The sequence below is a fragment of the Orussus abietinus genome, unplaced genomic scaffold (assembly GCF_000612105.2).
Source record: "Orussus abietinus isolate OABI.00-Male unplaced genomic scaffold, Oabi_2.0 scaffold10, whole genome shotgun sequence".
Taxonomy (NCBI): Eukaryota; Metazoa; Arthropoda; class Insecta; order Hymenoptera; family Orussidae; genus Orussus; species Orussus abietinus.
Window position 1 is genome coordinate 1 of NW_019396009.1, and position 251,592 is coordinate 251,592.

The 251,592-nt window shown below is 47.2% G+C and overlaps 61 protein-coding genes and 2 long non-coding RNA genes across 105 annotated transcripts in view; 35 read left to right on the forward strand and 28 right to left on the reverse strand.

Moving 5' to 3' along the window:
* Window positions 1-541: 541 nt before the first annotated feature.
* LOC105699587 (trithorax group protein osa) lies at window positions 542-17,213 on the reverse strand. Its single transcript, XM_023434376.1, has 23 exons — window positions 16,475-17,213; window positions 15,772-16,243; window positions 15,380-15,502; window positions 15,019-15,225; window positions 14,714-14,773; window positions 11,429-11,561; window positions 11,173-11,268; window positions 10,775-11,094; window positions 10,130-10,514; window positions 9,814-9,939; window positions 9,549-9,730; window positions 9,169-9,210; window positions 7,835-8,032; window positions 6,492-6,711; window positions 6,228-6,404; window positions 5,991-6,150; window positions 5,645-5,900; window positions 5,414-5,579; window positions 5,026-5,312; window positions 4,686-4,925; window positions 3,776-4,615; window positions 2,457-3,643; window positions 542-2,364 (listed from the first exon to the last, which is right to left on the reverse strand). The coding sequence occupies exons 1-23, from the start codon at window positions 16,882-16,884 to the stop codon at window positions 2,178-2,180; spliced, it is 6,474 nt and encodes a 2,157-aa protein (XP_023290144.1). The 5' UTR covers window positions 16,885-17,213; the 3' UTR covers window positions 542-2,177.
* Window positions 17,214-17,989: 776 nt separating this feature from the next.
* Window positions 17,990-19,150, forward strand: LOC105699636 (probable U3 small nucleolar RNA-associated protein 11). The gene is made up of 2 exons (XM_012424776.1): window positions 17,990-18,153; window positions 18,281-19,150. The coding sequence occupies exon 2, from the start codon at window positions 18,302-18,304 to the stop codon at window positions 19,061-19,063; it is 762 nt and encodes a 253-aa protein (XP_012280199.1). The 5' UTR covers window positions 17,990-18,153; window positions 18,281-18,301; the 3' UTR covers window positions 19,064-19,150.
* Window positions 19,151-21,056: 1,906 nt separating this feature from the next.
* LOC105699589 lies at window positions 21,057-21,801 on the reverse strand. The gene is made up of 3 exons (XM_012424723.1): window positions 21,510-21,801; window positions 21,302-21,450; window positions 21,057-21,236 (listed from the first exon to the last, which is right to left on the reverse strand). The coding sequence occupies exons 1-3, from the start codon at window positions 21,799-21,801 to the stop codon at window positions 21,057-21,059; spliced, it is 621 nt and encodes a 206-aa protein (XP_012280146.1).
* A 229-nt stretch (window positions 21,802-22,030) lies between these two features.
* LOC105699590 lies at window positions 22,031-22,752 on the reverse strand. Its single transcript, XM_012424724.1, has 2 exons — window positions 22,455-22,752; window positions 22,031-22,392 (listed from the first exon to the last, which is right to left on the reverse strand). The coding sequence occupies exons 1-2, from the start codon at window positions 22,750-22,752 to the stop codon at window positions 22,031-22,033; spliced, it is 660 nt and encodes a 219-aa protein (XP_012280147.1).
* Window positions 22,753-23,330: 578 nt separating this feature from the next.
* Window positions 23,331-25,421, reverse strand: LOC105699641 (coiled-coil domain-containing protein 1). Its single transcript, XM_012424780.2, has 4 exons — window positions 25,088-25,421; window positions 24,928-25,017; window positions 24,686-24,854; window positions 23,331-24,620 (listed from the first exon to the last, which is right to left on the reverse strand). The coding sequence occupies exons 1-4, from the start codon at window positions 25,344-25,346 to the stop codon at window positions 23,495-23,497; spliced, it is 1,644 nt and encodes a 547-aa protein (XP_012280203.1). The 5' UTR covers window positions 25,347-25,421; the 3' UTR covers window positions 23,331-23,494.
* A 1,138-nt stretch (window positions 25,422-26,559) lies between these two features.
* LOC105699591 lies at window positions 26,560-27,689 on the forward strand. The gene is made up of 4 exons (XM_023434377.1): window positions 26,560-26,638; window positions 26,702-26,953; window positions 27,016-27,220; window positions 27,293-27,689. Exons 1-4 carry the CDS (start codon window positions 26,560-26,562, stop codon window positions 27,687-27,689), a joined length of 933 nt encoding a protein of 310 aa, XP_023290145.1.
* A 36-nt stretch (window positions 27,690-27,725) lies between these two features.
* Window positions 27,726-34,203, reverse strand: LOC105699592. The gene is made up of 5 exons (XM_012424727.2): window positions 32,160-34,203; window positions 30,851-31,087; window positions 30,275-30,786; window positions 29,932-30,202; window positions 27,726-29,864 (listed from the first exon to the last, which is right to left on the reverse strand). Exons 1-5 carry the CDS (start codon window positions 32,821-32,823, stop codon window positions 29,677-29,679), a joined length of 1,872 nt encoding a protein of 623 aa, XP_012280150.1. The 5' UTR covers window positions 32,824-34,203; the 3' UTR covers window positions 27,726-29,676.
* A 92-nt stretch (window positions 34,204-34,295) lies between these two features.
* LOC105699748 (probable glutamate receptor) lies at window positions 34,296-39,831 on the reverse strand. Of its 2 annotated transcripts, none has more exons than XM_012424999.2 (9): window positions 39,695-39,831; window positions 37,376-37,671; window positions 36,194-36,684; window positions 35,779-36,105; window positions 35,556-35,718; window positions 35,263-35,471; window positions 35,114-35,203; window positions 34,898-35,058; window positions 34,296-34,790 (listed from the first exon to the last, which is right to left on the reverse strand). In XM_012424999.2, the coding sequence occupies exons 3-9, from the start codon at window positions 36,626-36,628 to the stop codon at window positions 34,457-34,459; spliced, it is 1,719 nt and encodes a 572-aa protein (XP_012280422.1). In that variant the 5' UTR covers window positions 36,629-36,684; window positions 37,376-37,671; window positions 39,695-39,831; the 3' UTR covers window positions 34,296-34,456. The 2 variants fall into 2 exon arrangements, 1 of the variants encoding a protein (XP_012280422.1); XR_001104057.2 differs by having other exon boundaries at window positions 34,525-34,600; window positions 34,812-35,058.
* LOC105699749 (sequestosome-1) lies at window positions 37,903-40,367 on the forward strand. The gene is made up of 3 exons (XM_012425000.2): window positions 37,903-38,314; window positions 38,622-39,613; window positions 39,724-40,367. Exons 1-3 carry the CDS (start codon window positions 38,131-38,133, stop codon window positions 39,958-39,960), a joined length of 1,413 nt encoding a protein of 470 aa, XP_012280423.1. The 5' UTR covers window positions 37,903-38,130; the 3' UTR covers window positions 39,961-40,367.
* LOC105699750 (28S ribosomal protein S29, mitochondrial) lies at window positions 40,351-42,549 on the reverse strand. Its single transcript, XM_012425002.2, has 6 exons — window positions 42,364-42,549; window positions 41,933-42,262; window positions 41,714-41,806; window positions 41,498-41,631; window positions 41,064-41,408; window positions 40,351-40,857 (listed from the first exon to the last, which is right to left on the reverse strand). The coding sequence occupies exons 1-6, from the start codon at window positions 42,377-42,379 to the stop codon at window positions 40,621-40,623; spliced, it is 1,155 nt and encodes a 384-aa protein (XP_012280425.1). The 5' UTR covers window positions 42,380-42,549; the 3' UTR covers window positions 40,351-40,620.
* A 154-nt stretch (window positions 42,550-42,703) lies between these two features.
* Window positions 42,704-44,220, forward strand: LOC105699752. 2 transcript variants are annotated; one of them, XM_012425004.2, is made up of 4 exons: window positions 42,704-43,046; window positions 43,125-43,272; window positions 43,411-43,614; window positions 43,788-44,220. In XM_012425004.2, exons 1-4 carry the CDS (start codon window positions 42,863-42,865, stop codon window positions 43,954-43,956), a joined length of 705 nt encoding a protein of 234 aa, XP_012280427.1. In that variant the 5' UTR covers window positions 42,704-42,862; the 3' UTR covers window positions 43,957-44,220. The 2 variants fall into 2 exon arrangements, with proteins under 2 accessions (XP_012280427.1, XP_012280426.1); XM_012425003.2 differs by having other exon boundaries at window positions 42,705-43,046; window positions 43,125-43,290.
* Window positions 44,221-44,272: 52 nt separating this feature from the next.
* Window positions 44,273-48,390, reverse strand: LOC105699747 (H(+)/Cl(-) exchange transporter 5). 2 transcript variants are annotated; one of them, XM_012424997.2, is made up of 11 exons: window positions 48,243-48,390; window positions 48,081-48,156; window positions 47,444-47,633; window positions 47,012-47,361; window positions 46,745-46,906; window positions 46,373-46,660; window positions 46,105-46,287; window positions 45,758-45,972; window positions 45,115-45,675; window positions 44,591-44,968; window positions 44,273-44,509 (listed from the first exon to the last, which is right to left on the reverse strand). In XM_012424997.2, exons 3-11 carry the CDS (start codon window positions 47,535-47,537, stop codon window positions 44,419-44,421), a joined length of 2,322 nt encoding a protein of 773 aa, XP_012280420.1. In that variant the 5' UTR covers window positions 47,538-47,633; window positions 48,081-48,156; window positions 48,243-48,390; the 3' UTR covers window positions 44,273-44,418. The 2 variants fall into 2 exon arrangements, with proteins under 2 accessions (XP_012280420.1, XP_012280421.1); XM_012424998.2 differs by lacking the exons at window positions 48,081-48,156; window positions 48,243-48,390 and adding an exon at window positions 47,890-48,074.
* A 486-nt stretch (window positions 48,391-48,876) lies between these two features.
* LOC105699832 (actin-related protein 6-like) lies at window positions 48,877-53,132 on the forward strand. Of its 2 annotated transcripts, XM_012425186.2 has the most exons (6): window positions 48,877-49,196; window positions 49,431-50,255; window positions 50,379-50,745; window positions 50,847-51,150; window positions 51,220-51,313; window positions 52,693-53,132. In XM_012425186.2, the coding sequence occupies exons 1-5, from the start codon at window positions 49,069-49,071 to the stop codon at window positions 51,309-51,311; spliced, it is 1,716 nt and encodes a 571-aa protein (XP_012280609.1). In that variant the 5' UTR covers window positions 48,877-49,068; the 3' UTR covers window positions 51,312-51,313; window positions 52,693-53,132. The 2 variants fall into 2 exon arrangements, with proteins under 2 accessions (XP_012280609.1, XP_012280608.1); XM_012425185.2 differs by having other exon boundaries at window positions 51,220-53,132.
* On the reverse strand, window positions 52,984-55,908 carry LOC105699834 (ras-related protein Rab-39B). The gene is made up of 3 exons (XM_012425188.2): window positions 55,284-55,908; window positions 54,776-54,885; window positions 52,984-54,638 (listed from the first exon to the last, which is right to left on the reverse strand). The coding sequence occupies exons 1-3, from the start codon at window positions 55,389-55,391 to the stop codon at window positions 54,200-54,202; spliced, it is 657 nt and encodes a 218-aa protein (XP_012280611.1). The 5' UTR covers window positions 55,392-55,908; the 3' UTR covers window positions 52,984-54,199.
* A 182-nt stretch (window positions 55,909-56,090) lies between these two features.
* LOC105699833 (mitochondrial RNA pseudouridine synthase rpusd4-like) lies at window positions 56,091-57,922 on the forward strand. Its single transcript, XM_012425187.2, has 4 exons — window positions 56,091-56,471; window positions 56,642-56,834; window positions 56,961-57,159; window positions 57,366-57,922. The coding sequence occupies exons 1-4, from the start codon at window positions 56,258-56,260 to the stop codon at window positions 57,879-57,881; spliced, it is 1,122 nt and encodes a 373-aa protein (XP_012280610.1). The 5' UTR covers window positions 56,091-56,257; the 3' UTR covers window positions 57,882-57,922.
* LOC105699836 (39S ribosomal protein L34, mitochondrial) lies at window positions 57,923-58,553 on the reverse strand. The gene is made up of 2 exons (XM_012425189.2): window positions 58,389-58,553; window positions 57,923-58,226 (listed from the first exon to the last, which is right to left on the reverse strand). Exons 1-2 carry the CDS (start codon window positions 58,427-58,429, stop codon window positions 57,983-57,985), a joined length of 285 nt encoding a protein of 94 aa, XP_012280612.1. The 5' UTR covers window positions 58,430-58,553; the 3' UTR covers window positions 57,923-57,982.
* A 296-nt stretch (window positions 58,554-58,849) lies between these two features.
* On the forward strand, window positions 58,850-61,149 carry LOC105699931 (glyoxalase domain-containing protein 4). 2 transcript variants are annotated; one of them, XM_012425383.2, is made up of 7 exons: window positions 58,850-59,008; window positions 59,119-59,339; window positions 59,411-59,460; window positions 59,707-59,972; window positions 60,061-60,216; window positions 60,393-60,568; window positions 60,687-61,149. In XM_012425383.2, the coding sequence occupies exons 2-7, from the start codon at window positions 59,250-59,252 to the stop codon at window positions 60,813-60,815; spliced, it is 867 nt and encodes a 288-aa protein (XP_012280806.1). In that variant the 5' UTR covers window positions 58,850-59,008; window positions 59,119-59,249; the 3' UTR covers window positions 60,816-61,149. The 2 variants fall into 2 exon arrangements, with proteins under 2 accessions (XP_012280806.1, XP_012280805.1); XM_012425382.2 differs by having other exon boundaries at window positions 58,850-59,339.
* Window positions 61,150-61,194: 45 nt separating this feature from the next.
* On the forward strand, window positions 61,195-61,887 carry LOC105699593. Its single transcript, XM_012424728.1, has 2 exons — window positions 61,195-61,501; window positions 61,587-61,887. The coding sequence occupies exons 1-2, from the start codon at window positions 61,428-61,430 to the stop codon at window positions 61,885-61,887; spliced, it is 375 nt and encodes a 124-aa protein (XP_012280151.1). The 5' UTR covers window positions 61,195-61,427.
* A 457-nt stretch (window positions 61,888-62,344) lies between these two features.
* On the forward strand, window positions 62,345-63,456 carry LOC105699659 (DBF4-type zinc finger-containing protein 2 homolog). The gene is made up of 4 exons (XM_012424805.1): window positions 62,345-62,626; window positions 62,691-62,772; window positions 62,843-63,108; window positions 63,192-63,456. Exons 1-4 carry the CDS (start codon window positions 62,538-62,540, stop codon window positions 63,409-63,411), a joined length of 657 nt encoding a protein of 218 aa, XP_012280228.1. The 5' UTR covers window positions 62,345-62,537; the 3' UTR covers window positions 63,412-63,456.
* Window positions 63,457-63,752: 296 nt separating this feature from the next.
* LOC105699809 (alpha-soluble NSF attachment protein) lies at window positions 63,753-66,295 on the forward strand. The gene is made up of 5 exons (XM_012425130.1): window positions 63,753-64,025; window positions 64,400-64,596; window positions 64,877-65,142; window positions 65,304-65,477; window positions 65,584-66,295. The coding sequence occupies exons 1-5, from the start codon at window positions 63,934-63,936 to the stop codon at window positions 65,731-65,733; spliced, it is 879 nt and encodes a 292-aa protein (XP_012280553.1). The 5' UTR covers window positions 63,753-63,933; the 3' UTR covers window positions 65,734-66,295.
* Window positions 66,296-66,565: 270 nt separating this feature from the next.
* Window positions 66,566-70,542, forward strand: LOC105699808. Of its 2 annotated transcripts, XM_012425128.2 has the most exons (7): window positions 66,566-66,651; window positions 68,223-68,349; window positions 68,467-68,730; window positions 68,820-68,984; window positions 69,073-69,961; window positions 70,029-70,135; window positions 70,203-70,542. In XM_012425128.2, the coding sequence occupies exons 2-7, from the start codon at window positions 68,245-68,247 to the stop codon at window positions 70,332-70,334; spliced, it is 1,662 nt and encodes a 553-aa protein (XP_012280551.1). In that variant the 5' UTR covers window positions 66,566-66,651; window positions 68,223-68,244; the 3' UTR covers window positions 70,335-70,542. The 2 variants fall into 2 exon arrangements, with proteins under 2 accessions (XP_012280551.1, XP_012280552.1); XM_012425129.2 differs by lacking the exons at window positions 66,566-66,651; window positions 68,467-68,730 and having other exon boundaries at window positions 68,199-68,349.
* Window positions 66,995-68,043, forward strand: LOC105699811 (6-pyruvoyl tetrahydrobiopterin synthase). The gene is made up of 3 exons (XM_012425133.2): window positions 66,995-67,391; window positions 67,503-67,582; window positions 67,703-68,043. The coding sequence occupies exons 1-3, from the start codon at window positions 67,327-67,329 to the stop codon at window positions 67,978-67,980; spliced, it is 423 nt and encodes a 140-aa protein (XP_012280556.1). The 5' UTR covers window positions 66,995-67,326; the 3' UTR covers window positions 67,981-68,043.
* Window positions 70,543-71,035: 493 nt separating the features above from the next.
* On the reverse strand, window positions 71,036-74,108 carry LOC105699807 (poly(U)-specific endoribonuclease homolog). The gene is made up of 6 exons (XM_012425127.2): window positions 73,964-74,108; window positions 73,124-73,222; window positions 72,886-73,032; window positions 72,047-72,809; window positions 71,551-71,980; window positions 71,036-71,463 (listed from the first exon to the last, which is right to left on the reverse strand). The coding sequence occupies exons 1-6, from the start codon at window positions 74,013-74,015 to the stop codon at window positions 71,230-71,232; spliced, it is 1,725 nt and encodes a 574-aa protein (XP_012280550.1). The 5' UTR covers window positions 74,016-74,108; the 3' UTR covers window positions 71,036-71,229.
* Window positions 74,109-74,233: 125 nt separating this feature from the next.
* Window positions 74,234-75,255, forward strand: LOC105699810. The gene is made up of 3 exons (XM_012425132.1): window positions 74,234-74,818; window positions 74,872-75,100; window positions 75,169-75,255. The coding sequence occupies exons 1-3, from the start codon at window positions 74,667-74,669 to the stop codon at window positions 75,247-75,249; spliced, it is 462 nt and encodes a 153-aa protein (XP_012280555.1). The 5' UTR covers window positions 74,234-74,666; the 3' UTR covers window positions 75,250-75,255.
* Window positions 75,256-76,918: 1,663 nt separating this feature from the next.
* Window positions 76,919-81,443, reverse strand: LOC105699662 (acetylcholine receptor subunit beta-like 1). Its single transcript, XM_012424808.2, has 13 exons — window positions 81,366-81,443; window positions 80,969-81,137; window positions 80,785-80,902; window positions 80,531-80,641; window positions 80,322-80,459; window positions 79,983-80,249; window positions 79,621-79,900; window positions 79,470-79,563; window positions 78,831-78,938; window positions 78,607-78,743; window positions 78,313-78,467; window positions 77,175-78,222; window positions 76,919-77,083 (listed from the first exon to the last, which is right to left on the reverse strand). The coding sequence occupies exons 1-13, from the start codon at window positions 81,387-81,389 to the stop codon at window positions 76,919-76,921; spliced, it is 2,814 nt and encodes a 937-aa protein (XP_012280231.2). The 5' UTR covers window positions 81,390-81,443.
* Window positions 81,444-81,668: 225 nt separating this feature from the next.
* Window positions 81,669-84,354, reverse strand: LOC105699914 (hexamerin). Its single transcript, XM_012425336.2, has 6 exons — window positions 83,893-84,354; window positions 83,503-83,839; window positions 83,019-83,434; window positions 82,617-82,933; window positions 82,198-82,550; window positions 81,669-82,132 (listed from the first exon to the last, which is right to left on the reverse strand). The coding sequence occupies exons 1-6, from the start codon at window positions 84,133-84,135 to the stop codon at window positions 81,729-81,731; spliced, it is 2,070 nt and encodes a 689-aa protein (XP_012280759.1). The 5' UTR covers window positions 84,136-84,354; the 3' UTR covers window positions 81,669-81,728.
* Window positions 84,355-85,167: 813 nt separating this feature from the next.
* On the reverse strand, window positions 85,168-88,272 carry LOC105699634 (WD repeat-containing protein 43). The gene is made up of 7 exons (XM_012424773.2): window positions 88,035-88,272; window positions 87,173-87,667; window positions 86,617-87,064; window positions 86,232-86,538; window positions 85,861-86,108; window positions 85,616-85,775; window positions 85,168-85,530 (listed from the first exon to the last, which is right to left on the reverse strand). The coding sequence occupies exons 1-6, from the start codon at window positions 88,224-88,226 to the stop codon at window positions 85,627-85,629; spliced, it is 1,839 nt and encodes a 612-aa protein (XP_012280196.1). The 5' UTR covers window positions 88,227-88,272; the 3' UTR covers window positions 85,168-85,530; window positions 85,616-85,626.
* Window positions 88,273-88,707: 435 nt separating this feature from the next.
* On the forward strand, window positions 88,708-89,932 carry LOC105699907 (sorting nexin-24). Its single transcript, XM_012425326.2, has 3 exons — window positions 88,708-88,860; window positions 89,050-89,240; window positions 89,321-89,932. The coding sequence occupies exons 1-3, from the start codon at window positions 88,708-88,710 to the stop codon at window positions 89,487-89,489; spliced, it is 513 nt and encodes a 170-aa protein (XP_012280749.1). The 3' UTR covers window positions 89,490-89,932.
* Window positions 89,933-90,017: 85 nt separating this feature from the next.
* LOC111674350 lies at window positions 90,018-91,223 on the reverse strand. The gene is made up of 5 exons (XR_002762387.1): window positions 91,168-91,223; window positions 90,874-91,023; window positions 90,664-90,788; window positions 90,162-90,318; window positions 90,018-90,088 (listed from the first exon to the last, which is right to left on the reverse strand). It is a non-coding gene; the product is annotated as an uncharacterized LOC111674350 (long non-coding RNA).
* On the forward strand, window positions 90,307-91,269 carry LOC105699594. Its single transcript, XM_023434398.1, has 3 exons — window positions 90,307-90,562; window positions 90,649-90,941; window positions 91,103-91,269. The coding sequence occupies exons 1-3, from the start codon at window positions 90,433-90,435 to the stop codon at window positions 91,238-91,240; spliced, it is 561 nt and encodes a 186-aa protein (XP_023290166.1). The 5' UTR covers window positions 90,307-90,432; the 3' UTR covers window positions 91,241-91,269.
* Window positions 91,270-91,413: 144 nt separating this feature from the next.
* On the reverse strand, window positions 91,414-92,695 carry LOC105699906 (COMM domain-containing protein 5). The gene is made up of 4 exons (XM_012425324.2): window positions 92,496-92,695; window positions 92,222-92,414; window positions 91,967-92,113; window positions 91,414-91,826 (listed from the first exon to the last, which is right to left on the reverse strand). Exons 1-4 carry the CDS (start codon window positions 92,593-92,595, stop codon window positions 91,652-91,654), a joined length of 615 nt encoding a protein of 204 aa, XP_012280747.1. The 5' UTR covers window positions 92,596-92,695; the 3' UTR covers window positions 91,414-91,651.
* A 202-nt stretch (window positions 92,696-92,897) lies between these two features.
* Window positions 92,898-94,744, forward strand: LOC105699865 (protein FRG1 homolog). Of its 4 annotated transcripts, XM_012425253.2 has the most exons (7): window positions 92,898-93,126; window positions 93,217-93,296; window positions 93,379-93,671; window positions 93,784-93,983; window positions 94,114-94,253; window positions 94,351-94,482; window positions 94,636-94,744. In XM_012425253.2, exons 1-6 carry the CDS (start codon window positions 93,068-93,070, stop codon window positions 94,467-94,469), a joined length of 891 nt encoding a protein of 296 aa, XP_012280676.1. In that variant the 5' UTR covers window positions 92,898-93,067; the 3' UTR covers window positions 94,470-94,482; window positions 94,636-94,744. The 4 variants fall into 4 exon arrangements, with proteins under 4 accessions (XP_012280676.1, XP_012280675.1, XP_012280678.1 ...); XM_012425252.2 differs by lacking the exon at window positions 94,636-94,744 and having other exon boundaries at window positions 94,351-94,631; XM_012425255.1 differs by lacking the exon at window positions 94,636-94,744 and having other exon boundaries at window positions 94,114-94,292; window positions 94,369-94,482.
* A 1,769-nt stretch (window positions 94,745-96,513) lies between these two features.
* LOC105699864 (DCN1-like protein 4) lies at window positions 96,514-100,242 on the reverse strand. 4 transcript variants are annotated; one of them, XM_012425251.2, is made up of 6 exons: window positions 100,209-100,242; window positions 99,583-99,758; window positions 98,716-98,978; window positions 97,211-97,577; window positions 96,866-97,073; window positions 96,514-96,720 (listed from the first exon to the last, which is right to left on the reverse strand). In XM_012425251.2, exons 2-6 carry the CDS (start codon window positions 99,712-99,714, stop codon window positions 96,635-96,637), a joined length of 1,056 nt encoding a protein of 351 aa, XP_012280674.1. In that variant the 5' UTR covers window positions 99,715-99,758; window positions 100,209-100,242; the 3' UTR covers window positions 96,514-96,634. The 4 variants fall into 4 exon arrangements, with proteins under 4 accessions (XP_012280674.1, XP_012280673.1, XP_012280672.1 ...); XM_012425250.1 differs by lacking the exon at window positions 100,209-100,242 and adding an exon at window positions 100,052-100,199; XM_012425249.1 differs by lacking the exon at window positions 100,209-100,242 and adding an exon at window positions 99,838-100,020.
* A 590-nt stretch (window positions 100,243-100,832) lies between these two features.
* On the reverse strand, window positions 100,833-102,776 carry LOC105699846 (retinol dehydrogenase 12). Its single transcript, XM_012425207.2, has 4 exons — window positions 102,323-102,776; window positions 102,025-102,260; window positions 101,565-101,862; window positions 100,833-101,489 (listed from the first exon to the last, which is right to left on the reverse strand). Exons 1-4 carry the CDS (start codon window positions 102,593-102,595, stop codon window positions 101,316-101,318), a joined length of 981 nt encoding a protein of 326 aa, XP_012280630.1. The 5' UTR covers window positions 102,596-102,776; the 3' UTR covers window positions 100,833-101,315.
* Window positions 102,777-102,955: 179 nt separating this feature from the next.
* On the forward strand, window positions 102,956-105,957 carry LOC105699845 (crossover junction endonuclease MUS81). Of its 9 annotated transcripts, XM_023434372.1 has the most exons (11): window positions 102,956-103,107; window positions 103,192-103,235; window positions 103,331-103,726; window positions 103,809-103,917; window positions 103,996-104,149; window positions 104,197-104,399; window positions 104,468-104,708; window positions 104,811-105,024; window positions 105,093-105,305; window positions 105,409-105,522; window positions 105,581-105,957. In XM_023434372.1, exons 3-11 carry the CDS (start codon window positions 103,346-103,348, stop codon window positions 105,824-105,826), a joined length of 1,875 nt encoding a protein of 624 aa, XP_023290140.1. In that variant the 5' UTR covers window positions 102,956-103,107; window positions 103,192-103,235; window positions 103,331-103,345; the 3' UTR covers window positions 105,827-105,957. The 9 variants fall into 9 exon arrangements, 8 of the variants coding, with proteins under 8 accessions (XP_023290140.1, XP_012280625.1, XP_012280626.1 ...); XM_012425202.1 differs by lacking the exon at window positions 103,192-103,235 and having other exon boundaries at window positions 102,956-103,191; window positions 103,292-103,726; XM_012425203.1 differs by lacking the exon at window positions 103,192-103,235 and having other exon boundaries at window positions 102,956-103,191.
* Window positions 105,958-106,031: 74 nt separating this feature from the next.
* LOC105699844 (conserved oligomeric Golgi complex subunit 3) lies at window positions 106,032-109,164 on the reverse strand. The gene has a single exon (XM_012425199.1). The coding sequence runs from the start codon at window positions 108,946-108,948 to the stop codon at window positions 106,405-106,407; it is 2,544 nt and encodes an 847-aa protein (XP_012280622.1). The 5' UTR covers window positions 108,949-109,164; the 3' UTR covers window positions 106,032-106,404.
* Window positions 109,165-109,417: 253 nt separating this feature from the next.
* Window positions 109,418-111,099, forward strand: LOC105699893 (GILT-like protein C02D5.2). Of its 2 annotated transcripts, none has more exons than XM_023434373.1 (5): window positions 109,418-109,621; window positions 110,002-110,132; window positions 110,256-110,441; window positions 110,530-110,850; window positions 110,924-111,099. In XM_023434373.1, exons 2-5 carry the CDS (start codon window positions 110,007-110,009, stop codon window positions 111,008-111,010), a joined length of 720 nt encoding a protein of 239 aa, XP_023290141.1. In that variant the 5' UTR covers window positions 109,418-109,621; window positions 110,002-110,006; the 3' UTR covers window positions 111,011-111,099. The 2 variants fall into 2 exon arrangements, with proteins under 2 accessions (XP_023290141.1, XP_012280721.1); XM_012425298.2 differs by having other exon boundaries at window positions 110,262-110,441.
* A 109-nt stretch (window positions 111,100-111,208) lies between these two features.
* LOC105699595 (otoferlin) lies at window positions 111,209-118,869 on the forward strand. The gene is given in 25 exon segments (XM_023434378.1): window positions 111,209-111,720; window positions 111,799-111,943; window positions 112,024-112,177; window positions 112,258-112,417; window positions 112,493-112,685; window positions 113,250-113,482; window positions 113,618-113,932; window positions 114,025-114,351; window positions 114,427-114,543; window positions 114,629-114,913; window positions 114,915-115,013; window positions 115,081-115,350; window positions 115,426-115,639; window positions 115,715-116,017; window positions 116,019-116,086; window positions 116,160-116,294; window positions 116,354-116,498; window positions 116,584-116,713; window positions 116,779-117,113; window positions 117,203-117,333; window positions 117,428-117,615; window positions 117,738-117,973; window positions 118,052-118,224; window positions 118,295-118,395; window positions 118,476-118,869. Coding segments are annotated over 25 exon segments (4,812 nt in total). The 5' UTR covers window positions 111,209-111,546; the 3' UTR covers window positions 118,657-118,869.
* Window positions 118,870-119,185: 316 nt separating this feature from the next.
* LOC105699860 lies at window positions 119,186-124,405 on the forward strand. The gene is made up of 10 exons (XM_012425241.2): window positions 119,186-119,517; window positions 119,700-121,133; window positions 121,209-121,570; window positions 121,642-121,995; window positions 122,069-122,339; window positions 122,488-122,906; window positions 122,983-123,210; window positions 123,305-123,780; window positions 123,856-123,967; window positions 124,144-124,405. The coding sequence occupies exons 1-10, from the start codon at window positions 119,502-119,504 to the stop codon at window positions 124,297-124,299; spliced, it is 3,828 nt and encodes a 1,275-aa protein (XP_012280664.1). The 5' UTR covers window positions 119,186-119,501; the 3' UTR covers window positions 124,300-124,405.
* A 130-nt stretch (window positions 124,406-124,535) lies between these two features.
* On the forward strand, window positions 124,536-127,978 carry LOC105699861 (UBX domain-containing protein 6). 2 transcript variants are annotated; one of them, XM_012425242.2, is made up of 7 exons: window positions 124,536-125,183; window positions 125,468-125,542; window positions 125,810-126,008; window positions 126,087-126,236; window positions 126,323-126,737; window positions 126,861-127,156; window positions 127,293-127,978. In XM_012425242.2, exons 3-7 carry the CDS (start codon window positions 125,929-125,931, stop codon window positions 127,684-127,686), a joined length of 1,335 nt encoding a protein of 444 aa, XP_012280665.1. In that variant the 5' UTR covers window positions 124,536-125,183; window positions 125,468-125,542; window positions 125,810-125,928; the 3' UTR covers window positions 127,687-127,978. The 2 variants fall into 2 exon arrangements, with proteins under 2 accessions (XP_012280665.1, XP_023290159.1); XM_023434391.1 differs by lacking the exon at window positions 125,468-125,542.
* Window positions 127,979-128,535: 557 nt separating this feature from the next.
* LOC105699735 (etoposide-induced protein 2.4 homolog) lies at window positions 128,536-130,943 on the reverse strand. Of its 3 annotated transcripts, none has more exons than XM_012424964.2 (6): window positions 130,471-130,589; window positions 129,899-130,077; window positions 129,581-129,836; window positions 129,107-129,450; window positions 128,952-129,026; window positions 128,536-128,796 (listed from the first exon to the last, which is right to left on the reverse strand). In XM_012424964.2, exons 1-6 carry the CDS (start codon window positions 130,486-130,488, stop codon window positions 128,709-128,711), a joined length of 960 nt encoding a protein of 319 aa, XP_012280387.1. In that variant the 5' UTR covers window positions 130,489-130,589; the 3' UTR covers window positions 128,536-128,708. The 3 variants fall into 3 exon arrangements, with proteins under 3 accessions (XP_012280387.1, XP_012280388.1, XP_012280389.1); XM_012424965.2 differs by lacking the exon at window positions 130,471-130,589 and adding an exon at window positions 130,801-130,943 and having other exon boundaries at window positions 128,709-128,796; XM_012424966.2 differs by lacking the exon at window positions 130,471-130,589 and adding an exon at window positions 130,229-130,461 and having other exon boundaries at window positions 128,709-128,796.
* Window positions 130,944-131,440: 497 nt separating this feature from the next.
* LOC105699732 (cleavage and polyadenylation specificity factor subunit 1) lies at window positions 131,441-137,801 on the forward strand. Of its 2 annotated transcripts, none has more exons than XM_012424948.2 (21): window positions 131,441-131,609; window positions 131,682-131,896; window positions 132,010-132,320; window positions 132,408-132,658; window positions 132,754-132,935; window positions 133,052-133,336; window positions 133,401-133,574; window positions 133,653-133,790; window positions 133,905-134,054; window positions 134,190-134,351; window positions 134,453-134,688; window positions 134,760-134,970; window positions 135,050-135,216; window positions 135,304-135,547; window positions 135,635-135,820; window positions 135,900-136,148; window positions 136,217-136,369; window positions 136,460-136,636; window positions 136,731-137,004; window positions 137,131-137,260; window positions 137,389-137,801. In XM_012424948.2, exons 1-21 carry the CDS (start codon window positions 131,441-131,443, stop codon window positions 137,573-137,575), a joined length of 4,251 nt encoding a protein of 1,416 aa, XP_012280371.1. In that variant the 3' UTR covers window positions 137,576-137,801. The 2 variants fall into 2 exon arrangements, with proteins under 2 accessions (XP_012280371.1, XP_012280373.1); XM_012424950.2 differs by having other exon boundaries at window positions 137,147-137,260; window positions 137,389-137,531.
* Window positions 137,802-137,919: 118 nt separating this feature from the next.
* Window positions 137,920-138,621, forward strand: LOC105699738 (EF-hand calcium-binding domain-containing protein 2-like). Its single transcript, XM_023434379.1, has 4 exons — window positions 137,920-138,016; window positions 138,127-138,241; window positions 138,352-138,562; window positions 138,604-138,621. Exons 1-4 carry the CDS (start codon window positions 137,920-137,922, stop codon window positions 138,619-138,621), a joined length of 441 nt encoding a protein of 146 aa, XP_023290147.1.
* LOC105699736 (delta(3,5)-Delta(2,4)-dienoyl-CoA isomerase, mitochondrial) lies at window positions 138,564-140,661 on the reverse strand. Of its 3 annotated transcripts, none has more exons than XM_012424970.2 (7): window positions 140,464-140,661; window positions 139,942-140,089; window positions 139,740-139,828; window positions 139,532-139,659; window positions 139,165-139,445; window positions 138,888-139,014; window positions 138,564-138,807 (listed from the first exon to the last, which is right to left on the reverse strand). In XM_012424970.2, the coding sequence occupies exons 2-7, from the start codon at window positions 140,040-140,042 to the stop codon at window positions 138,709-138,711; spliced, it is 825 nt and encodes a 274-aa protein (XP_012280393.1). In that variant the 5' UTR covers window positions 140,043-140,089; window positions 140,464-140,661; the 3' UTR covers window positions 138,564-138,708. The 3 variants fall into 3 exon arrangements, with proteins under 3 accessions (XP_012280393.1, XP_012280390.1, XP_012280391.1); XM_012424967.2 differs by having other exon boundaries at window positions 140,319-140,661; XM_012424968.2 differs by having other exon boundaries at window positions 139,942-140,103; window positions 140,319-140,661.
* A 76-nt stretch (window positions 140,662-140,737) lies between these two features.
* On the forward strand, window positions 140,738-151,306 carry LOC105699733 (oxysterol-binding protein-related protein 8). 8 transcript variants are annotated; one of them, XM_012424951.2, is made up of 18 exons: window positions 140,738-140,870; window positions 141,674-141,823; window positions 143,747-143,878; window positions 144,393-144,448; window positions 144,513-144,743; window positions 144,815-144,959; window positions 145,085-145,303; window positions 145,915-146,075; window positions 146,141-146,319; window positions 146,411-146,588; window positions 146,684-146,780; window positions 146,863-147,059; window positions 147,162-147,287; window positions 147,438-147,686; window positions 148,041-148,208; window positions 148,639-148,814; window positions 148,979-149,215; window positions 149,331-151,306. In XM_012424951.2, coding segments are annotated over exons 1-18 (2,817 nt in total). In that variant the 5' UTR covers window positions 140,738-140,755; the 3' UTR covers window positions 149,332-151,306. The 8 variants fall into 8 exon arrangements, with proteins under 8 accessions (XP_012280374.1, XP_012280377.1, XP_012280375.1 ...); XM_012424952.2 differs by lacking the exon at window positions 140,738-140,870 and adding an exon at window positions 140,954-141,130; XM_012424953.2 differs by lacking the exon at window positions 140,738-140,870 and adding an exon at window positions 140,994-141,570.
* Window positions 151,307-151,573: 267 nt separating this feature from the next.
* LOC105699734 lies at window positions 151,574-153,863 on the reverse strand. 3 transcript variants are annotated; one of them, XM_012424961.2, is made up of 4 exons: window positions 153,484-153,863; window positions 153,215-153,397; window positions 151,891-153,043; window positions 151,574-151,810 (listed from the first exon to the last, which is right to left on the reverse strand). In XM_012424961.2, exons 1-4 carry the CDS (start codon window positions 153,709-153,711, stop codon window positions 151,728-151,730), a joined length of 1,647 nt encoding a protein of 548 aa, XP_012280384.1. In that variant the 5' UTR covers window positions 153,712-153,863; the 3' UTR covers window positions 151,574-151,727. The 3 variants fall into 3 exon arrangements, with proteins under 3 accessions (XP_012280384.1, XP_012280386.1, XP_012280385.1); XM_012424963.2 differs by having other exon boundaries at window positions 151,670-151,810; window positions 153,215-153,353; window positions 153,484-153,591; XM_012424962.2 differs by lacking the exon at window positions 153,215-153,397 and having other exon boundaries at window positions 151,670-151,810.
* Window positions 153,864-154,714: 851 nt separating this feature from the next.
* On the forward strand, window positions 154,715-160,011 carry LOC105699631 (chaoptin). Its single transcript, XM_012424769.1, has 17 exons — window positions 154,715-154,768; window positions 154,853-155,141; window positions 155,201-155,371; window positions 155,424-155,899; window positions 155,967-156,186; window positions 156,254-156,564; window positions 156,634-156,858; window positions 156,917-157,138; window positions 157,208-157,376; window positions 157,446-157,693; window positions 157,767-158,051; window positions 158,123-158,317; window positions 158,378-158,662; window positions 158,747-158,872; window positions 158,941-159,054; window positions 159,121-159,356; window positions 159,423-160,011. The coding sequence occupies exons 1-17, from the start codon at window positions 154,766-154,768 to the stop codon at window positions 159,742-159,744; spliced, it is 3,897 nt and encodes a 1,298-aa protein (XP_012280192.1). The 5' UTR covers window positions 154,715-154,765; the 3' UTR covers window positions 159,745-160,011.
* Window positions 160,012-161,544: 1,533 nt separating this feature from the next.
* Window positions 161,545-163,850, reverse strand: LOC105699596 (muscarinic acetylcholine receptor DM1). The gene is made up of 5 exons (XM_012424731.1): window positions 163,253-163,850; window positions 162,910-163,189; window positions 162,598-162,721; window positions 162,218-162,523; window positions 161,545-162,150 (listed from the first exon to the last, which is right to left on the reverse strand). The coding sequence occupies exons 1-5, from the start codon at window positions 163,764-163,766 to the stop codon at window positions 161,545-161,547; spliced, it is 1,830 nt and encodes a 609-aa protein (XP_012280154.1). The 5' UTR covers window positions 163,767-163,850.
* A 2,322-nt stretch (window positions 163,851-166,172) lies between these two features.
* Window positions 166,173-167,968, reverse strand: LOC105699642 (peptidyl-prolyl cis-trans isomerase NIMA-interacting 1). Its single transcript, XM_012424781.2, has 3 exons — window positions 167,851-167,968; window positions 167,235-167,447; window positions 166,173-167,080 (listed from the first exon to the last, which is right to left on the reverse strand). Exons 1-3 carry the CDS (start codon window positions 167,903-167,905, stop codon window positions 166,860-166,862), a joined length of 489 nt encoding a protein of 162 aa, XP_012280204.1. The 5' UTR covers window positions 167,906-167,968; the 3' UTR covers window positions 166,173-166,859.
* Window positions 167,969-169,158: 1,190 nt separating this feature from the next.
* On the forward strand, window positions 169,159-173,583 carry LOC105699597 (ecotropic viral integration site 5 ortholog; the record flags this gene model as incomplete). The annotated part of the gene is made up of 8 exons (XM_023434397.1): window positions 169,159-169,286; window positions 169,406-169,669; window positions 169,784-170,048; window positions 170,141-170,503; window positions 170,724-171,401; window positions 171,505-171,987; window positions 172,096-172,194; window positions 172,263-173,583. Coding segments are annotated over 8 exons (2,442 nt in total), but the record flags the coding sequence as incomplete, so codon positions are not given.
* Window positions 173,584-178,036: 4,453 nt separating this feature from the next.
* LOC105699599 (protein apterous) lies at window positions 178,037-183,713 on the forward strand. The gene is made up of 6 exons (XM_012424733.1): window positions 178,037-178,084; window positions 179,224-179,443; window positions 179,513-179,957; window positions 181,206-181,747; window positions 182,351-182,568; window positions 183,468-183,713. Exons 1-6 carry the CDS (start codon window positions 178,037-178,039, stop codon window positions 183,711-183,713), a joined length of 1,719 nt encoding a protein of 572 aa, XP_012280156.1.
* Window positions 183,714-192,126: 8,413 nt separating this feature from the next.
* On the forward strand, window positions 192,127-194,117 carry LOC105699600 (LIM/homeobox protein Lhx9). Its single transcript, XM_023434380.1, has 5 exons — window positions 192,127-192,389; window positions 192,715-192,888; window positions 192,950-193,245; window positions 193,562-193,800; window positions 193,875-194,117. The coding sequence occupies exons 1-5, from the start codon at window positions 192,127-192,129 to the stop codon at window positions 194,115-194,117; spliced, it is 1,215 nt and encodes a 404-aa protein (XP_023290148.1).
* Window positions 194,118-197,447: 3,330 nt separating this feature from the next.
* On the forward strand, window positions 197,448-200,150 carry LOC105699822 (beta-1,3-galactosyltransferase 5). Its single transcript, XM_012425162.2, has 4 exons — window positions 197,448-197,659; window positions 197,744-197,839; window positions 198,065-198,662; window positions 199,228-200,150. The coding sequence occupies exons 2-4, from the start codon at window positions 197,837-197,839 to the stop codon at window positions 199,719-199,721; spliced, it is 1,095 nt and encodes a 364-aa protein (XP_012280585.1). The 5' UTR covers window positions 197,448-197,659; window positions 197,744-197,836; the 3' UTR covers window positions 199,722-200,150.
* Window positions 200,151-201,657: 1,507 nt separating this feature from the next.
* LOC105699821 (mitochondrial inner membrane protein OXA1L) lies at window positions 201,658-204,008 on the forward strand. Its single transcript, XM_012425161.1, has 8 exons — window positions 201,658-201,819; window positions 201,982-202,156; window positions 202,335-202,511; window positions 202,580-202,723; window positions 202,806-202,891; window positions 203,004-203,270; window positions 203,365-203,530; window positions 203,799-204,008. The coding sequence occupies exons 1-8, from the start codon at window positions 201,754-201,756 to the stop codon at window positions 203,957-203,959; spliced, it is 1,242 nt and encodes a 413-aa protein (XP_012280584.1). The 5' UTR covers window positions 201,658-201,753; the 3' UTR covers window positions 203,960-204,008.
* An 866-nt stretch (window positions 204,009-204,874) lies between these two features.
* On the forward strand, window positions 204,875-206,638 carry LOC105699823 (band 7 protein AGAP004871). The gene is made up of 9 exons (XM_012425164.2): window positions 204,875-205,004; window positions 205,104-205,210; window positions 205,267-205,339; window positions 205,414-205,496; window positions 205,563-205,766; window positions 205,827-205,882; window positions 205,939-206,017; window positions 206,083-206,184; window positions 206,272-206,638. Exons 1-9 carry the CDS (start codon window positions 204,911-204,913, stop codon window positions 206,374-206,376), a joined length of 903 nt encoding a protein of 300 aa, XP_012280587.1. The 5' UTR covers window positions 204,875-204,910; the 3' UTR covers window positions 206,377-206,638.
* A 323-nt stretch (window positions 206,639-206,961) lies between these two features.
* LOC105699819 (deformed epidermal autoregulatory factor 1) lies at window positions 206,962-210,039 on the forward strand. Of its 3 annotated transcripts, XM_012425158.1 has the most exons (5): window positions 206,962-207,252; window positions 207,619-208,110; window positions 208,274-208,411; window positions 208,484-208,732; window positions 208,908-210,039. In XM_012425158.1, the coding sequence occupies exons 1-5, from the start codon at window positions 206,977-206,979 to the stop codon at window positions 209,106-209,108; spliced, it is 1,356 nt and encodes a 451-aa protein (XP_012280581.1). In that variant the 5' UTR covers window positions 206,962-206,976; the 3' UTR covers window positions 209,109-210,039. The 3 variants fall into 3 exon arrangements, with proteins under 3 accessions (XP_012280581.1, XP_012280580.1, XP_023290138.1); XM_012425157.1 differs by having other exon boundaries at window positions 208,274-208,732; XM_023434370.1 differs by lacking the exon at window positions 206,962-207,252 and adding an exon at window positions 207,263-207,391 and having other exon boundaries at window positions 208,274-208,732.
* A 100-nt stretch (window positions 210,040-210,139) lies between these two features.
* LOC105699820 (U3 small nucleolar RNA-associated protein 18 homolog) lies at window positions 210,140-212,374 on the reverse strand. Of its 2 annotated transcripts, none has more exons than XM_012425160.1 (7): window positions 212,201-212,374; window positions 211,820-212,065; window positions 211,534-211,708; window positions 211,252-211,437; window positions 210,991-211,182; window positions 210,738-210,906; window positions 210,140-210,622 (listed from the first exon to the last, which is right to left on the reverse strand). In XM_012425160.1, exons 1-7 carry the CDS (start codon window positions 212,296-212,298, stop codon window positions 210,159-210,161), a joined length of 1,530 nt encoding a protein of 509 aa, XP_012280583.1. In that variant the 5' UTR covers window positions 212,299-212,374; the 3' UTR covers window positions 210,140-210,158. The 2 variants fall into 2 exon arrangements, with proteins under 2 accessions (XP_012280583.1, XP_012280582.1); XM_012425159.1 differs by having other exon boundaries at window positions 210,979-211,182.
* A 6,167-nt stretch (window positions 212,375-218,541) lies between these two features.
* Window positions 218,542-221,844, forward strand: LOC105699601. Its single transcript, XM_012424735.1, has one exon. The coding sequence runs from the start codon at window positions 218,542-218,544 to the stop codon at window positions 221,842-221,844; it is 3,303 nt and encodes a 1,100-aa protein (XP_012280158.1).
* An 8,796-nt stretch (window positions 221,845-230,640) lies between these two features.
* Window positions 230,641-232,599, reverse strand: LOC105699891 (46 kDa FK506-binding nuclear protein). The gene is made up of 4 exons (XM_012425294.2): window positions 232,422-232,599; window positions 232,154-232,243; window positions 231,091-232,012; window positions 230,641-230,972 (listed from the first exon to the last, which is right to left on the reverse strand). Exons 1-4 carry the CDS (start codon window positions 232,429-232,431, stop codon window positions 230,891-230,893), a joined length of 1,104 nt encoding a protein of 367 aa, XP_012280717.1. The 5' UTR covers window positions 232,432-232,599; the 3' UTR covers window positions 230,641-230,890.
* A 228-nt stretch (window positions 232,600-232,827) lies between these two features.
* On the forward strand, window positions 232,828-235,212 carry LOC105699892 (threonine aspartase 1). The gene is made up of 8 exons (XM_012425297.1): window positions 232,828-233,005; window positions 233,149-233,216; window positions 233,276-233,627; window positions 233,736-233,803; window positions 233,900-234,016; window positions 234,111-234,291; window positions 234,373-234,524; window positions 234,619-235,212. Exons 1-8 carry the CDS (start codon window positions 232,966-232,968, stop codon window positions 234,718-234,720), a joined length of 1,080 nt encoding a protein of 359 aa, XP_012280720.1. The 5' UTR covers window positions 232,828-232,965; the 3' UTR covers window positions 234,721-235,212.
* Window positions 235,213-235,777: 565 nt separating this feature from the next.
* Window positions 235,778-237,178, reverse strand: LOC111674351. The gene is made up of 2 exons (XR_002762388.1): window positions 236,879-237,178; window positions 235,778-236,773 (listed from the first exon to the last, which is right to left on the reverse strand). It is a non-coding gene; the product is annotated as an uncharacterized LOC111674351 (long non-coding RNA).
* A 142-nt stretch (window positions 237,179-237,320) lies between these two features.
* LOC105699793 (solute carrier family 41 member 2) lies at window positions 237,321-246,213 on the forward strand. 3 transcript variants are annotated; one of them, XM_012425095.2, is made up of 9 exons: window positions 237,321-237,604; window positions 241,298-241,406; window positions 241,704-241,905; window positions 242,495-242,775; window positions 243,379-243,703; window positions 243,915-244,209; window positions 244,391-244,596; window positions 244,684-244,832; window positions 244,945-246,213. In XM_012425095.2, exons 3-9 carry the CDS (start codon window positions 241,785-241,787, stop codon window positions 245,122-245,124), a joined length of 1,557 nt encoding a protein of 518 aa, XP_012280518.1. In that variant the 5' UTR covers window positions 237,321-237,604; window positions 241,298-241,406; window positions 241,704-241,784; the 3' UTR covers window positions 245,125-246,213. The 3 variants fall into 3 exon arrangements, with proteins under 3 accessions (XP_012280518.1, XP_023290135.1, XP_012280520.1); XM_023434367.1 differs by having other exon boundaries at window positions 242,507-242,775; window positions 244,945-245,124; XM_012425097.2 differs by having other exon boundaries at window positions 237,322-237,604; window positions 242,504-242,775; window positions 244,945-245,124.
* Window positions 246,214-246,371: 158 nt separating this feature from the next.
* The window catches only part of LOC105699792 (ataxin-7-like protein 1), a 9,154-nt gene continuing 3,933 nt past the window's right edge, over window positions 246,372-251,592 (reverse strand). For both annotated transcript variants that reach the window (XM_012425092.2, XM_012425094.2), the window contains exon 6: window positions 246,372-251,592. This exon is cut by the window's right edge and continues 1,320 nt beyond it. The gene's annotated coding sequence lies outside the window, so the exon portion shown is untranslated.

Sequence of the window (251,592 nt, forward strand, 5' to 3'; positions counted from 1 at the left end):
CGGGACTCTACGGGACTCTACGGGACTCTACGGGACTCTACGGGACTCTACGGGACTCTACGGGACTCTACGGGACTCTACGGGACTCTACGGGACGAGTGTTCTTCCCTTACCATCAAAAGCGAGCAGTATCGGTAAGCGTAGGTAAGCCACCACCGTCAACTGCCGCATGATATTACCATCACGAGTACGTGAGCCGCCAACGGCGACTGGTAGATGGTACCGCCTTCGCGAGTGCTCGAGCTCCTATCAGAAATTCGTTGCGCCGTCCGTGGGGGCAAAAAACGGTGAAAGCTAACGTACGGAACCAGAGGGCGGCACAGGATGCGATCGCACGATCCTGCCCGTGAGCAATCTCCCAACTCATCTCTGGTACATTCCTTCTTCACTAAAACGATACGCTTTCGCGCGTCTGGCGGAGATTTTTTTCGTAGATAGCAACTCTGCCGCTGGGTTCGCAAAGGTCGATTTTACCTAGAATCGCCCTCCCGGTATTTTCCCGCGCCGAGGTATACCTTCGCGAAATAATGCAACACCCCCATAAGTTCTGAAATCCTAACGTTTATTCTAGAAGCGGCAATCAATTTCTTGTTGACATTCGACATATACAGGCAAACGTACTCTCGAGTCGCAAAATCGTACAAATGGTCTTTCTCTCTCGCATTCTCTCTTCTATCAGAATCAGGTTTCAGATCCTTTTGGATAAAGTAAGTCTAGTTTATTTCATAATTTATTTACAAAAAGTCTTAGTAAATTACACTTACAGGCATCTCCACTCGAACAAAAGTAATAATTTAAAAGCTACATGTATTAAGATATCTAAGGTAGGTTTTTTGGAGGGTGAGAAGAGGGAGGAGGAATTACTAAGGAGCTTTCTCTCTTACTCTCTCACGCTCTCACTCTCTCGCTCTCTCGCTCTCTCGCTCTCTCGCTCTCTCACTCTCTCACTCTCTCTCTCTTTCTCTCTCCGTCTCTCGAAGTGTTTTCTCCGTGAATGTACCGCTCGTAATCGCCGTCCATGCTCTATTCGATTCGACCGTATTTCTTTTATTTTGACTCCTCCTTGCTTCGAAGTACCGCCAACCGCGAGCCTTCCCTTTCTCTTCCCTCGGCTCGAGGGACGCGGACTTTGCGCGCGCGACCCGAATTGAGTCGGTCAATTCGCGAACGCAAAGGTTGCGGCTGGCAGCACGACTCGAATTAACACGATGCGTTTTCATAGGAATTGCAAATACAGCGCCGTACTTGCAACGTCAATTGGAATATAAAGGCGCACGCGCGGGCAAGAAATCTACAGAGTGACTCGACTTCGGTTCCCTCTCCCTTTCGTCAACTTCGTCTCCCCGATGCCACTAGAAATTAATAGATCTTGGTTGTGAGACAATTAATCGTAAGTTTCAAGCAAAGTACAGGTACTCAATCGATCGCGATCGACTACGTGTCGAAGGTATCGCCGTGTACCGGCGACGCGAGGGCGAAGGTCGACCGGAAGCCGACCGGAAGCCGACCGGTCGCCTCCAAATTGCCCCCGACTTCTCATTGATAATACCGCTTGATAACGTTCACCCGGAACAGGGAGACGTTCCCTTAATCGTCTTACAAAAAGAAAAAAAACGTAACGTGCACGACCTGTACAAATTTGTCGACATCTCCTCGGATGCGAGCGTACCCTCTTCCCAACCTCTGCGGCGCTCGTCCCGTCCCGCCTTCTTTCTCCTTTCCTCCTTTCCTCCTTTTTGCCTTCGCGGCCCTTCCCGAAAATGTCTGGGTCATCCTTTTCGCTCACCTTTCGCGCAACGCCTTGGGAGCGATCGCCCCGGCGATGCTTTCCTCGGAGAAGCCTCGCTAGTCGGCGCGTCGGCTTCCAAGGCGTTGGAGAAACTCGATTCGAGTCGCCTCTAACGTACACTTTAAGCAACGACCTATCACACATCGGTTATCCGTTCTCTCCGTTACTCGGTGCGTCGCCCTCCCGTCCGTATTTGCCTCCCCCGCCGCGTCCGCGCGGCGCGTGCGTACCTCCTAAGATTCAATGGAAGTGTGTTATCTACAAAATATCTTAATTACTCGCTAATTACAGCACAAAAACATGCAAATATAAAAATTTGCATTATATTATCATTTCATTATATTTATATAATCGCTTCCTCCGCAGCGCGCACGTGTCCGTGCATTTCCTATCCCGCCGCCGCCGCCGCCGTTGTTGTCGTCATCATCGTCGTCGTCGTCGTCGTCGTCGTCGTCGTCGTCGCCGTCGTCGTCGTCGTCGTCGTCGTCATCGTCGTCGTCGTCGTTGTCGTCGTCTGAGGGAGGGACGAGTCGCGTCCTTCGAACCCCACCAGCGTTTGCGTAGAGTCACTGCGTCTCTTCTCGCGTCGCGTCGCGTATATATATATATATATATATATTATACCATACGGCAGCCGTCGAGCCCGGAGGGGAGGTCGGCGAGTTACGCGCCCCTCGAGCACTGGAACAACACTCGCGCGACGATCGCGGCGACTTGCTGGTCGAGGATCTGCGACATGACGAGGGCCAGGAGGCGCGACTCGTGCTGCAGCAGGAGCGTCCGGTTGTCGGGGTGGCGGGCGAGGTTGAGAAGGGTGCCGGCGGCCCTCCTCAGCATGTCGAGGCTGGTGCCCATGGACTCGGGGTTGTCCCTGAGGGCCGCCAGCCCGTGTTGGTTGGCGACGGTCAGGGCGGTGGTCTCGGCCTGCTCGATGAAGGCGACCAGGAGCGCGACGCAGGGCGTCTGTAAGGCAATGGTGCGCGCCACGCCGCTGTCCGCACCCGAGAGGAAGTGTAGGAGGTTCACGCCGAACTCCCGGAGCACCTGCTCCTCGCTGCGGCAGAGCAGCCTCGTCAGGACGGCGCAGAGCCGCTGCAGCCTCGAGTAGGGCGGGGTCGCCACCACGAGGTCGACGTTGCTCTCGGTGACGCACAGTTTGCAGAGGGCCTCCAGGGCGAGCCTCTGGGGCGACAGGCTGGAGTTGGGTCCGACCGTGGGGAAGGGGTCCTGGCCGTGGGCCGCGGGGCACACCGCCCAGTGCAGCAGGCCATCGAGCACCGGCCGCGAGATCTCCTCCGGGTACTGGCTCAGGTCCATGTACCCGGATACGTTGGCCGACATCACCAGAACGTTCTCCCGGATGTGGTGGAGGAAGTCCCACCACCACTCGATCTCGCCCTGCAGACTGCTGCACGAGTCGGCGAAGTCGGCAGCCTCCTCGCGGTCGTAGTTGCGCGTCTTCTGCGTCCGGATCGGGTGCTCGTGGTGCAGTAGCAGCAACTTCCCGAGGACGCTGAGGAAGGTCAGGTTGCGAGCGAACTCGGTCTCGTTGCCGGGGATGAAGGTAAGGTTGCGCAGGATCGTCGAGAGGCAGATGCACCGCCGAGCGATGCCGTCCTGGGTCTCGGTCACCAGGTAGAAGCTCGCCTCGTCCCTTGAGTAGCTCTCGTCCTCGTAGTCGCTGAGGCGCCGCCTCTTCAGCGTGCCCGCGGGGTCTCGAATCTTCAGTTTTGGTCCCTTCTTCTCCTTCTCCTTCTCCTGCTCCTGCTCCTTCTCCTTCTCCTCGTCCTCCTCCTCCTCCTCCTCCTCCTCCTCCTTGGGCCGTTCCTCCTCCTCCTCCTCCTTGGGTCCCTCCTCCTCCTCCTCCTCCTCGTCCTCCTCCTCCTCCTCCTCGAGTTCCTCCTCGGCCTTGGGCTCCTCCTCGACCTTGATCTCGGCGCTCGGCGTCTCCTTCCCGCTCGTCCGCTCCCCTTTCCGCTTGTCGGCCGCGGACTGGTCGTTCACCCCATTGTGGTTGAAGAAGAGCTCCTCCTCGTTCCTCGGAAACTCGAAGTGCTCGCCCGCGTTGTTGTTCGCCCTGGGGTCGCCGTTGCGCTCCCTCCGCGTCCCGTCGTTCTTCTTCTCAAAGAGCTCGCGCGTCAGCTCGTTCATCTCCTCCGGCGGCTCCTTCTTGATCCGGGAGAGCACGTCGCTCAGAGTCTTCGTCTTCTTCCGCTTATCGGCCTGCTTGCGCTCCCCGGCCTCCTTGTTGCACCTGCTCTCGGTCGACTCGCCGCCATAGGGTCTCCAGGTGTTGGCCTCGCCCGCCGTGGTCCCGACCTCGGACTTGACCTCGTCCTTGACGTGGACGGCGCTGGCGCCTGCGCTCTCCACCTCCTTCTGGAGGAGTGGCGGCTTCTCGTCCCGCAGGTGCCTCGCGAACGGCACCATGCACACCTCCGACTGAAAGCAGGTAACTATGTACTTGGTGGTGTGCCCGTCCACCTGCCAGAGCTCCGAGCTCTCGGCCTCGCACTCCTCGTGGTCCCACTGCCGCCGAGAGTCCAGGACGAAGAGGTCCGTGTCGCGGGGCACCACCTTCACCGGGCGGCCCCGTCTCGAGAGGAGGGTGTAGTTCGACGTGGTCAGCATCGTCGCGCGGTCCTCGACGTCTATGGGCCGCGTCACCGCTCCCAGGTCGACCTCGGGGCCCTCGGTCGGGTGGCACCAGTGGCGTTGCTGCTCCTCCGTCGTCGGCGAGTCGAACATGTCGGACAGGGAGCGCGAGAAGTGCTCCAGCAGGACGTCCAGCAGACCCGGAAGGTGCGCCAGCCCGAAGTAGCTCACCTGAAACGTTGACGGTTCCCCGTAAGCGATGCGACTCGGGAAGTGCGGCTGGAAGAATCGTCCAACTTACGGAAGAATCGTCGAACAGCAAAATGTTGAGGACGTCGAGCGCCCAACAGCTCTCCGCGAGGAGGCCCGACCTCAGGGCCATCATGATGCGCCAGGCCTCGACCGGGGCGACGTCGGAGCGGGTCAGCTTGCGCCGCTTGTGCAGGAGCGGAGTAACCGCCTCGACGCTGTCGGCGGGGAATGTCATTTCTCGTTTCGCGGTCGGCTGCGGCCCGATCATGGGATTTATTCCAAGGTGGCCCTGCGCATCGGAGGAACACGCGTTTTCATCATGCTACTCGAGCGGGACGTCTCGCCTCTCTCGTCCCTCGTTCGGATCCTAGTATGCCAAGGAAACAAACCTGATGCGTCCCGGGAGGTGGATACAGCGGCGAGGGCTGATTGGAGTAGCGATGATCCCAGGGCGACGTCGCGTGAGGAGCGGGATTTACGTTGGGCTGCGAGGAGGGCCTCGGCGGTTGCTGGTTGCCCCACTGCTGGTTACCTACGACGTTGGAAGAGGCGGACGTTACGGAAGGTACTTGAGACTGCTGGGGCTGTTGCGGCGGAGTCTGCGGCTGGGGGCTCGGGTACTGGGAGCGAATATTCCCGCTACTGCTGTTGTACTGGTTGGTGGTACTCGGCCACCCTGCTGGAAACGAGTAACGATCGAGTTGGCTTTCCTTCCCCGCGCCCTTTCGGCCCACCCGAGAAGGATCGAAAGACCGTATACTGGGATAACGACGATACCTGGATAGGTTGGCCTCTGCTGGTTATACTGAGAATATTGTTGATCTTTGGTAAAGTCGGGATGCCGCCTGGGTTGGGTAGGCCCCGATGGCGGTGGCGGCATGTTCTTATTGGCTGACGTGCTGCTGGAGAATATCTGGCTTCCTCCGGAAGTCCCGTATCCACCCTGAGCAATACGGAAGATTACATTTCAACTCCCGTTCTCGTAGAGGACTGCACCGCACCGCTCACCTGCTCCGGACGATAGTAGTCCTGCGGACAGGAGTAAGTAGACGTTGTTTGCGGTTGAGTCGGAGAGGATGGCTGACTCGTGCAGGGTTGCTGTCCACTGGGTGGGTGTGTCTGGGCCGTAGAGGTGTAACTACTGCTGCGAGCCGTAGGGGATGCTCCCGCCGAGTAGTTGGTCGGTTGCTGACCGCCGACGTACCTGCTGAAGATGTCCTGTCCCCCGGCACTACTCGATGGCATATTCCCACCCGGGTACACCCTAAAAAACGCAAAGAGAAAAGTGAACGCGTCGCGACCCTTGTTCGACGTATCGCCTCGGTTTGCGTACGACTGACGCAAGACGTGTTACCTCTCGGTATCCGGTACGTAAGACGGATAATGAGAGCGGGGTGAGTACGGCTGACTGAACTCTCCCTGTTGACTCATGGCGTTTCCTTGCGGTCGTACGTACTGATCTTGGGAGTAGTTTTGATAAGATCCTGCACCTTGATAGCTGCTCTGTTGCATTCCTGCAGGAGCGAAAGGGTAAACGAGCGTCGCTTCGCGTAAGCCACTTTTCCTTATCGATTTATGATTTATCGCTAACCCTGATGAGCCGAAAGTGCGCTACTTTGGCTAGGAGGTCTTGGCGGCGGTGGCGTGTAGTCCGAAGAGGGCCCACCTGGCGTGCCGCCTGTGTAGCTACTTTGATAGCTCCCATATCCGTCCATCGATGCTCCACTCGAGCCGGCGGGAGGAAACGAGTCTTGAGAATTCGACGAGCCTACGAATGCAACGTAGTTAGCTTTGCCAAGGTCTGGCCGGCTTAAATATAAGTCGTGCACGTCTCGCGTCAAATTTTACAACTGACCTGGAGACGGTACGGAAGCGGTTCCTTTGGAACCTTTTTTCTTCGAACCTGCCTCAACCTGATTTATAATAGGTTGTGGATCTACCCCGCCCCTGTCGAAGTGACACTCGTAAGGTAGTAGGTGCTTGGTATAATGCTTGCGTAAAGTGTACGCAGCGCTGCTACTAGCACCGATGCCGAGTAATCCAGCTATGTCCTTCCATGTCTTGTTTTTAGTTACCTGTGGAAAATCACCCATGCCATGTAACAAACCAAACGCGATTTCGTCTGGATATGAAAGATGAAAACTTACATTTCCCAACTAAACAATTTAAGCGTAAAATAACGTGTCAACTGGTTAAACGAATGTCAAACTAACTGCCCGTATGTACCACCGAAGTAGACCATAGCAGGGCAGTGTTTCAACATGCAGGTAAACGGTCGAATAAAACAATCTACACGACACAATACCATTTAAAGATGTTACCCTTAGATCGCAATGATATTAATGATTTATCTTCCTTCAATGATAGAATAATTCCATATAGCACCAGGTTTTGTAGGTCACATTTTCCAATTACGTCGATTACTTCAATGAGAAATGTGTTAGGTGTTCACAGTTCTCTCTCTCTCTCTCTCTCTCTCTCTCTGTCTCTCCCCCTCTCTCTCTCACTCTCTCTCTCTCTCTCTTTCTTTCTCTTCTTTTTTTAAGGAGAAATACAAAATATCACTTACTGCATACACAACAATGCACTAATGCAAGTAAATATGAAGACAGTACTCTTTTTAATCTTTATTTTAGTACTACGGGAATGCAAACTGAATCTCACAGGAAAAAACTTAAGAGCACCAACCTTTAAACGCAATTGATTTGCTTCGAAGATTAATTTTATAAATAAATAAGCATTTTGTGATGACAACAATATGGCGAAAGTATTAAATTTTCGAACAAGACTATGTTTTATATATTCACTTTTCAAATTGACATCCAAATCAACTGTCGCATCTTGTTTCTAGCGTGGATTCGAACTCAAAATCTTGTAACTCAATGCCGGCTAAATATTCGTTACGAAATTATTGTAATTGGGACATTTCTTTTTCGGTACTTAATGCACACCTTGTACCGATTCTGCAACACATCGTAATTATTTAAGTTTCATTTTCTTAAATCAAACTCCTGCGAGATCAGCTTGATTTTCCTTCTTCATGCCACAAAACCCTAGGCAATTGCGAAACACCTTGAGGTACGAAACTAAGTTGTTTACAAAAGAAAATTGTGAAATAAAACAAATAACAAATTAAAGAAAAAAAAAAAGATAAACAAAGCAGCAAGATACCAAGGGCTAGATGGAACTACACTGCACCTGGCATACCTCCATGAAGCCCCCTCTTTCCTTCACGTAGAGATACAGACGGAATAAGTCAAGGGGGTTCTTGGAGATGGTGGGACAACTAGTAATCGGTGTCCGTCTTTCGTCCATGAAAGCTACCAACTTGTCCAGCCAATTTCTTCGCTCCATTGAGTCGTCCATTTCGTATAATTTCGCCAAACTGTCGGGTTTCTGAAAAACATCATTTATTGAGAATACACACTGCAGTTATCGGAATCATCTAATTGCTTCGCAACCCTTTTAGCGATGAAGGAGATTACATTGGGTTAGCCACATGTATTTTTTATAATGCTTCTACTTACGGGACATGGGAAGTGAAACGTGAACTTCTAGAGTCAAAATTTGGTACGAAGCAACCATGAGGGTCACGTTCATTTCATCAGATGTGCGTTTAAGTATCGAAACGTCCGTAGGACTTCACTCCATTTATAAATAAGGAATTGAATATATCGCGTAGCATTTGTATAAGCCCAATGTGTATAGGTCTTTTTTTTTCTAATATGTGTTCGCTCACCACCTCAAAGTGAGGGCAGCATAAAACAGACACTTAAAACAAACGACTGTTAACTTTAATTGCACAGGTTGACTCGAATGAAAAGTAATATTTGTTTCCCTTGGAAAAATGATTTGTTTCAAATGGCTCATCCTATAAAAAAAAAATAAATAAATAAAAGATATGCCGGTCGTTCTAGTGTTAATGACTGTGACTGGAAAGCTCATTGAAGTTCTGCACATTTGCGATAAGCACGTTCCTGTGCATAAATGAAGCTAACAGTGGCAAAAAAAATGTTACACCTTTTGTACATATACTGGTAGATTTAAATTAGCCATGCTGTATATGTTGTTGCATTACGGGCACGTTAAAAGGAAGTTACCAAAGGGGCTGAGTAGTTAATCTGGCAAAGCAGTTAGAAATCTGACGATTGTTATACAAATTGTAAATGAGTAACACCGAAACGGGACTGCGCCAACCGGCCAATGCCAAGCCGAAGCCAAAATAGGACAAATAAATAAATGTAGGTTGTTCGTCGAATCCAAGTAACCGTTAACGCTCGAATAAAATTAGAAGACTACATCTCGGTACAGACGACGCACTTTTGCATTCGTGTGACTGTACATACACTTATACGTGCAGGTTAGCTACATGTATTAAAATCCTCTTCCTTATTAAACATTACACGGTGAGCCTTGTCATGCCATTAACGGTAGCCAAAATAATATGAAATTAGTCAGATGCACCCTGAGCGTCTACAGAAATAACATTCTCGCAGCAGCTGCAACAGATACTTATATTGGAAGACAATAACCTTAGATCTGTACGGGTCTTGAGGCACATGACTGTTAAACACCTGCAAAACATGAAAATATTGAAAAGTCCAAATAGATGTAGTGCAAGAGTCACCGACGTAGATTCGTATTTAAGGGGGTTCAGAAGGGTTACGGATTTCTCAAAAGTTCATTGGATAGTTTATTCGAGCGCCTGAAGGATGACCAGTCGGTCGGCACGATCCGCTTCCGTACGTAAACGATACATACGGCTCGCTCTCTCCCTTTCCGAACCCCCCTTAAACCTAATAACAAAAACAATCTGAACATGCCCGACAGTTATAATGCGCAAGAGATACACACAAAAGAAGTGTGATAATAAATCCGTCAAATGAAAGAAATTAAATGGCGAAATACGTACGGGACTAGCAGGCGTACGTGGCCATCCAGGACTGTTCATGTCGGGATACTCTTCGTGAGTGGAGTTGATGCTTGCTGCACCAGGCGAAGGTACCGTGCTCTGCGGGGTGGTCGGATGACTGTGATACCCACCGATTATTTCTTTACGGACTTTTGGCGTCATCACCGAATCGTCTCCGGACGCTGCAACATTAGTACATATCGTGATGTACCTTTATCGTCCAACCAATTAAATACTACACAGGTAGCAACTGAAAGACACCAACCTGCCGATGCGTTAGACAGGGTAGACTGTTGCGATCCTTCGTCCAAAGATGTACCATCTGGACCCGTTGTAATCACCGACGTAACTGTACCGCTCGACGTTGACGTTACGTTTATGGTCGACGAAGCTGAGGAGGAAAGAGAATCATAAGTTCATTCTACAAAACTGCACCACGCAACTGCACCACGCAACTGCACCACGCAACTGCACCATTAATCCAAGTACAATGACCTCGGGGAATCGAGATTTTGATTTGATACGGCAAGAGATCGATAAATTCCTCGAGACTTAAGTTAGGGGAAAGAAGTAATAAATACCAGATGCCGTGGTCGTTATGCCTCCATCGTTTGAGGTCTCAACGGCGAGATCGGCAGAACTGTGAGTGCTAGACGAGGAAACAGGTACAGGATGAGAGTTAGGAGTCGTGCTAGGTGGTGGCATGGGACTTCCTTCGTGATTGAGCGGTGGTGTTGCCGCGGGAGGATGCGGATGTGGTATCGTGGATCCCGGTAGGTTGCTAACGTGATTAGGTGACGGTGGCGGAGGCCCCATGGAACCCGTGGGCGGACCCATATTGCCGATCCCAGTTAACGCCGGAGTACCTGGTGGTACCATGCTCGAATTTCCACCAGTGTTGTACACTTGCGGAGGTCCTGGGCTCGGCGACATGCTAGGCGGCACACTGTTGAACCCCATTTTATGCTGAAATTTAATCGAAACGATTAGTCACAGCGCCGGGAGACACAACCATCGCCGAGCAAACGTCGTTTGCCCGTAAACGAACGTACGAATTCAACGTTCAATCTATTTTCTGGATCTAGGACGGCGAGGAAATCCCCGACTCCCAATAAATTCCTCGATGGCGCTTTAGCGATTGCAACAAATTTTGAAAACCTTCCACACGGCCAAAGAATCCCAAACCCTAGTGTACATTAAAATCGACAAAAACAGCCGAGTATTACCGGATAAGGAGGATACTGTGCCATGTTATTGGCTCTGCTTGGCTGATACTGATTGTTCGGCGGAGGTTGTGAATTGGTCGGCGGTGGATATCCCTGTGGGAACTGCATGTGTGGCCTCGGTGGTGGATAAGTTCCCTGGGGCGGGTAACCACTAGACTGTCCCGTGGTGACACCACCGGTTGCATATCCCATTCCACTAACCAGCGGGCCGATATTCCCGAGGGCGGTCGACCCAGGACCTGGTTGAACTACACCTGGTCCAGTGTTGTTTATTTTATATCCATGCATATGAGATGCAGGTCCCAATGGCTGTTGGTATCCTGTAAATAGACCATCTTGTTAATTTCTGCGGACGCAGGAACGATAAAACCGATCATCGGGAAACCAAATAGTTTTACCTTGCGTTGCCATTGGAGAATGGCTCATTCGTGCTGGTCCACTTCCGTCCGACTGACTACTCGATGGACGGGGTGGCATCTGAAGGTTTTGTTGACCTATAAACATACAATTTTGACATCAACTCACGTGTTCTACTGGTTATTAATTATATTCACCGTGTTACGAGTATGGATCACCGACGGAGTAATCTATTGGGTTCGTTGGTTTTATTTCCTTATAAAAGTGAAAAATCACGGCAAAGAGAAAACTACGAACCAACAGCAGGGGACATTGAGCGAGAACCCGTGGACCCTGTAGGTGAAGGGGTAGGCCTCATCCCCTGAGAGTTTGGTGTCCCTGGGCCAGCAGGTCCATTCGAACTGTCGTTGCTATTTTGACCAGACAGCTCCTGAAAATAATACATAGCGTGCAAATTAATACAATATTTTTCATGGCGTACTCACGCATTCATCATCTCGTAAACTTTAGACCGCCGCGTTGATTTAAATGCTACAGGGAAGAGTTTGAATTCAACAAGACATAAATAGACTAACGCACAATTGATTTCACCTTAAAACCGAGTCTTAAATATCTTAACGATCGTTAATGTCGAGTTGCTGATTTTGCCACCAGAACGGTTCCATCGTCCTTCCGTTATTTAACGACAAACTTAGCGGTCATCGAACGAATCGACATTCGTCGCACGGATCCGTCGTTGAATTTTAACCACCTATGTATTAGGCTCCGAATTCTTTCCTTCTAGATACTTAAGTTGCCAAAAAAAAAAAAAAAGATCAAAATACCTAATGCTCAACGATTCACCCAGCTAAAGTATAAAATTTAGCATCTATACTTTCGCGTCACGTGAAATTTGAACTTTTCGATCCTAGTCGAGGACATCTCGCCGTCCCGTCGCGATTACTCCAATTTGGTTACGAAACCTTACGATCCGAATACGTACTATTTTCCTAAGGACAAAATCCAATGGATCTCATCCGCACGTCCTGGTTCCCCCAAGTATTGGTTGCATTCCATCCAAAGACTTCGGCATCCAACGGGAAGTTCCTACCTCCGCTTCGAGGCATCTCAAAAAAACGGAGAATCTCCTCTGGGCACCCGGTCTCGAGAATCGCCACTCGAATAGCACTGATCGGAAACCCCTCGGAACTCGGTCTCGCTAGAAGCGACGCGGCGCCTCAAGGTTAGGTCGCGAGGAGTCGATAGTCGACGCACTCGCTCACTCTCGCGATCGGCCTCCGCGTAATCCGGGGGCCTCTAGGCCCTGGGGAGGTCCTCGGGGGCAGGGCGAGGGGCAGGGCGCGGGGATGGCCGCGGCCCGAGGGCAGCTCTGCCGTCGTTCGGCTCGGTGCACGCGGCCATGGCCGAGAGTCTCTCTCTCTCTCTCCCCTCGGCGGCGGCTGGCGCTCGGCCTCGCCACGCCTTCTCGCGCGTTCGCCTTCCCTCGACTCTCGACTCGCGGGCTCGCGGGCTCGCGGGCTCGCGGGCTCGCGGGCTCCAGGATCCTCGAGCTCGCGTCGGATCGGCGCTCGGGGCGAGTTGGCGCGGTCGAACCTCTGGCCGACGCGGGGAACGGGGCTGCGCTCGCGCGCGGGTCACCACACAACACCGAAATCAGCGGAACGGACGGATCACCGAGAGTGCACTCAAGCAGAAGGGAGAGCTGCCACGGCGGCCGCGACGGTCGTGGCGTTGCGCGGCTTCGATACGCGATCGCGAGACCGTCTTGCCGTTTCGGGCCGCTTCTCCGATGCGCGACACGGGGCCTCTCGCGGGCAGATCCGCTTCTCTTTGTCGTCGCGGCTAGCCGTACTCGAGAGCGCGGGCTGCGGGGCTCGCGTCCAACGGTGGTCGCGAGAGGGCGTTCTCGCTCTTTTTTTCCAACGCGCACGGAACGGAGCCCCGAGTCTCGGCCATCGACCAAGCGCGAGGTAGAGACGGCCGGGCGCAGCGAGTGGGGCGCGAGGACGCGCGACCGACTGTGGCGCCGCGCCGGCGCGCCCGGCCGGTAACTCGCGGCGAGGAGTCGAACCGATCCGATCCGATCCTTTCCTTTCCTTTCTTGCGGTTTTTCGCTTTTCTCGCTTTTCTCCGCGATAAGTTTGAAGCGTCGGGGACGAGGGCCCAATTCGACTCCTGAGACAATTTTTTATCCGAAAACGACTCCACCCGAAACCAATCTAGGTCGATTCTGACGCGTGCTATGTGACGATTCCATACCGAACTTTTTGGATAATGAGTTGGAATATCGACATTTATTTATTTATTTTTTTTTTTTCCCCAGTAAGTGTCGATGGGTTTGGAAATAATCGTATCAAGTACCACATTTCAATGATTTTGTGGAAAGTATGGAATATGTACAACCAATTTCGTTTTTGAAATAAACTAGTACCCTCCGAAATTTCTAAATGCTTCAAATGCTAGGTATGATAAAGTTGAACATAAATTCGACCATCTTCATTTGTGGTATACGAGGAAATGGTAAAAACAATCCCCGTTGGACCTAGATGAATGACTTTCCAGCGGAAGACTAAGGTGTCGCTTGTAGAATTTGATAACTGGGTTAAACGTTTCCTTTGTGTGATCGTTTCCCTTACCACTAATATTTATCATTTATTATTAGAAGAAAGATAGAACAATTATTACTTAACATAAACTCACGGATCAAATTTCGGATACGTTAATAGAGTAATCTTGAAGAAAAGATTTGAGTAGAAAAGAAATGGCAGTAACTCCCAATTACGTACATCTCGAATTTGATTGCAAATCGATTAAATTTATTCGCTATTAAAATAACATAAGTTATGAAAATATTTTGAACCGAATCTTTCGTGACCAACGTTTCAGTGAATACTTTGCAAATGTTTAAATGTTTTATGCAATACACTAAAGTAACACAGATATCAAAGAAATGTTAAATGAAATCATTTTATATAAACAAATGTAAGACAATTTTGATGTGTTCATTTCTGTTTCTATATTAGACATCTGTCATAATACGTCTAATGTAGTTCCCCAAAACACGTAAGTACTAAGTAAATGTTATCGCTTCTCTTATCTTTCATCTCAGAAAGAATAAATCCGGAATAAATGTTTGAAAAACAACTATCATAGCAATGTACATATCTCCTATTTTACCCTCATCGTATTTTTGTTAACAATATGTATTAAACGATCTCGCGGTAAATATATTTATCGCATCTGTTACAATAACTTAATTCGATTGTGCTTAACGTGAAGCCTGTATTATTAGTGACAGGAAAATTTAAGAAACACGGAAGACGATATTTTCTACAGACAAGAACTATCCAATGTTACACAACCTGTATACCACATACCCAGATTTGTTTTCATTACTTTTTATGTATTTATATGCTTGGAAATATCTCAAAAGAACACGCGATGCAAAAGTATCATTGGTATCACAATGAAATCAATATATGGCAATATCCCTTCCTTATTGTTTCTTAGAAATACATCTAAACTACATACGGTGCAATTTCATTACGTTTTAAGTGTGTATAATTTATTAATTCTACTTACCCCAGAATCAATTCCTTGGGCGTTTGGAGTTGTTGACCGCTGCTGCATATTGTGGTAAGTCTGAAAAGAAAAGGAAAACCATTCTTCAATTATTTTTTTCATGTAGTAAACGATATTAATACAATGCCGAGAGATTATATCCATCCATCATACGAAAAGAATTACATAAATGACCTATTGACTAGCCTGGATAGAAATACAGATAACACGAGACATTAATGAATTTTTTAATATAAATAAATTATGAAATTGTCATTTAATATAATACTTTAATAAGAAAACAATGTTTAAAGGAATTGCCTTACCTGTGATTGATTAGAAGGTTGCGGTTGAGGAGATGCAGACGGAGGTGGAGCAGGAGATTGGGAAAGAGCTCGCTGCGGTGATTGGCTTGCAGAATTTGCTTGATTCGTAGACGGTGGTTGTGGGTTTGCAGGGGATCCTTGGCTCCAACCTCGCTGCTCTGGGTATATACTCGATGGATGAGCAGTTTGTGGACCATAAGAGTTTAACTAAAAATTGAAAAGAATCGTGATATCGGCAAACTACATCCTAGAATTAATTTAACCCAAGGCAAAGAAAAACTATTAATTTACAAAGTCACAACCCATGTCATCAAACTCATAAATGCATATCGATAAAATCCGATAATTTCTGGATACTTACTTGATGCTGGGCATACGGCGAATGAGGTCTCGAAGGAGACGCGTAACGCTGACCGTATGGAGGATACGGGATAGGAGATGGTGAATTAGGACCCGCGGATCCAGGATGTATCCTAGGCGAACTCTGAAAGTAATAAGCGGGAAATGTCAAAAAGTAGGTAAAATACACGAACACGCGTATAAGTAGCAGGGCACGCGGTACCGCAAGGAAGGACAACTTAATCTTAACAGATCGTCCATTTATAAGCGAAAACCCTGTCGTCGAATAATCTCGCGGTATTAACGGTTTCCAATACGAGAACCCCCATCCTATTTCGTCGCATTTCAGGGCCCTGCATTACGAACCCCGAGAAAGAAGGAAAGAAACTCCCGCCGGCGCGGGTTCGGACTCACCGGCTGCGGAGGTCGCTGATTCGTCTGAGCATAAATGGGTGGCACGACGGGAGGTCGCTGCATGGGCCAAGGTTGCTGGTAAGAATCAGGCCCAATTCCTGGGTAACCGGGGTGAAACCGATGGACCGGACTCGAGGCTTGCAGCAGCTGGTTCAGCGTAGGAGTGGGACCCGTAGTCTGCGATATGCTCTGTCCCGAGAGGAACCTGGGCTGCCCCGAATAGGTCCCCAGGCTTGGACCGACGTGAGCCAAACGCGGCTCGGCCTTGCCGACGACGTAGCGGTCGTCGGCGTCGTTCTGGTGCATCTTTTCGCCGTCACCCATCGACTTGCAGTGGTAATCGGACTGCTTTCCTGTAAACTCGGCGGGCTCGATGACGCGCTCCCTACGAACCGGCTCGGACTCGCGCCCAGAGGGAAGGAATCTCGGAGGCTGGTTACCGTAGTCGTCGGCGTAGTCCCTGGCGGCGGGGCTAAAGGCGGCATGGGTCGAGTGCACCGCGTGCAGCTGGTGGGCCAGGTGGGGGCCGTGGGGGCCGTGGGGGCCGTGGGGGCCGTGGGGGCCGTGGGGGCCATGGGGGCCGTGGGCCGCGTGGGCGCCGTGGCCGGGGTGGGCCGGGTGGCCAGGGTGCGCCGGGTGGCCCGGCAGGCCAGGGTGCGCCGGATGCGCCGGGTGCGCCGGGTGCGCCGGGTGGGCCGGATGCGCCGAGTGGCCCGGGTGCCCCGGGTGTCCCGGGTGGCCCGGGTGGCCGGCGGGGGAGTCACCGGGGTCCGACGGGGCCTTGGGCTGGCCGGCGGCCGCCGGGTCCTGGGCCAGGAGAGCGTCGCGGCTCTTGTTGATCTCGCGGCCCTCGGCGTGCCCGTGTCCCGCGGCATGTCCCCCAGCATCCTCGCGGTATTGACTCATCTCAAACGCCGAATCTCCGGCGCAATTTACATACTTGGGCAGCTGGGCCGCGCCCCTGGGGGCCTTTTCCTCCAGCTCCGTATCCGGGTGGTCGTTGCTCGGGCCACTGGCACTACTAACACCGGACTGCGGCCGCTTCTGCGGGCATTTCGCGACCTCGTTCGGCTTCACATCGTTCCGCTGGCTCTCGGCTTCTGTCGCAGCCATATTCTCGAGCTCACGAGCCCATCGTCATCTCCGCGACTGCGACTGGCCAATCAAGGGCCAAAGCGCCGTCGCGGACCGCGCTCCGCGACCGCACGCACTACCACCGTACATGCACCTACCGACCGACCCAAGCGACGACTCGCCCAGACCCGGACCCTGCCACTCGCGGGCCGCTGGCCGCTACGAGCCGCTACCCGCTGCCCGCTACCCGCGAGAAGCCCCACCGACGGGCCCGCCGGACGAGAAGACGGAGGCAGAGAGAGCGCGCGCGAGAGAGAGAGCGAGAGAGCGAGAGAGCGCGAGAGAGAGAGAGAGAGCGAGAGAGGGAGAGAGAGCAAGAGAGAGAGAGATACAGAGAGAGACAGAGGGAAAGAGAGAGAGAGAAAGAGTGGGGGGAGGGGGAGAGAGAGAGACCCGCCACCGACCGACCGACCGACCGACCGACCGTGCGACCGACCGACCGACCGACCGACCGACCGACCGAGACCGGAGCGACCCGACGACGAGCGTGTCTCTCCTGCCCCTAGTCGACTCCGCTCCGAACGGTCGAGCCAGGACGAACCTACATCCTCGGGGTCACCGCGTTGCTCAGCGTTGCCTCCCGAACGCTATCACTCGCGATTCGGAGACGAACCGATTGATAAACGCACCGTGAATGTCAAAAATAGCGTCACCACTGAGGGCGCCACCTCGGCCCACGGAGGGACACCAGCGGCGCCAACGGCGCCAGAGGCGCCAGAGGCGCTGGCAGGCGCTGGAGCCGACCAGAGCTTGGGTCAGCGCGAGGGCACCCGCCCGAACGAAATCCCCGACTGCTCCGTTCCGGACGGCGCTGGACGACGCGACGCGACGCGGCGCGACGAACCGGCTGTCGACGGTTCGCGGTCCACTTCGGATCTAACCTCCTTCCGCCCGAATCTCGTGAAGACGCGACCTCACGTGCGCGGACCGTTCCGATTGGCGCGCGTTCGAGCGGAACGTGCAGTCATACGGCCGAAAGAGTACGCAGGCCTCCCTGAACTTCCTGCAGGTGGCGCCACGGAATCCGTCGCGCCGATTCTTCCCTCGGACGTCCTCTGTATGTACTATTCATGTCAACGGGTCATCGTTTTCGCTCGTTTTCACTCGTTTTCGTGTATCGTCAAGCGGTCAAGGTACCGCTATGAACAGTGATGAACAGCTATGGTTACCACGAGGTGCGAGGGAACGAAAACGTATGTAGATCCACTCGTTCGAGGTAACTCTCCGGAAAATTCATTCATGTTCAAGGTAATACAGGGGCGAACCTTCGTACTTCTGTTTAAATACATCTAATATCTATTGTTTCTGTAGGCATTGTCATTCGACAAAACAACAGAAGAATAACTCGATACTTTTACATTTTTTCTGTTTCAAGAATTAATTAAGTCTTTTGACCATGTCGTCCTGGAAGAAAGCCGCGAAGGCTGGGCAAAGGACTCATCGAGAAAGGCATCAGCCAAAGTCTCGCGAACATCTAGGCCTTCTAGAAAAGAAAAAAGACTATAGCATCCGAGCTAAAGACTGCCATGAAAAAGGAGCAGCGGTGAAATTATTGAGAAAACGAGCTCTCAATAAAAATCCAGATGAATTTTACTTTCATATGATTAATTCCAAAATTCAGAAAGGAATCCACAGAGAGAAACAAAAAAATGAAGAGCATACTCCTGAACAGATCAAGTTAATGGAAACGCAAGACTTAAAATATATTTTATTTAAGAGAAACATCGAATCTAAAAAGGTCGAGAAGATGCAAAGCGTGCTACATGCTCTCGATGCCGCAAACGAGACCAAAAATAAGCATACATTTTTCGTGGACGAAGATGGGAGCGCGAAAGACTTTAATGTAGCTAAAAAATTAGACACTCATCCTGCGCTCTTAAATAGACGGACGAACAGGCCTAAGCTTTCCAAATTAAAACATATGAAACTTTTGTCCGTCGATGAATCGATTTTGCCAAAAATTGAGCAACAAAAGCACATGGCTTATTCGGAACTGAATAAAAGAATTGTCCGAGAACGAGAGTTAACTATTATTCAACAGAAACTTGAAATGGACAAGGCATTAAAAGACACAAAAGTCCCCAAACCAAAAACAATTATTAGCGCTACAAAAGATGGACCTCCGATTTATAAGTGGAAGTATCAGAGGAAGAAGTAACATTTCTGCTATGTGTACATGTTCTTCTGTTTCCTTGAAAAATATAAATAATTTATCTACATTAAACAACAGGATTTTAACAATGTATTTCATTGGTTTCTTGACTATTGAGTATATAGCAATAACGCAAGGTTTGTTTTTATTACCAGTTTCGTGGATTTGGATTTATCGACGCTGCCAAATTCCTTCCAAAATATAATGATTAAGGCATAGCCATTGCCATGCTCGTTGTTTCGCTTTGGTTTGAATTCGATGCCTCCATTATATCTGTTTCCGTTGTATCTATTGTCGTTGCTGTCTCCGTTGGCATGGTCATCCCTTCCGTTGTAATGGCCTCCATTGAGCGATTATTGGAAACTTTCAATGATGGAAGTAACGTTGATACGATTAGACAGTTATAAATAATCTTCCAACTCTGTTTCTTAGAGAAAATATCCAACTGTACGCAAGCGGTAAGAGATCTAGAAAGTATCCAATATATTAGAGCATTGACCTTTGGTTCTATCAAACGTACCTACCTGGGGAAAGAGTTGAGTTCCAGCATGTTGACGCACAAAGAGGAGAATAAGCTACCAGGTATGGGGGAACACATTCTGAAGGGCTGATACTCTTAAAAAATTAATGAGTGTTAATTCGATGCTACATTCAACAACACTTTTAGGAAATTGATTAAAGCACGTGCTCGGACAAGTTTTGAAAATACTTATGTTGCTCAAAATGTGGGACTTACGCGTAACCGTCATCATCTTAATGATCTCGGAATCCAAGGAAACGTCCACGTTTAATCCATTATTTTGATACGCAAGATTTACGCATACTGAAATTAAAACATAAAAATTCGCAAATTGGATGTTAAGAAAGTGGAACTTGTTAAGTTATGACAAAACACTTACGATTTTTCCCAGATTTTGTCATCGACATGGTGACAAATTCGCAACAGGTGCAGAAGAAGGTTGTTGCACACGTGCAAGACCTATGGTCGTACGTGTTCGTTTTGTAGAATAATCTACGCGATGGCAAAAGGTTTGCTGGAAAAACTGGCATTTCTTTAATTAGTCTCTTTAAGGTGATATGAAAGTGTGATATATGCATAACGAAAGGTTAAAGTATTTATAGAACTTTTCTGCAAACTGGATGTACCGAATTATCTGAAACTTTAAGACGTGATTATGGAGGCTCTAGGAATAACGCGCTGCTCGTGAGATTTCTTTTTTCGAAAGAAATGTACTTATCTCGGATAAGAAGCAAAGGAAGGATATTTTTTTTACGAAAGATGAAATTTCACAGGAAGCGCGTGTTAACGTTTCAGATAATTCGGTGCACTCAGTTTAGAGGAAAGTTTTATAAATATTTAGACTTTTTGGTACGTATATCTCACCCTAACAAAACGAACCATGTAGCTTTACCTAGCGATAGTCATTTGCACATGCATCTTCTGATTCTTACCATTCGAAGATGGAACCTCCCGAGGCAACATCGTGACAGGCACGACGAGCAACAGGGCTGGGAAGACGTTCCACGTTCCTGTCATGTTCGCAAAGTCCGTTGCAACGATATCACAAAGCACTGGGTACTGATACCTGCAGCTGCATTATCGTTTCCCAAGGCACTGGTTTTAGCAGGTATTCGCGTCGCCCGAAAGCTAAAGTTTCACTGAATCGAACACCGCTCTCTCGTTGGTTGGCTGAATCCGCCGGAAGATGTAGTCGATAAAACAACAAAGGCCTTAGGAACGATTATTGCCGTTTGACCGCTCACGCCGTGCGCTCTACCTCGAGCAAAAACGAAGTTTCACCGAAAAATACGAACGTGCGTATTTAATAAAACGTGTAAGAATCTGCGTTTGTACATAGGAATGTGCATAAAACTGTGGCTTAAGGTAGAATATGTAGATATTGACACAAGGACTAACAATGGAAACGCGTCGTCGCAGCGATCGCGACTTCTCCGGGTCGCCCCTAGAGTTCGACCGAGTCCGCTCCGTCGATGTCCTTCAATAATCCAGAAGATCGTCCTCGTCGTCTTCGTCGTCGTCGTCTTCGTCGCTGTCCCCGTCGTAATCGTCGGCGTCGTCATCTCCTGGCAAAAGCTCGACCTGCCCCAATCCTCCGCCATCTTCCGGTTTGACGAGAGCAAATCCTTGAGATCCCATTCGCATGCAATCGAGCCCCACCTGGGGGCAACGAGACGTCCCGGATTATCGGGAAGGATAAGAGCTACGGCGACGCGACGGTTTACCTTGAACAGCGTGGTGCCGGAAAATTTCCCTTCCAAGTTCATGCAGAGGTGGACGTTTCTACCTTGGAAATAGACGTTATAGAATCGCACGCAGGCCCTCACCGCGGGTATCCTCGGCACGGGCACGCAGAAGGGTCTGGGGTTTTTCCCTGAAACGATCGTTCCTCCGGTATAACGCGACCGGACTCGCCTCTGCCGAGTCCCTCACCTGACACGGTCCTCGTGTAGAGGATCCTGTCGTTCATCAGCACCTTGGCCGTGAAGCTGAACTCGTCGGGGTCGTAGGTAACGTTGACGCAGGCCTTCTGATCGAACGAGGTCAGGAGTATCCTGGAGCAGCAGGAGCAGACTCCCAGAGCGCACCGGCAGGGGCTCCGCTGCGGTCCTCCGACGGCGGTCGTCGAGACGCTCGGCTGCTGCGGTGCGAGTTGGCCGGTTTCCGTCGTCCCGAGGACCGAGACGCAGAGCGCGGCGAGCACGAGGACGCCCGGCGGCTCCATCGGCTTCGCTTCGACGTCGCTCCTTTGCCGAGAGAGAGAGAGAGCTCGACTGGCCGAGTAACGGACCCGGCGACCCCCTTTCGGGCCTCCGAAGAGAAATTCAGCTCCAGCGCCGGAGACCTCGATGCGCGGAGGCGCCTAGGAAAGGACGCGCGAGTCGGGGAACGCAATAGGCATCTCGGAACTAGAGGATAGAGGAAACTAGAGGAAATCGATATTAACGCGCGAGTTACAGCTTGAGTTGGCCTATCGCGGCCTCTTCCTCCGGACTGGGAGGAGGCGTGGAGGATAAGATCGAGATCGATTCCTGATCCTGAGGCTCGAAATCGACGTCGTCGTAAACCTCGTTGCCGTCGGGTCCTGGCTTCTGAGAGCCGCCGTCTTCTCCGGGTTTGACCCAGGCGACTCCGTCCCTGCCGATCCTGAGGCAGTCGAAGTGCAGGATCAGCACCGGCGCGCGGATCACCTCGGTCTGCAGATCCAAGCAGGCGTGGACGCTGTCTTCGCTCACGTGGACGTCGTAGAACTTGAAGCACAGGCTGACGACCGGGAGATACGGCACGGGGATGCAGAGAGGCGGCGGGTTCCTGGCTGGAATCGACCGAGGCGTTAGCGGGGACCGACCTCCCGAAGGAGGGACCGAGGTCACTCACCGGAGAGAGAGGTCTCGACGACCCGTCGGTCGTCCACCGACAGCGACATTTCGATGGCAAGGTCGGAGGGGACGAACGTAAAATTCGAGCAGGCGCGTCTGTCGAAGTTGAAGGACGTCAGGTTGACGCCGGCGCAGCAGCCGCAGGACAACCCGTCGCAGTCGCACGGCAGCCCTCGGAAGGTGATTCTGCTCCCGGAGAGCTTCGTCGACTCCACTTTTCCCGTCAGCGTCTTTCCACTGTGCGGATCGTAGTAGACGGTTTTGTACGCGTCTGAAAGCAACGACGGCCATGGCATACTTTTCCCGGGAAGACTCGAGAAAACTCGAGAAAACTCGAGAAAACTCGAGAAAACTCGAGAACCGTCAAAAGCGGCAGACAGGGGAGAGACGAATTCTTACCGTTGACGTCGGCGCCGGTCGCCGTCCCCCATGGGCGAAGCGACGCGACGAGGAGGAAAGTCCCGATGAGGTCGGCGATCATGTCGAGGCAGATCCTTCTCCGGTCAGCGACCACTTGGGAATGAAATTAAGTGGGATCGAGCGGAGGCACGGACCTGGAAGACGCGGGTTCATTAATATGGATAAGCTTTCGATAGAAAGTCGAGATATCGACGGAAAGGACGATCTCGGCCTCGAGCCCCGGCCGGAAACCTACGAGCGTCGCCTCGGAGAATGATCCAACGAACGTATTTCACGCGTTAAGAGCAATAAATCTTTTAATACCCGATAAGCGTTGACAAACGGTCGCTTTTGCCTCTTGGAACAATCGTTATCGCTGCGCTTTTCATCTCCGAGGCAGGCTGCTCCTTTACGACTCCGGCTTCTTTCAAATATTTATCATCCATATGGTAGACGGGTGGACAACGACGAGTAATCAAAGTTAACGTTTATTGTACAGGTCGTATTCGCAAGTGTTTCGCTAGCGATCGTGGTAACGTGATTATGTATAAATACAATAAATTACATAAATACGCGTTGAATAAAATAAATAAATAACGTTACGCGACGATTACGGCTCGAGAATTCGTTGTTCCGATTTCACGGCCAAACCGAGGAGTCTCGTCGATTGTCTTTTAAGAAACTCTTCCTCGCCAAAATTTCCTCCAACCCGAGTCCGTAATCGGCGTCATCCACGGTCTGATTTTCGGTCGAGTCGTTCCCCTCCTTTTCACCTTTGGCTTCCTCCTTGTCGTCGTCGATAATCGCGCTCAAAACGGCGTCCTCGTCGTCGTCGTCGTCGTCGTCGTCGTCGTCGTCTCCGAGAACGTCCTCGTCCTTGGTACTTCCATCGTGATTCGCCTCTTGGTCGTTTTGGATCTTTTCGTCTTCGTCTTCGTCTTCCTCATCCTCGTCCTTGTCGTCGTCCTTGTCGTCGTCGTCGTCGTCGTCGTCGTCGTCGTCGTCTTGCAGAAGCTCGTCCTCCTCCTCGTCGTCGTCGTCCACGAGTTCCGCCTCGAGATCTACGTCGTCCTCGTCTTCGAGAACGTCGTCGTTCTGTTCAGGCTTGACGATCGGTCTCTTCGGGTCGGTCTCGACGGCGTTCGCGCTTCCGGATACCTTGTGTTTCGTTTTCTGGCCCTTCTTGACGGTAATCGCGGTTCCGTCGTCGGGCTGGACGACGTACTCCACCTTGTTGGACTCGAGCCCGCTCTGCGTGACAGGACCATCGGATTCCTCGAGAACGGTGACGGCGTCGGTGGGGGACACCCCCTCGTCCGCCTCGATCCCTTCGGAGGTGACGGATGCCGTTGCCGACTGGCCGTCGACGTCGTTCACCGGGGAGACCTCTCCGGCCGCCGGCGTCGACGGTTTCGCTATAATTGGGATGGTGACCAAGGGAATGGGGGTGGTGGTGGTGGTGGTGGCTTTTGGTTTCTTCGTCGAGGAGTCGTCCTCCCCGGTAAGAATGTCAAAGAGGGCGCCCAGTCCCAGGACGTCGTCGTCGTCGTCGTCGTCGTCGTCGTCCTCGGATTCCTCGGTCGCGGCCGAAGCACCCGGCACGGCGTTACCCTCCGGTGCGTCCTCGTCGTCGGCATCATCGGAGCCCAGGCCGAAAAGGTCGTCGTCGTCGTCGCCGTCGTCGTCGTCCTCGTCCGCCGGCGTATCGACTTCCACGACCGGCAGCGGCTCCGCGGGCCGAATCCTGACTCCGTCGGGGCCGAACCTGGAGCAAGGACGGAAGCGGTCGGCCGAAATCCAGGCGGAAAGAAAGGAGAGCGGCGGGCCTACCTGAAGCAGCCGACTCTGAGACTGGCCTCGACGTCGCTCGACGTCTGCAGTTCCAGGCCGAGACACGCCTTGAAATGGCGATCGGCCTCGCGCCGGATCGAGTAGACCCTTCCGCAAAACTTGGAGAATCCTCCGGGCAGGGGCACGCACACCGGCTTGGGACTCTTCCCTGAAAGCAGTCGACGTGTCCGCCGTTTCGAACGGTTCTCGGCCAGAAAGGAAAGAGAAAGAAGAGAGCTTACCGCTAACGACGGCACTCGTCAGCACGCTGTTGCCGAAACTCAATTGAACGGCCAAGTTGTCGCCCTGGAGATACTGCAGGGACGCGCATCCTGAAAGACCAGCGACCGTCAGTCTCCGGAGGCAGGCGGGGACGTCTCCTCCGGAGACCGACGCCCTTACCTGGTCCCTTGAGCTGCACGACGGGGATGTCAAAGTCCCGGCAGCAGTTGCAGACGTCCTCGGTGCAGGTGCAGTACCGGTTGACGCCGTCGGCCGCCTGCTTCAGAGAGAGCGTCGAGATGCCGGAGTCGGTCCGCCCTCCTCGGTCCTCCGGGCGGATTCCGGGCGGAATCGGAGCCTCGTCGATGACTCTCGCGTACGCCGCGAAGGCGATCAGCAGGAATATCAGCAGCAGCTCGAAGACCGTCGACAGCCGCATCTTGGCCACTCGTCGGCGATTTTCTGAAAACAGGCTCCGAGTCGACTCTCGAGAGGCGCTCCCGATCGACGTGCTCCCCCGGGAAGGGTCGGCGAGCGTTTGGCGTCCCCTCCCGCTCGAACGGGGCCCCGGGGCCCCGGGGCTCCTGACCGGGAATCTTATTACGAATTCGAAACGCCGCCGCCCGCGACCTCGAGGTGGATTCGCGATGGCTTCCCGTCCCGCGGGTACCGTAACCGACCGAGGAGCTCGGAATTTCGTCACCTCCGTCGGGTCGGGCGGACGGCGGAAGCGAACGGACCCTCGGGCGGCCGGTTGGCCTACTTGGTGGTCACGGTCGGTCTCCGTGGAAATGGTCACGCGCGCTTGGCACGTGGTCGGGCCGCGAACGCCACTCGCACGCTTCGGCATCCGGCGCGGCCGCGAGGTTGCCCCGACTAACCGTCCTCGGTCGCCTTTCCTCCCCTTCTGGACCGCTGATCTCGCCGTGGTCGACGCGCGACCGAAGACGTCGCCCGATTTCCCTATTTCCAGCCGAGAGAACCGGCGCTACTTTCGAGCCTTTCCTCCGTTCCGGTTGTCGAGAGGGACTCTCGGGTCCGACGAAAGAGATTCCATCGGAGACGTATTTTGGTGGTCAGGGCCGACCTTTCTCCCGCAAGTGGGCCAAAGAAAGTAGCGGCCGGGAGTGGTTTACCTTGGTTAATATTTATCCCGCGGAGGCGACTCTTCCCCCCTGAGGAAGCTCGGACGCCGGCCGAGAGGGAGAGGTCGAGTTTTTCTCCTTCCGACCGTCCACCTCGATTCGGGTACGGAGTCGGGCTCGGCTCGGCTCGGCGCGGCTCGGCTCGGCGCCGATCGGCTCGGCTCGGCTCGGCTCGGCTCGGCTCGGCTCGGCTCGGCTCGGCTCGGCTCGGCTCGGCTCGGCTCGGCTCGGCTCNCCTCTCGGAATGCCTTCCTTTTCGAGCCATCCGCTTGGACGCCTCAGAGCGCGGCGCGTCGCGGCGCGTCGCGGCTCGGCTCGGCGCCGAGCCGCGCCGAGCCGCGCCGAGCCGCGCCCGGAACTGGGTCACCCGGTCACCCAGATGAGGTTCCTTGCCCGCTGCCCCTCGATCCGACCGATCGGCGGGCGATCGGCGGGCGATCGCCGGAGCCGCGGCCCGGCCAGATTTAAGCCCGTTCTCTCCTCCGACGGACCTTCTTCCGACCGACCATGGCCGCGACCGCTCCTGGCGGTGCTTTCCTGGTGGTGCTCTCCGCGTGCGTCGTCGCCTCGTCCGGCGGAATCCTCGGTGAGCCCCGGTCGGAGGCGCCTGGCGTCCCCCCTCGCCGCCCTAATCCGCTCTTCCGTCCAGAGTCCCTCCTGGGGTGGGAGCTGCCGGAGGCCGAGGCCCGGGCCGGCGGGGCCGGCGGGGCCGGCGGGGCAGGGGCCAGCCCCGAGTGCTGGTGCCAGGCCTCCGGGTGTCTGTGCTGCGTCGACCTCAACCTCACTTCCACGATCGACCTGGGCGGCCCCGCCTGCGTCAACGTCAAGCAGAAGGAGGAGAACGTGTCCCTGAACCTGAGCTACGGCGACAACCCCATCCACAACGCCACCACGAGGCTAGGTAGGCCCTTCCGCGGCGCGACCGGACCGGAGGCGATACTAGGCCCTTTCTTTCCTCCGCAGCCGACGCCGCCGACAAGCCCACCTGCATGAACCTGCTGTCCGACCTGGCCCAGATCTGCGCCAAGTTCGTCTCCGTGAGGCGCGCCGAGGCCGGCCACGACGCCTGTCTGCGGATCGAGCCCGCCCTCCTGGGCGCGCCGCAGGCCTCCTACCCCGTGGGCTGCTTCAACTTCCACCAGGGCGTCCGCCGGATCGAGGGCCCCCCGTAAGTACCCCGAACCCCGCCGAACCCCGCCGAGGAACGCCGAGTAACGCCGAGCAACGCCCGTCCCCTCAGGCCCGCGGAGACCGCCGACGCCCCCGAGGACGAGGACGCGGCCATCGGCCCGGAGGAGCTCATCGCCGCCGTGTCGGCCAGCGCCGAGCAGGGCATCGCCCTCTTCTCCCGGTGGCTGGGTCTGGCCCTGAGCCCCGAGCCGAGCCCGCCGGCCGCCCGGGCGGCGCGCGCCATGCAGGACGCGGCCAACCGGGACGAGCGGTTCAAGCAGCTCCTCAGCGCCCAGGACAACATCCAGAAGGAGTCGGCGCGCATCGGCCACGCGGACGCCACGAGGACCACCTTCGTCTACGCGCAGCCCCCCAAGGAGGCCGCTCGTCGGCTGCCGGTCATCCCCAGGGAGTCTCGCCGGGGGGGCAGGGCCTACGACATCCACCGGCACGTCAACGAGGTCTGACCGGTCCCTTCGCTTTCCCGAGCACCGAGTAGCAGCTTCCGTTCCTTCTTTTCTATTTATTTCTATTTATTTCTATTTGTTTCTATATATTTCGCGATCCCACTTGGTCCTTTCGGTTAGTACTTTATACGCTTAGTGCTGCGCGGGACCGATTGCATGGGCTTTATAAATGTAAACCGTGTATGTCACGGGATAATAAAGAGTCCGACGTTCGCGTGCTCGCGCCGTAAATATCTACCGCTAATAGTGCACTTTTCGTCGGATAATACTAACTTCTGGCGGATTCGACGTTCGCGTATATTTGCTCGCTCGATTAGACTCTTATTTATGCTCATATCCCGGGTTCAAATATTCCTCAAACTCGTACACTTTTAGTAAACGAAGGTTGTAGTCAAATTATAAATTTGTTAAGACAGGACTGTCTACGAAGATCTCCTGGACATACGTCACATTTGTTTCTTTGTAGAAAATACGATTAAAATGAAGTACCGTTCCACGTAAATTTATAACGCACGTTATAAAATTATATTTTTCTTAACATTGTACCTTTAATCGTTTATCGGCTAGCGGAATATGGCTTCGCGCCGATGAAAATGAGCTTTTTCGAATTTTCTTTTCTCGAGTACATACCGCGCCATCGAAGGGTGACTTCGCGTAAGCCTTTAATCCTAATTGATTGCTTATACAATTCGTTATACGTCGCGAAAGAAAAATTAGGTGAAACGCATGGATACCCGTCGTAGGTACGTCATTCTCACCTCTTGTCGCGAGAAGCCAAATTACAGCCACCTCTTTGGCCCTTGGCAACGTTATTCGTATCGAATTCACGTGCACGTTTACGTGAACCGCGCCACGCAAAAAAATTCCCTTCGATCTACATCTACGAGCGAGACCCGCGGGCGCACGTAATCGTGTACACACGTGCATCGCGTGCACGCGCTTAATAATCCTATATATTTTCCTCTTTATTCATTTTTGTCTTTTTACAAAAGCTTTCGAAACGAAATATACATATGGACTAGATACTAATAACGTCTCTCTTAAAATAAACTTGTATATCGCATTCTGCTTGGTAAAATATGCGTCTCATGCGCGGTTAGTAAAAATATTTTTGGGCTTCATCTTTGGGCGATCTTTGTTAATCTACCGTTAAAAAATAACTCACTCTCGCGGTGTAATCTTTCGGTCTCAACTCGGGGTCTCTCGCGAATGTATACCCTTTGTAGATCTCGCGATGCGGCGAGTGGAGGATACGTGGCCATTTCGCCGTTATTCTATCTCGTACTTCTAACGGTGATTCGTATAAAAGTATAAATCTTGAGTTGGCTGGCTCGATCGGTTTGAAAAATACCCTCGAACGACCGACTTAAAACACCCACCCAAAATACGGTCTCGAGAAAAATATGTAGCGGCATTTGCATTCGAGATACATCCCGTACAGAGTATCGCGACATCCGAGTCGCGTCGACGTTCAACGTCGCGGAAACGATATTTATTTATTTATTTGCGCCGAGTATCGCAAAACGGCATAGCGGGTGCGTCGAGACGTAATCCCCCGGAAGGTCCTTTCACGGCATTTCGCGGCATTTCGCGTCTTGCCGACGGCGAATCGAACGGTATCATCGGACATGGAAAAATGCAAATACTCGGTTATTACCGATCTTACTACGATATCGATATTAATCGCCAATAGTTACCACGAATTTATACTTTAGGCCGTTATTTTATTACGATAAGGAAGCTTTCGTTTCGTGTATAGTCCGCTATACGTTAATAGGAAAATTCCGTATAAAACCGTCGTCCTCTGGCGTAAAGACTGCGCAAAAGGAACCGAGTGCGAAGAAAAGACTCGTCTCGGCCTTTCGACCTCCCGCATACGGTGGCTCAGCGAGCGGGGCTCGGGGCGAGCTTCCGGTAGATCGTGAGAAAGAGGCCGAATTCCCCGCAAGGTAATCCGCATCCTCGAGACCTACCGGAAGCGACCGCCTCACTCCCCGGACTGCCCGAGGGCCGAGGGGGCCGAGGGCAAGGCCAGTGATTCCCGTTTCCTCCTGGGCACTCGGCGGCCGATGTGAAGAATCACGTCCCCGGCCTTCACCGCCTTGAATTCCGCGATGGCCTCGGCGTGGGTCATGCCGTGCAGGGGCTTCGAGTTGACCGACAGAATCTCGTCCCCTGTGGAAACGCAAAAACGGGCGGATAGTTCGGACGGAACGGCGACCCGTCGGGGATTCCTCCTCACCTTCCTTGACGCTGCCCAGGTCGGCGGCCTGTCCGTTCGGGAAGACCGTCTTGACGTAGATCCCCATGTTCCCGCGCGGACTGTCGATGCCGCCGACGATGCTGAACCCGAGCCCCTTGTGGCCGGGTCCCTTGGAGAAGCGAGCGGTCAGGATCGAGAAGGAGGCTCCGCTCCTTCCCGGCCTGGGAAGCGTGCAGAAGCGGGACTCCTCCTCGGCGCCCTCGTCGATGTCCTCGAGCTCGGAGTCGGAGTCGAGGCCCTCGTCGGCGTCCTGCAAACCGGCCGAGGATAACGGCGAGATCGCGACCCGGAACGGGCGACGCGAGAGAAGAGGGACACTCACGTGCCAAGCCCTAGGTCCGGTCCTCGACCCGGCCCCCGACGAACTCGGGAGGTTGGCGACGCTTCGGCTGGCGACCCTTCTCGCCGCCCTCCTCTCGGCCCCCAGGCTGGCGGGCCCCTCCTCGAGGGCGCTCGGGACCGCGGCCGGCGTCACCCGACCGCCGACCTTGAACTCGGCGCTCCTCTTCCTGGGCGCGACCCTGGGAATGTGGATGCTCTCGAAGCCGGGATCGCCGTTCCTCCGGAAGCGACCGCCCCTCGTCTCGGGCACGCCGCTCTCGGCCAAGGTCTCCAGGTTCCCGTGGAAGGGGTACGGCGGCAGGGACGTCGGCTCGCCAAAGTCCTGGCTGGCCGACGTCGTCAGAGGACTCGGGACGTAGAAGCTGGAGGCGTTGTCCTTCGGCGGGAAGACCTCCGCCACGCTGAGGGCCTTGCGCTTGCGGATCCCGGCGTTGAACTTGCCGAACTTGCTCCGCAGGACGTTCTGGATCTCGGAGATGCCCTTGCCGGCGCCTGAAAAGGGTCCCCGCTCTTAAGGATCGACGCGGTCGGCGAGGCGCGACTCGTTTCTACCTACCCGGCAACCTCAAGGAACCGGTCTGCAGGAGCTTCCTCGAGGAGGGCTCCTCCTGCAGGGACTTAGCCGCCGGGGATGCCTCCCTGCTGGCCGGGGTGGACCGAGTCGAGCCGATCGCGCCCCGGGAGGTCCCTCCCTGAATCAGGGCCTCCCGCGGCTCCGTCGCCTCCTGGATGGAGCATCTTCGGCGCAGCTTCCTCCAGCGCTGGCTGATGCTCTTGTTCCACAGGTTGAGATCTGCAAGGAGAGGTCGTGTCGATCGTTTCACGGAAACGGAGGCGCTCGGGGAGCGAGCGGAGAACAAAGGGCGTCGGCGCCGGGAAGAACGCTCGCCCCTCTCCTCGGCCGGAGGCAACCTCCTTTCTCGCGCGGCCGCGGTCGAGCGCGTTTACGTAAGGCGGGTACGGGCTCGGCGGGAGCCCGGGGACTCCGCGGGAACGCGCTTCCCGTTACCGCCGCGCTTTCGGAAGCGAACGTCCCCACGCCGTACCGTTACGCACTCCGTTGGCCACGCACCGCCCGCGTAATCAAACGGCGCGACCGAATTCGGCAATTTTTCCAAATACTTCTTTAACCCGGGACGCGCGACGGATAAGGGATCCTCCGAGCCCGACTCGGCTTCGCGCTTATCCGCGGCCCCGTTCCCCTGGCTCGGGAAGGCCGCGCGGCCGCGCGGCCGGCGATAAGGCGAGGCTCCCCTTCGTCTTTGGGATCCGCGTATCGCCGCGTATCGCCGCGTATCGCCGCGTAGCGCCGCGTATCCTCGAGAAGAGAGAGAGAGAGAGGAACGGTTACGACGATATGACTCACGCGGACGTTTCGCTTAATTGGGGGCAACGGTCGAAGCGACGGTCGCCGAAGGACCTCTGCCGGGTGACGGCACTCTCTCACCTTTGGCCTCGCACACGTCGCACAGGACCATTTTCCTCCGGGCGTAGTCAACGGGTCGGCCGGGACGACCCGTCCGCCCCGAGCCCCGTCCGCGGAACGCTCGCGAGCATCGGCCCTCGGAACGCTGACGGGTCGACGGCTACGTTTGCACTGGTCGGGCTCGGGAGGGGACGCGTCTCGGACGCGTCTCGGACGCGTCTCTGGCGCGCGCGCGGGTCGGTGGGGGCAACCGGCGGCCCGGCGGCCCGGCGGCCCGGATCGATATCGGGGCGTAGACCCGAGGGCAAGGGCCGCGACCGCGGAAATCACCGGCAATTCGGACGAGCGGGACCACCGCACCGGAGCGGTATTACCGTGGGTCGCGCGACCCGCCCGATGACACGGAATCGCCGGGGAAAAGGACAGAGGCCTCGCCGACCTTTCCGTTGGTCCTCGTTGTCCGAGTGCAGCTCGACGTCGTGGAGTCTCATGGACTGGACGATGCCCCTCCAGGGACCGCGGCGCTTCTCGCGGCCGAGATCGGCGGCCAGGTTCTCCAGCTGCCGGTCGGACTCCCTGAGCAGGCCCTCCAGGATGTCCGGCCGGTCCAGGGGGGCCTCCCTAGGCCTGGACGGCCTCCTGGCGCGTGCCGGGGGTCGGGGAACTCGGCTCGAAGGGTCGTCCCTGGCGATTCCCTTCGGAGTTCCCTCCGGCTCCTTCGCCCTCCCCTCGTCGTCGGCCGGCCGGAGGACGCGCCGGATCCGAGCCGAGGACGGCGAGGACCTCCTCGGCCGCTCCGGGTCCTTGCCGGCGCTCGCCAGAATCGTCTCCGCGATCTGTCCGATGCTCCTCAGCCGGGGGGGTTCCACTCTGACGCCCGTGGTCCGCAGGATGACCTTTTCCATCGACTCGATGTCCCTCTCGCGGTTCAGGCGCCTCTCCTCGATCGAGCGGGCGCGGTCGGCGTCGATCGGTCCTCTCGTCGCGATCCTCGGATGAGCCGTCGGGGGAAAGGCGGGCCGGCTGCTCCGAAGGGCGGACATCCTGACCAGCTTCGGCGCGTCCACGGGATCGTCCGTCTGCAGGATTCCTCTGTACACCATCGCCGACTCGGGGCCCGACGGCGATCAGTCTCTCCGAACCTCCCTCTCGGGCCGCCGAGACCGGAACTCTCCCTCTCTCGCTCCTCGGCGACGGTCTCGAAGAGGCGGATGCCGAAGGCCACCCGGGCCCCGGTCGGGAGGTGGTGCGTCGCCTCGAGCCGCGTCCTGAGAAGCACTGAACGAGAAGGCCCGTCGGCTCTTCCTTTCCTTTCCATTCCGTCCGCGGAACCCCTCTCGCTCGGCCGCGCTCCCACGTCGGGGTCGCCCTGGCCGAATTTCCCTCCTCCCCACAGGGGACGGGGCACTTGGCGGCTGGCGCGCAAACGCAAATCGGCCGATTATCGGTGGGCTGGAACGATCGAAATCGATGGGGGCGATTCCGAAGCAGGGCGAGGCCGTCCACTCGACGGAGAGGGAGAGAACCTCGCGGAGCGTAACGACCGATGCTCTTTGGTATTCTCCGGGTATTGTCGTCGGCAGTGGCGCAACCGTGGCCGGGTGCCGACCATTGTCGTCCCTCCGGTCCGAAGAAGGAAAGGAAACCGTTTCGCCACGCCTCGAGTCGTCTCCCGTCGATAAGAGAAGAAGAGAAGAAGAGAGAATTTTCCGAAACGTTCGGGCCCGACGCTCGGATGTCCGCGTCGTCGCCGGCTACGCGGTCATTTTTTTAACGACACAAAGGTCGCTTCCGCTCGACGGAGGGCGGAAACAACGCGCGTGCTTCTCCGGCTTCTCCGTATCCGGCGACGTCGACGGTTACCCTACCCGAGGCACGTAGAAACGAAACGGTTCCGGCAAGGCGAGAACGGAAAATGTCTCGTTCCTCCTGCCCTCGAGGAGATGCCTTTCGTTTTGGTTCGCTGACGAGTGCCCCGCCGGGTATTTTTCGAAATGACGTTCGCCGTTTCCCACTCTCCGTGGAAGGACAGGAAGGTTGCGCACCGTGCATATTTAATGCAGGAGCGATTCCTAATCACGGAGTAGGTGGAACTTACCGCGAATACGTGGGAGTCCACGTGGGCGGATTCCTCTAAAGATCGTCGATCGGTCGTTGTGTCCTTATCGAAATCTTTCGCTCTTTCGCCGAACGTTTAAAGGCATTTATGCCTCGATGACGGCAAACCGTCGTAATGGCGATAACCTGCGCGGTGGCCTCGACGAGGAAATTCCTTGAGAATGTGCTTCGATTTGCGCGATCACTTGAAAATGGCCGTGTTGCGCGGTACCCCGGGTGCGCGTAAAAGTAAAAAATACAAAAGGCGCTCGTCCGCGAACGAGTGGGAGCAAAGTTACCAAGCATCGGCCGATGAATTTTTGATGAATCCTTCGGCCCTACGGCGGGCGGGTTTCTTTGCCTTTTGCATTATCGAGTAGCGTTCGGATACAAATCTAACACTCGATATTTGGCCGTAGTCATCGTATTCCCGTGACAGGCCTGATTCGACGGATATCCCGAAAAAGTAAGCACGAACGGTGAAACGATTTTCCTGTATTTACGATGACAATTTATAGTCATAATGCAGGTACAGAAAGGAAAACGCTTCGAATGAACCCAAAGGCGCGAAAAGTACCCATCCAAGGTAAACGTCTTGAAATGGCACTTGCGATAGGAAATGCGGAGCTATCGTCCCTTTCATTTATAGTAGAGCTTAATTGGCTGAACGCGGTTCAACTTTGGTGGCGTGAGGAGGCTCAACCGTTTTTGTCCGCTTTTAAGTTTGCCGTCGGGCTCCGTTTCTTTCCTTTGTTTCGGAGAGCGGTTCTTCGCAGCCTTTTGCTTAAAAATAAAATACAAGTTTTCGACGATCAATACGACAGCCGACAGGACCATGCCACCTACGACAATGGCCAAAATGGGCGCGATGCCCCATACGGTGACCGTTCCGTGTCTCACTTCGGGGACCGGAGTTAGAAGATATCTTCTCTTCAGCCGAATTATCACGCCGTTGTCGAAGTACCTAAGAAGACTGAAACGGGAAAACGCATACCTTGAAAAACTGACGCCCTCGCGGTTCCCGGGCTGGGAACTCGTTCCACGACGCTTTCCGAGGAAAGCAATTCGGACCGCGCTTACATGAAATTGAACAGTCTGGTGTACTGACTGTGCTTGGTCAATGCCATCGCCATCCTGTCGAGTCTCCCCGTTTCAACGGTCACTAGTTGACACGGCAATGGAGTCCGTAACGCGTTCCTCGTGTCCTCGTTTAAATAAAGCGCTACCCTTTGTTTACAGACCTGAAGAAGTGATTTTTAAAGAGCGCAAATCGTACGTATATACCCAAAAGGTTACCTGCAGGCAAGCATTCAGCGTCGTTTTCGGCAATTCCTCTTCCCTTTTCATCAAACCCATCATTTTCGAGTACACGGGATCCTTCGAATCCTGCGAAGCGGAAACGTTTGCAAGGAAAAGACGGACGTACTCGGCCTCGAACGACCTACCTTGAACATATCGTAGTAGGAGCTGCTTCGAAAGACTATGAGCTTGTAAGAGCCGTCGTTGACGTACCCGTCGAGAGTCGAAAACGGCAAACTGGGCGCAGACACCGCTAGAAAACTAATCAGAGAGGCGGAATACGCGGCCGACACTATCAGGGCCGAGACGAAGGTCGAAAAGTAAGCCAACCTCAGCGAGGTGTCCAGGGGATATTCTGCGCAAACGTTAATTCAGAGTTGGGGACGGACCGGTCCTACCGGACCGACCGGACCGACCGGACCGACCGACCGACACTCACCGGACAATCCTTGCTGACAAAAGATGCCCCACACGTTAAGGTAATTGTCGCTGACTCGACTCGACGAGGCGCAACACCGCTTGCATCGCTTTATCGAGGTGACGATTGCCGGCGTGGCGACGATCAAGCCCACTATGGTTGCCCATATCCCTCGGCTGAACGTCTGAGAAATGCTCGTCGTCAGGTAGGTCGATCCCCAGTCCTACGAGCGACATGGACAAACCTTAAAGTAGCCCGACCACTGGACCCCGGAGCCGTCGGGCTTCCGCAGATACAGCAGATTCCTCGACGTCATCAGGGGCAGGGTAAAGTCGACGACTTCCATCCTGTCGGCCGACATGGTCAATTCGGCGGCACCGAGGTCGGCGTTGCCCGAATGAATCTGCCCGATGGTGCCCGACCAGCTCCTGTTGCGGGCGATCGGACTGCCGTAGTCCAGCTCCCTTTTCACCACGTTTATCTTGAACTTCAAGGTCTCGCTGAGCTGCTCCAAGATGCTTCCGCCCAGCCCGAGAATCCTGCCGTCCCGTATCTGGACGAAGCCCGAGTCCTGGGCGAGGATCGAACGACGCGGTTAAGGGGGCCTCGAAGAATCCCGGGCTACGGTATTCTCGATATCTCGATAGCGGAACGACTACCATCGTGACGACTCGCAGGGTCTTCCCGTCGAGGTTGTTCCTCCTCAGGTAGAGAGTGAGGCTCGTGGTCGCGACGAGGCGACCGTTCTCCCAGTTGGCCAAATGAAATCTCGATATCCGGTTTCTGCGCACGACGTACCACTCGTGCACTTCCGGGTCGTCGGCGCATTTAACCAGAGAATGCGTGTCGAACCGGAAGCGAAACGAATTGTCCACGGGGTCGCGACAGTAGGCCAGAGAGGCGTTGCCGCTGTCCCTGGAGAAGAGCACCAGCCAGTGGGGGATGCGCATCGGAAAGGTCGCCGCGAAGTCGACGAAGCCGTCGAGGTCTCCGCTCGTCCGGAGCAGAACGGCGAACAGCGGCCGGGAGAGGTGCCGCTCGTAGAAGGCCTCGATGTCCACGGAGTGGGCGACGTTCAGCGGCCGCGCCGCCATTCCCCGCCGGTTCAGGTCGCGCAGCGCCGCGTGCAGCCCCGTCGACGGCCCCAGCTCTGAAGCCAACGGGACACGCGGGTCAACGCGAGGGCGAGGCCCGACGACGACCTACCCACCGTCGGGGCCGGACCCGTGGACCAGGAACACGCAGGGCGCGGCAAAGTGGCGAGCGGCGCTCGAGATGATCGGGACGTAGTCCTCCGAGCCCGAGGAGGACCCGAGCAGGAGCACCGCGAGCAGGAGTCGCGCCGCCATCGCCGATCGTCCTCGCTCGTCCTCGCTCGTCGGGGACACACCCGGCGATTCGGATTTATCCGACCCGTAGATCTGGGAGTACGCCGACAAGCGGGGGACGTTTGTCCGGTACATTATGCATTACGCGGGGACACGCTACGTCATCTACAAATTACCCGGACCGATGCGGACCGACGATACGAGCGTCCAACGGCTTTAACGATCAAGAGGCGTTTCTCCCCTGACGCCCCGAGGGTTACTCGTGCTCCGTTGGTGGAAATCGTTCCATAGAAAACGGTACAAAACTCCACAAGAGTAGCGAACCTTTCCAACTTCCGGTGCTTTCCCGCGCCCGAATTAAACAACCCCGGCAGGATATTATTGCCGATTTCCTCTGCCTATGCAAAATCTCGCTCGATCGCGTTCGCTACGTTACGAGTTTAACTGTCCATCGATCTACGTAACGGAACCAGAGATCGATGATTTCGGTCGACTACCTGGACGAAAACTTACTTTTATCGTAACATCGATACCGCGGTTATTTCAGCCTCCTTCGATTCCGCCTCGTTAAGCAGTCCGACCGTCATCATTTGTGCGGCAGTTGACGCTTAAAAATGCGAGTAAGCGAAAAACGTATCGACCGTTTCTCTGACTCATCGGACATCAACAGGATATCAACGTGCACGGTCAGGTGGACTCCTGTCAAAAGTGGCATCTCATTCAATATGGCTACGGCAAGATGGCGCGCACAAGATGGATTCTCCAGCGCGGGGCCTTGCCATGTTTGAATTCGGAAACTCGCTTACAGGCTGGAATACAAGTATTAATAGTAATTAATCCTCTGCCGATAAGGATATTCGTATTTGTTATAACGGTATATTCCTTTACGTTACCGGATGGAATAAAGTTTTGTTTATGAGCGAAAACGATGATCCTATAGTTTATACCTGTTTACCCTAAGGGAAAGTCACGTCAACCGACCGCGGGGAGGGAGAGAGAGTGCGCGCGCAATCGTTACCAATCGTTACTCCGCGTTACTCATCGACTGCGTGACAAGCCAAACGAGTGGAGAGGTTCGTTACGACGCTTCTGGTAGACTCTGGTAGTTTCTCTTGCATATAAATTGCGAGCTAGCCCGTATTCGACGTTATTTCCAATTGTTTAGTCGCGGCCGGGAGAGCTACGGGATTCGTTGTCGGTCGCTGAATAGTTACGTCAACCGAGCGTTTCGATTCATTCCTTCAAAGATAGAGTCGCAGGGCTCAACAATGGACTCCGTCGTCAAATTTAAAGCATACTTGATTCAATATGACGATGACGATGCTTCGAAATACGAAGTACGCAAATTTAACGTTGACGGAGCCGTCACGACGAGTTATGAATATATCTGTGGAAGACTACGGGTCGTTTTTCCTGTACTGCGTCAGAAAGATTTCACTGTAACTTGGCATGGTAAGTGGTTCTTTTTTTCACTCATTTCTTCGGCTGGATTTGGATGGATGCGATTGGAAGTTTAATTTGTATTTAAACGAGTTTCAACCGATATCTATGTAAATTGTGCATTGTAATCGTTTGATGGGTCGTTTTCAAAAATTTCCTGCAAATATCTTTGTTAAAAGAAATTTAAATGTAAGAGAAATCCAAAGAGGGTAGCAAAATACTTTGATATGTGAACGGTGTATCCGATCGACGTAATCGAGCATCTGTCAAATTCATTCGTCTCTTTTCTATATGACTTCGATGGGGTATGATATTTCAGATTCGGAAGATGATGAAATTGTGATTTCAAGCGATGAGGAACTACAAATTGCATTTTTTGAAATGACTTCGGCGGAATGTTATAAGTTCTATATACGTGTACAATCTGACTCTCCTAAGACGACGATACAGACAACGGACACAGGACCGGCGATTCTGCACGTTGGAATTGAATGCAACGGCTGTGATGGAAATGTAAAAGGCTTTCGTTACAAATGTCTTGAATGCAAGGACTTTGACTTGTGCCAGGACTGTGAAAGTAAAGGGCAACACGCGGAGCATTGTATGATTCGTTTAAACACTCCCTTAACATGGAAACCGCATTATCAAAAAAAGCTGTCTCGTCAGTTCCAAAAATTTGTTAGAAATGGCGAACGACCCAGCCATGAAGAAAATCAAAAGGATTGTCCATTTAAGGCCAACAAACGTTACCCTACAACTTGCCCTTACTTTGGTCCTCAAAACTCGTGGCTAGAAACCTTCACAACGTTCCTAAATGATTGGTCTAATTTGCCAACGGACGGTGAATGCCCTATGAAAGAGAAACCCGAAAAAACTGAACAACCCGCAGCCGGTGAACTTAATAAATCCCCAGAAAAAAGAAAGGACTTGGATATTGGAGCAGAATTCATACAAAATATTGAGACCCATATTGCACAATTATTGAGTCCATTAGGAATCAATGTGGATCTTCAAATCAAAAGCGATGACACCAAGCCTGGTCCTTCGACTTCTACCACTGCAACGCCTCAAAACTCTCAAACAAAACCAGATGCTTCGCAGATTTCTAGCAAAAATAAGCAGGCAGGGAATGATACAAAATTGGAAACGTCTATAAATGGCAATGTTCCTTCACCTGCACTTAAGATACCATCAACTAGTGGGACAGAAACGCTTGCTGAAAAGACAAACGTGGACGGGGATTGGACATTGTTAAATACTAGCGAAAGTTCTTCAAAGTCTGAAACTAACGTCAGACCTGATCAAAATTTGGTAAGAATTTCCTTCGATTCAATTGAACTTACTTTGAAGAATACAATTATAATACATTTTGATGAATTGTCACATACTTACATTCCCTTTTGTCAATTTATCAACCATAGGAGGGTGCTCCATCAGCCCCGATAGAAGAATCACAGGCATCCCAGATGAAGGAAAACCTCTACCCAGTCTTGAATAAGGATCATGTTGTTTTTCACTCGGATCCTAAAATACAACAAGGAATTGCAACATTGACTCAAATGGGATTTTCTGATGGTATTTTGCTTACACAACTTCTGGTTTCTAGAAAAGGAGATATTTCCAAAGTTCTGGATGATATTCTTCAAACAAAGCGTTAAACCTTAATGACAGTACCATGATAAATTATAGTTAATATAACGATTAGGCGGTAGGGTATCAAGACATGCAAATTCATGTTGCACTTTCAAATCCAAAGTTGGGTAACGTTCGCTTAAGTCTATTATTCACGGATATGATGTAATAGACGCTTTGTCACTATAACTTTATTTTAGATCATAACCAGTTTGTTTTCAATTTTTGGGTAGCGATTAGTAGGAAATGCTGACAGATAAATCTATAGTTTGATCAGCTTAATTGGAGATTGGACTTGATATACATATTCTCTGTTGCTGTATTTGACACTTGCTTCCTTGTCAGTGCCTATTATGTTAGCACGTCTATCATCTAATGTTTGTTTCGGAAATTGGTCGTATATTGTATCAATAAAGTACTTGCAAAAACTTTATTATGGATTGTTTAATCTGTATATAAGCCAATGTCACACCTTAGAGTTAAAGTAAAAGTAAGATGCGCAAATGATGGGCATGAACAAGCTGAAGTACAAAATGGATTGATCGATTCAACCGAGTTGACAATGTATGTTTGTTTCCTGTTATGATATACAAGAAATAGGGATTGTACTTCTATGAAAAGAACATTATATTTACACTAACCAAAAAAGGTGGGCGTTTCTGTAAGTTGCTACAAATATTGCCCTTTCATAATGGGATACAGTACTGCATAAGTGTGTAGGGATTTCCCACTGATTTTAATTGCAATTCCTTCTCTCCTGTGCTAGTTATGTCTCGAATCCATTTACGATTTTTATAATACTCGATGACTGCACTGAATTCATCATTTGTATAATTTTCTACACTCACTGGTAAAAATGGGTCCAGATGCTCAAAGCCATCTTTACCCAATAAAAATCGTGGAAGATGTGATTCAACACGCGGCTGTTACAAAGAAAAATTATATCAGCAAATACATTGATCTAATGTTCATTCCGATAAAATCAAGATATTTTTGCCAATCCAACATTCTAATTGAAAGTTTCTTAAAACGGACATAAAAATATTTAAAGGCTAGTAAAACTTTTTCTACACGTGTCAAAAAGCATTCTGTACTTGCAATAAATATGTAAAATATTTTGTATACATACATCACTGGCTAATTTATCAAGTGTCAATACCACTGCTCCGTTACACCAATCATACTTGACTGCATTCTTAAAAGCTTCCGTTAAAGATATTTTACTGGGTGGAATGGTTTTATGATTGACAATAATCTTGGTTTTGTCATAGTAAAAGGCATTAAAACCATCTATTGCAATCAGCGTGCTACACTTTCCTGCAGTGCTGGCTGCTTTGACCTCATCAATTAATGCAGTTACAACTTGGCATGCATATTTCACACGATTTATGCCAAAATTAACGAGTTCAAGGATCGATGTTCCAGCCATCATTGATTCTCTTTGATTCCAAACATATTCTTTTGAAATTTTTAACTGGATAACAAATGTATTAAAAAACAGTAACATAGCAGTGAATTGCAAAACATAACTTAGAATTTCTAGAAATACATAAAATTACTTACATCAAGTGTCGATAAAAGATGATCATTCTGATTTTTAAAGTGCAACAGCCAAGCAGCCGCATGCAGTGGTAAATCAAAAATTCCTTCTGTCGTGCTTGGCGCTATTTCCTTGGGATATCGAAACCAATATGATACTGATAAAAAAACGACAACACTTTACAATTTATAATTAAAATATAAATATTAACAAATTTTATAAATAATTTATATACATACCCCATGGTATATGAATAATAATTTGATTATTCATATATCCATAATGAATTATGTGTGCAAGAATTAACGATTTACCCACACCAGGTTTGCCATCTAACTAGTGGTTAAGAATTAAACCGGTACAAAATGGCTGTATACCATATAAAAATATAAACCCGAATCTACTAATACGTTTCAAATAAAAATATCTGCATATTCTTTATAGTCGTCAAAGGATACATAGCACATACCTATTTACAGATTTTGAATAATCGGCTTGTCGCAGATACGATAAGATCTCAACAGTTGGTTGCCTGATCAAAATGCAAGTTTCTGCGAAAGTCTTTACTTGATTTTGGAACTCTTTAGGAAAACCTCCATAATGAAACAACTTATTCTGTATCTGATCAGGTACGGTGTAAAATTTACTTAAGTGATCGGTTGAGTGATTAATAGGATTATTTTCGGTCGTTCGAAACGTTTGAATTGCCTCCTCCGGCAGTTGCACGGCTTCGGCTACTGTGCCAAATTTTTTAAAACTCGACGTTGACATCCATCGCAGAAACGACTCTGCAGTAGATAATATGAAGAAAGAAAACGGAAAATCGATTCAATAGAATATACTGTCTCGTCAATCATTGGCAGGTTAAGAGGCAGTGTTGAATACATACTTGAAAAACAGGACATTCTGTCCGGACGTGATCTTTCGCTTCCTATATTTAAATAGCTTTGAATATGACAATATGGACCGCAAATTATATTGTTAAAACTTTCTCATATTGATTGGACCGAATGTATACGATTATATACGCGCAAAGTTAACCTATTCACAATGGTTACGTAAATATGACACAGATGAGTTGGGAGATTGCTCACGGGCAGGGTTACGCGACCGCAGTCTGTGCTGCCCCCTGATGGTTGGTGCGGGCGGCTAACTAATGCTGTACATGAAGAGATGAGTTGGGAGATTGCTCACGGGCAGGGTCGCGCGATCGCATCCTGTACTGTCACTTCATCTCTGAATTGGACGTCGCGTCTCGGATTGCATAGGATTCGTATGTCCACGTCTGTCAGCCAGATGTAATCCGTAGTCGCTACGCTGCTTTTGAAAAGCTTAAAGTATAATTAATTATTTCTTTAAGTAAATAGTGCGTAATTATATTTTCCTAAATGACAGAATTCGATGAATTAGTAGCAGCTTTAAATCCGCTGCATAGAAATGTCACAGAATTTCCAATTGGTGCCGTTTCCCTCGAAGATTTCAAACCGATCGACGAGAAGATCGAAGATGAGCGAGAGTCGCTCAAAAGAATTAATAGCAGGTCACTTATGCTTCGCGTAAAAAAAGATACTTGTAAGTTTCTACATCTAATTCTTTAAGTGGTAATGACAAATTCTTTGAGTTTGACCGTGGTATAATAAATTATTATAGATTTTTTTCCGGATACTTCCAAGCTTCGAATAGGAGAGACTGTGGATATGTTACATGAAAATATAGTTGAAGCACTTATTAACAAATGTGCAATTAACTTATGTTTACATAGCGAAGCCATTCATAATATTTACCTGGACAAAGATAAGTACGGAGAATATAAAAGGTCTGAATTTAGATTTAGTTCCTGATTTTATGATGGTATAAAATACCACTGGTATATCGCTAAAAATTTTCTTTTTTCTCTTTAACTTTTTATATGAACTACGCTCTTTCCGTGTTACAGATGCATAGAACCCTTAATGAATAAATTATTCCTTCTTAATGACGCAAGTATTGCTCTACAGAATTCTATAAAAGAAGTTAGCGAGAGGCGAATATTGCTCAAGAAGGAATGTCAAGATGATATTTTTCAGTATCATAATTTCTTAAAGGAAGAACAGAACTCAAGAAATAATAAATTTAAAGAAACTAATCCTGAATTGGCGGAGTAAGATTTTTTGAGCTTTAGTTACGATGTTATAAATACAGTATTAACATGTGATATCGATATGATTTGAGTATAATGTAGAATTTACATTCTTATGTTTTAAAGTTCAGAAATACCTCATTGAAACAAGGCTTAATCACTTTACATGATTTACATGATTTACTGTGTTTCAGGAGAAAGAAGAAGATTGAAAACAAATTGATAAAAATAAATATTATGAAAAGACTGATTACAAATCTAATTTCTGGTTCAGGCAATATGATTACAAAGAAATCGTTATTAGAAATGTTACACAAGCACAGAAACTTAGTTACTGCTGATACTATTTTTGAAACTTTTTGATACACATCGGGAACTATCTATCAGCATATGCAATCATTAAAAAGTCATTGTAGTAGAAATATTAATTACCTATTATTTCTTTGTTCATCGCTTTTACGTGCCTGGTTTCTTAACACTAGAATTACCAAGCCTAGTCAAAATGACTGGTTTCAAATGGCCCACCGCAGCCAAAAAAATCCGCAGGTAGTTCTAGTGTTAATAAATCGACCAATCGTTCATATTTTAGTACATGTAAAGAATAAAGACATCTTCGAGTCTCCTTTATCCAAACTAAATTGACGTGCCAGCAAAAGAGGTAACAAGAAATTCTTGCTACTGTACGGGGAAAGTATGTGTACTTCGATACGTCGATACAAACTGGAAACACAATGACAAATGGCTGCAACGCGATCTGATGTATGTTCATAAATAAATTTCCTTCTTTTTTCAATAAATACGCCAAAATATCAAATACCATTTCATTTAATTAAATAATATGGAGTTTGGATCTTCATTGTCCAACTGTTTGACGTGTCTTAAAACATCTTTCTTTGTGATTACGCCCAGAAGACGCCTAAAACGAAAACGAAAACGATAACGCTTTGAAGATACTCGTTACTGAGAACTGAAAGTATCTTGGACCCGTTTAACTTACCCATTATGTGTTACAAGTGTCTGCCTTAAACCAAGCTTCCTAAACATGTCAACGACAGTCTCCATTGGAGTTTGGTCTGTAATTGTAATTGGAGCCATGTCAAGAATTTTTTTTAGTTTCAAAGGTGGATGGTCATGAATCGGAACGTTGTTCCCACTAGTAAAAATAACAAGTGAGCGCCCTGTAATCCCTTCGATCATCCGTTTTGCGCTTGCTATGGCCAGGGTAAGATCTCGTCGCAGAACGAATCCGACTAAATACTGGGAATCCTTAGAAACTATAACTGGAAAACCATTGTGTTCGGTTTCCTTTAACAACGTTTCAACATCCTCAACCGTCATGGAATCTTGAGTAAGGACGTGAAGAACCTCATTTCGCCTAGAATTAAAGAGAGAAACAACGTACCGAATACGAATGCAAGCCACGCGTTCTCGTGCACACCTTAGTCTATAGAAATCTATATAAATCTATAGAAATCTATAGAAATACAGGAAATACAAGAGATCTATTAAACTCGGGCTTACTTGGGCTGCATCACATCAGCGGCCAAGGTTGTATGTTGAAATTCGTCCTTACTGTCCAAGAAGGGGTATCCGTTCAAGCCAATGTGCGCGTCGTAAATGCCTTGCTTGCCAAGAGCATCTCCGACCCATTTGCTCGCCATGGCAGCTGCCATCAGTGGAACGATATATCTGACACCACCGGTCAATTCGAACATGATCACGACCAAGGATACGGTCATTCTGGTCACGCCACCGAGTACAGCTGCAGCTCCGACCATAGCGTACAATCCAGGCGTAATGCAATCCACCCCGGTAGAGCATTCTTCGCTAAACATCCAAATATGTGGATAATTATAGGCGAGTTGTTCCATTCCTATGCCAACTATTCGACCCATGATAGCCCCTAGGCAAAGAGACGGTATGAACAAACCACATGGGACTTTCATGCCAAAAGTAAATATCGTCATGACGAGCTTCATAATTAAAGCTAACACAAGAAGCCACACAGCTCGATAAACTCCGGGGCCAGCTGCAGCAATTTCGATCGCCGATTTCACGCCAGTAAAATTCCGGTTATAGTCACTGTAAAAACAGATGAATAAATTCGCTTGGAGAAAAATCTACAATTACCAGTATATAAAATACGTCGTCAAGGTTAATTCACCATAAAATATCAGCATTGGATACTCCACACTGGCTGAATAATAAATATATGAGTTGACTCGTACTCATTCTTGTATAAGGATTCGGATAAGCAATTACTGCAGTAATAATAGTTACGGCCAAAACTTCTGTAACGGGGTAGTGACCAAGTTTTGACGTCTTACGATACCGACACCAATAAAGGTTTGCTTTGATAAATATAGTTGCTATTATTCCCTGCAATTAATTAGGAATTATATCATATAGTTATAAGTATATATATAAGTAGATTTTTAAAGATTTTAACTTGACACAACTGACGACGAAAGCATTATTTAGAAAGGATTTTTTTTATGCCAAGATACTTACTCCGATAATTCCAAGCATGACAAATGGTATTAACTCGAAAAATATCCAAGGCTTATTGTATTGAACGTAGAAGAGCACCGAGTGTTCGTTCCCAAATGGATTTATCGACCTCAGAATGAAGGCAGCCACTAAAGCGCAAAAGAATGAGCGCCATAATGTCTTCAGAGGAAAATAATAGCTGACCTATACGTACCAGAAATGGCGTACAATTTACTGGTCAAACGATATCTCTTTTGAATTAAAAAAAAAATAGGAGGTATAATTTTACCTCTTCTAAACTAAATAAAACACCTCCAATTGGTGCTCCGAATGCCACAGATACTCCTGCCGCTGCTGCAGCCGATAAGATTTCTCTTTTTTTAGCTTCATTTCGTCCATACTTTGGAAATAAATATGAAAATATATTTCCTATGCAGCAGGCAATATGAACCATCGGCCCTTCCTTCCCTAAGCTCAAACCAGCAGATACGGAGAGAATTAAACCGACTGACTTGATTATCAAAGTCCATTTTCCCAGGTACCCCCGAATAATGAAACCGCTTAAAATAGTTTTAATCTAAAAACAATTATTCATAATTAATTAATTCAATTTCACATGAACGCAGCTTCTTTATAGTTGATTAAATTTATTCGTACGTACCTCAGGTATTCCAGATCCGCACGCATATGGTGCAAACATTCTAACTAAGGATGCAGACAATGATGCAAATAAGAGGGCCCAAGCAGTGTAAAAAATATATGAAATAATGTACGGCCCTGCACCTTCTTTCGATTGATTTAATACTTCGGGCCAGGACCACCACTGAAATGGTCATGTAATAATTCACTAATGGTCAATGTAATACCAAAATTACATTTGTACTTGTAACCACTTGCCATGAAAGCTGGACTGAATACAAATACATACTTGCGAGCAATTCCCACCATCAAATGTTGTTTCATTTGAACTCCAGCAGCACTGCTCCTTATTTAGCCAAAAAGCTTCTGGACAGATCCCAAATTTTAAATCGGTCATCCAAGAAGCACCAATATCGATGATACCTGCAGCTACTCCAGTAAACAAGCCAACAAACAGAACACACAACCATCCCGACCAAGCATCGTGGGCACCTTTTATTAAATCCCAAATTGAATCATGCTTCTTTTTCACGATATAACGATGACGCATGCGATCTCTAGCAATATCTCGTTGCCAGTCTATTGTATGGAAGTCGTCATATTGGCCAATACCTGGGATATCATCTGAATCAGCTGAAACTGAAAGAATAGCCATTGTCACGAAATGTTTAAATGTATTATGTAAATGGCTTAAAAAATTTATGATTATTAGATAGTTTACAATGCGACGAGCTGTCATCGTATCGAGTACTTCGATCCAGAAAAGTATTATTTGTTGTATGGTGAAGAGTTGCATCCTGATTAGCGTCCAACATTTCTTAGTTAATTTCCCCTCTGATGGTTTTTCACACGGAATGCCTTTCTATTTATCGATATACATCTATCTTATGAATCCCTGTATTATCTCAAATCTGTAAAATAAATAGTTATTGCAGTAGAGCCATTTTTGGTAAATGTGCAATTCTACTAAGCCACTTAAATCCCACCGTGTCACATGACATGGATAGTCATGTCCTTTTTTGCAATATTTCGACCGTCGCTATAATTAAAAATAGGAACGTATCGCAACATTTTACACATAATCAATAAAAAAAATACATACACAGTATACTTATAAATGTAAGGAAACACGTATCCTACTTCTTAGGTTATAATATGTGTACACACCTGCGATTAAAATTCGTTTAGAAAATGCGATAATGTCTTAAATGTCACGTTGTAGATGGTTAGCAAAATTAATGTAAATTCGTCTTTCCAAAATGCAACGAATAAACTGACAACATGTAATCCCGGCAGTTTCGTAATGCCATTCAATGCCATTTAAAAACGTCAAATTTGAACAAATTATTACAACTTACAGTGATCCACGCGGAATCCCGAGAAACGCAAGCATCGACCAGACGTAGATATGATGGTAATGTCACGTGAATCAATCTATAAGTCAGCGTATAACTCAAATCAGTTTTTCCAGATTCATATGATAATACATGTATAAGAATTAATGATAAAAACAAATTCACTTAATCTACGCAAAGCAGCGATGGAGGGAGAACGGGATGTATCTGAGAGCAGCAGAGTGTATGATGCATGCATAAGTACGCATGCATCTACGCTGTGCGCATGTCGCGCATGCGTGCACCCATGTCTCGGCTTCGGGTACAATTCTCAACTCGGTAGGCTATGTCAGGAAGAATCAGGAACGACGAGAGGAGCCAGGGCTCAAGGGGCACAGCCAGAGATGAGTTGGGAGATTGCTCACGGGCAGGGTCGCGCGATCGCATTCTGTGCTGCCCTCTGGTTTCGTATGTTTGCTTTCATCCACGGCAACTGGTAGATGGCACAGCCATCGTGAGTGCGCGAGCCCCTACCAGAAATTCGTTGTGCCGCCCTTGGGCGCAAATAACGGTGAAGGCTAACGTACGAAACTAGAGGGCAGCACACGATGCGATCGCGTGACCCTGCCCGTGAGCAATCTCCCAACTCATCTCTGCTATGGAACTGTTGCGACGCGAACGCCTACGTTACTGCTCGTTGAGTTTAGCAATGGGTCGCACCTCTAAATGCTTTGGCTACCCTGAAGGTGGCAGCACCTTCAGTTCTTCTTCTTCTACTTCTCTGTCTCTGTCTCTCTCTTTCTCTCTCTTACTCTCTGTCTCTCTGCCAATAGCGAGAAAATCCGAGGCATGGGCACTCTCCGTTACTCTTATAATTCATTCTACATTTTCATACATTTTCATACATTTTGTTGCATTTTGTGTAAAGCAGTGAAGAGAAGTGGGGAGTGTCTGTGGTTATACGCAAAGTGGACGTTAATCGTAACTTTTTTTATCACTTTTATCGACAGTTATGGATCCTGCAATCTTTCCCGAAGAAATTTGGATAAAAATTTTATTATACTGCGATGTACCTGACATTATTGCTTTTGGAAGTACATGTAAATACCTCAGAAAAACGTCGGACATCGACTACCTGTGGTGAGTTTAGGTTATGTTACTGTCAGACTTGCTCAAAAAGTTAAAGTATTTTTGTATCTAATTAACGTTCACTGTTGTACACCGTAAGGTATGTTAATGAACACTATACGGCACCGGTTCTTTCTCATACCTTCCCATTTCGCAAAGTTTTATGCGATTATTTTGCCTTTGCTTGTCGGCTGCGAGTTCTAAGTTGAATCGAAAGTAATGGTATTTGGTACTTTTTTCTTGTAGGAAAATGAAGTGGTTACAGTTAATCTCCAAAGTGCAATTTAGATTCCCAGATGTAAAATGTCTTCAATTATTGAGCGTGAGTTTTAAAGCCATGTGTTATCGATTACATATGGTAATTGCATTGGGAGAAAGTGCACCCTTTCCAAAATGTTACCACTGCAGCGAATATACCTGTCAAAGAAATTGCGTAGAAGGTTCGAGTGCAAAGGTCGGTATCGAGATCGGTAACAGGTGCACTTGGGTCAGTACTCCGCAACATGGAGTGAGAAGACACTTTTCTTTGTTTGGTATCCCAAAATACAACAATAAAAGGCATACCGAACAAGTGCAAATGCAGAATATTCCGACTAGCAGTGCACACTCAAAGATCGACGGTAAATCCATTGCAAGGAAATTGAATTTATTGAAAGTGCGTGAATTGTCAGCTGTCAAAGTTCCGAAACCGAGTGGACCATTTTGCATTTTTTGCAACTCAGTTAAGTTGTACCGGGAAAAAAGGCGATTGATTATGCATCGAAACGATCCTTCTTTCTACACCCTTTCCAATACAACCTATCAGAAGTTAGTTAATGGGTATTGCACGGACATAGTCGAAATATTTGGAATTCCAAATGTGGATGTCGTCAATCCTGCAGAAGCATTATCGAGCGATGGAACCTTCTATGTATTAAAAACATTTGTAGACCACTTATTTCATCAAATGGGATTAACGGCAACGTTAAGGAAGCCTAACGCCGTTCTCATGTTCTGTGAACCACTGACCATGCATCCCATACTTAGAAAACAATTGTTACATTATTTATTTCAGGAAGTTAAAGTAGCCAGGTACGTGTCCGAGTAGCTCGCGCATTTATATCTAGAGCAGGTCCGGAACAAATATGTCCGCCTTTTGAGGGCAATGGGTTAACAAATTCATGCATGTATTCAAACTTGGCAAAATATTTTCAGGGTGTGTTTGGTACCGAAACCTTTAGCAGCATGTGCGATGCTAGACATAGAAACCTGCGTGATCGTAGACAGTGGAGCACTCAGTACTACGGTAGCTGTTGTCATTGGAGGGAGAGTCGTACCTCATCGATGGAAAGTGCTTCCCGTCGGAGGGTGGCACGTAGCTTATCATTTGAAGCAAGCGATGCATTGGCACCCAAAAGAGTATCATCGAATTCCAATAACCTATTTGGATACGATAGGTGTTAAAGAACGATGCAGACTTAGTTATAATATACAGAATGAAGAATTGAAACGAGGACCAACCAAAAGAGAACATATAGATTTATGGGTTGACAGTTATGCTGACTATAAGCGTATATTGAATGTACGTACATCGGGCATTTCTAAAGATTACGTAAATTGTACACAAAATCCATCAAAGAACGAAATATTGAGTCGAGTAAATCGATAAATACTTCTTTACAGACAATATCCTTGGGTTCGGAATTGTATATGGCTCCTGAGATGATGTACATTAGTCTGGGTCTTCCTCAAGTAATACAAGAAGTGACGTTAGGACTCTCGGAAGAGCTGATCCACGATTGCCTTTCGCATGTATTGGTTACGGGTGGTAATACCGATCTATCGGGTTTCGAATTAAGACTGACAAAGGATTTGAAAGAGCTGTTACCTGAGCACAGTGGAATTCTCGAAGTTAAGAGTTGTCCCGGTCCTCATAGCTGGCATGTCGCGGTGGGATCTACGTATGTGCCTTTAGCTGTGCATCCTGGTGAGTTAATAACATAACCAAGTGGAAATTTGTAAATTCCATACATACTACCGCTTATTTGCCATTTAGATAAAACGCCACCCGAGTACGTCGAAGGTAACCCATTCTGGCTATCACGAGAAGAATATGTCCTCTTTGGCTGCGAGTCCCTTGAACAGTAACGGTATAACCGATTAACTAACTATTTAGGTAACCAGTAGATAGTCATTCGCAGTGGCAGTATCTAGCTTAATACGTAAACTGTGAACCGGTACATATGTAAAGCATAATATCAGAAGTGACGATGTTACCGCCGTTAAGTATATTTTATTCTATATTGTCTATAAACTTCTCCGAGTAACACGCACATATTAAAAAGTTGATACACGCCATTCATGTGGAATCGGAACCTTGGTAACATGTTTTCTTATTTATTTTTCATATGTATGCAAATGTACGAGTGTTTTTCCGTTTCTAAATATCTTTCATTTCATCATTTTCGAAGAGGTAGTAAATTAATCTCTGAATCCAGCCCATTGACAGAATAATTTATACATTTAAACGGTGTAACCGAACGATCGTCGTTTAGTTGCTTACACTCGTTATACTCGAGCTTCATTTTATCGCGATTGGTGGATTACGTGGGCAGAAGTCTAAATACTGTAAAAAGACAATTTCTAGAATTAGGAGGACTTTCGTACTCGAACTCAAACGCGAAAGATCGAAATGTGTTAGAGGAGGATGCCTAGCATCTCCGATGTTAAGTCGTTCGATGTTAACGGTAGCTCCTGCAATACACTGTGAATGGATAAGAAACGTCTACTGTATCACAGGGAACGTCCAGTCTGTCAGTTTCGTCGTTTATCGATATGGGTCTATTATAAGTTGCAACTTCTGAACATTTTTTTCGCTTAATCACGGATGATCCGTAAAGTGAGCACAGAGCCTTGTAAATAAATCATCGCAGCAACCTTCTAAGTGCTTAAATTAGCAACGTAATACATTTACACAAGGATTCTATAAGATGTTTTCAGTTCAGTTCGTTGAAAAAAAAAAAAAAGAAAAAAAGGTACTCACTAAGAGTACAGACTTTAGGATTTCCAAGCATTGTTCGCTGTTTCGTAAATTTATATCCCACAAATTTACCACAAATATGTATTTATGAACGTATTTATAAGAAAATCCTTCTAGTCACGTATCAATTGTCGACAAATTGGTAAGGCAGTATTCTTCCAAATTACTAATAATTGTAAATCGGTAGATTAATAGCTCGACGAAGTAAAAGCATAGTCGTTGTAACTTCGATTAACTGTTAAGCTTAACGGTAAGAGCAATCCAGGATGTTTAATGTTTATTTGTTATCAATATAGTGAAGGATATTTTGCTACTCGGCAGATTTTCATCGGATAATTAGAATCCATCGGTATTAGCTCAATTAGCTTAAAACGTGTGATATATACGGTTATAATTCGTAATTGGAAAGTAATTAAGTAATTAAATTACATCATAACGTTAATTTGCAATGTACGTGCACTGTATCAATATTGTATTTTTTTTCTTCAGGTACTCTAAAAAACAACCCCTCAAAGGTTGACATGTGACCAGTTAAAATCATCTTTGCATTGTAAATTTCGTATCAAATCAGTGTTGGAAAATGCGGTTACAGTTACTATTATTCGAAATCGCAGAGGATATAATTGTCATCCCCTTTCTAAGCTTCGACGACTGCATGACTATTATTTGAATAGCGCATCGCGCATTATTTCAATCTCATGATATCTTACAGAATTGCATTCTCGTGTACTGCACCGAATAACATCTTGGGTTACCCCCTTTTGTAAATAAGAATCGTCATTTAGTTGTTAAGTAATTTATTTCCAAGATACATCAAACTACAATTACAGATATATTTGCATATGCATACACAAACACTGCATACATATGTATGAATTGTTTTCTATTTATGAGGTTGTATATTTTGTGAATAAATCTTTTTCAAACATTACACTCCTCGTATCGTTAGCATTTATTATATACATACACATAAGTGTTCCTTCTAGTCTTTATACAAAAGCAGATAACGATAGACTCGCTCTTGTCATCTGTATTTTATAAGTGTTTGCAAGGGAGAAAGAAAAAAAAAAAAAAGATGAATTCGAATGATTGGGAATTCAATGAATACACGTAGTGCAGTAACGTTAACAGAATCCGTGTCAAATGTTTACTACAATTTAGACCGTAGCTCGAGCAACGTGTCGATTAACTTCGGTCATTATGGTATGTACTCGCGATACGGTTTAGATGAAATGATATTGCACTCTACGATTCGTTAAATTCTACCGAAAAAGGTTTTTCACGAAATTGTCATTGTATAAAAGTTGTTGCCGACCACCACATTATTCTAATACGGGTTTATGCGGTATTATAAAGAAATTACATAAATATATACGAGCAAATAATTGACACAATATCAAGAGCTGCTTTTGGCATTGCGCGGTCTGCGCTTAGAAATGTTAATCTTTTAGTCACGCCTAAGTAAAGGATATGGCCTTAAAACCCTCTTACTTCATTTTATTAACAGTCATTTAATTAACGGTGAGCTGATCATACCTTACTAGAGAAAGTTAACGAGTATAGATATTTTCACGTTATTTTTAAATCTTCCTTTTTAAGAAATATAGAAAACATTTCTAACCTAATCTATGTTCCTTTAATAATAATTTTATTTAACACGTCATTTGTACAAACTATATACAAAAAAAATCCTCATCTAGGTCTATACACGATTTTCGATGATGACGATTAGTATCTCACTATTGCATTAAGAATGTGGTAAAAACTGGTGTAATGCAACCTACGTGGATGCTTGGAGCTGATATTGCAAATTTCACATTTTCCAGTGATACTTGCATCCTGCAACGTTATAAGTAAATGTAGTAAAAATCATTTCATGAACGATTCGTAATGAATTAATGCAAGAACCATGCTTTTTCTGGAGCAGTGAACATGTTTTACCACACTCATAATGCATTTTGTTATTTTCGGCAAGTAAGAGTAATTTTAAATTGACTTAGCAACAAGAAGCTTTTGCGGGCTCTGCTTCGACTAGATTGAAATCTAAATCTCCAGCTCGTCCAAATCCAGTTTTTATGCCATCCCAACCATCCTCGATCTTATATTCTCCAGTCTGTATTCTATTATATACTTCCTGTGTAACCGCTTTAAATGCCTCCTCGACATTTACACCAATTTTCGCGCTAGTTTCGACATGATGCACGCCATTTTGGTTAGCGAATGCTCTCGCTTCTTCCTTGGAGACTTCTCTTTTGCCACCATTTGTTGCCAAGTCTAATTTGCAGCCAACCAGGGCAAATACAGGCCGGTGTGGTTCAATGTGTCTCCGCGCTTCCATCATCCATTGAGGGATGTGCTCGAAACTTGCTCTATTACATACGTCATACACGAGCAGGGCTCCGACCGAGTTTCTGTAGTAAGATTTTGTAATCGATCTGCAATTAATTAGAAAGGAAATCTCTAAATCGTTTTTATACGAACGATGCGTTGCATTTAAACATGGCATTGAAAATTATAACCGAAAATCTGTTAGCATATGCGTATTAAATCCGAGCTATTAAATTTTACATACCTAAACCTTTCCTGCCCTGCCGTGTCCCACAGCTGTAATTTAATTCTAGTACCATCTTTAACTTCGATGAGCCGAGCAAAAAAATCCACTCCAACCGTTGGATCCGACAGCTACAATAAAATGGAGAATATTTAGACGCGGTAAGTGCTATGTTTTCAAGGGAGATAATTGAAACCAACGTCGAACGACGATAAACATTCGAATCCTCGTTAATCCGTCTAATATCGACGATTACTTTGCACGAATGCTACGTAAGGCACGCGCTAAGTGCATAGTTTATGTTTAGAAATAAAGAGCTATATTTTTTATGTAAGCGTCTCCTCGATATCGTGCTTCGAAAGATTACAACGGAGGATAAAATTAGCATTTAAAATAACACGTAATCTCTCCTAACGTGGGCGTTAGGGGAACTGGCGGTTGTTGGTTACATTTTCCTCACAAAATATATAAATAAGCAAGACTCGAAGACCTCGAGGACGTTAGCTTGGCAACGTAAGGAGGTACGTACCTCCGCGAATTTGCCGTCGGTAAAGTATTTGAGGAGTGAGCTCTTTCCCACGGTGCTGTCGCCGATTAAGATCAGACGGAATTGATAATCAAAAATAGGCTCGACCATTTTGTCAGGCTTCTTTGGAGGGCGTTCGAGCGAAGGCCACGCGAGGCTTCAAAGTGTCAGCATCATTCGGCCCGTGTTTCCCGAGGGCAGAGGACTCTCAGCTGACCATGACATGTCAATCGTTGCTCCGCGTCGACCACCGACGAGCTTCCCGTGTCGTTTCCTCCCAGAGCTAGTTTTTCGTTTTCACTGGTTCCCAACTTCCCACGATCGGTGTTGATCGGTATTTCCAGATGTCTCCGGACACGGCGAACAACGGCGAGCGGGTTTAGAGAGCGGAGTTGCGCGCGTCACGCTACGCAGTTACGGTCAGTTTTACGGTCAGTTACGATCAGTTACGATCGGCCGGCCCCGTCACTTGCCGTCACTTGCCGTCACTTTCCTCCACTTTCCCCTTTTATTTCGGTTACCGCTGCTCCGTATCTCCTTTGCGTTTCGAGCCTGCAAACCCCCGAAAAGTCTAGCGATTGTCGAAAACTGCTGTGTTTATTTTAAGAAGTTCAAGCGAGGGACGCCGCCAGTATTTCGTTTCAAATATGGCGCCGATGTCACCTAGGTCGAAACGGTCGAAACGCATTTGAACAGACGTGGGAAATTTCGATGTGGCCGAACGCGTTACCTCGGGGCACCGTATGGGGGCAGCATAGGACACTGACCGCCGGCTAACCACCGTTTCAGTTATCTTTCGATTATGAATCGCTCCGCGTGTCGACCGGTCCGTACTCTTCGGTACCGCTTTCCCCGCTTTCCTCCTGTTTCTTGCGTGTTCTTGCGTTCACGTGCGTTCACGTGCGTTTTGTGTCGGGAAGCCGGGAACGTGCGGTATTTTCTACAGCCTTATACTTTTGGAAGTGACGTTGGGAGGAATGAGGATGAAAAGTTTAGCAAGGTGTTGCTTTGCTCCATCGTTCCCCCGTTTATGCAGGGACCAAAGGTATGAAGCACTACTTAATAAATATTACACGACAAGGGCCAAAGAAGCAACAGAGCGGAAAATTCACCCATATAAAAATGTTCATCCTTGGAAATCAGTGGATCAATTTTCCAATGAACTTGTGTGCGATGTAATTTATAATAAAGGTGAAATATCTTCGATCATAAACTTTTACTGGAATTGCATTATTACTTATTATATACTAAATGTTAGAGAAATGATTGTAAGTTTATATCTACAATAAATTAGCCTCGTGTAGCCAAGTTTTATTTTCTTTAAAAAATACTACGGAATGATACATATCGTGATCTTGCAGATGGACTGATCGCGATAAATAAACCATATGGGATTTCTGGTAAAAACAACACGAATATAAATGGAAATGGGGCAGACAAAAAAATTATTCCACATATTCCAAATGCCGTTGATTACACGTTATCCGATGCTATCCCCTATATTGCGAAAACATTAGGCTACCAGTCGCTCAAGTTAATTAAGTCATTGGAAAGGTAATTTGAGCGTGGATGTCATTGTTTAATATTGCGTCGAATCGATTCGTGTCATTATCGTAAAATATAATGACAAATATTTACAATTCTGCAATTATTGAATGCATATTCTATTTTGTAAAATAGGTATACTGCTGGGATAATTCTTTTAGCAGAGAGCGAAAAGGTAGAAAATGCTGTAATTAAATCCTTTAATCGTGCTCAAGGGTTTGGTATAATACCAAAGACCTACTGGGTTGTTACGACGAAATTGCCAAGAGAAGTCAAGGGAATATATCGTTTAGGATTGACGTTACAACAGAGTCCATGTAGAACGTTCAAACAGGTTTGGACATTACTTATAGAATATCGTTCGAATTAGTTTGGATCCATGTATTCGGTTTGCTTGGTTTCTTAGGAAATCTAGTTGATAATTAATATGGTGTAATTGAAATAAGAAGCTAAGCAAACAATTATTTCTCCTTTGGATTTATTTGTGTTTGATTTTATCAGGGATATACTTAATATTCAAAGTGTCTTATAATTTCACAGGCTGTATTTGAACCTGTCATAGGAAAAAACAGAGAAAAAAGAGGAGAAGTGAACATTTTCAAGGCCGACTTTAAATTGATTTCCAATTCAACTTTAAACTTGTGTTCTTTAATTGAAATTAAAGCTTCTCCTGCGAAATGGCACAGTGTAAGACTGTTTTCCTCGACTATTTTGTACAGTCCAATATTGGGTGATCAAATCTATGGATCACGAGTTCAAAATGTCATGGGAACTTGGGTAAACATTGGTCCATTTAATGAAGTTGCACAGAGACCCCCAGTTTTATCACGAGATTTATTACATCTTTTAGAATTGACACCTAAAATGACACCCATTGTTCCCGCTCACGTACATTTAAGACGCATAGAATTACCTTGGTTTTATGGCAAAGGAAAGGATTTAATACTTGAAGCCCGTTTAAGGCCAGAATTTTTATGGACATGTAAAAAATTACAATTTAAACATGTAGAAGAAATTGAGAAAGAATTTCCAGAAGAATCTATAATAACATGTTAAATACGTTATATAAATTATTGCTAATAAATGGAATAAAAAAATCGGCGACCTGTTTATATTTCAAGCATTTTCTATATATTTACACTAAATTTTTTGGCTGTTTAGTGACTAAGCACGTGTCTGCCTTTCAAAATTCTTCTCATGAGAATCTTTCTTCCATTAGGTGTTGACATCCTTTTAAGCCATCCATGTACTTTGATTCTTTTGGTTTCCGATGGTCGTGGGAAATGACGTCTCACAATCGTTCTCACAAATGTTAAGTTCCCACATGCACTTGGAGCAAGTATCGGAGAAGCTCCCGATTTGCTACAAATTTGTTTCAGTGGTGCCAGCACTGTTGGGCCCCTGTAAAAGAATTAACTCTTAAGGAAACGACACGATTTAAAAGTATTACGGTTCGATACATGCATCTCGTGCGGCAGAAATGTATAGTCAACAATTGAAATAAGGTGCAAATATAATATGCCCGAGAAAAGAGTACAAAGCACGATATTTAAAACTACATACGAAATTGCTCGAAACGTTTTCAAAAGAATACCGGTAATCATCTTGTTACTTAGTCGTAGCGATGAGTCTTTGGAAAAGGTTAGAATATAGATAACCCACAGTGCCTCGAAACTTGGGCAGTGCAGGTCTGGGGTGATGGGGACAGAGATGAGTTGACAGATTGATTGCTCATGGTTAGGGTCGCGCGATCGCATCCTGTGCTGCCCTCTGATTTTGTACGTCAGCTTTCACCGTTTTTTGCCCCCAAGGGCGACGCAACGAATTTCTGGTAAACTCGCGTACTGACGACGGCGGTGCCATCTACCTGTCGTCGTTGGCGGCTTACGTACTCGTGATGGTAATACCATGCAGCTGTTGACGGTGGTGGCTTACCTACACTTACCGACACTGCTTGATTTTTTTTCGCGAACTAGCTGTGAAGTTGAATTTAATTAAGATAAAATTTTTCACCTTCCCGTAATTTAAATAAGGTAAGTGAAGGGTAAAGTCAAAGAGGGCGTCACGAGTGTTCTTCCCTTACCATCAAAAGTGATCAAAAGCGAACAGTGTCTCTGGATAGAGAGGTATCCTCTCTCCAACTGATCGTTCCGTTTCGTAAAACAGCAGCGCCATTCCACCAGGTGAATGGTATTCACTTACTTCGAAACGTCGTCTCGTGTTTTCTTATCCAGCTTGACTACTTCTCGGAAGTATAGTCGCGAGTATTTGATCGAGCCTAATTAATCGATAGGAAACAACAGGAAACTAGGAATCACTTGGGAATTACGAGGTTCGATAGAACCTTGGGGAAGAGTTTCCTTTAATTCAAAGAAGTGCTGAAGTCAATTTATTCGTTGAAGTAATTTCAAAATAAAAATTGTAATGGTTGCTGGACGTGCATTACATTTTGTATTCAAAATCGGTGACCGAAAATTGACGGCCAAGTTTTATCGCGAAGTTCTTGGAATGAAGGTACGCATTCATGTTCGATCACTTCCTGTAGCGATTTGTACACGTATCAATGATTCTTTTATGCCCCGTAGGTATTAAGGCACGAGGAGTTCGCAGATGGTTGTGAAGCAGCTTGCAATGGGTTAGTTAAATAATTCTCTTGTAAGGAATATCATTATAAATTATTTTTGCATATAGAATTTTAGAATGAAAAATTACCTGACAAAGCAGTGACAGCTGTCAAATTATACTAAAGAATGCTACAATTATTTCTTATTACGATACGTATATTTGGTTTGTTAAAGTGAACGATATATGTATAAGTAGTTGACTATAAATAAGAATTTAAAAAGTTTATTCTGATTAATGTCATATGATTCATAAATAGTCCATATCGGAACCGTTGGAGCAAGACTATGATTGGTTATGGCCCAGAAGATACACATTTTGTTATCGAGTTAACGTACAATTATGGCATCAGCTCGTATGTACCTGGAAATGATTTTCGTGGTATTACTATCCGTTCGAAAGAGGTACTCGAGAGAGCTCGCTCTGGTGGCTGTTCCGTTAACAAAGAAAATGGAAAGTATGCCTTAGAAGCACCGGGTGGTTATAAATATTACATTATCGATGAACCTCAGCCAAAGGATAAAGGTATGCAAGGCATGAACTTTTTATGTATTTTACATTTTACAAAACATTGCTTTCGTATTATTAAACAATTACGTTATTCTTTGGGCAGATCCCGTGGAAAAGATAACACTCTCTAGCTCTAATTTACAACGTAGTATCGCATATTGGAAAGACACATTAGGAATGAAGGTATACAGTGAACAAAATAAATCGGTGCTTCTTGGTTATGGTGATAATCAAGTAAAACTCGAATTGGAAGACATAGGTACATTCCTTTTATTCTAATTGTAATGTAATATATCGGCATAACTTCAATAACAGATTGGATAAATTTCAATTAATCGTTGTATTTCTATGAAACTTTTTTTACATCAAAGAGACACGCAGTCAGACTTATATTTAAAGTTAATGTTTATTATCTTTATGATTTACGTTCTACAGGCACTGAAGTGAAACACGAAACAGCTTATGGGCGAATAGCCTTTGCAGTTCCATTTTCAGAACAACCTCTGATTCAAAAACAAATCAAAGAAAGTGGAAATGAAATTTTGACAGATTTAATATCTCTTGACACTCCTGGAAAAGCAACCGTGCGAGTTATCATTCTTACCGATCCTGTAAGTTTAATATTTTCAGATCGATCGAAGAAAATCAGTGACCAAACGGATCGGTTAGATAATGTAGAAGACTTACGTTTTACAATCAATGGTATGATTTTGTTTCCGTGTATTTCAGGATGGGCATGAAATCTGTTTCGTCGACGAAGAAGGGTTTAGACAACTATCCGTTCCAGATTATCCTAGCGAGGCAATATTAGATAGATTTATTAAAAAACAAGAGAACAAAGAAAATTCTACCGCGTGAAAATGAAAGAATGGAAAAAAATGAAAAGATTCATCGTTGATCGTTGAATCTTCTTAATTTGGTATTAAAAAAATGATATTCATGAAATTATATTTGGTGAAGTCCAAATCACATCGTGATACTGATTGTTTTTTACATCGATATCTACAATTATTAGTTATTATTTAAGAGAGTATTTTGAGGAGATAACGTAAATATCGGCCAAGTGGTTAACATGGTGTAAAGAAGAAATAGGACTGGTAATACGGGATTGGTAATAGAGGGTAGTATTAAATGGATTTTATTGGCAGCTTATTTTGTTAGAAATGTTGAAAATAAATAGGAGAAAAAAAAAGGTGTACGCGCGTACATGTGAATAATAAGAAATCTTGAACTTTTAACCCAGCTCTATCCATCTAATCGAGTCGTGAAACACATTTGCGAATGAAAGCGACCTTTACCGGAGAGCAATCGACGAGTGACTGTCGATAAAAAAAATTGCAGATTGACTTCAAAACGAACGGATAGTCTTCTGTTTATACTTGAGCTTTTTCGGACCAACATCTAAATTTTAAATGTTTCGTAATAAAATGAACAAGTGGTAATTTTGTGAGAAAAACGTAGATAGAAAACATGACTGGAACGCAAACTCTAGACCCCAGCGACATAATCCGCGACCTAAAAGCTGCCGTGACTGCGCTAGAGCGGTGAGTTGATTTTAACCCCTCGTACTTGATCTTTTTAACCATTTCTTCCGATCGAATGCCAACCCATTTCCACCCATTTCTGCAGCCACCACGCGAGCACGATCAAGCAACGAGACCAACAGCGACGACCGATCTACACGATGATTCCCATTGAGCAAAAAACTCCATGTCGGAAAAACGGACAATCGCGCGAACCCGTGAGACGCGAAGCGGAATGCAATTTGAACGTAAAACCATCTACTGTATCGTGTGACGATCTCCCGAAGAAGGAAGGGAAGGAAGATGCGAGTCGTAGATTGGTTCGTTCCAGTAATCTTATACAGAAAACTGCTCCTACCAAACCGTTACATTCGAAGCTATCTTTTGCACTCCTCTTTAGTCCGTAATTGTCCGATCCGATCCGATTTTAGAAGGCAAAGCAAGGGAAGCTCCCAGAAATGAGAGGGGGAGTTTTATACACGAGGTGTGGGTGCGTGCACAGGGACGGACTTCAAGACTCTTGTCCGCTGTCCGATTGCCAAGCCCGGCCGGAATGTTTGGCCGAGCCATGGCCGATATGTCCACCCGGGAAGCTTTATCGCACGAAACATCCGGAAATGTGCCCGATGCCGAGCAAATCCAACGCTTAAACGTTCCTTCTCCTGCTTACGCAACGAAGCAACTCGATCTCAGTACACGTACACACGTATCATCGAATAAATTATTTTCCATTTCGATCGAGGGCCAAAGAACCACCGAGGAATTTTCGCGATTTGGGGCTCGGGCGTCTCGGTTCCCGGTTGCCCAGGAAACCGCATCCGTTTCGATTGAAACAATTGGAAACAATTTCCGAACCATCCGAATTCCGATCGGACGCGATGTCGGCGTTGAGCCCAAATTTCTAGTAATCGACCGGTTTTTAAGCAAGTTTGATGTCATTCTATCGTTAAATCGAGGGTCTCCGACATGGCAGGAATAACGTACACGAAATGAGAAAAAAAACGCGAACCTAACGTACAAACGTAAGACCGGATGCGTAATTTCAAGATCGACCGAAATGCCGTGCGATGGGAAAAACCCTAATTGCCAGAGAAGGCGGGAGCTTCTGGCGCAGCTGAAATGCTTGGTCAGCTCCATGGATAGAAAGTAAGACCGACGGTAAAGTGGAAGTAACGCAAATAACGTCTTCTCCGTTGTCGCCTCAACGAAGAAAACCATGCGAGTGGGACGAGTCAACGAGTTCGGCGCCCGTTTGCTTTCCAGCTTGCCCTCCCGCGGACGATCCCTGTTGCGTGAGTACCGCTTGCTCTCGGTCGCCGTATCGATGATTCCTTCTTCCTTCCTCGTTCCTCGTCTTCGTAGATCCCTCCGAGAGCGTGCAAAAGTTTCGAGCTCCGTGGCGGCGCGATGTACAGGTGCGAGTGCATCAAAAGAAACGGCTTGCAAGATCGTTGCACGATGTTCGACTGCATGGGTCGACCGGAGTGCACGACGAAGCTGTACCCCGTGTGCGGGCCCGGTCGCGCGGCTCTCTTGGGACTCACCGACCTCGGCGATGCCGAAGTCGCGCTGAGGAAGTACCGTTGCGCCGACGAGGCGAGGGAGGCGGCTTTGGCGGCTTATTGCAGGTTACCTGCCAATTCTTTGGTGGATTTCAAATTACCGTCGATTCTCCTCTCCGACGAGAAATTCGATTCATTCCCGTTTCCAGGTTAAAGTGTCGCAATTCGTGTGGACCACCGCCTCCTCGTTGTCCGAAGTTCCCGGAACCATCCTGGCCGCCTTGTCCGCCACCGGAACTGGTTATCGGCCCTCCACCTTGCTGTCCTTTGCCTCGGGCGCGATGCACGCCGTGCCTTGTTTACGCCCGTTGCCCTACGCCGTGGTGCTCGGTACCCAACCCACCACCTTGTTGTCCAGTACCTTGTTAAATCATCCAACGAAAGATTAGAAATTAATCTTGTAATCGTTTGAAAGATCCATTGAATTTAATATCATACGTGAAAAACGTGCGTTTACGACCGTTTGTCGTTACTTAAAATAGAATATTTTCTAAATATTCTATTAGGTGAATACGTACCTTTATTACTTTAACCGTTTAAGTTTTGTCCCGATTTTGTTTTGCCAACGATTCTTCGACGAGTCTCGGGACATTTAGATCGGCCGAAGAAACATGTGCGCGGGCATCGGTTGGCGCGACGCGATTCGAATTGATTCGAATCGAAATAGTTGGAGGGGACGGCGCGCGAGGGCGACGCAAGACCGGCTCTCGAGAGCAGTCTCCGGACTCTCGTCTCTCCGTGCTTCTTCGCGTTTCGTTGAATTCAGTTGAATTGGCGTTACTATCGATAGTTAATGGTACATGTCAGTTCGCGTCAAAGGTGGGGCATGGTGCTGGCGTTGAATCAGCTGAGAAAAATTAACTATTAATTTTCTGACCAATATTCGGTATAATGGGCGATAACGAACAGAAAGCCGTTCAGCTGATGGCTGATGCGGAAAAAAAGTTGACGTCTTCTAAAGGTTTCTTTGGTTCATTGTTTGGGTAAGCCAAGTTATTGATTTCGTTACACCGTAATCAAACTACTCTCGTTATTGTTTCTGCTATTCTTTGTCGAGGGTAATGGAAAATAAATCAAAGTTTGGAACGTTCGTATCCGCGTAACGAGACTATCGAGTAATATTTCGATAACTAGATCGGAGTGTCTTTTCTATCTGGCGTTGATTTATCTTCGGACATGTCGACGCAGTCGTGGATCCTTATCCTCATCTTGGAACGACTTTGTCCTACTCCTTCCAGATAATACTCCCTTCCGAACCTTTCTCGAAAACGCTAGAAGACACGCTACGTGCAAAACTCTCCCGACGTTAAAATGGCTGCGGAGTAATAAGAGTACGTTCCATTTACTTTAATCGTAGGGGATCGTCGAAAGTGGAAGAGGCCGTGGAATGCTATCAGCGAGCCGCGAACATGTTCAAAATGGCAAAAAAGTGGAGCGCGGCGGGGAATGCATTTTGCGAAGCTGCAAACTTGCATGCAAAAGCAGGCAGCCGGCACGACGCGGCAACCAATTATGTGGATGCGGCGAACTGTTATAAGAAGTCCGATCTCAATGGTACAGTATGCCTCCGTTCTTATGACGTTTGGATACCTGAAATTGTCGTCGTGATTTAACGGGATAGCGTGCAATAGTTTGTACACGCAAAACGAAAGGGAAGTATTTTATCCGTGGCAATGAGGTCGACGAGTCCACTTTTTCATTTTCAATATTTTTATTAGTTTCGTGTTATGTGGCATTCTATCGATGCCGTGTACGTATCAAATGTAATTGACGCGATGTTTGCACGCTTACGCAGATGACTCCCTGCGATAAAGTCAAAAGAAAATGTTTTCAGATGCCGTCGGTTGTCTTTTGAAGGCAATTGAAATTTACACAGACATGGGACGATTTACAATGGCTGCAAAATATCATCAGAGTATAGCAGAAATTTATGAAAGCGAAGCGGTCGATCTAGAACGTGCCGTTCATCATTTTGAACAGGCAGCAGATTATTTCCGAGGCGAGGAAAGTAACTCTTCTGCAAATAAATGTCTTCTAAAAGTTGCACAATACGCGGCCCAACTTGAAAATTATGATAAAGCCATTCAGATATATGAGCAGGTAAAAATTAGAATATTAAATCTACATGTTCTAACATATTCTTGGTTTAAATGACTCTTATTATTGTAGTTAATTGATTTTAAGGAGCCATTATCATTTTCTGTTTGACCCTCGCAAAAAAAAACTTCTCAAAGAAACATGACATGATTTAACACTTTCAGGTTGCTTCTTCGTCTTTAGATAATTCACTATTAAAATATAGTGCGAAAGAATACTTCTTCAGAGCTGCGCTGTGTCATCTTTGTATCGATGTCCTGAATGCCCAGCATGCCGTGGAGCGTTATCAAGAACAATATCCTCCATTTCAAGATTCTAGAGAATACAAACTTATAATGGTATGCCATCGACACCTTTTCATTAGAATGCATTTATCAAAACATGATCATCTTTCCAAGTACCACTCCGAAGTAATGTTAATTCTCCGCCTCGTATCGCTTTCAGACTTTGATAGATCATTTGGAGGAACAAAATTTGGAAGGTTTCACGGATGCCGTTAAGGAATATGATTCAATTTCACGACTGGATCAATGGTATACGGCGGTGTTACTCCGTATAAAGAAACAAATTAACGACAATCCAGATTTACGCTGATGGGAATATCGATACTCCGGGGGAACACTTTGGTGGTGTAGCTCTTACACACTTGCACTGCTTCTTATCATGCAATACGCTCTTGATAAACGTAAATAGACATATTCACATCTTGTAATGATACGTTGAATAATGCACTTTTTAGATCTTAAGTTTCATTGGTTGGAACGTATTGCCTTATCTAGTGCAAGCGAGTGCAGGTCAGTAACAAGAGTATCTTTATTCGCAAAAATTATATTACCTGTAAGCAGAAACTAGCCGGTAGTTAAAAATAAATTGCTGCTCATCATCGGTAGTAACCGTATTTATGACTTATCGTTACAAATAAATCAACTATAGCGTTTGTAAGTTATACGATACTAAAATACTTATCGTTAACGTATGACTTATTTCTGAACATATGTAAATGAGCGCTACTTTCGCTACTAGCAGGAAATCATTGTATTTATGTGTCGCGCTATTTATCCGGATAATACACCTGTATATCTGTTTAAAGTTTAAAAGATGGAAATAATTAATCGAAGGTTTCAGTTAAGTTAAAATAAAGTAAGTTTTTCTGTAACAAGTTATTAACGGGCATTGTCTTGTATCATGCTGTTCCAGCCAATGGGAAAAACGTTAATTGCTTCGAAGATGATTCACTTGAAATATCGGAGGTGATACCGGTTCATTGAAATTCCGAGTGGTTCCGAGTGTTCCCGAGCCGTCCCGAGCTCCGAAAGTACCCCGTACAGATGGCGCCGCGAGCATCCGATTGTCTTTACGGAGAGCTACGTGACCAATGTGAGATAACCTCGGAATGCCGTCTTTTTCGATGCTAAGCGTGTTTTCGTGTTACCTGTAGAAGATCATGGAATTTCAATCTTTGGGTGCCAAATCGCTCGTGTCGATGCATTTTACTGAATAACAGACTTCAAGGTAATTGGATATTAATCATTTTGAATTTCATATTCAACCAGTTCTCATGCAGTAATAACGACTTTCCAGAATTTTGTAGAACGTTTTTCATTAACGAATTTATTACCCGCGAATTGCTGAATAACCCTTCGCGGCTCCCGCTAACTCCTGTACCGTTGGTACGGCAGAACTCTAAACGAGTTGTACACTTCTAGCTCTGGTTTATCCTCTTGGAATCGTAGCAGCACCTCCGATACATGGATAGTTTCAGGATCCTTGTTACAGTTCGTTATTCTCAGTTATTCCCTTAGACGATATGTTCTAAGGTTATTCTTTTCGTGCTGCCGATCCTTAACTTTAATAGTTTCGTGCGATCTCACGCAATCTCACGTGATCTCACGTGGTAGTGGGTAGCAGTGGGCACAGTATACCCTGTGGTCGCTAGTTTGAAAAGATACATTGCTACGTTCCATTATTATACTTACTTAATTTTTTTCCTGTGAACTATTTATACAGCCCTTTTCCGCGTAGCTCGATGAAAACATATTTTTCTGGATATCAGGGCACAATTTCAAAGTTTTCAAATAGCTATATGAAATGACGTCACGATCTTAACGAGCACAATTATGCTGACGAAACGTAATTACGGAGCGTATCGTCGATAAAATCATTACCAACACAATTTTGTTCCACGATATGGCTCTTCCTGTTGTTTACCTCACCCGAAAGGAATCGATATCGGCATGTCATCGGTTACACAGGTAGTTGCATTAATATATCGCGTTATGTTCGGTGGAAAAACATTTATCTACACAATGAGTCGTACGCATTAGTGGTAAGACCGTAATTGCGAAATTATTTCCATTTTATAGCGATGCTTTAAGCGACACCGAGAATTTGAATCTCTATGGGAAATGTAACAATTTGTGGGGTCACGGACACAACTATACAGGTAATTTATTACGATACGTTAAAAACAGACGGTAGCATAAATTATGCGTATCGTCGCTTGGTAGCAAATCGGGTTACGACTCGACGTACAATTATTAATTTTATACATCTTAAATTTCAGTGGAAGTGACCGTTCGAGGTCCAGTGAATCCTGTTACAGGCATGGTTATGAACATTTCGGATTTAAAAATTTACATGAAGAATGTGCTGGGTGATCGATTGGATCATAAAAATTTAGATAAAGATGTTTTACATTTTAAAAGTATCGTATCCACTACTGAAAATCTAGCAATTTATGTTTTCAACGAGCTCAAACTTCAAATGCCAAACCCTGATTTATTATATGAAGTTAAAATCTATGAAACCGAAAAGAACGTAGTTATATACCGGGGTGAATGAAGGACAGAAAGTAACTTTATGAATCGATGATCCGATGATATAATACATTGTTTTACTACATGATTTCCTGGAAATTCCTCAAACCGCCCAGTTTTTGGAGATACCGTTCTTAAACGTTTTTCATTCACGGCATCGAGGTGGTCTTATACGATTACTTATCTAAGCTTTGCCGATCTGACTGGAGTAATAGTATGGTTATTAGAAAGCTAAGCGTATCGATTACTGATCTGTCCATTTAACAGGAGAACGCGATACTTAACGGAAATGCGTGAATATATAAATATAAAAAATACTCGAGAACGTTCCAAAGTGGAACTGTATTCGCTAGGATCGGGTGTAACCACTTTGGCGTATATCGTCCTGGAATTGGTAAGTTCCGGAACATTTCTGCCGTCGATTAACATTAGATAATTGACTCTAAAAAATTGTCACGTATCCACCACAAAAGTTACTCCGCTAAGTTATGTTCGCTACGATGTCTCGCAGGTACAAAATTCGTTAAATGACCGAGCTACTTCGATCGCGGTGCGCATTAATTTAGGAACGCGTAAAATCGAAGTCGTGGATAATGGATTAGGTATGCCCAGAGATGCGTTAAAGTCTGCCATAGAAAAGCCCATTAATAACCGGCGAGGATGTCAATTGGCTAAAAATGACTCAACGCATACGGTGTTTCATATCATTCGCAAGTTATCCACCTGTTTCATCATTAGTTCGCGAAGTTGCTCTTCAAGGGATACTTTCAGCAAGGTACTTGGTTGCCTCCTTTAAAATCGAGTACCTTACATACAAACCGCGAAATGCACGGTCGTTCGTATTATAAGAAATCTTCTTCTTAGATTTTCCTGGCTGGACAACCGTGTAAGTTCGTGAAGGAAAATACTCGACCCACCGTTGGTACAACCGTAATTTCCCGTGGTTTCTTGAGATCGAACCGTAACGACGAGGAAGAACTGCGCTCGATCAAATTTGTGATAGCTAGGTTGGCCTTGACAAACACCGAGGTAAAAAAAAAAAAAGAGATCAATCAAAGTCTGCTATAAATAATTGCGTATGACGATTTGGAAATATGTTTTACCATTTTTATCCTAGGTTTCATTTTCTGTGCGGGACGACACGAAAGGGAGAATCGTATTTGGTATTTCGAAATCGCACAGTGTAGCCGATGTACTCTCGTTAATATTTAACGAACGGTACCCTTTGAACAACAGGCCGATACGTTGTATAAGTAACAACGATCCGTTAAAGTTGAAAGTTTCTGGTTCGTTCATTGAGCACCTACAACTACGAGAAACATGTAAATTAAGAATACCATCCCACATTATAAATATTACGGCATTAAGAGCATATCTTCGAAGTTGGAAAAAATATTCTAGCCTCGATGAGAGATGCACAAAGAAATTCTCACACGCATTTTATAACCATTATGGGAAAGACATGGAGAAAATACACCGGAAGATTTTCAAGAAGGATAAGAGGGATCGACGTTCAACGTTGAATTTACGAATTCGTAAAACCGTTGATGTAAGCGCAGATTTTAAGTTAAAAGATCGCGCCCTACGTGCCAATTCGCTTACCGCCGACAACGTTACGAGGAAGAAGAAGAGGCTTTTGGTGGCAACGCCCATAGAAACGTTTAAAGAAGTTCCCAGAAATGGAGCAGAAAGTACACCTCTGCCGGATGAAACGGAATGCGTCGATATTTCCAGCTGGTCGAATTGGACGTATCGCAGTAAAGAGGAAACGCATTCGCGCTTCTTTCAGGAAGAAACAATAAATATATCAAATCGAACTCCTAAGATAACAAGAACCCCAGAAAACAAACCAGATACTCGTGATTTTAAATGTTTAAGATTATACGATTTTCTCCCAGCATACCTGGATAAGCTTTTGCCCAACAGGAAGAGAAAATTATTAAATCGACAATCTTTGCAATGCACAGCAAGAATGGGAAGCGTTACTCGTAAGGTACCACAGGAAAGTAAGTATTTAAGGAGCATCGTCGATAAATAATGTCTCTCGATCATCTTTCTTTGATGAAAAAATAGGTTTCAAGGAAGCTCGTCACCGTCAGGATTTCATCGTCAGAGGATGCAGAATCGAGCCGATCGTTCGTGAATTCCATTTTAATGAGAATTTACTACAATCTATCGAGGTAAATCGGAGATTCTTGTGGGTTAAAATACAAGTATACTTATCACCGCGAATTTTGAAATCATTAGGTCATAAATCAAATGAATAGAGAATTCATAGTGGCACACGTGACACGGGAGAAAGAAAGAATTTTGGTGTTACTCGATCAACATGCCGTTCACGAGAGAATTCGTTACGAAGAGCTCCTTCGATGTAACTAGAATGAATGCCCTCGTTAACCCTTTGACGGAGGTTACGAACCGTAATCACGTAACTCGTATCGTTCGCATTTCAGCGTATAAAGTAAATAATGAATTTACTTCGATTAAGCTGGACGTTCCGATGAAAATTTCTAACGTTACCGAGGAAGTGCGGAAGAACCTGTTGTGCAATGATTCGTTATTAAGTAAATTTGGTTTGAGCGTGCAATATGGAAATCGAGATACACTTTTGGTAACGAGGATACCTGTGTGCTTTCGTGGCAAGCGGCACTACCACGAGGAATCAAAATTAATGGCGACAACGAGACAACTTTTACTTGAAATAGCGGACAGCTGCCTAACCATTAAGAACGGGTCCGGGGTCGTTCCCCATACCTTGTATCGGGTCATTTCCACGGAAGCGTGTCACGGTATCGACTCATCTTTGGTTTCGTTTAAGCGAAATTTCATTCATTTCATTCATTTCAACGTTTCACGTCGTTTAGGTTCTATCAAATTCGGTTATCCGTTAACCAAAACGGAATGTGCCGCGCTCGTGGAGTCCCTGAAACGCACGAGAGCACCGAATCAATGTGCACACGGAAGACCGTCATTGGTACCGTTAATGGTGATTCCGACGTCGAACGATCGAAGCGGTGAAATGATTCGGGTGAGTTATCTACGATCGCAATCTACATTACGGCAAAATCAAATCAAGCCCGAAAGCAAAATAGTGGTATATTGGTTATATATCGTATGTTTCGTCATTCTTAACTTATCCTCTTCTCTAGATTATTTACTTTAGAGTATTTTCTGACAGCAACGGTATTAAATGTACAAAATGTAGGAAAATTAGTCGACGCATCCTTTCGATAACTGGATTAAAATACATACAAAGAAAGGGTGCAAGTTAACGTCAGATTTCAGGATACGCCGATATCAGAATATCTTTGCCAAAGTAGTTGACGCGATGCGCGATTATCAGAAATTCGGTTCCTCCGAGAGAGACGGGACACGGGCCGTTGGGTCGCGTGAAGAAGCAGATCGTGTACAGAGCCATTTCCAGCTCCGGCGACGTCCCGACGAATATCGTCGTTACTGGCTGCAATATTTCGTTGAGCGTCCCGCGCAGTTTAATTACAGCACCGTCCTACAAAAAAAAAAAGAACCACGCACGCATAGACGCGTATCCATAAATGCCGACCGTAAACACGGATTGGAGTAAGATTTAACTTACGTTTCCGAGCTTGACCTCTTTGATGTAGCCAAGATAATTTTCGTTCTTCCTCGATTCTTGTTCGGCAAAGTAGATCCAGTCGTGTAAACCAAGAATCTCGTTATCCAATTTTTCCGCCAGGAAGACGGTCTCGAAACCGGAACTGGAGGCGTCTCCGTCGATTCGTTTAAACTGCGAAAACCAAATGCGTTTAAGGGCATCTTTGAACTCGTACTCGTCGTTCGGAACGTATCCCTTCTCCGCTAAAAATTTCATCGCGGTTAAGACGACGTCGGTCTTTAACATGGCGTCGAGGAGTTCCTCTTCTTCTTTACGTTCTTCCGCGGTTACGATCTCCTTCGTTTTGACATCCATTTCGTAATTGTCGTACAGGGCTCGAACCGCCTTAATCGTTGGGATCTCGAGAGCCTCGGGTTTGACGGTCAACAGGCTGCAACGAATAGGTAGAGGTAATCGTAACGCGTTCTTATCGAGGGACAAGACGATTCGTACTTACGATTCGGGAGCGTCGTCCGTCGTACTGTCATCTTTTTTCTGGCCTTGCAAATTCACCGTTATATACTTGTTCGCGTTGTTCGCGTCCTTCTTGAACAATTCTTCCGTCAGTTTGTAAATGTCGTCCTTGCTTATAACGTATCCCATGGGACTCGGGTTGGCCTTGTCCCGAGGGTCCGGCGAGTTGGCATTGGCGAGCGACCCCTGGGACGCGGGCGCTGCGTTCTGGCTGGGCGAAACGTTGGCGTTGGCGTTGGCGTTGGCGTTGGCGACGGGGACGGGATCGGGAGCGCTTTTCTCCCCGTTGCCTGCGGGTGCCTCGCTCTCGGTCCGATTGTTGTAATAGTTGTTGTAGGTGATCTGGGTGTTGGAGTCCCCTCCCCGGTGAGTTTGGCCCGGGAGGAGCCTGTTAACGGCTGCGTGCACTCCCGCGCTGACGCCGGCAAAGACCAGAGCTTCCTTGGCCAGCTGACCGATGCCCGGTCGGCTGGACTGACCGGACTGACCGGACATCAGTAGGACGGTCTGCGGGGGCTGGCCAACGGAGGGATTGTACCCACCTCCGAGGGAGGGATTGAACGACTGTCCGTAGCTCGGGTGATACTGTTGGCCGTAGGCCGGCGGCGGCGCGTTGTACGCGGGATTGTACCCCTGATTGTACCCCGGATTGTACCCCGGATTGTACCCCGGATTGTACCCCGGATTGTTCCCCTGGTTGACCGATGGGTTGTAAGGCTGCGCTCCTCCCGGGTGCCCGTAACCACCTGCGAAACCAAGAGAGAATCGGAACCTCCTTTATCCATCGGCGAGTTTACCGAACTACCGTTCGATATCCCGTACCCGAGGGACTGTAACCCGATTGAACGTTCGTTGCGCTCGTCTTGGAGGCGTGAGACTCCGGAAGAGGAGCCGACGGTTTGGCGTTAACGTTGGAACCGGGTTGATTCGCCGGAGGGACGTTCCATCCGATCTTTCCCGGACTCGATCCTGAAAACGATCGGTTCGGTCAACGCGATACCGCGACGAGCGGAAGTAACCTTGGCTACTTCCGCTCCGGGTGGGGTTTCCCCCCGCCTACCGTGAGTCTCCTGTGGTTTTCGAGATGACGGCGTCGGTCTCTGAGAAGAGCGATATCCACCCGATCCCGATTTTCGAGAGCTCTTCCTGGCGTCGTTGCCTGAAAAAAGAAATCTTAAGCAACGCGTGGGCGGACGACGAAAATCATATTTGATCGGGAATCTTTAGGGGCTTCGCTCCGATGTTACGCGGCCGGTTGAGAATTTGCCGATCGATGCAACTTACGAGGACTTTAGAAAACTCTGGGAGTCGACGATTAAGGACGGGAACGCGCGCTACGTGCATAGATTCGTAGTGACGCATCGCACGAATCGTAGATGCCAGTAAGTGAATGATGCGACGTTTCGCGTATCGTTCGTGCCTGGCTTCTCTTTATTCACTTAAGAGATGGGTATTGGAAGCCACCAATTTGTCCGAGGGGCGTATTTCCTTATCGACCGTTTACCCCTCGATTCTCTCCGGGCAGCTGGCCGCTCGTATTTTTACAAAACACCCCCGAATCTTCGCATCGAGTAGAATTTCCGTTTCCTTTCCGAACGGAAGTGAAAAAGTCACCTCTGCCGAGGAGTCGCGCCAATTTCGTCGTTCGCTCAGTCACGGGCCAGGAACGGAAACGGCGAATAGCGATCCAAAATCTATGTAATCGACGATATCTCGTTTACGGATCCGACGTACATCCGGTTGCCGAGTAAAGCGATCGTTAACATTTTTCAACGCGGACATCCCGGAGAACGATCGTCGTTCTCTATAGCTGAAGTACGTTGACGAGAACTGGGTCGGTTTGGGCGATTTCTTCGATACGTCGTTTCGATTTCCACGTTTAATCCAAGGATGGACTTACCCGAAAGAAGGAGCACGATTAAAAGACCAAGCAACGCGAGTCTCGGTCCCATAATGGTTTTGACGAGGGAACGACCAGCAGCGACCAGCAGCGACCAGCAGCGACCAGCAGCGACCAGCAGCGACCAGCAGCGACCAGCAGCGACCAGCAGCGACTAGCACGGCGCGGCACGAGGAGGCTTTCTCTCGAGATTCCACGGAGTGGGGAGCTCACCTTGCGATCGCCCCGCTCGAATCCGCGGGAACGATTTCAAGAGATATTTTCCCCTAATCGAGGCACGATGAATATGTTTCAGACGAAACCGAACTTTGCATCCTTGAAGAAGACGCCTTCGAACGTTCCCCGAGGATAATTAGCGGCCACCGACACAAAGATGAAATTATTTTGCATTTTTATCGGATTTTCGGAAGAAACGGGAACGATTTGCCCTATAATCTCATCGATTGAACTATTTCTTACGCCTTGCGAAGACTTTCTGGTCGTCCGTTCGCGGAAACTTTTTACGATTACCTACGTTTTATTTGCGCGATATACCCCATATACTCCGAAACGCGCTTCCTGCGAGTTCATGGACTTTCCTTTGTTCGACGTAACCACGTTTTCGGTTGTCCCCTTAATAAAACGTTTCTTTGGCTAAATTCGCGGTAGAAATATACGATAACCGTTTCGAGCGGAATTTTCAGAAAGTAAAAAAAAAGCGAAAATGCAGGGGATGCAGGACACTTGCGAGTTTTCGAGAGGGAACGGCACGGGAGTTGCCGAGGCCTTGGGCAATTGGGGATTTTCTAACGGAGTCGCCAGCAGTGGCCGAGAACTCGACCGTCTGAAATGCCTCTTCGGGAAAATGGACAGCTTGTAAGATATGACTCTCTACGTTCGCTCGGAGTGGTCCGTTTTTTTTTTCTTAGGCGAAGAAGCGAAACGCCGACCTGCGTGCGGTACGACCGCGGAAACGATCCCGAAGCTTGGGTCGCGAAGCCAAGTCCCGAAGAGTGCAAACCGGCATGGACGTTCCCTGCCAAGAGGCCTCTTATCACTTACAGCTCGACCGCGACCGTCATCGTTACGTCGAGTTTGCTCGACGCGGGCTCCGATTTGGCTTTCCCGATGCCGGAACGGAGTTACCACGTGCAGCGAGTAAGTAAGAGTAACCTTGGCAAAGACGAGGCAACTTGTATCAGCAACATGGAGATGCGTTTCCTTAGCGATCGAAGAACTGGTACAAGAGAGAATTGGCACCGGATCGTTGCCCGCGGCCGAGATGCCCGAGATGCCCGAGATGCTGAGGACGCGACGGGGTGGATGTTCCTCGGAATTCGATGGGTTCAATATTTTTAATGAAATATCGTTTTGGTACGGTACAGCTTGGTACGGTTATAACGCGGGCAGGACGGGAGTCGGGGAACGATCGATTCTTACAACGAGTTTCCTTATGGCGTAAGGGCAAGACTTTGTAAGTTACATAAAGCTTGTCTATTTGGCAATGGGAGCTTGACGCGAGCTACACGAATATTCGCGTTTCGTGCATTCTCCCTAGGAGCAATTTGCAGAAACGGAGTGGTAACTTTGAACCGCTGATTACCTATACGCTTACTACCTATTTCACTTTGCGTGAAACGCTGCCGCGCGTCTTAATAAAACGTTTACATCGCTTAGATACTCTAGAGATATTCGTTGCCGACGCTTCGGTACTTTCGGCAGATTCTCGCGCCGTGCGCGCCCAAACTAGGCCGTTGAGTACGCGAAACGCTCTTGGAACGCTCTTGGAACAAAGGGGGAACATCGGAAATGATCTCAACGACGCTCGTACGAGGTACGCGAAACGATTTTTACAACAGCTATAGATGTAAGATGAACTTTTCTGGCAGTTTCAGTTAACGTCCCGTTGTGGAACGTTCACGGAATATAGGTCTTTGGGAAGACCGTCCTCGCGGACGGAGCTCCGCGGTGGCGGGACATTTGTTGGGAACGTTCCGAGTCCATCCGTTAGTCGAGCGACAGACGACATTCCGGAGAATTCTTCCCACCAGAGTCAACGCCTGCCTTGCGTCACGGGAAGGCGTACACTTATCTAGAGTACCGCGGTACCATCGACTGCGTGGCCGTGTCGTCGACGATTCAACGTTCTTCTCATTTACTAAACAAGCATGTAGTCGAGCGTCACCTTTCGTCAGGAAATTCAGCCAATGGTAAAGTTACGATGCGAAATGAGGAAATAGCTCCACTCTTAACGTACGGACACGTATACCTAGGGGGGTTTTATTATACAATTGTACAATTAAGACCTAATATCCTACCTTAGCCAACGTTAACGGTAAACTATATTGTCAAATGAATGCATCGTTATTCCAGCGAGTCGCCATCCCGTTTACCATCTGTCGGTCTTAAACAACGATAAAATATTCTATCTGTATTAAAGCGCCCAAAAATTGTATCTCGAGGTGTCGGAACTCCCTTTACTTGACCTCCCTACATCGGAGGAATTTCCGGAGATTCCGAGAGCGATATCGAGAGGTTCTATGTCACAACATATATGCGTACGCAGGCACCTACGTTATTACGGTACGCACTTCATTCTGTAAGTAAAACCCTGTTCTTTGGATCTGGAGAGAGTCCGTTAGTCGAAGGAACGATAATACTGATAATGCTCTTTCCGATTAAAGTAATTGTTTTTCGTAAAACGTACGTACAAGCGACGCACGAGACGCACGTACAAATGTTTTATATAAAGGTAATAACGTTATAAAAAATGAGGCGGATAGATTCCCTAGTAGGTAGACGAATTGAAATACTTTAAGGCAAAAATGGATAAATACAAATGTTAAACCAACGTCACATTAGCACGAGACCGAGTATCTTCGTACCGGAGCGCGGATGCGCGGATGCACGGATGCACGGATGCGCGAAAGGTAATGTAGGACATTAATTGGATCGACGTACCTGCAATCCGTGGGTTTACTTTCCTCGATAGATCTCGATGATGCGATCCTGATCAACGTATTCAAAAATGTGAGGCGCGTCCATTAGAATGCCGATGGTTCCAGTGGTCGTTACGAAGAAGAAGATGTATAACTGTAGACGATCTATCACCATTGCGACGTACTTCCAGTCTTCTCGAGTCTGGCAACGGAATGACGCGAGTAATCCATCTTTAAGGTTAAGTCGTCGTGCTAACTAACGATGAACTAACCTACGATTACTTAGAACTCACCTGTATATAGAGATCTTCGTTTCTGAGATGTTCGGCTATAAATTCTACGGCTTCGGTGGCCTTGCTGGCTTCGGGGCTAAGAAGCACCGAATCGGAGCTCTCCGATCCTCTGCGATCTCCTAAAGCATCGGTGCCAGCCGTGGCACTGGAACTGCTGGTGGTGTGATGCATTTTACGATTTATCTTGCAGTTAGGATGGTGCAGATCCGAAAGCTCCATTACTTCCATTTTAGTTTTGGCCAGTGACGTCGTTACGTGCTTGGGTAACTCCGTGGGACTTCCAGAATACGTCGACGAAGGTAAAGCGACGTTAGGTATTTCCATCATCCATCTCAATCTGGTCTTTTTTGGTCTTTGCATACACAGTATCGTTGGCAGATATTTCAGGAAGAGTTTTCTGATGGTTTGTGGCATTCTGTGCGTTCTGGGTCCTCGGAAGTTCCAATTTATGATCACTACCGTCACCAAGATGCTGACCGTGTTCATAATGAATGTGAACAACAGATATTTAGCGATCAAAGGTAATACCAAAGAAGTAGGAGGTAATATTTTACTGACTAGCAGCAGAAACACGACCAACGACAGAAGAATGCTTATGCCCAGGGTAACCTTTTCTCCGGCTTCGGCAGGCAAGTAGAAGACCAATACGCACAGGAAGGATATCAATACCGTCGGCAAGATCAGATTCACCGTATAGAACAACGTTTTCCTGCGAATTATGATGTAGAACGTAATATCTGTTTCGGTGGGAAAATCGCCTTGATAAATGTTCAAGTACGCGGGTACGCTGATAATATCCCATGTGCCGCTCTTCCAGTAATCCGATAGATCGACGAAATTTTTGTCGTTATACAAGGCCAAGGAAACTTGATCTCCGTTAAATGTCCACGATCCAAATTTCATGATACACGTTTGTTGGTCAAAGGGAAAATACGTGACGTCGATGGTACACGAACTCTGATAAATTGCCGGTGGTACCCATAAGACTTCACCGTTTGGATATATCAAAACGTTACTCTTGTATCTTACTTCGTAGTTACCGTCGGCACTGTAATTATTAATTATTTTTAATTATTAACGATACAAGAAACTCGTTCGCAACGAACATAATTAAAGTATTTATTATTTTTATATTTACTTATTGAACAACACTATGTCAGGTTTCCAGACTTTGTCGGGTGGTAATCGAAGAACTCCGATACCACCGTAGTCCGATTCGTCCCACTGTAATTGGTAATCCGTCCAAACGAATCTCAACCAGACATTCGACTTCATAATCTGATTCTTCTCGTTCTGAGAAATGATTTTATGATTAACTTTGCGATTAAAGTATAAACGTCCTCGGGTAGGTTGTCGATAAATAAACGTCTATTACGATTTTGTCAAAATAAGTGAAAAATACGAACGGGTATTCATCAAATGGAAGACATACCACGTTAATAAGTTGCACGAATGCAAGGCCAAACCTGACATCGACCTTTTCCGTCATGTTCTGGACGGGTCTAATCAGTTTATTGTATCCTCTGAAAAGATCTCGCACCAATCTTTCCTCATCTTCCGAGCAGCGACCTATCACGGATTCAAAACGTCAAATTAGCCGGATCTTTGAGGTCGAGTACACGTAGGATTGCGCAAAATACCGATTGGTATACTCACCGATATAAAATATTGCCGATATTAGTAAGAACCGTATCAATTTGAAGGAAAACTGCATTTTGGGTGGGTTCGGTACAGCTCGCTGGCCTCGCTGGAACGTTGCTGCGCCTTTAAATCAATATCCGAGCGGATTCTACCACCGGGGCGAATAAGTAGACTTTCTTCCTTGCCGGCCGGAGCAATTCACCGGGGTGAATTTTATCTACAGATCCGAAATTTAAACGGTCGCGTCGCGTCACGGCCAGATCGAACTACTTTCCTAAATCTCATCCGATCCGTCGCCGTTCCGTCGTTTCCAGCGGAACGGATTCACCGAGGGGACGTTACAAGCCGGCAAAGGTTTTCTAACTTTATTTCGCTATCCTTAATTTACAAGACTACGCATAAATACTCTTGTCTCGAAAATTCGAGGCTACTTTAAGGAGCTTAATTTGAACGTATAAATAATACTATAACGCACTCAAGAGAAATATAACGAATGCGGGCGAGACGTCCACTCTGCTCGACTCCGGTGCCAACGAAAGGATCGCGATTTTCCCGGGAGCCATCGCGAATCGAAGGGAGGGCGCAAACGAACCTCCTTCCGTTATTCGGAATCCTGATCGACTCATTCGCGTTTCTCGCTTCAGAGGTCGGCACCGGAACTGGTGCGGCGAACGTAACGGCTGAAGTAATCGGGTCGCCAACACTTGCAGCTGCCAGGGACGAGGAACCAGTCGTAGTAGAGGCGAACCTGAAAGGAACCGTCGTTTTGGTCCGATCGTCGCGCGCCGTCGTCGGAGTCGGTTACCTGGAAGCAGCCCATTTCGTCGACCCCGTCGCAATGTTGCTGGGACCCTCCGCTGCTGCGGCCCTCGCTCTCGCCGGCGCGTTTCTGCAGATACTGCTGGTAGTTCTGGAAATCGTGAACGGGAGGCGGCGAGACGGTGACGGGATCTCGCGGCCTCGGGTTCCGGGGATCTTGGCTCTCCTCCAGAAACGTGTCGGGGTAGAATATTTCGGCCACGAGCAGACTCGTCCACCTTGGCGAGGAGAGGCAACCCCCGTCCAGGTAGTGGCACCTCGATTGCCTGGAAAATCGAAAGGAACCGCTGGAACCGCTCTTCTCGCTCTTCCCGTCCGACCGAACGAAACGCGATTGCCCTCTCTCACGTGCATCTCGTGACTTCGATGGTCTGCGTGAAGTACCCCTCGTAGGGGATCTGCACGACGTATCGCCAAACGCCTTGGTAGTTCTTCGCGAACACCGGCGTCGCGTACTCGACCTTGGCCGGACACGGCGTCGGCGGCCCGGTGTACTCCGGCTTCTCCTGGGGCGGCGTCCTCTGGCGATACTCCAACGTCGCGGACTCGTCACGGCGCTCCGCCGCCGAGGTGGCCAGGGGTTCGCCCTGGATGGCCTTGTACAACATGCAGACCCTGAAACCCGCGTGCCCGTAAAGTACCCGCCCCGACTGGAGCCTCTACTCCGGAAGGAGGACCGCGACTCACACTCCGCCGCCGTTCTCGCAGAATCTGCGTCCGCTTCGGCTCGAGTCGGAGTCGGAGTCGGACTCGGTGCCGGACTCGGTGCCGGACTCGGTCGCCGCCGTCCTCCGGCTTCTGCTCCTCTTCTCGGCGCTGTCCACTCTAAGGGCGCGCGGAGGAGTCTCGTTAGCCAAAGTAATCGAATCGCGACGCAAAGACGAGCGGACACTCACGAGTTCTGGGAGAACGGCTGGATCTTGGCAACCTTCGGCAACGAGTCGTCGGACTTCAGGATGGGCAACGCCTTGCTCAAGAACTTCAACGTGTGGTTGCGTATCAGCTCGCTGAAAGTAACGTCGTCCGCGAATTTATCTCGCGTTAAAGGGTAAGTTGGGGCGAAGGCGACGCCGCGCCGGAGAGGAGGGAAAAAATAGGTTTTTCCCGCCGACGTCTCTCCGGCGCGCGCCGGGCCTTCCCGACGACTTACAACGGATACGAGGATCCATCGACGTTCCGTTTCATCGGGTTTCGGGGGACGTACCCCTTGTTCAAGTCTCCGCAAACGTTGTACACGGAGACGAAGCCTTTCCCCTGTTTGCCGGTATCTGAAAGATAAGAATAGAAAGCCCTTGGACGCGGGGAGGTGCGGGGGGACCCCCGTGGGTACCCACCGTGACACTCCTTGTCGGAGTCGACGTACGGAGGCGGCCTGACCCTCGGCGGCTCCGCGTTGGGCGACTCGACGAAGGCGTAGTAGCCCTCCGGAGGTTCGTCCTCCTGCCCGGGCGGCCTCTTCCTCGAGGTTTCCTCGGCGAAGGCCGCGGCGCACAGAACCGCCACCTGGGAAGAGGAAGAGGTCCGTTGCTCGGCGTTTCCCGTTAGCGCGCGTCCCCGATCCCGTGGAGCGGCCCTAACGGTATCCCGCGATATCTCTTCCTTTCGGCGCGGCCGGGCCGTCCGACCGTCCGACCGTTTGACCGTTTGACCGGCAACGGTATACTCGACCGGAGGCGCTCGGGACGCAAATCGGGGAAATAGGAGAAGAAAAGAGACCGGGGTCGTACTTACGAGGAGCGTTCTTCGAAAGTCCATCCCGGTGGCGCGAAAGATTCCGGAAGCAGGGAGCGAGTCGCGTTCGTTACCTGGTGACGGTCATAGCAAAACTGAAGTCGTCGGGCCTCGGGCTTACCGTAAGTAGTTCCTACCTTCACCCGCTTCTTCGCCGGGTACTCCTCGGGCTGCCTCGGGCCGAGGCGAGGCGACGCGAGGCGACGGGTCAACGTTCCACATTCTTCCTAAGGGGGGAACCGAGGTGCCCGACCTTGACCGACTCCGGAAAAGAGGAAAGGATCTCCGAGTTGGTCCAACCGAAACGGTGAATGCCATCTTTATTGGAGGGGGCGGACAAGACGGGGGTCGGCCCGAAAGGGCTTAAAACGTGGCGTTGACGTCGTAGTCGTCCTTGTGGTAGATCAGGACGTCCTTGAAGTAGGAGTTGGGCCCCGCGAAATCGTAGCGGAACGGCCGGTCCAGGGGGAACCCGAAGGGTCGGCGGTCCAGGAGGATGTTGCCCCAAACGCGGGACTCGTACCGGACGGGCTCGCCGGTCACCTCGCTAGCGTAGACGAAGAACTGGAACGGCATGCCTTCCTTCTTGCCCTTCGGCAACAGCAGCCGCTGGGGGAAGCCGTAGACCCTCTCCTTGTAGGTGAACGTCTCCGCGCCCTCCAGGGCCTTCAGGATCTTCTTGTAGTAGATGTCGCTGGACTCCTGGTCGGGGATCGTGAAGTAGGCATCCCGGCTGTTGCGCTCGATCTTGTTGACTCCGGCGTTCACTGGAAAGGGGGAAAGGGGGAAAGAGTGGAGGTCGAGGGGTCGAGGGACGACGCTCTCTACTCACGATCGGCGATCCAAAAGTCCAACTCGTAGAAGTACGGGTAGGCGTCCGCGAAGTCGTAGAACTTGTTCCTGTACCCGAAGCTGGGTCCGAGGAAGACGCGGAAAGCGACCTTGGCGGGCTTGTCGGAGACGATCGCGAGGTGGAAGTTGAAGGGCTTGTGATTCAGGCGATACTGGCGAGCCTTGATCGCGTAGGAGGCGGCCTCCGCCTGGCTCTCCACCGCGATGGCGTTGTCGATGGCCGCGTCGAACTGGTCAAAGTACGTCGTCAGCTTGTCCACGACGAAGGACTCGATCTTTAGGCCGGGGTAGAGCAGCTCCTTCTCGGTGTACGGCTCGAACCGCTTCTTGTACCTGAAAGGGACGAGCGTGAAACGTGCCCTGGGCCGCCCGGGAGAGGGAAGGGACCGACGGGGAGACCTGAAATAGTAGCCGTTGATTCTCTCGTAGATGCGGTAGAACGCCGGATCCCTCGGGCTGCTGGCAAAGGACTCCAGGGCGCTGGGATTGAGCCGGTACGGCTGGGACGGCTCGAAGTTGTACCCGAAGACCTTCCTCGCCAAGTAATCGAAGCTGCCGTAGAACCGGCGATTGCACGAGTCCTGGTTCCCCTCGATGAGGTTCCCGAGGACGTTGGCGCCCTCGGGGGTGTCGATGCCCACGAGCTTGCCGTTCCCGTCGAAGGCGTAGCCGGAGTCGATGGCCGCGACGATGCGGGATTCCGCCTCTTGCGCCTCCTGGAACGAGTCGAGTCGAGTCGAGTCGAGTCGAGTCGAGTCGAGTCGAGTCGAATCTAATCGAGACGAGGCGAGGCGCTCCTACCTTGAGGTACTTGAACTTGTACCGCGGGACGAGGCTCCAGGAAGTCCGCTGCGGGAACGGCAGCCCGTTGTGGTAGGTCATGGTCGGATAGTAGCCCGGATAGAACTCCCGGTTCCAGTCAAAGTCCTCGATTCCGCCGAGGTCGTTGGAGAGACGCTCCAGGAAGTAGCGGGCAAGGAACAGCTTGTGCCCGAAGAGGTACTGCTCCCCGCGATACGCGGTGGACCCGGGCAGATCCTCGGAGCTCAGGAAGAAGGGGCTGCTCAGTCGGTAGTAGAAGTAGTAGGCGTTCCAGCCGACGTCCTCGGTCAGGTAGTTGAGCCGCTGCTCGTGGTCTCCCTCCTTGTAGAGGTACCAGCCGGAGTAGTTGGCCGGGATGACGTACGTCTCCAGGCCGCTGTAGGCGTTCTTGCCCTCTGCGGAGGAGAGGAAAGTGACGGGGGTGGCGACTCGGGAGCGGTGCCTCGAATCGCGCCCCGCTTACCTCGTTTGCCCTCGAGTTTGGCGTGGTGGGCCTTCTCCAGGACCTCCGAGTTGTAGAACGCGTACGGGTAGATCTCGTACGGCGGGGGGAGCTGGACGTAGTGGGTGTCGGGTCGGCCGATGACCGCCAGGTAGAAGGCGACGACGAACTGGCCCTCGTTGACGTTGGCGCGAGCCCAGCAGGCGGTCTTGTAGAAGGTCTCGTAGTCCTTGGCGTAGTAGAAGAGGTAGTAGAGCGCCTTGAACTCCTCGAGGACCTTCGGGTAGTAGATGGAGAAGATCTCGCCTCGAGGGAGGAATCCCTTGGCGTAGAGGCTCAGGAAGTCCCGAACGGCGGCCTGAAGTCAGAGACGTTCGCGATTCGATCTCGAGGTCGACCCTCCCCGCGTACCTTGGGGAAGTAGGCGTCGACGTTGCTCTCGATGCTGTAGGCCTTCGCCTCCGCGTAGAGCTCGGGGTGGGCGATCGGGGCCTGGTCCACGTGGCAGAGCAAATCGTAGATCTGCTTCTGCTTGGTCAGGAAGGTCTTGTCCGCGGTGAGCTCGTCCGTGTAGAGGCCCACCGAGGCCGCGACCGCTGCCACCGCCGCCACCGCCGCCACCGCCGCTGCCACCACCGTCAGGCACTTGAGCATCTTCGAATCCTGCAGAGGGAAGCTCCGAGGACGGAGACGGACTGTGGATCACGGCGCGGCGTCGTCGACACTTTTATACGCGCAATTGCGGCTTAATCTGCCCCAAGGGTCACGGCGCCGACCATCGGTCACCCGCGCTCTCGACTCTCTTCGACTATCGTCCCGACGCGGCCACGACGCGAGTCGACGTCTTCCGACCTTCCGGATCCAAATTTGCCATCGGCGGATCTCCCTTTGACGACGGAAACCGCTCCGAGCCCTTCTCTTGCCGGAAGTCGTCCCGATAACCGACCGAACAGCTGCGCCAAACCGATTAACAAACCGCTGTTGTCAATCACGGAGACAGATATCCCGTTGCCCTGGGTTCGCGACGATATTTATGGCGGATGTTTACCCGTCCGGGCGACGCGGTAAAACTCCGTTACTGGGTTCAATAACCCTCGAGTCGCCGAGAACGAAAGCAAAATCGTATCGAGGCGATCCGCGGGTAACGTCGCCGTCCGGAAAGAGATCTCCACCTTTGGGCACTTTGAGTTGGGCGGACATCTTTTAAATCTCTCGAAATCCGGGACGATATTCGTATCGTTCCCGGGGGGTGAAACGCTATTGTGGGATTCCACTACTTTCCACGCCACATGACTGGGCGAAAACAAGATAATTAAACTCTCCTAATTATTGCTTCGTTGTAATAATATACGTCGACTTATCGGTTTGTTATTTAAAGACGCAACGATGCCCCGGTACAAAGAAACGGAGAAAAAAAAAAACACCTCCGAAGGAGGTACCGAGTGAATTCCGTTATCTTCGGTGGACTCGCCGATAGTACCCAAATACTCGGAATCTTTTGCTTCTCCCGCTCTAAAACGGGGACTATCGACCGAAGATTCCGAATATCTCTGGAAAATGAGCCGCCATAGCTCCAAAATCGTCAATTGGATTAAATTATCTTAATCGGAATAAAAAATGGATTGGCCGCCTTCTCTGTACTAACGGTACCGATATGCATTTAAATCAATAGTCTCGGGCATTTCATTGGTTTTTCTTCCTTTTTAATAAAATATTCCTAAAGCGTAGCAAATATTATAAAACACGGGAGATCTCCGTGAAATGTGACAGCGCGGTTATTGCGAAATATCTTTTACACGTTCATGCCTTCCTAACGTTATCGACACAACCGGGTCTGGGGAAAAACGTATCAATTTGTATGATCGGTCATTAATATTACAACATCGAATGTATACAATTTTTACAAACTCGTATTGTATTTATATCGTATCTACTGATTTATATTATTCAGGATATGACGAAGACGTTCGACACGCTTGAAAAACTTCGTTCCTTAACAATTCATGGCAGCGGACTCGATTAACGACTCCTTTTCGTTACCTTTTGAATCTGAATAAAAAAAAAATTGCATTCGTTAGCCCAAATGAGTACGCGAAGGACATAAATACTATCACTTTGAAAATGAAATGCGTACAATATGAATGCTCAACTGCACATAGAAACGTCGTCGTCGGATCTTCCATTTTCGGGATCATCTTGTTCGATACTATTCTGATCGGACATTTCTTCCCAGTTCTCGTCTGACTCCGTGCCTAAGTCTGCTTCTCCTACGTCTGTACCGTCCTCCGAGGAATCTGTGGATGTTGACTCGTTACGTACTCACCAGAAATATGCTCAACGCGTTAAATTTGGATTTCGGAAACAACGTTGAATGCCCACCTGGATCCTGATACACTAGCAAACTTTCTTCGGTTATATCCCTGTCTCGTTGTTCACTTGTCTGTGAAATTTGGCCCGTGACGAGGGAAACTCGTCCTCTAAGCCTTGAAAGCTCCGATAGAAGCGTTAATTTCGTGTCAATTATGCCCATTATAGGACCTAAAGACTCACCAACATCTGGATGAGAGAGAAGGTGAGCTGCATGTGTAGCTAACAATGCTTTTAACCATGTCACCGCTATTTTGCTCCTGTCAAAAAAGTCCGTAATTATATTTCACGTATATTCTTACAAATGTCGACATCTCTTTAACGTTCCTTTAGTGAATTACTGCACAAATAAAAAAATTAGTAGGATTCACGCGCAAACTTACGGATATGTCTTTCCTTGTAATAGCGTAGTCAACTCTTTGAGAAGAGGTGTTATCGCTTGTACAGGTAATTTATTTATCGTATTCTGAATCAAACTTTCTTTTTTTGTTAATAAAACATTGTTCAGAATAGTTTTATCCTTACTGAGCAGTCCTTGAATGAGCAGTTGAGCCATATTGCCAGCACCTTTTGCAGGTAATTTTTCAGTATTTACTTCGGCATTTAAACTAAGGTTATCCAATCTATCCTTCAAAGGTATCTGAGAACTAGCTCCCGTCTTGTTCCTCTTAACCGCTGCCGTAGGAACTCCTGAAACAAAGTGTCGGTTATTAAACATTGAGTACAATTAAAGCATCGATTAATTCGAATGGCCGGAGAGATGCGTACCTGGGGTTAAATACTCAACGGTGCCGTCTGTATCGGCTGGCTTCATCTTTGACAAAGCCTCTTCTTTCCTATCTTTCACTTTTTTTAAATCAGACCTAATTAAACATTGAACTTCATTTGTGAAGTCAGGAATCACTTTTTCAAACATAATTTGGACAAAAGAACCGTATGCCAATAGCAATTTGGTATCATCGGTAAGGTGTCCTAATAAAATTGGAATCTGTTGAATCGATTCTTTTTGACTCGATTCCGAAGCTATTAAAACGGTAAGAGAGGGTTTCAGTGGTTTAGAACACCGGCCATTTGGTTGATACTTGTACACGTGTGCTTGGCCAGATTTAGTTGTTGCCAAGATCATTACTTGAGAATTTTCTTTAACTTGCACGGAAACAGACGAAACGTCATCTTGCATCGTTAATGTTGCTACTGAATTTCTTTCTTTAGTTGTCTACAAAAATTAGATTAACTTCGATTAAAAAATGGCACTAGAATAACAACTTAACTTTGCGATACATCGTTGGTTCATTTTGGTTAACGTATCCTTGGGCAAACTTACTTCATTTAACGACCATATATTCAGGTACTCCTCACCACTGGCTCCACTGATGACGTAGTGGCTATTATGATCTATTACAATAGGGTTCAATGAAAAAACTTGGTTAGCGTGTCCTGTAAATCTATGAATCAACTGTTTTGTGGATAAATCCCACCACTTAATTACTCTGTCTGCCGAAATCAGGGACTTTCCCTCCGATACAACCGCGATAGCGGTAACTTTTCCTTTCCCGGACTTCCATTTGCATTTGATTCCATTTTCCTGAATATTCCACTCGACGATGTGGTGATCTTCTCCTGCTGTAAATAATCCACTGCTTTCTGACCATGTCAGTGCAGTGACAGCACCGGAATGACCACCTTTTAGTTCCATAGAGACCGATGCCGACGCTATACTGTACAGGGTTACCCCGCCGTTTGTGGAACCCATTGCCACAACCTTCTTCCGCTCCGGGTCTTCGGATAATGATTTTTTCCTTCTTTTCCATAACGAAGGCTGTAACATAAATGTATCATAAATATTAATGCGTTCATTTCTGTTACTTGTATTAGCCTCAAATTCTTTAGGTTACAGAAAAATGTAGAGATAGCATAAAGTTTCTGCTCTAAACCATTTTTGGAGACTATTAAAGGAAAGCAAATAAGAAATCCATGACAACCAAACTTGATCTAAAACGACCACTATGCATTCTTAAACTTAACTTAATTCGCACATACAACAAAGGACAATTAACGGATCATCAATATTTGAATGGTACATTAAATGAACTAAATCGTGATATCACAACCTAAGAGCGTTCCATTGAATAGTAGTAAATATTAAGATTAAAACATAACGTGGAACCCAAGACCGCATGGCATACCGCATTGGGTGCTTGGCCGTCAACGTTGATCCAGCCTAGAACGCTACAGGTCGACGACGCGTGCAAAATCAGCACGTACTCTAGCTTCAATCTTCCACTCGCTACTTCCCATATTCTTAATTTTCCATCGTTTCCACAATGTGCTAAATATTGACTGTCATGGGAAAATGCAGAACACGTTACATTCGCCATCTTCCTACCATTTGACCATCATAACCTACGAATTCAAATGTGTCTCTTTACGACATTATTCCATAGATGAGTTGGGAGATTGCTCACGGGTAGGATCGCGCGATCGCGTCCTGTGCTGCCCCTGGGTGGAGGATGTGGACGGCGAATGCACTTGCCACCTGATAGCCCCCAGTGGCGGCGCGACACTTCTGTAGTGTTTCTCGCTTAAGTTTGTCCAAACTAAATGCGAATTTACGAGATCAAATGATTTGGATCTTCAATGAAAGATCAATAATTCATAAAAATTCTCCACACTGATATATATTGGAGTATTTGGAGCATTTTTACAGCCAACGTGACAGTCTGATGTCGTTACTTAAACGATTCACAAACGTATCCATATACTTGAATATACATGCGTTCATATTTTGACAGTAATACCGAAGCAACATTAAAAGTCTATCTAATCGCGTAAACATGGTAACGTTCAGCCAGCAATGAAATGTATCAAATCTTTATCAGCGGATATCGTTTGGCTAACGTATCGCATGGAAAGCCATATTATGTTTATAGTATCGAAGTCATTCTACCCAATAGCGGAATGAGACATTTGATTGAAAAGAGATACAGTGAATTTAATGCATTGCATAGAATGGTAAGTTGTGTTAAATTATATATGTTTAACTTATCCAGGAGCAACATAAGGTCACACATTATCAGCTTTTCTACATAGATTGGTTTTATGGTATAAAGATGGAATTGGGCTAAATATTTGGATGCATACATTGTCTAACTTTGTGCCTACTTTTTAATAAAATATTGCACGAGATAATTGTTGTTACAGTTAAAGAAGGAATGCGATACGGTTCCGTTTCCACCTAAAAGAGTCAGAAATTCTCAACCAAAGGTATTGGAACAGCGAAGAGCAGCTTTGGAGTTATATATGCAAAAAATGTTGCGATTATCTAATACCAAACAGCAGGTTCTTAACTTCTTAGGAATTGAAGGTCGTGTATCGGCAGGGTCTTATAAAAGGTAACGTCTTATTATAATAATTAAAACGGAACTGGTCACACTTGATGGTTCAAAGGAATAAAGGAATGTAAACGTTTCAGGATGGGTAGCGAAATTAGCAACGGCGACATCGCTCAAAGCTGTCCTACTACTATTGGTCATCATCCTGTTATAACGTTCCAGAGCGATCCCTATGTTCACGTTGACAAGACCACGAGTCTTCCAGACATAGTAACTAATGGAGTTCTTCTCGGTGTGTACAAATCTTAATAATTTTTTGTGACCAAAAGAATTGTCAGGCTATAACACTTTCGGACACTCTAATTAGAATGCCTATCTGACTTTGGTTTACAAAGCTCCATCAATTTTCAAAGTGCATTAAATATCTAGTTGTAAATATTATTAGAAAATATTCCATGACTTATAAATTATTAGTATTTACAATAGGCGTCATTAGGTCCTAGTTAATCACTGTACTAACAAATTGTCCCAACTGATGGATTAATTGTCTGTTAATTTTGGGTGTATGAGGTATGTGTTTCGATGCAGTTTAGTTCAAATTTTTCAATCACAACAGTCAGTGTTTGCATAAACTTAAGGTATAAGTTATATAAAATATTTATAATTGCTAATAAAAATTTGGGAAATGTATGATAAAAACTTTGTTAATTATATTTGATACAATAAAGCGTAAATAAAAGGTGATATACTGATTAAAATTTGTGGTGATTGTAGCGATACCAATGTATTAACTGAACAAGTCAAAGGTAAGTTTGAGTTTTATACATAAATCGTATTCTTGATTTTCTCTTAGTCTGTTAGGCCAATGGTGATGTATAGAAAGATAACGTACTCCTCAATTTTTCATTCTACAATTACATTATTCTCTTTACAACCAACTGTCTCCAGAAATGAATAACTATCATTAACTTTTGTTCTTACATTCCTTTTGGCACATTCGTTGACTTTAACTGACCTATCCTCTGACGAGCAGCAATCTAAGTGAGCTCTGGATCTGTAAGAATTTGCTTGTTTTGCAGTCCTGCCTGTCCAGTAGATCCTCATCCTACATCGTCACTTTACTGGGGTTTTCCATCTTCTAAAGCAAATATAATCATGCAATGATTGGGGAATAAGACAGCTACACATGTTCCAAATTATTTTTAATAGTTATGACTCCCCGCTATCGCTTTAATACCAATTCGGTGCAATTATGATCCGACGTCCTTCTATATGTCCAGTTGATAAAAACACCATAACCAAAAATACAACTGGTGGAAAAAGGAAACAAAAAGAAAGCAAGCCAACTAAAGGACAGAAAGGGAAAAACATTGGAAAAAGATGTAATCTCTTTTCTTGTGTGTAAATATCTTACAGAAACGATGTCTCTATGAATTGAATGAAAATAACTATGTATCTCATCCATCAGGCGGAACTAACGTACCAATCACTCCACAAATGATACGCGATGCTGTAAAAGCTCTTCAAACCAGGAGGGCTTTTATAAGTTCTTCGCTTATTGGTCATCACTTAAGAAAATCTTACCCTGTACAAAATGATCCCAAAGCACTGAAATCAGAATTGCATGAAAAATTACATTGTGCTGTAATTGTTGGCTTAATAGTCAGATGTGGCGAAGATAAATATTGTTTACCGACTCTACGTCAACAGGCCAATACAAATAAGACCGCTATTAGTGCCTTTTGGGAAAGATATTACAATGTGTGTAATCCGTTTAATACATCTTTTTTTACGATTAATCCAAAATATGAAGATATCGAATACAAACGATTAGCCTGGTTGCCTGAAATTAATTTTTTATTAACGTTACATGTATTGTGATTATTTTTCTTTTATAATTAGCGATTAATTTAAATTTCCAGATTATGGGAACTTATGACGGAGGCAGGTACATAACGTATACATTGCCAAATGTAAGGATACATACCAAACAAGATACGATGGATTCTTCTAGTGAAAGTGAAAGCAATGATCACGAAAGTGGTGCTATCGGTTCATGACCATCAAGTCTTTACGGTAGTGGAATTTTTGAAATTTCAAACTTAACTACTATTTGGAAACGATGCAATATTTAAAAAAGTTTGTCATAAATAAACAAGTATTTATATCCTGAAAAACAGTTTCCATACGTAATGTTTGTTGCTTATCTCTTTTAGAACAAACAAATATAAAATATGCGTGTTCGTGGTGTATTATATCATTTTTGTAATATATATGTGGATACATATTCTTATCTTGTAAGTTCAAGCGCATACAGCTGCATAATTTATACATATTTCATCGCAAAATGCATTGCTAACGTAATACCGATATATTGAAGATTTCATGGTATTAATTAGTTTAAAAAAGTTGGACATTTCTTCTTTTCTATTAATTCTTTCACATTAAATTCCTATGCTTCATCAGCTGGTTTAGATGCTTTTAAATGTACTGCAATTTTCAAGAGTGTGCATCTCCATAAGCAGATTTGCCACGGTATGCCGAAGACGGTGAAATTGCGCAAGGGACAATTCAAACGTACAACATTCTTCGGTACTGAGAAACCATTCCATTAAAACGACAGATTGAAGCACTCGCGATAATGTACTAAAATGATCACATCAAACGATGATTATAATTTTATAAACATGCTGGAATATTACGATTAACAAAAGATCTTAAACAATGTAAACTGAAAAGTACTATTAAAAATGAACGTTAATGTTTTACTAAGGTGCATGTCATACCTGGACGAAATGGTAATATCAATTCTCCATTTGCACAACTTAAAATGAGGATAAAATTTCAATTTTTCTGACAAACTCTGAATTAACAAAGGTCTCCTTTGGCCATAAGCAACGGTTGATAAGTCTTCGATACATTCAGGTAATAACCTACGAATTAGCAGGCAAGAAAAAGGTGCAAATTAAAATGTAATATAATTAATCATTAAATTATGTACTTGTCGATAAATTACTTATCTATCTGAATATCAGGTTTACTTTAATTCCTGCAAGCATTGCTTGAATTCGGTCGGTTTAATGGACCCTGTGGGAGCTCGTAAATGTAGTCTCAGAATGGTCAGAATAGTCGCGTACCACTCGTCTATCTTTTCTTGTGGAATATTATATTTCTCGCTGATTCTGTTTAATACACCAGGTTCTACATGATTCTGCTCTATCGTTTTGACAGCCACTGTTGAACGGACATAAACATTTAGCTACCGTGGCATCACAGCCTCCCATTATTTATAATAATTCAATTAATCTTGCTTACGTTGCGCTAATGGTCGTACCATAGTTTTCTTTAATTCTGGTAAAAATCCAGTCTTATTTCCTAAAGAGGATGCTAATTGGATTTGAAAGTCCATTGACATTTTGCTGTTTTACGACAAATCCTACGAATCTGGCCGATATTTCATTAGCCCTACAGTGACAAACGACCACAAGTGACCACAAGCGACGGAGCGACGTGGAGCGACGAAAAGCAACGAAAAGCGAATAAGAGGTTTTCATTGGTTGTAGAGAATATACGGCGTGAGTTACCCTATTTCGCTGTTTTTCTGTAGCCAATCAGACCCTTTTATTCGTATGTACATACTTTGTCGCCGTGTTGCGCTGCCACTGAGGGGTAACAGATGACAAGTGCGTTAGCCGTCCACATCCTCCACCAGAACGCAGCACGGGACCGATCGCGACCCTACCCAATTCATCTCTGGACATCTCTGGAGGAAGTAAAACACGGTTCGATAATCCTAGAGACAGGCCATATAGTTAGTCCTCAGAAAAATATTAGTAAACATTAATTCAAATTAAGCATTGATGTAATTCCTTACAATATTTAATATAATGTCCGAGTATGATAAAGTACGTGCAGGGAAACTGGTACTGAAAGGTGAACGAACAAAGTATGTTTAAACATTTGCTTGTGTATTCCTCAGGAATGTGGATTAATATTTTGAAATCGTTTTGGATATTGCATTATGTCTCTTTTTTAGGTCAAAGAAACGAAAGCATAAAAAGCAAGGGAATAGAGAAAAATGTGATAATCCAAAAGATGAAGATACTACATCACATGGTATCGTAAATGTTTTGCCATAAAGAAAAGTTAAGGTAGAGCACTTTACGAGTAATGTGGCTTAATATATTATTTTTTTTAGGAGGATGGTGGAAGGTAACGAGTGTACCTGAAATTACGGGTACTGTAGCTATTGAATTTGTAAATCGTGCATATATGAAAGCATTGGATAATGGTTTATTTACTTTGGGTGCTCCTCACGACGAGGGGGAAGGACCTTCACCCGAGGAAATTTTAACTGCATTTCCCATCAGTGAAACTAAAGTTGCATTAAAGTCTGGTTATGGTAAATATCTTGGGGTTAATAAGAATGGTGTAGTTATTGGACGAAGCGATGCAGTGGGTGCCATGGAACAATGGGAACCAATTTTTCAAGTATGTGAAGAAAATGAGCAATTTCATCGTAAACCTTCCATAGTGATTTAAAACCTGATGAAATTATCAAATTGTTCTTATTTTTGTATTCACATTTCTCATATGCTTGTAGGATGGTAAGCTCGCTATCCTAAGTAACACGGGTTGCTTTGTGTCAGTTACCGAAGAAGATGACATCGTTTGTCAAAGTACAACTGCTGGTCCTTCTGAATTCTTAGTTTTAAGGAGCATGACTCAACGCATACAAGATCCCAATAAAGACATCCCTGTGGAAGAACAAGGTTCTCTCGCAGATGTTGAAGTCAACTATGTGTAAGTTTATGACAGAGATTGTCATTTTCCTATTTCAGCTATTATTACTATAATAGGTATTGTACAATTATTATCTACCATACAAAAATTGCATAGGTATTAATCAAAATGTCTTTTTTTGTTTTACCAGGCGAAAATTCCAGAAATTTCAGGACAAGAAGCTGAGAATCAATAAGGGGGACCATGGTCAATTGGTGAAAGCAAAACAAGAAGGTAACCTTCACGAAGCACTTCTCGATAGAAGAAGTAAAATGAAGGCTGACCGTTACTGTAAATAATTCATTCTTTTGCAAGTGTAGCGTAATAAAGGTATGTACAGCATATAATTCAGACATCAATTAAAAACATTACTTTTACTTTGAAACAGTGTCATGCACTTTAATAGAGTATAATTGGGTTCATACGGAATATAAAATGTATAAAATACTATCGAGAAACAGAGTAAGGATTGACATAAACGTTCTTATTGACTATTTTTGGGACTGACAAAATACAACGGGTAAGTAAAAGGTAATAAAACCGGGTGTTAATCCTATAGCTTATATCGTTTAGCCTCTTGCAGTTTCATAGGTATAGACTTGTGCAGTCTTTTAACTATTAAACTTTACGTACATTCGGCACTTAATGACTGACTTGTTTAAAAACATTACAGAATTTACGGCTAAGTACAATCATAACGATACAATTATGTCTTAATCTGGGACTGGTCATAAAAAATGCGTATCAACCCTGGCAAGTTAACGGACTACCAGGCAGGTGTGAATACCATTAAAGTATACGTCATTTCTAATAAGTCAGAAAGATCATATTTTTACTTTTGAAGCTACATTCATAAATCAATTTTTAACACCGACATCATTACCTCGTATTCGATTAAAATCCTGACAATATACAACTGTTAACTTTAGAATACAGTCTTAATAGAAAATATTTATCTACAAATTCATTCGTGACATTGCTTTGACTTTGAGATGGAACTTTTTATTCTTTTTTTTTTTTTTTTCTTGCACATGTTGGTACTTACAATAACATCATTTGGTTTTCTTTTAAGACCTAAAAATTATTGGCGAGGATCACTTGAAAGTAAAATTAAGAACGCTCATGTCAGATTTAAATGGATTCGAGAATCGGTAAAGAAACCAAATTTTGAGATTGCCACGAAAAGAAATGAAAACTAGTACCGTACGGTTCAGTTTTGATGTACTCTAAATTCATTATGCTGGACATTGTAAAAAAAGAACACGGTCATACATAAATAAAAAGAAACGAGAAAAGAAATGTAAAAACGTTAGCAAGTCTATATAGTGAAATTCTAAAAATACACGTTTATTAAATTCGACCATCGAGCTGAAAGTCGAATTCGTAAAATCTAGTCGACGCGTCGCTGCGTTCCTTTTACCTTCTCTAAAAACCGACCATTTAATGTCAAGAATGTCTTTAACAAAAGTTACGCAAAAAATGTCTAACGATACTTCGTTTTCCAAGGATTAAAAGCGCCAATAAATGTAAAATTGTATTTCTAGAATGACTCGAAAGGAAATGAATCGATGAAATTTAATTTAACTAGACCGATTCCACGTCGTTACTCGCGGTCCCTCCCTCCTACCTATGTATGTATTTATGTGCGTACACGGTGCAATCCATGGGACAAGATTAAGCGCTTCTTCCTTGCCCACCGATCGCGATACGTCAATTACATACTTTATTCAATTGAGTTTATCGAATTGTCCCGAGGATTTCAGTCTACGCCACTTATGACCGTGCATACAAATTTCATGCGAATCGCATCGAAACTAATCGGCAGTTTAATTAGTTATTAAACCCAAGGGGCGCTCCATCGCGTATATGTGTACATGTATGTATATATAACATTACAATTAATGAATAGCCAGTAATATTAATCTGGCCGTGGAAAACCGTCCGAACTCTCCGATTAAGTTTCCTTGCAGCATAGAAAATAAAACTCTCGCTCTCTCACTCGGAGCCTTGCCTACGTGATGGAGATGATTTTCACCTCTTCCTAAAGGTTGAATCCTTTACAAAACTATGCGATAAAATCGGCTAATGCCCGAACAGTGGGGGACGATTTTTCCTCGGAAAAAGAGACGTAAAGCCGAATGACAGAATGAAAGGGAATTCGGTTAATTCCGCGCCCCCTCTGGGACTCCTAAGGTACTCTAGGGACGTTCCTTAGAAAATACGTCGTCGTCGAAACAACCAGCTATCCACGTCTTAACTTAGAACCGAGCAGTCGTTAATTGATCGATCAATCGGGCGACAGGGCAAAGAGCAAACGGAAATATATTATCGCCGGCCTCTGCGATCACTCGGCGGACCAATTATTAATTGTACAAACTCGAACGAAACCACGAGGTCGTTGACAACGAGTCACTAGAAGAACTAGAATCGGTATGTCGACTAATAACGGAGCATAAATATCCTTATCGCGTCATCGTGGTCTATCGTTGCGCTATCTAAACTAAGCTAAAGGAATCCGGTACAACCGAATGACAACTGAAAAAGCCGCGAGTTCAAGGTTCAATAAAGGAAGATTTAATCGTTAACAAACAAATGAGTCGATAAAGAATTCTTTTCGTTATGTTAGGTGGGAGTCTTTAATGGAGCGAAGTTGGGTGTCTCGGCGTGATATTTCAGCTGCCTCGCGTCTCCGCCGAAGGTGCTCCTTCGCCCCGTTGTGCTTTGAGCCACTCTACGAATTCATCGAGCATAACTGGCCCTGAAATCATGACTCGTTATTAGATGACTCGTCGGATCACCGGATCACCGGATCACCGGATTACCGAAGGGACCACCCCCGAGACCGGAGGGCGCGAGTGAGTCGAAGCGAAGCCTGACCGAGGACGCGCGGCGGCACGACTTACATGCTCCGTCGAGATCGTAATTGGACAGATCGTGACTGATCGTGCGAGAGAACTCCAAAATGTTGCACCATTGATCTTTATTGATCACTTTGTACTTGGACTGGTCTAGGAACTGTGCAAACTGCGCAAATAACGGCCAATGTTTTCCTAATAGTAACTGCAGCATTACTCGCGCCGTTTCCATGTCCATACTGCGTTGGTCTTTATCCTAAAAGTATCATCGAATCGTTCAAATGGCGGCGGCACCGCGACGCTCGTTTTCTCGAGAAGCTGTTCGAGTCCACGTATCATTACAGCTCGAGAGGCGGGCGCATTCGCTCAAAGTATTTAACGTTGCCTACTCACCCTAGCAAAATCGTAAGCGTATCTGTAAATTCCCTTGAACGTGCGAGGGTCGTTTAACAAATTTCTTAGGTATTCGAGCTTTTGTTGTACTTTAGTAATGGAATCGCACTGAAGCTCCGACAGGCCCTTCAGCCACTCGTTCAATGTAAAGAAACCCATTTGACGGGCGTTCATTTTGTACGCGAGGACGAGCATCACCACGTTCTCCGGTTCTACGCCGATGTCCTCGCAAAATTTCTCCATTCCTTCCGGGCCAAGAGTGTCCGGGTCGTCGGGGGTCGTGTACTCTCGAAACCACGTGACGCATCTTTTCTGTGAGAAGGACGACGCACTCGACACCTCCTCTGTTTTGGAGTACCGCCTTGCGCTGGAAACCAAATTGCCGATTACCGGGGCTCGATCCTTCGATCGTGGAAAATCGTGGAAAATCTCTCTCTCGCAGCTCTCCATTTTCGAGATCGACCAAACAATACCGGACTCTCGTCGAACCAGAAAGTACATTCGAGATTTACACACCTCTCGACATCCATACACTGGACAAAATCCACCCGTGGACTACAAATTTATATTCTCTCTCGTTAGTCTTGGCTCTTATTACTTAAACGCAAACGTGTCTAGACCAACCCGGACAAAGTAAGACTATGCTCCTCGTGTGATATTTCGCGGACGATTTTTATTCCTTTTAAATGACCGGGCCAGTTATACCGAAAAAGTTCGATCAACGGACCGTTTGCATGATTCTCAACTTTTCACGGATTAAATGGAAATTTGCGACTCGAGTGTTAACGTTTCGGTATTATTTTATGGCTTTACTTAACGGGTGACAGTATTTCAAGAAACTGCAATTACGATCGAACCGACTAGACTAAAGACGCAAAATTTTAAGTAAATACATGTCACACGGATCTGAAATTTAGACCAACCCAAACCACAGGGAAGGGCAGACTAAAACTGTGGACAGTCATTCTATTTTCGAGTTGGCTTGTACACATAAGTTATCGCGTGTGGGTGCATCCAAGGAGGAACGGTCCAATTTCTGTACTTGGTTATTGTCAAGGCTACCGCGTTATTCCATTTTCAATTATACTTTAACATTCCCAATCGTTACAAAAATCTCATTATTTTTAAGTAACCAACCGACGATAATTATCTAATTCTATTATTTTAATACTTTCAATGGTCTAAAGAAGTAACAAGATGAAACAACCTTAAATTCAAACTTCAAATTTAAGTTTCAACTTCGTCTACTGCGAAAAATGTTAGATGTATAAAAATATAAATTCATAACTCATTGAATTTGTTTTGATTAAAAAATATCCATGTACCATAAAATGAATAGCAAAACCGACTTGTTTCTCACGGTTTCGTGCATTCGGCTACGTTGAAAAGTTTTTCAAAAATAAGATAAATAAGAGAACTGAAAGCAACTCGATAAACGAAACCTTCCTGCAAGAATAGATCCAAAGATAATCCCAGACACCGTGTACCAATAAAATTGAACACACCTGGAAGTATGCCTGAGTCTTTTCGACGGATGCCTCGGAACACCTTCCTCGTGGGCACTAGGTGCCATATCCGTCGAGGAGTGATGGTGATGATGATTAGTGCTGGAGGGCGCTCTCCGCTTACTGCGAGGCATCCCTCCACCTCCTACAACCGCTACCTGTTCTTGTCTTTGTTCCAATTTGCTCTCTCTTATTCTACCGCTCTTACAAACCAATTCTTCCGAAGGTGCTCGCGCCGGCAAAGGTTTGTCCTCCCACGGTGACTGAAGCAAAATGTAAAAGAAATTACCCGATACATCCAATGTATGTGACGACGTGCAGGTACGTACAATGTACGCAACATAAGTACAACGGATATTATAAACAAAATTAGATTCGACGAGAGATTTCCACATCGATACAAGAATTTATTTTTATAACGGCCTATAGGTAACATAACAAAGCGTCGTACAAATTATCCAATAAGACAACTATGCGAGATCTTTCTCACCCAATGTAAGACAACACAAACAGTAAATATCCCACTCTCGATAAGTAATGACTTAACGAAACTTCGACTGTAAAAAACACTGCTTTAAATTAACCACCAAATTGTTTACAACCTTGTAATGCAAACTTCGAAACCGATCTTCCCAATAATCGATTAAAAACTTGCTTCCGTCGCTTTGCCATTCCATACTAGCCGAAGCAGAAGATGTAACAAAATAATAAAGTAGAAGGTTTTGTAAAATTTAGAGGTGACAAATCGTTGATCGGATAGAAAACAAAAAAGCGTACAACCTCGAAGGTAGTCAACTATAAAGGAGCTTATGGAGCATTAGGGTTGGACCGATTCCATCAAAGAGAGATACGGCGAATGAATCTCACCAAATAATCAAGAGCTGGCCCACTAGATAAGTTAAACGAGTTGAGCCGATCCGTAATGTAGTTGGTCTCTAAACGGCTAGCCTGGTCCCTCTCCTCCGTTGAGACGTTGGACAAAAGCGAGGTTAGGTTCATCAAAGCATCCCAGTGCCTTGCCACTCGGACGTTAATCGGTTCGCCTGTATCGAAATAACGTTCCTGATTACCGGAAGTGCCTAGGGAGAGTGTGACATTTTTATCGCGAGCAAAACAGCTGACCGGGAGTCATGTCCGCAAGATCGGAGGGGGGCAAGGACAAAAGGTAATGGAACGCGAAAAAAGAATCGCGTGCCAGAGGAGCAATGATCGATAGCCACCGAGCGATGACAATTTCGCCGGTATCTCGCCTTTGGCCAACGGAAGGCCCCGAACGGAGGCCCCGGCCCGGATGGAAGCGAGACGACGAAACCGCGAGGACCCTCCCTGTCCCTACCTTCTGCAAGGAATCGCTGGAGCTTCGATGCTCCGAAAATATTTCCCAAGAGAAACGAATCAAGCCTACGATTCTACGAGTCGTCGATTCGAGAGGCATCCGCTCTTTAACGAGTCCTCGACTATCTACCCTCCCCTTTTATTTAAACCTTCCTCACTGCCTAAGAGACTCGCTGGAAAATCGGTTCTCTCGCCGCTCTTTTATTTCATTTTGTCGCCACTGCGAGGCACGCGTGCCTTTTTCCTCAATTTCACAGGTCCTGGACTCGAGTGGCGCCACCTCTTGGTTGCTTCCGGAGGCAATTACTATTTTTCTTTTTCTTAGACCAGAATCCCACTGAATACATTAGGTGTCACACGTAACGCGTCGCGGCAAGTGGCATGCATGAGTTATATGCACATGCATACATACTGCATCTCGTTGGACATAAAGCTGCGGATAAATTGGACAAATCAGATATGACTCCATGGCTACGTCTCCATCGTACGCCTAAATCCGAATTTATGTGTCGATCGAGACGCTCAGAATCGAACTACGTAATTATTAATACGATGAGACATGCGATTTACTGGATTCGGACTCGATAAATCTCGGATTAAGGAATACGACGGAGACGTCGCATGTCGAAGACCGGCCCAGTGGTTGTACATACCGCCTGGCGGAAACGTTCTTTTACCGGTAGGCAATCTTGAGATGACACATTTGAAATAGAAGTTTCTATGTGTTTGTTGAGTAACTGGATCGAACAAAAGCGTTCACACGATAGGAAAGCATGCTTCAATAAAATTAACCTCATTTTTTTAAAGCAGTATAAAACATTATTCACAAAAATTCAGCTGTCCTAGTTTCATAAAATTATTAGACGCAGTATATGCATAAATACATTAAGTTAGGCCCTAATCAATTTCACTGAATTAGTTACTTAAAGAAACTTATTTTTGCTCGCAGTAGTTCTCAGCGAACATATTAATCTTCTTTGTTCCACTAATATCTTCCTTTACGATGTACAATTGTGCCAGGTAATGTTGTTCTATCAATTTTTTCCCACAGTTCTCTAATTTTTTTGAAAATACTAAATCCTCAGAAACCATTAAATGTATGCACCTTAAAATTAATGCCGTAACAACTTTGTACAAGTACCTTAGGACGTGAAAATCAGTTTCTTTCATGTACAAAAGTAATTCCTTGTATACACCACTGTAATGTTGAAGGGTCAAAAAAATAACGGGGGAAAAACTGAATTAAGCTCAAGCAGAAATTAAACCTATTTCGTCGTTTCTTGGATACCAGTCAACTTGACACTAATTTTCCATAATTGACTAGCAACTTCAGGCTCTAGCTGTCTCTTTGAAACGTACACTTTACAATCTCGATAGGTGCGACCCGATTCATTGGAAAGCGAAGGATCGATGGCACAGTGAAGTATGGTTTGAGCTCCCTGAGGAAAAAAAAACTTACTTGAACGCATATTATTTTACCAACGAATGAAGAAAGTTTTATATATATTATTTACCTGATTGGCAGTGCGAAGGAAAAGTAATGCTACCGGTGAAAAAAGTACATAATGGAACCAACTTCTTTTGACATGTCTGAATAAACCAGAATAAGTAAATCCTGGAAAAACTGAGTAAACATTGACACCAGTGTTTTCGGTTCTTCTGGCAAGTTCGGTACCAAAGTACGCATTTGCTAATTTAGAATTACAGTAGGCAGGATTCATTCGACCTTTAGTTATGAATCCTTTTTCTGCATTCAAATTAGAAAAGTCAATGGTACCAGATTCCATCAATTTCGACGTTACAACGACGACTCTGAAATGTATAATTTTCTTTTTGTAGATTAGGAACAGTTATTAGTTATAAATTTTGCATAATCTTACATCTGAAACTTGAAAACTTTACCGATATCGTTAAGCAGTTTTGAACGAAAGATTTCGAAGAAAAATAAATAATTGAATACAAAAGTTCTATCACCTGCTGGGAGCACTTTCTTTTATCCTGTCTAACAACAGATTCGTTAACAGAAAATGTCCCAAGTGATTAACTCCAAAATGGATTTCAAAGCCATCCTTTGTAAAGGCATGTTCTTTGAGAGGCACGTAAACTCCAGCATTATTAATTAGGACATGAATTTTAGGAAAATTTGTTAAAACCTCCTGGGAAAATTTTCTTATCGATGCCAACGATGCAAGATCTAGCTCCATGGGCACCTTAGGAAAGAAATAGCGTTAAAAATAATTAAACGATAATATCGTTTTATCGCTATACATACCAATTCTCCGGTTGATATTCTATTGCGAATTTCGGATACGACATTTTTAGCATTCTGCACGTTCCTGCAAGCCATGATTATGGTAGCCTTTCGCTTGGCTAACTCCTTGACGGTTTCCTTACCGATGCCGGAATTAGCACCGGTTACCAAGAATACTTGTCCCTGTAAACTGACCTCGCTTTTGCATCTGCCCCACGTGCGTTCGCGACATTTGCGAAGTAAGCCGATTAAAAAGGCTACGGGAAATATGAAATAGCACCAAGAAGATACCATTGCTCTCTTATGAGAAAATATCTTTAATTATATACCACAACGTTAATCGCGGATTCGAAACCGACTTGACGCGTTTAAAATATCGAATACGAGTGTAGCCAACATTTTCCCATGTAAGCGTGACAATTCGAATCGATATTAAACGGAAATATCATTGGCGACTGGCCACTCGATGTAACTAAACGTTAATGTTGATCCACTTTGTCCGATTGTGTCCGATATTGTTTGATTATCAGACCTCATGTACCGAGTACGTCGAAAAATAAGATATCACCGGCACTTGGCGAGCGCCGTTATTGGCTCGTTCTTGTCATAGAGAAGACGCCATTGGTCAGTTATCGACAATTTGGTTATTTGAGAACGCGCGTGTATGTACGTACCTTGGAAACAATCGTGCAGTCGACAAACGGCAACCAATGAGGGAAGCGAATTTTCGTAGTGACTGCAAAATCTAGCAGTACCCGGCAGTGCCCAGCAGTGCCCGGCAGTATCGTCCAGTATCGTCAAGTATTGTCAGATATCGTTGACACGAGTTATAAATTGAAATATGCTGTCCGGTGAAACAGAAGTTCCTTGATCAATATTTTTCTTTCCAGGTGAATCCAATATAAAAGATCATGATGAGTTAATGAAATAAAATGTACGATGTCATTCGACATTCCAAAATGATTGTTTGAAAACAACTTTCATTTATAGGGAAGAATAATATTCAGCTAAATAAATCATTTTTCGTAGAAATATTTTTAAACAATGAAAAGGGTAAAAGAACGACTAAATTGCCCCAATCCGTTATTTGAACGCTGGCTACTGGAATGGAGAGACGAAGCGATAGCAAAAGGCTCCGATATGCAGTACTGTTTCTCAAAAGCGCTTGCAACGTTAAGAAAATACCCTTTGCCTCTGGAAACAGGAAAGGATTGCATAATTCTGCAAAACTTTGGATCAAATCTTTGCACGCTGTTGGATAAAAAGTTGGCCGAACATCAGAGAGGGACACCGCAGCTACAGGTTACTTTAACCAAGCAAAAAGAGGCTGGTGGTACCATTGAATATATCTTAGGTGATCAGGATATAAATGTTAAAAATACGGAAGGGAAAAAAGTTACGAAGAGTATATATGAAAAAACCGGAGTAAGTTTTTTTTGTATTATATCTTACAGGGATCTTTAATACACTATAAATGTAAAATCATATCTGATGTTTTCATTTTAAGCATTTTGTTTCTGTGCCGACAACGGAACTATACGTTCCTTCGTGGAGATCAGGGGGCTATGCTATTTTAATTGCATTATTTAATAAATCAAGAGATCCCAATTATTCAGGTAACATTATTATTTTTATACGGTTACTTTTGTTATAAACAGTTTATAATGCATTTTACATTGTCAATTTGTTAACAGGTTATTTAACTAAGGCAGAGTTGCAAATAGAAGCTCAAGCGTATTGTGATCATTCCTTTACAGTTTGCAAACCCTCTACACGCTGTAGTGCCTGGTCCTCGATGTCATTATTAATCTCTAAGGGATTAGTTTTAAAGCGAAATCGTCCCCCAAAGTATGTATTTTATTTTGGAAATTAATTTAAAACTTGTTTATTGTTAGAAATAACATTGATCGATGTAGGTATAGCTTAACAAATGAAGGAGTAACTCTTGCTACAAAGTTGTCACAGATGAATAAAAATGATTTAAATTTGAAGCATCATTTTCCACATAGGGGAGACATTGAATTGTCATCGGAAGTTACTCAAAGGGGCAACAGCGATGCACAAAAAGTACTGCATGGAACCAAGTCAGTAAGAAAACGTAAGAATAACATAGTATACATTATTATACATTTCCGTGCAAGGACTTATTGATTTGAAACATTTCAGGCGAGGAAAATGAGGTCATAGACTTTGAAGTGCACCAAGAGCATACGCAAATTGGGAACGTTATCAAGAGTAATTATGACAAAATGAAACAAAGTCATGCCATGGGAACTATAAGTAAAAAAACTCCAATCAACGTAGACACACAATTGAAGAGTTTAGTAAATGTAACGGAACCTGGAGTTAGTTTTGCACCGCACACATTTAATGTCGTATTATTAGTAGACACACGCGAAACGGATGGGTAAAGCCCAAAAGATATTACCTGGATGTATTATGTGATAACTATGCTTTCATTTCTTTTTGCTTTTCAATTCCACTGATAATAATTATTATTGCAATACAGTGGTAAAACCAGACCCACTCACGATGTCACGCTCATAGAGCTAACGCAGACCAAAGTGCTTTTCGAAGTTCGTAGTTTAAAGATTGGAGATTTTGCATGGATAGCCAAAAGTAAAGACACCGGAGAAGAGTTAGTATTGCCATACATTGTCGAGAGGAAACGCATAGATGATTTAGGTGCAAGCATTAAAGATGGTAGATTTCATGAGCAAAAGGTATCGATTAATATCCTATATTTGTCTAGAAAATATAAAACTATTCTATGATACAATAATTTTTTCAGTTTCGACTAAAGCAATCTGGCATAAAAAATATCATATACATGATCGAGAGTTATGGCAACAATCAATATACTGGCTTACCGATATCATCGATACTTCAAGCCTCAATCAACTCCTCGGTTCAAGATGGCTTCACCGTTAAGTACACCGATAGTCATCGAGAGTCCATGCAATATTTAGCTATGGTTACCAAATTATTAACCGAGAAGTTCCAAGTATGTTTTACGTTGTTAATTTGTAACGGTTGCAATGTATTTTATTAAAAAAAAAAAATTAATATGGTCGTGTTAAAAAGTTAGCAAATTTCTACAATTACAGAAAATACATCTAGAAGAGTGCAAAAAAAATTATCCAGTTACCACAAATGTTGATAACTACAAAATTTATCTCGTGGCATTTAAAGACTTTAACAAATCCTCATCTAAACTAAAGGTATTAATTATTTTAATGTAATATTTAATATGGAGAATACTAATTTGGTTTCTTTTAGAATTTTAAAGTGAAGCAGATGTTTATCCGGCAATTGTTGCAATTGAAGGGGGTTTCCGTTGAAAAGGCGCTAGCAATAGTAGACAAGTATACAACCCCAAAACTTCTTGTAACTGCTTTGACAAATGCTGGCCCCGAAGGAGAGAAGTTGTTAGCGAATATAAAAGCTGGATCGTTGAAGCGTCAATTAGGTCATGCATTGAGTAAAACTATTTATCAATTTTACACAAGAAGGTTATTGGAATAAATCAATTATATAAATATTTTTACTACTTTTACATCTAATTGTTATAAATCTAATAAATATAGATTTTATTCAAACAGCTCTTTTCTGAATCTGCCTTTCATTGACTTTTTCATCCTGGAAAAAAAAGGAACTAATTGAATATTTAAAAGTTTACTAATATAAAATCTAGACATAGGACATGTGTGTTAACAGAAACGCATTTAAGTATTTTGTTTTTTTCATTAAACAATCTATTCCTCCACATCGATCATCAATCTGTACATCTTGGTTTGAATTATGTAAAAATACTATATTTGTAGTCACCTGGAGTATCGAGCTTGAAAATCGTATTACAAAATGCGTGTCCTAAGGTATACGATGTCTACATATTTACATAGAACTCGGAAAGGAGACAACATTTTTTTTTCACAAAGTTTCCAAAGAGTATAAGGAAACTTGACGTTCCGATACGTTGCACTGAGTTTAACATTAACATACTTCTACTATTTATATCCGATTACACCTTACCTCTCACAGAAATATTAACGTAACGGTTTCTTATGTATGTGTTCGCCACGTATGCAATAAAGAATTTTTGACTACTGTTCATCCGGAGTATCTTTGGAGAAAGTTTCTAGCGATCCTATCATGTCCATTCTTTTCTCCAAATTTTGAGTTTCACCCTGATTTGCGTAACTAGATAGAGAATTATCAACAGGATGCCGACTTTCCACCGGTATATCTTTTTCCACATTATGCGTTCCCTTCTCTTGCACCAGACTGCTCGAACTAAGCATGACGGAAACTTGCTCAGGCAGTGGGCATGCAATGACTGATAATTCTTCTTCGTTATAATGACTGTTTATCAACTGTGCCAGCTGAGTAAAAGTAGCTACGATATTGTTCTTTATTGGCCTAAACAAGATACACTCGGTCTCTCTATTGGCAAGGTACAACTGCAATGACTGCTGAATGCTCGGTAGTTTAAACTTGATTAGACGCAACGTTTCGCGTACCAGTTCCGCCACCTTTTCGACACCACTACACGGATGTTGCCGCAAACGACTCGTGCCATTCGGATCGATACACAACTTTGATTCATCCAAGAATACCGTAATTGGGTTCACAATTAAGTTCGTCACATACGCGATCAATCGCTGACAGCTAGATTTAAGTCTTGTGTCCACGTGCTTCCTCGAATCAATCAACTGTTCTTTCATTTGCGGTGCACTCTCTAATAAGAACTCCAGAAGTGCGTTATTAGATAAACTAAACAATCTCGAGCGTTTCTCCAATAAGCTGAAAGCGGCAGTTTTTACTTTGGAAAAATCCAAGCTATACTCCTTAACGGTAAAATCTACTTGAAAGGGAGCAATTTGTTCTCGAAGTATCAATAGGTGTTTTATTTGAAAAAGTTCTGCATCCAATAACGTAGCTCTTCCTTGAATTTTCTGTGCTGCACTTTCTACGCTTTGTACGCACAAAGTAATAGCCTCCTGGCTCAATGATTGGAAAACCGGTCTGTCGACGCATCGATAAAGCCTCGATAAGCAAACCAGCGTCCGCCGAACGGTAGGATACCACATGCCGTGCAAATCGGCTGGTGAATTACCAACGTGAGGTTTTTGATACAGAGGATCCATCACGAGATGATTTCGCGATGTCAAGTCCGAAGAAGTAGTGTCCAATGACGACAATGAAATCCTCTTTAATCTTGTTTGTCGAGTTTCTTCGCGTATCGATTCCGCTATATCCTCCATTAATTTCAATTTATCCGGGTATGCCAAGTCTCCAGGTGATGGATTGTAATTTAAGATGTCCGAACGCAGATACAAATGGGCACGATAGATCAGTCTTTCTCTTGTATCGTGCAACAGTTGTAAACACACATTACCAAAACCTTGCAGAGGTTCCAGATTGGTTTGCACGTGTTCATCTAACATTTCAATTCTAAATATACAGCAAATCTCAGCCAATGTTTCCAAATGATTGATATTTACCACAAAGGGTTTGAGCATATCGTACAACGAGATGCACAGATTCTCAAGGTAATCTTCGAGTCCAGAAGCAGGCTTGGAGAAAAACTGATAGAACAATCTGTGTTCGTCGATCGACGCGTGCAACAGCAAGGCACAAGAGTTTCTCACCAAGCTGCAATGATCGCCATTGTAAGTTTCTTTGACGGACTGCAAAGCATTTTGAACGCTTGGTCCTAATACCATTCCGCGTTGATGTAGATAATGCTGCTGACACTCGACTAACAGATTATCATACTCAGGCCTCTTATATGACTTTGCTTCGACCTGTTCGACGATTGCTTTTACCTTAGGTAAAATGGTCTGGAACCTTCCATAGAATAAAGCCAACGTGGCATCCGAATTCTTAGGGGCAGAATGATCCTCCTTAGGATGAAGAATACTTTCCGTTGCATTAGTAAATAAATTAAATAAATAATGTCGTATAAGAGTTATTGCTTTTGACTGACAATGTTTGTACTTGACCAAATAAGAATTGCTCTCCCTGAAGGATGTATTATTTTCTATAAAGTCCATATTAGTGTCGATATCATTCAGTATAGTAAAAAACACATCACTATTTACAGATAACATTGGTGCATTTAATTTCTCCATGATATAATCGACGGCTTTAAAGTACTTTACGCGTTCCGTAATGCCATCGACTAAGCACTTCAATACCTTTTGATCGGAGATGAGTTGTTCACTGGCCACATAAAGAGGTGTTGTTTTATCAGAAACCGTCGTATACCGTTGAATGAATGTCGATAGCTCTTCCAGAACTCCATCTACACGAATACATAATTCGTCCAACTCTGCTTTCCTACATGTAAGTTGCTCCAGAACCAAAGCATATTTTGTATCTTCTCCATACATATACCTTCTTTCTAGCTCCCCATAACATCGCAGTAACTCGTCGCTAGTTTCAATCCGACCGCTATGGGAGTACGACTCGCAAACTGGTGCGGCCCGCTGTACAGCGTTTTTTGTATTCTCAACATCCCAGGAACTAACTTCATTTTCAAGAGCTATCAACAGTTCTTTTTGACGCTCCACTAAAGGAGCCACCGTGTTTTCCAAAATATTACATTTCATTAAACTTTTCTGAACGATTCCTTGCTTAGCCATTCTCGTACATCTGAATTGCAGTGCCGGTAATGCGGAGACGATAATTTAAAGGCACTTAGTCTCTAAAATTGTTGGCATCGATCGAGCACAATACCTTTGGTTATTCATGAAATTGGCTAATAGAATAATCGCCTTTTTTAAACATTTCCGCTCGGTGGAACTTAGCTACATTTGGCCATACTTGTCAATTGGTTACCGTTTGCCATAGTTTGCCACGAAGACGGCTGAAGATGGCGCTTCTACCTTTGATCATAAGTTTATTTATACTGGCCTACCTTGCACCGGTTTTATAACTACTATTGTTCAGGCCTGATTCCACAACTTGAGTTAACCGAAGTTTAACTGGTTTATACGTGATTTAAACCTGCTGTAAACCACTTAAACTCTGCTTAACTCGAATCGTGGAATCGGGCTTTACCGGCCGAAACTCGGTGTATACGCGCGAAATCAGTTTTGCCATTTTTTCCATTTATGTCATATATGTATTTTACGTGCATACATCACAAGTGACAGTGAATCCTGGGTGATTTCAGCCTCGTTTTGATGCCGCATGTGAATACTCTGGCACAATTAACGATCGTGAAATGCAACGAGCGAATTACCACGAATTTTCTTCCGCCTAAATTAGATGGAATTGCATGATCTTGATGTCACATTTATTTTTTCATCGAACGTACGTAATATATAATATAATATTTCAGTTCAACCGATCGTAGTTGTCACTTGAATGTCCACTCATTTGTGATAGCAGAGCTGACAAAAAACGATATTAATTATCACGCGTATTTTTCAGGACTAGTTTATGTATATACACGGTCTGCCCATGTAGTGTATCTTGGTTGCCTTCAAGAGTAACTCTTTTTTTTTTTATACATATATGTTAACTATATCCTTCACAAAAAATAAGTAACGGTCACATGGATTGCTACCCAATGGATATATGTACTTAACTATTGTTCCATCATAATGATAACAAATTTCTTGAATTAGTAAAACATTCTATGCTAAATGGAATTAATTTGGAATGTCATTGATCAAGCTTTTCGTTTGCAGTACAAATGGTGGCAGTAAATTACAGATTTAGGCTGCTATTGGCTGCCCTATCGATATTTTTACTTTGGCAATCTACAAAAATGTGGGCAAAGTTCTCATGGGACAATTCCATCGAGCTGCAAGAGATAAAGGTTTTGTTTTATTTGTATCTACTTGCCGAGATTTAAACTAATTAAACATGTTAAGGGTACAATGAACGTATACGGATAATTCACTCGTTTGCTAATAGTAGTATTAAATCTTATGTAGCATAGTTACAGGATGAAAAAGAAAAGGCTGATACCGAGTCAAAAGTTAGGCCACAGAAAGTATCGGTTACCGTATACTACGAAGCATTGTGTCCCGACTCAAAAAGTTTTGTTGTCAAGCAGTTGATTCCAACATATAATGCCATACCAGACAATATACAGATAGAACTGATACCCTATGGCAAGGCAAAGGTGTCGTCACTAAATTATTTCACACTCGTGTTTTCCTTCGTGTTTGTACGTGTGGATCGTCCATATTACATGATGTATGCATTTGCAGACTTTCAAGAAAGGGGACAATTACCAATTTATGTGTCAGCATGGTCGGATCGAATGCGACGCAAATATAGTTCATGCTTGTGCGATCGACGTCATTAAAGTACCATTTGTGCAATTAAGTTATGTCTCTTGTATGCTCAAACACAATATTCAACCACTAAGCACGATGAAGGCTTGTGCCAAAACGATGCAGGTGGACTACGAGCCAATACTGAATTGCTACAGAAGCTCCAGAGGAACGGAGCTCCTAGCCATGTACGGGGAAATGACGGAAGCACTCGATCCAAAAATGTCCTTTGTACCAACGATTACTCTCGATAAGGTAAACTTTGTTTTTAACACGATTCAGTGCTTTCTCGATTAATAACTGTTGTTTAATACTCACGTTTACGCAGAAAGTGGATAATCAGCCAGCTATTTTAAAAAATTTATTGCAACAAGTGTGCCAACGAATCCAAGTGCAGCCCCTTGCCTGCATGTGAAAAATATTCAAATGTACAGGATCACGATTTGTACTCCGGTGTACTTTTACTTTATACGAACAATAATGACATATCGTTTTGCTAGACAACGTTGTTGTTTCTTAATGTTAATTATAATGTACATGAAAAAGGTATGTTATCGCTTGAAAGAATTAAAAAGTATAAATATTCCGTTTCGTACTACAACACTGTTTTTATTATCGCATCTCAAAAGCTGTTCATTAACGTATGACAAAGATCAAAGTTAAACGCAAGAGTATCAGCGGAAGCTCGGCGATGACTTTAGGAACACTCCTAAGTTTGATGATACTGGAATAGCGTTCAACTTTTACGTAGAGGGACGGATATGCCATGACCGACGTTTCATCGATTGTCATCGATGTTCGTCCCATTCGTCAAGGCTTCGTCCCGAGATGCTCGAAATAGTAACATCTTATGCGAAAGCTTAGACTTGAATACAGTAATTAACAAAGTGACGATTTTTTTTAGACCGTATATGCAAATAACCGTTAAAGAGTCCGAAGATCGAGATAAAAATGGCATCCTCGAGCATAAATCGCGCTTCAAAGGACCTATACCAGGTGTGCGTGACGATCATCGAAGCGAGATATTTAGCTCAAAATGCGAATCCCACGGTGGTGGTGAAAATTGGCAATCAAAAGAAACGCACCATAGTTCGAGAGAAAACGGACAATCCTTATTACAACGAGGTAACGTCTCGTTTAAACGAAAAACTACGCAAGTTCCGATTCTTTTGCGGTCAATCTACATAAACGCAATACTTGCAGTACTTCGTCTTCAGTTTTACCTGCGGTTTCGACGAGTTTCTAAGCAAAAGTGTCACGATAGCTGTGTACCTTCAGACTTTCCTAAGAAGACTGAAACTTTACAGCAGCACCGACTTTGAAGTGGCAACCGTGTGGGATCAGCCGAGTAATAAATTAGTCATCTTTCCGATTAATTAGCCGGGACGAGTGGCTGACCGTTTCCTTAATTCGTGTCCTTGACGGCAGATCATCAGTTCCTGCACAAGTGGGCAATGTTAACGAATCCCAAAGACATTTCCGGGAGATGCAAAGGTTTCGTAAAGTGCGACATAACGGCCATTACGAGGGGACTGAAGCCAAATGTCTACCCGGACACGGACGGGGAGGAAGACATCGAGGGGTACGATCCGATCTATTAATTCGTTCAAACTAGCCGGCCGAAGGGATATTTTTCCCTCAACCCTTAACCTTGCACCTTAGGAATCTGTTGCTACCCGTTCGAGGTATTAAAGTGAGGCATAAAGCCCGATTTCTATTCGCGATTTACTGGGCGGAGGATTTACCAAAGTTAGATTTGAAACGTTGCTGCCACGCCGAGACGCGAAAGGTATACGTGCAGATATCTTTCTCGGGGATGAAAGTGAGTAGTCGTTATTTGCGGTATTCCGCGAGTACCGGGATACCCGGGGATGTTGTAACATAAATATTTGTGCAGGGTATCACGAATAAGCAACGAGTGGCTTCCAAGATGAAATTCCTCGAGAGAATTATTTTCAAGGAAATGTTTCCTCCGTTATGCTGCCGAGTTAGAATCGCCATAAAGGCTGCGACGAGTGGCTGCAAGGGACGCATCGTTTCTAATCATATTTTAAATTTGAGCAAAACGTTTAGTTCCGAGAACGAGCGAGGTAACGTGAAATGAACCTAATCGGTTTGATATCGTAAGTCCTGTCTCTCTCCCTCTCTCCATCCTCCCCCGCTTTCTGACTTTCGCTTCCATTTCTAGAATTCCTTCCTACATTCGGGCCGTCGTTTATCATTTTTTACGGTAGGGAGGAATTTAACGGAGCCTATTATCCTTGTAGAAGACCGATCGGCCAACCGGCTTATCGCGGCAAACTTCTACTTTCGATGAAAACGGAAATGGACGATCCCGAAGCTTCGTTCGAAAGAGGCGTACAAGTAGAGGAGATATCCCCGATAACTGAGGTGAATTAGATCACGATTCTTAAACCCGATAAGACGTTAGACCCGCTCGATTTTCAAACGTTTCGATCGATCGAACCCGTTGTCGCAGTCGAGTTTTTGGAGTACGGACGAGTACCTCCTGGTCGGCGTACTTTTTGACTTGTGCATCACCGACGGATCTCGATGCAAAACACGTACCGTTGCATTCGAGATCGGATTGGCCAACGCGAGTCGGCGATTTTCCAATCCACGGAATGGTCAGGGGAACTGGGACAAATCCGTAGGTAAGAACCAGCTAGGCGAGGACCCCTTCTTGTCATTAAAGCGACCCTTCTCGATAGGAGACGTCAAATCGGAGGAGAAGACCGAGCCTCTGGGCGAAAGCGCGCCATCGAGCAAAAGTAAACGCGCATCCTTAGGGGCGACCAAACCTTGCGTAAATATCAGATTTTTCTGGCCGAACGTAGAGTGGAGAATACTAAATAGCAACAGTCTTCTGAAGCTCGCCGATTTCCTCGTAAGAGTCGTCGTCGTCGTCGTCGTCGTCGTCGTCGTCGTCTCGGCTCGCTTCGATTTTAACGTCGCCGAGTATCCGCTTATTTTCGAGAGTCGAGCAAAGCGGAAGCGCTGTATCCGAAAACTTTCGTTACAGGAAACCGAGCTTGAGAAATTGGACGATTTAATCGCGGTGGAGCACCGACAAGCTTACGAGAGGTACAACGAGATGGTCGGGACGTTGTCGAGACACCTGTCGGATTATTTAGAGAAGATGGACACGAAAATCATGGAGGAAAACGGTGGCACGACGAAACTCGATAGATACCGAATGACCCTGTGTCGGGAAGAAATCGAAAGTATCATCAAAATCGTGGAAATCAACGGACCACTCCCGAATAACAATTACATCAGAATCGCGACGATACACGCCTACAAATACCTGCACAAGATCCGGCAGCTATGCCAAGATGTAAATTATTCTTATTACGCGGGACTCTACCGGTAAAGAGAGATCATCCTTTTTCATCCTTCGGGGGCGAATCAAAGTTACGATCGTTTCAGCCGCAACACGGTTTCCCGGATGTGTACGTTTGGATGGTCACCGGATCGAAACGCGTAGCTTACGCGAGCATTACCGCTGCCGACATTTTCTACGGAGAGGAAGCCTGCGGTCGAGGCATAAAATGTGGCCAACGAGTCAATATATCCTTGACGGATCCCAAAGATGGGAGGACGGTTTACGGATACGATTCTTACGATATCGACTTGCTTTTGTGGCTTGGGAACGCGAAATACCTGAATGCCTGTTGGAGCATGATTCCCGCAGGATTCGACAACGCCGTTCAAACCGATCAATTCCCGCAGGCTTTCACTTATACGGAATCGCACGTAATTACCCCTTACCTTTATCTTAAGATACTTCTCTTTATTCTCTGTCTTCGCGGTTCCATCCTTCGATTACAGAAGTTTCAACTCCGTGCACACGTGTTTCAAGGACGGTTCGATCCCGGCATGGACAGTTCGGGACTCATGGATCCGTTAACGAGAGTTAAATTTCACGGGCATTCGATGTCCACGCAAGTGAGTCAACCGACGATTCTCCGAACCGACTCCGGGGCGTTACATGGATTTCTTTTCCGATTCATCCCGATCAATTTGCGAACAGGTCATCGGACAAAGTCTCGATCCGTTTTGGGACCAAACCCTCATATTCCCAGTGGTCGATATCTTCGGTACGCGATCCGGCATCAAGCGACTTCCCCCGAAAGTCATCATCGAAATATTCGACCAAGATTTCTGCGTGAGTTTCCCCCCCGCACATTTTCGCACATTTTCGATGAGATTTCTGTGGAATGACTCGTGTCAAGAGCGACGAACACCTTCAACAGGGGACGATGGAACCGTTTGGAACGAGTTTCGCGGAACCGATAGTCAACGTTTCATCCGAACCTTATTCGGTACCGAAGTTACAGTGGTACAAATTCGCCTCGGGAGATGATCGGCTTGGAGATGCCAACGGTGCCATTCTGGCGGCATTCGAGCTCATCGAGGTGCGGGAAAATCCGGGGAAGAGTCAGACATTAACGTAACGTCACCGACTAATTTCCTTTACCTCAGATGGGAGAGGAGGACGCCAGGGTCGAATCCGTGCGCGTTAAACCAGCGAAAAAATTATACAGCATTCCAAAAGACATTAAGCCCAAAATGACGACTCATCGTTTGGAGATCATCTTTTGGGGCGTTCGGGATATGAAACGGGTACACCTTCTTCCCGTTTTGAAGCCTAAAATCATTATCGAGACTGGTGGGGTGCACGTTAATTCGGAGATCATGGAAAGTGCCAAGAAATTTTGCAATTTCCAAAAGACGCACGTTGTCATCGACCTGGTAAAGAGGAACAACGCGTTGCAAAGTCAAAGAGGATCTCGCCAACGGCTGATCGGACTCATTTTACTCTTTTAGGAAATGCCAGATAACGACATTTATTATCCACCCGTATCGATCAAGGCATACGATTCCCGGGGATTCGGTTGTTCGAAATACCTTGGAGTCTGTTTTATTCCTACGGTGCACGTTTTTCTTCATCGTTTAATAACGGAGGAGGAGTATAATTCACAATTATTTAATTCTACGGGAAATCGTGCCGCAGAGCTCTGGTATTCGTCCAACGTAATACGTACGCAAACGTTTAACAAATGTTACCACACGGGTCGGAATTAAGGTTCAATTATATTTTCTCCATCTTCCACAGTACCTCTGCCTCGCGATTATAACCCCGACGTGGAGGAATCAAAGGGTTTGATCTCCTACAAGCTGCGCAACCCTGCGAAACCGCATTTAATCAAGAAAACCTTATCGTTCGTTACGAACTCAAAGGTATTCGAGATGCTAACCCGATGCTGCAGGAAGAAGGAGGAAATCATTTACGGAGACGACGACGACGGAACGCACGACTGGTGGAGTAAATATTTTGCATCTTTACAGGTAATTCGACAGATAACGAGTAATACTCCAGTCGACCGAGAAACCACGATATACTTGGCGTTTTTCTCAGGAGGAGAAAGATATCATGGCCGGGATAAGGAGTCCACGATATCGGCGTAAATCCGTAGCCACGTTTAAGGTAAAGTTAACGTTTCAAAGAAGGTGGGTTACGCCATACGACCGATTGAAAATGATCACCTGAAATTTGCCAGATATATACCTCGGAACTGGAGACACAGCCAGAGTTTGCAGGATTCCAAGACAGGATTAGAACGTTCGAGTTGGTCAAGGGAAAATTGGACAACGAGTCCCGCGTATATAAAAAAAATGTCGTGGGAATATTTAAGGTACGCGTTGCACGTAGATACGATATCTTCGAATATAGATATAACATCTCGGAATACAGGGGTACATTGCCCTCTATCGCTGGCCCCATCCCGGAAACGTGCCATGTAAAACAAAAAGGGGTAGAGACGCGACGTACGGCATCTGCGACGACTATCCTTCTCAAGAGTCCATCAAAGTCCTCGTACGGGTCTACGTCATCAAAGGTACATCTCCCGATTCGTTCGGCTCGTTCCGATCGACGAATATTTCATTAGATCATTTTCAAAACATTTTCAAAATCAATTTCAGGAGTAAATCTGCATCCCAGTGATCCTTTGACAGGAAAGTCGGATCCATACCTGCGCGTCGTGTTAGGAAAAACATGCGTTAACGACAAGAAAAATTACATCCCAAACGAATTGAATCCAACATTCGGCAAGTAAGTCATCACTCGTCGAATTCAATTTTTCCAAAAGTCAGTCACTTCGACCGATCTTTCTTTAGATTGTTCGAAATTAAAGCGACCTTTCCGAGAGACCATACCTTAACGATACAAATATGGGATTACGATGCTACCAGTCCGGACGATTTAATCGGGGAAACGAAAATAGACATTGAGAATCGGTTCTACAGCAGGCACCGAGCAAACTGCGGCTTGGCCAAAACTTACGCCAGTACGGGGTACAATGTATGGAGAGACAAGGAGAGTCCATCGCAAATCTTGCAATTTCTATGCATGAAAAACAATCTCCCCGTGCCGGAGTACCACGAAGACGTGGTCAAAATCGGGAAAAAGAGTTTTCCCTTTAACGCGGTCTTGGAACACCCTACCGAAGCCGGTAGTATTTTCCCAATTATCCATTACGTTACTTCGTTAGGAGATATACAAACTTGGATATTAATTTCATAAACGATACGTGGTTTCCAGACATAGAAAATTGCATGGCACTCAATGTTCTTCACCAGTGGGACAAATTTCCGATTTGTGGGCATGCCCTCGTGCCGGAGCACGTCGAAAGGCGTTCACTTTTTAATCCAGAGAGGCCAGGACTGGAACAGGTATTTCTAACGAGTCTCTCTCTTAAATCACCCCATCACGGTGGGCCATTTCCAGCCAGCAATCCGTTAAAACAAACGGTGACAATTACTCTAGGGCAAACTGGAACTTTGGGTCGAAATATTCCAAGAGAACGAATTGCCTATGAAACCACCGATCGATATAACACCCCACACCCCCGAGGATTACGAACTTCGAATAATCATTTGGAACACGGAGGACATACCTCTCGTGGATAGTCAGTTTCTAACAGGGGAGAAGTGTTCAGATATTTACGTTAAAGGGTAGGTGCCACGCTATCTACTACTTCTTCAGACACAAGAGTAATACTAGTTTCAAACTATCGCACATTTACCCCGTTTATTATTTTCAAATATTCATTATCGATTATTCTCATTGAAATCAGGTGGATCGTTCACGATGACATTCAGAAGACAGATGTTCATTACAATTCATTGACTGGAGAGGGTAATTTCAACTGGAGATTCATCTTTCGTTTCTCGTATTTAAGTAGCGAGAGAATGATGGTAATTAAAAAAAAATTGTCGACTTTTGCAAAAAATGAGACAGAACAAAAGGTCCCGTGCAAATTGAACTTGCAAGTGTGGGACAGTGATCATTTGTCACCCGACGATTTCTTAGGTAAATTTAATCTCGACAAAAAAAAAAAGAGCCGATTAAATCATTTAAATATATGTCAAATTGTATATTCTTAATTAGGCGCACTTTCCATCGATTTATCGAGGATGCCGAAAGGGAGTGCAAACCCAAAAAACTGTACTCTCAAAGTTATGGATCCAGAGTCTACTACCATAAATCTGTTTAAAACCATGCGAATGAAAACCTGGTTACCATTTACTTACAGGACCGAAGCAGGAGAATACGTCCAAGCAGTAAAAATTATTTTAATTACCTACCGATGTGGAATTATAAAACCGAGTTAAAGTATTTTTTTTGTCATAGGGCAAGATCGAACTAGAACTGATATTAATGCTCATAGACGAAGCGGATAAAGATCCTGTGGGACTGGGGAGACAACCCCCCGAACCTCTCCCTCCACCAAAGTATACCAATTTGTATTTTCAATCGTTATCTTTCAGAAAGTGAAAGCAAACCAGGCAACAAATCGTTTTCTATCTTACAGTCGTCCCGATACATCCTATTCCTGGTTACGTAACCCTTGGAAGGCATTTCGTTTCGTGGTGTGCAGATATTATAAATGGAAAATTATATGCTGTATTACAGGAGTTCTGGGAGCCTTACTCGTCGCATGTGCGGTGTATGCCTTCCCCGGTTATTTCGTTAAAAGACTGTTGGGTGCCTAGCAAGTATTCGTTTTTTTATTAAGTAGCTAATCATACCCAACCATACTAATTTCGCTTGCAGTATTTCCTCCCTTTCTTAGGTAACAGATACACTATTTCATGTAAAGTTGGGAAATGGAATGTTTTCACTCGTCCAATTAATTTCTTTTCAAAAGCGTCCAAGTTAAGTAGGTATAATACGTCCCTAAATTTCTATGCGATTAAAGTATATATTACGCCCTTCTATTTCTAAATAAAATATAATAAATTCAACTAAAAATTTGATAATGAACAGTGTTGAGTCGAAAGAATTTTAAACATAAGCGTCAAATTACTCCTCTTCCGCCGGCCGGGCCGCAATCCCCGGCCGTGACCGACTCCGTGATTGGACGACGTCACCGGCCCAATCACGGTTCATTATCGGGCCGGTGTATCCGTGGCGTCACCATGCTTCCGGTGGAAAGATGGCGGAGCTCAAGTCGAAAGGCAATACAGCTTAGGTCCTACTGGCACAAGGATGAAGAGCCAATCAGTGCTGCTTTTGGTTTCGTGTAACACTTCCGCCGGAGTTTTGATTGGTTTGTCATCCACGACGCTTTAACGCGCCGGGATTTCGGAAATAGTTTCACACGTGGCGAAGTCCAGCGAAGTTGGAGCAACCCAAGAAGTAATTACCTATAAATATATTTGAGTAAAAAGTGAGATACAGAAATAACAAAAAAGTAAATAAAAGTAATGAAAATTGAATAAAGAAAGCAACACTAGTACCGGATTCGTACATGGAGTGAAAATCCCATGAAGAAGTGAAACGATTCTAGGTTCTTGATGTAAATGTATGTTTTTACAAAAATAAAGACACAGTAATAATGGCATTATCAAAAGGTGAGTTTTTCAACTTATATGGAAAAGTTGTAATCGACAGGCAGTTGTAACTTATTTATTTGTGTCACTTGGTATCAGCTTGTGGAAATTTAACCTCTTGAAAGCTCTGTCGATTATGTCAAGACTTTTATCTGTTAAAAAAAAAAAGAAAAGAAATGATAATCTTACTGCATATTTTCTAGAATTGTTGCAATGTCTAAATTGTGACGAAGAGCCTATAGCAAAGCGTTTGAAATTTGCTCATAACGTCTTGCATGATACTAATTTACCATTCATTCATAAGAATGATGTTATTTTGCAATGGTTATGTATGACTTCGCAAAAGGACTCAAGAGTATGGCAAACGCTGAATCTATGCTTGTGCTCTGACAATGTTGACGGTGGAATTACATTAAGGCCAGAAATAAAAGAAAAACTGATCGATTCATTAATTGACTCGTTCAATATTGGAGTAAAGACAGGCTACTATGACATATTAATATGTTGTTGCTGGATATTTTCGAATGTAGGAATGCAGCAGTATTTCAGAACCAAATTGTCGAAGTTTGGACAGTTTTCTGAATGTTTATTGAGATATATGTACAAATTTTTAAAATCCAACGATAAAGAATCCAAGTATGATTACGTCAACGATGTTGCATTAAAGACTGACCCTTTGACAGAACTGTCCTTAAAGGCTGCAGTTAATTGCATAGAATGCAACGTGCAAATATATAAACAATCTGCTAATAAGGACGAGTTTACAGAAATGTTTTTAAACAATATTTTATATGCTTTGTGTGCTCAAATAAACACAAACGATACAAATAGATTGGGAGCAGAAACTCATAAATGTCTTCAACATATAGTATTTGGGAAGTTCAGATATACTCGGTACAAAGAATATGTACTAACGGATGTAGAAAGTATCCCAGCAAAGTTGTTCTCAACATTGAAAAGTAATATACTAACGACAAACATTGAAACTAATTCAGTAGTTTTTCTGTACATTTACCGAGCTGCAATAAGTTCTTATAAATACGATCCTGTGACGCTTGACAAGATATTCAGATATATGATTAATTCGGCAGGGGCACATAAAATTAAAATTCTAAGCTCTGTTCTTGGATGTCTAAATGACATTGCTTTTGACTTCAACAATAAAGTTGAAGGCACAACATTGACATCTTACATCGAAGATATTATTGAAGAATTACTTTCCAAAGAAACGTTAAATACTATTGATCACACTGTTATTAGTAGAGTTTGTAGTTTGAATCCTCTTATTATCGAAAATAAGTTACCAGCCATATTGAAGAAAATATTACCAATGGAAGGGAATTCAGAAACTGAAGAAAATTCTTTGGAGAGTCTCACAATCGATATCGTGGAAGCTAGCATTCGCTTAAGAAGGGAACAGAAGCTTGTATCGTGGTTCTTAATGGCATTAAAACAATCTCTGATGGAAAACAAAATGTTCAGTGGAAAGAAGCATGTTATATTTCCATTGAAATTCAAGTTGAGATTCACAAGGTGTGTCGAAGGTTTAACAAGTTCCCAGGTCATAGATGTTCTAAAATCTATAATGTTTCACTTAAATATCGATTGCACGGAAGCTATCAAACTTATGCCTTCGAGTAAGTGTAACAAAACATATATTAGTCCAATGTTTATTATAATTACATCTATGTAATTGATTTAGTATTTAATAGGTTCAAGTTCTGTGATGATAAGAGGGACCATTGAATTATTGGTTGCTTTCTTCAATGGTGTGCGTATTGCCGAACATACCGTCCCACATACCCTTCAAGCAAAGTTTTTCACAGTTCTTACAGAACTAGGAAATACATTGTCATTATTAACTGAGAAAATGCTTTCGTTAAAACATAATAACAAAATTAGCGTTGCATTACTCTGCGCTATATTATCATGGAAGGAAATGTTCAACTTAACAAAACATTATGCTTCAAAGATAACTTTAAACAAAACGAATTCTTTGCCATCGTCTGACCTTTGGCAGAAATTAGTTCAAAGGGTCATCGAACATGGGAACGAGAACTGCAAAATGGCCGTGGTATGATTTAATAAGAAATGTATAAAATGCTCATTAGTTACTGTTGTTTTTATAGAATTTTACCGTTTCAGAATAAGATCGTGCTACATGATTTGAAAACATGTGAAGAAGGTGAAAACGAACCACTAGAAATATTAAATGATTTAGTAGGAAATCCAACTTGTTCCTGGTATCTCATATTGAAACATTACCCCGAAATACTACTATATTTAAATAACGTACAACAATCAGAGATAGCATTGCAATTATTTGCCAACGAAACGTTGCAAGGAAATAATGGTGAAGAATGGTTTATGATCTTGAGCAAAGAAAGTTTACTGGAAAATAAAAGTTTTATAGTCGTTTTGCTGTGTCAAGTGCTCGTTCATCTTGGAAGAGAGATCGCCCCAAGTTTTACGAGTTCATTGACAGAATGCATCGATACTGTAAGAATAGATTACATTATTTTTTTTTTTATCTAAAGTTAATTCACAATAAACCCGAAACTGTGACTAATAGGTAAAAGTGGCAGAAAGCGAGGAAGCTGATGACTCGGAGATTCTCCACCTCCTGAAAAGTATAAAGGCAAAAATGGAAGAACCGAAATGGACGTGTGTAGAACTTGAAAGTTCCTGCAACATTCGGAGATATATAGATATCTTGCGACACTTACCCTTGTTACATTTGTCTACAAATCTCAAGACTTTAGTGTTTATAATTATATATTCCGTTAGCAGAGAGTGTTGTCAATCTGAAAATGTGACGACGGCATGTAACAAAATATTATTGGGTAATTACACGTTATTAAAATTATTTTCTAATATTTTCTACATTATCCTTATATAATTTATTGGTATTACATCGTACGCCATTTACTGAAAAAGATGCTAGATTCAATGCCAGTACAAATGCTAATACACGATGTTTACTGTTTTCAGACGCCCTGGAGAAAAGAGGTCTTGATATATTTCAATATATCAACCCAAGACCACCGATGAGCGAGTTAGCGAGTAATAAAGTTTACTCAAAAGCTTTTAAATATTTCTTGAGCAACGTCACCTCATACGCTACCCTTAAACCTCTAATCACGTCGGAAGAATGTGATGCGACATCCGCATGTGCTCTATTAGAGTGTATAGAAAATATAAAGTCAAAGTTGACCTCTGAACAAAAAATAATTTTTAAGAAGGTAGAAAGAAAGTTATGTCGGAAAATTGTCAATGCCTTTCCATCGCAAATTGATGGAGTTGCCGATATAAGAAATATAACGGCGGTATTGAAAGCTGCTGCTGTATACAACGAGATCCGGGACGATCTTGACGAGAAGATTAAAGCGGCTCTGAATTATATTTTTCTGGTAGGTTGTATACCGTGTGGATTTTTTCAAACGGTGTTGTTTAATATATTTAATAAATGTTACTTATTGTTTCAAGAACGAAACGGTGAATGTAACCTGTCAAGAGAAAGATCTCGTTCAAGAAGGCTTGGTACTAACGGAAGTACTTTTGAAACATTATAAGACCTTAAAGATCGAAACAGAAGTTGCGGATCGGATATGGGTTGCAACTCTCGCAAATCCTTACAAAAATGTATTAGTTCCTTTACTGATGGCAACACCGTCCTCGCTAAACAAACTGCTGCATTTACTACACGAGCAAGTGGTAAGTTTCGTGTGCCGAACAAGTTTTTTTATTAACGTATACGCGGAATATTTTGCCTGTACGTGGTCTACAAGTAATACACATCCATTTACAGGCAGTTGGACTACAAGAGACAAACCTGACACTCGTCGACAATGCTTTTTTCATCTGGGATTGCATCTTGAATGTTGATATGTCTGTCGCACGTAAGAAGCTTCGATCCACTGCAGTACACAATCTCTTTTACGTAATAGGAACTACTCCCATCTCGAAAGAATGTTGGTTAAAAGTATTAACATTTTTCCGAGGCATCCTTGTATCAAAACATATGTTTGTTACGCCACCAACAATAGACCTAATCATGCAGAACGCTATGAAATCGTTACGAGAAATTGGTATACTAGCATGTACAAATGTGATGTCATTGTGCTTATCGATACTAAGAATTTATACGAATTCCATTATGGACCGACTTCCCATGTTGTTGCTGGTGTATCGAAAGGTAGTGAAAATTACCATAATAGAATCCCGAAAGGATCAGAAATGCTTTGACAACAAACATCTGAAGAGTATTGCTCTTGACATAGAAAGGTATGTACTCTTTCTTCAAAATTACCTTCTATTAGCAGTATTTACAGTTTTTTTTTTTTTGTAAAATTATTGCAGAATGGCAATTAGTTTAGTAAAACTGAAAAGAGACATGACAAGAATCAGCCCTTACGTTATAGCTGATTTTGTGGAGTTCTTCTCCGAGGGAGTCGTACCAACCGACATAAAGGTAAGATATTAATTTTTCAGTTTCACATTTGCCAATTCTCAGACTTTTCAAATAAAAATCAACATCAAGGCTGATCAGATTTCTTAAACATTATTTTACAAATAATTTGGTATTTCTATATACTCCACTTTTTATTATAATTGATACATTATGATACGCTATCGTCATCATTACAGAATCCTCTAGAGAATGCTGTGAGTCATCTTTTTAGTACCTGTGACCCTCATGCGATATCTTGTCTATCGCGAGCTTTGCCACCGGCCAAGCAAGAAATATTTAAAACTTTATATAATACTTACGCAAAGTTTTACAAATTCACTGGGAAAATCTAAGGGTGGTATATGCAAACGCCGCTTTTTTATTTTTTTCCCCCTTTGTATACGAGATATTTTGTACGGCACATAAATGATAATGAATAATAAAGCACGTTGCATATAACCGTGTAATAATTCGACAAAGTACAATCTACAATACGATCAAATTAAGCGCGTGTTCTATCGTAGATGAATCTATGTCAACGCCTGACGCTCTTAGTAGCAGAGTAGTCAACGGGTTAATTGTCAGGTGAGTCGTTGGGCACGTGGCATGTACATATGTATGTACATATGTACATTCGTTACCCCTTCCGCTGCAAGGCGGTCTAAAATCCGATTGGGTCGAGTGCCGTCGGCACACGTGGTCCATGTGGTATTCGAGTTACCCCTTCCACTGCTATGCGAGGTCTAGATATTTATGGTCTAAGGGGCGTTACTGGCAGTACTCGTGTACGAGATGGTGGTCATTTGGTGACACGCAAGTACTAAACTCGATCTTCTTTCCGACCGCTCCGAACGAGGATCGATGCACAATCGGAGTAGAAAACGGGATAGTCGGAATACTTGGAGATAAATTCGACTTCCCAGTAGGTTTCCGATGTATACGTCGGCTGGGGAGAATGGCTCTTTCATCGAGACGATCAATAAGTTCACTTATGAAGTGTTTTGTGTAGTTGTCACAGCGCTCGGGATCTCGCAAAGGCCAACCGCGGCCCCTACGAATGAATCACAGCAGGATCTTCTCGAACGCTTTAAAACCGTTCTAACGTGGCTGGCATTCGACGACTTTCAGTCTCTCTTGGTGCGAGTTTTCCTCGCGTTGCTTGCCACCAACGTAGCCCTGATCTGCGTTTCCTGGCACGTCTATGGAACTAGGATTTGCGATCGGTTCATGAAGCCAGGTGAGACTCGACATTCGATGAGTCATCGACACTAGGTGGTTGACGATCGGATGGGTTAAATGCCGCGTAATCGCTCGACCACTGGCGTCAGCTGGTCCGTGTTAGCCAGTGTTAGCTGGCGACTTATTTTGCCATTTTTTATTTCTCTTACTTAGCATGCTTTTGTGACCGTGTGCAGTTGAATTAACTAAGTGAAATACTTATATCCAAGTTAATCGTTGGTTATATTTCAATCAAATGAGATAACGCAGGATTCGATTTAAAACGATACTACCTTTTTGTAGCAAAAGCCTAACCTCACTTCTTTGACGTTCGCCTGCGAGTCGAGCTGCTAACAAAGAACTTTCACGTGGAGATAGGTAATTTACGGCATATTAAGGGTATTTTTGCTCGTTGTTGGGTAGATTATTTTTTATAGAATAATAATTATAGTCTGAGAGGGGTAGAACCATGTCGGATCTTTAATCGTAATTAAATGTTAGAAATTAAACGGTATCGGCTAGGAATCTTGTCTGCTAGGAATTTGTCTGCTAGGAATTTTCTTTGCTATGATTTCGATTAATAACTATTTTAATTATTTTGGCTTAATATTTAATTTCAACATGTGGTTAATCGCATTGTTTCAGCACCACCCGAGGCCGTTAAAAAGTTACAAGAAACTATTTTGCAATTGAGGTTACCAAGGGAACACTCTCAAAGAATTTAATTTTCAAGAATTATTGCTTCTACCTGTGAAGTCCTAGTGATGGAAATGGCTGACAAAATTACATCTTTCTTTAAGAAAAGAGCCAATTCAAAATTCAAAAATGCAGGACAAGGACACAAGTATTTAAGCATGGTCTATTTTATTTTATCACTTTAGATATTTACCGGTTGTCTTAACCATTGGTTCTTTGTTGTTAGATTAACCGAATCACGCGTTCCTACATCTGCCCCAAGTCATAGCATAGAAAACGTTCAAAGAATTGAACCAACCCCTGAAGCAAAAATAGCTGGCCAAGCTGCATTAGCTCGATTAGAAACTAAGAAAAAGGTTGCACCTTTTGTTAAATCGTATGTATCGGTTTCTGATCTATTTTGCCATATATACAAATGTACACGAACAAAAGTAAAGATAGCAACCATTCTACATATTTTAGATCGTACTCGTCGATACAAGCACAGGTGAAGAAAGAGCTGTTGGCTGAAATGAGTGCAAAATCAATGTTACCCACAGAAAATTGCAATACCGATGAAAGGGACAATGTCAAAAACACGAGTCACGATACCAAGAGTGCTACATCGATTGTATCCGATATCTATTTTCGTTGTCCATTAGTATCGGAGGAAATCTTACCGGAGGAAGAATGGCATTCAAAGATTCGAGAATTTCTGTTTGAGCAGCTCGAAAATGAGCCAGGTTTAACAGCCTGCTTGATCATTCGGAACTGCAACTTTGATGACGAGAGAATCAGGAATTGTATAGAAATACTATGTAAATATCTTGAAAATATCATTAAAAATTTGACCGATGAAAAATATTGGAAGATTCGATTATCTAATAAAATATTCCAGGTAAGGAGATGTACAGTTACTGCATGCGTTTTTTAATATTACTCGTAACATCGATGGCAGCGGTACGTGTTACTTCATTTAACTGATTTTTTTAAATTTTATTTCTTTTTCCATCGAAATTAGGAGAAAGTAAAACCACTGGAGGGATCCTTAGAGTTATTGAAAGCAGCTGGCTTCGAAGAAAGGAAAATAATTCATGAAGGTAAAGAAGAAGACTTTTTGATCTGGAATCCTGAAAATTCCAGCACAGAAAATATATCAATATTATTAGATGCTCTTAAATCGGTGGAGCCGATACCCTTGGAATTAGATAGGAATTTACAGGTATTACTTCCGAGTCAAACCCTGGAATACACAGAACTACCTCCAAATTTCTACAAAATTTCAGCGCAAGAAATTAAAAAAGAATATCAGCACAGGTAATAACCTAATGACTGTGCTTATTAACATATTAATATAACCAGAAATTTTGCATACTTCCTAACGGGGAAATGTTAATCATTATGAATCGTATGCTAATTGTAAATAAATTCTTATCAACTTTCACTTGTGCAGAACCGAAACGGTGAAGTTAAACGAAACACTTCGTACAACAGAAATGAGAAATGCATCAAAGGACATGAAATGTTATCGGTTTACAATAATTCGTGTAAAATTTCCTGATGGCATCACGCTTCAAGGAACGTTTGCTACCACAGAAACGATTGACAACCTTATAACGTTTGTGAAAGAAAGCTTAATAAGTGAAGAAATTCCATTCGTTCTGACGACGTTCAGTGGAAAGAAATTAAGTAGTCACGATCTCGGGAGCGATAAAGAGAGCACTCTTTTGGATTTGGGATTGGTACCAACGAGCATCGTACGGTTTTCATGGAATGTTACCGATAATAAGCCTTCAACGTACTTGAAAGATGAAGTCATCATTCTCATGCAGCAATTGGAAACGTAATCGTCGTTCGTTTGCATCAATTACTGCAAAAGCAACTATAGCCCAAGCGTAACTATAGCGTCTTCTGTGTGTCTATAATTTACATCCATTTGTAAAAGTGATTATCGATAAATGTAAAGTATGCTTTCTCGCTGTATAATCAGAAATGAGAAAAGTGCTCTTTTCAGCTGCAATTTAATCACGTTGAGTAAACTAAAAGGAACCCGTCGCCTCGTACTGTACGATATTCAAAGACTCAACGTTTGTAAATACCCAATCGAATTTTATCAAATTAAAAGATTAGATACGCTCAGTTGTTCCTACGGTTACTAAAGATGATACGTACAAAGTATTACATTTATTGAATCCGTACGAAATTTACAAAGATTGCACATCAGAAGTACATTCGCAATATAGAAGCAATTGATTCTTCATTAAAAGAAGTAAAGGTCTAGGTTGCGATTACCAGTCTCAAGGTTATTCACTTCGACTTGGTTTTTCTTAATCGTACATAGGGTCTTGTAAATGCAAAAGCGAGGAGACCGTAAATGACTTACCGTCTCCTCCCTCCGTAGATTATTCTACCCCGTAGATATCGGTAATTAGGACTTCTATCACGTCGTGTCGTTCGGTCAACGATCATTGCCCCCCCCCCCCCCCCNTTATTATAATTACAATATACGTTCCTATAATAAAGTGTTTTCTTTGATAAATAGGTACAAATGGTACTACGTGTTTATCGAAGCAAGTAAGATACTTTCAAATCAGTTATTGCTCGAGTCGATTACTCGTTATCGGTAAATCAAAGTCTCTCTCTTGGATTTAAAATTATAAATCGAGGATTCCACATTCGAAGAACCTACGCATCGATGACTTTCTCAACAATATGGTGATTTAATCGAAAGGTCAAACCATGCTGTAAAACATACAAAATCTTGTCGTAGGATAATGCGTTAATGTACTCGTAAGACATTTGAAGCAGCACCGAGCTATTAACTTTTGTGGTGGCATCTCGTAATCGTAACTTCCGCCAATCCCCCGTGTCATCTTCTGTGAACGGGGCCGATGGTCTTATTGAAAAGCGTATTCGCAATCACGATAACTGGAGAAAATAACTTGAGTGGGCAGTCACTGTAACATGTCGAAGAAGCAACGGATAACGAAAGTAACGCGGTACAAACGAAATTGTTCCGAAGGTTCAACATGCATTGCGAGAAATTGACTTAAGCGGACGTTCGCTTTGCAGTCAAAGGAACGAAGGTAGGGGTAAGGGTAAGAGTACGTACCACACTCCGGTGATTGGTTCCGCCTCGTTGCCACTGACAATGAACAGTGGAAACAATATCGAAAAGACACATCCACTGAAATAACAATGCCGCGGTCAAAATATATCACCATTCCGCGCAACCGCGCAAAAGGACGTATCTTGAAAATAAGTTACCTTATAACATAGGAATCGGGCAGTTGCGTGAGTACAGCAAGTGGCATGCCGAATCCAATAAAATAAGGCCAATTGCCCTCAATGAAAGTCAATCGCCTGTGCAGTTCCCATCCCATGTTGAACCATTTATATTCAAACGCATAGAGAGCATAAAGAAGACACATGTGCAACAGAGCAAGGATATCTCCGACAGGGGGTAACGGCACCTTCGATATTAGCATTCCCTGACCGAGAAACAATGCCTGAACCAATACATTAAAAAATGTATCGGCTACCAGCTTGCTCATACTTGACAAGAGAAACGGTCTACCCTGTCTGTATCTGTATGCGCTATCCGCTATATCCTGTATAGTTAATACAAAATCAAGACGGGAAAAGTATTTATATTGGCTTCCGTATTAATCGTAGAGGATTGCAGGATATTAGGGTCTAATGCTAATTATTGTTATCGTGTATTACAAAGGAGATACACACCTGAAACCATAAACTGTTGACTATCCTACTCAGTAAGAAAAGAGGCAACACCCACATGGTTCCAAATGTGAATGATAAAACGGGTCGCATCCATGACCATACGACCGTGCCGACACCGGAAGAATGACCAAATATGATGGTGAGGATGTATTTCAGAAATGGCAGCAGACCATATTCAAAGACCAAGATACTGAGCCAAAAGATTCCACCATTTAATGCACAACACTGTACCATTCGCTTTAATATTTTTGATTCCCTGAAATTTGTATGTTGTAAAGGAGGAAAATGAGTTATAAATGCCATTAGTTGGTGCATTACCTCTGTTGTTTCGATTGCTTGCTGGGACTGTGGTGAGCAACCGATTCTCTCCTACGAAGTTCGGCACTCGTTGAAATTCTTTTTGATTCTCTTTGATTGATGTGCTTGTCCATATAAAAAAGAACCATTCCACCCCTTAAACTGTCCATAAATCCTTGATACATTGCATTCAATATCCCCTAAACGCAAAAATATAGTTTATACGGTAATCAATTATAGAAAAATAAATACATTAATCAGATACGATGCAGCATCTTTGATGCAAGGTTGATATTTAAGTATTTAAATCACAGAATATTATGCCGTCTAAGACATGAGCAAAGTACATACCATTCTCATAGTTTTACCTTGGATATTACATAATACTTGATATTGGTAGAGTTTAGGAAACTATTTCATAAAATATCAATGACCTATATCGTGTGTATAATAATAAATGCTCGAGCAAGAAAACTGAATTATTGTTATTCAGGTAAATATCACGTTTTATTATCTTAAGACTTTTTAATCTACAATGGAAATTATTGCAATGTTGATTCGGGCATGCGTTTGGAACAAATATGTGTACAAACCCGAATCCATGTGGCCATGAGGTGACTTTAATACCACGCTCTACTTGTAACTTTACTTTTGCGTCTAATTGCATGTACCAATGGACAAGGTTCTGTAAACTTGGTTGTGGCTGAGCAATGGTTAAAAATAAATGTAAATGTACATGCTATCCAAAGCATTGTCATGTGTCTCAAAGAAATATTGTGAAATATAAACTAGGAGTGAAACTCACGAAAAAAAAATCACTAATGTAAAAGCTAACATTTACATAAAGAACACACAGATATAAGTGTTTTATGGTTAGGGACGTTTTCACTCTAATGTACTGATTCAATTTAATTAGTACTTACCGCGATGTTACGCATACTTTAATATTCTAAAACATAACGACCAAATTGAACGTGTGAAAGTTATAGGAAAGGTATTTAATTATCTCTGTTTCAGTTATCCCGCGAAACAGATAAGGGACGTTTATTGACTCGAGCATAAACTATGAAAACGGTCGAGAATCTCCTTCCTTCTCGCATGGTTCTACAGGTCTGTATGCACATACAGGAACTGCAGAAACATACAGTTCCGTTTTCAAGTAATTTACGGCTCGTACAAAATTCGTCACATAAAATACCTAGTAATTTACTGTAAAAAGCTACGTAAATTATGTAAATGCATGCTGATGCACACGGATTCACACGCGGAACAATCACATGTGAAGGTTAAGTGTTATGTTTCATGCTATTTCACGTGCGAATCGCTGCGATTGGTTATTTTGAAAGCTCGAAAGAATATTTAGAGATATTTCAATCAAGTAAGGGCTTTGGAAATGTATTTCTTATGAGGTGGAATATAATGGAAGCAATCGTTTATCGCGATAATTTGCCTGCGGAACGTACAAAATACTTTTATAGCAATTAATAATGCGCTGAGCGGCAAGAATCTAACCTCAACTAATAACCCGAGCTTCTGTTTACCTGCTTTGTTGACAACTTGAAAATGTATTCAATCTGTAAAAGTACGCATCCCGCCACGGGGGTGGAACATGCAATAACGTGCTATTTCTTCAACCGATCGGAAAAGTGCCTGGTTGTAGCTGGAGCAAACATTATAAGAGTATTTCGCTTAATACCAGACATCGATACTACAAGAAGGGAAAAATATGCAGGTACGATTGCATTTCTGTAAGAACAATACCATATAGATTTGTATATTTCAATAAATTGTGTTAAATTTTCAGAAAGTCGGCCACCAAAAATGAAACTAGAATGTTTAACCCAATTCACGTTGCATGGAATTATAATGTCAATGCAAGCGGTTCACTTGATTGGTTCGTCCCGTGATTCTCTCTTATTGAGTTTTCGAGATGCAAAGCTTTCCGTAGTTGAATATGATTTAGAAACTCATGATCTTCGCACGGTTTCCTTGCATTACTTTGAAGAAGAAGAAATGAAAGTGAGTAATTTAAGTTGAAATCATTATGAAGGATATATTACAATGATACTAAAGTATATTATTTGAAACTCGATCTTAAAGTAATCGCTAATTTACTATATCTCAATATATAGGATGGCTGGACACATCATCATCATATTCCAATTGTCAGAGTAGATCCGGAAGGCAGATGTGCCATTATGTTAATTTATGGAAGAAAACTAGTCGTGCTACCATTTCGTAGAGATCCAACCATAGATGATGGAGACTTACTTGAAAACACAAAGACGAATTCGTCAAATAAAGCTCCTATTTTATCGTCGTACATGATTGTTTTAAAAAACTTAGAGGAAAAAATGGATAACATAATAGATTTGCAGTTTTTGTATGGATATTATGAACCAACATTATTAATTTTATATGAGCCTGTGCGTACATTTTCTGGGTACGTGTTCAAATACATATGCATAGACTATATCAATGACAATTTCTTTATGTAGACGATTAATTTGGCTGCTTGTTAATAATTTAGACGGATTGCAGTCCGACAAGACACCTGTGCAATGGTTGCAATATCACTGAACATTCAGCAAAAGGTTCATCCCATTATTTGGTCAGTATCTAATTTGCCATTTGATTGCTACCAAGCAGTGCCAGTTAAGAAGCCATTAGGTGGGACACTCATCATGGCTGTAAATTCTTTGGTGTATCTTAATCAAAGTATACCACCATATGGAGTATCGCTCAACAGTCTGGCGGACTCGAGCACGAATTTTCCACTTAGTCAGTATAAGTAATGATATGATGGACTATCATTGATGTCCAGGAAGGAGTGGGAAGATTTTTTCTTTATACTGCCATTTTCATTTTCATTTTAGAACCTCAAGAAGGAGTGAAAATGAGCTTGGAGGGTGCTCAAGTTGCATTTATTTCCTCGGATCGTTTAGTAATATCCTTGAAAAGTGGAGAACTATATGTTCTTTCCTTATTTGCTGATAGCATGCGGTCAGTAAGAGGATTTCATTTTGATAAAGCCGCTGCTAGCGTTTTAACATCATGTGTAAGTAATATTTGTAATATAGATTTTTTTGTTGTAATATTTTTTCAGTTGAATTTTATGCTGTAATTTGTAATATAAGTATATTATATGTATTTCTAATATTAATGTCCTGACAGGTTTGTGTATGTGAAGATAATTACCTGTTTCTCGGTTCTCGGCTTGGCAATTCTTTGCTGTTGAGATTTACGGAAAAGGAACCAGAAAATATACAGAATTTAAATTCTGGAGAAATTATCATCGATGATAATGACAGTGACGAGACTCCTGCCAAAAAAGTCAAGCAAGATTTTCTTGGAGATTGGATGGCTTCAGATGTCTTAGACATCAAAGATCCAGAAGAGCTTGAAGTTTATGGAAGTGAAACGCAAACCTCGATACAAATAACTTCTTACATATTTGAGGTACTAGAAAGTATTTAAAAATTTGCTGCTAGAATAGAGCGTACAGCAATTTGTTTCGTCTTAGGTTTGCGACAGCCTGCTGAATATAGGACCATGTGGTAACGTGTCGATGGGAGAACCAGCATTTTTATCAGAAGAATTCTCGCACAATCAGGATCCAGATGTCGAGTTGGTGACAACTTCTGGATACGGTAAAAATGGTGCACTGTGTGTCCTACAACGTTCGATACGTCCACAGGTAAAACTTTTGGAGGGTTAAAAAAAATTCCCCATTACTGACCAAACTAAAGAAGAAAACTGAGTATTATCCTTGTAGGTTGTTACCACTTTTGAATTACCTGGTTGCGAAGACATGTGGACCGTCATTGGTTCCGTAGACAATGATGACCAAGCAAAGACCGAAGCCGAAGGGTCTCATGCATTCTTAATTTTAAGTCATGAGGATTCTACAATGGTAATCATTTTTCATAAACTTTGTCAGAATACGTTAGATCGTTTAAAAAAAATTAGTATCTTTGCGATTCGAACTCTTGTGTCTCTCAATTCCCCTTCTTTAATATTTACATAGATCTTAGAAACTGGACAAGAAATTAACGAAGTGGATCAGAGTGGATTTAGCACTCAAGGTACCACTGTTTTTGCTGGAAATCTGGGTGCAAATCGGTACATAATACAAGTTACACAAATGGGTGTGCGTCTTATGCAAGGCATTGATCAGGCAAGTACTTCTTTTATTTTTCTTTTTTACATTCGATCTTGATGCGCTTTTTCTCAAGATATTCAGATAATCTCATTGCATTCCATACCTTCTCGGATGTTGCACACTATTGTTTAAGTTTGAATCTGTTTATAGATTCAACATATACCCATGGATTTAGGTTGTCCGATAGTTCATGCAAGTTGTGCGGATCCGTATGTTGCAATACTTACCGAAGACGGACAAGTGATGTTACTGACACTGAGAGAAGGAAGGGGCACCGCACGATTACACGTGCACCCTGCTAATTTATTATTCGTACGACATTTTTATATCTTGTATAGCCCTTCGGTTATTTAACAGGTAACCGTTGCCACGTACACTGCATTAATATTTCCCAACTTTCCATTATTTTACAGCGTCCCCAAATAGAAGCACTTTGTGCTTACAGAGACGTAAGTGGTATTTTCACAACGTACTTGCCAGAAGATACTGACGACGATGCTGTCGAAGAAGAGAAAACTGTAGAGGAACTTACTACGATCGAAAACGTGGATAATGAGGATGATTTGCTCTACGGAGATGCGCCCGCGTTTCAAATGCCTGTCCCTCCTCAGACTAAAACTACCGATGGTATTACGAAAAAATCTCCCTGGTAAGATAGTGTTTGCTTTGATAAAATATATCGAGACATGCATCGTAATGGCATTAAATTGTTCAATGCAGGTGGCAAAAACATTTGCAAGAAATGAAACCCACGTACTGGCTTCTTGTCTATCGAGACAGCGGCACTTTAGAGATTTATTCGCTACCAGACCTGCGACTATCATATCTGATACGCAATTTTGGTTACGGACAGAATGTATTACACGATAGCATGGAATCTACTACCATTCAATCGGTTCAAGTTAATGAAATTCCGAATCCAGAGGTACAGGTATGTATGATAAATATATATGTAAACATGAAAAGTTATTAAAATTCTACAACAGAGTAATAATAATTATGTTTCTAAGGTTCGTGAAATATTAATGGTTGCCCTAGGACATCACGGTAACAGGCCGATGCTATTGATGCGGTTAGATTCTGAATTGCAGATTTATCAGGCATACAAATATCCAAAGGGTCATCTAAAATTGCGATTCAAAAAATTAGATCACGATATTATACCTGGACAATTGAGGTTTGGCACTAAAACTACTCCGTATTTTGGAATTTTATCGAGATTTCTCTGTTAACACTCGTATATAAAAAATATTTGTTAACATAGAGTTAAACCAAAGGAAGAAGACGAACCACGTTTGAGTGATACCCGAATATGTATGATGCGATATTTCAGTAATATTGCGGGTTACAACGGAGTATTCATTTGTGGCGACTATCCGCATTGGATATTTCTTACGGGTCGTGGTGAGCTACGTGCTCATCCTATGGGAATTGACGGACCTATTACGTCATTTGCTCCATTTAACAATATCAATTGTCCACAAGGTTTTCTATATTTCAACAGGAAGGTGATAACTTGTGTTTCGTTTGAGAGCGCTTTGCATTTGTTTGTATTTATAGAATAATAATTATTTTTCGTTCCTTTCCGTTTCTAGGAGGAATTAAGAATTTGTGTTTTGCCCACACATTTGTCGTATGACGCGCCCTGGCCGGTTAGGAAAGTCCCCCTTCGTTGTACTCCACACTTTGTTACTTACCACCTCGAAAGCAAAACTTATTGTGTTATAACTAGTATAGCAGAGCCGCTGAAAAGTTACTATAGGTTCAATGGCGAGGATAAGGTATCGTTGATTCAATAACGTAATAGCTTTTCAGCGTGTCTTCCAGTTAACGTGAAAAAAATATTACGCGTATTTTCAGGAATACACCGAAGAAGAACGAACAGACAGGTTCCTTTTCCCATCTCAGGAACAATTCAGTATCGTTTTATTTTCTCCCGTTTCATGGGAAACTATTCCAAATACGAAAATCGACTTGGATCAATGGGAACATGTAACTTGTTTAAAAAATGTTTCCTTGGCTTATGAAGGAACAAGATCTGGTCTTAAGGGTTATATCGTCCTGGGTACCAATTACAACTATGGAGAAGACATTACCAGCAGAGGAAGGGTACGATTTCAATTGCTTCCTAGTATTACGGATATTGCCAACTGACACTATTTCCCATATTCTTCCAGATACTTATATTTGATATCATTGAGGTTGTACCCGAACCTGGTCAACCATTAACAAAGAATAGATTTAAACAAATTTATGCTAAAGAACAGAAGGGTCCTATAACGGCTATTACGCAAGTTTCAGGATTTCTAGTTTCAGCAGTTGGCCAAAAGGTACATGAAAATGGGCTGCAAGTACTACCGACGCAGTGGTAGTAGAATATATATCAGGGATTTGTAATCGGAAGCATATTTATTTTTCAGATCTATATTTGGCAACTTAAGGATAATGACCTTGTAGGAGTTGCCTTTATCGATACTCAAATTTACATACATCAAATGCTTAGTATTAAAAGCTTGATTCTGATAGCTGATGTATACAAATCTATAAGTTTGTTACGATTTCAAGAAGAGTATCGAACACTTTCGCTCGTTAGCAGGGTATGGTGAAATAAAATTGAATGTAGTATTAATTAAGCTGAGTTTATACAAAAATTAATTATGCAAGTAAATCAACCTTTTTTTTTTTTTGCAGGATTTCAGGCCAACCGAAGTCTATACTATTGAATATTTAATTGACAATACTTCTCTGGGTTTTCTTGTAGCTGATAGCGAGAGTAATATTGCCCTGTTCATGTATCAACCCGAATCCAGAGAAAGTCTGGGAGGCCAAAAATTAATTAGGAAAGCTGATTTCCACCTAGGACAAAAAGTAAATACCTTCTTCCGCATTAAGTGCAAAGTGACTGATCCGGCCAATGCAAAAAAACATTTTCCTGGGGCCGACAGAAGGCACGTAACAATGTATGGTAAGTATCGTGCGCACACATGAATGTGTAATAAGTAATTATCTGTTTTAAGCTTTGCATTAAAATTGACCACCTCTCATTCAATGTGCACCTTCCCAAATAAAATAATGCGTCGAATAATTCCAGCCACCCTGGACGGAAGTTTGGGGTATATTCTTCCAGTTCCAGAAAAAACCTACAGGAGACTGCTCATGCTGCAAAATGTTTTAGTTAGCCACTGTTCTCAATTTGCCGGTCTCAATCCGAAAGCTTACAGGTAAGAGTGGTCGATTGCGTTGTGCTCGGAAAAGGTGAATTAAAAGCACGGAATAGTATGGAAATTCTAGAGTATCTAGGTCTTGGGATCGGTTATCAATAATTGATAACAAATTAATGTCATTTTAGGACATACAAGAGCCACATACGAATGCAAGGCAATCCAGCAAGAGGTATCATCGATGGCGATTTAGTTTGGCGCTATATCAAATTGCCGTACAATGAAAAGACAGAGGTGGCCAAAAAAATTGGTACTCGAGTCCAAGAGATAATAGAGGATCTGACAGATATAGATCGACAGACTGCACATTTTTGAGAGCAGTATAATCTAAATGGGTTTTACTATTTAGAGGAATCTTATAGATTAAAGCCACTTTTTGTGTCGTTTAAAGTTTGTACAGACTTCCAGGATCATTACAATTAGCGTAATCGGAATGACGTTATAAAAGAGAAAAACGAGCCTATAGATTATACGAGTAAGAAGTAAGAATCTTGTAATATACGTTAGAGTACTATTTTACATAATAAATATTACGACGAAACTGTAGAATATTGATCAAACTGAGTGTACCAGGCTTGCATCACAGAGCAAGTCCAACAGATTGTTCGATTGTTTTAAGTCAATTTATTTTTCTAATAATTCTTTACCTTACACGTACAATGTCTTTGGAGTCCACGTTACTAGAAAAAAGAGTAACGGAGGCATTTGATGTCTTTGACAATGCCAGAAGTCACGAAGTTGACGTTCGCGAATTGGGTACGATTATAAGATCATTAGGCAAGTAACAATTTTAACGTCCGAATGTGTGTTTCGGATTTTGCAACTTTATACAAATGATCTCAACCTATATTTCGAAATAATTGTAGTTCCGATACAACAAACTGTTTCAGGGTGTGTCATTACTGAGGCGGAGTTGCAGGAAATACAAGTTGAAGTCGAAGATGTTGAAAATAATTGTGTGCCACAGGCTAGATTTGTGGAGTACATGTGCAAAGCAATCAGAGAACGCAAGTCATTATTCATTGTTTATTCCATTTAGACACATTGTTCGTTAGTCACCGATAAACGACCGTGTGTATCCGTTCTTTAAGGTTTAGGCCATCGGAACCGGAAGATTTGCTAAAAGCTTTTCAATTGCTGGATCCTGAAAATCGTGGGTTCGTAACGAGAGAATTTATGGAGAAGGCAATGATGGAAATTGGAGAGCCATTTTCCAGAAAAGAAATTGATGAAATGATGGCTATAGCTTGCGACGCAGCCACAAATAGAATCTATTATGAGCATTACATTCATTTGCTTATCGTAAGTGTACTAAACCATTTACTGTTCTATTAAATCCTTAGTTTTATAGAAAAAAGTGAATAGTACAAATTTATCGTCCTTTTATCACAATTCTGGTTAAAAACTATTAAAAAATTATCAAAATATTTATCAAGGATTTTAAGCTTTTACAGTTTCGCAAAAGTTGGTGGTTTATCTTTAGATGCTTGTGCCATTGCCGCATTTATAAAATCTTCGCTCTGCAGCATTACTTGGTTCCGCATACCCTGTTGAAAGAAATATAAATATAATTTCAATCATTTTCAGGTTGATTGATAACCCAACATACACATTGGCATATACTTACAATGTGTTCCAGACCTTCTTCAACAGAGTGATCACGTGAGTATACGAGGCTAATTTTTGTTCCCTGGACAGCAACTGGACTTTTACTGGCAATATCTTCAGCAAGAGCAAACGATTCATTTAGTAAACTGCAATTTCAAATTGAACGATATTTAATTTAAAATAATCAGGTATATACCGTGCCTTAGAGCTGTACATACGAGTCACCTGTACAGGAAAAAATTCTAATTTTCTTTATCATCGCGCCCATTAAACGCATATATACTTAAGATACATACCTTTCTGCATCGTCACATATTCGACTCACAAAGCCACATTGTAATGCCTCGGCAGCAGGAAACTTGCGGCCTGTAAACGAAAGTTCTCTCGCTAGACTATCGGAACCTATAATTTTTGGAAATCTCTGCAAGGTTCCGACATCGGCAGCCATTCCTATTACAACTTCTTTTATTTGAAACCATGAATCCGAGGAACAATATCGAATATCGGCAGCAGAGATCATATCCATTCCTGCCCCTATGCAGGCTCCGTGCACTGCCGCGATCACAGGTTTTTGGCACTGGTAAAAAGTAATTAAAAATAAATAAAGTATAATTACACGAGGCAGTCAATAAACTTAGGAACATTGACAAAATGACAAATTACCTTCTCCATAGATGTAAACGAATCCTGATATAATTTTATTTCTTTTTCTAAAACTTTACATTTCCGAGCAACGTCTTCTTGTTCCACTAGTTTCTGTCCGAGTCCCAAGATGTCATGCAGATCAATTCCTAAAAGGTGAAACTGTACTACTGTTTCTAGATTATGATAATATATTTTTAATTTCACATAAAACTCAATTACATCGTACCGGCACAAAATGTGTTTCCTGCAGCTGACAAAACGATGACTCTACAATCTGGATTGTTTCCCAATTCTTTGAAGCACAATCCAAATTCTCTATAACCCATCTCGAATTAGTTAAAACACAAGTGAAACGATTATCGTGTACCAAATTTTTGATCATGGGAAATTCAGTTATAAATATTTAGTAAAAGTAGTAGCATACGTACTCCCACATCTCCCTATTCATTGCATTCAGCTTTTTTGGTCTATTTAACTCCACTTGGTATACAAAAGGCTTGGGTATGCAAACATTTAGCGTAGAATACATTTTATCTTGTCTCCTCCTAACGTGTCCTATCGAAGTTATTCTTGCCTCTGCAATGTACGCTCTTAAGTAACGAAATAAAAGTACTTGTGATAATTAAATATACATATGTGACCAAAAAGCACATCATAGCGATCAAGAAAAATATTAATCCAAACGATCGTTCATTTTAAAAACCTTACAGCGTTAGCGTGCCGAATTATCACAAATATTTGTATACTTTGAGTTCGTATCAACGTCTGTTATTTGACAATTAATAAAATAAAGAAAATGTCTTACGCCACGTAGGTTTGAGTACTGGACCTAGCCTCAAAATACTTAAATTCATATTAAAGAGAATACAGAATCGTTTCAAAGAAAACTTGGTAATATCGTTCGGTTGTCCAACTGTAACTAATTTGTCGATTGGGTTATCGATTAATACTTTGGTCCGTGTAGTATAGCGTTTGTTTTGGTTATCACTCCTCCGTGACTGAATCGCAGAATTTTAAATAAAGTGAATAAAGTCAAAGAATTCAGAAGTCTCTGGGACTTCTGAACTCTTTGATAAAGTATAAAAATATTTATGCAAAGTAATGCGAAGATGAGTTGCAATACCGTGGACGGAAAAAAATGAACATTAACGTGACGTACCGCTACATGCGAACGCACGCGAAAACGAAGGAAAGTATGTACAGAGCGAAGCGTGAGTTGCGCCCAGTCACAGCGGCGTGTCCATGGGCGTGTCGGCCAGTGTCGGCCAGTGTCGGCCAGTGTCGGTCACATTGTCGGGCTCGGAGATTGGCAACGAGAGACGCCGCACTGCACCTCACCAAAGTCGACAGCAGTCAGGTAGCTACATGCGGATGAAGCCAAGCGCGCTCACAGCGCTCACAGCGGTGTCGCAGGCGGTCGCCAACGGTTGCGGGCAGTTGCGGGCAGTTGCGGGCGGGGGCAAAGAATCCAGAGAATAGTAGGGATGATCGTACCAGAAGGGGTTCGTTGCGGTCTCGGAGTGCGATAACCCATTTTAATTGATCTATGAAATTCTACTGACAGTGGGTGTGGATTTGACGGGCACGCGAATCGATAGCATAGCTTTATTTATTAAGGTAGGACAGAGCCTCTTTATCGACAATTTTACCGAACTACGTAGTCACATAAAACGCTGTCGCGTTGCGTCAAGAGACAGCAGAAGAGATGGACGATGCACCAAAACCTGAAACCCCCACGGAATCTGTGATATTCCTTGCTTATTCGTCTTCTTTTTGGCTGTGCCGCGTCTCGTGGTCGCGGCATCGGGCGATGAATCCTTTTATACTTCTCTTGTCAATTTACTCGCGCTTAACCATATTTAGGAAATATGTCTGACTCCGATATACCGCATGTCATGCTATAGATACGAAATGCATCCTAGAGTCAATCTTTGAATCACTTTTAATAACCGAGCTGGTTCGCTTGCCCTAACTCGTGCTTCGCTGTTTTAGACTTCCGCCCATTGTCATTGCTTTTGCTCGTGTTTAAAAATATTGAAAACTCGATCTTCGACGACGTATGTCAGAGTATTATTTAACGTTACCGTTACCTATATGCTTTCACGATGTTCCCTTTGAATTATTAACGGATTAACTTAAACATAGATTTCAATGGTTTAGATTCGATCATGAGTTCGCAACCGATCATGGTGCCAGGAACGGATGCCAACCGACAAACTCAGTCGGAATCCCAATCTGTGTCCAGTGGTAATCCTATGGAAACCTTTAAAACTATGACACCTCCAAACGTCAGTCGTTCGCTCAGCAGTCGTAAGTGATCCTGTCGTCATTTTTTATCTTTTTGTTTAGATTTTAATAATATTAAACGATTCGGATTTTACGGCGGTACCCCGTGTACCGCCGGAGAATGCTACGATTTAACACGAACATACGTTCATGGTAAATTATATACCTAGAAACCGCACATCTTCCCTTTTGACGTACATTTGTATAACGTGACTTATAGCGTCGTCGGCTCTTCCTTGACCTGTACTCGATTCGAATATCAATAAATGTTGTATGACGAAAACACGTTTTGCTTTGGCATATCTTCCAGAAAGGCATCCGATAAAAATACTTACACGAAATAAGTGAAATATCGCTGCATTATGGTAAATAAGGTTGATTATTTACTGTAATCGACGGAAGCCTGGGGAACGTGTTTTTTCTATCATTCAAGTTTCACGTTAGTTTGGTATCCGTTGTGTGTAAAAATTGCGCGTGCATAGAATAGAATCGTGTTCGCATTGCATTCTTAGTTATTTCCCTGTCGAACGTCTTAGCTAAGCTTCGTGGCCACGTGGGAAAATGGTATAAGTGCGCATTGTTTGAAACGCATATCGTTGTACCCGTTGAACCCGATGCACTCCTTACCTCAAAGTGATTCCACGTTGTTTATTTCGTAATTGCGGTATGTACGTCCGTTTAGAGTTATCCGTCTTAAATTAATTTACCTTATAGCTTTGGGCGATAAATAACTTTGGCCGATGCCAACGACGATTCGACCAAGAAGCCCGAATACTTGGTACATGAAACATATGCTTAAATTCATTGCTACAGCATAGAATTTTGTGGAAGCTTTTCCCAATCCGAGGCAACGACGGCGTCGAGTGTCCGTTCGCCGGTTGCATAAGACCGTATCGGTGTAATTTATCTTCGCATCGTCACGTAGAAGCGTTGTGTTCGAACCAGGTCCGGTCCGGGTGATCTTCGTCTCTTTTTGTCTTTGACTCGTTCCCATCCTAGCATAACGTACATTTACCACTCTACCCGCGTATCAACCTGCTCGGAAGGCGTAGCTCTCCGCATCCCGTAGTGACGTGGACCCTATCGCGATACCACGCGTCCAGCAACCGTACCGTACAGTAGACGCTTTATTCCTTCATCGACTCGATACGCGTAGCAGCACGGATTGCCGTATTTTCAAAATGTTTACGTAGTCACCGCGATGTCCGATCCGATGCATTCTTCCTCGCTTATGCGCCTTTAGTCCAATAAATGCGTTCAACTCGATCGACAGGTAAGAACGCGGAAGCATTCGAAGCAACCTGCACGAGTAAATTATTAATCCATCAACCTCGAGCAGCTTTTTAGAACAGAGATCGATAATACCCGCGCTTCATTTGGTACGTCATCGGGATTCCACGTTGCATCGATTGCATATTCAGCGTGAAGTGGTGCTTGAGTTTAAAGACACGTAGCATTACTCTTGGACGCTCCAAACAGCGTACGCGTCATTCAAAGGAATCGCCGATTGATCTTACCTTCTGCCTGCTTAACTCGACTGCTTAACCCGGGTTCTATCGATCTCGACGGGCGAGAACTTTGGAATCTTGCGCTAATGCGGGTCGCTTCCCGAGCTCACGAAAATGAGCAGTTGCTAAACGAACGCTTTAAATGGGCAAAAGAATACAGTCGACGGCCGAAACCTCCGGCCGATCCCGAAAGGTAAGCGTCGAGGGCAAACGTTTAGAAACGAATTATTACGTTGAGCTTACGGGAGCTCACGTTGTTCTTTCCGAGGTGGAGCGAACTCGATATAAATAATAAATTGGTGAAATTTGTCAGAGAAAGGAGGGAAAGAGTAACGATTATCGCGCAGCAGTCGAAACGAGGTTTCGAGAAAAGGGGGCCCGGGGTACGATCTCTCCCTGGAGAAAGAGGTCGTAGTTAACGTTGTAATGTAACGTGTAGCGGCAGCCGACGACCGACGATCTCGCCGGGGCAGTGGCCAAACTCAGCCCCCGGGGTTGCCGAAATTGCCGTCTTCCGAATCTCTCGTGACGAGCGCGAACGCCATGACCGGCGCGCCGCCGCCATCCCCAGGTATCAACTTGCTTATCCCCCGCCCCGATCCTCCTCGCGCTTCTCGGTCGAATAATGGTTCGAACACAAAAACCCGTCGATTCGAGTCCGTCTCTCGCCTTCGAGACTCGTCACGGAATCGTCCCAATGGACGTTTCTCTCGGTCTCCCCTGACTTACTTTTATTCGACGGAGGGGTGGGACTCGTCGCGCGCCAGCTTCGGACCTCGATAAAGCGATTTATCGTTCGCGAAATCGAGTATCGGAAAGCCCGTGTCGGGGACTCGCCGGGACTCGCCGGGACTCGCGGACGATCGCGAGGTTTTTGTTCGCGGGATAATTAATACGCGAGCGGTCGCGATTACGTCACCGCGGCTATATCCTGCTATACCCCGGAGCACTTTTGCTCGCGCAACGAGTCGCGACCGCGACGACGTTTCGCGTCGTCTTCCTTTAGAGAATATAGTTTTCCGAAAACGAGACACCTAGTCGAGTAGGACCCGGCTGCTAACGATCGTTTAATATTTTCTTCGCAGGTCTATCCATGACGAGCGAGAGCAATTTGAAAGTCCTGGACAATTCTTCGGACAAGGTAATCTCTTCGAGGCGCACCTCGTTCGCACGATACGATTCTCCCGCAAACCTTGACGTTTCAGTCGTTGGACACCTGCAAGTTAACGCGCAAGGAATCCTACAAGGCGCAGAGGAAGAATTACCGCATGGAGAAGAAACGAGTGGCGAACGAGCTTCTGAGTTCCCTGAAGGATCCAACGGTAGTAGTTATGAGCGATTGGTTAAAGGTTCGAGGTACCCTCAAAAGCTGGACCAAGTTGTGGTGCATTCTGAAGCCCGGCTTGCTGTTGCTGTACAAGAGTCCGAAGATAAAGGTAAGCCATTCCGACGTCCTTAACGAAATGACGGCCCTGCGAGGCATCGAAAGCAATTCCACGTTTCGCAGAGCAATCATTGGGTCGGCACGGTGCTGCTCAACACGTGTCAAGTGATCGAGCGGCCGAGCAAGAAGGACGGCTTCTGCTTCAAATTGTTTCATCCGTTGGAGCAATCGATTTGGGCTCCGCGCGGCCCCGAAAAGGAAGCGATCGGTACGACTCATAAATTAATACAATCGTATCCGTCGGTCCAAACCTTTTCTACCTCCGGTGGGTGTTCGGGAAGATCGAAGCCGATATCGATTCGGTGGGTTCAATTCGTCGACGTTACGTTCCAGGAGCCGTGGTGCAACCACTGCCGACTTCGTACCTGATCTTTAGAGCTCCGTCTCAGGCAGCCGGGAAATGTTGGCTGGACGCTCTCGAATTGTCGTTACGTTGTTCCTCGCTCATCGTAAGATCGACGAGCGCTCTACCGCGTTCCCCGCAACACGATGCGACGACCACGCACGAAACGCAATGGAGCGAAGCCGACTACGAGAAGCACTTCGATCACGGTGAGTACGCGTGAGTACTCGAAGACGTACGAACCCGATCGCTCTTTTGACCCTCGCGCGCATTCAAATTCTGCAAGTTTTGCCCGTCCGCGTTGTTTCCTCGTTTCGAGTTCTGGCGCCCCTTCGAAACGATCATTCCTCCCTCGGCTAACCCCGTAAGAGCCGATGCCTTAACGCCCACGCCCCCGCCTAACGGGCGTCAGGAGAGGATTACTAACGTTTAGGTGCATTCTCGTTCCCGCTGCCGCCGTCAGAGCACCTGAGCCGGTACGCTCCCCGGTCGCCGACGACGCCCCAGCGGCGCTTGCTCTCGTGCCCTCCGCCCCTCTCGCCCTCGGCCCGAAAGAGCGTCTGTCCCTCCCCGACCCCGATGTTCCAGCAGCTGTACCACGCGGTGGCCTACTGGGAGAGGCAGCTCCTCGCGGAATCCTCGTCGCTGGCCATCGACCCCGTCGAGGATCCCGTCGAGGATCCCGTCGAGGATTCCGTCGAGTCGGCGCCTTCTCCCCCGAGGTCCTCGTCCCGCCGCATGACCGTCCCCTCGATCCATGTCCTGGAGTACGAGACCCGTCACGTAGTAACGCTAGACCCTGTATACACCTCGCACACAGACCTGGACGATATCAGCCAGCCGGAGAACGGGGTGGCGGTCGACGCCGAGATCAGCCCCTCGGACACCGAGTCGGAGCCCTCGGCCAAGGAGGAGGAGGACGAGGAGGAGAGGATCAACGAGACGCCCTACGTCGCCAACGAGAACGAGGTCCTGGGAACGGTGAGGGTCGCGCGGTCTCTCCTCGTCCCGGAGCTTCTCGATGCACGCCGTCTCTGCTTTTCTAGGCGGGAGAAGTGGTGGCCGAGCTGCAGGAAGAACAAAAGTCCTTAATTTGGTTCCTACTGAAGCAAGTCCGACCTGGCATGGATCTCTCCAAAGTCGTCCTTCCGACGTTCATCCTCGAGCCTAGGTCGTTTTTGGAAAAGCTTGCCGACTCTTACTACCACGCGGATCTCCTCTCCCAGTGAGTCTAATTCCTATTCTCGGGACTCGGGACTTGTCTTACGTGTTGCACGATATCGAGTATAACTAAAATTCATTGTCTGCGCGCGTAGAGCAGTATCGGAAGACGATGCGTTGACGCGCATGAAGGGTGTCGTTAAATGGTATTTATCGGGGTTTTACAAAAAACCTCAAGGCCTCAAGAAACCCTATAATCCACTTTTGGGGGAAACGTTTCGCTGTTACTGGCAGCATCCTAATGGATCGCGCACGTTTTACCTAGCCGAACAGGTAACGGTATTTCTTGGAATACAAGCGGCCCTGTTAAAATAGTACGCGTATTTTCGTCGGGAAATGGTACGAAATGTTCCTTGTTTCTTTTTCAGTTATCCCACCATCCTCCAATTTCAGGATTCTACGTTACCAATCGACAAGATGGATTCACCATTAGCGCTACGATCGTTGCCAAGTCAAAGTTTTACGGTACTTGTTCATTTTACGGATACTGTGCTTGGCACTCCGAACTCGAATGATATTACGCTCGTTTTTAATATTCCGTTTCAAGGCAATTCAACGTCGGCGATGTTGGATGGTGTGGCCGTATTGACGATGCTACCAAGGGGCGAGGACTATACCATGACGATACCCTACGCTCATTGCAAAGGGATCCTCATGGGTACCTTGACTATGGAACTAGGGGGCAAAATCAATGTAAACTGTGAAAAAACTGGTTATCAAACCGAGCTAGAATTTAAGCTTAAGGTAAGCGTCGACGATCGAACGCAAATGATTTTGTAACATCCTAATCTGCAAAAATACCGTGACATTAGACTTTGTTTAACGTTGTTTATATTTTTGTTCCAGCCGTTTTTAGGTGGGTCGGAGCAAATGAATCAAGTTGTAGGTAAAATACGGCTTGGAAAGGAGACTCTTGCCACGATATCCGGGTATTGGGATGGACAAATCATGATTACCGATAAAAGAACTGGAGTAAGTAGTGGTACCACAAAAATCGTAATTTAACATTATATGGAAAAGAATAGTGCCAATGCGTAAACGAAATGTTTACTATTCGGTTGGATATGCGCACGGTATAAAACGGTGAGTACCTTACCTTTGTTCGTACAATTCTTCTTGCAGCAAGAAAGCGTGTTCTTCAATCCAACGGCCGAGGTGCGTAAAAAGAGGTTAAAAAAATTCACGGTTCCTTTGGACCATCAAGGACCATGGGAGAGCGAAAAGTTGTGGTTATCGGTTACGCAAGCCATTAATAGAGACGATCAGATAGCCGCTACCGAAGCTAAAACACGCCTCGAAGAGGCTCAACGGGATCGAGCCAGAGACCGAAAACTCGGTGGCCAGGAATGGACCCCCAAGCATTTTGTGCAGGTTATTTTCCATCATTTGATAACGATCAAACCGATTTATTAGAATTTCTTAAGTTTTTTAAATAATGGACGTCGATTAGCCCCCAGGGCATGCTTACGTTTCCGCTCTTGCTCCTGGCATGAATATGTATGGTTTGATTAAAAATTAACTATCTCCGTTTATTCGTGTGCAGCGAATAATCATACATTGATACGGAAGAAGTGGTAGAAAAGTAAACGAACGGAACAAACGGTAGAGGGATAATTAGGTCCAGCTACGTATCACGCGCTTGCCCTACTATAAACTAAACTGATCTTACCATTCGTTTAAGTAATATCACCGAGAGTTAATATAATTTGTTTTTCTTGACTATAGGATATCATCACTGGAAACTGGGTATATCGCCACGCTGACATTCGACCCTGGGATCCCAGAAATGATGTTGTGCAGTACGAGCAGGACTACGTAGTTCGAACGAAGACCAGGCACAAGACGCCAATAATGCGTACTGGTAGCATTGTCGCAACAGAACCGCAAACACAGGTACAAGATGATCGAAAGAGCAATCCCGTAGATACCTTTCGTTCACAGATCACGAATCGAGAAAGAGTATTCTCGGTGTCGACGTTATCGATCGTCCGATTGTGTTCGGTTTTCGTTCAATTGTCGTACGGGGGACATGCAATTGTACCTGTATCAATGGCATCGATGTGAAACTGCCTGGATACATTGTGCAGGGTAACGACGCGTTCACTAAAACTTATATCGTTCTTTTATAATTGGGAGCGTTAAATTGGTAATTAAACTGGACGCGAAAATGTCCCTATCGTAAGATATGGCGAGATAAAATTTATGACAATCTGTACAATAGCTTACACTTTGTTTCTATAATTTATATCGTTTCGAACATGTATTCGATTCTGCATATCACTCTGATGTAAATAAAATGAATTGACTATTAAATTTGTTTCAGATACCTTTGCTTCAAGCTGAATCACGTTCCTCGCTTTCGGTGTTGAAGTCGTCGAAACAGCAGCTGACTTCGAATTTGCCGCTGACGGAAACAGCTCACGACTCTGGAAGTTCGTCGGCAGAGTTGCACTCCGACTCGAGTCAGTCGATAGGCAAACGAAGACGTCCATCTGCCCGGTAAAATTCTATGCATATTTAAACGTCTTTTGTCTTGAAATGCAACGCTTTTTTTTTTCCTCAATCGATTGGCCGGTATCACTGGTGTATCAATTCGTAATCGACGTAAAGCAGATTTACATCGTTTTTAGTCGTTACTAAATTACATAACGTGTTTACTTTAGAATCATTAATTACATCAAGGAAATGGAAAATCGAATGATAGATCACGGCGAGAAGCTCAATCGAATGCAGCGATTATTGGAACAGCTTGCGATAAGACAACGAGATTTGAAAGAACAAAGCGGGGTAGGCTTGACCCGAAATATCTTCGATACCATTATCGTTATTATTGCCGTATTCTTCGTCCAATTTATATCGAAATTTTGGGGCAGCGAAACCGGCGTTACAAAAGGTTTATGGTAAGTAACCTGCATTATATAATCATGGTAAAATATTTGCATAATCTCTGCAAGGTATCGTTTTAAATAGACCGATTCATGGGCATACATGCAATATTACGTTACTTTTCAACAGATCCGTGTAATCCCATCCCGATAGGTTAAATGCAATTAACCAAGCAACGCATCTCTACGAGCACCAAATAAACGAATAGATCGCTACTTATCGCGTAAGTGATAAAAGTATTGGTCGTATACTTTGGGCTGAATCTTAACGTTGAATGTACATAGGCAACAGAAATGCGCACTATGGCATATTGTTATTCTTATTATCATTATTTATCGCGCCTACAATGATACCATTGCACGTTCCGGGCATTCGAGCTACATTCAGTGATAATTGTAAATAGTATTTATCGAATGCACCCAATGTTACGTAAGTCCTAAAATAATTTAATACAACTTAAATAGTTGATCGGAAAGAAGCAACGGTACTGGCTCGTAGTCATTTATATCTAATATAAAATATATACCAACTTCGTACGTTTAAAGAAACGTGGCGCACTGGCTTATTCTCGTAAGGTCTTCTGCTATGTTTTTATAACAACGGAGAATCTCATCGTCATCGCGTGTCTGGGGTATTATATGGGAAAGAATTTTTAGAAGGTTTATTGTGAAATATCAGATTTAACTAATGCATACCTGCAGCTTATCGATACCTTGTACATTTCGATTCAGTTTTATCTTCAGTACTTTTGTTCATTAAATCACTCTCAGTGTTAGTTTTAAAAGTTGATGGAATGTTTGCAACGGAAACATTTAATCTTTACAAGACAATATTACGAATTAATAGAATCTGATGCAAATGTTGTCCAAACAATTTGTTTAGTCATTAGGTTTTGTGCATCATAAATCGCGAGTACTTTACACAAACAACCAGTCTGTAACTTAAAACGAAGCAAAATATTGATATAATCCATTAATTGATACGAGGAATACGTCTATATAAATATCAATAATATAGGCACTTATTTGTATCAATTTCTTTAATAATATGGTGGATATTTATCTCGCCAAACATCAACATTAGTTGCTTTGCGGAAATGATGTATTATAAACTGTTGTTTGGTTATCATTTTGATATTAATTTGGATCTTGAATTTTCTCGTACCATGTCACGGGTGATGTGACGTTAAAAACATCATCACCTTAAAATGCCGTGGATATCTTGATACGTATGAGCTTGGATTTCGTCAATGTCTTGTTATCTGACTTTGGTTTACGAATAAATGGCATACTGGTATCCATTCATATGTAAAACATCTCAACGTGTTTATTTTGCGACGAATTTCGATCCGCGGGGAATTTCCTTAATAAGTGAGGGTGTTAGTTTGATTTTGCACGAAAATCTGGATAAAAGATGTGGCTACGATACTTCGTCACTTTCCACCTCTTACCCCAATACCTCTAACTTGTACATTAAATTACTTAAATTATCGTTTCTATATTAGAACCATTTACTACTGTTACTTTTTTTAATATAGTTTCTGCGGATGACGGCTACGACGATTAGAAGAGGTGTTCGTTAAGATTATTACGTATAGTTGTAGATATACGATTGTATTTTAGTACAGGCAGCTACTGCCTATAGATGTAACGAACACGGCAGTTATAGCAGAATATTAACGAGTAAAAAATATATTTATATAAGCGGAACAATTCTCATGACCGTGGGCTTCGGCAGTAGTTGTATTTTAAATTAAATGCCTTTGGGTAGTTGATATCGAAACATAAAATTAAAATACATTCCGCTGTTTTTCACCAGATCCACGAAGTTTCTTTAACTCAAATATTACATCAGTGCAATTCCGTGCAATTTACGGTGCAAGATCTGCTGCACCATCGGTAGCTAGTATCTAACAAACTGGTCAGCCGTACTGTATACACTCATGTGTATCTTATGGACAGGTATCCTGTATAAACGTGCCATGTTACCTTGTTAACTTTATGTCGATGTACATATCTAATTTCAGCAAGTACATAAGCTTTTTCCTTAATTTCCATATTGTGTAAACAATTTTGAACCTGTAATAAAGTTACGCTTCTTTTAAATATGTGGATTCTTTTGAACTGGGTTTCTCTCTATGGAATACCTAAAATTTAATTATCGCTTTCATCGATGCACGTTTGTATTTCAACGCGAAGGATTCCACTCATGAAATGCAAGAAGGTTGAATTTAAGAGTTGAGTATGTTTCATTAATCTTATAACTGACTTTTCTATATGGAAAGCCTGCAGTACTACATTACCGTATCTTTGTAACACTAGAAAGAAATGTACAACTTACATAATATTAAAAACAATTTCAGGATAGGGCAGTCTTGTACGCGATTGGGTTGATTTATCACTATCGCCTTAAAACAATGTTACATACTACTGATAACAAGGGTCGAGTGAAGTGTGCGTTTAATTTATGATGTGTGTACTACCGAGTATATTCGTTTGAAATGCAATTTTTCTTCCATCGAAAGTACTAGACGTATATGTCCGTTTTTGTTTTTATCATTTTTTTGTTCTTAAAATAGTCCTGTATATATGAGTTTACATCTTCCTGCTCTGAAATGTAAAAACAATTTTATGAAACAAAGATGGCCCCTTATTATAATATACAAGCATAATAGCGGTATCAAACTAACCAGGAAACGTGTTTTCAAAAATAAGCATGTCAGTAATATGCTTTGCTACCACCTTGAACAGTGGTCGATCGGCAATTCTCTTTTTATGGTAAAATGGCATGAGATACTTTACCACCCATGGCGCTATTCTTTCTTTACAAGAAGTCAAGTGCTCCTCTATGCATATCGGAGAATCGGGCATCATATCTTCTTCGTCGGATTCTCCGAACAGTTCGGCAAACCTTGCCTTTATTCGACCATGCTTCCGGTAATTTGTTAAAGAAATTTCCATCATTTTAGCTTTTAATTTTGAAACTTGATGGACCCGCTCTACAAACCAAATTCCACTTGCTTTTCGTTTCTTCTTCTCATTACCCGTCCCTTCCTCCGATGAAGACACAAGCTCTCCAACTGCCTGCTTCTTCATTTTTTTATAATTGGTATAACTGAGCTTCCTTTTATTGGCATGCAAGTTAGAAGGCTCTCCTGTATTATCCTTGCAGCTAATATTATTGTTTGTGGTCGATGTCGAAGCAGCTTCTGGGCACATTTTGACAATTTCCATATCAATGTTTGCTTTTGTAACACCGGAATGCTTTTCAATTAATGTCATGAGATCACTGCTATCGTCACTTTCACAAAACATATCTTCCATGTGTTGTAAAAGTGAATCCTGAGAATCTTCATTTTCATTCTGAACAGAGCTAGTATTACAATCAATATTTTCAAAAGCAACTTCGGAATTTTTGCTAGTATTGGCGACATCCTGCACTTTAATGTCAATAGGAATATTCTTTTGCATTATCTTCGCCCTTTTCCTTGTATTATCGTACTTAATTTTTCGAGGTTTAATGGATACTATTCTAGTTGTGGATGTTTTTGTTTTGGAATCCTTTACAGACTGCGTAAGCAATGCCAATCTTTCATCGAGAGTCTCGCATTTAGTTTCGATTTGAGCTTTGCCGGAAATTTTCGGATTATACGGTTCAGTTAAAATATCTTGTATTCGATCATCCCGCGTTCTATCGAGCGTGCTGTCAGGAGTTTGGTTGCTGTCGCACATCGTGACATTCGTCTGCACCGCGGCGTCAACTTTAACGGAAGGTTTCTCGAGGAACATTGCTAAGTTTTTATGTATTTTCTGTCGCGAGGTGTGCGATTTAATGTCCGCTATCTACAAAAAAAAAAGTGCATTTTATAAAAGCGTATATTACTCGAATGTAAATACGTCGACTAAATTTATCCGCATTTCCGATAAAAAATTAAAAAACTTCTTACATACGCTACCTAGCGGCACTTAATAATTTTTCTATAAAATCGTTGAAATACAAGACGATATGCCTACCATTTTCAACATATATTGCCTGTACAGAGTGGCTTCCAAAGAAGCTTGCACGGCGATCAATTCCATTTGTCCGGCGCATGTCTTTATCTTTGACTTTGACAGCTCCTCGTTTTTTGATCGATTGCAGATGAAATAATTACTAATTAATGATTTATGAAGGTAAGAAAAGTAAACTCGACGTACCTTTGGTTCGAGAATATTAAGAATTAGAAGTTAATTAAGGGCATGACATTTTAGACTTAATAATAACAATTCATCAAAGTACGTACCATAGTGGTAAGCCGCAGAAATTCATAATCAGGATTTTCTTGCGTTACGAAGTTACTGTCCGAGATCGGAGGAAATTCCATGGGCAAAGCGTCAAGAGGATCATCGTCGATGACGCCAGCCACGCTATTTTCATTGATCTTTACGTCTCGTTCTTGCACGCCAACGTCTTCGCGCTCTTGTTTCAACGCAAACGATATCGGTGCGTCAAGTGATTTTGCGGTAGTCATGTCGACGCAAATAACTCGCACATCGCTCGAAGGATCCCAACGAAGTTGCGCTTAGAACTTGCCAGGAATACTTTATTTTACAAAGGACAAATTATATCGTTTACAACGCCGCAAAGGTTATGTCACGCTAGGATGTCAAATTATAGAAATATTTGTTTGGATTCGCAAACGGCAACGGTGACGATGGAGGAGTCGGGAGGGTCGTGCGATCGCGTCCCGTGCTGCCCTCGCGGGGACGTTTCCCAAGGTACATCCAAGTATCTGCCAAAGTTATTAATTGCGTTACCGTTGGCTGGTATTTTAGAGGACGACGGCGATCCGATCTCGACGCTTTGCCGGCAAACGTGATCGCTGCATGCCTCCGATAGCTACACCGACTACAAAGTAGCCGCTCCCGAATCCCGCCTAAAACCCCTAAAACGGCCAGAGAAGGAATCCAGTTCCTTCGGACATAATAGGAATTATTTAAGATGCAAATTGTACCGCCGTTAAAGGAAGGGAAACGCGACAAAGTTCGTTCAAGTCGAAAGGCGATCCCCGAATTTCCTTTGCGTGGGCGATGGATCTCTCGAATAACAAATGTCCAGGTGTTTCCATGCGCGTAACGCGATGAAATCGTTTTGGAAACCGCGGTAACGTCGTTAGGGCATCCCTTCCCGTCGACCTTTAATTGCGGACTACAAACGCGATTTTCCCTCGAAACGTCCTCGTTGGTTCAGCGGATTGTCCAGAATTCAGGGCACGCGTAAGGTGGAATTCGCTCTCGAGGTACGTAGATCGTCGGTCCCGGTCGGGACGAGGGAAGGCGAAATAGGAAAAGGAACGGCCGGACTTCATTCAGGGGCATTCAGGGGCATTCCCGGTCGCGGCCCACCGCCAGCCACGTCGTCGCGTCGATCGGCTAATCGAGTAAGGAGAAGCACCCGAACTGTCCGCATACTCGCGAAGCCGTATTACCCCGAGTTCCCTTTGGACGTCCCTATATACCAGTTTCCGTCATTCGGTCTACGTTAGGTACGCTAAACGTCCATCGAGCGGTACTTGGATCGAAATCATGGTAAATCACGGTAAATCCCGATTTCGGAGAGCCCCCGGTGTCTCTCCGCCCCCTCTCGCAAAGAACGCATCTTGGTACTTTCAGAATCTCTCGACGTTCGTTAAATTGGGCTACGCGATGTTGATCCTGACCCTGATCTTGATGTTCTGGACGTCCATGGTGCGCATGAACGAGCTGCCGGTCCTCTATCCCCCGTGCTTCTTCAATCCGCTGTGCACCTGCTCGAAAGAGGTGCCGGACCTGGGAATCGTGAGCTGCCACGACGTGCCGATGATCCGCATCCCGCAGCCCATCAACGCCACCAAGGTGTTCATGCTGCACCTCGAGAACAACGGGCTTCGCGGCCTGGAGCCGCAGTTCTTCGTCAACACGGGTAAGAGTCCCCGGTCCCGGTCCCGGCGAGATTTCCTACGATTCCCCTGGACCTCGCAGGTCTCTACAAGCTGCGGATCAGGTACAACCCCTTGTCGGACATCCCGGACGAGGCCTTCACGGGGCTGGAGCGGTCGCTGTGGGAGCTCGAGCTGCCGTTCAACGATCTGGTCCAGGTGCCAAGCAGGTCGTTCCGGCACTTGCAGAAGCTCCGGCTGCTCGATCTCACAGGTACTCGATCTCACGGAGCCGGGCCGGCCAAGCTAAATCGATCCTTCCGCAGGCAATCGGATCTACGACGTCTCGCCGGACAGCTGGCGGGGCATCGAGAGCTCCCTGCAGATCCTCCGCCTCGCGGACAATTACATCGGCAAGCTTCCGCCGGACGTTTTTTCCGGCCTGACGTACCTCGAGGTCCTCGACCTGGGTGGCAACGACTTGAAGGAGATCGACGTCCCCATCTTCAGGGAGGGCATGGCTCATCTGACCCACCTCTACTTCAACGACAATCAGCTCGTGCACGTCCCGTACGCTCAGCTGTCCTCCCTGAAGCGCGTCAAGCTGCTGGACCTGAGCTACAATCGGATCGAGAAGATGCTCCATCCGATGCGCGACGCGGAGCTGCGAGGCATTCAGCTTTCCCTCGACGAGCTGCGGTTGGACTACAACCAGGTGGACTCCTTGCCGCCGGAGTCCTTCCAGCACTTTTTCAGAGTCAACAAGACCTACCTAAGCGGGAACCCTCTGACGACGATCAAGGTACGTATCTCGTGCCCACGTCGCGCCCGTCCCTCCGCCAAGGACGCTAAGGAGAACCCGATTGCAGAAGGGGGCCTTCAGGGACTCGAGGATCCGGGAGCTCTATTTCCACGATTGCGACCTGACGGACATCTCTTCCGAGGAGCTCTCCGGCCTGGAGCCCTCGCTCGAGTTGCTGGACATCTCCGGAAACAACGTCACCGTTCTGCCGCCAAAGTTCCTCCACGAGTTCGACTTTCTGCGCACCCTCGTCTTCCGGGAGAATCGGATCGAATCGTTTTCACCCGGTAACGACGCGACGCGTCGCGACGTCGCGTCGCGTCGAGCGCGAAAACTTACGCAAGTCCTTTTCAGCGGAGATATTTACGGGATTCCATTATTCCCTCTACGATCTGGACCTGAGCGGGAAGAAGAACGGGATCGTCGCTCTTCGCGACCTGCGCGAAATGAGAAATCTCCGCTTTCTGTCGGTGTCTCGGCTGTCCCAAGCGACCCTCTCGCCGGACGACTTTTTGGACTTCGGGACGGACGTTAAGGAGCTTCGCATCGTCAAGAGCAATTTGAATACGATAAAGAGTCACGCCTTCGGGCGCATCCGAGAAATAAGGTATCTCGACTTCTCCGAAAATTCCATCTCGACCATCGAGAACGACGCCTTCTCCGAAGTACGTATTCGCGCGGCAACTGGCAACGCCTAGTTTCCCGAGAAAACGATCGAGACGATTCTTCCCCAGGTTGGACACTCGTTGCTGACGTTAAAGGTCTCTCACGGATTGTCGTCGTCGGTTACCGAGTTGCCCAGCGGGCCTCTCAAGTCGCTGACGAATCTGCAGTACTTGGATTTCAGCAATAACAGAATTAAAACCGTGTCCGACACCTCCTTCCACTTTTTGAAAAGAATACGACGTCTCAGACTGCAGGACAACGAGATAGACGGGATCAAGAAGGGTACCTTCCAGGTAAGTCTCCGACTCGAAACTTTGCCGATTGGTTGACTCTCGCCCCGACGCACCTTAGGGCGACATACACTCCGCCCTGGAAGAGATAAACTTGGCGTACAACGGCATAAAGGGCATAGGAACCGACACGTTCGTGGACCTGTCTTCGACGGTGATCATATACCTGGAAGACAACGCGATCTCCTCGATCGAGAGACGGGCGTTCACCAACATGAATCGCTTGAGGTACATCAATTTGCGAGGCAACAAGATACGTGACATCGACGACGACGCGTTCCAGGTAAGGTTCCTACCTAGAGTGCCCACGTATTCACGAATTCCCGAGTCGCCCCTGCAAGTGACGTTTCAGAATCTCCCGGATCTCGAGTTTCTCGACTTGGCCTACAACGATCTGGAGGAATTTAATTTTGCCTGGTTCGATCAAGTTGGGACTTTGTCGTCCTTTAAGGTGAACGCCAGTCACAATGAAATAAGAAAGTTGTGGATCAATGGCACGACGTTCGTCTCACCTACGACCAGTAAGTTGACGCGTGCCCGTCCGAGAAATCGATCGACGAATCCGTACGCGTATAATATTTTCCTTGCAGTTGGTGGAAACGTGCAGTCGAACATCAAAGTCTTGGACATAAGCTATAACAACATATCCGACATAATGCATCAGTTCTTCCGACCCGTCGAGTACTCTTTAACGCATTTGTACTTGAAACGGAATCAGCTGACCAACGTGACTCGCGGAGTTTTCGGAAATATGCCGCATTTACAGTGGTTAGACTTGAGCCACAATGATCTGCTGGAGATCGATTTCGATTGCCTGAGAAACACGAAGGACCTGCAAGTTGGTGCAACTCAAAGTCAAAGCTTCGAAGGGTATGCTCGTTCTTTGAATTTTTTCGTTCGACTATTTGCAGGTCCTCTATTTCGCTTGGAACGACATCTCGGAGATCCCGGCGGACGTCTTTAGGTCCCTGCGGAGGCTGAGGATTCTCGACTTGTCCCACAATAAATTGCGAACGTTGCCGGACAATATTTTCATCGACACGAACCTGGAATTCCTCGACCTGTCTCACAATCAATTCGTGCGACTCCCGATCAAGTCGATGTCCATTTCCTCGGCAGCCACCTTAATGGTTCTCGACATGTCCTGGAACTCGCTGACAGGGATACACAGTACGGACGCTGTCTTCCGACTTCGAGTGAGTATCGCGAGAAAATTCTCGATAAAAGAGAAAAACCGTTCCATGATCGCGCTCCTTTTCCTGCCCAGGATCTTACGTGGCTGGACTTGTCGTACAATCGACTGGTAAGGCTCGACGACGGAGTCTTCTCGGACGTCCCCGAATTGACGTACCTAGACCTCAGTCACAACAAGCAACTGATTCTGGAATCCCGCGGTAAAATGTTTTACGGCATCGAGAACAGTCTCCTTCATTTGGGCCTGAGCAACATTTCCCTTCTCAACGTAAGCATACGATCGAGCGAGTTTCATCTTGACGCGAAGTCAACGGGTGGCGGATTTTAGGTACCCGAGTTGCCGCTTCGCCGACTGCGATCGCTGTACCTTGCACACAACGAACTGACGGCCGTGCCACCGGAAAGAGAGTCGAACCTGACGTCCCTGCACCTTCTCGACCTCGGTCACAATCACCTGTCGTTCGTCCCTCTGATCACCCACATGCTGCCGGAACTGAGGATACTATACATAGGGTACAATCCGATTACGACGATTACCAACACGACGTTATTGGGGTTGACGGATACCCTCGAGGAGCTGGATTTACGGAGGCTTCCGTTAGCGACGTTCGAAGTAGGAAATAAACGGCTGCTTTCCCCGATAACGACAAATAAAGGCTGGGGACGTCGTTCTTTACCTTGACGATATCCTTTTTAGACGGGAGCGCTGTGCAAAGCCGTCAAACTTCGCACTCTCCGGATGACGGCGTATACCGGCATTAAAAACTTTAATTTCCCAAAGATCCTGGAATATAACAACGGCCTGAGGCACTTGCACATCGACGTGAGTACGTCACCGTGTCGGTAGAGGTACCCTACGAATCGTCTCGGGGAATATTCTTACGCTTCCAGGTGGAGAACGAAACCAACTTGGAGACCGAAATGAGAGGACGACTACCCGCGAAGCTGTACAACTTTACGTTCACCGGGACGAGCTTGAAATCGTTACATGCCGACATTCTCAAGGTACCGATTCGAGGGGACGTTTCTCCCTCGAACGAAAGAATACGAAACGTTGAATATGGTTTCCAGGGAATGCGAAGCCCTCACCTGCGAATCAGGTTCTACAATACCAGCGTTTCCACGATACCGCGAAATATGTTCCAAAATGCCGAAACCGTGAGAAACGTAACCGTGGACATCAGTGAAAGTAACGTCAGGACTCTCGAGAACCCCTCGACGGGATACAGGCCAGGATTGCCGGCGGCAGCTTTTCTTCTCAGATTAAAAATGGCTGGCAGTCGTCTGACCTGCAACTGCGACATCGGGTAAATTCGGTGACCCTCGATTACCCAATTTTCTGCCGACGCGTCAACCCTCGCGCTGGTTTTCAGGTGGATAGAGATGTGGGAGAGGAAACGCAGGCAATACCACGAGGAGAGCCAGTGCAATTCCGACAAAGAGTACTTTGGCTACACGCGAGAGGATTTCAACGACTTCACTTGTTGGGACAACGGATGGGACGACGATCTGCGGGAGACCCTGTGCGAGAACAAGAACAACATGTCGGTGTCCGAGGCTCTGAGAACGGACATCGAATGCGGATGGAGCTCTGCCGACTCCCACAATTCGCGCAACCTATACGTATTCGTTTTGATTAACGTTTTATTGACAACTGCCAAATACGTTTTACCGTCAACCGTGAACTTCCACTGACCGATTTTCCCTAGCGATGCCGAAAGGGGGAAAGGGAGCGCGTGCGAGAGTGAGAGAGGAGAGGAACGGACACGAGTACGCTGATTCGATACTTTTTATAAAATATTTCCTTACCGAACGAGCAGGTCGCAGGCGCGGATCCAAAGCGGGACTCGTTTGTCCGGATAATAGAGAAACGACGACGATCGAAGGGTGACGGAGGCGGACGCCGATTCTTCAAATTCATGTAACCTTCCTTTTATTTGTACAACAACGAACCAATAAACACGGTGGAAATGATAAAGTACCTTACAAGGGTTTACACAGAAATTCCTAGCATTAAGGTTTAAGTTACGTCGCGTCTTTGGAAGCGTTTCCCTGCCTTCGGGCGGAAGTACATCGACGAACCGTCGCAAAAAGGATAACGCGGCTCCTTAGTCGGTCGAAATGATAACGTAGCGCGGTATAGAAAATTCAACGTCGGGATATCGTTGACCGTCGTTGACTCTCGCGAGTCCCCTCGTCGGCCGGTTCGGCGACGATCCCGCCAAAACCGGCCGCCACGGAGTTACGTTGGCTCGTTGATAAAAAATTTGAACTTGTTTCGTACAGGCTAATGCCTAATATCATCAAGAATATATATACACACACCGTCGGATGAATATTCTTCGATAGTAAAAAAAAACATCATATAAACTCACACCACGTAGTATATAAACTTATGTCCGTATAGAAGTCGCACGGTGAATTTCGTCGACGATTTCGGTGATGTCCGCGATCGATCGGTCGCCTGTCCGACTTTCGATGGCACGCGTTTGTGCGACCCTCCCGAGGAGCCGGTCGAGGAGCCGGTCGAGGACCCGGTCGAGGACCCGGTCGTGGACCCGGTCGAGTCCTCCCGAAATCCTCGAGGGAGTTTACTCTCGGAAGGCAACTGTATCGCGTTATCGGCTACCCTTGACGTCGAATCGTCCGTTACGTTCGCTATTGGTCAATGATGCTTTAAAGCTGTAAATTCCTTTGGACAATGGCGATCCAAAAGTTCCGAAGGACTTAATACGTAAGGTCATACCTAGAAAACGGAGTCGGCCACGATCGCGGCTAAATCCGCCGAGTTCGGTCCGGTCGGGCCGTAAACGCTGGAAAACGACCGCGTATCGGATATATCCCTTTTTAAGGCGACAAGATTATGTATAACTCGGTACGGAACGATCCTACCCGTTATTCCGTCGCGACGTACCTCGTTCCGGTGCGCTACGCTAAAATGGTGTACACAGTCTTGTAACAAGGACAGACACATGGTGCAGTCTGGCAGAGGCGAGGCTGAATTTCCGAATTTTTGGGATCTTGCCGAAATTCCGCGGAGGTCGAGCGTCGAGGATCCCTTTCTTCTCCCGATCGACGCCGAAGTCGTCCGTTCCCTCTCGAGGCGACGCGAACCCGTTAACCCTTAGTCGATCGATACATGTATACGTATATGTAGCGTAATCTACGTACTTAATACAATACGGGTAGAAAACGTGAGATGTGTAGGAGGTGTTTCGTTTCCCGCCACGAGCGACCGCGGAAGTCCTCGAGATCGGGGGTTAAAATCGTCTCGCCGCGTCCGCGGGGGTACAACGTCAACGGAAGGCACACGTACGAGTCGAGCGACCGACCGCTTCCGGTCGCTTAAATCTTAGAGCGCGCGAGATATCGAGGAGCGAAGCCGAGTCCCTCGCGACGCCGGCGAGTCGAGAAGAGGGGTTCCGAGGGTAAACGGCGCGATCCCGCCGCGACCCCGTCGCGATCCCGTCGCGAACCCGCCGCGACTCGGACGGCCTAGGGGCAGTAGCCCCGGTTGGCTCCGGTCCTGTTCCGACTGTGCCACTTACATTTGAGAATCCGCACGTAGGTTCGTCGGAAGGTGGCGTTACATAGGGCATAACATACGGGGTTTACGGTGCTGTTGATGTAGCAGAGGTAATAGAAGAAGTCCCAGAGCTCCTGCGGGATGCAGCCGACGCAGGAGGTGACGGGCTTCAGGAGCACCAGGATGTTGTACGGCGTCCACGTGATTATGAAGGCGAGCAGGATGGCGGAGAGCGTCTTGGCGGCCTTCTTGTCGGCCTTCTTCTCCTGCGTCTTCTTCTTCTTCTTGACGGGCGCCTGCTGCTTGTTGAGCATGCCCTTGCCGCCCGAGAGCGGCTTGGGCATGTTCTTGGCGTTGAGCGGGATCCGGACGTCGGGCACGTGCGACGGCCGGGGAAGGACGTTGGAGGGGCTCGCTAGCTTGCCGTCGATCTTGAGGGCCCCCTCGACGTCGGGGCCCAGGTCGCCGTGCACGAGGAAGGCCATCGCGTCCTCGGGATACATCTTGATGCTGGGCCCCTCGCTCTCGTACTTGCCGACGCCGTCGATGGGCAGCCGGATGAGGATCGTGTAGACCTGCAACCGCGAGGCGTCGATCGGTCGGCTCTCGGCGGGGGGCGGGGGGCACGGGTCGTTCGCTCACCGAGTCGTTGGAGACGCTCTTCGAGATGGCGTCCCCGCGGTCGTCGGGTCGGTCCAGGGCGTTGGAGGCGGTCTTCTCCAGGGAGAGACCGTGGGTCTGGATGACGCCCAGGGAGTCGCAGCGCGAGATCGCGCTCGGTAGCGGCGTCTCCGCCGAGAGGGGCGTCAGGGTCTCCTCGTAGCCGGCGCCCGCCTTGCCGTTCTCCGTCCCGCCGAGCTCGTCGTCCTCGTCCTCGTCCTCTCGGCCGCTGTGCCACCAGGCCTCGCACCACAGCTTCATCCACGTCCAGGAGAAGGGCCGGGGCCTCTGCGAGCAAAGGATCGCGCCCGAGTTAAGCCCCCGTGTCCGGCCCCTCGTCGCCGCTTCCGCGCCGAACTCACGATTTCGCCGTCCGGGTAGCGCCCGTCGACGTAGGAGACCGTGTGCACCGAGTGGACGTCGTCGGCCCCCGTGCTGGAGTCGCTTCGCGTCCTCCTGCAGTCGTCCGCGTCCAGGGCCTCGTCGCTGCGCGAGAGGGACCGTCTTTAGTCGACGCGGGAGGAAAGATCTTATCGGCCGGCGTGTCGGCGCGTCTCGGCGCGTCTCGGCGCGTCTCGGCGCCTCTCGGCGCGTCACGCGAGGGCAATCGAGACCGCCCCGGCCGGATCCGAGTGCCCTCGCGCGATGCTCGCGGTCGAGCGCGGCGGATTCACCTGGAGTTGCTGCGTTTGCTCGCGTCCTGCTTGCCGGCCTGTAGATTCGGCAGGTCCTTCTGTCGCTTCTCGGTTTCCCGCCATATGCGCCAGTACAGGAAGCACATTACCGAGACGGGGACGTAAAACGCGGCGATCGCCGTTCCGAAGGTGATGTAGTGATTGGTCTCGATGAACTGAATGTAGCAGGCGTTAACCGGGACCGTCCTTTGGCCCTCGATGTAGGGCCAGGCGTAGATCCACGGAGGCCAGAGGAGGATGGAGATGCCCCAGGCGCAAGCTTAAAGAGAAAGAAGACCCGGGGTACGACGGGTTCGGCCGGGAGAGAAGAGCGGAAGCTCACCGATCATGATGCCGGCCTTGTAGGTGGTCCTCTTGGCTCGGTAGGTGAGCGGCCTCGTCACGGAGAAGTACCGGTCGAAGCTGATGATGAGGAGGTTGAGGACGGACGCGTTGCTGGCGAGGTAGTCGAGGGCCAGCCACGTGTCGCAGACGTGCGGCCCCAGGGGCCAGTACCCGAGGACGGTGTAGACCGTGAAGAGCGGCATGGAGATGAGGCCGATCGCGAAGTCCGCGACCGCCAGGCTGAAGAGGAAGTAGTTGGAGATGGTCTGCAGCTGCTTGTCGATCTTGAAGGAGATCATGACCATGCTGTTGCCCACGACCGTCGCCAGACTGAGGACGGTGGCCACCACGGCTATCATCACGATCTCCCAGATCGAGTAGCGGTGGATCGGCGCGGCGTCGTCCGCCCCGTCCGTCGGGAGGACGGTGCCGTTCTCCGGGAGGCCCGTCGTCCACCGGGTCGCGTTCATCGCTCCGAGCGGCCCCTCCTCCCGGCCTCCCTCCGGATCCATCCGGACTCGGGCGGGATCCCCGACTACATGTCCCGACACCCCGGTGGCGGGACCCGTCGGAGGTCGCGCCTACCTCGTCACGACTCCTCGTCGCCCCGACCGGACATTTAGGACCTCCGATGCCCCCCTCGCGCGCCCTATCGACCCGAGGGAATTATTTTTAAAACCGGGGGCGATCGCTCGCTCCGGACGCGGGCCGAGCTCGGCGGCTCTCGCGGCGAGGGTCGCCGGAAAATTCTCCTTGAAATCGATGCGCGAGCGGACGGGCGCTTCCCCCCCGAGAGGATGGATATTTTAATCGTTGCGAAACGGGGGAGGGAGGGAAGAAGGTAAACACCACGCGGATCGCTCCGGTCGCCCGATCGAAGGGAACGCGAGAAGCGAGTCCGCGCCCGGACGATCGATCGCTCGACTGCCGAGAGGAGAGACCCCGCCCTCCGATATCGATATCCCGCGGTTTCTCGTCTCGACGGGACGCCGAGCTCGGGGCCGAGCTCGGGGCCCAGCTCGGGGCCGAGCCCGGTCGGCGTCCGCGAAGATGGCGACACTCCGGTCTCGAGCACTCTCGACGGCCCCGGGGAGGAGAGCCGCGAGGCGCGACGCGCGTCTCGGCCGCGGAAACGGAACTCGGTCGGGCGGGTCGAAGCGCCGGCGGAATAGGTCTGTCTCGGCCGCAAGGCACTCGGGGGATGACGGGATCGAGGGATGCTGCGCGCGCGCTCCACCCCCGGGGAGGGGCCGCCGCCGACGCGCCAAAGGACCGGACTAATTCGACTCCCGTTTCGACGCCTTTTTCTCGGAGATTATCGCGACCCGGACCGCGCCCCGAGCTAATTCCATTTCGCTTTTCCCTCCCTTTCCCTCCCTTTCCCTCCTCTGTCCCCGGTCGGGCGAACGGAAATTTCACCCAGCCCGACCGCCGCCTCAATTGGGGCGGAAGAAGATGCGATCGGTAATTCGATTTAAACCCGGTCACCCCGTACCCGGGGTCGACGCGCCCTCGTTTCCTCCCGGAAAAGCGAGAAACCTCGGCCGGACGAGTCCGCGCGCGGTGCCTTCCTTTCGACTGGCGAGCGCGCTTTCGGGGATATTCGCGTCGATTATCGGCACCGCCCCGATAATCGATCGCGTAACGATGCACCGAAAATACGAATCGCTGGGAGCGACGGACGTGCCCACGTTTTAGGATCAAACGTCCCGGCGGAGAGACGAGTTCACTCTAGAACTCGTCGATGGGCGCGACTAATGATATACTTCCTCGTATCGTCCTCCGCATCGCCGTAAATTAGACAAATTGCAGAGAGCACCGGTCTCGCGACGCGTTTCCTGTATTTTCCGTGCAACGTCGCCGTCGATCTCCGCCGAGACGCGTCCCTTTTTCGCTCCAACGCGATTCAACGCGATTTACTCCTGGTCGGACTGGAGCGTCAAAGTGGCCCCGTACCGTCGATCGAAACCAAGAAAACGTTTCGTTTCTCCCGGCGAATCGGAAAAACTCGACTATATTGCGGGCAATCCGCAATGGTATAAACGCAATTCCGACGAGTCAGCCGAGTGACCGGAGAAAAACGGCTCCGCGAAATTTCCAATTTCGACCGGACTCGCCGGTTTATCCCGGCGATATTTTTTCCTCGACTGCCAAATCGAGTAATTTCGATTGCCGCGAGGATGGGACGCTTCGACAAATATTTCCGAAATACCTCCCGACGCGAACTCCACGGAAAATAAAACTACTCCACGCGAGAGCCGAAAAAATCGTCCGACCAGTTGCCAACAAAATATCTATAGGGCGATTCTCAATGTATGGTCGAAAACCTCGTCGTGTTTGCGTTAGAATTTCTTTTTGCATAATTCCGATTGTTTTCTCCGAGAGCGTCGGATTAAATGGTTTTGACCTATTGGGCGTGGATAATGCGAGCGAACCGAGCAAGTCGGCCGTCAACGGGTACATTGATTTCGATTTTCGAAGGCGCGCGCATTCGACCCGACTTCTTTTGGTTTTTCGCTGGCCCCGTGCGTTTATCCTTCACATCCGGTCGTATTTCGCGGTCAGAGGGCAACTTTAAATTCCACCTTAGATTCGATAGCAAAAATTTTACGGGGGATCGCATTTGTTTATAAAGGGAAAATTAATTGAACCGATGTCTCGTGTTACATACGCATGTAATCATCAAGATTGGAGCTCATTAAATCTAATAGAAGGTTTGAAAATAACGTCAACTATATTAATACCTTTGACCTCGCGCCTTAATATTTCTCATTGTCGGTCCGCGGAACATCCACGACAAGATGAATTTGCGGGAATCAGAAGGTTCACCCGTGCACTCCGGCCTCCACGTAAGTCCCGAGGAGTCGAATCGCCAGGAACCCGCGGGAGTAAGTTTTTCGTGTACAGTTGAATTTAGATTTAGGGCCACTGTCGTGCGGCTGGCGCCCAACGGATTTATTGTTTGGGTAGAAATAAATTGAGCGCCTAATATAGGGGCGAAAACCACGTCGCAGAGTAAATATTAAGTACAGATATACTGGATTATTAATTTGACATTTAAGAAATAATTATTCATGCACTTCTGATACCGATGAAAGTAAAATTCAGAAAACTATTTCGGTAAGAAAGTGAATGGAAAGTCATAGCTTTTAATCGTGCCTGACACGTTTACAAAATTTTGTTTCGTAAACGTGCCAGCAAAGAACCGAAAAATAGAATATGTGCAAAAGAATGACGCACGCGTAACATCGAGTTATTCGGCATGTGCAATAGAAAAAAGTCTCGAGACATACTTAATCAAAGAACATTAATTATAATAAATGCAATATCTATGATATAGTACTTAAAGAAATATTACAACGGTAAAGAAGTTCAAGCTCACATTCTTTACAATAGAAATACCTATCTCGTTTGCTTCATTTATAAATAATAGGAGTTACCCGTGGTAAGCCTATACGTTTCAAATAGGCATAGCCACGGAAGGTTATTTAACGTTCCATGATTATGGTACATCAAAAGAGCAATTGATGGAATGACATTAATTTAGATAAAAGAATTCTTTATACTTAGAAATAGCCGGTGTATTTAATCCCGGCCCTATCCATTCAGGCAGTGCGCATAATTATGTGAATTCCGCTATCCGTATGAACTGGAGAAGACATTTCGCCCACTTTCAGGGCAAAAGCTGCCTGTTCGAATGGTCGCTGCATCGTTCCCCGTTTAAATGGTCCTAAGTCTCCCTCTCGTTTGGCAGAACTGCAATCGCTGAACTCTGAGGCAAGCTGCGCAAATGTTGCTTTCCCTGATACAATGTGTTGACGATAGGCTATAGAAACAAATGATGAATTTAGTTAGATCATTTCTTCGATAGTACAAAAATTCTTAATTACACATGTCCCTGCTATATTAATCACCTATACAACTAGGAACATTATACAAAATATAATGACATCAAATTATTAGGGTAAACTACTACTTACTATTTATTAAATCTAGGGCTTCTTCTTTCGATCTCGTAATTTTGTCTTCTCTCCACGAAGAAGGGCGTCTAGATTGGGCGTGTTTTACTAAAATGTGGGAACATCTTACTTCCTCCATTTCATCAGATTTATTATTGCTTAATGGGTCTGCAGGTTTAGTCGGCTTGTCCCACTGACTTTCTTTGGTATGAAGGTTCAAATAATAATGCTGACCTATTTAAGAAAATCGTACTTACTTTGATTGTATGATACGAAAATATTTGCAATTAAACGAAGATATTAAATACATTAAAGTATGATCTCTTTACGACCATAACCTTAAATCGAAATAAATTAAAATCCCGTGACCAGACGAGACTAAACAAAATTGTATTAGGAAGGAAAAAGTATGAGAACGAATTACTTATCACGACCAAACACGGGGAAATATCACCCTACTTTGCATAATTCAAAGCAACTAAATACGAGCATAGACATTGGGGCGGACGTAGGAACGCCAATTCCCTTGCAAGGAATTTATAAATTTATTCTCACATAATATCAGGAAATAAATATTGAACAGAGGAAATCGCTTGTAATACGCGTCTCGAATGATTGATTTTAATCGAAAACACACCTGTGGACCTGCTAAGGCGTTTCTCCCAACCGAATGGCAACTCCTCATCAGCCATTATATTCCTCAAACCTCGTTCAACATGTCGCGGTTACTATCTCAAGTTACAGCAGCGGCATGGTTATAACAGTGAGGAGTAGAGAGTGCTCATGCGTCACGTTTTGGCAGTACCGGGGTGCCGCAAACTCCTGACGGCCGTACATCGAAATGGTTCCACCTTTCACGTGGCATACACATTATCGACGTCAGTTCCAAATGTTACAGCAGCAGGAGATGAGAGCAGCCATGCAGTGGAATGTGTAAGAATGGCACACACATACATGTGAAAACGATTAAATTCTGTAGCAGCACATTCGTGAGGAGGGTATTTCATTTTCCAGCTAGGTTATGGCGATAACTACGAAGTTCACTCACTAGTTGGCACCACTACCGTAGAATTAGTTCCACGTAAGTGCTGCTCCATGATGTAACAAGGTAAGAATCATTCTGCCATCACTCTGTCTTCTTATCTAGGTTATGTGACGATCGACGTGCGCATGTGTTCCATTCCGATTCCATAGTTTCGTGGTTTCGTGCGACGGTTTGACAGGTCCAGACAGGTACAGACAGGTCGGTGACTGTGCGACGGTCGGTAGCAATTGGTTTTGGAGTGCACCTGTTTAACAAAATTTACAGGTTTATCCCAGAATCCAGAGTTAGATTATAGCAAATTCATTCGCCTGGGAGATGCTAGGTGCATTTCTCGTGCCACCGTCGTAAACGCCTTTTCCTACATTCCAGGTACTGGGCCAAACTTTTTACCTCCTTTATAGATTACTAGCGTTGCAACTCGCAGTATTTTTTGTACGCCAAGTATGGTTATGAATCATATTTTATTACCCCTTTTCTCCTTGGGCAGGCTGCATGTCCTTTTTCGAACTGTAGTTCACATTAGACATCTCAAAGTTCCGAGCATTTTCCGTAATTGTTAATAAGTGGGTCAATTTGTAACGCGAGTGGATATATTAATTTCCAAGCTTTCATTTCCGTATGCAGCCTTTCCTGGTTATGAGTTTTTGATTTGTTCATTTATATATTCTAACCTTACAACTCTGGTTATTATAATGAAGTAGACAATAACGTTTATAACATTCAAACCTCCTTGTTTTACGAATAATGCAAAAAGTTGAGATACAGTGCTTTTATAGGAATCGCACCAAAAACGTGCAGCATTGCAGAAAGAGAAAATCGCAGTATGGACTGTAGGTGATGAGCGTTATCGCCTGGCAACAGTCTGATTTCATGTATCTTTGTCCAACGTCTAGCCTTTAAAGCAGAGTGGATTCACTGTACGCCCGTGAATCCACTTTGAAGTTTTTTCAACTAAAGGAGATATTTACATTCAAAGAAATATCTACCGACGAACTGGCTCTATTAGCTAAGCTGGAAGAAGCCAATAGGTAAATGACGCGTTAACGATCTCTCTTATTGTCACTTAGTTTAATTAGCTTGACTTTATGCGAATGGTCGTTTCTATGATTCCATCTGGGTCGTAATTAACATCAAGTTTGTACTTTAGGCTTATCGAATCGGACGCAAAGTCATTAAATTCTTTGCAAAATAGTCGAAATAAGAAGGAAGGTGACACGTCGCAATTGTCGCTACCATCCTGTGGGGATGGAAGTGGTGGAGATGGTGGTAATGCGCAACGGTCGTCGACGGATGGGGAAGAAAATACGTGGACTGTGTGGGGCCACATTGTCGCCGACTGGGATAACTTTTGGAAAAAGAGGAAAGATTTTGTGAAAGAATTGGTGCGTCAAGGAATACCTCATCATTTCAGGTACATATGTATAAATTTCTATTACAATGAAAATAAAACGCCATTTCTGTAATATATCGGCAGTGTTGTGCCGTTCCGTAGCATCTCATTAATCTAACTCCATTTGGATTTCAGGGGCATAGTATGGCAACTGTTGTGCGGCGCACACGATTCCCCCGTTAAAAAACAATTTGCAGAATACATTAAAGCCACCTCAGCTTGCGAAAGAATCATCAGAAGGGATATAGCGAGAACATATCCGGAACATGACTTTTTCAAAGAAAAGGACGGTCTTGGTCAAGAGAGTTTATTTAATGTTATGAAAGCGTACAGTCTTCACGACCGAGAAGTTGGATACTGCCAAGGCTCGGGTTTCATCGTGGGACTTCTTCTTATGCAAGTATGTCCATAGGGTTGTCCGAGCGCAATCTGTTTTCGAATGAAATGGATTAAAAATGTATGTAAATTGTCTGACTTAAAATTTGCTTCCAGCAAATGCCAGAAGAAGAAGCCTTTGCAGTTTTGGTTGCTCTGATGCAAGAATATCGTTTACGGGATATGTTCAAACCGAGTATGGCCGAACTTGGAGTCTGCATGTATCAATTGGAGCACCTAGTCGCGGATACGCACCCCGAGTTACACGCTCATTTCACTGCTCAAAGTTTCCATACTTCTATGTACGCATCCTCGTGGTTTCTTACACTTTTTACTACAGCACTGAGCCTTCCGTTAGCTTGCCGGATTTTCGACGTGTTTTTGTCAGAAGGCATGGAGATCATATTCAAAGTTGCATTAGCGATGCTGCACCTAGGGAAAGAAGATTTACTCAGCCTGGACATGGAGGGCATGCTAAAGGTATAGTCGTACCAGTGCATTGATATTAATTGTCCCAATGTATGTAAATTATCGGGTCATGCCGGAATATCCTCTCGATTTACCGCTCGCAATCGGAGACCGGCTTTTAGTACCAGAGAGGAGCATCCTCTTTTATGCGCGATTCCTTGGTATCGAATAGAGAACAATACGTTCCGTCACGCGCTTGTCGTATTTAACGAGCGATTCGTCGCGTTTACAGTTTTTCCAGAAAGAGTTACCCGGTAGAGCCGAGGCGGAACCCGACAAGCTGATGAACCTCGCTTACAGTATGAAGATCAACTCGAAACGCATGAAGAGATTAGAAAAGGACTACACGGTCTTGAAGATGAAAGAGCAAGAGGAAATGGTGGAACTGCGTAGGCTCAGAGCCGAGAATAAGTTGCTTCGACAAAAGACGGAACTTTTGGAAGCCGAGTCGGCGGAACTGGCTGACAAATTGGTAAGGGGTCAGGTATCCCGAGCGGAGGAAGAAGAAACGACCTTTATCGTGCAAAGGGAGTTGGCTGCTTTACGGCACACGCATCTCGATACAAGCCACCAGCTTGAACAGGCTCACGAAGAACTGAGATCCCTGTCGATTCTGCTTCAAGAGAGTTTGATGTCGAAGCAGTCGTCTCTTGACGAGATCTCCATCAAGCAGGAAACGTTGACCCAAAAGGAAGAAATGATTCAGTGTCTGCAAGAAGAGTTGGTCAGGGTCAGGTTGCACGAAGCCGAAAACGATGCTACCATCCGAGACTTGAGGACCCGCGTTCAAGAACTGGAACAGGATAAAAAAACCTTACGAGAATCGACCCCGGATAACTCCGTGGCGCATCTACAAGAAGAACTTATAGCGGTTAAGCTTAGAGAAGCAGAGGCCAATTTGTCGTTGAAGGTAAATACTTTCGTAATACGTTGAGACGCGTTCCTTCGTCTTGAAAGATTTTTAAATTTAATTTAGTCGATAAAATTGTTAATCAATCCATGGCTGTTTGTAGGATCTGAGACAAAGAGTTATGGAGTTGAGTAGCGCGTGGCAACGACATCTGCAAGAGCATCGTTCCGCTCAACCACCTCCGGCATCGGATTCCACTCCAAAAAAATTACTCTTTTGGGAAAATAAAAGCAATGAAATTCAGAAGTTCGAGGAGGACCTTATGACAACCAGAATTCGTGAAATGGAGGCCGTCGCAGAAGTCAGAGAACTCCGACTCAAAGTAATGGAGCTTGAAACGCAAGTGCAGGTCGCTACGAATCAATTGCGACGGCAGGACGAAAACGAAAAGATCCTCCGAGAGGAGTTGGATGACGCTATCGCTAGGGAGAAGGAATTGGTCGCGAAATTTCGAGAACAGCAACACAAATACTTGGATTTAGAATCTAAAATGAAGGACGAGGCGATGATGACTAGAATAAAAGACGCGGAGCATGCTCAGCAAGTAGCCGAATTAACTCAGAAGATATCTCTTCTCGAATTAAAGGTGAGCGGAAAGGTCGGAGCTGATTAATATACCTAGACGTTGGGTAACGCTAACACGAGCACTGGAACTATTGCAAATGCCGAGTACATTACGGTAATTTCATTACAGAACGAAGAGATGTTTACCGAAGGTGAGCTGAAAAATAATCTGGACGACAACGAAAGAGTGAGGGAGTTGCAGGATAAAGTCGAAGAACTGAAAGCAGAGGTAAATTCGTTTCCCAGATAAGAGGTAGGCCCGTTTACGTGAAAACTGACAGGTATCGTTCGATTCAGGTGATGGGCTTAGAAAATTGGAATCACCGACCGGCTAACGCGGAAGTCCAGGGTACGCAGAACTGCAGCGCGGATGCCGAGAGCGACGTGGACGAGCGGGACCTTAAAATATGTTTTCAAGATCAGTTGAGTACGAGTACGCATATTGCACCGGAGTTATAACCTTTGTGTACATAGTGGGTGATCGGCCCAAGGAGTACTCGAAACATACCAACTTGTACCCGCGGCATATAGTTATGGTCTAAGAAGCGACAATGACGGAGGTCCTTAACTTAAAGGTAAACCTCTTTCCGTACAATTCCATGGTCCAAAGCTGAGATCCGAACGCGAAGTTTACGCATGTATCGCTAGAGGCTCCGATTCTCTTCTAACCTGCATAACATACACTCAACTGTCAGCGTTTGATCGCGCGTCATAGTTGTAGTCATTCTAGCGTGTAACTAAGGAAAATACTCGCTGTATTATCTTCCACGTTAATCGAGTTACCTGGAATTTCTTTGGCAATAATTCAAATTAACCACTCGTAGGCAATACTTTCGAGCGAGGTCCGAACGGTTTACATCGATTCGTACTTTTTAAATCGAAGCCTTGGTGCTCGCGTAAATTTTCAACATATCAGAATTATTCTTTACGGTAGCTAAATAATTTGGAAGTAAGAGCTCGGCGTCTTACGACCTAGATAGCAACGGTATATTTACAAATTTTGATCGCTATTCCGTCCTTATATATTATTTATTACGTTTTAATTTTTCGCATTTTTCTCGGTAAGGTTACATTCCTAAACGAACTGCCAGGACGGTAACGACTCGACACTGGTAAAAGCGTTACAGCTGCGATAGTTAATTTTATTTCAGAGTACGATTTAAGTTATCCTTCGAATAAAGGACGATTTTCGCTCGCGTTCCAAACGGAGCACTCGGGACTAACCGTTAAAAATTAGCAAGAATTAAGATGTCAGTCGTGCCGTATCGATACGTTCCAGTTTTAATTCGTCTTCTTAACGTCCGGCGCGTCGTTTTAACCGTTAGTACGGTTAAATCACGCATGTTCGTAACGCTTAAACGACCCTAACATACATTTCGACAGGATTGCCCGGAACGCTACCGCTTTCTCCGTATCGAGTTAATTCCACTTTTTATCGATCATCGTCTCCTTAGTATTTATTTAACGATCGACCACTAGACGGTGAAAATTGTCGCGGTAACTCCATTAAAATGGACGATAGGTAGGAATTTTAAACACCATGTAAAATCGTCGTTTCTTTTTATCGAAAGCGGTATTAAAAGTACTGTTGAAAAATACACTCGGAAAAGATCTTTAAGCCACGGAATGTTTACTCGCCCCGTCCGACGGAAACCGGAAGATCGGGTCGGGTCGGCTCGGGTCGGGAGGAAAAAGGGGGCTCGGTGGGATCTTCGGGATCGGTCGGATCCGAGTCGGATCCGAGTCGGAGGCACCGGCGGGCGCTTAAAGCGATCCCCGTCGAGCGATGACGGCTCTATCCCTCGGGACGGGCAGCGCGCGGTTACCGAGATCGGGCAGATAGTTGCGTCGACCGGCCCTAGGCCGTGTTAACAGCCGAAACTCATAAAGTCGTTTTACCGGGCCGAGAAAAACGGACGATAGATTCCGTAGCCGAGATAGGACGGTTTCTCAGTCAAGGTCGACGAGCGGGCCCGAGCCCTCCTCCGGATGGTCCAATAAATTTCTCGGCGACCCGTCTCGTTCGAATGAACTCGTCCTAAACGGGCCGCTCGGGCCGCTATCGAGGAATCTCCGGGAACGCCGCCGCCTCGAAGGAGCGCCCGGGAGCGCCCGGGAGCGCTCGGGAGCGCCCGGGAGTCCCGGGCGTCCTCGGGGACGTCGCCTCGGCCGGGTCGTTAGCCGCCTCGGCCCGGCAACGGGACTCGCGACGGTAGCCAAGTCCTCATTAGCGCATTCCGTCGCGACGCTCGCGCCTCAAAGCATCTTAAAAACAGCTGGGACGTAGCGAGCGTCGCGACGCGGAGCGGCATCCCGTCAAACGCGACCGCCCGCTCGGGGGCCGGAGGGAAGAGGGTCGCGGCCGCCGGCAGGAAGAGGGCGAGTTATAAGGAGTCTCTCGGAGGGAACCGACCGGCCCCGGGGTAGGAGCGGACCATTTATCAATGCGTTATACGCGCGGTGGCATATTTATAAACTCGATACTTACTAACTACGCTCTCGACCGACACCCTTTGCGTCCGCGCGCGACGCCCCGCCCCGCCCCGACCCGACCCGACGCGGATCGGACCGCTTCGTCCCGGCCTCGGCGGTGATTCTGGTTTCGTGCCCGAGTGCGAGGCTCGCGCCTTTTATCGGGAGGGCCCTCGAACCGTGACAAGGGCCGCCGGCTCGGCTCCCACGGCTCCTTTTTAATCGCGATCCGCCCCGCGCTCCCGATCGGCGGGAGCGCGCCGGGAAACGGCTTTCCCGCCTCCGGACTCGGCCGAGTTCCGGCCGGTAACCGAAGATGCCTCCCCGATACGGTCGGCCGGCCACCTGCCAAAGCCGATACATACGATTAATGGTAAACGTCCCGCGGGCACGCGATTCCTCTCCTCTCCTCTCCTCTCCGTTTCGGAGCCCGGACCGGACCGGACGGAAGGAACGGGAGGACGATTTCCTCGGCCGGGAGGAACCGCTGGAGGAACCGCCGGAGGGCGGCGGAGGGCGGCGGAGCGCGGCCGGGTGCGGCCGAGCGCGGGCCGCGTGGCAACGCGCGTGCGTGCCTCTCGGCAATTCACCGACACCCGGGAATCGCGATTCCCTGGAATTTCATACGGAGGGAAGCTGGCGCGGCCGTTCACCGTGGCCGCGCACCGGGAGGATACATAAAGGGGATACGGTTCGCCCCGCCGTCTAATTGGCGCGGACGCGGCGGATCGGGGACCTCGGCGACGGAGCCGAGACTCCGGGGGACTCCCAGGTGGTCCAGCCGTGCGAACTCGGGCGCCTCCCGCGTTTCCCACCAGCGGGCCTCCGCCGCGGCGACGAGGGACGCCGGAACCAGCGGGCCCGGCGCCCCGCGGGGCCGAAGGATATAATTACGGGCGACCGGGTCGCGCGAGCGCGACCGGGCGGTGGTGCTCGTAAATAACCGACGGGATACCGTCGACTCGGGTCGCGTCACTACCGACCGCTTGATAAAACCGATAAGGCTTATAAAGAATGCTTGTCTCCCGTGTTCTCGCCGTCTCGCTCTCGCGGCCGTCCTCGCCGGCGAGTGTCGGTATCTTAATGTCTCTCCGGCGCTATAAATTACGGGACACGGCTCATGCAGCTGCGACGCTTCGTCCCGCGGTCGCCGCCGCCGCCGCCGCCGCCGCCGCCGCCGCCGCCGCCGCCGCCGCCGCCGCTCCGCCGCCACCGCCGCCACCACCGCCGCCTCTCGGCGAGCGAATCCCCGCGGACAGGTGGACCCGGTCGAATCCCCATTGACGGGTCCCTTCCGCTCCTCCCCGCGGCTTCGGGCAAGGCCGGTAAATAATTTCGGGAAATAATTGCTACCGCCGGGTCGTCGACCTCGCGGCCGCGCCGCTATCGGCCCCGAAGATCAACATTCCGCGTCAAACGCGAGAGGTTTCCCCGAATCCCGGCCGAGATACGACAAGGCCGAACCCCGAGGAGTCCCTCGTCGGCCCTTGACTCCTGGCCTCGGCGAGGGCCCCCGAGGGAATCGCTCCTTCCTCGCGTGGGACGCCTCCGAGCGGGCACCGAGCGGGCACCGAGCGGGCACCGAGCGGACACCGAGCGGGAACCTTCGAATCGCCCGATTATTTATAGCCGAAAGTATTACGGATGGATATAAACGTCGGCAATGCAAACACTTAACAGTCCGTATATCAATCAGACGCCAGGTTGCGCTACGGCTGCTCCTCCGGGCCGCTATAGCTCTTCTAAGCTACGCTTCGCTATACTTGACCGTGCAACCGGCGCCCCGCTGCGCCCCGCTGCGCTCCCCTGCCCCCCCTCGGGCCCTCGAGCGACCGCAGCCCCGGCCTAACCCGACCTGTCCCAACCTATCCTACGACGCGCTCGCGCCCGCGCCCGCCTTTATGTAATTTCTCATGTAAATTGCACCTTCGGCCCCCTTGTAAATCACTCCTCGAGAATATCGCCAAAGAAAGCAGAAAAACTGCATTGGGCCCGGATTTAACCTTAACTGCCTAGGAGGGAAACGTTTTCTGCGAGTGCTACATCGTTGCGCGCCGGAGCCTCCTCCGCCCGCACCCCCCGCCGCCCACGCGAGGGCCGCGCGGATCGATCCTCGCCGATCGCCGGGAAGGCGGGATCGGGGCGACAGGTGACCGAGGCGGCTATACGAAGAGCGACCGGGGACGAAAATTGGGAGAAAATTGGGAGAAAATCGAGCGGGGGCGAGGCGGAAAGGAGTCGCATCGAATCCGTCCCCGGCGAGGCGTAAAGAGAAAAAAAAGGTCGGGCACTCCGCCGATGGAGCGTGGAAGTTTTCCCTTTGTGCGCGAGTTCAAAGAGTACGGTGCTTTGAGCCAACTCGAGCCCATTGTCGTAAAAGTTCGCAGCCGCTAAAAATCTGACGTGTTCCGAATCTGGCTTAATTAATAGCCTTATAGGGTCCATCCCACGAGGCAGGCCCTCCGTCTCCCGTTCCTCGATCCCCGGTGAAGAGGGCACGTGCGAGACACGTGTCCGTAAGAGGATATCCATTCGTCCCGCCCTGCCCCGCCGCCGACCCACGCTCGACCCCCCGACCCCCGNCGACCCCCGGAGCTCAGGTGCCTCTATTTTCTTACGCCGATGCGTAATCCTAATCCCGCGTCCACGCCCCGACTCGACTCGACTCGACCGAAAGTTCGCCTCCTCGGGGGAAAGGGAGTCGCGGGCTCGTTAAAGTCCCCTCGAGCGGGAGCGAGATTTTCTCTCCCTTTCCGCGAACCGCCGACTCGCGGCGGTTCGCGGCCCTTTGGCGCTCGCTCGATCGACTCCGTTTTCCCCCGCGACGACGCCGAAACGCGCGAATCTCGGATTCGACTTTGGCATCGGAGCGCTCGCGCTCCCGCGCGCGGATTCTCTCAGCCGCGACGCGTGTGAAAGTTCTCACCGAGCGGCGTATCGAGCTCCCGCTACTTCAAAGAGGGACCGAATGCCGAGGGAATTTCGCGTCTTCTGAAATAAACGCGCGTCGACTATCGGGGAATCTATCCTCCGGCGAGAGAAGCGGAGCGGGGCCGCCGTCGTCCCCCGAGACATCGGAAACCCCTCGGCCGGCCGGCCGTTCCGTTTCCTCCTCCGGGTCCGAAATACGCGGACGCGAGGACCACCGGGAAGGAAGGGGGTCCGGCGGAGGCGGAGCCGACGCCGGGCCGGGGCGGAGCCTTCTTCGGTGCCGGGCGCCGCCGCCAGAGCGCGCGGCCCGGGCGGCGGCTCGGGCCCGGCAGTCCCGGCGGTCCCGGCACTCCGCTCCGCGGATCCGACCGAAGCGCGTCGCTCGCCGGAGGAGATGGGATCGCCGAGGCCGGTGCGGGACGTAGAGTGCGTCGAGTGCGTCGAGTGCGTCGAGTGCGTCGAGTGCGTCGAGTGCGTCCAGTGCATCCAGTGCGTCGCCCCGGCCGAGGCGGGGCCCGCGACCGACCTCGGCCCGGGGGCCGTTCGACGAGTCCGACAGTGAGAGGAGCCAAGGAGCGACCGGACCCGGCGGCCGCCTCCCCCCTCCGGGCGTCGGTCCGGCGTCTCTCACCCTCGGCGGGAGCCACCCCGCGACCGCAGCCACCCTGATGGGAGTGTATGAGGAGCGCGCCCCTCCTCCCAGCAGCATGCACTGGGTGAGCGACGTCCCCTCGGCCGCCATCGCGGGTCTCGGACCTCCGGATTCTGCGCGGTGCCGCTCCGGGCCTAACTTTTTGCCCCCGACTCCGCGGAACTCGGATCGAGACCCGAGGGAAACGAGAGAGGAGAGCGGAGGACTCCTTCCGGGAGCGGGACGCGCGAGCTATAATTAACCCGCGTCGCGATCCTCGGGCGATCCTCGGGTGATCCTCGACCGATCGGGGAGGGGGGACCGGGTCGGCCGTAAATCTCGGACCGGGGCCAAAAAAGCTCCCCGCGTCGCGGTGGGAGCATGTGGTCGCGATAACCGAGACGTATGGCTGCAACGGGGGCCGACCTCTCGACGACGTCCGCGTCCGAGGTCTTCCGGGACGGGGGAGGGACGCGTCGAGAAAAGGTGTCGCGGGATCGGGGAAAATCGCGGGGCCGATAAAAAGGTTAGTACTCTCTCGGCGGCTGCACAGGGAAAGAAAAAGAAAGGATCCGAGTTGGGCAGCGATAAGGACGTATCGGCCGGGGGCCGAAAGGGTTATCACCGGGTACTCACTTTCTGCGGTCACCCACTCGATGCGCGTCCCGGCGGCCGAATCGACCGTTTCCGCGAATACTGGCGTTATTATTCCCTTCTTGCCGACGGACCTCTCTCGCCCCGATGGAGCGCGGCTCGCGGTGTTTTTTTCCGTCTTTCGTCTCGTCCCGGGTGCTCGATCACCTTCGCGATCGACCGTCCGGGACGCGACGTTACGCAACGGGCGGAGTCCTCCCGCGCGAATAAATTGACGAGAATTGAACGCGGATAAATCGTTGCCGAGGAGGGTCGCGACGGTCGGAGGCCCGGAGGACGACTCGTCGAGCGTCCGCCGGCCTCTCTCACGCTCCTCGGGGTTATCTCGTCTCGGGTCCGTCGCGACTCCGCTCGGTAACGCCGGTGCCGGGCCGGTGCCGGGCCGGTGCCGGCCCGGTGATCGATCGAGCGGTCGTTGCGGGAAAGCCCGAGTCCGTCGGAAGCGCGGCAGATACCGATACGAGCTTCGACTTTTATCGGCGAGTCCGGCCTCCGGCGCGTGGTCGGGCGCGTGGTCGGGCGTCGGAGGCCGGAAGAGGAAGCGCCTCTGACGCGTCCCCGTTGTTCCAGCAGCCGCCCAGCTCGCAGGAGCGCGGCAGCGGCCCCGGCCGGGCGGGCAGCCCGACCGAGTCGGGCCCGGCCGCCTCCGACCGGGTGCGCGACCCGAGCCCCTGCCTGCCGGCGTCGACGGGCGACGCCGCCCGCCCGGCCACCTCGCCCACCCTGCCGACCCGGAGCCACGGGCAGAGCCTGCGGGCCCGCTGCTCCAACCCCTACGACTCGCCGGAAGGTACGCCGCCCCTCCCCGCCGACCGACCGCGGGCTCTGACCGGCGACTCTGATCCGACCGCGTCCCCAGGTGGTGGCGGCCCCGTCGAGTACCGCGCGGAGGCGACCTACCCGCGACCCTACCGGCAGGCCCAGGCGCGCCGCTTCGGGGACGAGGAGGAGCTGTCGGGGCCCGAGGACCTGCACGCCGTCCACGCCGTCCACGCCGTCCACGCCGTCCACGCGGTCCACGCGGTCCACGCGGTGCACGCGGTGCACGCGGTGCACACGGTGCACGCCGTGCCGAAGCTGGAGCCTCCGCCGACGCCGCCCTCCTCGCGGGACGACGCCTGCCCGCCGGGCGTCTTCTGCGCCGGCTGCGGCCTCCGCATCTCCGACCGCTTCTACCTGCAGGCCGTCGACCGGCGGTGGCACGCCACGTGCCTGCAGTGCTCGCACTGCCGCCAGGGCCTCGACGGCGAGATCACCTGCTTCAGCCGGGACGGCAACATCTACTGCAAGCGGGACTACTACAGGTGGGTCGTCGCGACCCGCGGGGCTCGGACGGCGTACCGAGAATCGCGGCTCTCCGCCGGAGGTAAACGACCGAGTCGTGACCATTAGTCCGGCGGGGACCGGCCGAGTGTACGCGTATTAGCGGGCCGGAGCCAATAACGCGCCGTGTGGGGTCCGATCCGTCCGGGATCTTCCGAGGCCCTTCCGAGGCCCTTCCCCGGCCCTTCCCCGGCCCTTCCCCGGCCGCCGAGCCCATTTAACCCGACGACCCCGGGACGTTCGACGGGCCGATGGCCGATCCCGATACCGTTTCCGTGCCCCTCCGCCACTTTTCGGTCGCCCCGCGCTTTCCCGGTCGCCATTGTTCTCCCAGAGACGGCCCCGACTTTTACGCGATCGGAATCGCGCCGGCCCCCCTCGGAGGGGCGCGTCGCGGTTAATTCCGCCCGGAGCAGCCCGGAGGAGCCCGGACAGGAAACGGGCCACCTTAAATCAGCCGCGTCGCAAAGGAAACGCCGAGTGGTAATTGAGCCGTAACCCTCGGTCGGCGAACGCACAAATATTTCAGCGGCGGGAGCTCCCTCGTAAATTAGTCGTCATAATTAAGACGCGGCGCTGGGCGAGAGCGACCGAGGCCGCGCGGAAACTCGACACTTGGTGGGTGCTTTTTCGCTCCGGCGCCGAGGCCCGGGCTCGCCGACCGGAGGGTTTCTCGAAAATACGACGGCAGGCCCGTCCGGGAGTAACGCAATCCGGGTCGTGCGTCATCGAGGCTCGGGCTCGGGCTCGGGCTCGGACTCGGTCCGAGCGATCGGAATGCCGGCCAGGAGCCCCTCCGATCCGGATCGGCGTCCGGTAGCTCGGACCGCGTCGTCCGCGGGGCGGGACGCGTCCTCCCGAGCGCGCGGCTACTTTTTCCCATATTTTACGCGGCGAGGGTTCGGCCTCCCCGTAACCGGATACCTCGGCGGGAATGGTTTATGCGCCGACGCTCGCGCGACCGTCCGGCGCAACCGCCGACCCCCTGGGGCGCGGCCGCCGAATCCGCCGGCGCGAGGATCGTAAACCCGCGGGCCCGTCGCCCGTCGGCCGCGTATCGATCGGGCCCCGGAAAGGTGTTCGCTCGACAAAGGGAACGCGTGCCCGCGGCCCGTAAGACTCGGCGGGTCGCCGACGAAGGCGGGCCCCGCCATTGTGCGGCTTCCTCCCGAATCGCGCCCGAGCCCATTGTCCCCCGGAAGCCGCTACGGGAGTCCGCTCGGTTCCAGGATGTTCGGCGGCGCGAAGCGCTGCGCCCGCTGCCAGGCGGCCATCCTCGCCTCGGAGCTGGTGATGCGCGCCCGGGATCTGGTCTTCCACGTGCGCTGCTTCTCCTGCGCGGCCTGCGCCGTCCCGCTGACCAAGGGCGACCACTTCGGAATGCGCGACGGGACGGTGCTCTGTCGGCTGCACTACGAGCTCGGCGCCGAGCTGCACCCGACGCAGAGTCCGCCGCTGCCCGCCTTCCCGCCCGGGCCGCCCTACCTGGGCCAGCCCTTCCCGCCCGGCGAGTTCCTGCACCGGCACCTCCACCAGCACCTGCACCAGCACCTCCAGCAGGCGCGCGCCGGCCCCGCCGGCCCCGCCGGCCCCGCCGGCCCCGCGGCGCTCCCCGGCGCCCCCGGTGCCCCCGCCGGCCCCGAGGTCGGCTCGCCCCCCAAGGGGGGACCCTACTTCAACGGCGCGCCCGCCGCGCCGCCGCCGCCGCGGCAGAAGGGCCGGCCCCGGAAGCGGAAGCCCAAGGACCTGGAGGCCATGACGGCCAGCCTGGGTGAGTACGGCCGGGTTTATTCCAATTTGTCCCTCGCGGACGCCTGATTTACCGCGCGGCCCTCTCCGCTCCTCGAAATTTATTCCGGACTCCGGGAACGATGTCGCGATAATCGCCCCGGTCGTTAAGGCGACAATGGTAATGTATTTCGCCGCGACGCGAGTCTCGTCCCCTCCGGGCCGATAAGGAGCGCCGTCGGATCCGGACCGACTCCACCCGGATCGGCGGACCCGCGCGGGGGCGCGGCGTTTGCTCCCGAATTTCGATAAAATTTGCCCGGAAGGAGGCCGCGCTTCCTTCCGGGCGGGTGATTTTTCCTCTGGGGCCGCCGCCGGCCGGTGATCTCGTGGAATCCCGCTTAGCTTTCGAGGTGGACCTCGTAACCGGCGATCGGCCCGGGGCTGACCGGTTTGACTAGTCCATTGCGGGCCAAGCGCGACATTTTGCTGCACTATAAACACGCTAATCCGCAGCTGCGAATTCGGTCCCACGGCGCTCGGCGCCGCTCGGCGCCGCTCGGCGTCGCTCGGCGTCGCTCGGCGTCGATTAAGAATTCTCTCCGGCCCGGCCACGTAGAAACGCTCGTCCTTCCTCGATTTGCAGACTTAAACGCGGATTACATAGACCTGCCCTTCGGAAGAGGCGGCCCCGGAACCCCGGGCATGCCGGGATCCAACAGCCGGACAAAGCGGATGAGGACGAGTTTCAAGCACCACCAGTTGAGGACCATGAAGAGCTACTTCGCCGTCAATCACAATCCTGACGCTAAGGACCTCAAACAGCTTTCCCAAAAGACCGGCCTGCCCAAGAGGGTGCTGCAGGTGAGTCGGGTCCTCCCCCACCCGATGGCTTTGCCTCGGGGATACGTCGCTCGAAAGACCACGGAACAGGATCCTCGCTCGCGGTCACGATGCACGCGCGCTGCACACGCCTTTTATGCTCTGAATATTTCGTCCCGGTGAATATTTACGCGTTTTGCGCCGATTTTATCGCCACGGCGCCCGGGCCCTCGCCGAGCGAAACCGCGACGCTCGCGGCCGGGAGACGCCGGCCCGACGTCGCGCCGCTCGCTCGGGGTCGGGAACGAATCGCGACGCGTCGCGAAACCGATCGAGAGGTCGAGGTGTCGGAAGCGAGGATGCGCTTTTCGCGAATCGGATGCGCGTCGAGGCGAGCGCGTTACGCTCCGCTTCGTTGCCCCTTCGTACGTGCATCGCCTTCCATCCGGTGGGCTTACGACACTTCCAAGTTCGTCTACCTCCTATCGTCGACGCGCCTTCTCGGCGGATTTCCATCGAGATTCTCCGTTTCGCCTCGACGTTTCGATCGATCCCGCGCGGCCTCGGAGCTGCCCCCGTCCTCGTCGTTCGGAGTAACGAGACCGGCGCGGCCGTTAAGCGGGTCGTTTCCGACGGGGTGCGAGCAAAAAATTGCGACCGCCCCCGGGGGTGGAGCGGCCACGCGACCTCCGGATCGCGTTGGCTCCCAATTTGCGGGGGGGAATCGCCCCGGCGCGGTCGTCCCTGGGAAAGGAAATTCGGGATTCTCGACCGCTCGGATTTTAGAAAGCCCGAGGTGAACGCTTTATTAACGACCGAATATACGTGTCGTCCGTCGAGCGTAGACCGGCGTTAAAAAAAGTAGGTCGATGCGGCGACCGATAAGCGGCCGGAGGATCTCTCCTTCCTCGCCGTGGCTAACCCCGGCCCGTGGGGCTCAGGTCTGGTTCCAGAACGCCAGGGCGAAGTGGCGGCGCATGGTGCTGAAGCAGGAGGGCAAGGCGGACAAGTGCGGCGGCGGCGGCGGCGGCGGTGGCGGAAGCGGCGGCGGGATGGACGGCGGCTCCCTGGCCGAGCTGGAGCTCTACGGGACCAACTCCGGGGCCTCCGGCCCCCCGATGAGTCCTCCCTTCGGGCTGGCCGGCCCCCACAGCCCGGCCTCCCTCGGCTCCCTCGACTGCTCGTAATGTGCGCCGGGGCCGGACGCGACGGAGCCGGCGAGCCGGCTCCCAGGACTCTTCCCGGTCGGCCCCGACGCGCTCCCCGACGCGCTCCTCGGCGCGCTCCCCGGCGCGTTCCCCGGCGCGCTCCCCGAGGGGCCGGTCGACGAAAAGGACGCTCTTTGCATTTAATCGACGTCGCGGGTTGTAGGGATATACTGCGTTAGGACTGCATTAGTCAATAAAGGTAGTAACGATTATCGTCATTGTATCATTGTCGTCACCATTGTACACCGTGCCGGCGGGCAACCGTCAGACTTTGCAGGATAATTTTTTATGAAATATATTTTGACAATACATACCCCGCGTTTCATCGGATCCGTCCTCTTCCGTCCGACGGACGACCCGCGAGCGTCGCGGAGAAGACGCCCCCCGTATCGACGGCCTCGAGACTCGAGCGGGAACCGTTCGGATCGAAACCGCCCTGCCTCGAGGAAGGTAAGGCGCTTTCGCGTTCGAACAAACGAGAGGTAAGCGAGACAGTCCGAAACTCGCGTCCGCGGCGGACCTCGGCCGAAGGGAAGGACAGGATGGGTCCTTTCCTCGAACGTCGCGGGCCGAAGTCGCGCCAAACGGAGGCAAGAGGACGTGGGGGGGACCGGTCGAGCCGGGGGAAATAAGCCGCGACCGGGGCGCGTCGCGGCGAGGATACTCTTTGACTCCAATTTTCCGCTCGAGATCCTGTTTTGACGGGAAGCATGTCCGACGCGGGTTTACGGTGTCGCGTGTCGCGCGTCGCGCGTCGCGCGTCGGGGCTCGCGCTCTAAAATAGACCGACTTGATTCATGGCGCGGACCTGCCCTCCGTCCTCGACGCGGCCTCCGACGCGGCCTCCGACGCGACCGGAAGTCCGGATCGGGGATGCGTCCCGCGCGACGGACCCTTCCAGGAGGGGGCCGCGTCGTCGCCATCGATCATTTTCCTTATCGACGGCCGGGCCGCGTCGGGGAAGTATCTCCGGGTCCGGATCTCCGGCGGCCTTGCCTCTCTTCACGGCCGATCGGCTCCGAGAACGAGCGGTCGTCCCACGCGAACGGAACGCCAGCCATTATCCCCTTCGGGATCGCCGTCCACCGTTCGGCGGCCGACTTTCCGCGAATCGAGCCCGCGGGGCGGACTAATTGGCGAAAAGTCGTCGGGGGAGGGGAGGCCCGACCGCGGACCGTTTGAGCGCGCGACGCGGAGGACAGTGAGCGATGTCGCACCTGCCGTCGGGAGTCGCGCCGGGACACCCCGGGCCAAAAGCGGGCCAAAAGCGGGCGCGGCCGAGGGTGCGTCGACCGATTTGCCCGGCGATCTCCGGGGACGCCGGCAACGGAACCGAGTTCTTCTCGTGGAATCGCGTGTAGATCGTCTTGATAAATGCGCAAGGGTGCCCGCAAACCGTGCGTGTCTCCTCGGGGCTCCACCTCCCGAGTTTGTCCCTCGGGGGCCCGACGCGACTCCGAGTCGCTCCTTTCTCTCGCCTCTCTCCGGCCCGGGGCTCGGGGACGCCACCGACGGCGACCCGGGCAAAAGGAAGAGTTTTTATGGCCGGTCCTCGCGGAACGTCCTCCGTTTCCGTTAAATCATCGTTTTTACCGTTGCTCCGCGGCGTTACTCGCGAAACCGGTCCCGCGAGCTTTCTGCCGCTTTTTGCCGCTTTTCTCCAAATTTCGTCGTCCGGGCTTTCGGAAAACGCCGGTCGCGAAGGCGTTCGGGTACCGGTTTATCGGTTCGTCCTCGGGAGGGGGAAGGGAGGGACACCTGTCCGCCGCGCTCGTCACCCGGACCGGGCGCTATCGCGGCCGATCGCCGCCGATCGCCGCCGATCGCGGCCCCGGAGAGGTTAGGATCCGATAGCTCGGAACGGATTCCGGGGCGTTCCCCCCTCCCTCGTTAACCTAATCGGCCAGATAGGCGGGCACGGCCGCGGCCAGGAAGCCGGGGCAAACGCGTTAGGGCCAAGGGCTGGCAGTGAAAAATGAATCGCCGGCCAAGAAGAGTCACGTGCGGTCCACTCGGAGTCGGGCCCGAGACCGAAACCGAAACCGAGACCGCAAACGATCTTTTTTAAGCCACCACGTGTACGACGGACGGCCTCCACGTGACCCGGTCCCTTTTTCGCCTCTTTCTTCCCTCCGTCGACGCCGCCCACTCCGACTACCCGCGATCGCGGCTATCGCCGTCCGAATCGTAATCGTCCCGCCCGGCCCTCGAAGACCCGTTTCGACCGACCGGGGACGAATTCCTCGGCACCTCTCGGGACTACCCTGGGCCCGGCGGAGACCGTCCTCTCGGCGACGACCGGCGGAGACCGTCCACTCGCGCCTCCCGCGGGCGCGACGACCCGTCTCTCGTCCGCGAGCCGCTATCGGGAGGACGCATCTCGGATGGCGACTCGGACGGCGGATACTTTGCGCCTCGGATGCATTAATCATCTCCCCGTCGGGCGAGGGACTGGTACCTTCGACGCGGCCGCGAGGAGGACGGATAAGCCGAGCTCGGAGGGGCCCGGAGGGACCACACAGGCCCTCGCGCTAATGGACACCCCCGGGCGGGGGCGGCCGCGGGGGGCCTCGGGGGGGCCTCCAGGGCGACCGCGGAGGCGACGGCCGCCACGTGTCGCGGCCCCGACGACCATTGTCGGGATCACGCGCTGCGGCGTTCGCCCCGAATCGCGCGCGTATCGAGCGGAGGGCGGCCGAGTCGGAGGGCGGAAGGTCGGACCCGGAGGGCCATTGTGTTCCGTCGGCCCTTGAAGCTGCACGAGGTAGACGGGGCGAAAATGGCACAATAAACTCGTCGGCATTGTGCGCTCACGGCGCGCCTAGGTGGGCCACGGTTCGCGATACGCCGGCCCGATACCCTCGACGACGTACTCGACTACCTCGTCCGTGCGCGCGCTCGTATATAAATATACGCGCCTATATTCGGACGTATCGCGGGGCCAGAAGAGGCGAGGGTGGGACTCGACGGCGGGAGCCAGGGAACCGCGTTTCGCGTAACGAAGGTAATTTTATTCTTTGCCCGAGTGGAAAAGGAGGGCCGGGTCGTGGGAGCGAGGGACGCCCGGGGTGCCCGGGGTGCCCGGGGCGCCCGCGACGCCCGGGGAGGAGGAGACGACCGCCGGCCAGGTGGGCCCGTCGCGGTCGGCGAGCCCCTTAACCTTCGTGTTTATAAATAAACGTCACCCCGAATCGGACCGCGAGGGGCCAATTATCATCGCGCGAGGCGGCCCCGGATGGAGCCAAATACGCGGAAGGGCATTCGACTCGAGCGGGCCCCCTTCTAAACGGATCAGTTCCGCCCCTCGGCGGGCCTCCTCGGGGCCTGCCGGGACCTCCCGGGACCTCTCGGGACCTCCCGGGACCTCCCGGGGCCTCCGTCGGCAACGATTTCGTTTACCTCTGTGGCTAACGAGGCGCGACGCCTCCGCGTCCGGAAAGTCGCACGTGTTTCCGCGTCCGAGCAAACTCCACGGCAGCTGTCGGCGTTCTCACGTAATCGCGGGGCGAAGGGTGGCGACGCGCCTTCGGGGGAGCCGGACAGGTAAAACACCCTCGGATGGGAGCCTCGACGTGGAAATCGTTATCGGCTCCGGCGGAAGAGCCGCGCTCGCGGCCATAAATAATCGAAGCCCGAAACGCGTCCCTTCCCAATTAGCGGCGACTCGACGGGCTCGAGGATCTCGTCGCCGACTCCGATAACCGACCGCGGCCCCTGGAGGAGGCCGCCCTCTCTCCGACTCCGGAAGGGGTCCGAATCGGAGATCCAAACGTTACAATCAGCGAGCATTATGTCGGCGCCGTCGTAAAACTACCCGCCCCTAATTGCACCGGCGATAAATCATCGGCGCGTCTCTCAATCCGCGGCGTCTCCCGGGGGCCGGAGCCCGGAGCCCGAGGAGCGTCGCGTCGACCGATCGATGAAACGTAACCCTTATTTATCCGTAACACCCGGACCGCACGAAATCGCGAGGATTACACGGGGAGCATATGCCGGGGATCGAGAGGCCGCGCGCCCCGTGGGGAGGAGCCCCACGGGGGTCTGCGGGAAGAGTGACCCGACCCCCCAATTAGGGCGCCACTCGCGAGGCCCCCTTCGAGGCCCCCTTCGAGGTGCCCGCTCGAAGTCACCCCTCGGAAAAGTACTTCATTACGCGGACAGCCGTGTTGACTCGTATTGTGCGATCCTCCCGAGGGGCCCTCCAAATAATATCTGTGACGAATCGCCGGCGCGTCTCCCTCCCCGACCTGCCGGTCCCGCTCGATTCGAGATTCGAGATTCGAGATCCGAGATTCGGGATCGCCCCCGCCCTCGCGTCGCCCTCGCGTCGCCCTCGCGTCGCCCGGAGCCGGCCGACCGTGCGAAATTATCCGTCGACATTGTGCGGACACCTGCACAGGTACCGAGCACGATCCACCCGCGATTAGTGCACTCGCTCCGCCGCTCCCCTCGCTAAACTCGCATTTTCGGCCGGACGCCGCCTGCTCCCGGAGGAGCCGCGTCTCCGGTAATTCCGCCTAAGCGGATCCCGGAACCCTCCTTGCCGCGAGACGCCCGGGCTCGGACTAGGAGCGGAGAAATCGCCGCGGTCGCAGGTGCGCTCGGCCCGGTCGGGGGCGCGGGAGAGACGGACCGGAAAAAAGCAAACGGATAAACTTCGGGAGTCGTCCCCCGGGAGCGGGACCGCAAACATCGGCCTCCCGCCGGGGGCCGACGGGGCCGGCGAGGGCGCTCGGGTGTCACCGAGCAGCAAACCAGATGCACTTTAATCTGCCGCGTAAACAGGGGAGTCGGCGATGCTCGACGTCGCGCGTGCCCGCGCGGCCCGGCAAGCGGCAACCGGCCACCGGCCACCGGCCACCGGCAAACGGCAAACGACGACTCGACCGAGTCGGGAATGGGAGCGGAACAAAGCACAATGGTAGCAGCGTCTCGGCATTTATCGCTCGTCGACTCATCACCCGGACCGGGAGCGCGCTCGGAAACTCTCGCGAGACGTCCCGGAGCGAGCCGGCCCCTTTGAGGTCGGCTCGGGAGGAGACCGCTGTCCGATCGCGCCCAGCGGAATCCAAATTCGACCCTGGCCGACCTCCGGCGCCGGTCCCGCTGAACGGAAAAAGATGAGCCGGGGCCGGGGCCGGAGCCGGGGAGAGGGTGAAAGATATCGCGGTGTCACGAAGCTCGGGCGAGGAGAGGCGACGGCGACCGGTCGTCCTCCCTTGGAAGCGGTTTGGGGCATTCAGGCTCAATTTGACCGTCGTATTCTCCGTTCGTACCCCGGTGAAGTACCGTGAGTCATCACCTAATCGCGAATGGAATGCCCCTCCCGATATCTCGGCACCGGCCCGGCCAAAGTGACATCAAAGGAGACGAAGGCAACGAGCCCGGAGGAGGGGCTACCTGCTTAAACCTTAACCTCGGCCCGGCGGGGGCGGGACCGCGTCCGGAGGTAATGGCATTTAATTGCGGGCCTTCCGAACTATTACTCTGCAAATTCCCCTCGATTATTTCGGCCCCGGACGGTCTCCGAGCGCGAGGCCCGCGACTTTCCTCGGCGCGGACTCGGACGATGACTCGGCCGCCGCGCGATGGGAGCGGAACCCGTACTTACGACGCGCTACCTCTCGATCGCCGCCCAAAGTTGCGGGTCATTACGAAAAATCGTCCGCCGAGTCGAGACGAGGCGAGGCGAGTCCGGTCGAGCCCGGTCGAGCCCGGTCGAGCCCGGCCGAGCCGAGTCCGCGTCCGGGATAATGGAGCGCCGAGCGTAGGAGCGCGCGCCCGCCCGTTGCAGCGGACGTTAACTGGAACGCGGTGACGTATGGGCTTCGGTAAATAAACTATTAATATTATGGTAATGCCATGCATTCCTATCCATATTGGGTACTCGGCCGAGTCGGTGCGTCCTCCCGTCCCGAAGATTTACAGGCCGAAGAGCAAATACGTAAATTACGGTCCCGAACTAATGGATCGGCGTATTAACTCGTTGGTGCCCTTTAAACGTTCGCGAAAAGTCCGGAAAATCCGGGGAGGGCGAAAAGCTGGCCGTGATTTACCGCGGAGAGGGCCCGAGTAATTTAATATCGGGGAGATTTTTCCCCGGCGGCGCGGGCCTCGACTCCTCGGGGGTATTTCAGCCGGGCCTGGTAGCCGGGGCGTAGAAGTCGGAGCCTGATGAGATGCAAGGCAATCAATGCGCCATCGACTCGCCATCCGCTCGCCTCGATTTACGACCGCGTCGTCGCGAGGAGCGCCTATCGCCGGTCCGACCGGTCGACCGGCCGACCGGCCGACCGCTCGACCGCTCGGCCGCTCGGCCGGCCGACACCCTCGCAAACAATTATATCACTTTTCGCCGCCCCCTGCCAGCCCCTTTCGACTCGGGCCGATAACTCAAAGCTCTCGTTCGCTCGGCGCCTGCTTCCAAATCCATCGTCACTTCGGACGTCCCGTTGGCGAATCGGATCCTTCGTTAGCTCGGCCGCGCCGGATCGCGCCGGACCGTCGTAATTTATGCCCGCGGCCCCCGAGCGGACAAACGCCGGGAATCGGGAGGGACTCGTTAGCGGGCCCTTCCCTCCTCCTCCTCCGCTGGATCGTCGAGCCGATCGAGACCGGTGTATACGAAAATTCGACAAATTTTCCGCCCGTGTAGGAACACCGCGGATCCCGGCCGGTAGCCCCCACGGCCGTCCCTCCCGAGGAGTAATTTACGCGGCACTTATTCCGGGGCCACTTTGCGGAGGCGGCGCGTCGTCGGCGTCCCCGCAACAGCGTTGCGTTATAACGTCGTTAACGCGGGTTCTCGTCCGCCGTAACGAGGGGAGGCCGGCCGGTCCCGGCGAGAAAATACGCGGAGACGCGTGGCGGCCGTCGCCGTAGCCCGGGCCGTTACCCCGGCCGTTACCCGGGGCGGGGCCCTGGGTAAACACCGAGTCGCGGCCGACCCGACCCGGCGCTACCGAGCCGCGGGACCCGTGGGTGTCGAGGGCGACGAGAGTCGACGCGACCGGTTCGGCTTCCTTGGATCTTTCCACCCTCGGCTCGTATTTCACGCCTCGTGCCGGCTCCGGCTCCTTCCCTCCTCTGGCGCCGGGCGGCTCTCCGCTTCCGGTCCGCGTTTTCCGCCGGGAAAGCGATCCGGCGGCGCGCCCGTTATTTCCCCATTGACCCCGAGGAGAGGGCGGTCCCGAGGGGGCGCGAAACCGAGTTTCGATAACTAGTTCTGGCGGGAATCTCGGTGACGCGACACGCGACGCAGAAATAACGTCCCCCCGGTGGCACAAAGCAAGTGGCAGCGGGGGAAGATCGTTTCCGCGCTCGTGCACGCGCCGGTGCGCGGCCGCTCGACCGAGGAGCGTTTAGCACGTGACGCGAGCCCATTAGTCGCCCCAGGCCGGCGCGACGCGACGCGCCGCGACGCGCCGCGACGCGACGCGACTCGCCCGGTCCACGGAAGCGCCAATTAAATAACGCGCTCCCGGGTCGGCTCCGGAGCCGGGGTCGGGGCGACGCGTCCCGGCGCGCTTCGTCGGCCGCCCGCCAGATGACTCGCGCCGCCGACGCGGATGCTGGGAGGCCGGCTCCCCGGGGGACGCGGCCAATGGAGAGCGAGGCTCGCCCCTCCTCGAGGCGCGATTCGCCGACGGCGCCTATCGAGCGGCCGACGAGGGCCGCCCCGACGCGCGTCCGCCCGCCCGCCGACCGCCGCGCGCTTTCCGCGACCCGACCCCGGGGGCGACCGGTCGCGGCGGTCGTCGCGCCGGCGGGGGCGTAACGATCGGTGGGGCTCCCCCGGGCGGCGGAGGTGGGCTCGCGCGGTCGCCCCTCCTATCGCGGCGCGACGCGGCGCGGCGCGGCGCGGCGACGTCGTCCGCTCCTCCGCGGATGCTCCCAAAGTCCGCCGACCGCTCTCGCCGCGGACGCTTTCTCGGGAGCCGCGGAGAGGCCGCGTCGCGCGCTCGGTAGTGCCCGCTCGGCGGCGTCGGTCGCGGGGGCGAGCGAGGGCCCCGGGGCCCCGCCGGCGTCGGTATCGGGAGCCGATCGGCGGGGGGAGGGGAATTCCTCGGAAAGAATCCCGTGGAGCGTCGGCCGAAAGAACTAGTCGCGCTACCGTTCCTAGCCGGGGCCGCCCGAATTCAGGTAGGCAAGAAGAGGAAGGGCGGAATCGCGCGCGGCGAGGCGATCGTTAAAATTTTTCCGCCGTCCCTGGACCTCGGCCGCGTCCGCCGGCCCTCCGGCCCCTCCCCGCCCCGCGGACAGTCGTATCGACGCGACGTCCGCGGCCCGCTTTTTCTGCCTCGGCGCGATCCTCCCCCCGGGCCGGGGGAGGGGCGGACCGCGGGGCCCTCGGCCCCGGGATGAGGTCGGCCGGCCGCGATGAGGCCGCGCCATGCTGAAGGAGGTCGGCTGCGGAGCGGGCGCGTCGGGCGCGTCGGGCGCGGCGGGCGGGGGCCCGGCCGCGGAGGGGCCCGGCAGCGCCCTGGGCTGCGGGGGCTGCGGCCGCGAGATCTGCGAGCGGTGGTACCTGCGGGCGGCCGACCGCGCCTGGCACTGCGGCTGCCTGCGCTGCTGCCACTGCCGCCTGCCCCTGGCCGCCGAGCTGACTTGCTTCGCCCGGGACGGCAACATCTACTGCAAGGAGGACTACTACCGGTTAGTACGCGCGGCGGCTTCGCGCTTCCGTTTCCCCCGGGTCGCCGGGCCGCCGGGCCGCCGGGCCGCCGGGCCGCCGGGCCTCCGGCCGCCGGCCGCCGGCGGCTATTTATGAGGGTTCTCCGGGATTTGCATAGGAGCGTCACCTATGCTTCCGAGACCACACAAAATGTCCGCTAATGGGCATCGGGCGCGGATCCGCCGGAGATCTCTCGGATTCCGTTCGCGTCGGCTAACGCCCGCCATAAGTAACCGCGGTGATTTGTGGCGGGGCCGTTCCCGGGGGTCCCCGGACTCCGGGGGACTCCGTCTTGCCTCCTTGCAGGTTGTTCGCGGTGTCGCGGTGCGCGCGGTGCCGCGCCGGGATCTCCGCCTCGGAGCTCGTCATGAGGGCGAGGGACCTCGTCTACCACGTGGCCTGCTTCACGTGCGCCTCCTGCGGCACGCCCCTCAACAAGGGCGACCACTTTGGCCAGCGGGAGGGCCTCGTCTACTGCAGGTGAGCGCCCGGCGCCCCGGCGCCCCGAGGACGCGGACTCCCCCCCGCTCTCTGCCCGCAGGCCGCACTACGAGCTCGTCTGCTGCGCCGCCGACTACGGGAGCGCCTCCGGAAGCGCCGAGGACTCGCTCATCGGCTCGCCGGGGGTCTCGCCGGTGCCGGCCTACTACGGCGTCGCGGAGCAGAGCCCCCACGGCGGCCTGGGCGGCCTGGGCGCCCTGGGCGCCTTGGGCGTCCCGGGCGCCGCCGGGCCCGGCCAGGCGGCGCAGAAGGGGCGCCCTAGGAAGCGGAAGCTGTCCGAGGCGGCCGCGGGCTCCGACCTGCCCGTCACCATGCGGCTGGCGGCCGGCGCGCTCGGTGAGCCCTCCACCCCCCGCCCCCACTCGGCCCCGGGTCTCGCTCCGGGTCTCGCTCCTCGCGAGGGTGGGCGCCCGAAAGGACGACGGCGATCGCGAATCGAGGGGGAGGTCCGGTAATTGGCCCGAGGGCGAACAATGCCGTCGTCTCTCGGCCCACAATGCTTCTCGGGCAAGTACTCGCGGCGACACCTGCGAGGCGGCGTCGACTCGAGGGGTCGCGCGACGGAGCGGGAGCGGGAGCCGGACTCGGGGCCGGACGCGGCCCGGGTCCAAGCCCAGTCCGCCGGAAAACGAGACGCCTCGACTGTGCGCAGAGCTGCTCCACCCCAGCGAGCTGTCCTCGTCGATGGAGTCCCTGAGCGCCTACGAGGCGTCCTCCGTCGGCTCCCCGGGCTCGGTGCACCAGAGCCAGCGGACGAAGCGCATGCGGACCAGCTTCAAGCACCACCAGCTCCGGACGATGAAGAGCTACTTCGCCATCAACCAGAACCCCGACGCCAAGGACCTGAAGCAGCTGGCGCAAAAGACGGGGCTGTCGAAGCGCGTCCTCCAGGTAGGACCTCGCCGCGCGCCCCCTCTCGCCCCCTCGCGCCCCAAGACTGGAACCATGCCCCCGTTCTGATGCAGGTTTGGTTCCAAAACGCCCGGGCCAAGTGGCGGCGCAACATGCTGCGCCAGGAAGGCGGCGTCGGCAACTCGGGCAACGGCGCCGGGACGCCCGCCGCCTCGGGCGCCGACGGCTCGCCCCCGGTCGGGCCTGGCCCGGCTCACCTGGCCGACGGCAGCGGCCTGCCCCCGGCCTCCATCGAGGAGCTGCACGCCCTGCGACACCTGCACCCCGGCCGCGTGACTTTCTCCGGCCTCTACTGACGGCCGCCACCCTGGGCCGACGCGCGGAGCGAGGATAAACGGCCGTCCGGGCCGAGGGCAAGGGACTGCCGGACGCGCTCGTAGAATCCTCGTCGGCGCGCGCAAAACTACGCGATCCCTTTTCCTTTTCCCTTTATATATATATATTTATGTATATTTAACTATGCGCCCGCGCGATATTCCTCACTTCAATGTATATAAAAGCGTTTACGAGCCACCATCCCGGCGCGGTAGTACATACTTTTGCATCGACTTTTCTAAGCGACGATCGAATCGAGCGCCGCTCGACGAGCCGAACGACCTCGATTCGTCGATTGACGCAGATACCCGGACGTCTCCCGATTTCCGGCCGGGTTCCGTTTCGTCTGTACAGAGAGAACCGGGAGTCGACGCGCCGAGGCCGGACTCCGTTATCCCCTCGCATTTTGTACATTCTGCAGGCATCGGAAAATATACATAGGAGGAAGAGACGAGCGTCCATCGCGGATTCGACTCGGGGAGCGTTCCTACTTTGAGCGAATCGGGTGCCACCGGGCAGAGCATCGCGCGAGGCCCGAATCGCCTGGCTTTCGACCGTAGATTTAGCGAGTACTCGTTATCTAGACGTTGCGAGCGATCTCTCGCTCGACTTTACCGATTCGGTGTCTTTATAACTTCAAGTCATTAATATAGAATGCGGTGCAAAGAGTGTCCCCCTTCGAGACCTCCCTCTTCGAGAACGCGTCCCTCGGGGCGTCATCGGAGGTAAGGAAGCCGGAGTCGTCCCCGTCCGTTTCCTCTTTCCTCGGTTCCATTAATTTCGATTCGTATAGATTGCGCTCGTGTCGTCGCGTCGTTTTCGCGATATCGGCGCGCTTTAACGGCTAATTTGAATACGTGCGCTCAAGGGGGACGTCGGTCGTTATCGGGCGGGCGCGCGCGCTGCCGCGATAGTCCGATTCGCGGGCGGCTGGAGACGACGCGTTAAAACGGAACGGCCGATAAGACGACCGATCGGAGTCCCCGATTTTCGGGACTCGAGTCCCGGGTCCCGGGGGAGGGGGCCGTTATCGACGTCGGGAGGAACGAGATGGCGACGCTCGTGTCAACGAAGGCCTCGCGAGAGCGGTCGCGGCCCGATGCATCCTCGAGAGCACGTGAACTCGTGGGCATGTGCCATATATTTTGTCGGCGCTCATATAAGTTAATTTTCAATCTATATGCGGGTCCGAATACCGCGCGGTGACTCATCAGCAAAATGAAGAAATTGAGAATCTCGTTAACATTTAATGAACTCAAGCCACAATGGTTAGAGCTAGCGCCGGGGCCTAGCGCGGGCGGGCTTGCTCGCTCTCTCCTTCTCTCGGTACCGAGAAGGTACCTCTCGGCGCCTCTCGGCGCCTCTCGGAACCGTTCCCGGGCGCTCCGCGAACGGAAGGAAGCTTCGTTAGCGCGCCAAGCGAGAGGCGGAAAAACGCGCGCCTCGGCCGGGAACCGCGAGGCCGTCTATGCAAATCCGCGTAAATACCCGTTGGTTTTTGGCGGCGCGCCGGGAGGGCGAGCCGCCCGCAAAAAGCGGGACGACGACGGAGACGTTCGACTCGACCGGACCGCGTCCGGCGAAATCTAGGGGAGGATCGCCCCCGCTAGACTCGCCTAGATCCCGGCGAGTCTAGCGGGGGCTCGTTAGCTCGAAATCCGGTTTATTAAATATCCTCGCGGATCTGCGATGCCGAAGTCCCGTCCAACCGCGACTCGGCGTCGGTCCTCGAAGGAGCGCCTCGAGCCACCCTCTCTGGGACGGCGCGGCGTAGCGTCGGTCGATACGGCTCGGGTGGTCGCACGAGGACATACGCGGAGCGATAAGGATTTCTTAGGAGGGGACTCGTCTCCGTTCGGTCCCCGGTGGGCCGGCCGATGCATATGGAGTATAGAAAAAGAAGGAAAGATGGCCACTAGTCGTGGCATTGTCTACCGACCGATCCCCCGGGTAAATAATGTCCCTCCCGAGGGCAGAACCCGTCCCGCTCCAACGGACGTCGGGACGTCGCGACGTCCATTGGCCGCGACTCGATTTATTCCGCGGCCCCTCTCCGCGGGAAAGAAGCGGTACCGTTGGGGAATCGAGTGGCGTAGTTATCGGGAGCGGAAGACTCGGCCCGGGAGGAACGGGGAGGGGACCTGAGGGGACCTTCCATGCTTCCTTCCACCCTGTACAGGTGCTGGGCGGCGCGACCGGCCCTCCGTTTTCTCACTTTTTTTACGGATTATCCAACCGGCGCATCGCTTATTCGCGTATCGATTCTTTTTCCGTCCTTTAACCTTCTTCGGAGCGGAGCGAGATTCTTTGTCCGCGATGGTTCCTCCGGGAAGAATGTCGCGCGGAGGAGAACGAGAGAGGAGATAGCGGCCATTATACCAGGATCCGAACAAAGCTCGCCATGCCGAGGGAATTCGGGGGGTTCGCGAATGCCCGCCTACACGGATTTCGGTCCGAGACAATGGTCCGTCGGTTTTCTCCTACTTTTTGCCCGAGCGACCCGCCATGGAGAGGGTGTCGAAACCGTTAACTTTTAATGGCGAAACCGCGTCTACGCGACGGGACGGATTCGGGTACGCGAGAAATTTCATTGATAACCTTGCCGCGGTGCTCCGTGTCCTCGCTCGATCGATCCCGAAAGAAGTCGTCCGTTGAACGCGCGTTCTTCGTTTGCATCGGTTGCATCGGTTTACATCGGGTCGTTGAAAGGTGGCCTGAAATTAACGGCGTCGGGCACATTTCGAATACCACGGGTATCGGGAGGAATACGACGCGTCGGAATCGACTTACTTTTTTGCCACCCAGCGCCGCCGCGGAGATATCCTCCTTTTTTTCACTTTTCGTGTATCGATCGCGGAATTACTGCCTCGCGTTGACGATTGCACCCGCGGCGCAATTCCGCACCCTGAAAAATAATTGCTTTCGAGTTACTGCTTTCTTCCGAGCCTTTCCCCGTTGGTTTGTTTCTTGCATCGAAACGAATTCCATGTTAAAAAAATGACTCCCATTAATGAAAGAGTCGTGAGAATTAAGTTGCACGTCTCATCTTTGAGCTGGAATATACGCGAGATGATCGCGGAACGAACTTATTGGGAGGTTCTACCGACGAGACGCAACGAGGGAGGAGAGGGTAAGACGCCCGGGTTACTTTCGTGGTAAATCGATACCGACGCTGGAGGACGCAACGAAACGCACCCGCTTCTCGGAGGGTCCGCATAGTAGCGCCACTGATCTACGGTCGGGTAAATAGTTTCTCGAGCGATCTCTCGAATTTTTATTGAACCGGCGTCAAACGTTCTTGGATAGTTAGCAATAGTTCATATTCTGGTACTGGGCCTGCGGTAGTGGCCGAAATCCAAAAAGATACGATACAATATAATAGTTCGTATTGGTTCGTGTCAGTTTGTACCGTTGACGTTGGGTGAAAACTTGGTGATACCGTTTGACAATTCCCGTCATGTGAACCTAAATTATTTGCGGATATCTGTGAAAAAAATCGCCTACGTTTCCTGATATCTCTGTGGTAGGTTAAGTCACATCGGCCATAAAATACAACGAAATAACGGTCACCGTTTATTTTATTTTTCATATTCTCGTTTTATTGCAGACAAGCTTTATCGAGGATATGTAAAAATGTCACTTAGTCCCATTCCCGAGCAATTGGATCATTCTTGTCATTTTTGCAGTTTTAAATCAATTTATGGCAAGTATTTCATATTTGTATTCTTTCTCATTTTCTATGTATTTCCAGAAAATCTTAATAATTATAATATCGACAATGAATACTATTTGATTGATTATTAACAATTTGTTTCACCTTGCAGCATTTAAAATCTCTTAGTATCTCGATAATGAATTTCATTGAACACTTTTTTTTTCTTTAGAAAGGTATAAAGTATCGAGTTAATCATAGACAATATTTTTCCAGGGTTTTCGAAAAAGACATGAATATCTACAAAAATGTCAGAACATTGCTAACATGATGGAAAAGCGGAGGGTCTGCATTCCTAGGCTGCCTTCGTGTGTTCCGTTCGTCATAGTGGCGATTACGATTATAGGATGCTTATCCTTTTGGCTTTGCACGGTTCATTCCGAAATGTTTCTCTGGCCGACCTCAAATCCAGCTTACCTTCTAGTTTTACCTGAAAATATTTCTATGGTGCCACAACCCTATTCGATGAGCGAATTAGATCATAATGACAAAACCACTTTAGTTGACATAAAGAACTTTAAATTTACAATTAATCATGATCCATGTAATAATACTCAACCTCTTTTATTGATGATGATACATTCGGCACCAGCAAACTTTCCAAAGAGACTCGTCGTACGAGAAACGTGGGGTCATCGAACAAACTCTGTAGTTGTACTATTTCTAGTGGGATATTCAAACGATTATCAATTGAGATTGGAAGAGGAGAACAAGATCTACGGTGACCTAATACAAGGAAACTTTTTGGATGCCTATAGAAATATGACCTACAAGCATGTGATGGCATTAAAGTGGGCTGCATATCATTGTCCAAGTAAGAGAATTATTAAAAATATCGTATGTAGCCATTGGGTTTGTTAAAAGAATTTTATGAAAACTTTCTAATTTAAGTGATATCAATGTGCGCAGTTCTACACAAATACCTAAAGCAAGTCTGTACCTTATATTGGTAATATTTAAATAATATACAAAAATTAATTGTAGGATTTACATTATGGTTGTGCTGTGCCAGGTTGTGTAAAAATAATTGCCATGTAAAAGGATCACTAGAAGCAGTAGTCAATGTTCTGCTTTACTTGTAAATTGTTTTTCTTTTTTTTGCTTTTAAATTGTATCATGCTACATTATCTGAAGTCTATCAATTTCTTATAACAGGGTTTTTTTGAGATACTGCAGGGCACATTGTTGTAGTCCTACCCACTGTCGCTTAACCATTTTTCTCTTTTTTTTTCTTTAATATAATAGTAGTCTAAACCTTATGTGGTTGCTAAAATATCTCAACTGTAAATATTTAGCTTTGATTTTTATTTAACACAATCGTGAATTCCGCTTAATGCTACACGCCTTCAGAAGCTATTTCGCTGTTTTGTTCTGCGTAGGTGCCAAATATGTGTTAAAGCTAGATGACGATGTGTTCGTTCATGTTCCTGCCATGTTGGAGTTCCTGACACACAGTCTATCTCCCTTGGGCGCTAGGCGATTAATTCTGTGTGATCGCTTCCCCACAGCTGCGGTTAAACGATCATGGCGATCTAAGTGGAGAGTATCTCCACAAGAATATCCTGGGCGAAGTTACCCTTCTTATTGTTCCGGATATGCCATTCTTTATTCCCCGGATAGTGTATTCCTCCTGTATAGGGAAGCCCAACGACAGCCATATTTTTGGATCGACGATGTGCATGTCACTGGAATTCTTGCAAGGAGAGTGAATCTTACAAAAACATCTGCTTGCCCATTAGTTCTAACTGCTAAAGCTATGAAAAATTTTCTACAAAATCCAAAAAGTCACCGGGAGTTTATATTTGGACCTCCAGACTTAACAGAGAATACTATGCGAATACTGCACAATGTTGTTTCTTCTAATTTAACTTAATGCGAAATTCTAGGTCAAATCATTCGCTTGTGTTCATTTTCTGTCTGAAAGGCAACTGGACAGAACATTAACCAGCAATAATAATTCGAAAGTTTATTGCCAAGATGCATGTCGACATAGTAGGAAACATTTTGAAGTGGGGAGTTTAATGAGTGGCTAGGTGTATTTTCTTGACATTGATGTAAATAGTAATTAACCTATGCAGGAAGAAATTAGGAGACTGCACATGGAACCATTTGAGCTATACAAATAAATCTGTGTCCCTTGTAGATTTCTCAAATATCAGCAAAGGTTTGAAGAAAATATGTATATTTTGCTAGATAGGAAGCTAGATTGCATTTCTGAAATAATTTGTGAGCCAAAATGTTCGATGATTACTGTAAAAAGAACAAAGAAATATAATGATCGTAATCGTTACATTATGTCAAAGAATGCAGATTATCCATAGGAGTCCGAATCCTATGTTAGCAAATTGATTTCTCGAGCTAGTGGCTACAATTTTTTTTTAGAAATATCCGTTTCTAGGGGTTTTTGGCGTTTTCAGACGACTTTAAACGGTTTTTAAAACGTCCACTTTAAAAAGGTGAGGTTTCAGCACCGCCATCTTTATGGGGTAATTTGTTAGGTATTTTACTTGAATGTTACGTAAAATACTGAAGGAAAAAAAAAACATCAAATGACGCATCACTACCCAACCCCAGAGATGAGTTGGGAGATTGCTCACGGGCAGGGTCACGCGATCGCGGTCTGTGCTGTCCCCCGGTGGAGGATGCGGACGGCTAACGCACTTGCCTCCTGTTACCCATCTCTGGTACATACACTGGCTGTCATGAATGGCTTCCTCGTGTATATGGTGCAGCTTGGTGGTGATAACGAAACGTAACGTAAAAAACGAGCTCGAGAACATAAGTATGTACTTGCGGTACCTGATGTATAATAAACTAAAATAATTAATGTAATAAAGCAACTTATTGAACAATAACAATGAGTACGTTTAATTAGACGAGCATGTCTAGCAAACCCTCTAATCGCCTATTCCTGATCCGTGAAAATCACTCGTAGATTTAAGGCACGAAACTCGATGCCACCTCCTCGATTGTAACGGTTGTGATCCTGTTAGAAATCGGAAATTTCAACCCCTAAAATTTTTGCCCGTGCCACCTCCTCGGTTATCCTATGTTCCTGTTATGGAAATTTCAACCCCTAAAATTTTTGCCCGTGCCACCTCCTCGGTTATCCTATGTTCCTGTTACAAATCGCCAGAGATGGAATAGGATCATAGGACAATCGAGGAGGTGGCACGAAATTCTCCCGGGCAAACATTTTAGGGGTTGAAATTTCCGATTTCTAACAGGAACATAGGATAACCGAGGAGGTGGCATGGGCAAAAATTTTAGGGGTTGAAATTTCCGATTTCTAACAGGAACATAGGATAACCGAGGAGGTGGCACGGGCAAAAATTTTAGGGGTTGAAATTTCCGATTTCTAACAGGAACATAGGATAACCGAGGAGGTGGCACGGACAAAAATTTTAGGGGTTGAAATTTCCGATTTCTAACAGGAACATAGGATAACCGAGGAGGTGGCACGGACAAAAATTTTAGGGGTTGAAATTTCCGATTTCTAACAGAATCATAGGACAACCGAGGAGATGGCACCGAGTTTCGTGCCTTAGATCTACGAGTGATTTTCAAGGATCAAGAATAGGCGATTAGAGGGTTTGCTAGACATGCTCGTCTAATTAAACGTACTCATTTTGTTATTGTTGAATAAGTTGCTTTATTACATTAATTATTTTACAGTTTATTATACATCCAGTACCGCAAGTACATACTTATGTTCTCGAGCTCGTTTTTAACGTTACGTGTACTTTACCACCACCAGGCTGCACCATGTACACGAGGAAGCCATTCATGGCCGCCAGTGTACATACATCTGTACCATTCTGTACTGCATGCATGCAGGTGTGGTGAAAAGTAATTGCACGGATGCGGTTTAGAACAAATCTAAGTTATTGAAAAACCTCAGCAAGATGTTGTCACGTGTTTGCTTTCATTTATGCCATCAGGCAAAATCAAAAACGAGTAATTTCACCTATGTAAGTCTATCTATCTTATTACTTGTAAAGAAATAGGTTATGTTAATGTAGAGTACTGCCCGACATGCCAAAGGAAAATTTGTTTTATCTTTTCACCTTTCTTTATAAAAATGCTTCATTTTAATACCAACATATTTGTCTAAGTCGTATTAATTTTTGTAGGCTATTGCACAGCCAAAAATGATGCACACAATTTGTCATGGTCAGACGACAATTTTAAGGATGGTGGTCTCCAATAAATGTTTAAGATATACCAGAATCTCTGAAGCAGTGCTCGGTCGTTGTGCAAGTACTGATGTTACAAAGGACTCAGTAAATTTATTAGATCATATTCCAGGTAAGAACATGGAAAATGTATAATTGTACATTCTTTTCATTGGATCAAAATTATTCGCTGTTACAAGATTTCATGTTTGTATGAGCTTCGATTGGGGTTTTAATTATGTGTCCTTTATTAGACAAAGGTTATAGAATAACAGACTACATATTTACATATTAATTAAGTTCTTTTTCAGATATACCAACTCCTCCTGTTGATGTGACACAAGTATTAGACGTTATCGGTGCAACAGGAGAACCATCTTTGGCAAGCATTGGTCTTTGTAACTATACTCCACCGGGTCTGTTCCAGCGTTGCTTAGAATTATTACACGTTGGTTGCGATATACCTTGGTGGGGATGTATAGCCATAGGTAATTACAATTGAGAATACCCTAATTAGTCTGTTTAATCTTTACGAGATTTTGTTTTTTAAATTTAGGTACACTTTGCGTACGACTGATACTGTTCCCTGTGGTAATAATGTCACAGAAAAATGCAGCTAAATTGAACAACAATCTGCCACAAATGCAACATTTACAACAAAAAGTATCAGAGGCCAGAACCTCAGGAAATCAACTCGAAGGTGACCTAATTTTTTAAAGATAACCTTTAATGGTAGGACAAGTGAAATGGGATAATACCGAACAATAATACTTTGATTACAGTTTTAAGGTACTCACAGGAAATGTACGCCTTTATGAATGAAAAGAAAATTAATCCTGTGATGAACATGTTACCATCTATAGCTCAGGTATGGCCAATGAATCGTTCCATCCTTATTTTTAGTGATATCATTCTTTCTTATTAAGCAATCATTGGCTATACATAATTCTGAAGATTATACGATTTACCTCATGATCTAGATTCCTGTCTTTCTCTCAATATTTACGGCTTTACGAGGAATGCAAGAGGCTCCGGTTGAAAGTATGCGCCAAGGTGGTCTTTGGTGGTTTCCAGACTTAACGGTACCTGATCCATATTACATCTTGCCAGTAATTACAAGCGTTACTCTCTGGATCACCATTGAAGTTGGTGTAGATACCGCTAGACTCGAAACATTGGGCATGATAAAATATCTTCTGCGAGCTCTTCCTTTTATTGTCCTACCTTTCTCAGTTAATTTTTCTGGAGTGAGTATATCATTTATTTTAAATACTGGCTTTAAAAAATTGATGCATATTTCTTATTTAAATTACCTTTTTATCGTATCGATATCACCTACAGGCCATTCTTTGTTATTGGGTCTCATCAAACTTCATTTCCTTGGCACAAGTTGGCTTGTTACGAATACCAAAAGTTCGAAAGTATTTCAACATCGAACCATTGATGGCACTCAATAAAGACGATTTACCCATATCGAAAAAAAGCTTCAAAGAAGGATTTCGAGAGTGTAAGTGTATCTTTAGCATTCATTGAATCCCAGTTGTCTGAAGTTTTCCCCGGAAGTAACTTTTGCGAGCCTAAATAATTTAAGCAGCAGGGCGTAATAACAGAAAGTCCATAAAGTATAGTATTGATCGCGTGCGGTGTTCATTTCGCTTTGACGTTCCATGCAAAGAGGGCATTATAAAGTAATTCATGTGACTTCGCAACTCGCAGGTCCTTACTCAAATACATAGACTCCACAATGTTTATCGCATTGTCTCTAATATTTACAGCTATAGTCAACATGAAGATCGCAAGAGAACTCGCGGACAGAGAACGTCTAGATGAAATGCAGTTTCAGCGCGCAGGAAGAGGTCCCGTAGAAAAAACCTTCGCGTACAATCCAAAAAGTCAGCCACCATCTGCGAACAGCATTTTAGCCCGGAAAAGATAAAATCCGATTCTTCTAAGTCTACTTTAGTAATAAATCGATGTTGATTTAATATCGCCCCTATCTTGGCTCACGCACCGATCCAATTCTACCGAGAACCGTTCGTGGCTTCGAAAACAAATTGTATAGGAAGTATGTCCGCTAATGCGACCACTAACGGGTTAACTACTTAGAGGCGAGGTGGACGACGAATCCATTTCGTCGAGGGGCAACGGGCTAGGTCGAGGACAACTGTGGTGCGTACAATCGTTGCGTGGATACGGCGGCAGGCGACACGTCGGTTAAGCGAGCGCTTTCGCAATTCGTTTTTGTCTTCGCGACCCGAAGCATTTACAAGGGGCACGTCGGTCCACGAAGTCACTCTTCCGCGTGGTAATGTACTCATTAATCTTTCGCTTACTCGAGCAGAGGCGCGGATAACGATTAAGGATTTCCATCTCGGCTGGCAGAAAACGAAGGTGCTTCTTGGATTGGTTCTCCGCGTAATTTGTTAAACGTCAATGAAAACCCGCCGCGAAGCACCTAAAAATTTGATCCGTCTACAAAACAAAAGGAAACTCGAGGGGGTGTGATAAAAAAAAAGTTGAAAGGTCGCGCAGAGGGAGGACGACGTAACGCCCGGTATCGGTACATCGATTGGTATTCATCGGCTCGATACGCGCGCCGTCGTTTGGCGACATCGCATTCAAGGCGTACCCTTGGCCATTCTTAGCCCGCGAAAACGATGTATTATTTTCTAAACCCTCGGAAAAGACTAGGAAAATGACGGTTTATTTTTTCAACCGTCGTTCGTTCGATCGGTTGGTCGGCCGGGGGGGGCTCTTCGATCGGATCGATTTCGGTCTTAGAACTCAGGAATTGACAGTCGCGTTCGAAAGTTCCTCGTGATCGTATCGCTCGTTCGTTCGTTTAGCAGGGAGCAAAGTTAAGGATTCTCGCAGAGATTCCGGAAACATGTCCATTCCGATGATCAATGCTAACGGCAGAAGTCAGAACGCGATTCACGTCAACACTCGGCCTGATGATATTCGCAATCGCATTATCGGAGGTGAGTCGACTCGTCGCATTTCGCCGATTTCGGTTGCAACGAAGCACGCGCAATTGGCTGTTTCGGGAAACGGGCCACTCATTTGTTCCTTATCTTTAGCCAGCGACAGTAAAGGCGACTCGGCGACCTGTGGAAAAATTCTGATGGCCCTTTCGTGGATCTTAGTGATCTTGACCATGCCGTTCTCCCTCATCGTCTGCTTCAAGGTAATCCGTCTTCCTTCGCGGAGTCGCCCGTTAACCAGGCACGGATGCGTTTCCAGGTGGTTCAGGAGTACGAGCGAGCCGTGATCTTCCGCCTTGGTCGTCTTTTGTCAGGGGAAGCGAAAGGACCCGGTAAGAGAGGTTCCGTAAGCCCAACGCGGGAGGCAGCGGGAGGAAAGCGACGATGCTCGAGATGTTTCTTTCAGGTATCTTCTTCATTTTGCCGTGCATCGATTGCTACGCAAGAGTCGACCTCCGAACCCGCACGTATGACGTGCCACCGCAAGAGGTAAGGACTCGTGCGCGTTCGTACCCGAGGGGTGTAATCACGCGCGTCGTCCCATCTTTCGCTTAGGTATTAACCAAGGACAGCGTGACGGTCTCCGTCGACGCGGTGGTCTACTATCGCGTGAACAACGCGACGATTTCGATCGCCAACGTGGAGAACGCTCACCACAGTACGCGACTGCTGGCTCAAACGACCCTGAGGAATACCATGGGCACGAGGCCTCTCCACGAGATTCTGAGCGAGCGGGAAACCATCTCGGGCAATATGCAGGTAAGTCGGTCAGGAAGAGGGTCGAAAGACGCCGGAGCTCGTGCCCGCTTTCTTCGGCAGGTCTCGCTGGACGAAGCCACCGACACCTGGGGCATCAAGGTGGAGCGGGTGGAGATGTAAGTAAAAAACCGACCGCGACGACTCGCAGGACCAATCGAGTGGGGTTTTGCAGAAAAGACGTGCGTCTCCCTGTCCAGCTGCAGCGAGCAATGGCGGCCGAGGCCGAAGCCGCCCGGGAGGCCAGGGCAAAGGTACGCGTCGCTCGCTTTTCCTCGTTTCTTTCCGATTCGGGCCTGACGCATCTCGCGTCTTCCAGGTAATCGCGGCCGAGGGCGAGCAAAAGGCCAGCCGGGCTCTACGGGAAGCGTCGGAGGTTATCGGAGACTCTCCTGCTGCCCTGCAGCTCCGCTATTTACAGGCAAGCGAAATTCGAATTTTTTTCTCCGCCACCCGAGTCGCGCTACCGGAGGAGTTGTTACGAGTTTCCTTCGATTTTCTCTTTCAGACGTTGAACACTATTTCGGCCGAGAAGAACTCTACGATAGTGTTTCCCTTGCCGATCGACATGCTTACTTATTTTATAAAAGCGAAAGAGGCGACTAGTTCCTAGTCGCTCCTTCGCTTAAAAACTAGACTAGTTCCCGAAAAAAGTCCTCTCGCCGGAACCAATGGATGATTCGGGGATTTATTTTGTAATGTAAGCGGAACATGAATAACTTCCGAAATTCGAGGGACAGGAGGTGTACCGGTTGGTTAGCGTATTCGCAATTTCGAGTGTAAATATTTGTACTTTTCATTTTGACGCAACTTGTTAAATTATTGATACAACGTATGATGTGTGCGAGTGTACAATAAAGATATGTATATATATTCCCACCCGTGCGTTACGTGACCAATATGCCGGACATTGCTCGATGCCGCTTCAATGGCGATTCAGAGAGTGAAGATCTCAAAACAACGATTTACGGTCGAAAAAATGGACGGTTGAATTACGTGGGGAATATCGATATCGGTAGGTGTCCATTCGAGGAGTCATTCGCGAGCAACGATGACGAAGGGATCGGCGACGAAAGAGAACGGACAGCGAATGACAGCCGCAACGACGGATGCCTGGTGGCGCTCCCATGGGTTCGGCTGGATTCGGCAAAGTTCGGCGGCGCTCGTGAATCGTCGCGGCCACTGGGTGGGGGAGGGAACGGGAAGAGCCGAAATGGAGGAGAGCCAAAGATCGGAAAGCGTCGCCGTGGTACCGAACATGTCCGAACCCTTGGCGAACGAGACCGAGGAAGGCCGCGGTGTGAGCGGACTGGCGCCCGAGCACGAGGCCCATCCGGTCGCCGTGACGGCGAGCGTCTCGGCGGTGTCGGGCGTCGCGGGCGTCCAGGGCGTCCCGGTCCCGGTCTCCTTGCCCGTCGGCTCCATCATCGGCGTGGCCAACTCGACCAGCGGCACCACGTTCAACGTCATTACCTCGGACCAGCTCCAGGTAGCTTCCATCGTTGCGACCGGTCCAACCGGGTCTGGTAGGCGCTCCGCGACGCGGTTCCCACCTTCCTGGCTCCCGATTCCTGATTCCTGACGAAATCGAGTCGTGCCTTATCGATTTGTTGCCGCGACGGTCCAAGGTACGTGTCCAGGGATTTTGAAACGTTTCCTGCGGGTGTTTTTACCGAGTGGTCGTGCCAAAAAGGTGTTCGCGCCGAACGGCTTCTTTGACGCGTTAATGCTTTCTAACCTAATTCTCTCTCGAGCGCGTCAACGAAAATCTCACTTCCGAGTGCCGCGGTCGAATCGTGTTCGTTGTTATGAAACTAAAACACCTCATCTCGGTTTATTCGTTTACATGTTACAGTTACCCAGTTCCGGTCAGTTCAAACAGATGCTGTGCGTGGACAATGGATTCATCTGTGAACCTCGCCACGACAAGGACGCGGATCCCTTGAGGTGGAACGGGGAATTAAAAGCCACCCATATTGTGATACAGAATAGCACCGACGAACCCGAATCCGAACAGATCCATGTTTCCACGGGAAATTCGCAACCCGTATGCAGCTGGTCCGAGTCGGCCAGTATGGCCGTTCTACCGGTCAGATGCAAAAATACCAATGCCGAACTCCACAAGAGTCGGTTCGGTTCGGGTGGTCGTGGACGTTGTATCAAGCTCGGTCAAGATTGGTACACACCTAGCGAGTTCGAAGCACTTTGCGGCAGAGCATCGAGCAAAGATTGGAAAAGGAGCATTCGATTTGGCGGCCGAAGTCTCCAGACCCTTATAGATGAACAAATTTTGAAGCCACACGCTACTTCGTGCACTTGCGCAGCCTGCTGCGACGACGACAGCGCGGTAAGTGCTTTAGTCCTATATCTTACTTAGCGTACGCGTAAATTTAAGAATCGATCCGATCCATGCATCGATACGAAAGGCTGAAATTAACCACGCGACGACGTTTTAATCACAACAAATACAAACGCGCAGTTCTTATTTGAACAATCGGTTATCGTTTCAGACCGGACCGGTTCGGTTGTTCACTCCCTATAAACGTCGAAGGAGAGCCAGGGAAACGTCCGATGGAGAAACGCCCACGAGAAAGCACAAGAGCGATAACTCGAGGGACGGCAGCAACAACGACGACAGCGAGAACGAGGTAGTGGTTCCCGATAAGGAAGTCTGGCCAGAATTCGTCTCTGCTGATGGCTTAGTTGTGCAACAATCGCAGGAGCAAGACTCGGTCATTCCAAGCGTGCAGACAGAGAGTGGACAAAACGAAGAAATCTTCAAGAAGCTCGATGAAATGTCCAATAAGATGTTGAAGCTGGCCTACGAATTCAGGAGGACCCTGGAGGAGGCCAAAGAGTTGAGTAGGCAGCAGAGAAGGGAACAAGCTCTCGCCGCCCAGCTCGGCGCCAGGGGCGACGTCATCGAGACCGTGGGACTCCAGCCGTCTTCCGATACGCACAATAAAAAGGTGCGTATATTCATTTCGACCGAATGCGAGCTCGGCTCACAGAAACCGTGAGATAAATTTTAACTCGGGATAACGCGAACGCTGTTCCGACTATTAGAAATTATACCTTCGGGAAGGTCAGCCTGAGCTCGTATCACAAGCCAGGATGGCACTAACGATTTCATTATCCGTGTAGTGCGCCAATTGCAACCGAGAGGCGTTTGCGGAGTGCTCCCTTTGCAGGCGCACTCCTTACTGCTCCACCTTCTGCCAACGAAAGGACTGGGCTGGTCACCAGGTGGAGTGCGTTCGGGGTGCAGCGGAGACGGTTATGCTGATCGTTGAGAGCAGCAGCGGGGAGGCGAGTGCTCTGGCCACGGCACAGGCTGATCAGTAGCCGGAATAGCCGGTTCTCTTCGATCTAGCTGCAACGAGGGAGCCCGAGTTGGCCAGAAATTGCGACAGTCCGAACGACGTATCGTGTACATAGCTCTGTAAATATTTTCTACGAGAATCGAAGTTGTCGATCGGGGTGACGTTCCCCATCATGAAACGTTAAAGGTTGCAAGACAACTTGGTAAAGTGGGCTCGGTAATCGGCGTACGTTACGCGCGCGAGCTCTTGTAAATATTTATACGTACACCCCCTACGGTTCGGCTCTAATTTTTGCTGTCTCGTTGGTCGGGCGAATGCAGTGCGCTTTCGGTCGACGTTTTTAGATTTTTTTTTTTTAACGCGATGACTTATACCGAATGATTTTTAGATATGTTCAGAATCAAGTAATTCGCCGGAGAGACGTGGGTTTTCTACCGAAAGATTTTTCTTTAATCCGCAAGTAACCGTAAGTTCGAGTGACTACTTAAAGTCGGACTTTTAGGAGAAGTCACCGCTCGCGGTGGGTAAGGTTTGTGAAACGACCAAAGCAGTTCGTCCGGAGGAAAGTGTACCTACGATATCGCGTTAAGTATTCTAATTAATTCGTAACATTTCGGTGTTACCTTAATCCGGGAGATGCGTGGACCCGCGCTTTTAAGCATAAAGTGTCGCGGTATAAAAGTTTTTATACGGGGATGAGCAAACCCTATCTCACGTTCGACTGGTCGCGTTGGATATCTTCGGCATATAAACATACTAGAATAAATCGAGACACATTGCAAAACAGTATTTTATCAGAAAAACAGATGTTTGTAAAAGGACACATCGCATCTTTTTTATACCGTTTCGGTGTACTATTTTAGTAAGCACCCGAAAGCCCAATCGGTAACGCTTTCGCTCGTGCGAAAAAAAATTCCTCGCACTTTGAATAAAAGTGAATCGTGTACAGAGAACGTGAATCTTTTCTTTATACAACCGATATTAACATGTTTTTGATATTCGATAATCGAAACGTACTTTATTCGATATAAAAACTTATTTAAAAAATTGGGCTAAATTGTTTGGATGTTTACTAATAATTCTCATAATGTTTCAATCTATACAAGTAGGCGATGCCATTATTGTTTGCAATACTAAAGAAACCGCTGTTCGGAGAAAAATCCATCGCTGTGGTTTTGTGTAACTTTGTTTGAAAAGTTGGGAAGTTGGAAAAAACTGTGAAGGAAGGTAGGTGTACCAATCTGACAGCGTTGTCCTCGTCATCGGACGCCATAGCCAGGATCTCGGACGTGGAATTAAAGCGCAAACTGGTGATCGGTGTGACGAGATTCAGAATGACTTTTAGCGGGGTCGGTACCTGTTTTTGCGTTAAATCCTTGAGATCATAAAAATTAACGACTCCCTGCTTACTACCTGTCGCGACAATTTGTCCGCTAGGGGAAATCGCGATCGCGGAACCGCACAAACAACCCTCGTCGATCGCATGATTGATACATCTGCGACTCGTCATATCCCATGAGTAAATCACGCCGCCATCTAGAAAAACAAATCGTACGTTACGTTCACCGTGGGCGTGGTGATCCTAAGATCTAATCAAAATTCTTGTCTACAAAGGTTGGATAGGAAACTAACGAATAACGTTGCAACGTACCTCCGTGTGAGAATAACGTTCTACTGTCGGGACTGAATGCCACGGCATAACATTTTTTATTCATTTTTAATGTATCCACGAGTTCCTTAGTGTCACCTGTCAGTAAGTGAACTTCACCCATCCTTCCACAGACAGCTATTAATTTCCCATCTGGAGATACTTGGAATTTCTATGAAAATTATAGCACTATATTGATACATTGATATACATAAGCAAAATATTGCCAGTAAAGATATTTCACATTGGTATAAACCTTCATGTTGGTCATTGCATGTGGTAATGGAATTTTAAAGGTTTTCCCCGTAATTAAGTCATACGAATGGCAATAATTGCGCATCTTGGAGCCAACAATTATCTGTGTACCGTCTTTGAGAAAACGAGCCGTGTTAATTGGAAATCTCTCGTACCGCATGCTGTGTAATTTTTCATTTTCTTTTCCGTCGACCTGTAACCCAAAACATACACCATCGAGCAATCGGAGAAATAATTCTTTTATACTCTAATATAAGCTTACTTGGAAGATCGACAAAACTCCTGAATTTCCAGCTACTAAGGCAACGGTGGAGGTTGGGTGAAATTGTACATCGGATAAAAGGTATCCTTCATTTTGTGTTTGTTTATTTATTCGAGCCAGGGCCTTTATTTCCAGGGTAGTTTTTGGCAAAAAAACTTTTTTATTTGGCAATAAATGATTGCTGTGCTGCAATTTTGTATGTAATCTTTATGCATATTCTCTCTCTTATGTTAGAAAGAATGACATACTAAAAATCACTTTAGATTATGTAATTATTAATACCTTTAAAATTGAACTGTCCACATCATCTAGGTCAATCTCGTTATCTCTGTCAAGTTCGGCCCATTTCGGTGTACCAAAGACCTTGGTCATTTTGTTTTGCAATAATTCAGCATAGGATTTTTCTGGCCTTTGTCCTGGTAAAGTACGGCGCTGCAATGCCAATGCAGTGGATACTCTGTCAATAAGATTTTCTCAATATTTGCATCATCGTAGTACAGGTATTTAAAGTGACTAGTAAAATACACACACAAAAATTCTGTGAGTGCATTTTCCTTTATATGCTTACGAATACGATGCATCGTTGTCAACCCACGCCGCTTCTTTTTTTTTATTGAATTCAGCTTCGGTATTTTCAACATACACTTCAGTTTCAGAGGTATTATTTTCTGTACCAATATCTTGTCTTTTTTCATTTTTTTCATTCTGACATAAGTCTATGGAAAGTGTTGTCTGTTTAGTGTTTAACGAGGTATCGTCATCTGATAAATGGCATATAACATTGTTGGAAACTCCAAGTACTAGTTTTTCTAATCTATAAATGAAAATGTCATTACAGACTTAATATAGTAAATGATAAAAGTTATAAGAAATGAATAACTGTGATTATATGAATGAACATGCATGGGGTACACATGGGCGATTTCAAAGATGCAGCGATAAATCGTACCTGGCCTCTTCCTCGCGGTTGTACGCGCTTCTTTTTCTTTTCTTCAGCGATGCCATTGTTTTTTCGTTAAATCGTGTTTTCCTTTTAGTAAATTCCATTGTAGGCTGTACACGTTGTGGAGCATGTGACAAAGAATTCACAGGTTCTATAGAAGCCTAGAAATGGCTTGGGAAATTACGGAGCATGCATGGCGCCATCTTAAAAGCTTTCGTATTTCATTCGGGATCTGGGTGTAGAGTACACTGCTGAATTTACGAACGCTACGGAAAAGAATTCGTACCCGGATCGTTCGATGGAAACGCTTTTAATTTTCATGGAGATGGTTTGTGATAGGGCACTCCTCAGAGTTCACGTATGCATGCATTTGTAGGCAGATACGGTTTGGTGGTTAAAACCAGTCAAAATAAAGAAATTAACTGACAGCTAAAAGGTTATCGTTCAAGATTTGTATTTCGACTGGCGAATTTTCGAGGCCTCGTTTAGTATAAAGCTGACGAATTTTTTGCACATCGGCAGTGAGTATGACATTTGCAATTTGAAGATTGAGACTACATTTTTTAATTCGTCTAAAATAGTGTATAAGTTGTAACGATACACTATTTGTAATTAGGCCTCAGGTAATCTTGTTCTCGATGACAGGTCATTGAAACATTTCCGGAAGGAAAAATGTGGCAAGTACTTATTGATTTTATAATATTTTTTCAGGTGACGGTCAAGTTTATTCAGCATGGTCTGCGTTCCTTGCTTTGCGATTCCAATCATTCTTCTTTTATGGAGGTTTTTAATTCAACCATTGTTCGTAAAGTACTGGTCCGTTCGTGCAAAAGATAAAATCCCTGATGACAATGGACCTCCGCAACTCGTAAAAGAATGCAATAATGGAGTGTGTAAATTTTCTTGGAAAACTAACGACTCGAGGGAAAAGGCGGATTAATTCCTATATTATGGTCTCTCGTTATTAATTGATGTTAGATATTTAAGTTTTACCGGCTGGCCCTCTATCAAAGAAAGATTTCTGTCGTCATTACGATAGTATGGAATATTATGGAAAACAAATCATCAGCCGAATTCTGCCAAAATGACATCGATCTAAATGAGATTACATCCGAGATTTCTTCAACGTTTCGCGTAATGAAATTTTATTAGATACAATAGCTAATAGTTCTACATCCAAGATACTCATTATTTGAAATTGTCTAATCATGTAACTAATTTATTTGTTACTTTAAATAGAATATATTAAGTTATACGCGTGATATTCATTTCTAGCTACATTGTCCAGCTTTAAAATGTAGCAAAGTTGTTTATCGACATAGATTACTTAATTTTTGTCCGATGATAAATTAGTTATCCCGTTTCCTAAATGCTTAACTTACTACTTCACGAGATGGCGGTACTCTTCGAATTGAAATACGGTAGGCAAAGACGGGAGAGACATTTCCACCCTTGGTCGGTAATGGTCTTGCCGGGAAACATTTTTACCTACATTCGGTGCTTCTTCGTCGTGGTATCGTCACAAATGAAAAATGTTCCAATTCCGTCTACCGTTGACAATTTCTAATAAACGGCAAGATATACCGATCATCGGAGGCAATGTTTTTCATTACATTTTTATACGAGGAAAATCGATTCAATCAGTGCGTAAAATACAGCGAATAAAATTGTAAGGTAGGTCCGAAACAAGAGCCCCGATCCAGGCCACGATGATCCGGACCTGAGTTCGAAAGCTCGCAGGGGTGGTGGTCTGCGGGTGCTAGGGATGGTTGAATCAGCGCGGGGGTGTAGGGGAAATTAGTGGACGGCCTTAGCGGACGACGTGGGGATACTTTCTCATATCAAGTATGTCCGTTATCGTGGAACGATGGGCAAAACGATCGTAAGTCCTTTTTCACTCCATTTTTACTTATACTTTTATACGTTCCGTTTATTCCTCCCTCTGTGCGCTGGGTAATACGTCTCGCTGGCGACAATTTCACGAAATGAAAAAAACGTCATCTATTTCATATTTAAAACATTGCACGTGCACGAACATCGTTCAATTGAAATCGTGGCGAGCCCTCTTGCCGGTCGGCCCGAGCAAATAAATACCGGTGGAAACAGCCTTCCTTGGGTCGCGTCTCGTCGCCCGCTATTCATTCATCGAACCGATTAATGCGATCGTACGATCGTTCCTCGGATTTGGCAGAAATTATCGAACGAACTCGGTAAATATTCTCTTTTTCCTTTCTCCCGCTCGAGAGAGGAAACGCCGGGGACGTCGACGGGCTACTAAAGCAGGGGCGAGGAGCGGCCGGCACTTGGCCTGGTCCTTTGCATGTGACTGCAACACGTGGTACATCTGACGGTACGCGTTGCGCAGTTCCCACTTGGAGTACCCATCGCCTACCTACTCGCGACCCCTTCTCGCTCACCCTTTCGACTGCGGATTTCACCCCTCGCGCGAACCGGCACCTGTCCGCGCCGATTCGATTGCGTTTACCCGTCGGAATTATTTCTTCATGCGTATCCGCCGACTTCGCCCCGTAAAGATGAAAGCCACGGCAGGATCGATGCTCCTGGATTTCCGCTCTGGAAGGACATCGGTCAAAATCGACTGGGACGTCGGGAGGGATTTTGGGAAGGGAGCAATCGGGGATTTCGTGGAAAATCGAGGGACGAGTTATCACGGTTGGATTGTAATGACTGTCAAGAATGACCGTGGGTGCGCGTAGCAGGTGAGAAATAATTGGGCGTTTTTTCCCACGATCGCGCGACATTCAGGTATTATTTCGGGACGAGTCGTTAGTTATTTTTCAATGACGCTTCGGAAATATTTGATCGGGGCGGATTCGGAAGGAGGCTGCAGGCGGCGGAGGGCCCGGGATAAATTGCATTAGCGAGGAATGGAAACTCGATGGAAGAGGACGGAGATGGGTTTACAGGTCTGGCATGATGATATTTGTCTTGTTTACGGGAAGACTAATGCGCGTGTGCCGGGTATACTGGTGCGCGTCCGATCAATAGGCCTCTACTGAAATACCGCACGTAGGAGTGCACCACCACGCTCATGGTTTCCAATGGGAAAAACTTGCCCACGTCTCGCCCCAACTCGGAAATTCGAGAGACTTTATGAGAAACTCGCGCGGACGAGCCTCCGGATCTTTCGGTGGTTCCGCAGCTTTCTCGGTAACGCCAATTTCTGAAAAATCGTTAACGAGAGACATCTCCGATCGGCTGGTTTTTTCAATGGAAAGGAAAAGAAAATTAATTTGCCGCAACGTGAAAAGGGAAGGTCGAGGAAATAAACGCAATATCGGCGAGTTTCGAATTTGGGAGCGCAATTGATGATTCCCTTCATTTCTGCGCAGCACCGTCGGACTTAATGGCACGTATTCCCGAGTAATTTTCGAAATTCGGTTTATTCATCCTTTGGTCGAATTACCGAAAATTTCATGGGTATAATGTAGGACGAATTGCAAAATTAGAGCATCTAATCGCGTTCGGTATTGAATCGCCCTCGAACGTTTTAACCCAATTACAATTAGCAGCATTGGGTAACGACCGAATTTCTCCATCGGGAGACATAGAATATTTTTATTTTTCTCCGAAATTTTCGTCATTGCCGAGTGGACCGATTAAATAGAGGAAACATCTTTTTCGGATCTAATGGGCGCTCGACATTTTCCGAGATAGAATGAACCGATAACGTCGCGTTGATTAAAAACAAGCAAGAGTCATCGAGTTGGTAATTTCGCGTCCGTTTGTCTTCGTCCTCTGATGCCGGATTCGTATTTGACATCGAACCGGTGACCCGCTGGTAATGATTTCGTGAAACTTTATTCGGGACCAGAAGGAAAAAAAGAACGATTGACTTTAAAACGCCATCCCCCGAGGGTTCTTCCCCTAACTTTGATAACTATTTGACAGCGAGGGGAACGGCTTTCCAAACACGGCTCGACATGTCAGCGGACAACAAACGTTCTCCCAATTAAACCGGTCATGCGTGCAATTAGTTCTTTAAACAGCGCGGAAATAAAAGTAACGAATTAAAAACCACGCTCGGTACAAGGGAAATTCTCGAAAACCCGGGGATACGTTAAGCCGCCCACGGTGTTTTTCTTACGAGCTAACGTTTAGGGCGTTTCTTTTATTTCTTCGCAAAATTCATTTTCAACGCAACTCGCCGAATTTTGTCCCGACCGGCACTTTCGCTCGACGCGACTTAAATCCATATCCTTTGACGCATCCCGGGAAAAGGGGCAAAATGTTTTTCCAGTTCACCCTTCCTGGTCTCCACACCCCATTGCGTTACTCCCCCTTTGTATGTACGGCAAACGCACGTTTTCCAGAATTTTGAAAGAGTACGACAATACGGGCGTATTTACGGCCATTTCTCGAATAGCTGTCAAACCTTCCCCATGCGTACAGCTGTACCTTCATAGAGGAAACGGCGCTTTGCGTAATCCAATTTCTATTCGACTTTCCTCCGCTCAAAACGTTCGCTTCACGATTTTCATCCCATCCGCGAACGTCCAAACCATCCAAACGTCCGCACGAACGATTTCGATCATCGTCCAGGAAATTCGATCTCGATCTCAGCGCGAATTATTTCCCGTCGAAAAACGCGAGCGAATCGCGCTCCCGGTGGTAGGAAAAATTCCTCGAGGACTCGAAGCTTCGAAAAATGCTCTCAACTCTCGACAGATTTCAGGTGCTTCGAGGTCTGGAGAGATTTAAACGGATTAAATCGTCGGGCGTAAAGCGGGCTCGAGGCGGTCGCTTCTCGGGTCTTAACCCGTAGCTTCCGCGAGCTTCCGGGAAGCGGGGGGTACGATACAAAGGACCGGCAAATTGCCCCAAAGAAATTCCGCGGTCTCCGTCCAAGTCCCGGATGCGACGCGGGCTCGGCGGCGGGTCGACCGGCCCTGGAACGGCGACAAGTCGGGTAGATCCCTCGCATCGGGGCGGCGCGGGTCATCTAGATAATTCCGGGAGTATCTATCCGGAAAAGGCACGAAAAGCCCTAATCCTGCGGTGTCCCTAAGGGAGGGGTAGGCCGGCCGTAGGTGCCGCGATGACGGAAGGGAGGAGAGCCGGAGCCGAGGGCCAGAACCGCGCGAGACGGAACGCGGAGCGGGCCGCGTGTCTTCCGCGCGTCGCGCGCCGTCGTCCTCGTACCTGCCCTCGTACCTGCCCACGGCCACGTGTCCGATAACGCCCTTCCGCGGCGCGCCACTTCTTCGCCGCAGAGGACGCGTCGAAGATGTCCCGCGAGGCTCCGAGTACCCTGGACCGGCAGCCCCTTTGAGCCCCGCGAGGATCCATCCACGGGCGACATGGCGGATCGATCGAGAGGGTAACGTATCGTTTGATTATCGGCATCGTCGCGTTTAAAGGTCGTTGCCGTGTTCGTCGTCGCGGGTCCGGCCGGGTTATCGGACTTCGGCAATCCGTAGATCTCGTGGATCCTAGGTCGGATCGATGGCTCCGAGGTTCTGGGCGACGGAAGCTGGGTCGATTTTTTTTCGGAAAAGGAACTCGAGTGCGTTAAGAAATACCCCCGAATTCTAGATGGTTTTCCTCTCGAGAACCTCGTCGCAAATTTATTCGCTTTCGTATGGACGCTTATGGACGCGCAATTATTTCCCCGTTTGGCAGATGACTCGTGCGTCGACGGCGTGGGTCTCTCGTTATCGATCTGCAATAATTTTTCAGAATCGTCGCGCGAGACGAGTCACCGGTCTCGGAATCGAGCGCTCCTCGCTTCGTTCCTTTTTCCGAGAAATCCGACCGAGATTAATCGATAATGAGTAATTCTCCGCGGTTCATATTTGCGAAGCGCACATCCTTAATTCCAGAATTCGTCCCTAAAAGCGAGGGCGTATATCCCCGTGAGTCATGTGTCCCCTCGTCCGAGTTTCCCCCGTCGTCGAAGAATATCCCTCCGAGGTCCGTTCACCGACTCTCGTTTTCCTTCTCTCCCCAAGCCCGATTTGCTCGTTAGACGTATCCTAATTTCGGAGTTCGCTAATTAAAAGTACTCCGTCATAGAAAAGAAAAATAATCTACCGGTCGTTTCCCTCGCTTTTCGATGACATCGACCCTCGATCTCCGAAGGACGAGTGGAAACCGCGGCATAAAATTGAAAAAAAATCATATAAATGGCCCCGGGGAAGACGTCCGAGTTCCAAACAACCTGTTCCTTTAACGATACCCACGGATGACGGAATTTCTCGAAAGAGGGGGGATGGAGTCGTTTAGGTGCTAACGCTCGTTCCTTTTTACGTTCCGTCCAGATGTGATCGGAAGAAGAAGAGGGGCCAGGCGTAGGATCGAGAAATCGCGGAAGAGGCGGATCCAAGATGGCATCGACGGTCGCGCCAGAAGCGGCCGAGCCGGACAGCGACGCGTCCAGCACCGAGGAGCAGGAGGCGCGCAAGCGGCCGCGGGGAGACCCGGATTCGTCCAGCCCGAAGAAGCGCCGGAAGCAGACGACGCCGGTAAGGTTCCCCCTATCCCTGGCGGCGGAAGAGCACGCGGAGTCCGAGTCGGAGGCGGAGGCGGAGGCGGAGGAGCTGGACCGGGCGGGTAAGTCGGGGAGTCCGTCGCGACTGTCCTCGATGCCCGTCGTCGTCCATCGTCGGCCGAACGGCGAGGAGGTCGCGGGCGAGCACGAGGAGATCGAGCACGGCGACGAGGCGTCGAGCTCGCGCCAGCTGGGCGAGTCGCCGGACTCGCGGAACCGCGTCCGGCTCGCGGCGGACGTCTTCCAGCCGATGGACGCGTCGGGCAGTCCGATCGACCTCTCCGGGCTCGGCGCGAAGGGCTTCGGGCCGCCCTGGATGTCCGGACCCGTGCAATCGCAGATGCAGACGCAGACTCAGTTCCAAGGCGAGGAGTGGCAGTCCCAGAGCGTCGTCTCCTCGATGGCCTCCGTGGGCTCCCACCTCCAGGGACTCCCCTTTCCGAACGCCCTGGCCCAGTACCTGCCCTTTCCCGGATTTCCTCTGCCCGAGACCAATCCCGCGCATCGGGTTCCCCCCGTTGGCTCGACCCCGGTCAAGATATTCAACCCCGACGCGTACTGCGACCTCTGCAACAAGGAGTTCTGCAACAAGTACTTCCTGAAGACGCACAAGGCCAACAAGCACGGCATCTACGTGGACTCGCCGGTCCAGAGCGCGGAGGGCGGATCCGCCGTCTACTCCGGCGCGTTTCCCGGGGCCAACGTCAAGATGGAGGTCGCCGGGGGGTCCACCTCGACTTCCGGGGTTCCCTGCGAGGTCTGTCAGAAGCGATTCAAGAACGAGGACTCCCTGAGGAAGCACAGGCAGAAGATCCACGGGGACGGCGTGGAACTCTCGGATTCCCAGCTCGGGGGTCCGAGCTCGACGGCGACCGACGAGGACAGGGACGCGGCCAGGCGGAGCTTGACCCCCGGCACCGTGGCAGCTCTCTTCCGGCAGGAGTTCGCCGTCGAACAGGAGGAGACGACCTTCATGCCCACGCCCAGGAGACTGTCTCCGAGCTCCATGCAGCAGGCCAAGGACTCCGGCTTCAGCGCGGACCGACTGCACCGCCTGGGCGTCGTCAACCCGGAGGCCTTTTGCGAGCTCTGCTGCAAGGAGTACTGCAACAAGTACTTTCTGCGCACCCACAAGATGAAGAGGCACGGGATCTTTGTGCAAGAGACCTCGGAGAAGTCGCCGGGCAATCCGGGAGTCGCGGCTGACTGGCCCCAGGTGCAGACCAGCCCGCTAAACCTGATCGTGACGGAGAACGCGGGGACCGGCTCCGAGTCCGGAGACCGGCCCGGGGAGGACTGCGAGTGCAAGACCTGCGACCTGAGATTCCAGACGTTGGCGCTGTACCAGGCGCACCGGCGGAAGATGCACTCCGGCTACGAGCAGCGTTCTCCGAAGACCGAGGGAGACGCCGAGTCCTCCGATCAGCGCACCGACTCCATATCCGAGGACCTGCGGAAGCTGCAGACCATGATCCTTCAGCTGAACGGCCTGGAGTCCGTCAAGGGGACGTCCTGCGCCGAGGGCGGGAAGGAGTTCGACGCCGAGTCGTCCTTCCGGGCGCACGTGGCCGCGGAGGACCCGACCTCGCCCTCGAAGGAAGCGGAGAGCTCTCCGACGCCCCTGCCCAAGTCCTGCTGTGCCCTCTGCGAGAAGGAGTTCCCCGATTACGAGGCGCTCCGCGGACACATAACCGAGGAGCACCAGCCCGGAGCTCCGAGTTCCACGAGTCCGATGCATCCTCTGCCGGCGCCCGCGACGTCGGGGCCCTCGACGACGCCCGCTCTTCAGCCCGAGCGGAAGTTCCCCTCCTCCGTGACTCCTACCTCCAGCTATTGCGAGATCTGCAACAAGGAGCTCTGTAACAAGTACTTCATGAAGACGCACATGCAGCGGATGCACGGCATCGAGATCGAGAATGGCGCCCAGATAGGCGGAGTGATCTGCAACATCTGCAACAAGGAGCTGTGCAGCAAGTACTTCCTCCGGGTCCACAAGCACAACACCCACGGCATCGTCGAGGAGAGCCCGAGCGGCTCGACCAAGCAGGAGACCTACGACTCCTCGAGCACGGAGGATCCCGCCCTGAAGCCCGAACAGCTGAGCGACCTGAGCCACCGGTACTTTAACCACTTCACCGAGGTCTGTCCGGTCTGCAACCGGAGATTCCGGAGCCTGAAGTGGCTGAAGGCCCACCTCCTCGGGGAGCACGGCAAGGTCGGGATGGACAAGTGGCGAGAGATGGAGCAGCAGGGCCAGTCGGCTCCGAAGGCCGGCGGCAGGTCCTCGGGCCCGTCCAAGGTCTCCGGCATCCGGATACCCAACGGCTCCAACGGCTCGGAGCCGGCGCCGTCCCTCGACGCGGCCGGCTTCTCGGGCATGGGCAGCCACGTGCTGACCAGCCTCTTCGGCGCTTCCACGGAGGAGCAGCGGCGCAAGAGCTACCGCTGCTCCTACTGCGGCTTCGCGACCTCTGTCCTGCCGTACCTCTTCCTGCACGAGAAGTCGCACACCGGCTCCCAGGAGGCCGAGGCCGCCGAGGGCGACCGGGCCCTCCGGTGCCCCGTCTGCTCCCAGGGGTTCGCCCAGCCGGAGCTGCTCCACCACCACCTGCTGACCAGGCACCAGTTCCCCCTGCTGCTCTCCCACTTTCAGGCTCCGGCGCTCCAAGGCCCGGAGCTGCCGCCCCAGGAGCCGAAGGACGACCCGCCGCGCGGCTCCGCCGCCGACTCGCCCGGGACCGCCAGGAAACCGGACGACGCCGCGGTGCGGGTCACTCCCCAGGGCGCGTACAAGTGCGCCCAGTGCGGCTTCGCCACCGCCAACCTGAACAGAATCAAGAAGCACGTGAAGAAGGATCACCGGTCCATCGGGGATCCCTGCGAGAGCGTCATCGCCGAGCTGGGCAAGGCGCTGAAGGACGTCGCCAACAAGCACAAGGTGCCCGCGAGCTACGCCGTGCCCCAGGAAGCCGGCTCCCCGACCGAGCGGACCATCATGCAACCCTTCAAGATCGAGGAGTGCGACGCCGCCCCGGCGGGGGAGGAGGCCGGTCGCTTCGCGCCCGCCCTCGTCTACCTGCCGGTCAGGACCAGGGTCACCAACGTCCTCACCGCCTCCTTTACCCTCAGCCCGGCCTGAACGGTCCCGAGCCCCGTCCACCCGGAGTCTGTCCCGGCGCGATCGCGTCCGAGAGGCGAGCACGCGGTATCGGTTCCTAAAGAGAGCGCGAAGATATTTTTTTAACTCGCCGGAGTTTTTCCACCGCACCTGTGATTTCTCCGATCGCGACTCGCCGGAGTCGATTCGACCGCCGTAGATCGGGGTCGGGGAGTGGAGTACCCGTCGTGTTATATTTGTAGATATTCTAATCGTACGACCGACTAGCGTAAACGAGTGACGGACAAAGTTCCTATTTTGGATAGGGCGGAGCCCCCGGGATCGCTCCCTTGGCGGCCTTTTAGTTCCTCAACTTTTTGATAGATTTATACGAGTAGACGCCACGGGAATTACGCACGGGAGATCGCGGCGTGGCTTCCGATTTCCGACCTCGAGAACCGATTCTTCGCGTTCCGGCGCCGAAGTCACGGTTCGACTTGGCCGGGCAGAGACGCGCGGGATGACCGAGACGATTTTTATACGACCTTTTAGTCGGAACGGATGTAGAGCCTCCCTCTTCTCCCGCGGGAAGGGAAGATATATCGATAACGGTTCCTCCTCGATCCGACTCGAGTCGAGTTTTTCGTAATTCGCCGGGGTTGCAAATGCATCGTCTCGAGCGCTCTCTCTTCGCGGACCTCGATTCGTCCCTCGGTCACCCTGCGTCTCTGTGCGCTTCCTCCAGAGCCACTTTACGTTATTAAAGAGGGTACAAATAAGGATAAAAAAGAGAACACGATAATAATGGCAAGGCCTTCGCTATTGTTCCTATTCTTGTTGCGATGAGCACAGGTGGATATTTACAATTAGAGATCAATGAGCAAACAACCAACAATCTCAGGGTGCGCACAGGATGACCCGCAACCAAAGTACAATCGTATACACAGCCAACGCATTAAATAGAATTTAAACGTGTTAAATATGTAACGTGTAACGTCCCGTTCGATGGTAGCTGGATCAACGCCCGCGGTGCCCCGGACACGGGAAGGAAGGGCTACCGCGGGTAACTTCATTTTTTTCGCTTTCCGGATTCAAACGCGAAAAGGTCGAGAAGAGGACCGACCGGGTAAAACGTACCATTTTGAGTCTAGTCGAAGTCGCTTAATCTAGTCCGCGCGAGGTCCCGCGAAAGGAACCGTTCGTTCTCGTGACATCGGTAACCGAAATCTCGCGAGAAGGGCCGGAACGATTCGAGCGGCTTCTTTCGGGGACGAGGAACGGTGCAGATATATTCATTAACGCGGACGAGCGTCCGTCACGTAGTCATCGAATGGCCGAATTTTCACCCCCGATCGTAACCGTTTTCGAGCTCGATTTCCAGGATTTCCTTGCCTCTCGTTTGGCGAAAGAACCGAAGAAAGAGTCCCCTTTGCAGGCGAGCAGGCGGAGGCAATAATTTCGGAGGCCATGATAACCGCCTGTCCCGACAGGTGTTTATCATTATTTTTTGTTGCGGGGACGCGAGCGGTATTTTTCTCGTCGGGGAACGCTTTTGTGTGCATTGCTAAAGACTTTTATTAACGGGGCACGCACGCTCGATCGAAATATGCCGAAAGACAGCTGCCCTCGTGCTGACCACTTGGGAGTTGGGAGGGTAGCCACCCTAAACTCACTTTACTTCCCCAAAAACGTATCGCGCAGCCGTCGGACGGAGGGACCTTTCGATGGCCGAAACTCTCTCGACGGGCGAACAAACGCGACGGCGCGCCGAGTCTCCCGAAAATTCACCCGGGCTCGATTTCGAGAAACTCGAGCAATTTTTTTCGCCCCCCTCGTCGGCCGAGGGAGGGGACCTCCGGAAAAAATGACAGATTTCCCTTGACCGTTGGAGAATTTCATCCGATTGACCACGAGGAAAAAAAAGAGAGAGGCCCATTGTGCTTTCGCCGATTCATCGAATTTTCACGGAATTCGGAGTAAAAATGCCCAGGGATCGCGCGAACGTCCGCAAAACGCGGGCCAGTCCCTCGGTTAATTCCGGTGAAAAGGAGCACTCGCCCCCTGAGAGAATCGGGGGTCCCTCGCCGTCCCCCGCTCATATAAATATCCCCCACGAGCCGCGGTGAATCACTTGGCCGGCTCCCCAGTTTCCAAAAGTTGGAATGAATTAGTATGCACGCGGGCATTTGCCGCGAAACTCGGCCGAATTTTATGACGCGCGCGTCGGCATTAGCATATTTCCGGGGGTGAAAATTCGGCTATTAGGGGTCTTTTGAAAAAAAAAAAGAAAGAGGGAGGGAGAGAACGAGCCAGGAGGCAAGAGGGGAGCGGAAAATTTGGATAGGGAAAAGTGGTGATTTTTGAGCAGGGCGACCGATAGCCGATCGACGGGCCGCATCTGGCCCGGCGACTTTCAAGGGCGTCGCGTGGAGGTCACCTCTCGTGACCTTGGCGGTCCTTCGTCGGGGGCCTTTCGGGGAAAAATGGGGACCGAAAAGCGCCGCTCCTTTGTCCGGTCCGGTCGTTTCGGCACATTTTCTCCGTTGCGTCCCCCCGCGCGTGGACAATGACATGCAAAATGTGCGCCCGGATGCAAATGGCCACCTTTTTTAATTGTACCCACGGGATCGGAGATGCACGCGCATTGTGCACGTAATGGCCCGGAAGCGCGAGGCCCATTTATTCGGATTGTTCGACCCATTCGATATCGATGATAAACGGGCTTTGTTGGACCGTCGTCACCTTTTTTTTTTTAACGCGCGCTCGTACCGGGATGGTGGGAACAAATGTCTTTGGACAAACGAGGCGATTAGTGGAACTCGAATATCGAGTGTTCTCCGGGAAAGAGGCGAGTCGGCTCGGTTACCGTATTTTTATCTCGCTACCTTTAAATCGAAGTCGTCACGGTTTCGGTCATTGCGAAGACGCGTGCAGGAAAAAGGTGCGGCCGCGAACGAAAACTAGCTCCGGTATTGCCTTCGTTAAGTTAATTGAGCAGAAAATCAAACTAAATCGTGAATCAAAAGAGATGAAAAGGATTTATATATATACATATATGGGTACGGATATATATAGATAGATAGATAGATAGATAGATTTATATATTATAAAATATACGGTAGGTATAGCGTAGAGGAAGGATGACCCGTTTGCATGACGTGCGAAGTTTATAATCTACGTTAAATTAAGAGTATAGGTGAGCACACGAGACGCATGCGCGTTTTACGATAGGACATTCGATCGCTCGCCTCGACCGCGAGGCCGACGTTTCGGGTCTTAATTGACACCTAATTCTAGTCGTCTTGAACCAAATTATCCCTAATTATGCTAGTCCGAAGAGAGGAGGAAAACCTACCGAACGTTCGTTTCGAGTTTTCCAGTAGTCATATATTTTTATTTCCACGTCGAAGTACTTCCCTTCTACATCGAATTTATATTTTTATCGTAATTTTAAATCGCGTTATGATTTTCCATTTTTCGTACGCGTAGATTTGTGTTACTCGAAGATCCTTAATTTTAATTTGAGATCGCGTGGACGCGCGACGCACGACAATAAAATTAATTTCCTTGATTTTGGATTTGATTTCACGTTTATTTACACACCGTCTCCTTTTTTGTCGAGCCCCGATGCGTTATCTTTGCGTTACCGATATGTATCGAGTTACCCGGCCGGGGTACCGCGCTTTTGACTGCCGCTCGGAGGGACGCGACTTCCTTTCCTTTTTTAATCACCAGCAGTTGACAAATTGACCCGACGCGATTTCGAGTCGATGAATTTCGCGTCGATCCGTCTTCCATTCCGGATGAACGAATTCCGGGGGTAGTTTTTTTGGATCGAGTTCCTCTCGCGGAAGAGAACAACGAAAACTGCCCCGCGAACGTGACTCGCGATTTCTTTGCAGCTGCCCAATCGGGTAAAAAATCTTCAGAAAATGACGTTCCACCGTGATCACTCCGTACGCCGGGACCGAGTGGTCGTTATTAATTTTTGAAGCGCCGGGGACGATCTAACGATTAATCGACGGAGAGAAAATGCCCGGCGATCGAAAGCACGGCTCCCTCGAAAATGGCGGACGAATGCGTTCCGCATTCGTTCCCGTGTTCGCGATTGATGGGACTCTCCATTAATAACGAGGCAACCGAGGGAAGAATGGCCGGAACTCGATTCGAAAGACATCGAAGACGCGTCCTCCTCCGAGGCGTGCCTACCCTCGATCGTACTTTTCTCGCCGGTCATATTTTCGTCGTATAAAAGTTGAAGCGGGCGGAAGAGAATTCCCGTCCTTCCAGTGGAAACTCGTGAATGACATACCCGCCGGGGTGGCTTCGGAGAGCGGAAACATATACGCGCACAAACCCACGCACAAACGGCCCGCCCACGCCCCGGAGTACACGTATGAAAATCAATAATATCTTGCGGTTTCTAAGAGCGTGGAAAACGAACGAAGATAAAGACCGCGTTTCCCCCCAGCCTGTCGTCCCTTCCCCTCGACGTTGACGTCCGAAATTATTTTATAACGTTAAAGTACAAGACGAACGGCTTCGCGATGGGGAGGATCATCGAAAGTCGTCCGAGTTTACGGAATGTCGGGGGTCTTCCGGGAAATAAACTAGGGGAGAATAATTGAGAAGGGTAGAATTTCATTACGAGGTCCGCCATCTTGAATTTTCCTTCGGGACAATCGATACGATTTTCCGACGAGCCGAGTCGTCGAGCAGGGGGAAGGACGCGGGGACTCGTGTTTTTGGAAAAACCTAGACGGCGGGGATTTTGAAGCGAGCAAAGGGAAACGTGGCGACCCGGGAGTGCGGAGACGAGGTTAAGGGAAGAATCGAATCGGACGGCTCCCCCGCCTGGCCGGCTCGGTCGGGGTTCGGCCTCCGACCTTCTCGAGAGGGAGCGAGGCGGGCCGGGGGGAGCGAGCGAGACCGCGAGGACTGCTTATACCCCGATGAGGAAGTGGATTGCAATTATCAAAGCCTCCCTTCCCCTTTTCGCCCCTTTCCGCCCCTTTCCGCCCCTCCCTCCTCGAGCCTTCCCGGCGCCCTTCCAAGACTTACACCAACTTGGAAATTTCATCCTCTCGTAATAATTTTATCACGCCCCAAGACCCTCTCCTGACTTCGGCACCGCCGCCATTACGCTCGATCGTGCCGTTCCTAATATCGAGAAGACCCCCGTCATATTTTCGCCGCGATGCCGAGGATTCCACCGATCTCGTCCCTCGGACCCCCGCGGCCGGTGATCGCTTCTCCACCGAATCGTGAATCTTTCGAGTCCTGTCGATCGTTCGTCGCGTTGCCCAAGTTTGGCATTTTTTTTTCTAATATTTCGAAAGGGACGAATCTACCCCTTTGGTTCCTTTTGTGGCGCTTGGCGCACCTTTACCGACCCGCGACAATGGCGACACACGCGACTCGGACACAATGCGACGGATCTCTCGCATCCGAGCCGAGGGAATTCCCTAAATTCGGAAAGTCGAAAAAGGGGGAGGGAGGGTGAAATTTATTGCGGAGCGTGAAACAGGGACCCCATAAATAACGGAACGGCTTTAACCCTTCGCTTACCCCTTGAGGGGGCAATTGCCCGCGTCTAGGTAAAATTCGTTGCATCGTGCCCCGCTTGTTGCGGGGAGCGACAGAAATTTTTGGACAGGAGAAAAATAACGAACGGCCTCCACCCCTTTCGGTCTCGCGCGCGTTACGCGGTATTATGGGGCCCGGCCGTAACAATGGCGGCACGCGAGGTACAATGCGAGCGACCTCTCGGCCCCGGGATTCCGTAAATTCGGAATTTTCGCAAAGGGCTGCGATCGAATCGATCGCCCGACCCGTGGCGGGGGGAGGCGGATTTCACTGGTAATAACGAAAAGGCTCTAACCCTTTATTTATTTAAGCGGCAGCGCGGCCGGAGGGGCTGCCGCGCGCCGAGGGTCCGGTCTCGCCGTTTCCACGGATTTCACCCCAAATTTTCAGCTGTGCCATTCGGTATTCGGTTTAACCTCCTACCGGTACCCCCCGATTTACACAATATTTTGGAAATCTTTTATAAGACTGACCCTCCGCCATCGGCTTAGCGAACGGTTGCCCATTGTCCCGAAAACGGTCGGCGACAGATGCGAGCGCGGGTTCTGACGAGACGCGTGCCGGACGGGGCAAAAAGACAACACTTTTTAGAACCGTCGAAATTCCGAAATTAGGGTTAAAGTCGGGAATCCTAGGACGCAGCCGAACGGAAGGATTTTTTTTTACGCCGCGCCCCCTTTCGCAGTTTGCGGAACGTGCCACTTTTTCTACCCTTCCGGTAGGACCGAAGTCTTACCTCGGTGGAACAAATTCCTTTGAGATGTTTTCGCATTCGTTATATGTTTGTAGCGGGAGCGGCAGTCAATCCGTGTCATTTAATGGTCACATACATACTTTGTTTCGTTTCAACGTTTCCACGTGTTCGCGACGCGCTAATTTTATTCCCTCGGTGAGCGTGTGCTCTTCTTACGGAAATCTTGATGCCTACTTCCGGATCGATTCCTTTTATATTTTTCACGTAAATGTGAGTACTCGATACGAGTACAGGTACTGGACTGGACCAAACGTGTGCGACTCTCTTAAAAAGCATACTATATCTTTATAAAGTAAGCTACGATTAAGTATAGGGTAAGCTGATAACGTCAAAGAGAAGAAACGTGACAAAACTACCGATAAATCAATAACGACGTAACATGTAATGATACGTAGATATATTCTAAGATGAAAATCAAAATTAGATAAGTGAACGATAAACGTCGAGAAGCGGTAAGTTGAGAAAAGAACGGAGAAATATAAAGTCGTTATGTCGTATAATTAAGTCCCGGCTATGATGGCGAAGGTTGAAAAAATTAGGAAGAATATCTATTTATCCGGAAGCACCGTTGTACCGATTAATCCTTGTCGCGCGATTTTTCCTTCGAGTCGTCGTGTCTAGGTTTTAATTATAAAATATCTTGTAAGTTCCTGTCGGCAGAAGATTCAGGGTCTCCTAGTTTACTCTTGCGTAAAAAAAAAAAAAAATGAAAGAGACAGGAACGCGCAGTGAACAAGTACAACGTCTGGATAGTTAATTCATTGTCAGTGACGAATTAGTAAAGAAATATAAGTAAATTAAGGGATGTACATAACAAATGATGAGAAACGCAGCGACGGAGAAGGTAGTCGACGTGAAAGGAACGACCTTACCGTGACCGTGCCGTAAAAGCCGTAATTATGCCGGGCAAAAAATGCGAGGGTACACGTATCCAAAACTTACGGTAGCCTATCCGCTGGATCCGTTTTATTTTCTTAGGGGAAATGCGGTGTACATAAGTAAACGTTCTTTCGGAAGTACGTCAGTCGTTTGGACACATTTAGTGGGCGCGGAAGTGTACGAATCCGAGGTTACGATAATCTTACACGCGACGAGAAATACGTACAGGTACGTCTTTTGTGGACTTTTCATACGGTACTATTGTACTTGCTTCTTCTTTTAAACAAATTGCCAAAATGCTGTTCCTATACTAGTCCTCGAAACGTCTCTTCAAAGTGTTTTATAAAGCTTGTACAAGCGTTCGAGATAAGTCGTACTCGAGGTGACTACGATTGCAATGATTGTAATCGCAGAACGTTCAATACTCGAAGTAACCATGGTTCCTCTCATGATGCTTTCAATTAATTATATTTATACACGATAGGGTTTACGCTAATTGCCTATAGTTACGTGAATGTTTTGGAGGCGAATTTGAAATGGTAAATATATATATATGGTATAATCGGTAAAGAATTAAATGATATTGTAAGTAAGATACAGATATATTATTTACACTAATGGTATGCCTAAGAGCAGAAAATCAAAATGTATAGACATATGTGATTATTGGTGAACTATGTGAATTTAAGGCCGAATTAAGCAACTAGCGTGTACGCAGTTTTGCATCTAGTTTGTGCGAAGAAAATTTCAAAGTTTTTGTCCCGTGAAAAGGACATCAATATATTTGTCGGTATTTTATGTAAACTCGATTTTCGGTTTTGGCAGGATTTGATGTAAACGAGGGGGTTTCCCAAGGAACTACCCTAATGGATCACTTTGATTAAAATAACCATTTTACAGGCCAAATGTACTTACGGCGTATAACTAAAAGTATATAAAGGTACGTTCGAACGCGAAAGAAGTATTTTCGATTGCAGACTGTCAGCGTTCGAACGTGAATAAAGTATTTTCGATTACGAATTGTCAACCTCTACAAACTACCGATGATACACGACAAAGTTGATTATAGATTAATAAATCATGTCTTCTTTTATACGTGAATTAATACTTTCAGGACTTGTCGATATTTTTAACGATATGGAATAATAAATTGCACTTATAGGTTTTCGTGGCATTTCAGTAGTTTCGATATTTATCATAAATCAAACAAACAGAAATTGAAATTTCATGTTCCTAAAAATTACTATAAATAATTAATTTCCAAGTTTTTCTTTAATTACCGAAATCATTAGATGTTTGTTGCAAATTGTAATCATTGTCTCCGTTATAGTGTTTGAAACTTCATTAAATGAACTTAGATATAGCTCCTTTCATTGTTTTAAGAACTCATTTTTAAGCAATGTTTGTATGCTGAAACACGTGCATATATTGAATAAAATGGTAGTTGAACATTTTCAGAAGTCAATACGCGCAAAGTGCCTATTATATCTATTCAATGTTTTTCTTCTCTAGATATTTTTTTACTAACTTTTCCTTTCATGAAAAATTGTCCATGCTCAACAGTAAGTACCAATATATTCTTGTTATTTAAAGTTTGATAAATAAAAAATAACCGTTAATATGTTGGATAGATGTTTAATAGTTGCATGTAATTCAAACTGACAAATACATCGATCTCCATTTCCATTCAAGAATCAAATACAAAAATACACAAAGCTATTTTTACAGAAAATTAACAAATTCAATATTATGCAGTTGTCCATTTATCAGAAACAATATATATTCTAAGATTCATGATGGTAAACTTAAATGATAGCAATATACTTTTCATATATATGTTAAAAACTTTTGCCATTTCATGTTATAAAATTAATAAACATTTTTAAGTGTTACTTCAAACACAAGTGTGCTATTTGCTGGTATAAGAGGCAGTGATCCCTTCGCACCGTATCTGTAAGAAAGATATAAATCTGGATTAACTTTTACAAATTTAAATATTAATTATAACAATTCTGAAGAAATTTCGGTTAAGAAAAAAATAATTTTAAATTCCGACATATTGTACATACCCCATTGCAGGAGGAATCGTAATTTTCCTTTTGCCACCAACATTCATGCCTGTTATTCCAAGATCCATTCCTTTAATGACTTCACCCTTTCCAAGTCGGAATTTAAATCCATCCCCAGACGTTGTGGAATCAAACTTCTTTCCATTCGCCAGCCGACCAACATAATAAACGGAAACAAATTTGCCTCTTTGAGCAGGAACACCAGTACCTATTTTTAAGTCTTCCACGTGTATCCCACCTTTAATAGTTTTTTTCTTCGGTTCCTGCTTAGCATTTTGTTGATCATTTTTGTTCTTTTCTGATTTATCCTGTTCCTGTTTTACTCCCTTGCCATTAACCAGCTTTTGCTTTTCTGCTTTCTTAGTTTGCTGCTGTTGTTTCTTTGTAACTGGCACAGTTTTTTCTGATTCCTTCTTTTCTTCTTCGTCTTCATCGCTATCATTGTCCGATGATTCATCCTCTTCATCGCTATCATTATCTGCCATTTCGTTCTCATTTTCCTCATCTTCCACATCCTCCGAATCTTCACCATCTTTTGAGTCATCAAATACATCATCTTCGTCGTCATCATCGTTTGAGGATTCAGCCTCTGCCCGTAATTTATCTATCTTGGCTCGCTTAATTTTTGTATCCTTCTCAAGAACTTCCAAGGCCTTTCGCTTTGGATGTGTAGTTAACGATGGTACATCTTCATCCGTGTCTTCCTCTTCTTCTTCCAATTCATCCAAATCTAAATTATCGTCTTCAGGCATCAAATAACCAGTTAGATGAACATGACCCTGTCCATTAGTCATAAAAGCAATTTTTGTTCCCTCTTGAAAGTTTAGATCTAGAGGTACTTGCCAGATTAAACCCTTCTTTAAAGTACATAGAAGATAAGTCCGATTATCGTAATAAAGCATTACTTGTATAATCTCATTATCTGAAATTAAGATTCACGAGTTTAAAATAATTACCTGCAGGGGTACAATTTCAACAATATGCAAATGAATAATTTTAAATATTTAAGAACAACGCACAGTTTCACATGAAAATTAAATTTACTCTACAATTAGAAACATACCACCGGTCGATGCATCCAGACTTGCCATAGAGACATGAAACGACTTCTCAATCGTCTGCGTATACCGCTTATTTGGTTCCATAATTAGTCCTATCGGAAAATGAGAAATTCATTTTGAATAACATTTTAAAAGACCGTGCCGAAAATTGTTCTTGAGCTCATAGTAAATTCCTCGGAAACACGTGGCGATGCCCATCGCACGACAATGTCGGCATTTTTATAGCGGTATTGCATGAAGAATTTCAATATCAAGTACAATTCTACTTACCCCAAAACATCTTGAACCGATTTATTTATTGCTCCACCTAGTAAGAAAACAAAAGCCCAACAAAGGAAGAATGTTCGCTCTCGACAAACCAAGAAGCCCAACGAGAAAGACGCCTTCCGTGCCTCGAGTGCAAGCAAACGTAAGAGAGCTCCAACGTCCTCAACGAGATCGCGCCAATTCCTGCAGGGTAGCCAACTCTCCGTATATGATTATCCCCATGAGCTCCGCATAAAATACGTGACGAAATGAGTTGGGAACGTGGGAGAAGTTGTGAACAGTGTAAGACTTTTTTGGTTCTATCTGGTTTTAAGGACGCCAGAACACGCCAGAATTCCTGACCACTGCCTGCCAGGATTTTCTATCACGTGTACCAACGTGAGTACTCGGATTTGACTTATTTGAGAGTTTTCAATTTTAATGTATTTGACATCCCCGTTTATATTACGTCTAGTAATTTGCGATGTCGATAATGTTGTAGTGACAACTTGATCTCTACTTGCGAACTTGAAAACTTTTCTTTTCTATCAATAAAGAGGAAGGATTAATGAACAATGCCAAGGGAGGATTCGTCGCTGTGCACGTCGGTTTGTATGATTTTTATTCGAAGGTTAAATGTTGGGCTCTAACTTACAGTTTCAGTAAATAGAAACTGTGTTGCCTCAATCGAAGCCTCCACTTGTGAATGCATGGTTTTTCAAGTAACATTTAATTGGTAGACAACTTTTAGGTGCGGGTCAACACTCGGAGGCACTTAAAGATAAATACCAAAAGTTGTGCCGTGATGCCTGCAAAAAGGTGATTCTCAAAACAGTTCGCAATCATTTAGATTATAATATGTTGTATTACATTTTTAGGGAATTGATAGTTTACGATGTGGACACACCGCCTTGGATTCAGTCGTAGAAGCTACTATAGTATTAGAGAATTCTCCTTTGACAAATGCTGGCTATGGGTCAAACTTAACTCTGGATGGAAAAGTGGAATGCGATGCAAGTGTTATGGACGGTACTAATTTGCAATTTGGCGCAGTTGGTGCGGTGGGAGGAATAAAAAATCCTGTTGTACTTGCAAAGCGCTTATGTCAACAGCAGTCCGTCGAAACGACTCATGGAAGAATTCCACCAAGTTTTTTAGTAGGAGCGGGTGCACATGTATGGGCCAAGGAAATGGGAGTACAAACACTGCCACCTGATGATTTAATATCAAGTACAATTATTGAGAACTTATTTCCATTAGAATACTTTACAAATGCATTTATTAAATAACCTCGCAGATGTTAGAAGCTTTAAAAAATAATTATAATTTTATTTATAGTGAAGGCACGAAAAGTTTATAAACATTATAAGAGAAAAATAGAAGACCACAGTAACGAAGTGCATAAGGTAATTTATCATAGTTTTCATTTAACTGAATTATAATTTATTAATATGCAGTGGTGACAATATCGTTGTATATGTATAAATATTTCTATATTACAGCACATGAAGAAACGAATGGATACAGTAGGAGCAATAAGTGTCGACGATCTTGGAAATATTGCTGCTGCATGTTCCAGTGGTGGTATCATTCTGAAATATCCAGGAAGAGTAGGGCAGGTAGCTAACTTAAATTATATGTAATTTTAGGGTTGGTAATTTTCTACTTGTTCACATTCCAATGATCTCTGACGCTTAAATTATTTGGAGGTAGGCTGGGGTCTGGGGTTGTGGTTCCTGGGCATGTAGTTCGAAATCTTCAGTAGCTGCAAGTACTTCAGGATGCGGGGAACATCTTATTCGAACGACTCTAGCAAGGTCAATAGCAGAAGCGTTGTCAGATACAATATGTCCCACAACTTCTTTACACCATGCAATGAAAAAGCAGTTTCTTGGTAAGAATCCGTTCATATGTTTGTACTTCTAATTTGAACATTGTATGTCTGTATTTTTTTTATCGTCTGCATTTCCGCTAGATTCGAGATTCCTAGATGGTTTGGATCAGAAACTTGGAGGAGTTATAGCTTTGCGATACTCTGCACAAGATGCCCTTGGAGATCTACTCTGGAGTCATTCAACCAATTCCATGATCATTGGCTACATGAATTCAAGCGACAGATCACCCACGGTAATGTTACTTCACATGCCTGTAAATTAAATACCAATGCATTCGCGGGTAAATTTATCTAAAAAGTGCATCAATATTTTTTTTCTGTCCGTAGAGCCGAATGTCGGTCTTGGAACCTAAAGACGTCGGTAAGAAGGCAATAGTGGAGGGAATCTGTTTTACTCTTTCTAAGGACCCTTTGTACTGCAATTCGTGAAATCTAAGTTGCCGAGGCGACTGACTTACATGAGACTGTTAGATACACGTACATGTATACTATCACTTGAATTTCAAAGTTAGCAAATCGAGTGCACATTCAATCGCATTTCAAAACAAGTGCGAAGATCTATCTTTAATTTATTTCAGTTACATTCACCGTTTTATGATATCATTCATTCAGTTATTTGATTTAATGTTCAACTTACCTTTTCCTTATAATTTTATTTGGCTGAATGTTAAACTAGCCTATTGTTTTGTGTTCATAGGATTAGAATTATTTATTAGCTGCTATACTATTATTCCGGGAAACTAAAAGAAAGCTGAAGAATTTAAATGAAATCGATATAATTCAGCCATCGAAATAAACAGCCACATACGGGGTAGTAACTAAATGTATTATAATAATTGTTTGCATTCCAAATGAAGATATTCGTGTTAAGTAACATCCGTGCATTAATACCTTCTTAATAAATATGTGGATTTGAATGAACATGAATTGATCTCTGGCCTATAACTTACAAAAATGTATTACTTCTGATTTACTCGTTGGCTGTATTAATTGAAGCTGACAAATTTCTAAAACTCGGGAGTCGACTAGCTGATATTTCTGCCGACTCCATTATTAACCGAAGATTGACCTTCGGTGTCATAGGAATATAACTTTGAATGGTTAAGAAATTTCAAAAGCTCATATTACTTCGTGGTAAGACATTAATATTCAAGTAAATGAGACGTCAGGAAGATACGACGAATCATAGGTAAGTTCATAATGGAATCCCCTGGACCTATTGTTGACGTCAGAATCGATGATTTCCCGCGACGTGACTGGTTGCGATGCGAGTATCACTTAACATACTGTGCACGTAAAAATCCTCGCATTAAATATTTCTTTTACTTTCAAAGCTCTTTGCTGTGATTACGTATTGGAATATCATCTTGAACGCTTATCGTCACGTACGATGATAAATTTGTTTATTTATAAGATATTCTGGTGGAAACTTCAAGGGCATTAAGGGTCGAAAATTAGATTAAAAAGAAATTGATTTCTCATCGAGTCGATAAAATCCGATCTCTTCTTTTAAGAGATCGTTATATTTTTACTACAAAATTGCACCGGCCATACAGATCGATCGAATAAGGTGTCGAGTATTTGCGCGTCAACTTATTAAAACGCGATAAAGAGTTACTTCCCACTGTTCTTCTTTTCTTACGCTAATGAAAAAAAAATAAAAACGCATTCGCATATGATAAGCGGATACTTCTTCCGATACTCATTACTCCGATATCGATTTATCATCCACGCGAGGACTTCCACAAATAAATGGTTAACGTAATTTCATCGCACGCAGGTTGCGAATTCCTTGTACATCTTCCGAGAACCGAATGCGTAAATCGGCTCGTCTTTTCCTCAAAGACTAGGACACTCCCCAACAATGGACAGAAACTGAAGCCTCCTCGGTAAAACTTTCCTCTTAACAGCGGTGTACATACAAAGAAACGCTCCTTTTGCTCACACCTTCCGAGGGATTTTCACCGGACGCAATTACTTTTACGCCTTTCACCTAAAAGTAAAGGAACCGGATCGAAGCTAGAAAGAAATACCTCATGAATTACGTGAACGCAATAATTAAATCTTTAATCTTTGCGCCTCTCGGGATGCACGATCGATGGCGCGTCGCAGAAATTACTATCTAAATTCCCCAGATACGGTTACGTATCGACTATTCGAATCTTAACCGAAGTTATTTTCGAGAACGTAACCAATAAGAAAATTAAATATCTCTTTTTAACGGGTAGCGGCATCGACGCGTGATCGAACGAGCACGAAAGATCCGTATCTACCGTTCCAACGCGTGGAGAGGATCGGCTGATAAAAGAGTCGTAGTTGTAACGAGCCAGATACTACGATTTGATCGATTCCCTGACAACGTAGTCTAGCAATGAATTACCCCGACGATCATTCCCACGATCTCGTCATCTTTCTCTCGATCGGCGTCACATGTTTTTCAGGTCTTTGGAAACGTATCTTCGCTCCGCGGTACTCCAGCATTCTTGGCCGATAGAGAGATAGAGATCGATTAGCCGATGGAATTCGTGTGAAAGGAAGTAGGAACTTTGTCAAGGAAGCCCTTCGGCAACGATTGCTCATTACCCACCTCTATGGCTGGACGGTTCTATTCTTCGGCCTCGAGGTATGTACGTACATCGTCCCGCGAGCAATCGGTACGTTCTTGCGCTCGATCTCCGAACTCGACGTTTCTTCCTCGTATCGCATTTTACGGGACCTGTCCCAAGAAAAACGATCCGATTAACTTTGTCCCCGAACGTACAGATCGAGACTCTTGGGGTTTCGGGTCGAGACCGGTGAAAACCAAGAGGAACCACCCCTTCGATCCCGTTCCCTCGACGAGCCTCGAAATCGCTCGCTTTGGGACTCCTTTGTGTCCTCGACCGGGACGAATGGAACCATCGGGCACCCAGGGGGGAGTCCACCTGGGAAACCCCTCGGCGAAGGTGGCCCGATACCTGTGGTCGGCCCACGAGCCACGACTCGAGCCGATTGGCTCTCCGCCGAGGCGGCCGCGTATAAACGACTTCTCGACGACGACTTCGCGCGGGACGTTTTATCAGTTAAGTGCGCTCCCGAGGAGCCGCCAGTCCACTCGAGCGAGCGAAAACCTGCCGGTCGGTGTCATCGATGAGTACCCCAGCGACTCTTCGCTCGGACAAATTTTCCTGCCTTTCCCTCGAGGGTGGCCTCGGGTTCATGGGCGAGAACTCCTCTGCGGGCAGCTTCAATCTTGCCGCGACGACCCTCGTCGAATCCGCGCCTTTCCTCGGCATGTCCAGGGGGGAACGACTCTACGACGACCTGTGCCACCGTAAGTGAGACATGGTTTTGGCTTAAATCGGCGCGGAATCGATTGCCGTCGATCGCAAGGGTTGACTGGCTATACCGGATCATCCTGGACCCGATTGGACGATCGTGCCCGGTGGAATCGGGAACGCTTCGTCGCGTCTCGACCAAGACCTCGCTCTTGCATGGAATACCAAAATAAAATCGAGGTTACTCCGTTATCGGCGCGAGGTCGGTCGTAAGACACAATTTCACCCTTTGGAATGGTTGCCGGAATCCTTCGATCTACGTCCGGGTCTTTATCGGTGATCACGTTTTCGCAACTAATTTTGCACTTTGGTGCACGTTTGGAGCGACTGGCTCGGAAGAGACTTAAACGAATGCTCCGGAAATGATAGAAGCTTGCACCTGCCAAGTTTATACAATTATTGCAATTATGGTGAATTCGTATTTATATTCGGGGTAGGCCACTCGTGTTGTAATCGGGATACCATAATTAAGAAAGGACGAGATACTTAACGGAGAGCCCACGTTACTTCACGGTTTAACGTTTCCGTGTTGCATATATCTATTCGTTTGTTAGGCAAATTCCGTTAATGTGGAAACTAATAATGAAAAGACGAATGGCGTTCCCGCGTGTTCCCATTTTCATAAATCACCAAGCAGGCATGCTAAATTACAAGAACAACGATCACGTAACGATATGCATTTTCTATGCATGTAATAAATTATCCCGTAATGGCAGAATTAAATATATTAGTCGTCGAAAATGTTTACGTGCGCGGAATATCTATAGAAAAATGTCGAAGTGACGGTCGGTCTAAGAACGTGCGGAAAGATGAAATAAATCGTCGCATTTTTCTCAAAGTTGGTCGACAATTAAACCTCTATTGTCCCGCTTGAATGTCATCATTGCACGCGGATCTCAACCTTGGCGGTATTAATTGCGAAGAAACACGATCTTAATGCTCGCTAATTCTGAAACCCGGGGTGACGCAAAAACTCGAGTAAAGACATTTATTTCAGAAAATTTCTTCCGAGTTCTTTAGATTTTTCCTCAAGTCCGAGTTACATATTAGTACCTGGTCGGTGAATCACCGCTTCGATTGAGCGGTTTTAATTTGAAGACGCGCTTTTAATTTTTTTGACGATACATCTCGAGCCGAAAAACTCAGCTCGGATATAAAACGTCGAATTTTTGACATATTTATTCAAGGATTTCCCTTACCTTGTAAAAAACGTTATCGACGAAACGTAGTACTGCAATATGGCGATATGATAGCGTAATAATCGTTATGAACTCTGTAAACTCATTTTTTTTATTGCACTTAATTGAGTCATATCTTATCCTTTTTTACGCGAATCCTCCTGGATTTAATACATCTTGTCTAAATTCGCGCTCGGAGGGAATTAATTTTTTGTCCCACGAATGATTAGAAATTCGTATCGGAAGGAATCGAATCCCTTGAACGATAATCGAAACGCCGGGCACACGTGTCTAGGAAATGATTTCTCATCTATCGCGACTAGCTGTCGGTCTCCGCGTTATCGCGCGTCGGTGTAACCGTTTTCGCGTAATTTAATACTTACTGCAGAGTAAGGAAAATCTAGGTGGAACGTGTAGAGAGTTATCAAGAAGTGAGATATAATCCTTTGTCTTTGGCTCTTTCAGCTGATTTCGCGGCTAGAAGTGCGCGATACCGACCACTTAGCCATTGACTGCTGATCACCCGTGATAATAAACTTGTCTCGAATGTCTGATACTTGCAAATATCAAAACCTTAGAGCAAAAGTCGCGCATACGATAAAGGAGGTAGTCTCGAGGACGTACCGCGTCTCGGTGCCGAAGCGAAATCCCAGGAACCTTTTTGCGTAATTTAATGCTTACTGCGGACCTAGGAATATCCACGCTAAACATTTTCAAGGACTTATTAATAAATGAAAAATGATCCGCGTTCTATTAAAGGCGTGTCATTGCCTTGGCATTGAATCTTTAGCCGATGTACCGCCCGTCGTAAACGACGATAACTTCCATCTGGTAACCGATCGGGGATGCGATCCAGATATCGCGAGTCGGATCGATGCACGTAATCGCTTGCGGGACCATCCCGGGGGACTCGATAATCGCTAATTGCCCTTGATCTCCGAATCGCGTAACGCGCGATTAAGAACGCGGGAAACCGAAGATTTCCACTGGAGGGATATTTCTCGGCAGGGTGATTAAAAAAGGAACGGTATCGCGAGCTCGAAGATAATGGACAACGGGCCCGTCCTCTGTGTGCATCTTGTCGATAAAATCCGGGAATTAACATTCGCCCGGCTGTGTTAACAAGAAGATTGCCCGCTCGTCCGTATCGCCGGCGATACATCCGCGAATATATCGGGAAACGACGGATGCTCCCGGAAACCGATGGATTCATTTTTAATGGCATTAATCCAGGCTCGAGTCCAATTAAGGACGTTTAAATCTCCTCCAGTCCATCGGGTCATCGACTGGCTCGATAAGGCCCGATAAACCGCGGCAGGATTGGCGTACGTCGACCTGGATGTTTTATCTGGGTCTTAATTCGAGTACCTTTATTATTTTATTAACCTTAGCGACGCGGCCCGTAAATCACGCTCGATTATCGGTTAAAATCCGCTGGAGCGACGCGTTATCGCCTCCGAGTTATAAGATGTTACGTTCCCTCTTTACCACTTCCAGATAGCAAATACTGGAATTCGAGTCGTTTCGCCGAGTGGGCGCTCCGCCACCTTTGTTCGCTTTTCTTCCGAATTCACTGAATATTTTTCTCAAAGCTCCGTTTCGACTGGCAAGAAATCTCGACGATCGCTACGTGAATCCTTTCCACCTTGATTCGGATTAGGCAATCCGGGGTTACTTTTGCAGCGATGCATTAAATCGTCCACGCTTTCCTTTATGACAAAACCAGCCACTTTCGACGTTTCTCCATCGCCTGCTTGCGGGCCCGACTCTTCGAGTTCACTTTGAATGATTTCACAGAAAATTCGCTTTGATATAACGTCCACGCTCTCTTGCTGCTCGGACAATGCTCGGAGCGATTGAAACCGCGTTTTTAACCTCATTGAATCGGAATTATTAATAATTGGCATATCGCAGAAACTGTCGGTGGAAGGTTTCGAAGCAAGTCGGAGCAACGAATCTATCGGCAGAAACGAGCGCGCGTGTGCATATCTATTTATCGTGTAACATACGAAAGACATGCGTCAAAGACTTGACCGTTCTGGAAATAAAGTTATCAATCGTATCCGCGGGTTCAATGCATTCCATGGCGAATCTCATTAATCGCAGGCTCTCTTGTCAGCGACTCACGACGTATCCGAAAAAAATTGTGGTAATGGCTCTGAAATCTTTTTTGCCCTTAATTTTAATCTTAGACCTGACAGGAACTACTCGAGGTTGAGCTAGACGCAAAAAGAATAAAATCGGGGTTTTTTAATCGACCTCTTAGAAACTTCCTTGAAAATGCTAGAATGTCCGTATGTCGGCATTGTCGGATTTTCCTGCTTCAACGATGCATAATGCAACGCGAATTTCTACGTTATCGTTGTCAGATGAAAATCGAACGATCCTACGCAATTCTTTTCCGCTTTAATAGTTTTCCTGGTTTTAAACCACAAGAATTTCGCTTCTACCATGGTCGGGCGTTAACTCGTTGCGATGCAACGTCGTTTATAAAGAAGTTTCATTTTTTAGTCGATCCTTGAAGCGGACGCCATCGACAAGAGCTACCACGGTGCATCCTGAATGCAATTTACGGTGGCTCTGCAATTGTGCACATTACCTCGGCAGCATTGAGCTCAGGGTACGTACGTAATTTCAAATTATTTTTATTTACTCGGAGTATTCCGAAATAGATGCCATCAATTTATTTCATCGCTTCGTCTTATCTCTAATTCAATGCAATATTCCCCGATTACTTGTTCGAGTAATATTTTTCATAAAGAGACGTTATCGCGATTCTCCTCAGAAATTCCGCGCTTTATCAAATAAACAAGAGCATGATAAAACAAACGTGCAATCACGGAAGGGGCTTCGAAATTTCTCATGAAAATCAAAATTCCCTGAAATGTAATAATAACCTTCGAATTTGTTTGTTTAGAGAATATCGTACAATCGTTTTGCGTCACTGATCGCAATTAACGGGACTTTGCACAAGGAGAGATTCCAATCTTGAGCAACGATGCCGTCCGACGAAAAGAGTGGTATTATCGGCAAAACGGATAAGAACACGGAAGACAACAAACTAGACATAATGGTTGACCACCTTGGTGCGGAAAATGGCATTGTCAAGAAGGTAGCAGGTAATACAATAGACAATTGTATCGCATTATTCGAAGAGTAGGTAACGCTAAACCAGACGCCACTCCGTTCCACGTTAATTATTGTCTTCTAGTTCCTCTCGGTCCCGCGTAAGGGGAAATGAAATAACCGTGTCAAACCGTTCTCCGTACCGTAAAAACCCAGAAATGACATAATTACCGAATGGGGACGATCTAGTTTAAGAATCTGCAAATGAGGTATTCAGCTAATGGTAGTAACCGGTATGTACGTACCGGTATGTGCGAGCATTATTCACATGCAGTGCACGTCTAGCAGTAAATATCCTATATCGCGATACTTAAGGAAAAAAATACTATTCCGCGGATACGGTGTTTACGAAGGTCGAATGATTATTATCACTTTCTGGCGATACTCCACGAAGAATTACAATTTTTATCGAGGTACTCAAAAGCATTTGCGACAGAGATAATTAGAACACCGTTGGCCATCTATGCACTCTCCGGGAGCTTATCTTTGTTATTTTTTAAACCGTTCAGATATAGGAAAAATTGGAAGCAGTTCATAGGATGCGGTTCAGAAAATCCCGATGAACATTTATGTTAAAAACGGTGTCCTTAGCTGGCTTGAAAGTCCCCCCTGGATTGGGATCCAAGAAGGATGCCGCGGGAGGTGACAATGGAGGATCGCTGTCAAGTGGCAGCTCGATAGTGACGATTTCCTCGGTTGCCAATTCCGACCCGGATCCACATTTTTCACACCATAATCATGGTCCCGAGGGAAGAAACATCGCCGACGAGAAGTGGTACCAAACCCTGATTCAAGTAGCCGTGCCGTTTTTCATTGCTGGAATCGGTACCATAGGAGCCGGCCTCGTCTTGGCACAAGTCCAGGCAAGTAACGCAACGAAAATAATTTTAACGCGAAAAAAAAGTCATTTACGAAACAACGTTAATTTTTACTTTACGATCGATGGGGCGAGGGGTAAGAATCGTTTCTTCGGGATGTAAGTCCGGCGAGCTCGATTGACGAAAAATAGTCGGAATGCCGGAAGCGAACAGGGCATCGAACTAATTTAATTTGCGTCATTTGGAGAAAATCCCACGATAAAGTGTCACGGTTAGATATGAAAGTGTAATATATCGCGAGTCGCACCGACAATGAGGTTGTATAATTGAAACGATGTGGGGCAAGAAAATAAGGGAAATCCCTCCGTTACAGATACCGTGACATGTCCTCGATACAAACGTAACCAATCGAGAACCGATAATATCGGTATCGGCAAGAACGTGTATCGATTTGGTCGCGATATCTCTCGGTAGAAATTTTTATCTGTCTCCGCTTTTCTATTGAGGCTCCGATCAAGGGAGCTTCCAAAGAAAAAATATACTCGACATTCTGCTGGATCTAATTCCCTCGATAAATCATACTCTTCGCGATAAAATCTGAAAGGAACTCGGCGACGGAAATTGAAGTCGAACTTTTAACGTTTGCAGAGCTGGCCAGTTTTTGTCACCGTTTCCCAGATTTTCATTCTGGTACCGTCTCTTCTGGGCCTGAAGGGCAACCTGGACATGTGCCTCGCGTCGAGACTCTGCACTCAGGCAAATCTGGGAAACATGAGCGGCTGTCGCGAGATCGTCAAGATGATCATAGGGAACGTGGCACTCGTTCAAGTACAGGCGATCGTTGCCGCCATCATCGTGTCGCTTTTTGCAATGTCCGTTGGAGCAATCATGAACGGTGTCTTCGTGTGGGAGCACGCCGTCCTCTTGATGACATCCAGCGTGTGCACTGCAACCAGTTCGTGCTTTGTCCTAGGTAAAGTTACCATTTCGTTCACGATGACGATCGTCGCTACAGGAATCGTTGACGGTGTATAGCGTTTCATCTCCGGAAAAGGACACCATAGCCATGAGGTTTGCGTAACGTCGATCGACCTTTTTCCTTGGTGCGACGAGCGGAGGCGAATCGGTGCAAGAAACTCGAGTGGATTATTCCTTTAACGCATAGTTTTTCTCCTTTCCCGTAGATTTCGTAATGATCGCAGTGATCATGATAGCGTATCGATGCAACATGAATCCGGATAACCTGGCCACGCCACTCGCAGCCTCCGTGGGCGACGTGGTGTCCATCAGCGTCTTGTCGACCGTAGCCTCGGCTCTCTTCCAAAGGTTGGAATCTCAAATCTGGATTCTATACGTCATCCTCGGATGCTACTTTGTCCTCCTCCCGATATGGATTTACGTGGTATCGAAGAACAAGTACACGAGAAACGTCTTGACGTCTGGATGGACTCCGGTATTGTCGGCGCTCTTCATAAGCGGGTAAGGTTGGCTCTGGTCATCGTTTTCCCTTTTCTTTTTTTTTTTATTTCAACCGTATCATTTTTTCCCGACCTCGAAATGACGAGGTTTCAGGTACTCAGGTACGAAAGCTGAGAAAATTGTCATTTGATATTTCGCGTAATAGGATACTTTTGTAATTGCGCTTTGTCTTTCGTTTCAGACTCGGCGGCTTAATCCTAGACCAAGCCGTAAACGTGTACGATGGATTCGTAATATTCCAGCCCATTATCAACGGCATTGGGGGGAATCTGGTATCCGTCCAGGCATCGAGAATCTCTACAATGTTACATCAAACATCCCTCATGGGTATCCTGCCTCCGTATACGAAGATTTGGGTCTCACCCTGGAAAGCTCTTTTCAAAGGAGGTAACTCATTCGTTTCTTTCTTTTTCTTTCGTAAATGAGGAATATTTCGACTAACAATGAGTCCTGACTTGGCTGTGCATATTTCAGTACCATACGCAAAAACTGCCAGACTGCTCATTGGTATGGCCATTCCCGGCCACCTGGCCTTCGTGTTTGCCGCGGATTACATAAAATGGAATTACTCCACGTTACACGTGTATTTTGTCGCGTCTTACATCTTGGTAGCAGTTTTACAGGTAATACTTCAACTATTGCACGAATCGATGAATCGGAAACGAGCAATTGTCTCGATTTAATTTTATAGAATACTTTAATTGAACGGTGTTTAAAATGTATTATTAATTTCAGGTCATGCTGCTGCTGTATGTCGCCCATATCATAATTCACGCGATGTGGCGGTTCAAAATAGATCCGGACAATTCTGCAATTCCATATTTGACAGCGTTGGGCGATCTCAGCGGTTCTCTGTTCCTAGCCGGAGCATTTTGGTTCCTTTATACTATAAAACAACCGTACGGTGATTATTGAATGCGAGTCACGAGCATTGAAACGGCTTGTGATTGCTCAAGTTGAATAGAAATGTAGATGATTTTTATTTATTAATCATCGACCACCTTCGACGTTCCAGTGGACGCTCGGAGATAGAAAAAATCATTCGAGTCGCGGGCCCGTGTTTTCTTCGCGTTTTTAAACCGTCTTCATCCGATGGTGAAAAACGTGAAAGAAAAATTCGGATAAAGAGATTTTAAGAATACTTTGAAAGTACGGGCGAAGGGGAGGATTGAAGTGAAACGTCAAAAGATCGACTTTTACAGTCGCTAGCAAATAGTCTTGGCTAGGAATAAGTCAATTATTAACTCGGATAAGAGTTTCTCATCGAGCTGAGCGCAGACGCGTTTCTTTTCTTTTTTTTTTAAGATTACTGTAAAGTAAAGTAGATACGTAATCTGCAGATTTTACAAAACAGAATCATACTTGTAGCGATATTCAATTTACACTTTTTATAAGTTGTAGCGAAGCAAAATATCAAGATCATTTGTTGGTACGATGCACAGTATTATATAAACACTAAGTTTTTTTTACCTCAGAGCTTTTAGCATCCCTGTACATAACTCAAGTTCCAAATTTTGAAAACCGGCGGGCAACTAGTAATAGACTAAGTAAAACATGAAACTATACTTTTAATTAGATGTACTGCTTGGTACCAAACATATGTATTTTTATGGCGCATTTTATTAGTTTGACTACGCTGCTTGTAATGGATTTCTAAATTTTCCGCGTTTAAGAAAATTTATATTACACATGATAGCATTATGGCAGGAACATGCCCCACCCCGGATGCCACTTTCTAGTCACAGAAAATCAATCCTGCGTGCGCATCAAATACCGGTACTAGAGAAAAAATGCCCCAAGGCAGCTCGCAACATATACAATTATATCAATCGGATTTTCTAAGTTTCGGAAGTTAGTAGGAACAATAGATTTATACAAAACGTGTCCTCTTTGACTATAAAACATACGTGATATGCGTTCCCATCGTATAACGTAGCAACTACCGAACATCTGTCCAATGTCGAAAGGTAGCAATAAAGTACATGCAGATGTATTACTTCATAATTCTTCTGTGCCTTACTTAAAAAATTCAAACGCATACAAATGTTTACATAAAACACGAAAACGAGAAGGAACTTCAATTTTTAAATCTCGTTCCGTAAATTAACAAACGAACGACGGAGGATGCGAGAAGCGTATGACGCTCAATAAAAAGGGCTTAATTTTAAGATGCACTTTTATTTGCTCTCACAAAGCTTTTGCGTAATTCATATTGATCATGAGCGAAGCTTGCGTGATCGATTTTACGCGTAGTTTACTTGACGTGGCAATTCGATCGTAATTGTGTCATGCAGGTCGAATAATTGGCTATCATACAACAATACTGATGATAAACGTCCGTAACTTTCGCTTTTGTTTAATATATTACATCGTAATGTACATGCGCTGTGTCCAAGAGTTTTATTACATTGTCCCGCGTATATCGCCGTTATCGGTATAAAGTACTCGTACGAGTACACAATTCTACTATACATTGCGCGCCCTCAAATCAATCTACGTGCGATGAACGAACTCCCTGGAGCTATTTATACAGTAAACGATCGACATATCGTCACAACGAATAGATCATTATTTACACACTCCACAAAACTCGAATCGACAAAAATGTGCACTAAATGACGAGGTACTTTAAGGTTGTACGTGAATCTGGGGAAATCGCGATGAAACGGTTGGACAAAGTTTGCGACATCGTAAGGTATTTTTTTAGTTTTCCTTTTTTATACATATTTATTTTATATTAACGCGTAACGTACGGCAAAAGGGTTCGACTAAGAAGTTCCTGTATTGCCTGAGAACAGTAGGAGAGTGCGAGAACGCTGTCTCTACTTCTTACTTTTACTTTCTTAATGACTTCATTATTTAACTAATGTAATTAATGGAACTATTTAAACGTACGACTCTGCTTAAAGGTATCGCACTCTGGGAATAAATGCGCGATTAGAAAACTAGCCAGTCGATATAAAACAAATGCACGTACGCAATGAATCGGAGGAACCTCGGTTATTTTCTCGACAAAAAAGGTATGATTTGTCGTTGAGTCTTATTGTATTTGTTAATTAGATATTCCAGACCACTCTGTCGACTTGTAAGCGCAACTTTGGCAGAACATCCTCCTATAATACGTACTTGTGAATGTTACGATCGAGTTATCAAGCTGAATATCCTCAAGGATTATCAAGTTACAGGAGAACGCGTGGAATTCAGATTTCATGGAAGATCACAATGTCGAGATGGAGAACTAGCGTGACAAACGCGTAAGTTGATTAGAATAAGAATACTCGAACCGAAGCACATAAATATACTCGAAGAGTTTTCACGATGAACGAAAGAAAAACGAGCATCGTGGGTCAGTGGCGGAGGTGGAGTAAAAATTAAACGAATTACAAATAAATATAAAAAATATATTTAAATTAAATGCCACAAACGATTTCTTAACGTTAGTAAGATTTCGCTTCAGCCTCCCGCACCGTCGGGGAAACTGTCGCCAAAGATTTCTGGCAACCGAAGCGACATCGAACTCAAAGCGAGATCGTAAAAACGTCCTCGATTTTAGACTGTATAATAATCTGAGGTATAGAAGGGTGATATATATGTAGAAATAATAGCCTAATCTCACGCAAGTCGTTATAAATTTTCACTCCTACGTGCAGTGGGCGTCATTAGGTATTAGCCCATGAGGATTGCAAACCCTAAGAGATTTCGGAGCAGCCAGAGGACGTACAAAAATTTGGCCACCGGTAATAATCCAAATTTCCCGTTTTTTCTCATTCTAACATTTTCCACAATTGCAACCCCCCGTTAATCTTTCGACGGACTTCACGCCGCCGTAAACGGAACCGAAATCGTTGAATGTACAAAAAAAAATACAATTCAGACATTAATCGGCACGTGCACAACGTACAAGGTACTTCGTAATACGTCAGCAGCTGCATGCATTTCTATTTACATAATACGCTATCGTACGACTCGATTAATCCATTGCTCCCTAAGCCAATATCGGTTTCGCGATTTGTATATATTTCGAGTCATACGTAATTCATTTCTGTCCCTAGCAATGACGATCGACGAAACCCTCTCAGGCCCGGTCAATGACGTCGGTGAGGTATAATTACTTCCTTAATATTCATAAGCTGGGGGTATCGATAATCGCGTTAAATAAACTGGGCTTCATTTTATTACTCTAGCATTGATCATACTCTCAAGAGAGACCTTTCGACCCTTTGGCCTGAAAGGGTTAAGCCGTACATGATCCGTAGCTACAATTTTTCTTTGAGTTTACTGGAGACTTTTAAGTAGAACAAGCCGCGTGAGGGATGCATCCTGAAACTTGCCGGCGCTTGAAAATTTGTAATGAGAGTTTCTCTAGCTAAACGGTCTATTTATTACTTCGACCTCGCCAGATACCACGTCCAATCAAATACTCACATCGGATAAACGGTCCCACTTTCATCGAAAATCATTTCCTCAAAACCAAAGGAACATTTCGATCCAGAGAAATAAAAGAAAATATTTCTTATCGGCGTGACGGAAGAATACCGTTCGCGCCACGAAAGAGCTACAGGGCTTTCGCGAATTTAATTCAGAATGTCAAAAAAGATAATTTATTTATCGGATGTAAGTAGTTGATTATCCTCGGTATATCGAGACGGTACCCCCGCCGAGTCGGTACAATCGTTTCCTCGGCCCCCTTGATTTTTTCCATTGCCTAGAATTCCCTAGAATTCAAGGACTCTCTCAAATCCGGCCGCTGCGTCGAGATCCTAAACTCGCGACGTGGAAAGAATATCACGCGACGCGCGGTCGATGAGTCGATTTCTATCCACGCGGAATCGATCGTTCGATCTCTTAACGAGATCGTATTTACAGTTAGGTCCTCGCCGGAAGGACGTTGAAGCGTTTCTTGAACGGAACTCGAGGATTCCGTAATATACCGTGACGGTACGTCACGATCCGTCATTTAAGAGGAACCTACGTACGCCTGTCCTCGTGTCGGACATACAATGTACAATTACCTAAATTATTACAGGCTAAATATCACAATCTAGAATAAGAAGTTAATCGCGCAGCCCTCGGCGCGATGCCGATTACATCCATGGAATATCGTTTATGTATATTTATATATGTACACGCAACCGCGAAGTGGACACAACGAAGGTGTTCGAAACGCTCCCTGTTTTGCATACAAGATACATACAAATTACATATATATTCGCGTACAATCGACACTTGCGTCTAGCCGCGCGTTGACTCGCATACGCGATCGCACGAGAAGCGATTCGACGTTTCCAGTGGCACGACCGAAGTCGTTCGTCCTCTTTTCGGTAGCGCTAGTTTATATCATTTACACGTACGTGTGTTAGCGCGCGTCCATAGCAGTCTTGGATAGAATTTGATTAACGCGGTATATTAAAATACCCGAAGCGAGAGCTTACGTTTTACGGTAAATGTAAGTCGTTCGGCGTAATAATCTAGAGGCTTCCGTTGGACTTGACTCGGCATTTTGGCATTTCCCCGGGCGAGCTCCCGAAATCGAGAGATCTCCGAACCGATGCAAAATGTAAAGGGAAACGCAACAAGGATCGCCGAATAGTCGGGACGAGAGTCGATTATTAAATTGCTACGCGGTGATCCGCTTAACGTCGTTTCTAACTTTAAAGTTCTCCTAGGAAGTTTCATCGATCACCGTGTAGCAACATCCAAATAGTTTGCCAACACCGAGGACAGATAGTTTCTCGACGTTCGTCGTATTCGTTAACGTTTCTTAGAGGGCGACACGTCGTTTGGCACGCAAATTAAGTGATCGCGAATCTTTTCACAATTCACGGCCTACGTCGGCAAACACGGTGGCGCGTTGCCAGTCGCGGAAATGGTACGGACGAACGTTAGAAAAAAAAGAAAAAAAAATCTATCATCTCGTCCCGTCTCAGCGTTTCCGCAAACTGTCTATATATTAAACCCGTACTCGTTCGCAGCTTCGACGAGTGAAGAGCCTTCGGAAGTTTCTCAATTAAATAACAATAATTTATGCTAGATTCACCCACCGCCTCCGCGCACGGTCCGAGGAAACTAAGAGATCGTCAACGATAAAAAAGAAAAATATACGCGCTCCTAACGAATCGAGGAAAGACTAAGAAGAAGAGGGAGCAGAAAAGACACGATTATCGGCGGCACGATCAGCCCCTACGATACAAAATACTATTTACAAGGAGCCGGTGCTTTTTTCGTTCCTCGAGGAAACGACCCCAGCCGACAACGAGGTTATTAAGAATTAACATTCTCACGACAGACGTCCCATCGGAACGATCCTTCGACCAAACGCGATCGAGGGTTCTCGCAAGGAGACATCGCGTCAATCGGGTCAGGGATTTTCTTTGTCTGGTTTACCCAAGAGGAGTATTCGATACGTTTAGATACCTAAAAAATTGTTAATGTCAACTCGGAAAACAAAATCCACCCGAACGAATGCTCGGGTACGCGTCTGCTAGTTTCGTCTCTAGGTCAACCTGCCAAAGCTCGTCAAAATCTCCAACCCGATTGACGCGACCTCTCCTTGCCAGGTGTAAGGAGAAGTGCGCGATTAACGGCAAGCGACTCGGCTGAGTTTCACGCCGAATGCATAATTCACGAACGCATTCACGGATCGGAGCGTTCGAGGATGATCTCTGATCTCGCTGGTTCGTCGATCCCTCGGTTTGCGAGTAAACCAACCGCGACGCAAACTCAGGTGGTAATAAAAGATCACCCTCGGCCCTCTTCTAAGCTCAGCATGGTAAGCGTGAAAGCTCCCGAGGGTATTTTTACGCGAAACCTCGGTCACATATGCCGGGTCGTCTAAATTCATACGCATAATTGGGTCCGGGCTAGCCAGAACGTTATCACGCGGACAGACGCCAGGTTTGCTCGTTCGGGAACGAGCGCGAACCTTTTTCCTCTTTTTCTTCTTTCCCGGAAAACTTATTATAATCTGTTCCGCTGAACAGGTATGATCGCGATATTGCTTTTCGCAAGTATTTCGCACTTCCGTTTTGCCGTAGCCGAGTTTTCCTAACCAACGGGCAACGCGAATGTAAAGACGCCTTCGCATCAGCAACCGCGACGCGGTCTCGACGGTGCAGCGGGGAGTGGCGGAATGTAATATTTTTTCTTCGTAAATTTTCCTAGTTTACCGTGAGTAAAGGGTCGCCGTTTAAAAAAAAACAAAGTTCGGATCGTTCGTGCAAAATATTCCGCGGCTTGGGAACGCGACTCGAGCCAATTGATCCGAATATTAAAATTCTTCGCCTACGTACGCGCGTAGGATATAAAATGTCGCAAGAATGCCTAGGAACGGTTTAATCGCAATCCTTTGTCGCATGCTCTAACTTAACGTATGGATGCTGGCCA

Excerpts from the sequence above, each read along its gene's own strand:
- LOC105699587 (XM_023434376.1), bottom strand. The coding sequence starts at position 16,884 with ATGGCTGCGACAGAAGCCGAGAGCCAGCGGAACGATGTGAAGCCGAAC. Across the intron at positions 11,562-14,713 it reads CCCAAGGAATTGATTCTGGG|GAGCTGTCTGGTCAAAATAG; the intron begins GTAAGTAGAATT and ends TATTATTTTCAG. Across the intron at positions 5,313-5,413 it reads GCAGAGGCCAACCTATCCAG|GGTGGCCGAGTACCACCAAC; the intron begins GTATCGTCGTTA and ends CGTTTCCAGCAG.
- LOC105699636 (XM_012424776.1), top strand. The coding sequence starts at position 18,302 with ATGTCGTCCTGGAAGAAAGCCGCGAAGGCTGGGCAAAGGACTCATCGA.
- LOC105699589 (XM_012424723.1), bottom strand. The coding sequence starts at position 21,801 with ATGGAGCCGCCGGGCGTCCTCGTGCTCGCCGCGCTCTGCGTCTCGGTC. Across the intron at positions 21,451-21,509 it reads CTACACGAGGACCGTGTCAG|GGAAAAACCCCAGACCCTTC; the intron begins GTGAGGGACTCG and ends CGATCGTTTCAG. Across the intron at positions 21,237-21,301 it reads CCGGCACCACGCTGTTCAAG|GTGGGGCTCGATTGCATGCG; the intron begins GTAAACCGTCGC and ends CGTTGCCCCCAG.
- LOC105699590 (XM_012424724.1), bottom strand. The coding sequence starts at position 22,752 with ATGCCATGGCCGTCGTTGCTTTCAGACGCGTACAAAACCGTCTACTAC. Across the intron at positions 22,393-22,454 it reads CGTCGAGACCTCTCTCTCCG|CCAGGAACCCGCCGCCTCTC; the intron begins GTGAGTGACCTC and ends GGTCGATTCCAG.
- LOC105699641 (XM_012424780.2), bottom strand. The coding sequence starts at position 25,346 with ATGCGGCTGTCGACGGTCTTCGAGCTGCTGCTGATATTCCTGCTGATC. Across the intron at positions 25,018-25,087 it reads CGTGCAGCTCAAGGGACCAG|GATGCGCGTCCCTGCAGTAT; the intron begins GTAAGGGCGTCG and ends CTGGTCTTTCAG. Across the intron at positions 24,621-24,685 it reads CTCAGAGTCGGCTGCTTCAG|GTTCGGCCCCGACGGAGTCA; the intron begins GTAGGCCCGCCG and ends TCCTTGCTCCAG.
- LOC105699591 (XM_023434377.1), top strand. The coding sequence starts at position 26,560 with ATGGCCGCGACCGCTCCTGGCGGTGCTTTCCTGGTGGTGCTCTCCGCG. Across the intron at positions 26,639-26,701 it reads CTCGTCCGGCGGAATCCTCG|AGTCCCTCCTGGGGTGGGAG; the intron begins GTGAGCCCCGGT and ends TCTTCCGTCCAG. Across the intron at positions 26,954-27,015 it reads CAACGCCACCACGAGGCTAG|CCGACGCCGCCGACAAGCCC; the intron begins GTAGGCCCTTCC and ends TTTCCTCCGCAG.
- LOC105699592 (XM_012424727.2), bottom strand. The coding sequence starts at position 32,823 with ATGGTGTACAGAGGAATCCTGCAGACGGACGATCCCGTGGACGCGCCG. Across the intron at positions 30,203-30,274 it reads CCGGACCTAGGGCTTGGCAC|GACGCCGACGAGGGCCTCGA; the intron begins GTGAGTGTCCCT and ends GCCGGTTTGCAG. Across the intron at positions 29,865-29,931 it reads CCTGGGCAGCGTCAAGGAAG|GGGACGAGATTCTGTCGGTC; the intron begins GTGAGGAGGAAT and ends GCGTTTCCACAG.
- LOC105699748 (XM_012424999.2), bottom strand. The coding sequence starts at position 36,628 with ATGGCGGCGCGGCCGCTGAACGTCGCCCACTCCGTGGACATCGAGGCC. Across the intron at positions 35,719-35,778 it reads AGTGGTCGGGCTACTTTAAG|ACGTTCAGCCGAGGGATATG; the intron begins GTTTGTCCATGT and ends AGCATTTCTCAG. Across the intron at positions 34,791-34,897 it reads ACCAGACTGTTCAATTTCAT|TCTTCTTAGGTACTTCGACA; the intron begins GTAAGCGCGGTC and ends TTCCCGTTTCAG.
- LOC105699749 (XM_012425000.2), top strand. The coding sequence starts at position 38,131 with ATGGACTCCGTCGTCAAATTTAAAGCATACTTGATTCAATATGACGAT. Across the intron at positions 38,315-38,621 it reads TTTCACTGTAACTTGGCATG|ATTCGGAAGATGATGAAATT; the intron begins GTAAGTGGTTCT and ends ATGATATTTCAG. Across the intron at positions 39,614-39,723 it reads TCAGACCTGATCAAAATTTG|GAGGGTGCTCCATCAGCCCC; the intron begins GTAAGAATTTCC and ends TATCAACCATAG.
- LOC105699750 (XM_012425002.2), bottom strand. Across the intron at positions 41,807-41,932 it reads TGTAAATAGGTATGTGCTAT|ATGGCAAACCTGGTGTGGGT; the intron begins GTATCCTTTGAC and ends ACCACTAGTTAG. Across the intron at positions 41,632-41,713 it reads TATTATTCATATACCATGGG|TATCATATTGGTTTCGATAT; the intron begins GTATGTATATAA and ends TTTTTTTATCAG.
- LOC105699752 (XM_012425003.2), top strand. The coding sequence starts at position 42,863 with ATGACAGAATTCGATGAATTAGTAGCAGCTTTAAATCCGCTGCATAGA. Across the intron at positions 43,047-43,124 it reads TCGCGTAAAAAAAGATACTT|ATTTTTTTCCGGATACTTCC; the intron begins GTAAGTTTCTAC and ends AAATTATTATAG. Across the intron at positions 43,615-43,787 it reads ACTAATCCTGAATTGGCGGA|GAGAAAGAAGAAGATTGAAA; the intron begins GTAAGATTTTTT and ends ACTGTGTTTCAG.
- LOC105699747 (XM_012424997.2), bottom strand. The coding sequence starts at position 47,537 with ATGTTGGACGCTAATCAGGATGCAACTCTTCACCATACAACAAATAAT. Across the intron at positions 47,362-47,443 it reads CGATGACAGCTCGTCGCATT|TTTCAGCTGATTCAGATGAT; the intron begins GTAAACTATCTA and ends CTATTCTTTCAG. Across the intron at positions 45,973-46,104 it reads TCATGCTTGGAATTATCGGA|GGAATAATAGCAACTATATT; the intron begins GTAAGTATCTTG and ends AATTAATTGCAG.
- LOC105699832 (XM_012425185.2), top strand. The coding sequence starts at position 49,069 with ATGGATCCTGCAATCTTTCCCGAAGAAATTTGGATAAAAATTTTATTA. Across the intron at positions 50,256-50,378 it reads CAGGAAGTTAAAGTAGCCAG|GGTGTGTTTGGTACCGAAAC; the intron begins GTACGTGTCCGA and ends AAATATTTTCAG. Across the intron at positions 50,746-50,846 it reads ACTATAAGCGTATATTGAAT|ACAATATCCTTGGGTTCGGA; the intron begins GTACGTACATCG and ends ACTTCTTTACAG.
- LOC105699834 (XM_012425188.2), bottom strand. The coding sequence starts at position 55,391 with ATGGTCGAGCCTATTTTTGATTATCAATTCCGTCTGATCTTAATCGGC. Across the intron at positions 54,886-55,283 it reads CCGACGGCAAATTCGCGGAG|CTGTCGGATCCAACGGTTGG; the intron begins GTACGTACCTCC and ends ATTTTATTGTAG. Across the intron at positions 54,639-54,775 it reads GCAGGGCAGGAAAGGTTTAG|ATCGATTACAAAATCTTACT; the intron begins GTATGTAAAATT and ends AATTAATTGCAG.
- LOC105699833 (XM_012425187.2), top strand. The coding sequence starts at position 56,258 with ATGAGGATGAAAAGTTTAGCAAGGTGTTGCTTTGCTCCATCGTTCCCC. Across the intron at positions 56,835-56,960 it reads TTAATTAAGTCATTGGAAAG|GTATACTGCTGGGATAATTC; the intron begins GTAATTTGAGCG and ends TTTGTAAAATAG. Across the intron at positions 57,160-57,365 it reads CATGTAGAACGTTCAAACAG|GCTGTATTTGAACCTGTCAT; the intron begins GTTTGGACATTA and ends ATAATTTCACAG.
- LOC105699836 (XM_012425189.2), bottom strand. The coding sequence starts at position 58,429 with ATGATTACCGGTATTCTTTTGAAAACGTTTCGAGCAATTTC. Across the intron at positions 58,227-58,388 it reads AAAACGTTTCGAGCAATTTC|GGGCCCAACAGTGCTGGCAC; the intron begins GTATGTAGTTTT and ends ATTCTTTTACAG.
- LOC105699931 (XM_012425382.2), top strand. The coding sequence starts at position 59,250 with ATGGTTGCTGGACGTGCATTACATTTTGTATTCAAAATCGGTGACCGA. Across the intron at positions 59,340-59,410 it reads GCGAAGTTCTTGGAATGAAG|GTATTAAGGCACGAGGAGTT; the intron begins GTACGCATTCAT and ends TATGCCCCGTAG. Across the intron at positions 60,569-60,686 it reads TTATCATTCTTACCGATCCT|GATGGGCATGAAATCTGTTT; the intron begins GTAAGTTTAATA and ends CGTGTATTTCAG.
- LOC105699593 (XM_012424728.1), top strand. The coding sequence starts at position 61,428 with ATGACTGGAACGCAAACTCTAGACCCCAGCGACATAATCCGCGACCTA. Across the intron at positions 61,502-61,586 it reads GCCGTGACTGCGCTAGAGCG|CCACCACGCGAGCACGATCA; the intron begins GTGAGTTGATTT and ends CCATTTCTGCAG.
- LOC105699659 (XM_012424805.1), top strand. The coding sequence starts at position 62,538 with ATGCCGTGCGATGGGAAAAACCCTAATTGCCAGAGAAGGCGGGAGCTT. Across the intron at positions 62,627-62,690 it reads GTCAGCTCCATGGATAGAAA|AAAACCATGCGAGTGGGACG; the intron begins GTAAGACCGACG and ends GCCTCAACGAAG. Across the intron at positions 62,773-62,842 it reads CCGCGGACGATCCCTGTTGC|ATCCCTCCGAGAGCGTGCAA; the intron begins GTGAGTACCGCT and ends TCGTCTTCGTAG.
- LOC105699809 (XM_012425130.1), top strand. The coding sequence starts at position 63,934 with ATGGGCGATAACGAACAGAAAGCCGTTCAGCTGATGGCTGATGCGGAA. Across the intron at positions 64,597-64,876 it reads TAAGAAGTCCGATCTCAATG|ATGCCGTCGGTTGTCTTTTG; the intron begins GTACAGTATGCC and ends AAATGTTTTCAG. Across the intron at positions 65,478-65,583 it reads GAGAATACAAACTTATAATG|ACTTTGATAGATCATTTGGA; the intron begins GTATGCCATCGA and ends TATCGCTTTCAG.
- LOC105699811 (XM_012425133.2), top strand. The coding sequence starts at position 67,327 with ATGGCTCTTCCTGTTGTTTACCTCACCCGAAAGGAATCGATATCGGCA. Across the intron at positions 67,392-67,502 it reads GCATGTCATCGGTTACACAG|CGATGCTTTAAGCGACACCG; the intron begins GTAGTTGCATTA and ends TCCATTTTATAG. Across the intron at positions 67,583-67,702 it reads TCACGGACACAACTATACAG|TGGAAGTGACCGTTCGAGGT; the intron begins GTAATTTATTAC and ends CTTAAATTTCAG.
- LOC105699808 (XM_012425128.2), top strand. The coding sequence starts at position 68,245 with ATGCGTGAATATATAAATATAAAAAATACTCGAGAACGTTCCAAAGTG. Across the intron at positions 68,731-68,819 it reads CAAGGGATACTTTCAGCAAG|ATTTTCCTGGCTGGACAACC; the intron begins GTACTTGGTTGC and ends TCTTCTTCTTAG. Across the intron at positions 69,962-70,028 it reads TCGTAAGGTACCACAGGAAA|GTTTCAAGGAAGCTCGTCAC; the intron begins GTAAGTATTTAA and ends ATGAAAAAATAG.
- LOC105699807 (XM_012425127.2), bottom strand. The coding sequence starts at position 74,015 with ATGGGACCGAGACTCGCGTTGCTTGGTCTTTTAATCGTGCTCCTTCTT. Across the intron at positions 73,223-73,963 it reads AATCGTGCTCCTTCTTTCGG|GCAACGACGCCAGGAAGAGC; the intron begins GTAAGTCCATCC and ends TTCTTTTTTCAG. Across the intron at positions 71,464-71,550 it reads AAGAGGTCAAGCTCGGAAAC|GACGGTGCTGTAATTAAACT; the intron begins GTAAGTTAAATC and ends TTTTTTTTGTAG.
- LOC105699810 (XM_012425132.1), top strand. The coding sequence starts at position 74,667 with ATGCAGGGGATGCAGGACACTTGCGAGTTTTCGAGAGGGAACGGCACG. Across the intron at positions 74,819-74,871 it reads TTCGGGAAAATGGACAGCTT|GCGAAGAAGCGAAACGCCGA; the intron begins GTAAGATATGAC and ends TTTTTTTCTTAG. Across the intron at positions 75,101-75,168 it reads GGAGTTACCACGTGCAGCGA|CGATCGAAGAACTGGTACAA; the intron begins GTAAGTAAGAGT and ends GCGTTTCCTTAG.
- LOC105699662 (XM_012424808.2), bottom strand. The coding sequence starts at position 81,389 with ATGGACTTTCGAAGAACGCTCCTC. Across the intron at positions 78,468-78,606 it reads TCGTGCAACTTATTAACGTG|AACGAGAAGAATCAGATTAT; the intron begins GTATGTCTTCCA and ends ATCATTTCTCAG. Across the intron at positions 77,084-77,174 it reads ACGAAGATCTCTATATACAG|ACTCGAGAAGACTGGAAGTA; the intron begins GTGAGTTCTAAG and ends TTCCGTTGCCAG.
- LOC105699914 (XM_012425336.2), bottom strand. The coding sequence starts at position 84,135 with ATGCTCAAGTGCCTGACGGTGGTGGCAGCGGCGGTGGCGGCGGTGGCG. Across the intron at positions 83,840-83,892 it reads TCGACGCCTACTTCCCCAAG|GCCGCCGTTCGGGACTTCCT; the intron begins GTACGCGGGGAG and ends CTCTGACTTCAG. Across the intron at positions 82,934-83,018 it reads ACAAGTTCAAGTACCTCAAG|GAGGCGCAAGAGGCGGAATC; the intron begins GTAGGAGCGCCT and ends GACTCGTTCCAG.
- LOC105699634 (XM_012424773.2), bottom strand. The coding sequence starts at position 88,226 with ATGGCGAATGTAACGTGTTCTGCATTTTCCCATGACAGTCAATATTTA. Across the intron at positions 87,668-88,034 it reads ACGGCCAAGCACCCAATGCG|CCTTCGTTATGGAAAAGAAG; the intron begins GTATGCCATGCG and ends TTTATGTTACAG. Across the intron at positions 86,109-86,231 it reads TTACAAGGAAAGACATATCC|GAGCAAAATAGCGGTGACAT; the intron begins GTAAGTTTGCGC and ends CTTTTTTGACAG.
- LOC105699907 (XM_012425326.2), top strand. The coding sequence starts at position 88,708 with ATGTATCAAATCTTTATCAGCGGATATCGTTTGGCTAACGTATCGCAT. Across the intron at positions 88,861-89,049 it reads TTAATGCATTGCATAGAATG|TTAAAGAAGGAATGCGATAC; the intron begins GTAAGTTGTGTT and ends TTGTTGTTACAG. Across the intron at positions 89,241-89,320 it reads TCGGCAGGGTCTTATAAAAG|GATGGGTAGCGAAATTAGCA; the intron begins GTAACGTCTTAT and ends TAAACGTTTCAG.
- LOC105699594 (XM_023434398.1), top strand. The coding sequence starts at position 90,433 with ATGATCCGACGTCCTTCTATATGTCCAGTTGATAAAAACACCATAACC. Across the intron at positions 90,563-90,648 it reads GAAAAACATTGGAAAAAGAT|GCGGAACTAACGTACCAATC; the intron begins GTAATCTCTTTT and ends CTCATCCATCAG. Across the intron at positions 90,942-91,102 it reads TTTGGGAAAGATATTACAAT|ATTATGGGAACTTATGACGG; the intron begins GTGTGTAATCCG and ends TTAAATTTCCAG.
- LOC105699906 (XM_012425324.2), bottom strand. The coding sequence starts at position 92,595 with ATGTCAATGGACTTTCAAATCCAATTAGCATCCTCTTTAGGAAATAAG. Across the intron at positions 92,114-92,221 it reads CAATGCTTGCAGGAATTAAA|GTTATTACCTGAATGTATCG; the intron begins GTAAACCTGATA and ends GCTAATTCGTAG. Across the intron at positions 91,827-91,966 it reads GATATTACCATTTCGTCCAG|TACATTATCGCGAGTGCTTC; the intron begins GTATGACATGCA and ends TGATCATTTTAG.
- LOC105699865 (XM_012425253.2), top strand. The coding sequence starts at position 93,068 with ATGTCCGAGTATGATAAAGTACGTGCAGGGAAACTGGTACTGAAAGGT. Across the intron at positions 93,297-93,378 it reads TGAAGATACTACATCACATG|GAGGATGGTGGAAGGTAACG; the intron begins GTATCGTAAATG and ends TATTTTTTTTAG. Across the intron at positions 93,984-94,113 it reads GATGTTGAAGTCAACTATGT|GCGAAAATTCCAGAAATTTC; the intron begins GTAAGTTTATGA and ends TTGTTTTACCAG.
- LOC105699864 (XM_012425249.1), bottom strand. Across the intron at positions 97,578-98,715 it reads AGACTCAGGCATACTTCCAG|CGCAAGGCGGTACTCCAAAA; the intron begins GTGTGTTCAATT and ends TTTGGTTTCCAG. Across the intron at positions 97,074-97,210 it reads ACGCTTACGATTTTGCTAGG|GATAAAGACCAACGCAGTAT; the intron begins GTGAGTAGGCAA and ends TGATACTTTTAG.
- LOC105699846 (XM_012425207.2), bottom strand. The coding sequence starts at position 102,595 with ATGGTATCTTCTTGGTGCTATTTCATATTTCCCGTAGCCTTTTTAATC. Across the intron at positions 102,261-102,322 it reads GAATATCAACCGGAGAATTG|GTGCCCATGGAGCTAGATCT; the intron begins GTATGTATAGCG and ends TTCTTTCCTAAG. Across the intron at positions 101,490-101,564 it reads TCCTTCGCACTGCCAATCAG|GGAGCTCAAACCATACTTCA; the intron begins GTAAATAATATA and ends TTTTTTCCTCAG.
- LOC105699845 (XM_012425202.1), top strand. The coding sequence starts at position 103,346 with ATGAAAAGGGTAAAAGAACGACTAAATTGCCCCAATCCGTTATTTGAA. Across the intron at positions 105,025-105,092 it reads GTAGATTTCATGAGCAAAAG|TTTCGACTAAAGCAATCTGG; the intron begins GTATCGATTAAT and ends TAATTTTTTCAG. Across the intron at positions 105,306-105,408 it reads TATTAACCGAGAAGTTCCAA|AAAATACATCTAGAAGAGTG; the intron begins GTATGTTTTACG and ends CTACAATTACAG.
- LOC105699844 (XM_012425199.1), bottom strand. The coding sequence starts at position 108,948 with ATGGCTAAGCAAGGAATCGTTCAGAAAAGTTTAATGAAATGTAATATT.
- LOC105699893 (XM_023434373.1), top strand. The coding sequence starts at position 110,007 with ATGGTGGCAGTAAATTACAGATTTAGGCTGCTATTGGCTGCCCTATCG. Across the intron at positions 110,442-110,529 it reads TACCCTATGGCAAGGCAAAG|ACTTTCAAGAAAGGGGACAA; the intron begins GTGTCGTCACTA and ends ATGCATTTGCAG. Across the intron at positions 110,851-110,923 it reads CAACGATTACTCTCGATAAG|AAAGTGGATAATCAGCCAGC; the intron begins GTAAACTTTGTT and ends ACGTTTACGCAG.
- LOC105699860 (XM_012425241.2), top strand. Across the intron at positions 122,907-122,982 it reads CTCTGAATTATATTTTTCTG|AACGAAACGGTGAATGTAAC; the intron begins GTAGGTTGTATA and ends TATTGTTTCAAG. Across the intron at positions 123,211-123,304 it reads ATTTACTACACGAGCAAGTG|GCAGTTGGACTACAAGAGAC; the intron begins GTAAGTTTCGTG and ends ATCCATTTACAG.
- LOC105699861 (XM_012425242.2), top strand. The coding sequence starts at position 125,929 with ATGGAAATGGCTGACAAAATTACATCTTTCTTTAAGAAAAGAGCCAAT. Across the intron at positions 126,009-126,086 it reads AATGCAGGACAAGGACACAA|ATTAACCGAATCACGCGTTC; the intron begins GTATTTAAGCAT and ends CTTTGTTGTTAG. Across the intron at positions 127,157-127,292 it reads AAAAAAGAATATCAGCACAG|AACCGAAACGGTGAAGTTAA; the intron begins GTAATAACCTAA and ends TCACTTGTGCAG.
- LOC105699735 (XM_012424964.2), bottom strand. Across the intron at positions 129,837-129,898 it reads AAGCAATCGAAACAACAGAG|GGAATCAAAAATATTAAAGC; the intron begins GTAATGCACCAA and ends TACAAATTTCAG. Across the intron at positions 128,797-128,951 it reads GAACCAATCACCGGAGTGTG|TGACTGCCCACTCAAGTTAT; the intron begins GTACGTACTCTT and ends GACATGTTACAG.
- LOC105699732 (XM_012424948.2), top strand. The coding sequence starts at position 131,441 with ATGTATTCAATCTGTAAAAGTACGCATCCCGCCACGGGGGTGGAACAT. Across the intron at positions 134,352-134,452 it reads ACCCTGCTAATTTATTATTC|CGTCCCCAAATAGAAGCACT; the intron begins GTACGACATTTT and ends ATTATTTTACAG. Across the intron at positions 136,637-136,730 it reads CACTTTCGCTCGTTAGCAGG|GATTTCAGGCCAACCGAAGT; the intron begins GTATGGTGAAAT and ends TTTTTTTTGCAG.
- LOC105699738 (XM_023434379.1), top strand. The coding sequence starts at position 137,920 with ATGTCTTTGGAGTCCACGTTACTAGAAAAAAGAGTAACGGAGGCATTT. Across the intron at positions 138,017-138,126 it reads AGTTGACGTTCGCGAATTGG|TTCCGATACAACAAACTGTT; the intron begins GTACGATTATAA and ends AAATAATTGTAG. Across the intron at positions 138,242-138,351 it reads CCACAGGCTAGATTTGTGGA|GTTTAGGCCATCGGAACCGG; the intron begins GTACATGTGCAA and ends CCGTTCTTTAAG.
- LOC105699736 (XM_012424967.2), bottom strand. The coding sequence starts at position 140,367 with ATGAATTTAAGTATTTTGAGGCTAGGTCCAGTACTCAAACCTACGTGG. Across the intron at positions 140,090-140,318 it reads AGTACTCAAACCTACGTGGC|AGGCAAGAATAACTTCGATA; the intron begins GTAAGACATTTT and ends CGTACATTGCAG. Across the intron at positions 139,660-139,739 it reads AGGAAACACATTTTGTGCCG|GAATTGATCTGCATGACATC; the intron begins GTACGATGTAAT and ends TTCACCTTTTAG.
- LOC105699733 (XM_012424951.2), top strand. The coding sequence starts at position 140,756 with ATGGGCGTGTCGGCCAGTGTCGGCCAGTGTCGGCCAGTGTCGGTCACA. Across the intron at positions 140,871-141,673 it reads CCAAAGTCGACAGCAGTCAG|ATTCGATCATGAGTTCGCAA; the intron begins GTAGCTACATGC and ends TCAATGGTTTAG. Across the intron at positions 143,879-144,392 it reads CGCGCCGCCGCCATCCCCAG|GTCTATCCATGACGAGCGAG; the intron begins GTATCAACTTGC and ends TTTTCTTCGCAG.
- LOC105699734 (XM_012424961.2), bottom strand. The coding sequence starts at position 153,711 with ATGACTACCGCAAAATCACTTGACGCACCGATATCGTTTGCGTTGAAA. Across the intron at positions 153,044-153,214 it reads GGCAATATATGTTGAAAATG|ATAGCGGACATTAAATCGCA; the intron begins GTAGGCATATCG and ends TTTTTTTTGTAG. Across the intron at positions 151,811-151,890 it reads TTTTGAAAACACGTTTCCTG|AGCAGGAAGATGTAAACTCA; the intron begins GTTAGTTTGATA and ends TTTACATTTCAG.
- LOC105699631 (XM_012424769.1), top strand. Across the intron at positions 156,565-156,633 it reads AGAACGACGCCTTCTCCGAA|GTTGGACACTCGTTGCTGAC; the intron begins GTACGTATTCGC and ends ATTCTTCCCCAG. Across the intron at positions 158,663-158,746 it reads TTCCGTTAGCGACGTTCGAA|ACGGGAGCGCTGTGCAAAGC; the intron begins GTAGGAAATAAA and ends TATCCTTTTTAG.
- LOC105699596 (XM_012424731.1), bottom strand. The coding sequence starts at position 163,766 with ATGGATCCGGAGGGAGGCCGGGAGGAGGGGCCGCTCGGAGCGATGAAC. Across the intron at positions 162,722-162,909 it reads AGCAAACGCAGCAACTCCAG|CGACGAGGCCCTGGACGCGG; the intron begins GTGAATCCGCCG and ends CCTCTCGCGCAG. Across the intron at positions 162,151-162,217 it reads AGAGCGTCTCCAACGACTCG|GTCTACACGATCCTCATCCG; the intron begins GTGAGCGAACGA and ends TCGCGGTTGCAG.
- LOC105699642 (XM_012424781.2), bottom strand. The coding sequence starts at position 167,905 with ATGGCTGATGAGGAGTTGCCATTCGGTTGGGAGAAACGCCTTAGCAGG. Across the intron at positions 167,448-167,850 it reads ACGCCTTAGCAGGTCCACAG|GTCAGCATTATTATTTGAAC; the intron begins GTGTGTTTTCGA and ends TTTCTTAAATAG. Across the intron at positions 167,081-167,234 it reads AGCCCTAGATTTAATAAATA|CCTATCGTCAACACATTGTA; the intron begins GTAAGTAGTAGT and ends TTGTTTCTATAG.
- LOC105699599 (XM_012424733.1), top strand. The coding sequence starts at position 178,037 with ATGGGAGTGTATGAGGAGCGCGCCCCTCCTCCCAGCAGCATGCACTGG. Across the intron at positions 179,444-179,512 it reads CCCCTACGACTCGCCGGAAG|GTGGTGGCGGCCCCGTCGAG; the intron begins GTACGCCGCCCC and ends CCGCGTCCCCAG. Across the intron at positions 182,569-183,467 it reads TGCCCAAGAGGGTGCTGCAG|GTCTGGTTCCAGAACGCCAG; the intron begins GTGAGTCGGGTC and ends CGTGGGGCTCAG.
- LOC105699600 (XM_023434380.1), top strand. The coding sequence starts at position 192,127 with ATGCTGAAGGAGGTCGGCTGCGGAGCGGGCGCGTCGGGCGCGTCGGGC. Across the intron at positions 192,390-192,714 it reads TGCAAGGAGGACTACTACCG|GTTGTTCGCGGTGTCGCGGT; the intron begins GTTAGTACGCGC and ends GCCTCCTTGCAG. Across the intron at positions 193,801-193,874 it reads TGTCGAAGCGCGTCCTCCAG|GTTTGGTTCCAAAACGCCCG; the intron begins GTAGGACCTCGC and ends GTTCTGATGCAG.
- LOC105699822 (XM_012425162.2), top strand. Across the intron at positions 198,663-199,227 it reads GGCTGCATATCATTGTCCAA|GTGCCAAATATGTGTTAAAG; the intron begins GTAAGAGAATTA and ends TGTTCTGCGTAG.
- LOC105699821 (XM_012425161.1), top strand. The coding sequence starts at position 201,754 with ATGTTGTCACGTGTTTGCTTTCATTTATGCCATCAGGCAAAATCAAAA. Across the intron at positions 202,157-202,334 it reads TTTATTAGATCATATTCCAG|ATATACCAACTCCTCCTGTT; the intron begins GTAAGAACATGG and ends GTTCTTTTTCAG. Across the intron at positions 202,892-203,003 it reads TGTTACCATCTATAGCTCAG|ATTCCTGTCTTTCTCTCAAT; the intron begins GTATGGCCAATG and ends CTCATGATCTAG.
- LOC105699823 (XM_012425164.2), top strand. The coding sequence starts at position 204,911 with ATGTCCATTCCGATGATCAATGCTAACGGCAGAAGTCAGAACGCGATT. Across the intron at positions 205,005-205,103 it reads TCGCAATCGCATTATCGGAG|CCAGCGACAGTAAAGGCGAC; the intron begins GTGAGTCGACTC and ends CCTTATCTTTAG. Across the intron at positions 206,185-206,271 it reads TGCAGCTCCGCTATTTACAG|ACGTTGAACACTATTTCGGC; the intron begins GCAAGCGAAATT and ends TTTCTCTTTCAG.
- LOC105699819 (XM_012425157.1), top strand. The coding sequence starts at position 206,977 with ATGGAGGAGAGCCAAAGATCGGAAAGCGTCGCCGTGGTACCGAACATG. Across the intron at positions 207,253-207,618 it reads TTACCTCGGACCAGCTCCAG|TTACCCAGTTCCGGTCAGTT; the intron begins GTAGCTTCCATC and ends TACATGTTACAG. Across the intron at positions 208,111-208,273 it reads GCTGCGACGACGACAGCGCG|ACCGGACCGGTTCGGTTGTT; the intron begins GTAAGTGCTTTA and ends TTATCGTTTCAG.
- LOC105699820 (XM_012425159.1), bottom strand. The coding sequence starts at position 212,298 with ATGGAATTTACTAAAAGGAAAACACGATTTAACGAAAAAACAATGGCA. Across the intron at positions 211,183-211,251 it reads GAGTTTTGTCGATCTTCCAA|GTCGACGGAAAAGAAAATGA; the intron begins GTAAGCTTATAT and ends TTTGGGTTACAG. Across the intron at positions 210,907-210,978 it reads ACATGAAGGTTTATACCAAT|AAATTCCAAGTATCTCCAGA; the intron begins GTGAAATATCTT and ends TAATTTTCATAG.
- LOC105699601 (XM_012424735.1), top strand. The coding sequence starts at position 218,542 with ATGGCATCGACGGTCGCGCCAGAAGCGGCCGAGCCGGACAGCGACGCG.
- LOC105699891 (XM_012425294.2), bottom strand. Across the intron at positions 232,013-232,153 it reads TCTGGATGCATCGACCGGTG|ATAATGAGATTATACAAGTA; the intron begins GTATGTTTCTAA and ends TCTTAATTTCAG. Across the intron at positions 230,973-231,090 it reads ACGATTCCTCCTGCAATGGG|ATACGGTGCGAAGGGATCAC; the intron begins GTATGTACAATA and ends TCTTTCTTACAG.
- LOC105699892 (XM_012425297.1), top strand. The coding sequence starts at position 232,966 with ATGAACAATGCCAAGGGAGGATTCGTCGCTGTGCACGTCG. Across the intron at positions 233,217-233,275 it reads GCCGTGATGCCTGCAAAAAG|GGAATTGATAGTTTACGATG; the intron begins GTGATTCTCAAA and ends TTACATTTTTAG. Across the intron at positions 233,804-233,899 it reads ACAGTAACGAAGTGCATAAG|CACATGAAGAAACGAATGGA; the intron begins GTAATTTATCAT and ends TCTATATTACAG.
- LOC105699793 (XM_012425095.2), top strand. The coding sequence starts at position 241,785 with ATGCCGTCCGACGAAAAGAGTGGTATTATCGGCAAAACGGATAAGAAC. Across the intron at positions 244,210-244,390 it reads TCGGCGCTCTTCATAAGCGG|ACTCGGCGGCTTAATCCTAG; the intron begins GTAAGGTTGGCT and ends CTTTCGTTTCAG. Across the intron at positions 244,597-244,683 it reads GAAAGCTCTTTTCAAAGGAG|TACCATACGCAAAAACTGCC; the intron begins GTAACTCATTCG and ends TGCATATTTCAG.